The sequence below is a fragment of the Euprymna scolopes genome, chromosome 8, assembly GCF_053919585.1.
Source record: "Euprymna scolopes isolate OS-2025 chromosome 8, ASM5391958v1, whole genome shotgun sequence".
In the NCBI taxonomy this organism is placed as follows: Eukaryota; Metazoa; Mollusca; class Cephalopoda; order Sepiida; family Sepiolidae; genus Euprymna; species Euprymna scolopes.
Genome location: NC_136489.1, coordinates 127,554,765 through 127,843,122, shown reverse-complemented (window position 1 = coordinate 127,843,122; position 288,358 = coordinate 127,554,765). Strand labels below are relative to the sequence as shown.

The 288,358-nt window shown below is 34.7% G+C and overlaps 2 protein-coding genes and 3 pseudogenes across 3 annotated transcripts; 2 read left to right on the top strand and 3 right to left on the bottom strand.

Moving 5' to 3' along the window:
• Positions 1–10,274: 10,274 nt before the first annotated feature.
• Positions 10,275–47,746, bottom strand: LOC145283765 (AP-5 complex subunit sigma-1-like). Of its 2 annotated transcripts, XM_080132820.1 has the most exons (4): positions 47,479–47,746; positions 36,584–36,616; positions 21,857–22,490; positions 10,275–11,543 (listed from the first exon to the last, which is right to left on the bottom strand). In XM_080132820.1, exons 3-4 carry the CDS (start codon positions 22,283–22,285, stop codon positions 11,376–11,378), a joined length of 597 nt encoding a protein of 198 aa, XP_079988946.1. In that variant the 5' UTR covers positions 22,286–22,490; positions 36,584–36,616; positions 47,479–47,746; the 3' UTR covers positions 10,275–11,375. The 2 variants fall into 2 exon arrangements, with proteins under 2 accessions (XP_079988946.1, XP_079988947.1); XM_080132821.1 differs by lacking the exon at positions 36,584–36,616.
• LOC145284150 (5S ribosomal RNA) lies at positions 46,441–46,557 on the bottom strand (annotated as a pseudogene).
• Positions 47,747–49,948: 2,202 nt separating the features above from the next.
• On the bottom strand, positions 49,949–204,704 carry LOC145284065 (uncharacterized). Its single transcript, XM_080133139.1, has 2 exons — positions 204,589–204,704; positions 49,949–51,124 (listed from the first exon to the last, which is right to left on the bottom strand). The coding sequence occupies exon 2, from the start codon at positions 51,103–51,105 to the stop codon at positions 50,041–50,043; it is 1,065 nt and encodes a 354-aa protein (XP_079989265.1). The 5' UTR covers positions 51,106–51,124; positions 204,589–204,704; the 3' UTR covers positions 49,949–50,040.
• LOC145284331 (U2 spliceosomal RNA) lies at positions 131,873–132,050 on the top strand (annotated as a pseudogene).
• LOC145284280 (U2 spliceosomal RNA) lies at positions 132,119–132,266 on the top strand (annotated as a pseudogene).
• Positions 204,705–288,358: the final 83,654 nt, after the last annotated feature.

Genomic DNA, 288,358 nt, shown 5'->3' with positions numbered 1-288,358 from the left:
GCTGGAAGTAGACAGCTTAGAGAAAACATACTTTTTATTAAAATAAAATGGTGAAAGTGCAACGATACTCAAAAACAGAATTAATTTCCTTATATTGGTAATTTTTTTTAATATACAAAAGCTCCAACATTTCTTAGTTGTAATCAAAAATATTTTTTTTATAAGGACAATACAAAATAATAATAATGGCTAAATTATATATGCACTGAATAGCATTTCTGGCTAATATTTGAATATCTGTGTATTGCTGATAAAAATCAATGCATAATTAATTCATCAACATTTCTCGTCAATACTTATGTTTTCTTCTATCTGTTATATAGTTGGCCGTTATTTATTTATCTATCTATCAGTTTATCTAATTATCGGTGTATCTATCTGTGTATCTGTTTATCTATCTATCTATATAACTGGCAAAGTAAACAAGACTTGAAGTTATGTTTTCATAAGGTTATCAAAACATATCAAAACATTTCGAACTTAGTGACCGGTCAAGTTTGCACCAGAAGGATGTGCCAAGTTTGCACCGGTAGGATGTGCCATCTGTAACTTGTCCCGGCTTTCTGGAGCAAAGCACTGAGTTTGATTAAAGACGTCAAAAGAAGAAAATAATCTGAAAGAGGTCTACTCACAAGGAGGGGGAGAGGTCTCAGAGATGATACATAAAAGAACTAACCCCTAAGCCAAGATCGTCGATCACTCCTCTGCTATGACCACTACTTAGGAGAAATAAAGAAATATATATAAAAATATACAGCCTCCTGGTCTATCTGGAAATGTCTATGTTTACACAGAATCCCTCTTCCCAAGATGGCTGAAGATCTTCCAGAGAAACAATAGCAGAACAGGTATGTTGTACGTATATGTGTACATGTAATTATGTTGACACGCACGCATCAACACATCTAGAAACGGCACTGCTTGAGTCCAGAGGAAAGGAGAAGTCCGGGACAACTGGAAACAATGCTGAGATAAGCGGAGAGCACATACAGCACCTGGAAGTCTCAAATCGTCACCCATTTAGTACTGACCAGGTTCAACATTGCTTAACTTCGGTGATCCAATGAGATCATGGGCTGTAAAATAGACTGTTATGTGTGTGTATATATATATATATATATATATATATATATATATATATACACATACATAACAGTCTATTTTACAGCCCGTGATTAGTCTCTCTAGATGTGTTGATATATATATATATATATAGATAGATAGATAGATAAGAAAACCTAGGGTCCAAATAGTGTAGAACCAACAGACATTTTAGTGAGACGTATACATACATTAACACCACGATTCAAACAAGTATATACACATCACCAACCCAAATAGGTCACAAAGACAAGTATATACACATGTACGTTTTAATTCGTAAATTATATACCCTTTTTGGGGTTATACACACATCTCACCTTTTTTTGGAACTGTAAGCCCATAATATAACATATCTAAATGGACGAATGAATGTGAATGTTCTTTTTTTTATTTCACACACATACATTCCCATCAAAGCAGCTTAGTCTTATATGCTTATTTGCATAACCATTTTTAAACAGTAAATTAATGTTTAGCGTTATTCATTTGTAATTTTATTATTCTATTTTCATGTATATATTAAATAGTTTTGTTGATAGTAACAGTAATTAATTAAAGTGATTTAATAAAAATAAAATAGAATAAATTATTTGAACTGTTCTTAAAATTTTATGTTCATTTATTTTCAAGGGAAGTAATTTAAATTAAAACATAGCTAGCTAGAAAGAAAGATATATTTTAGAGTCATAAGAGTAATAAGAAAAGTTAAAAAAAAAAAAAAAATGGAGAGGAGAAAAGGCAACTTCTTTCTCTCTTTTTTGCCATTAGCGATGCCAATTATTTTTTTTTTTTCAAATCAAAATAGAATAGTAGTAATTGTTGTGACACAATGGATCCCAGATAGTTAATCATAAGATTGCATTAATCAAAGATGAGTTTCTTATATAAAAAAGCAATAAGATGGAGATAAAACAATTTTAAAATGATAGTACATGTACAGATTAGTTTTTGGTTGGTTGGTTTTGTTTTACGGCATATCAACCCTTTTCACGTTATTTAATGCCGAATCCAGTGATTTTGAAGACAAATTTTTAAATAAAATATATTTGTTTTTCAAGTCGATTTCTATTTAACTCATAGTTGGGACCCTAACAGGTACTACCACTCCGGGTCAGAGTGGACCTGGGAGCAATGGCAATTAAAGGGTGGCTCCACACTCCCCAAAGCCCGCAAGCTGGGGGCCTCACCATCAGATATAGTTTAAGGTCGTATCCAGGACCCCATGCACAGATTAGAACAATTCCTGAATATTGAAGCCCATGATATTTTTATGGACTCTGAGATCCAAGCAGATCATCCAATACTGATTTGGTAATAGAAAATGAGGAGAAAACTATGTTAAGTTGTTGATGTCACAATTCTAGCAAATCATAATGCAGAACTGAAGAAGGAGAAAACATTGTTATGTCTATGAATTTGCCAGAAGGATGAGTCAAAAAAAAAAACAAAAAAAAAACAATGAAATGTTACATTGACACCATCATAATACAAACCCTGAGAACAATTTCCCAAAAAAAAAAAAAAAAAATACAGGTCACCAAGACAATACGGCTATTCAGGTTTGCTGGTTGGAATAATGATAAAGAAATTAAGAGCATTAAAACGACTTGCTGCCACATAAATTTTAACATTATAAATTAAATAAATTAAAATTATAACAGCTAATACTTGTCTTATATAATAATGAGAGGAGCGGGGTGCTGAAAGATACCAAAATCTCTTGTTGGACAAGGTCATATGTTTAGATGAGAGAAAATTTGTAAATAGTCAGCAGTTAAGTAGTGAGTTGATGCTTAGCAGTGATGGCATATGGACGTTTCTCTCCCGATGGCTACAGTGAAGAGAAAAATCGTAATGGAATGTTTAAAGTTTATACTAAGCCTTTTCCAGTCTTGAGAGATGATGAATGTCTGCATGGCATGTCAATTGTGATGCAAGGCTGCACAATCTTCAACCCCAGCTCTTCTGAATCATCACCAATTAATTTCAGTTGCAAGGAAAAGTCCACGATGACTAGAAACAATGCCAAGGAGTGGACTTTCCTGTCGCAGCACCTGGCATTCTCAAATGCTCACTCTTTTTTATACAATTAACTACTCCAGTGCGAGGTGATCACAGAAATTACGCAATGAAACAGCCTCGGTTTTAATAAATCATTAACTGTCCGTTTGTCATGGACTTATTTGAATTATTTCTGTCTTGATAAAGAAAAAATTGTTTGTAAGGAGTTTAATTTCAGCTAATTGCCAGCCGGTAATTCATGTCAGTAGAGACTGACTAAAGATAAGGAGCAGTGGAGAAGGTACAAATTTTATTGAGTAAAATAATCACAGCATATTTTATTACATTTAATTCGGGCATGAAAGGGATTCTACAAGGATTATTAGGCATTCAAACTCTAGTATCTTCATTCAACATGAGGATATTTCACAAGCAAATCCTAAACTTATATTCAAAATAGCATAGTATTCATAGTCCGGATAAGATAGCATGATTACACATTGATTTATACAACGGATGGTGCATCTAGTAAAAGCAGTAAGCTGGATACTCCACCAGACCGAATGAATTCTTGTACTGGAATCCAGCAAAAAAAAAAAATAAATAAATAAAAAATTCAATGAAAATAAACTATAACATAGTTAAGAAGTATGTCGTAGTTCGCTTGAAGCATTGTTTATAGGAATAAAGGGTGTGTTTGAAGGTTTGTCAATGCAGGAATTATTCAGTCATTATAAATAGATAAATAAATAAATATAATTTAATAGTTGAAATAAATATTCACTTATTATATCTGGTATTATTATGGTAAATTCCTCAATTATTTTTGGATGCCTCATCCATTTTTTAAGAGATAACATAGTTAAGTGGTTTTTCAGAGAAAATAACATTATGTACTGTACTGTTTTACTAAGATCAGGTTTGAGAAGTTGAGAAGAACCTGAAGTAAAACATTTGGGCATCTATTATCTCATAAAAAATAAATCGTATTAGCCCTCTGAGAGCTAACTAAAGTAAAAAAAACAAACAAAAAAAAAACATAAAAAAAGCGAGAAACAATTGAGCCTCCATTTTGTGAGGGCAGCTGTGCATGTAATTGTGAGGCAAGGGTGACGCAATTCTCAACCACACCTTTCCTGAAACGGCACTGCTTGAGTCCAGTGGCAAGGAGAAGTCCGGGACGACTGGAAACAATGCTAAGATAAGCGGAGAGCACATACAGCACCTGGAAGTCTCAAATCGTCACCCATTTAGTACTGACCAGGTTCAACATTGCTTAACTTCGGTGATCCAATGAGAACCAGTGGGTCGACCTGATTATGCCATATGCCGAGAAACAATATAACACAAATAAGGTCATATTTCAAATAAATTATCCCCCCTCCCCCGAAAAACTATTGTTTTCTGAGCCAGAATTATTTTTATTTCTTTTAAAAACATGTCCATCCACTTGTTTTGTTCAGAATATTGCAATTAATTCACCTTGGCTTTCACAGCATATAAATATTTTTGTAGCGTTTATTGCTTAAAGACGTTTTGGCAAGAAGCAACATGTAGTGCCTGTTTTGATATTACATATCTTTTCTATCCTCAATCAGTTGAGGAAAAATCCTTCTAGACTGAAGCCATTTTTATTTTCTCCCCAATCCAGAATGTTCCTTTCTGGGGAGCTGGATTTAATTAAAAACAGACTAACTCTACCCTCATGGGGGAGGCAAATAAATTGAGACAATACCCATCGTCAATAATTATTTGTATTCGATTAGTTGAACACAAGTCATTTTTTTTTTTTTTTTTTTTTTTTTTACTATTCTTATGTTAATTGTTATTTTTACTGTGGAAATTACTTTCTGTTATACAATTTTTGGGGTTTGATTTTATTTCTTTTATGGCAACCATTTTTGGATTATTAAATGCCGAATACAGTCATTGATGAAAAAAAAAATTATGTAAAACTGGATACAGTTTCGTTTCATAATAAATTCTATTTTACCAATAGCTGTGTCCTTGCAGGTAGTACGATTCCAAGTTATCTATTAATTTTTAATTCTTTCAGAAACATGATTTAGAATTTTGCAATTGTTTGATTTGCCTGTTTTATGGAATATCATTCTAGTTTTCATGTTGATAAACAATGAAAGTTCTGGGTGGTTACATCTATTACATAGTATACACATCATCGGATTTTTATGTCCCAAAACATAGACAAAGCATCAAACAAAGTTATTACAGCAAGCTTGGCCAAAAGCTCTGTGATACTCAAACTTAAACCATCCAGTAGATTGTGAAGATACCATGTCCAAAACTTTTAACATTTTTTAATTGCATCGTGCGCATGAATACGCACCAGGTCACACAGTTTTATTTTTAATTTTTTACACGGTGGTCACCACTTATCAAGGCCCGGAAGCCACTCAGGAATAAGGGTTATTGCAAGTAAAGTACGTTAGTGTGGAGATTTAATGAAGTGTTTACTTAAGAGGGCGGTTCATTAGGAATTTGTTAACGTTGGACTGGAACACATCCAAGTTGTAGTCAGGTGGGAAGCAGGCAAAATGATTCCACAACTTCCAACTACTGCAAACCATCCATAGAGAACTCCATAATCTTTAGAGGAGCAATATTAGTACATTTGCATAACCTTTAATTAGGGGAGCAGTATTAGTAAATCTTCCATAGAGATCGTTTTCATATTTCTTTGAAACTAGTTTAAACCAAGGTATTGGCGTTTTAAGCTTATGCTCCTCATGTTTGACAGGTTCCTTACTCTTCCTATGTGACTTTTGGCTCTTCCTCAAGTTGAAAGGGATGCAATTTATGTCATGAGAAGAAATTATGAGAAAAGCGATGATGGCATATCATAATTAGAGATGGAATTCTAGAGATGGTGGTACAAACAGTGGAAGAATTGTTGCAAGAGGTAGGTTCAAATAAAATTTGTGAAATGAGTAAAATTGAATTTTTTAACTCGCATACATTTTCAATGCACACGTCATATATTCACACACATACAAATGCAATGAAATACAATGAGAAAGTTGTGTACAAAAAAGTGCTCAATACAAAAACATTGAAAGAGCAATATATAAAATAAATCTCAAAAATTGATAGTATGAAATTAAATGTATTTATATGACTTTAGTTGTGTCCATTGGCAACTTCCAGATATCCATGCATACAAACACATATATATATATAATTTATTATCAATAATGAATAATAAAATGCACTTATGCACTTAGCATGAACATTTTACTGTAGATTTATGCTTTTATCCAATCGTCCGAAGAAAAATATGATGCGTTCTGATTTTTGTAATAAAGTGAGACAGAAATTGACTGTATTTTTCAGAGGGCTCTATATTTTTTTAAAAGCAATTATTTATACCAATATATATATATAAAGTTAATTAATGGTATATATTTATATATTTGTATACACAGTGTTCATTCATAGGCATTATGAATTTTGGAACATATCTATCAGGCACAACCATGGACGATGTGGGCTATATTTAGTTTAATTTGGTTTGATGCCCTTCATACAGATTCAGTTACCTCTGCTTTTTGTGGAATTTTAACTACAGGAATTAGATATGAAATAATAAATATTTCTAAGTAGTTAAGAATTTTAGGGAGTATAATATGGCCACTACTTATCATTTAACAAGTTATATATTTCATATTCGTATTAAATTTCATCCATAGTCATTACACACCAACTAAACAAGATTCCCTGAATTTCAATTTCCTCTTAAAATACATAAAACTTAACCTTTAAATTTTAATCATTTTCTGGATCATGTAATGGATTGTAATCATGATTAGTAGGGCTATGACAACAGAATATTCTTATTGTTTTGACTCTCGAGTATATAGCCGACACAGTTAGACACAGTTAATCAACCGAGAACCACATCACTCTATATAAAAGCATATAAGATATCAATGGATACACACTCGAGAGTCCAAACAATAAAAAGAATATGCTGTTGTCCTAGCCCTAATAATTAGAATAAGGATTCTAGCCATAAAGTTTAGGATAATTATATATTGATTTTAATATTCATAAAAGGACATAGGTATGATACACGGAGAGAACTTGAATGCCTATTAATACTATCCTCGAGTGTCTAACGTCTCTCTGTACAGGGGTTAGGGTTAGGGTTTGCCAGAACAACCTGGCATGAGGATACTTTTCCTTAGCAGTAAACGCTGACCAAATATTCAAAATCACAGTATTTGTGGCCCAAATAAGATCTCTTTTGTAAAAGTCAATGTGGGTTATCTAACCCACTCTGACTTTTCTGAGGAATGGTGCAGCATCTCCAAGTGATGTTACCTCAAGTAACAGCACAAAGCTAGATACTTTACCAGCCTCGATAAATTCTTGTCCTGGAATCTAGGAAGACCAAGAGACTATGATTAAGATATACTATAACATATTTAAACGGTCAATTATGGAGAGAAAAATTACCTTCTTAACTTCTTTATTAACTCGGTATTTGGGAGGTAAAGGAGAACTTTAATGGAATATTTGAATATCCATGTATCTTGTATAGAGATCAAGTATTAACCCCAGAATATGTATTTTATTAAAGCACATAAATAATAATTGAATTTTAAAAAGAAGAGGGGAATTAATTAATGTCTTTTTGTAAATTAATATGCAAATTTATTAATCATTTTTTTTTTCATTGCATTTCCATACCAAACAAGGCACAATGCCACTTTGATGTAGGGGGCTACTATTTGGGACATAATTTGCAGGGATACTATGTAGGGAGTTGAGCACCAAGACATCTTTACATTGCACTTGAATTTCTGCATGTCGGTATAGTCAAGGAAGCAGGAACCCGGAAGGGAGTTCTAAAATCTAGCATTTCTAGAGGGTGGAAAAAACTATTAGAAGTAGAAGGCTTTCTGGCATCTGGGGATCTCTACTGTGTAGGGGTGGGATTTTACTGCTTGTCAGGTTTGTCGGGGGGGGGTATTTACATCGAAGGGGTACAACGGTTTGTAATTCGTCAGAGCACCTACCATTAAAATACTTGTAAAAGGCTGAGAACTTCAACTGAAGTAAAATAAAGGAAAAAAAATACAAAACTGTTCTCTTTGGGGAATTAATTTTATTCATCCTAGAACGAATATTTTTCTAGTAACTAACATATTCCCGGATGTGTTATTGGAAAATAACAGGGTTGAGTATTTATTCCAAGAGCATATTTTAGATATCTAAAATCTCAATATGTTTGAACTGTTGAAATATACGCTGTTAAAGTGAAAGATGGTCACCCACTTTTAGAAGACACTTATTTGAAATAAAATTTAAATGAGAAATTTTTAAAATTTTGAAGTGTCAGAAATAATGATAAAATTATTTATATTTACTTTTTGTTGCAAGTCCAATATTTCGCTAAAAATAGCTTCATCAGGGTAGGGAGTCCGGTCCATGATTTTTTTTTTCTTCCAATTAAAAATAAAAAAATCATAGACCAGACTTCCTACCCTGATGAAGACATTTTTAGCGACATATTGGACTTACAACAACAACAACAAAAAAAAAGTAAATAAAAATGATTTTATCATTATTTCCGATACTTCAAAGTTTTCAAATTTCTCATTTAAATTTTATACACTGTTAATATATAAAAAGCTGTGATTGATATAAACTATTGGTTATTGAGCTTAATTTTTACTACAGCCTTGAACTGCATTCTGGAAACTATAAAAGAATATATAGTTTTGGATTTTGTAAAGAATGTATAGGAGTACTTTTCAGCCAGGACAACTTTTGAATTAGTTACATTCAGCAATTATAACTTTTCCTAAAGATTTTATATATATATATATATATATATATATATATATATATATATATATATTTTTTTTTTTCATACTAAGCTCTACTCACATTTGAACATTGTTGAAGTAAATACTGAAAATATATACACAATAGATTAGATCATGTTATAATATATGTACATATATATGAAATTGTATTATATATATTATACATATAATTTTTTATGGTACAAATTTTATGACTAGAAAAAGATTGTATTTATGCTTAAACATGATAAATAAATACAACAAGATTGAGAGCTCACCGGTTTTGAACCTTGCTCAACAGAGCTAAATAGAGGTTCGAATTAAGAGAAAAAATATAACGCTATGGAAATTATAATAAGATTATAATCTCCATAGCATTATATATTTTTCTCTTTACTCCTAACTCTGATTTAGCAGAGCAGGGCTGAAAACTGGTTAGCTGGTCTTTTCATTCTTTTTCTATCTTTTTTTTTAAATCATCAGGTTTCATTTTTTTATTATTAATATATATATTAATACAACAATTCTCAAATCGGTAGAAAAATTGCTCAATTGCAACTGTATGAGTATAAAGTAATTTTATTAATAAATTATAGTGATTACTCCAAAAGGAAACATTGTATCATTTGTTAGGTTTCAAAAGAACATGGTAATATTGTATAATTTGTTGGTTGTTCACCATCTGCAAACTGTTTTAGCTCTCATTTTTTGAAGAGTTTCTTCCCGTCTTTAACACTTCACGTTGATGATGGGATGTGATCCACATTTTTGCCCGCCCGCCTCCCTCTATAATGTAAACATTTTGTGCCATCTAAGGTTCCTTATAAAATAATGATTTATAATAATAATACTAATGATAATATATATATATATATATATATATATATATATATATATATATATATATATATATATATATATATATATATACATGAATATATACATCAAGAAGTAAAAATCAAGTTTACAGAAGCCTTTGGCATGTAAAGTGAATATAAACATTAATATTTATATAGTAATTCCAAGCAAATAAAAAAAAGATCAATACAACCAAGATAGGAAATAGAGCTTGTCAAAGAAGAACACAGTTTAGGATTATAAATTATATTTTGCATGATTTTATTATTCAACAGGATACTCAAATAAGATATATTAAAATTTCCTTAATCTGCAGAATTTCAAAGAAATGCATTCTTCTTGTCAGAGGAAAGACATTAGCAAATTAATATTATAGCGAAGCTATGAATTTTCTAGTATTGGCATAGATTGAAAAAGCATTATATGAAAACTACTCATAAATACAAAAAAAAAAGTATTTAGTGCAAAGAGTTCATGAAATGGGGAAAAGAAATAAAAACTAAAATTTTATTATATCTTATTTGAGTATCTTGTTGAACAATATGTATTACATTTACATTCTTAAATTTGTGTCATCTCTCTCTCTCTCTCTCATATATATATAGACATATATATATTGAATGAATGATAAAAGTCTATATTCCAAACTTCATAATGTTGACAATCTTACAATTTATTCCTTTAATTCAGTTGACATTTACAATTCTTGACAGTATCTGTTTCGTAGCACAGAATCAATCATTTAATTATTATATCAATCAGTGAATCTATTTTGCCCTTAACTCATCAGAAGAAATAGCAACAATCAATCCACCCAAAGGAAATAAAATGCGTTTGGACATGATTAAAAATATCAAAATGGCGTAATGTAAGCAAACTATAATGTATTTGAGCGCTTCTCTTCTAATTTTCGGATTTTTTAATCATGTCCAAATGTATTATCTCCTTTTGGCAGATTGATTGTTATTTCTTCTGATGAGTTAACGCGAAAATAGATTCACTGATTGATGTAATAATTAAGGGATTGATTTTGTGCTACAAAACAGATACTGTCCAGAATTGTGTCTACTGAATTAAAGGAATTGTAAGATGGTCAATATCATGAAATTTGGAATATAAACTTTTGTCATTCATTCATTATATGCTCTGTAATTACACTGAGTTTCTTAAATAAGGATTGGTATATATAAAAAGGAAATATAAGTGAATAAAAAATGTTTCCACAGAAATATATATATATCTGTGTGTGTGTTTATATCTATTCAAAATGACTTTGTTAAAAGATCAGGTTGCTGCAGAGATCAATAAATTACAGTCAAATAAAAATATACATTAACAGATATCAATAAAGTATTAACAATCAAGAATTGCTTTAAAACTTGTTGGTCATCATAAAAAAAATGTGTTGATCCTTTCTGAAACTGATATTCATCGAATTTTTTTTTTAAGAAATTGTTTACATATTTAGGAGAATGGAAGAAATGGATAAATATTTAATCAGACTCTTGTGGTCGAGAAGAGTTGATATTTTTGGACAATGGCAGCAAATTGTTTGACATAAATAAAAGAGCAAATTAATTTTTATTCGCCCTGTTTCATCATAAGGTCAAGTTCTTTCTCTAGTTGACGAATGACTCGGTGATTCATGAAGATCAGTTGACCATCAGGGATCAAGTGATGGACAATCTGAATGATGCGATCAACTTTTTGAAGAATTTCTGATGGCTGGCTAAAAACGAGAAGGTATTCCTAGTTTTAATAAAAGAAGAAAAAAATAAACAGAATTAATTAAATTTCATAAATAAAACTGATAACAAATAAAAATAATCAAAACAGGTAACACAATCGAGATTTTCCTTATTTTACGGAGTTTCGAAAATTTACACTTTTCTTGTTAGTAAATAGTCCAGTTGAAAAAAAAAAAACATTTATGAAACAGTATAAAAATTGAAACCTTAGAAATTAAGGTTTTGGAATTTAATTACAGAAATGAAGTTAAAAGTAGAATTTATGATGAAAAAATTTAATAGTAAATACGGTCTGTAATTTTATGAACAGTATAGAAGTTGAAAACTTGGAAACTGCAATTGTGGAAGTAATGTATATATATATATATATATATATATATATATATATATACATAGTAGCAAAAGTACCCATCGTTGGCTGGGTTCAAAAACAGCCTACAGAAAATGGACTCTGGTTTATGAAAGGATGATAGGTTATGAAAAGGAAGGGTTGTAAAGAGATAGCTTCGAATTTGGGGGTATCAAAACCAAAGAAAAATATGATGAAAGTAAAAATAAAATAGATAAACCCCATAATTTATTATACCATACATGTTCACACTGAAACACTTATCACAATATTCTGTGGATCTATATTAAAAAACCTTGTTAAACTTTATGACATATTTCCATTCTATGGAGGTCATGCGCGAACGAACACCCATAATTTTATTATACCATATTTCTTCAAACTGAAACATAATTATCAAAGTATACTTACGCAGATAGATATGAAAAGTCTTTATTAAAGTTTGTGCCTATTTCCATTCTATGGAGGCCAGGTGCGAACACAGACCCCACAAATTTATTATACCATCCCTATTTAAGTTAAAACATACTTATCAAAGTATTATTATGTACATCTATATCAAAAACACTTGTAAACGTTTTTTTTTTAATTTTTACATTTTTTATTTCCATACTTTGTGGACCAGGCACGTATGCATACCCCACAATTTTAATGAATCATCATTATGCCAGATCAAACATACCCATTCCTGTGTCTCGATACATTTCCTATCATTATATGTGATCAGTTTTCTATAATAGTCAACCATATAGGAGCCTATTCGTGACCAGACACACAGACGTTCAGCTTTATATTATAGAAGATATATATATATATATATATATATATATATATATATATATATATATATATATATATATATGCACACACTTTAGAATAATGTAATGCAAGAGATCTACTGGTATGGAAATCCAGTGATTATTGGTCTTAAAAAATATTATTGCTGTAATATTTTATAAAGACAATCCCAGTTAAATAAAAATTGTTCCATATACCAGATAGAGCAAATAAATCATAATTCAGTAATATAATATTTGCTAATATTTTCTCCTCTGAGGAGATGGGTAGACATCGAAAACCTATAGGTTATGGAGATATACTTTGTCTTGCATGTAATATAAATTTCTAGATTTGAAATTTAACCATTTCACGTCATAAAATTTAAATTACTAAATTAGTATGCATATAATAAATAAAACAATAAATGTACGTATGTGCGTGTGTGTGTGTGTGTGTGTGTGTGTGAAAATATTTAAATGATAAACTCTTAAACTGCTGGTCACATAACACTGAAATTAACAGGAAATAGTAATCGTAATGATGGTTTATAATGAGTAAAATCTAGCAGGCCGCCCTACATTGCCCAGTCGTAAAATATGCATAAATATTATATTTTAATTAATACAGAAACTGAAACCAGTTCGACACGATCTTTACAAAGTGTTTTCCAACTTACTTATTCTTAAGATAAAGAAGCTCTCATGTTTCATGGTCTCGTCGAGGAGAGTAAGAGTAGAAAATAATGACAGAGTAAGTAATCCTGCTACCACCTGCAAATATGACTTGTTTGGAAGACGGCTCACCTTAGAAAAATTATAGAAATTTATGATAATGAAATAAAATCGACTGATAATATCCACAAAACCTACATCAGGTATTGGCAAGTAGTGTGACCGTATTGAATTTATATATGACGTCTGTATTTGTATTGTGATAATGTTTTATTAAAAGATGGGGAAAATCGGCTCTATTTTATTAATTAACACTGGGGAAGGGTGGCGTCCGGCTTTGTCTTGTTGTAAAATATATTCATGCAAATTTTGTATATATTATTACAGAGCCAATTCTTTATTCAATATTATATTGTACCTAATATATAGTACTGATTCTAAAAAAAAAAAAAAAAAAAAAAACTGACTTGGTACCATCAGCTAGAATCAAAACCAACACTCCAGCTGTGTTCCCCAACGTTTGAGCTATCTATAAAGATAGAAGAAAGATTTAAAATTAAACAACTTCAAGCTATGAATGAATTTGCGCATGTGCAAAAGTAACAGAAATATGTCAGCAAGCTGAAACGAACATTTTGCATTTTAACTTGCACGCATTTTTCTGTACATGTATAATTCATCCATCCAAACAAAGATTTTACCTGTTATAAACCATCCTTGGTGTATGATTACTATTTCCTGTTAATTTCAGTGTTATGTGACAAGTACTTTAAGAGTTTATTGGTTAAATATTTTCACAAACACACAAACACAGACATACATTTACTGTTTTATTTATATAGATCATAGAGATCAACAAATATTTTTTGACAAAGCTGATATTTTTCTGCATATTGCAAAAAATAGTTTTTTGGATGGAAAAAAAAAATGCAGCAAATACGAGTTTATTAACATTTTCCTGAAAATAGTGTCCATTCTATTTTAAATATAGAACTGACCAAAATGAGATACATTAATAAGTACTAATAAATACTCAAAAAGTATTGTGCTATATAGTTCAATGCAAATAATAAAATCACATTATAAGAGATAATCGTTAATTTACGCCTTCAGTCCGGCACTTCTCGGCAGACATTGTTCTTTTTTTTCCTTTTTTTTTCTTTTGAATATTTGATTTTTTTTTTTTTTTTCTTTTTTTTTTTTTTTTTTTACATAACGTTTCATTGATTTCTTTCTTTGGAGAAAAACCACTGAATGACGAGTTCCTTTCTGATACCATTACATTCTTATACCAATGATCATCCACATATTAATACGATAGCATGTTATTTATTTTGTGTGTCCGCTTATATCTTTTTTCTTTGGATTACTTGTTATGACCTGCCATTTCTTGTAATAAATAACTTTACCAAGAATTCTTCATACGTTTTGGTTTCGGTTATAGCTGAAGGAACTCAAAGTTATATAGATATACATTTTTTTTTCTTCATAAGTTTTGGTTTCGATTCAAGCTGATGCACCCAAGTCGTATGGATATATTTTTTTTTTATTTTTGAAATCACAACTTTATAATACATAAGAACCGATAGAAAATGGACTCTATAATAGTATATATGAAATTTGCATGAATTAAAATATCATATTTAAGCATATTTTATAACCAGGCTACGATAAACGTCCCTGTTGGCTTAGATAAATACTTTTGCAGTTTTCACAAAAGAGCTACAATAATATGAGGGTGGTCAAGATCAAAGTGTAGTATCTGTTCTTCAGATGCTGCACTTCCATTTCTTGTTCTCTTTCAGTGGAGGATCAGTCCTTCACGACTGAGACAATTTTTTATTTTTGTACCTTTTCTCCACGTTAAAAAAACGACCCTGGTGTCTAACTGTCCCGTGGGGAGGCATAGTAAATAGGTACAATAATATGAGGGTGTCTCCATTTACGTTGAACATCCACAGAATGCCAACATCAATATATTACATATGAAATAGACTGCTGTGGAATTTCCACAGGTCCTGCTAGTATATTATCATAATGATATTCGAAAGCGAGGTCACTCTCATATTCTTGTTCAGAATTGCCAGATTGGTCTTTTTAAAGCCAGATTTAGTGAATTTGGCCTCTTTTGAAGCAGTTTGGCCTTCAAAAATTATATTTAGCCTTTTTCAAAGCGTAACATATGGACTAAGGAAAGAACAAGCAGAATATTATATAGATGAGAAACTAAAATTATTTTACTGTAAATAAGTGATTCCAAAAACGATACATGTAAGGAATAAGTATCCAGGGTTTTAAGTACTTATAGAAGGAGGTGACGGTGGTCTAGAGGTTACCGACATGGACTGACGATCCAGGTGTCCCATGTTTTTTTTTTTTTTTTTTTTTTTTTTTTTTTACAAGGTAGTCACCACTTATCAAGGCCCGGAAGCCACTCGGGGATAAGGGTTATTGTGTGTACAGTAATCAAGTGGATAGTATCGTAGTAATCGTTAGTATTGGAGATCTGATAAAGTGTCTTACTTAAGGACCCGGTTCATCAGGAATTTGTTTATGTTGGACTTGAAGACATCCAGGTTGTAGTCAGGTGGGAAACAGGTAAACGGAAGAGAGTTCCACAAGCGTGCACTTCTAAGAAAGAAGCTTTGTTCATGGAATCTACGTTTTGGTTTTGGCACAGATAAAGAGTGTGGAAAAATTTTGACAGTGGTTTCAGTTAGACGGGTGTTTTTCATGAAAGATTGGTGAGGGCACCAGAAATTGGAGCTCAGACGAGCACTTGCCATGGAAGTAACGATAAAACAAAGACAGGCTCGCAATGTCTCCCCTGTGGGAGAGGTTGCAGGGAACAGAAAAGGGCATCCCCCACTAAGCCATGAAGCCTATTTTTGTTTGAATCCACAAAAATCATTTTGTTCCACAAAAATCATTAAACTTACTAAACTTCTGTAATCCCTGATGTCTTTCTAGAAAGAATTCTGACTTGAAAAATACCGGGGAAACCAATGCCAACAATAAAACCTTTGGATTCATAAGATATGATGATAAGGGTGTTTAGTTCTCTACCACCGCAAGAACTTCGACACCAGGGTCGGAAAGTGGAAGGGGAACTCAGGCGATTAGCAATAAACTAACCCTTTCTCAAAGTGAGAAAATAAAGCCTTGGAGGGTGGATCTCCTAGAACTGCACAGAACTAAACTAGCACCGCAAAATCAACAGGGACCGGATCATCACAGGAATGGTCTCTATTGATTTTCATAGGCACCACCAAAACGGGGGGGGGGGACAGGTAAGTACTTTTTGACGGACCGTCTTTTTAAAAATCTACCAAAAATCAGGTAATTATCCAATCAATACGAAATTTTCAGCGATTATTAAGAGAAGAATGAACTTTATAACAGTGTACTTATTTTTCATAAACAATATTTATATATATATATTTTTTTGCTTACAACCCCCCCCTTGCTTTGAGGGGGTTCCAAATATGCTTCAAATAATCATCTGAAACTGAACAAAACATATTGTGTTGTTGTAAGGAACGGGATTATAGATTTAAAAAACAAAAAAAAACAAACTTGTTTGCATACCTTATTTTGACGTCTGAATATCAGAACTTCGATTGTGTTTAATTATCCCGCTTTTGAGTTTTGAAGTGTGAAATTCGGTGAATATGTTAAGTAAAATAATTAATTTAAGTTAAGCAAAACAAAAAAAAATTTTTTTTAATATTTATACGAAAAAAGCCATTTTAAAATCTTTGATAAATAAATTAACAATTTCTTTTTAGCGGGCCAAAGAATGCATGACCATTATTAAACAGGGCATGCTTTGAAGAATCGATACAAAAAAAAAAAAATTGATAAATCTTGTGCCCTTTGTGTTAAAAATATTATTATTTTTTCGATCCAGTTTGGAAACGTTTGCCGCCTTTCGACTACGGTGGACCAAATGCGCTGAAATATTTTTTTTTATTCTGCTTTAAATTGCCCCCCCCTCCCTCCCCATTTTGGAGAGCCTGGCCCCCACACACATACACATTAAAAACCAAACTCATACAAATGGTCACCCATCTGGTACTGGCCAGCCTTAGCGTTAATAATACATTGAAATTTTCGTCACTGAAAAATAAGTTTTTTTTGGCCTTTTGGTCTTCCGTAGTTTGCTTTTTATTAAGTACAAATGTAAACAGTAATCAAATCGACTCAAAGTAACTGGTTGCCTATATGAATAAGTGGAATTATTTGAAATCCAGGTACTTATAATATTTTTGCATATTCTCATAGGAAATCACCCTAAATCTTAGTTAGACAAGAAATAAATGAATTAATTCTTTCAAAAACCCTTTTTTAAAACTATATACGTTTTTTGTGCAAAACAAAAAACGCCAATTGTTAACTTTTGGGGAAAATTTAACATTTAAAATTTAATTAAAAATAGTAGAAAAAGTTTTACATTATTCTGCTTTCTATATGATAAAATTCAGGGTTTTATCTTTCTGGGGGAAAAAAGTTACTCAGAAATAATGGATTTTAATAAATGTAATTTCGTTTTAAAAAACAACAACAACTTGATTTTTCGGCCATTTTTGGCGGTGCCTAGATTTTTAGGATCCAAGGATAAAAATCCCTAACTACTTAAAGAGTCAGTCTTGAGATTAATTGGTTAACTGCTGAAATCTTCTGGATACCGATGCTTTAAAAGTAGTCCCCCCCCAAATATAATATCATTAAAGATTACAAACAATGAGTTATAGCAAATTTAATCACGTGAACAAAAGTCATCCAGCAAAAGGGTGCCAATATAAATAAAGCAAGAAGGTTGATAACAAATTTCACCATTTTTCTCTCTCAAATCGATTTCACTAAAAATGGCATTATGTACCCTAGGTTATCTCTTCTCTATATAAATAAAATGAACTCATTTTTTCCCGCCTGATTTTGACATTAATAGGATTAAAAATCAAGATATTTCATGCAAATATAATATGCACAAACGGCAGAACAATATCTGAGATGTGTTATAGGCTTATTATTTCTCAAATTCCTCGATAATCTTAGATTTCTATACTTTTTCTGCTGAGAAGTCACGGCCAAAATCGGTTAAGATCAATGGAAGTGGTAAAATATTTTCTCTCTAAAAAATTCCTCCTCCCCCTGCCACCACTTAACACCGTTTGGGGATCGTTCACAAGGAACAGTTGAGAAGAGAACACCGGTTTGGCTTCGTAGTTCTTTCGTGTGAAGTTATTTAAAATCACTAAGCTAAGCTGCAGTGCTCTGTGGCGTAGTGGTTAGCGTGCTGGACAATTCACATTATATTTTCACGTTCGCGCCGACCTACCGTAGTCGTTTTTTTTTTTTTTTTTCCTAAACAACTGGAATGGACTTTTCTTGGTGGCCGAACTGTTAACGTTGCAAATGTTTTTTTTTGTTTTTTTTTTCACACTTTATTTTCCTACTTTTACTCATGACTCCGGGTTTGATCCTTCCTACTTACCTACCATAACATTTTTTAAAACTCCCCCCCCCCGTCCCGGAAACAAACACTCGGGCAACGCCGGGTACCCCCGCTAGTTATCTAATATTTTTGTGAAGGTTCAAACAGAAAAATAAATAAAAAAAAAGTGAATAAATAAACACTTAAATGTAAAATGATTTTCATTAAAAATTATCTTCATTTTTCTCTTATCGAACACGTTTATCTTTTTTTATCTTTGACAGTCGATTATACGATATTTGAAGCTATTTAAAACGCCATTACAAATTAATTCATAAATAAATAAATAAAAAAATAAAATGTCGTTCTAAAAACATAAATAGCTAAAAACAGGTACGAAGGGACAAGGAGGATGAAAGGACTAAAAAGGGAAAGCACTAAACAGACCTCTACTGAATGAGTGCAAAAAGTACTGAAGACTTGGGCAGGCTTATTGTAAGATGCGGGCAATAATGGCGAAAAAAAAAAAAAAAATCGGGAGACATCGTTTTGAAAGTCGGTTTCTCATAATTTTTTTGTAGGCTTCCAACTACTTTTTGATTGTATTTGAAAGATTAAAGCCTAAAGTTAATTTCGAAAAGGGGGAAAAAAAAAATTGTAGACGTGAAAAAAGTTATAATGAAAAATGTTTTCACGGCGACATTCAAGAAACTGACAAGTTCAGCTAAATTTTGAAGTTAAATAAATTCATTGTAAAAATCCCTTGAAAGATAAATATTACTTTTCTGCGTCTATTCCAAAGATAAAGTAAAGTCCTAAGATATTGAATTAAATATAAAAAAACACCTTATTTGCACAAAAACATAGCTCCAAAAGCGAGAGATTCTGGCTTCGCATTAGAAAAAACAAATGAAGTCATCTAAAAATGCGGTTAAAAAGCCCAAAATATCAGAAAGTCAAAAGGCTGTCTGACAATGACGCCAAGTAGTTGGAGATTTTTTTTTTCGCTAGCTGTGCATCCATACATTCCTATCGTGAACGTTTGTATAATTTTTACCATTTTCTAATCAAATTATTTTTGTTTACTTGCTTTTAAACTAAATATTTTGTTTTCAAAATTATATAAAAAATTATGTTAAGCTGAAAGTTACAAATTCATTCAAGCAAGGAAAATATAAGAATCTTAATATGAAAATTACGTGAAACATGTAATCTAAAAAAAAAAAAAAAAAAGTAGAAATATTTTTTGCAATTATAATTTTTTTGTGCAAAATTTTAAATAATGCTTAATTCAATGATAATATCGGTAGTTCAAGAAATTAATTTTTCTTTGAGTTATACTGAATTCATTTATACGGATTTTGGGAGCTTTTTCGTAATGTTCCTCAAAATTAGTTTTTCTTTTTCATTGTTACAATTAAACGATACTTTATTTTCACAAGAACGCAAAAATAAATTAATTCCCCCCTTTTTTTTGCTACTGAAACACAAATAAATAGACACCAGTAAAGGTGTTTTTTGTTTAAACAAAATAATACATTTCCACTAAGGTTCAAATAAAAATAATGGATTCATTATATTCCGTGATCATTATTTGATAAAAACTGAAAATTTCATTAAAATTGGTTAATTTACCGATTTTTGGTGAATTTCTAAGTAAATGGAAGGGTCAAAATGTTTATAGATCTTGAGTATCGGCGTTCATTTTGCACGTACTTAGCTTATTGTCACCCAGATTCCAGTAAAGACCAATGATTATTACCAGTGAGAAATCAATGGTAAGTGGCTGTTGCAATAATGCAAAGTCATTGGCAAAGGTTATAAAATGAGGTGGAGAATACTGGAAATCTGGGGAGACTTTTTGCCACGCAAAATCTCCAGGGAACAGCACATGTTATTATCAGTGAGTAATCTGTGTGAGAACTCCTAGTGAGTACACCCCCTTCCAAATAACAATAATAAACAAAGACTGCTCTACCGATATGGTTACAATATGGTTAGAGCTAATATAACAGAAAAAAAAGGTAAAGAAACTTTTTCAACACCAAGAAATCTTTCATTTTGGCAAACGGCTATGGGAGATAAATTCTATCTTATTTTTTTTTAGTATTCTAATTTTTTGTAGACGATTGCATGTAGTTTTACGACGTTGAAGTTAGAACTTCTGGTTAGCGTAAAAAAAATGTAGTTAACGGACTTAAAATGCTAGAATATCCAGGCAATAAGAGTTATTTTACGTTGAATTTATATACAAACTGATTCCCCACGCCATATTCTAAAATATTTTTTTTTCTTATTTCAGTCAACTTTAAAAAAAAAAAAAAAATTTTTTAGGGTTTTCACACGTAATCGCATTAAAAAAATTTTTTTTTTAGGGTTTTCACACGTAATCGCATTAAAAAAAATTTTTTTTTATGGTTTTCACACGTAATCGCATTAAAAAAAAATTTTTTTTTAGGGTTTTCACACGTAATCGCATTAAAAAAAAAAGAAGTTTTTTTAGGGTTTTCACACGTAATTGCAAAAAAATTATTTTAGGGTTTTCACACGTAATCGCTATAAAAAAAAAAAAAAAATTTTTTTTAGGGTTTTCACACGTAATCGCATAAAAAAAAAATGCAAATGTTACCTTACGCTACAATAGAACACCGACCACTCTAATTTGAGCTTTTTTTTTTTTTTTTTTTTTAGAGGTATTCGAGGTCACTGTCAACAAATCTGATAAAATAGTCCCAGATTCCAGGGGTTCATACTATGCAAACGGTAAATTTGCGACGGGTTTGATTATCAGATCCGTTGTCAACGACTTCGAATACCCCTAAAAAAAATAAAACAAAAAAAATAAAAACAAAACAAAAAAAGAAAAGCAAATTAAAGTGGTCGGTGTTCTCTAGTAGCGTAAAGGTTACCTTACTAAGGTAACAAAAAAAAAAAAAAAGAAGTGGAATCACATTACTTAGTAATGGTTACTTTGTTATGGAAGGGGGGAGGTTAGCTAAGGATATTGATCTACAAATTCACCAATTTGCGGAAAAAAAAAAAAAAAAGGAATCGAATGTCGACAATTCTTAACTTACCTGTAAGTAACGAATGACGTGCTTAAGGTTCCCTTCCGCTAAAAGTCGATTTTCGTTTTTATGACAAACCAGGCAGAAAGCCAGAGTTCCTGCTCCGTACCAGATGACAACCTTTTCGGTCGGGAAAGGGGCGTGTTCGGCCATTCGGATCAGACCGCACTCAAGATCGGGCAGGCCAAGCCCAGTGTCCACGCTAGAGGCTCGACTCAAGTCCTCATCGAGTGACAGACCCGAAACAGTTCTTCGAAATTGGTACTCGGCATGTACCTTCTCGGCCACATAATCAACCTGGGCCTTCCTCACCGTGTGCCAGTCGGTGCCCGGCTCTCGGGCCTCGTGTATCAGCTGCGGTTCTTGTCGAAATGTTGACCAATGCAAGACATTACTCGACCCGGGTAGCAGCGTATGTATGATAAACGCGTGCACCATGGTGGAATATGCAATAAAAGGGGGAAAATAAATAAATAAAAAGTCTCCTTATTTTCAGACGATGGCAAGCAACATCATGAAGAAATAACAAGTAAACAAAATGACGGTGTTGTCTTAAAATAGTTTCCGTGTAAAATATATTCCGGTTTGAAATAGCTTAATGTTTCTCTGTCTAATTCGACTTACTTCATGTAAATTCATTTTCCTGTAAAGCAAAATAAGTATGCTATAATACTGTATTTATAATTATTAGTTTTACATAGTCCCCCCCCCCAAAAACGGCAAAATATCTACGAGAACACAGACCGCCGATTATAGAATGGGAGGTAACTCTTACAGTTTGTCTAGAATGGGAGCTAACTCTTACATTTTAACTAGGAGGGGAGATAACTATTGCCTAACATTAGTAATTTCCAGTCACAAACGAAAAATATAGACCAAACACTATAATTGACCAAATGCTACCCCAGCTCCATGTTATTTACGGAAAAAATGGAAATAAATTTGCATATTTTTCGTACGATTACACCTTTAGAAAACTTTAGAGAGGGGTTCACTTTTCTATTTTATTAAAAAAAAAATTCTTATCATTTTATTCTGGTTAGGGATGGGGCATCCTACCAGATGCCAGACATTCACCCGCTATCTCATACATTCCAACCGAGAGATCATTTCAAGATTCTAACAGTCTTTAAGTGCAATTGTTTGAATCTCTCGTGCACTTGGTTCACTGGGTATTTTTGGCCATGTAGTTTTTGAAATTCTTTTTCCTGGGTTGGTTGCTCCTATAATTACTGAAATAATAGAGATCTTTATAAGATTCCATTTTTTTTCTCATGTCGAACGTTGGTATTTTGTTATCTTTTCCTTCTTGGATCTGTTAAGGCAGGATGAATTGCTAAAAAACTGCTTGGCAGACTTCAAAATAGATTTCGTAGCCTAGTGGGGGATACTCTTTTCTCTTCCCTGAAACCTCTTTCCCACAGAAGAGACATTGCGAGCCTGTCTCTGCTTTATCATTATTTTCATGATAAGTGCTCGTCTGAGCTCCAATCTAGGGGCCCCATCCCTGGCCTTTCACGAAAAACACTCATTTAGCTAAAATCAACATCAATAATTTATCTGTGCCTAAACCTAAACGTAGATTCCATAAACAAAGCTTCTTTCTTAGAACTGCATCCCTGTGGGACTTTTAGGTTTTCCTGCATTCCGACTGACTACAATCTGGTTGTCTTCAAGCCCAATGTGAACAAATTCTTGATGAGCCACCCCATTAAGTAATCCAACTGACCAAATTTCCACTACTAACGATTACTACGACATGTTCTCCTTTGACCACTGTACACTCATTAACCCTTATCCTCGAGTTGCCTCCCGGCCTTGACAAGTGGTGACTCCTTTGTAAAAAAAAACAAAACTTGCCGTATTCTTCCTCTTCTCCACTGACCGAGAACAGAATAGTTAAAGTGTAGCACCAGAACATATATTACATTTTGTTCTTCGCCAAAAGATCAATATTCAGACCGTATTAATTCGTAAAAAAAGAGTAACATTGAAAAGAACTTGACGCTATACTTCATATTAAACCACTCTAGATTAGGGCAGGTCGATTTTGGAACCCCGGTGAGGCAATGGTGATGATAGTGGGGGTTTAACATAGAAAAGATCTACACGAAATATTTTTCTCAAAATCGTTATCTTTGCTTGAGGAAATTACTTTAAAAGTTGAAAAATTGAAGTGATTAAAAGTTTATCGGTGAATTGTCAAGAACGTCCCGTCATCAAAACAATCCGTACTGTTAAGAAAATAGAATCATTATTTAGAATAATTTTTAAACTACATTTTTAAATAAAATGAGTGAGGATAATGAATTAATAAAATAAATATTATGTGTAAAGGCAAAATTATGTTCCTGAAATGAAAAAGCGAACTTTGGTTGTTATTATTTAATAACAACCAAAGTTCGCTTTTTCATTTCAGGAACTTTTTGAGGGTGGATCACGCTCGTTATTGATATTGAAAATTAACGTTTGTTTATTATTTAATTTGAAAACATTACGATTTGGGCTTAATTATTTCGAAAGGAAAAACGAAAAAGACTTGCTTAAAATATATATTATTATATTTCAAGTGTCTGCAGTGAATTTAAACATATTTGTTTTATCTTTTTTAATTTTTTTTTCTATTAGGTTGACACAAAAACAATGTCATTTTTTGACATTCAGATGAACGGCAAAAGCAGTATTTTTGCACCAACCTAATATTTCACATCAAATTCTATTTGAAATTTTTATTAAAATATGATAATACTCAAGTTTTATATTAAAACAACAAGAAAAATATAGTCCATACAATTTTATTCTACACATTCTTTACGAAACATAACCACGCAAATTTTCAAGTTTTTCTACTTAATAAAAGATACTTTGCAGAAAATTAGTGTTAAATTTTAATTTCTTTTATTTTTAGGGAGTAATTGTTTTTAAGCAGTGTTTTTCTTCTAAAATTATAGTTTTAAAATGAGATAACCCACAAAGATTAATACAAGTAAATAAGGAAACTCCTGTAAAGGTTTTTCGTTATCTGTGCATTGTGCTAAAATAACTTTGTTATTTAGAAAGCCATTCTTAATATGGGAAGGAGGTTGTATTGTAACTATTCTGTACTTGCACCTAAAAATTTGATAAACAAAAATTTCATAAAAATTAAATTTAACTTGAAAATACTATTAAAAATAGCATAGTAACAGATGCACAAGCACTGGTTTTGCAATCTCTAAACACTCGTTTAAAATGGCACAGTTACAGCAAGAATGAATCTCTTTATGGATAAATTCATGTTATCGAAGGTGGAGCTAAAATCTGCTAAAAATGTCTAAACTAAACTCTATTATGCCTCTGATTTGGTTTGGTCCTCTCTCTTCAATACATCTAATTCAACTCTACAAAGTTTATCATTATTTCTTATAACTACACTTATTATTTTACATATGAAACTGGAAGATAGCCTAAAACAGTTTCCTTCAGTTATAATCCATTTATTTATTTTACTTTTCAGATTAGAATGTCAGTAAAAGCACAACGTTCAGTTTTAACCCGTGGTTCACAAAATTTGCTGGTCCACCTTGTCATTTGGATGAAACAGCGCCTCCAACTTCATGACAAGTTATTCAGTTTAGTTATTTCCGCGAAAACAGTTATCCCCACTTAAAAAATAGTGAGATTTCCAAGTTAATTGCCAAGGAAATAATTAGTATTCGGCAAGCAGTCAATCTTTGGAGAAACTTTGTATCAATAATTATCAAGATTTGCCTCGAGTAGAATTCTAAAAAATTAGTGTCCCTCCAGATCATTATTATCTGACAGCAGAACAAACAAATAATTTAAGTGTGAAGACCAGAGGCTACTTTTTGAGTATGCTGTTGGCATTTCTTGTGGAGAAGTTAACTTAGAAAATTGGGCCCTTGAATCAAGGAAGGTGGCTAATATAAGCCACAAGATTAATGTGTTTATGGACTAGAGTTGTCTATCCTCAAACACTATGATGAATTAAACATTTTGGTCAAATTTATCATCCAAGTGTATGCAGTTAGTTGGTTTGAGATCAAAACCGACAATATTTTTTTAAACCAACAACAGTATATTTTAATATGATTCAGAGAACAAAACAGTTAACTGAAATCCAAATTACTGTTTTAAACAGTTCAAATTATAGTGTTTTTGCACTACTTCCGGAAAATATAATATCGATGATAAACTCAGATGAATTGGATGTGAGAGAAGAGGGCATTCAAACGATTTTGTCCATTAGGTAAATAAATATTTATCCATTAAATTTTATTAGTTTTCTTAATTTACCCAAACAATAGTTAGTTTTATTCATATTACATCGCAAAAATATAAAAAATAAATGTTTTCAAATAATTTTGTTTTTTTTTGTGTTGTTTTTTCAGAAATAGTGAACAACTCAAAAACAAACAAAAAAAAAAATGAAAAGATTACTGTTATCAATTTTGCAGCCACTCACTGGTCAAATTTGATTGATTTGTCTCCAAAAGTTGTATATGGGCAGGAAGCAAGACATAGACACATTATTACAAAGTCATCATGCCAGCAAATTAGACATTCATTTTCCTCGAAAGGAAAGTATACAGAAAAATTTAGTTCTATTATAACAGCTTATATTATTGCATTTTATAAAAAATTAAAATACATGGTTCTGTAACTTGTATCAAGTTGTTATATTGTGCAATACATCTCCACATATCTTTTTGAATTGTGAAATTTAAAAGACTTAGTTGCTAATTAACTTTTTTTACAATTTTGGTTTAATCAATGCAGTAAAAGTGGAGATATTTTGCTAGTTGTGATTCATAATTAAAATTATAATTCATGTATATACTTTTCTTTCAATGTATTTCATATAAATATATCAATTTTAATTTAATATTTTATAAAAATAGTGAAATTTCAAAATCAGTGTTGTGAAAAATGCTATGAAACTGAAGGATTTTTCAGCATTTTTCTACTCGATTTTTAAAATTAAATGCTCAATTTTCTGTTCAAGACAGGAATCTAATTTTCGGTATATGTTCTTATTACATCAAATCCCAACTATCATCACCAGTGCCATGTTGATTTTCTGAAAAAAGTTGCAAATCGACCTGCCCTACTCTAGATATAGCTAATGCATAAAGGGAGGCAATTCGTAACGTCACTAGAAATTGTTATCTCCCTTGCATTTAGGTATAAAAAAAAAATCGAAGAAGTTTCGAAGATGAAGGGTTTCACAATATGTCGTCATTTTTTAAGTTCTTTGAACCCAAAAGATTGATTTTCTTTCGTGCAGGAGCAGAACAAACCAGAAGATTTAACTTTTGCATTTTATTTAAAGCCAAACAATTACTTTGTATTCGACAATTTAAAGACTTCAAATTTAACTTTGGAATTTCGATGTATCACGATAGTAAACACAAGTCAGCTATTTTAAGAGTTCATTGTTATTTTTGTTAATATATGTTCTTTTTACAAATACGTTTTCAAATAGATATTTAATTTAAAGCCTTTAAATTGCCGTAATTTTGTGTTTGAATCAAAGTTGATAAGGAAAGGAGAAATATATACTTTTCGTATCATCTTCCGCTCTCCAAAATAGACGTCTGATAAAACACGTTATTTCGACCGTCCGCGAGGTCACAATCGCGGTGGGCGTATTGATAAGACCATTTGTTTTTTTCACCTTCTTTTGCTCGGGCGCGTTACGGGTTCGAGCCTGCTTACTACTCCTAATTTTTCTTTTTAGTTTGTGCTCGCAATTTTCCTTTTTTTTTTTTTTTGCTCAACCAACACCCTTACACATACCTCCACTTTTTTTTCTGCCTTTGCATCACGGGTTCGAGCCTGCCTGCCCAGGTGTGTCAGAAACTCCGTTAAAAATATTGAATAATTCGACCCCCTGTCTTTCCAAGCTTATAACTACTCGAAAAATGTAATTCAAACCCTATTTTTTTTTCAATTAAAGGAGCAAGGACATAGGTTTCATTAAAAAAAACAAACAAAAACAAAACAAACAAACAAACTAAAAAAAAGAAAAGAAAACAAAACAAAACAACAAAAAAATAATGTGATTTAAAAAATAAAGGGTTTAAACTTCGGACTTTACAGGTAAATTTCTAAAAAAACATTTCTTTTTTGTTTTAAATTTGTATATATTTTTTATTGATATTTTATCTGCAATTTGTGATATATAAAATTTTGGTGAGTAAATTAATTATTTACTTTTTAATAGACATTTCAAAATGGGGGGGGGCGTGAATTAATTCAACTCCCTGTTTTTACAAGTTATAACTACTCGAAAGATGTAATTCAAACCCTAATTTTTTTCATTAGAAAAACAAAAAAACAAAAAACAACAAAAAAAAAAAAAAACACGTGTTTAAAAAAAAAAAGAAAAAGATTTTAAACCTCGGACTTTACAGGTAAATTTCTAAAAAACACTTCTTTTTTTGTTTTAAATTAGACTATATTATTTATTGATTTTGTGATATATAAATTACATAATACATACATTTTGAAGCTCGACCCTTCGGACGACAAACATCGAAAATTGGCCAAAAACCTTCCACAAGACATGTCATCTCTAGCATTTTTTCAAGTTTGGCGATCGAGGCGGGGGTGGGGGGGTGGACAAAACATGACAAATATAAAAATTTTAGTTTTTTTTGTGGTGGTGGTGGGGGGGGGCGGGAATTACATTTGAAACATAAAATAACGATAAATTTAATTTTTATGAAACCATTCTGTACTTTCACCTAACAATTTTATAAACAGAACGAACCCCAAAATATGACAAATTCATTTTTTTGGGGGGTGGGGGTGGCAGAGGGAGGAGTACAGTAGAAATACAAAATGACGAAAATGTCATTTAATTGGGTTTTTTTAAAAAATTAATTTTGGTATATTTTTTTCTTTCTTTTTTTTGCGATCACACGGGCATTCACTGCTATTTTTATTGAAACAAAAGTTGTAATGATTTATTTTTAATTATCTTTTCTTGGGGGGGGGTCTTTCCAGTGCTCAATATCCGGAGAATAGTTTCTTCTCTTTGTATCCTTTCTGCCGAAATATCTGGTGGAGAGGGCATCACATACTTCTTTTTGGCCGATTACATTTATATGTTTTCATCCATCTTTTATTTTTGTTGCGGAAGTATCCACGTTGCCCATGATGAAAATGATTAGTATACCGGTGTGTTTCAAACAGAACGTCATGTCAACCCAGGCAACGCTGGGTACCCATGCTAGTATATATATATATATATATATATATATATATATATATATATATATATATATATATATATATATATATAGTATCTGTGTGTACAACTCTCCTACAGTTCACACCACTGGATCGATCATGGCAAAACCTGACATGATGATGGTCTTAGACCTAGGGATGGTTCACCCCACTTTTCAAGGTCAAGGCCAAAGGTTAAGGTCATATTTAGGTAGGTTCTTCAAAAACTCTCCCACCTAGAGATGGTGCACACCAAGTTAGGGTTCGTCACGCACCCTGGGGCCGCCACCATGGCGCCGGCCAACTTCTTAGTGAATTTGGATCAGATCACCCTACTTCACCCCGATCCCTCAACCAATTAAACAAATGTCAACCATTGTGATTCTTTATAATTGTTTCAATTTTTATGTGCAACAATATAAACGTCAACTTTGATATAATCTATTTCCTTTAAAGTTCATAGTTGGATTTCAGTCACTTCAAGAGGTAGTATAGATTTTTAAACACCTTAAAAAATAGTTGCTCTTACAACATCCACTTACTACAAGGATGTCCGCTAAGTGGGTACTAGAGCGTACATTAAAGTCCCGAGTAAAGCGCGGGTATTTTTGTTGTTGTTGTATATATATATATATATATATATATATATATATATATATATATATATATATTTTGTTTACAGAAAGTTTTTAGATGAGACAGGTCATTGGTACCGTCGGTTTCAAACCCGATGATTAGGACCGTTTTAGATACCCATATCAAGCTGTCGTCAACCAATACTCGTCACTATCAAAAACAATATATATAGATACGCTCTTATTTTCGGATTTTTCTTATAATTGAGCACTCTGCTGGATTTCTTTTTTGAAAAAACAAAACAAAACAAAACTAAGTATATATATATATATATATATATATATATATATATATATATATATATATATATATATATATATATATATATATATACTAATTTATGTAAATATATATGGCAATTAAGCTCCTGATCTGAAATGGAACACGTACATCAAGTCTGTTGCCAAGGTCGCTGGAAAGATGGTGGGATCCTTCTACCGCTCCAGAAGATATCTCACTACTGATGCAATTCTCTACCTATATAAAAGCCAAGTACGTCCAAGGATGGAATACTGTTGCCATATCTGGGCAGGAGCTGCTAAAAACAGCCTATCCTGCCTTGACAGAGTACAAAATAGACTTCGTGGCTTAGTGGGGGATGCCCTTTTCTCTACCCTGCAACCCCTCTCCCACAGAAGAGACGTTGCGAGCCTGTCCTTGTTATATCGTTATTTCCATGGCAGATGCTCGTCTGAACTCCAATCTCTGGTCCCCCCTCGCCAATCTTTCACGAAAAACACCCGTCTAGCTGAATCCACTGTGAAAAATTTCCCCCACTCTATATCTGTGCCTAAATACAAAACGCGGATTCCATGAACAAAGCTTCTTTCTTAGAACTGCACGCCTGTGGAACTCAGTTCCGTCTGCCTGCTTCCCTCCGGACTACAACTTGGATGTCTTCAAGTCCAATGTTAACAAATTCCTAATGAACCGCCCCCTTAATTAAACACTACATCAAATCTCCACACTAACGTAATGTACTTGCAATAACCCTTATCCCTGAGTGGCTTCCGGGCCTTGATAAGTGGTGATCACTGTGTAAAAAAAAAAAAAGCTACGTGAGAATTCGTTAGGTCAAAACATGGTCATATTCTTGGTTATGTCATCATGCACAAGCGTGATCTTCAGGATATTTGTACTGTAAGAGGTATGCGGGGTGCAGACTCTGACACTGATCACACACTTGTTCGTGCTAAACTAAAGTTGTGTATAAGGAAAAAGGTCAGAACCAATGGGGTAAAAGTGCTTAAACGCATTGATGTCTCCAAGTTACAAAAACAAAGAAGCGTGTGAAACTCTTAGAACCTCATTTATTAATATCACATTTGACAGAACTTGGGAACGATTTAAATCACAAGCAGATAGCAAAGGAGCTGAAATTCTTGGCTTTAAGAAATCCAAACCTAGGGATTGGTTTGATGAAAATAATTCCATATTCACCAATCTTTTGGAAGAGAAGAAATAGGCTCATGAGATATGTTTGCGTTTTAATGGATCAGCTAAAATAAAAAAATAAAAATAAAAAAGTGTATAAAGGAGCAAAAAGTACAGTGTGAGACTCATCGAATGGAGAACAAGTGGTGGGCCAAATTGTCAGCGGACATCCGGACAGATTATGATCGCAAAAATTCAAAAGATATATATTACAAAATCAGACTAGCTTTTGTGCCTGGCCTTAATTCCTGACTAGGACAACAAACCACGCCTCCCCATTTATTGTTTCTCTCGAAACTGAGCAAATGGCGCTGCTAGCATGCTACGCATATCCATTTATATCCAACAGATACTTTGCCTCCAAGACGACTGCTTGTGTCTGTTTTGTATGATAAACATTATCCAAAATTTCTATACTCCTAAACTCCACCAAAAACTCTGTATATCCTAATTTGTATTTATACTATATTCTGTAAGTTATAATCATCTCTCCTGTAAAATAACTAATTGCTCTTCTTCCTAAGCTGCTATAAAAGCACATACATTGCACGAACTTTTGGAGAGGGGTTTAGCTTTTGGTCATTAAGTTTAGTAGGCTGACCTTTTAAAAATCGATACACACTAAACATCTATAGATTTCTATTGCTAAGGCGTGCATTAGCGTATATTCTTATCCTACATCTTTGCTATAAAATAGATATTTATTAGCTATAGTTTTGTACTTGGATTTAAAGTGATCTACATTAATTAGCAATCTCTATATCTCTTAGATGGGTGAAAGTAATACAAAAAAAAAAAAAAATGGTCCTGGATATGACCTTAAACTATATCCGAATGGTGATGCCCCTGCTTGCGGGCTTTGGGGAGTGTGGAGCCACACTTTAATTGCCACTGCTCTCAGGTCAACTCTGACCCGGAGTGGTAGTACCTGTTAGGGTCCCAACTATGGGTTAAATAGAAACCGGCTTGAAAAAAAAAATTCTATTAGAAAGTTGTTAATCAAAATCACTGGATTCGGCGTTAAATAACCTGAATAGGGTTGATATGCCGTAAACCCCCCCCCCCAAAAAAAAAACCAACCAACCAACCAACCAGCAATACAAAAAGCTATACTAAAAACTGAGCCGATACTCTTTGTTATGCAAAATGCAATTCCAAATTTTAAACAACAGGCGTTAGAAGTCAGAAGAACTTTATTAAGAAATATACTTAATATCTACAATTTCGATATGTTCGTATCTACTGTAAATATGTCCATATTTCTATTTATACTTAATTATATATACTGAATACGCCATAGCTTATACTTTATTTCCAGATATACCTGCACTGAATTGTACTTCAAATCATAGATAAATGTCGCCATTTTAATTTATATTTAATAGATACATTTTATTATCCCTCCTATCACCTTAAATATCCAGAGTTCGGGCATCAAATTTTATTTTAATTCCTAATATCAATTTAATCATACTTTTACTTGTTATCCTATTCCTAAACTAACAGATAAACAATATTTTAACCAAATATTAACCCCTCCATCTCAAACAAACCAGTTGCAAGTTTAGTTGCTCTTACTGCATGAATTTTTAATTATCCCCTCTTCAAGTAACAATGGGGACTTGAGGTGTGTAACTTTCAGTAGATATATAACCTTTAGTAAGTAACCCATTAACATTAACTACCCATGCGGGACCGCAGAAATACCTGGTTTAGGGTAGCTATCCATTATTCGAACCGAGTGACTGGTGATATTTTCTTATCTAGCCATACAGACGAGTCGTATTAAGACAACACACACACACACACACACACACACACACACACACACACACACACACACACACACACACACACACACACACACACACACATATATCTAAATAAATAAACAAAATTCTCCGAAACAGCTACATGGTAAGCAACTGATGATCCCCGCTTTCTATTCATAAAATTTTAGTTAAGGTTTTCTCTTTTCATCCTTATGTAGTTAAATTCTGTTTTAAAATTGAAGACTTTTGCGAAATTGGCTTATGTAAATGCTAAGTCTATTTCTATTTAATAATTTTAGTTAAGGCCTTTCTTTTCCATCCTTATATAAATGAATTTTCTTTTGTCGTTATAATTATATATATATATATATATATATATATATATATATATATATATATATGAATGAAATGAAATGAAATAAGAATTACAATTAAGTTTACCAAGATAATTCAAGATGGCAAACTAACTTGTAACTAACTACTTGTGCTTTTATATATATATATATATATATATATATATATATATATATATATATATATATATATATATATATATATCGAATCTCGCTAGATTCAGCCACTCTGATAAGTCGTGGACGACGAAACACGTGTCAGTGGATAATTATATTTAAAAAATAATATATATATATATATATATATATATATATATATATATATATATATATATTAGTGTTGGAACGATTAATCAGAAATCGGAAAAAACGATTCGTTTTATTATATTTTTGATTTGATGTTGTTTAAAGCAAAATCTTCCATTTCTAATAGTCATAATAAAATAATAAATGTAAATATATTGATTTTAAACTACCAGTAATAGATCATTTATTGTCACAAGTGTAATTTTACGCTTGAGAAAATATTTGAAAATTTAACGTTCGTTTTTGCGGTAATCGGGGGAAAATGGCAACATTTATAGAGATTTATGAAGAATCGGAATCGAAATCTGTAATTGTATCGGAATTAGGAATTTAGTATGGATGGAATTGTCGCATCATTAACACACACACACACACACACACACACACACACACACACACACACACACACACACACACACACACACACACACACACACACACACACAGTACATGTATTTTTGATACAGCACTATTTTTAAATAGTTTTTTTCAGGTTAAATTAAAGTTTCTCGATATCTTTTTTTTTTATTAAATTGTTAGGTGGAAGCACAGAATAGTTACAAAACACCCTCCCCATGTTAAAAATGGTTTTCAAAATAATAACGTTATCATATCAGCGCGGTACCACAACTACATAAGTGCTATATATATATATATAAGCTTGGCAAGACTTCAATAGACAACACGAAAACTTAGACAGAGAGTAGTACAATCGACTGATCAATACGACAGACATTTTGTCGCATGGTTTTCGCTTACCCCGATACTAAGAGATACCGACGACATTTTCTGTCTAGCGAAGAGATGACATTGTTCTTACATCTCTTCGCTAGACAGCTGAACACGATCAAAATGGCTTCACTTCATTTCGTTTTGGTTTGATCGCATTTGATAAAAACAAAACAAAGAATAAATAAATAATAAAAGCAAAACAAAAACCCCCAAAAAACAAACAAAAACAAACAAAAAATATAAATCTAATATTTGTCAGTTGATTGTCTTGTGTACACTTTAGTACTGCGATTCTTTGGCAGCCCAAAATATACTCGAAGAATAAAAGTTTTTTTATTTCATGCAGACTGTTTGTGACAGAAAAAAAATTGTTTGATATGATTTGGGTAATGACAGTTCCGTATTAACGTATTGCAGTTATTTGAGTCTTCGAGCTTCATTAAACTCTTGCCCACGTCTTTCCTTCACGAATGCATTATAAGCATAAACATAAACAGTAGTTTAATTTATAATTATTGATTATAGTAGTTTATTAATTATAGTAGTTTAATTAAGTTACAAATTAATTTAGCATTATTAAACAATACCATCTACACTATAGCGCAATTCTCTGCCAGTATAAGAAACAAATACGTCTCTAGATAGTGTACCGTTCCCAAATCTGTATCGCATATAACAGAACGTTTAGGAGTTAAAATCAATTTTGTATTACGCAGTAACACGTGTAAATAGATAATTCCTCAACTCATCATACCAATAAAAGCAAATATTAACAATTTTAACTTTTAACACTTCTGGGGTTGAAATTATAAAGATTTGTTGGTGCCAATCCATAGTTAAACGTAATTAATGAAAAAAAAAAAAAAAAACAAACAAAAAAAAAAACAGGAAAATATTTATGATGTAGGTACCATACATGTCACGGAACGAAAATGTCATATTCCAAAAGTTACGAACATCGATCAAGTATTTTTTTATATATAGAAATTCATTTTTCCGATTTTTAGCGATTTTAATAGTAAACATTGGTGAATGAAGACAACGTTCTCGTTTCCTTATAATATGTTATTTTCTTAGTTCCAAAAAAAAAAAAAAAAAAAAAAAACCCAAACAAAACTTGATCAATTTCCGTGATTTTTTTGAGTATTATGTGACGGGTAGGTATATCAACGATTTTTCTATACTTTATTATTATTAAAAAAATATATATAGTTTAACTTGCTCCGATTTTTTTTAACCGGTTAAATCTAATGTAATCTAATAATCTAATATAATCCCTATATATATAATAAAAGAGGCGCAGTTTTTCCCCTCTGGACCAAATTACCGTAGGTTTGCAAGACATATGCCATATACAAATTTATTATGTCTAAACTATTATCAGCCATCTTCTCTAACTTTTGACCGAGTCATAGACACATTTATTCGTTATATTAAACCACTATATTGCATCCTAGGAAAGTCATCATGACGATTGCCGTCATCTACAGAGGAAGTAGTTTTAATTTTTCCTCTCTTTCTACTATTCTCTTCCTGTCATCAGTCTACACCCGGAAAACATATACACATTCTTACTATTTCCTCCAGTTACCCTTCTAAACTGGATTATAAATTCCTATACAAATCATTAACTTTACATTTCCCTTTCCCAAAATAATGATTTCTCCCTTACACATTTCCATCCCTTCTCATTAGTTGCTACCTCTCAACCCGCTTATTCGAGAATAAATACCTTATTTAATAAACGAACACATTAGCCGCTACAAAAAACATGGCCGATAAACAGCCGGTTTATTTTCTGTTTCATTTTCCTTCTCCCCACAATATTAATTAACTTCTTCTACTGTTATCATTTCAACTTATTGTTTTATGCAAATCAAAACAAGGACATAATCACGATATTCGAGGTTTGCGATACCAGCAGGCGAACAACACGTTTCGTAAACATATACACACGGACACATTAACATACACAAACAAAGTAAAGTAGACTTATAGGGAGGCATGCTGAGAGGCAAATACACTGATACCTAAATAGAGCGCGCGTGCGCAAGAGAGAAAAACACTTTTTGAAAAAAAACATACTTCTTATTTATTTTAGACTGAACATTTTGCTTTTAAACAATACGCACAGAACATTACAAAACATATGAAGGTACGAATACGCATGTAAATTTATAGGCCTTTCATTTACTTCAAAACAATACATTATTCTTTATTTTTAAATCTTAAATATCGTTACTGTGATAGACATAGAGTGGACCTACCTCAGAAACGGGCGAGAATCTCTCGGCAGTAGGCTGAAAGACAGAAAAAAGAGAAAAAAAGAGGCTCAAGATGGCGGCTGTTGTCTTTAAACCCTCCGGTCACGCATAGATCTCGAGCAATCTCGTGTGGTACATGCAAATTAGGTGTGCCCGAAACATTATAAAAAAACGAGTCGCTGGGAGGAGTGAGAGAATCGTTTAAGACATGCGAATAGAGTACGTCGACGTGTATTTCGTGTTGTAAACAACGAACTCTACTCGACTCAACTTGCGACTAGTGAACCTCTGCTTGGCGTTTTAGCCAAAAAGTTTTGTTGCTTTGCGTTAGACAAAGACTTCTGATATAGTTACTATGAATTTTATACACCAAACTTCTTATAATTTGTTAGGGGAAACAGTATGATTACAACAAATACCGCATTGCAATGGTCCGCAAATAAGTACTTTTTCGATTATTAATCAATATCATTGTTTCTGGAGCATTTTTATCATTATGACTATTTGGTAAAAAAATACCGGTGGGGGCGGGCGGAGTAATCTACGTGCACTGCATAAGCACAAAACTGTTTTATAGAAAATACAGTTGCGAAATTATTTTTTTAAACAAACATTTTGGTTTACCTACGATAAGCACAAATTATATTATAGAAAATACAGTCGCGAGATTATTAAAAAAAAAAAAAAATCGGTTTACCTACGATATTTGGGACGTATTTGCGTTTTACGCAGAAAATTATTTCATAGAAAATACAGTTGTGACATCAATAAAATAAAAATTATCGTTTACCTACGTCATCAGTGACCCACTTGCGTTTTAACGAAGAAGATTTAAATTGTCCGCTAATAAGTAGTTTTCCGAACAAAATAAGACATTATCATTTACCTACGTTATTTGTGACCTATTTGCGTTTAAATAAAAATACCGCATTCTGATTGGACACAAATAGGTAGTTTTTCGAACAGTAAGCAATACAACTTTTTTAAAATACTATTTCTTGTAAAAAAATACCGTTGGGTTAAATCAACGTGATTTAGCAAAAACTTATTTTATAGAAACTACAGCTGCGAAATTATTAAACAATTTTTTTCATTTACCTATGCATTTGCGATCTATTTGCGTTATAAAAAGACTAGTATTTATTAAAGGTTTTCGGGCAATGTAGTTACCCACTTTTCATTTTCTTAATTACATTTTTTTTCTTATAAAGGAATCACCACTTATCAAGGCCCAGAGTCCACTCGAGGATAAGGGCTAAAGAGTTTACACTAGTCAAAGGGACACTATCATAGTAATCGTTAGAAGTGTAAATTTGGTAAATTGGATTACGGCTCATCAAGAACTTGTTTACATTAGACTTGAAGATGACCATATTGTAGTCAGCTGGATAGCAGGCAAACAGAAGAGAGTTCCACAGGTGTGCGGTTCTAAGAAAAAAGCTCTGTGCATGGAATCCACGTTTAGGTCTAGGCAAAGATAAAGAGTGGGGGAAACTATTGATAGTGGGTTTGGCTAGACGATTGTTTATCGCGAATGTTTGGCGAGGGGAGACAATAGATTGGAGCTCAGACGAGCACTTGCCATGGAAGTAACAATAAAACAGAGACAGGCTCGCAACGTCTCTTCTGTGAGAAAGAGGTTGCTGGGAAAAGAAAGGGGCACCCCCCACTAGGCTACAAGGATAATGTCTTTCTAGCAGCTCCTGCCCAGATGTGGCAACAATACTTCATCCTTGGACGTATTTGGCTTTTATATAGGTAGAGAATTGCATCAGCAGGGAGATATCTACTGTATCGATAGAAGGATCCCACCATTTTTCCAGCGAACTTGGCAACGGATTTAATGTACGTGTTCCATTTCTAGATCAGGAGTAAACATCAAGCCCAGAAGCTTGTCAAAACATGGAGCCTCCCCAAGACGAGAGTCATTCATTTCAATTGATGCTAGATGCGAATCAGAGCGTTGATGATGTCAAGATAGAAGCTCGGTTTTAGATGCATTGAAAGTAACCAGCCACCTCTTTCCCCATTGTACCACATGCTCAAGGTCAGAGGAGAGAGAGAGAGGCAGAGAGAGAGAGAGAGAGAGAGAGAGAGAGAGAGAGAGAGAGAGAGAATAAGTGAGAACTTGGTCGTTTACGGTCTTTAATGTGCTGCCATAGATGGTAGTGCCGTCAGCATAAATGATCTAAGGATGTGATTTGGAAGATCATTGATGTAGATTAGGAAGAGAGTTGGACTCAGGATGGACCCCTGAGGAACTTCAGCACTAATACTATGAGTTTCTGATTTCTGCTCATCAATCACTACTCTTATGAACCTATCAGACAGAAATGATTTAATAATTGAAAAGACATTTCCAGCTATACCATAGCTGGAGATCTTGTGAAGTAGACCTTTATGCCATACCCTATCAAAGGACGTTGATATGTCAAGAGCAATTGCCCTAGAAAGGAAGCCTTTGTCGAGAGATTCGCTAATTTTATGCGATATAACCGTAAGTGCATCTGCTATAGATCTAGCAGAACGGAAACCATATTGCATGTCACTAAGAGGGTTATTTTTTTTTTTTTACTGTTTTACTTTTCTTGACCGACGCACACACTATAACTAAAAGGAGATCTTAAAGGTAAACACGGATATCTCTCTTGATGTAAACATAAGTTTTTTCTATATAAACAATTTGTCTATATCATAAAGGCTTCACAAACTTTATACAGGGAAAATTTAATAACGTTATTATTGAACATGTAATCATGTGATTATTAAATTTTAGGGTAGAAACACTGATTACTTACAAAACACACTCCTGTTCAGAATGGCTTTCAAAATAATAACATTATTATTTCAGCACGGTAACAAAAATACATAAGTACCCAACATTTACATTTTTTCCGACCGACACTGCACATACAAAAATTCAAGGTTGGTTCATAGTATTTGTGCATTTGGATCATGACAACGACTATCAAGTTTAAATTTGGAGCAGATATTTTGACAACCCGCACCCCACCAAATGTGGTGTCTAATCCGAAAACCGTTCTTAACAGGGGTAGGTTGGGGTGTCCATTCCGAAAGCCATTTTTACCATGAGGATGTTGGGAGTGTCTATTCGAAAAGCCGTTTTTAACATGAGGACGTTGGGATTGAGTATTGGGATTTAGGCAATACCAACAACAGCCATGCTTCAACTTTTTACGAGGGAGAGGGGTATGCTTCCAGCGGGCATTGCCGGTAAACTGGTCCTGCTAGTAATTAATATTTTATCGCCATATCCAATATTCTTAAAAGAGTATTTGCTGTTGAATCTTTCTTTAAAGGTATAATTTGGGATACTTATATAAAATTTAGTCTTCCTTAGATTTTCTGTAGTTGTAATGGTAATTTGAAGTAGGATTGGTGTTAATGCTGTTTCCTTCACGAAATACATTAAATCTTAATATTTTGTTATGACTTTTTAACGATTTCTTCTAAGAAGTTACTGCAACTCTAACTTAATTTGGTTGGTTGGTTGTTTTGTTTTACGGCATATCAACCCTTTTCAGGTTATTTAATGCCGAATCTGGTGATTTTGAAGAACGATTTTTTAATATAGTATATTTGTTTTTTAAGTCGTATTCTATTTAACCTATAGTTGGGACCCTAACAGGTGCTACCACTCCGGGTCAGAGTGGACCTGGGAGCAATGGCAATTAAAGGGTGGCTCCACACTCCCTAAGGCCTGCAAGCTGGGGCCTCACCATCGGATATAGTTTAAGGTCATATCCAGGACCTAACTTAATTTGAGGATGTTGTTAAATGTTTTGCGTAAAATGTTGTTGGTGGGAAATGAACGTTTGATTGTGTAGAAGTGTAAACCAAACAGTTCTCCTCTTTCTTATTCTTTTAGATTTACTTTTGTGTACGACTATATGATATATTTAATTTGAATTCTTTTATAGCCACTGTATTTTAGTGTTTTGAAAAGAAATTAATGTTCATTTCATACCAATCCGAATACCTGTAGATCAGAAACTATAATAAGTCATTTGCCACATAATGCAGAAACGTATAAATTACTGCACATGCCAAAATTTCAGCTAGATCCGACATCTGGAAGTGGATCAGTGGCTTTAACTATTGAACGCCCCTGATATATATATATATATATATATATATATATATATATATATATATATATATATATATATATATATATATTATAAGGTAAAATTAAAAGCCAAGAACAATGCGAGATTTTTTTTTTTATATAGAGTAAAATTAAATGCAAACAAAAGAAATAAAGTTCTTTTTTTTGTTGTTTGTTTTTTCTTTTTTACACAAATTTTAACTCTAAACAACAGTAATTTTTTTTTTCTGTTGTATTCAATGGTGATATATAAATATAAATGAGATTTATATCACCATTGAATACAACAGAAAAAAAAATTACTGTTGTTTAGAGTTAAAATTTGTGTAAAAAAGAAAAAACAAACAACAAAAAAAAGAACTTTATTTCTTTTGTTTGCATTTAATTTTACTCTATATAAAAAAAAATCTCGCATTGTTCTTGGCTTTTAATTTTACCTTATAATTTTCTTCAACAATGCTTCAAGCAAACTACAACCTATATATATATATATATATATATATATATATATATATATATATATATATATATATATATAACTACTTAATTTACTCACATAAAATTAATATACGAAAGTATAGATTTATGCGTAAACTTTAAGCATTTATTTCAAAAGTGCTCAATACGTAGGTAGAGCTAGTTAGTAATTTATAAAATATATATGGCGATTAAGCTACACTGAATATTCCGCGTTTCATCCACTCTAGGATTCTTCAGAAGAGTCCTAGAGTGGATGAAACGCGGAATATTCAGTGTAGCTTAATCGCCATATATATATTTTATAAATTACTATATATATATATATATATATATATATATATATATGGAGAGAGAGAGAGAGAGAGAGAGAGAGAGAGAGAGAGATAAACGTATTGAAATATTTGTATTTAGCCCTATGCTCGCATTGGCAAATCAGCACACTCTTTGTATTGATTACATTCTTGGACTGAGAGATGTTATTATATTAACTACCTCAGATAAGCAGAGCTTACAATATTTAGAGCCAGGGTTGTATGATTGCTATTTACATATAATATTCCAATTAATTGAAAAACGAATATTCTTAGATCTAAGTTTTTTTTATAAGAGTAGTTACTATGTAGATTTTTATTACTAAATGATGATGTGTGGTTAGAGATTCTCTGCTTTGTTAAAGTTGACATGGATCCGATACATGGGTGCAGTGTGGATGCTTAGACTGTTATTATGGTTAGTGTAGGTAGAATTATTAGGGATACTGTTGTTGATCTAGTTGCCAATATTATTATCATGGAAGTTGTCCTGCGAAGGAACAACACTATTTATATTGTTAGTGCTGTTAGTTATCAAGCTTATTAGTGGAGGGAGATGTTCAAATTCATTTGACGAAGTCATTCGGCCGAGGCACACTTCCTAACCCGTTTTGGTTCCGGCTTTTCATTATTGTTGTTGGTTGTATTTTTCCAGTCATTCCTTTGATTCCAATTTCTCCCATTCTTTTTCCAAAGTTTCTTAGTATTGTTACTAGTGTTCCTACTATTATAGGTATTATTTTTATTTCCTTCATCTTCCATATCCTTTTCAGCTTTCTGGCTAGCTTTGCTCCGTTTCTCCTTTTCTTTGATATTCCTCCTGTGGTCAGCTGGAACAGCAAAGTCTACGATTTGACAGGACTTTTCTTTCTTGTTAATTATTACGACATTCGGCCTTCTTGCTTGAATGCGTTTATCAGTTTGTATGTCCATGTCCCATAGGACTTTGTGATTCTCGTTTTCAAGTACTCTTGCCCGCTTATGTTTTTATCACTTGTCTGTGCGTTCGAGATGCAGTTGTTTGCATAATTCCCAGTGTACTACCCTTCCCACTTGGTTGTGTCTGTTCTTGTATTCCTTTTAGGCCAGTTCGCTGCAATCACTTACTATATGGTTTATCGTCTCGTCTCGTTGTCCACAGAGTCTGCATTTTCTTTTTTCTTGTGTTTTGTCGATCTTTGCTTTGATATGGTTGGTTCTTATCGAGTTGTTTTGTGCTGCAGTTATTAGGGATTCAGTTTCTTGACTTATGTGTCCTTTTCGCATCCGTGTCCAAATGTTTTCGTTATTTTCATCTTTTGTCATCCTTTGGATCTTCCATGTAGTTGTTTGTCTTCCCACTTTTCTTTTCTTGTCTTATCCTTTGTCTCTTTGTTTTGTTTTATTGGGTTTTTCAGTGTCTCTCGCTGCTATGATTATTCTTTCATTTTTTTGCATTATCTATTTTTCTAGTTTTTTTTTGGTGTCATTCACACAGTCTTCTATACAAACCAGCCCCCCCCCCCCCCAAACCGCCATCTTTCCTTTTCACCTAGAGGCGGTCAACATCGTCGTTTAGGTGTAGGTATTCCTTTCCAATTCTCTCTTTCATTTCTGTTGCTTTGATGTTGTCTGCTTCCAGTACTCCTAGGTATTTATAGGCGTCTTGTTCCCCTAGTGTCCTCATCTACGTTTGGTTGGGTAGTTTCATGCCTTCTGTCGTCTCTAGTTTTTCCTTTCTTATAACTAGTAGTGCGCACTTTTCCATACCAAACTCCATTTGGACATCCTGGCTGAAGATTCTGGTGGTATTTATTAATGTCTCTAGTTCATTTTCGGCCCTTGCGAAAAGTGTCAGATCGTCCATATACACCAGGTGGTTCATTTCTTCCTCCGTGTTAGAGAACTTGTATCGAACTTGGCACTTTCCCAGTATATTTTCCAGGAGCATCATGGCTATGATGAACTAATGGTGATAGTCAATCTCCTTGGAAGATGCCTCGTTGTATGTTAATTTCTGTTGTGTTGTCCATCAGCTGTCAATTCCAGTCTCCATGATCTCATTGCATTTTCAATCACGTTGATGATTCTGTTAGGTACTTCATACATTTTTAAAACTGGAAGAATCTTATAAAATTCTTTTAATATAAAGCTGTCTGATTGGTCAGTGATAACTCGTTTGCATTATTGCAACACGCTAAGCAAAAGTCATTTAAATTTATTTCAGAAAAAGAACTTTTTAAAAGTGTATCCAATACTTTTGCGTTTGTTAATTCATATTTTTCCTTAAATATAAACTTTCTAAACTTTGATTTTGTAATTACTGCTCCAAATATGATTTAGAATAGTAATAGAAATATACTGACCATTAGGTAAAAATCTTGAACCCTAATTAAAGTTATGAAGAAAAATGTAATGTATCCAATACTTTTGCGTGGCACTGGATATTTCTTTTTTTTATATATTACCAATCCTTATTTAAAAGCTCAATGTAATTACAGAGCATATAATGAATGAATGACAAAAGTTTATATTCCAAATTTTTTCATGATGTTGACTATCTTACAATTTATTCCTTTAATTTAGTTGACACTGACAATTTTTTACAGTATCTGTTTCGTAGCAGAGAATTAATCACTTAATTATCATCAGAAGAAATAGCAACAATCGATCCATCAAAAGTGATTGATTTTGTGCTACATATCCACATAAAATATTACAAGGCTTTTATGTATCGATTTTCAGTATTAACGACAACAATACTCAATCGTAAGTAGAGGTCGGTAGTAAGTTATGAAAATATATAAGGCAATTAAGCTACCCAGATGCTTCCGCGTTTCATCTCCGTAGGGAATAGTAAGGCTAAAATGCTATCTTTGAATGTGCTGATGTATGAAGTGTTGCTTTAATGACTGTAATCGAACAAGTTTGAACATTGATAAAACAGATTATTTACGCCTGTAATAAGTTAGTTATAAATAACGACTTGTCTAAAGAAGGTCCACGAAACTATTCTTTTCGCATTCCAAGGCCATTCTTCATTTTAACTTTTACTGTAAATGCAAAGAAGGTAGATTCCCTCTATCATTCTAGAAGATACTCTACAATACTACAAATTGGCCCATGCATGAAGTATTGTTGGCCTATCTGGGCTGGTGCCTCTACTGATAGCTTCTCCCTTCTTGGACAAGATCGAAAGAATAGTCTCTAATAGGTTTCGCACTGTTAACCAAGCTCCAATCTTTGTCTCCTTGCCGTAGTGTTGCATTTCTGTGCCTGTTTTGCAAATATTTTAATGGAATGTGCTCTGATGAACTCACCGCACTTGTGCCCCCCTCGGCGTACATACCTAGGAGAAAGACGCTTAGCAATAAAATCACACCCCTTCACTGTAGAGATCTCTACACGTCGGAAGTCCTTCTAATAGTTTCTTCCTTCAGACAGCGAGACTTTGGAATTCCCTTCTCATTACCTGCTTCATTGATTGTACTGACATGCAGAAGTTTAAATGTAAAGTAAACCGACATCTTGCTCATCTCCCCTAAACGTGGCTCCAAATAGTAGCCCCTTTCGTCCAAGTGGCGATATGCTTTGTTTGAGGTGAACGTGCGACAATACTAATAGGACACCAACACATCATTAAAGCTATACCATGATATTTCGTTCTTATAGCTTTAATGATTTATTGCATCTTTGTTCATCCACACACACACACACACACACACACACACACACACACACACACACACACACACACACACACACACATATATGACGTACTTTCAAAAAGGTTCCAGACTTTTTTGTACAGCCATTTTAAAATTGTCATAGACTCTTGAAAATTCAGTATGCTATTGCTATTCATCATATGACATGATTAACCAATTTTTAGGATTTTACGCTCAAACGAACAGCTACAACAGAAATCGGAATGCACCCTACTAAAGGTGGATAATTTAAAAAAATGCAATCTGGACGTGAGGACACCTTAGAAGAACGATATGCAATAAAACCCAGTTTTAAACCTGGAAAAATGTCACAGAAACGTATAGAATATTTCAAACTGCTTTTGGACCATTTTTGCGTGAGTCAAGCATCTGTTTCTGAGTGGCATAAGAGATTCAAGGAAGGCAGCGAGTTTTTGAGGGATAGTGAGAGGAGGTAGAGGAGTAAAGAAGCCAGGACATGAGAGTTAATTAGCCAAATAAAGAATTTCATGGATAAGGGCCGTCGTATGTCTATAGAGACAATAAGTGCACAGTTTTATGTCAGTGTTGGAACTGTACATACAATTATTCGAGAAGAACTGAAGATGCAGAAGATTTGCACAAAGTTTGCCCTAAGGATGCTCCAACCATTGTCACAGACCATTTGACGAAGATGGGCATCAAGACAGTTCCTCACCTTCCTTATAATCCAGACCTTGCCCTCTGTGACTTTTGATTATTCCCTAAGCTCAGGGAAACCTTGGGGGCTCCCATTATGATTAAATTGAGAAGATGAAATAGGCTGAAACGATGGTTATTGACTCGCTCACACAAGAGGACTTCCATGATGCCTTCCAAAAGTTCTTGGAACGGTAGAACGAGTGCATTGCAGCTGAATGAGATTACTTCCAAGGAGACTAGAGTTTAATGTGTCTACTATCAATAAACGTGCTCATACGAAAAAAGGCTGGAAACTTATTGAAGGCACCTCGTATATATATGAATTATTAGAAAATATGTTTTCTGTCGAAAAAAAGTCTTTTATTATTTTTTCATATGATAGTTGCAATAGACTAAAAAAAAGGCTTCCTTCAGTCTTGACAGACTATGGATACCCACGGTAAGGGTGCCTGCGCGTGAAACTTTTGTGGCAAGAGTTGCGCAATCTCCAACCACACCTCTCCTGAAATCGACATTGTTGAATACCAGTGGAGGTTCAGGACGACTGGAAACAATGCCGAGATAAGCGGAAAGCACATACAGCGCCTAGAATTCCCAAATGGTCACCCATCAAGTACTAGCCAGGCTCAACGTTGCTTAATTTCGGTGATCTGTCGGGAACCGGTGTGTCAACGTGATTATGCCGTATATAGCAATAGACTATATACCTTATGATATACGAAAGACAAGAGAAAAGTGATGTTTTCATATCCGTGATAGCATTAAAAATAAACGCGAAGTTTATGTTCGGTTGAGTTTGTTTGTGTACAAGTTTAGCGTCCACATCGTTTGACCAAACTGATAAGCAAATAATATCGGTAATAGTCCAACTTTGAACTAATTTAATTTTCGGATAATAGTAAAAAATCAAAGTCATTTGTGCCTAATTTGTTTAAAATGTAATTGTTCTTCATATTTTATACGAATATATATTTCAAAGTCATAGAAAAAGAGTAAAGTCACACACTTGGTGTTAACTTTGGTTCTCGAAGACTCACGTTTCGTCATCAGTTGAGGTTATCCTAACTCGGAATTCGAAATTGTCATAGAACCTTTAAATATATTGCATCAAATGAAATTTAACATTTTATTTTACTTTGATCTTGTACTTTAACTTTGGTCTTAAAAATATCAGTAAAGATCGAAAATTTGACTGAATTTGAACTTGTATGTTCAGCCTGATAAGAGATAGGTTTGGATTTATCAAGGTTTCCATGGCATAAGTTCGGTTGGTTGGTTGGTTGTTTTGTTTTACGGCATATCAACCCTTTTCAGGTTATTTAATGCCGAATCTGGTGATTTTGAAGAACGATTTTTTTAATATAGTATATTTGTTTTTTTAAATCGTATTCTATTTAACCCATAGTTGGGACCCTAACAGGTGCTACCACTCCGGGTCAGAGTGGACCTGGGAGCAATGGCAATTAAAGGGTGGCTCCACACTCCCTAAGGCCTGCAAGCTGGGGCTATCACCATCGGATATAGTTTAAGGTCATATCCAGGACCGCATAAGTTCGGGATTTCGAAATAAAATATGAAGAAAGGTAAAAAAAAACTTTGGCTCATACTTACGTTGTCAGGCGGAGGTATGCAGTTTCACGACCGACGTACGGTCTTTATTTATATGTCTTTATTCGCTTATCTTCGATCACTATTTTTCATTAACAACGTCATTTACACTACCACCAGCTGAATGTTTGACAACGTTCAATAACCACAGCGCTGAACAGTTGGTTAGTGTTTTGATTTTATGTCGTTTTCAACCAAGTCTCGACGCGTTTATCGATCGGAAGATTGCCGTCACAAGCGGCGGCTTATGATGAAGTTAACACACAATCGAAATTTCTAGTAGCAAAAATTATTTTAATAAAAAATGTAATTCCATCTGTGATAGATTTTTATCGGTTAATTTGCATAATTATTGGAAATGGTTGACATCATGTTTTTCTTAGAGAAGTGAGTTTACATAAGTAATCACGTAATCCTGAAACAGCCTTAAATGATGTATTAACAATTGATTTTTTTCGTGTTCACACACACACACACACACACACACACACACACACACACACACACACACACACACACACACACATATAAATATGTATATGTATATATTTACACACATATATATGTATATATACATGTATATAAGTATATATATGTATATATGTACATAAATATCTACATCTATCTATCTGACATATATATATGGATATATATATATATGTATATATAATACACACGTACACACATACACGTGCACACGCACAAATATATCTATGTGTATATATACATATATATTCACGAGAACGTTCACGACTTCTGCTCGTTCGAACTCTCTGGATGGACTAATGCCTGCGCTCGATTCATGCGTGTATTAGTTGTTAATTTCCTTAATTATTGTGGCAATTATTTTGTGGCCCGTATATTAAGGTTTAGTAGATGGAGTCAATTGTAGCTTCCTGGGTGGGTTCGAATCTTTCGACCGGCAGGAATTGTCATCTCACACAGTGATGACTGCGTAAGCATAAAACACTAGTATCTCTAGATATAAGATAATAATTATTATTTGATTGTATATATATATATATATATATATATATATATATATATATATATAATCCAAAAATTCCAGATATCCAAAAATTAAGAATAATTGAATTTCATCAAGGGTCGTTGATAATGCTCAATCAAAGAAAGCTAATTATATTTTTTTATTATTGTTTATGTAATACAGTCATGTCTTGCTACGATGTGCAGACCGTTTCAATCATATTTCATTTCATCAGGCAAGAAAAATTAAAATACAAAAATTAAAAAGGTCCCAGATCTTTTCAAATTTTGAGGAGAGAAAAACCCATAAGAACATCATGCCAGGCATGGCATTTTTTCTCTCCTCAAAATTTGAAAAGGTGTGGAACATTTTTAATTTTTGTATTTTTATTTTTCTTGCCTGATGAAATCAAATATGATTGAAACGGTCTGCATATCGTAGCAAGATATGACTGTATCTACATAAATCATAATATAATAATAATAATAATAATAATAATAATGATAATATATATATATATATATATATATATATATATATATATATATATATATATATACCTAGATTATGACGGTGTATAATCGCCAAATTGGCTTCAATTTTCACAGAAATATTCATATCAACAAAATATATATACGAGAATACTTATCTCAGGAGATGTCAAACTGATTTTTAAAAGTACAGTTCTGTACATTTTTATGTCCCCGGATGAAGATTAAAATTTAAAAAAAAAAATGTAATAGCTAACCTTATGTCGAGAGTCCGTATTCCGATTTTAATAAACATCCACTGAATGATTTTAAACTTCCACAAAACTCAGAGGTATCTGGGTTTTTACAAACCGATTCAACGCCCTCTTTACTCTATTTCATAAAACTAAATTAAACTAAATATAGTCCACATTTAGACACTTTATTCTTAACAGGTATATTCGAAAATTAATAATGATCAGTTTATTAGTTTATGAGTTAATCATACGCATATAAGCATATAAACATATCTGAATCTAAATAAAGTGAAATTTTCTCTATTTCATCCAACATTATAGTTCTGGACTAAAACTTCCCCAAAATTTCGGTTTTATTGAATAATAATAATAATAATAATAATAATAATAATAATAATAATAATAGTAATAATATTAATAATAATAATAATAATAATAATAATATATATATGATTACTTTTAATACCTACAGACACTAGTGTTTCATGCTTACGCAATCATCAGTATAGGCGTGACAATTTCGGCCGGTATGAGATTCAAACTCAACCATGAAACCACCTTTTGTTCCATTTGCTAAACTTATACCTCACGTCCTCAAACAACTGCCACGGTAATTAGAGCGATTAAACGCCGAATACGGACGAATACATTTTGACAATCTAGAGTTTTCGCACAAGCGAAAATCGTGAACATACCATATATATATAGGGGGATGCAAAAGCAGGTATACAGTGGTAAAAAAAAAGAAAAAACGTATAAAGTTTAAGGCATTTATTATACAGACAAACAAATGTTGCATAAACAAGTAATAATTAGCACGTATAATAAGAAACACATGTAATAGGAAGCCCTATTTCCTCAGATATTCAAATTGCTTGCCGTCAGCGTTAACACATCCCTCTAATCGACAACGAACACTCACGCACACTCTAGAACAAAGATCGTTATCAGCATCAATTTCCTGACAAGCTTCCAAAATGAACTGAATCATGTTTTCGACAGTGCGAGGCTTGCGTGCAAAAACCTTATCTTTTACTGTGCCCCCCAAAAAGAAATCCATAAGAGTAAAATCTGGCGAGCGTGGTGGCCAGTCGATGGCGCCACGGCGTCCAATCCATCGGTTAGGAAATTTTAAGTCAAGTAGTGCTCGCACAGTGAGTGAAAAATGAGGTGGGGCCCCGTCTTGTTGAAAATAAAAGTCATCATTTTGGTATTGTTCACGTACTTGGGGTATTATTGTATCCTGCAACATGTTTAAGTACACAGTTTGATCAATGCTTGTGTGAAGAAAAATGGGGCCAACAACATCTTTGCAAGAAAGCCCGGTCCATACTGTTACCCCGGGTTGATTGAGTTGTTTTTCAATAGTGATGCGAGGGTTTTCGGTTGCATAATAAACGCAATTGTGTCGATTAACGGCACCTGATAATTTAAAGTTTGTTTCGTCAGACCATACAATTTTATTTAGAATACCGTTACCTTCAAGTTCCTCGCTCAGGATGTTTTCAGAAAATTGTAAACGACGATCCGAGTCATCTTCCAATAAACCATGTATCAATCGAGGCGTGTACATCTTTAGACCGGCACGATTCATCAGGCGCCCCAATGATCTACGCTCAATACCAAGTTCAGATGAGGCTCTGTATTTCGATTTCTGTGGGCTCTGAGTGAATGCCTGAGCAACTTTCAATTCATTTTCTTGTGTGGTCACAGTAATTGGTCGACCACTTCCCGGTGCATTGTGGATACTCCCTGTCTGTTCAAATTTGTCACGCAGTCGATAAACCGTGAGCCTTGTTGGGGGAGGTGTTGCAAAGGTTTTGACCCACTGTTCTCTTACGCGTTCTCTATTTTCTGTCTTCCAGTATTGTTTTAATATCCATTTTCGCTGTTCGTCAGTCAAATTACCGGCCATGGTTAACTTGCCAATTTAACTGAAAAAATAAAAATAAATGATTCAAAGTACATGCACTTTAATCGAAAGGAAATTTAATTAATGAAAACAAAAGACTAAAAGTATATGCATTTTTACTTTAAGGTATGTAACTTTCAGTTCAATAAAATGTCAATAATTTCAATACTTTATACCTACTTTTGCATCCCCCTGTATATACACACACATGTATATATATATATATATATATATATATATATATACATGTGTGTGTATATATATGTATATATATATATATATATATATATATATATATATACACATCCGAGAGAGAGACTCAGCTGTCGTACAAAGCTAAGACTCTGTAACATCATATTTGTATAGATACTAGATACTCTCTCAGGCATTTGGGCTCATGGATTTTAAATGTCTGAGGGAGTGGCAGTCGTCTGACAAAACGTTGCAATCATCATATATATATATATACATATATATGCACACACACACATATATATATACATATATATACATATATGTATATATATACATATATGTATATATACATATATATTATTATCATATATATTATTATTTATGTAAATACAGTCATATCTTGCTACGAGATGCATATATATATATATATATATATATATATATATATATATATATATATATATATATATATATTAGAAAATTCTATTTGGGTTAAAAAAATTAATTATGGCTATGTATAGAGCAATTAACATGATTAAAAAAAAAGTAAAAAAAAAAGAAGACTAGCTAACCGGGGTTCGTTCCTCGTTCAACAGAGCTAAATCGTAGAAAACTGCGATTAAAAACATTGCCATGATTGCGGGGGAGAGAAAAAAAGTAATATAAAAAACAAATAAACAACAAAAATAAATAAACGATAAAAATAAGATAAAAATCAAATAAAGTACTAAGATATTTTTTTTGTTTTGCTTGCAAAGAAAAGGTCTCAAGGACTTAATAAAAATGGTTTCTAGAATTTCTAGAGGAAAGGGCGAGTGGGACCTGCTCAAGATCGTAAACATAAACTAGAATCAGACGACCAAACCTTTATGTGCTTCAGACTAAACATGCAGCATAATATTAGCTACATGTATTTTCTCTATCGCTCTTTCTCGACCACCGACTGTACTCTAATAAACAAAGTCTCTGACAGCATAGATATAGCTCTCTCTCTCGATCCTAGCGCAAAAGTCCACGTATTTGGTAACTGTGTACCACAGTAATTGGTTAGGGTTCTCTACTTACACAGACGCAGCTGGTAGCACAACATATAGATTCTCTATATCTCGTTCCCTATCACAGACGGTTACATTTCCGACACGTTTTCCAGACCAGCAAGATCAACATGCCCCAATTCTAGATCTATTTCTGACATAGTTCCCGATGATTGTACAACGAATGCCCAATGCCCACTCGAGAATGCTGATCATGCTGTGATAATGGTAGAAATCGCCCTAAATTCTCGACCCAAAACTGAAGACCCACTGCTCAAAACAGCGAGATTACAAAAAGGCTGACTGGGAAGCAATCAGGCCTCTCATCAGAGATGCTCCATGAGGAAAGATCTTTTCTCTTCCAGCTGAACAATGCGCAAATGAGACCACTGAATGGTTCAAAACTGCAATTGAAACACACGTTTCCACACGGAAATTCTATAGCAAGCCCCACTCTCCCCAATGGTTTACTTCTACTTGTACAGCTGCCATTGCTCAAAGGCAGCATGCATACCGCAGATTCAACCGACATAAGTCCACTTCAAATAGACAAACAGACTGAAGCATATAAAAGCTAGAAGTAATTGTAAGATAGAAATAGTGACAGCTAAGACAGAATACACTGAAACCACCAGAAAACGCATCGAAGCACAAAAATTAGGAACCCATGAATTTTGGAACATCTACCACAGTGTAGTAAATAATAGGCAGTCAATGATTCCCCCATCAAACAATCATGAGGTTGTTTGCACGGCTAATCTGCTTGCCAGTCGGTTTGCCTCTAACTCCACATTGGATTCGGCACACAGCCCCCCGCCATGACTTTCCTTTGCGGACAGACGCCACACTAGATGATTTGAAAATCACCCCTTCTCAGGTGCATGGTATCATATAAAACCTAGACAACTCAAAAGCATGTGGATCCGATCTCGTCCCGGCTGTGCTATTAAAAAATGTTCTGCTGAGGTTGCTCCAGTTTTCCCCAAAATTTACAACAAATGCCTCAACGAATCTTGCTTTCCTGACTGCTGGAAAACCGCTTCTGTGATACCAGTTTTCAACAATTCTGGCGAAAGAACTGACTCATCAAATTATCGCCCCATTAGCCTTCTCCTGCTTTTCGCCAGAATATTTGAGTCCTTAATTAATCAAGCTCTAGTCAATTACCTTACAGCTGCTAAACTCCTGACCGACAGTCAATATTGATTTAGGCAAGGCGTTCCACAGCAGATATCCTAACTGTAATCTCTGAACGTCTGTACCGTTCACTAGACAAAACAGGGGAGGGTAAACCGGTAGCCCTCGATATATTTAAGGCTTTTGACAGGATATGGCACGATGGTCTTTTGAGGAAAATTAGAGCATATGGTATTACTCGACGAATACATAATGTAATTAAATCTTTCTTAAATAAGAGAAAAATTCAGGTTGTTCTCGACGGTCGTACATCTAAACAATATGATATCAATGCGGGAGTACCTCAGGGGTCTATCCTTGGAACTTTATTATTCTTGATATTCATAAATGACCTCTCTGACAAAATTGTTTCTGAGATTGGTATATTTGTGGATGACACGACACCCTAGAGTATGCACGAGGGGAAAACAAATGAACACATGCCCAAGTAAATGGCAGAAACATTAGAGGATGACCTCCAATCTGTAGTGGAATGAGGACAAAAATGGATGGTCACATTCAATGCTACCAGGACTAAGCTTGTTTCCTTCAATAATTACAAGAAACCTTCTATACCACCAATAGCAATGGGCAAGAATAAATTACGCGAAAGTATTTCCTTTAAACCCAACGTTTACATGGAACATGAACTGGAATAGATACATTGAGAGCATTACCAAGGATGCTGCAAAGAAGGTGGGTTCTCTCTACCGTGTTAGTAGAAAACTACTTAGCCTGAAAGTATCTTGTACCTCTATAAGGCCACAATTCGCCCATGTATGGAGTACTGTTGTCACATTTGGGCTGGTGCATCTGCTAATTGTCTCTCACTTCTTGACAGGGTTCAAAAGAGAGTCGCCAACCTAATAGGCCTCTGTCCCATCGACGAAATGCTGCATCCCTCTGCCTGTTCTACAAGTAGTTTAATGGTGAATGCTCTGACGAACTAAAATCACTTGCACCCCCTCGACGTGAACACCCCCGACAAACCGGACAAGCAGCTAAATCCCACCCCTTTACAGTAGAGATCCTTAGGTTTAAGAAAGCCTTCTACTCCAATAGTCTCTTCCCCAGAACTGCTAGACTTTGGAACTCCCTTCCGGGATTCTGCTTTCCCAACTGTACTGACATGCAGAAGTTCAAGTGTAATGTGAACAGACATCTTGCCACTCATCTCCTTTCATAATACCCCTGCAACTTACGTCCTCGATAGTAGCTTCCTACTTCAAAGTGTCACTGTGCCTTGTTTGGGGTGAAAATTGAATAAATAAAAAAGTGTCAGCACTAAAATTCGTGAAATATATATATTACTACAAAACCATTTAAACAGAGAGGGTAATAACCCAACATAGTGGATGATGCCAGAAAGAATGAGGTAACCCATCAACTAAAAGACGAGGAGGAGGAAAGATCTTTATCTTTAATTACTCGTGGGCAAAAGTCTACACATCCTCTACTTCACGAACGGCTAGACCTCTGAGAATATAGTATAGTATAAAATTGACGCGATAGACAAGAATGTCTATCTCGTCAATACATAGGTTTTATGTGATGATCGCTTTTTAGCAGAATATAGTAATTGTTTGATTTGTCTCTGAGATAGTGAGTGAACTATTCGTTTATGTATGTTATGTTATAAGTAGGGCTGTGACAACATATTCTTTTCATTGTTTTGACTCTTGTATATATCCGACACATATATCCGTTAATATCATATGTTTTATATAGACATATGTGGCTCTCGATTGATTAATTGTATCGGATATATACCCGAGAGTCAAAAGAATGAAAAGAATAGTCTGTTGTCAGAGTCCTAGTTATAAGTAAGATCTTATTTTGTATTCAGAAAGATTTGCTAATGTCAAGTAATGTGATAGAAATCAGTAATCTTTTTCATTGTATTCAATTCGTCTGCATGGGTCTATGATTAATCCTTGTGTGATTATTGTGTTCTTTGTATCTTTTGTCTTAAGCGTTTGCCACAGCGCCAAACCATCGACCTAACATTCAAAGCCAACATAAATTGGAATAAATACCTAGAAGATACCGCAAAAGTAGCTTCCTCTACTTCTCTAGAAAACATTATATTTTTGTACAAAGGGTCCAAAAAGTCACTAAAGGACTTTGAAATTAAGTAGATTTATTATTTTTGATGATATTACATCTGTTATTTTAACACGATCTGACTAAGGCATTAAGAAATCTTGTAAAATAATGCACAATTTAAACAATTTTTATTCATGACAAATAATGTATTTCCAAAACATTATTCATGACAGATTGAAGAATTTCTGCATTACGATTTAACTCTTTTATTTCGTTCCTTCTGGGGTTTATAAACATAGACTCTTTATTTAAGATATTTCCACAAGATCGTTATTTCCATGGCAGGTGCTCGTCTGAACTCCAATCTCTGGTCCCCCCTCCTCGCCAATCTTTCACGAAAAACACCCGCCTAGCCGAATCCACTGTGAAAAATTTCCCCCACTCTTTATCTGTGCCTAAATCAAAACGTGGATTCCATGAACAAAGCTTCTTTCTTAGAACTGCGCGCCTGTGGAACTTTGTTCCGTCTGCCTGCTTTCCACCTGACTACAACTTGGATGTGTTCAAGTCCAACGTTAACAAATTCCTAATGAACCGCCCCCTTAAGTAAACACTTCATCAAATCTCCACACGTAATGTACTTGCAATAACCCTTATCCCTGAGTGGCTTCGGGGCCTTGATAAGTGGTGACCACTGTGTAAAAAAAAAAGAAAAAGCCGGGGCTAATCAAGTCTGGGAACTGTGGTGGCCATTTAAAAATGCCGTCGATAGGCTCTTTGAGTCAAAGCAATAGAGCCTTGATTTTGGTAAAACAATTTCACAACTTGTATACTTTGTTCAATGTTATATTTATACAGAATTAACTGCCAAAATATTATCTGTAAAATATCTGAAATAAAGATAAAAATAATCATTAATGGTAAAATGACAAAGATTTTTAACATTTCAGTGACTTTTTCGAGCCTGTACAAAGCCACAATTCGCTCATATATACAGTATTGTTGCACCAACTCCTAGTCTCTCTATCTTGGGCAGGGTACAAGAAAGAGTGTCTAACCAAATCGGTCCCACACTATCTACCAAGATTTACCTTCTGTCTTTTTCCAGCAATGTTTTACAAATGATGAAATGTGTTTCAACGAGCTTGCTGCACTTTTCCTCCTCAACTTAAATACTCACGATTAACGAGAAAATCAGCAAAATCGCATCCCTAAAAGTAGAGATCTCCAGATGCCGGAAACATTTCTACTTTAATAACTTCTCTCTTCGAACGGATATAATTGGCTCAATGTTCTTTTATTCCCCGACTGTGTCAACCTGCTGAAATGTAAATGTAATTTTAACAAACATCTCGCTGAAGAACTGTCAGCTTAGGATTCCTCTATGAATTTTTCTTATTATTAGAGATGAAAAAAAAATAAAATAAAAAGGCAAGTGACGGACACTTATGTATCACCATTTCTCTGATCTTATTTTACCTACCAAGAAAACATATGTTCACTCCCGCTGCATATTTTTCTTTCTAGCAAATGTCAGACTCTCTTTAAACTACTTATATAGATTAAAAAGCAAAAGCAGATAGAATAAAACTTTTCCAAGATAAAATATGATACGATATTGATTTTAGCCTATGTTCAAATAATAATAATAAAAAAAATATTATTGATATAAATTATATCAATGGCTAAAAATGTAACTCGTGTCGAACTGAGCTCTTTTGACACTAATTCAATTACAGCACTATGGCGATGCAACACTTTGCGTCAACGCTTTACAAAAAATTACAAAAAGCCTCTTTGCGTCTTTGGTCGCTTTAGACAGCTTTCACCGATGAATGCAGGCGATCGGAAAGCAACGATCAAAAAATCGTATACAGACAATGAATAGCAATGCACGTCGCACCACAGTACGAAAATGAATTGAACTTTGCTAATATATTGCTTAATAAGTCTCGGACCTGACACATAAATAGTGCAACTAATGAAAGAATAATATGATTTCTATAAAGTACTAATCTTCAACTGGCACGTGACAAAATCTGGGCGCAGTAGGATTATTAGTTTACGCATTACAGTTTTTCAGGTGAAGAATATCTTACTAAGGAGTCTACCCAGTAATTTATTCCTTTCATCAGGTTTATATAATATAATTAAGTTTCTAATATTTTCTTGTTCGCCTCAGATATTCCTTTTCATCTTCTCATTCATTTCTGTTGATTTGATGACGTTTGTTTTCAGGAATTCCAAGTATTTATAGATATTGTATTTATCAAGTGTCCTAATCTCTTTTCGTATTTTGATCTTTAATTAGGATTAAAATAGAAAAACTTAAGACAGCGCGTCTTTTCATTCAGAATTCTTTCCAAATGGCCTTTTTTGAAAATTCTGATTGTCTTTATAAGCTTTTCAAATATTTTGTTTATTTGCAAATAGCTTCAAGGCTTCGAGTGAACCATATGCATAAGGTGGTTTATTATTTCACCTTTTTGTTTTTATTATTTTATATATACTATGTTGTTCAGTGTATTCACGGATATGATGAAAATGTAGTGTTCATAGACAGTCTCGCCGGAATATGTCTCTCTCTATCCGTATCTTAGTTATATGTTCTTCAGCTGTCAATGTCAGTCTTGCTGTTTCTATTCATTTCATAACAAGTTTGATAAGTTTGTCGGTGAGAAGAAAGTTTTGTAATTTTGATTTCAAATGACGTATTTTCAAATTTTTTTTACTTTATATATCATTTTGAAGAGCGTTTAAATTACAATCGTTTTACAACAATTATCTCTTCTTTTCAGAAGAGTGAATAGAAGATTGGAAAACAAGTAAAATCGCACAATTTTCGCATTTCAATTCAAGCTAAACAGAAAAGTTGCTTAAACAGCTCGAAATATCAACGAAGCGTTTGGCTCAGGAACCACTACAAAACGCACATCAAAATGGTGGTTTAAGAAATTTTGTGGCGGCAACGAGAGTCTTGAAGATGATGAAAGTAGTGATCAGCCATCGAATGTTGACAAAGATCAATTGATAGCCTGGGTCGAAGCCAATCCATGTACAACTGTTGCTTCTAAATTAGACATGACGTATAGGACGATTTCCAACCATTTGAGAGAGATTTGAAAAACAAAAACACTTAATAAATGAGCCCCATATGAATTGAACGGCAACCAAAAGAAACGCCGTCATGAAGTTTAATCTTCTCTTCTTTTACATAACAAGAACGGCCCGTTTTTCGATCGGGTTGTAACTCGCGATGAAAAGTGGGTTCTTTACGACAATCGACGATACTCAACGCAGTGGTTAAAAGCCGACAAGCTCAACGACATTTACCGTAACCAGAATTGCACCAAAAGAAGGTCATGCTGACTGTTTGGTGGTCTGCGACCGGTTTCATCTATTACAGTTTTTTTTTAATGCAGGCGAAACCATTACGGCGGAGAAATACTGTAAACAAATGGATGAACTGCGGTTGAAATTTCGACAGCAACACCCAGCATTAGTCATCAGAAAATGCCAAATTTTTCTCCACCTATCACCTATCGACTACCACTTTTTCAAGCATCTCGACAACTTTCTGCGTGAGGCATGCTTCAAAAACCTTAGAAATATCTAAAAGGCCTCCAGCGACTTCATCGCCACCAGAACGCAAGACTTTTACGTTGCTGGCATAAATACATTTGTTTTGCGTTGGCAAAAATGTGTTGATTCTGATGATGCTTATTTTGACCAATAAAGTTTTGTTTGATCCGAGATATGTTCATCTGAATTTAAAAGTTAAAAATCGCAAGAACTTTCTAGTCAATTTGATAGCATATCTTTTAAAATTCAAATATCCATGCTTGGAGGATTCTGTCATAGGCTTACTTGTAGCCGATCCATAACATAACTATGTTTATTTTACGTTTTTATCTCCCCCATGATCATCTTGTCAATGTATAGCATGTCATTTCCCTCTTGTCGCTTTCCAGGATCCTTTCTGTTCTTTCGAGAATAGTTTTTTTATACACAAGTGTCGCTCGAGGATAAGGGCTAATGAGTGTACAGTAATCATTTAGGAAAATGTCGTAGTAATCGTTAATAGTGGAAATTTGGTAAATTGGATTACTTAAGGGGATGGCACATCAAGAACTTGTTTACGTTGGACTTGATCCGACCACATTGCAGTCAGTTGGAAAGCAGGTGAACGGAAGAGAGTTCCACAGGTGTGCATGTTCTAAGAAAGAAGCTTTGTTCATGGAATCTACGTTTATTTATTTATTTAAAAAAAATCTTTTTTACATAAGCATAACCACTTATCAAGGCCCAGAGACCACTCGAGAATAAGGGTTAAGAGTGTACAGTAGTCAATTGGCCAATATAGTAATCGTTAGTAATGAAAATTCGGTAAATTACGTAAGTGGAACGGCTAATCAAGAATTCGTTTATGTTGGACTTGAAGACAACCATATTGTAGTCAGCTGGAAAGCAGGAAAACGAGTAGAGGAAATTATTGATAGTGGTTTCAGCTAGCCAAGTGTTTTTCGTGAAAATCAGGCCAGGAGGACCATAGATTGGAGCTCAGACGAGCAGTGCCACGAAAATAACGATAAAACAGAGACAGGCTCGCAACGTCTCTTCTTTGAGAAAGAGGTTGCAAGGAAGAAAAAAGGACATTCCCCACTAGGCTGCGAAGTCTATTTTAAACTGTCAAGACAGGATAAGCTGCTTCTAGCTGCTCCTGACCAAATGTGGCAACAGTACTCCATCCTTGGACGTACTTGACTCTTATACAGCTAGAGACTTGCATCAGCAGTGAGATATCTACTGTAGGGGTAGAACGATCCCACTATTGTTCAGTAGCCTTAGCAATGGATTTGATGTACGAGTTCCATCTAAGTAAAGTCAGACCATAGTTTGTCAAAATATGGAGCCTCCCCAAAACCAGAGCCATTCATTTCAATTGACGTCAGAGCGTTGATGATGGAAAGATAGAAGCTTGGTTTTAGATGTATTAAAATCAACCAGTCACCTCTTTCCCCTATTGTACCACGTGATCAAGATCAGAAGAGAGAAAACCACTTGCTTGTTTCCGGTCTTTGAAGCGTTGCCATAGATAGAAGTGGCGTCAGCATAAATATCTACGAATAATTATAGGATGTGATTTGGGAGGTCATTGATGTAGATCAGGAAGAAAGTTGAGCCCAGGATGGACCCCTGAGGGACTTCAGCATTAATACTGTGAGCTTCTGATTTCTGCTCATCAACCACTACTCTTCTGAACCTATCAGAGAGAAATGATTTAATAATTGAAAAGACATTTCCAGCTATACCGTAGCGGAAAATTTTGTGGAGTAGACCTTTATGCCATACTCTATCAGAGGCCTTTGATATGTCAAGACTGATTACCCTAGAAAGGACGCTTCCGTCGAGAGATTCACTAATTCTATGAAATAAAACTGTTAGCACATATGCTGTAGATCTAGCAGAACGGAAACCATATTGCACGTTACTGAGGAGGTTATTTTTGGTGAGGTGGTTGACTACTTCTCTATTTGACGCAGATTCCAGCAACTTTCTCACGACGCACAGAGGGCTGATTGGTCTGCATTAAGAGGGAAATGGCCGACCACCTGAATTTTTAAATACGGAATATACTGATGCGGTTTCGCAGGGTGTTGGAAAGCAATTCTCCTTAAGACAACGCTTAAACAGCTTTATAAGTATGGAATTTAGTTCTGGTTGAAACTATTTCAGAACTATAATAAAAATGCAGCCAAGGCCAGTTGCTTTACTGGAATCAAGGTTTTTGATTAGCTTGGCAACATCACGCACAGGCATTTGTATGTCGCATAGCGTGTTTTCAAATACAGGAGGAAATACGGGGGTTGGCGGCCCTGATCACATAGGGTAGAATTAGTTGCAAAAGTTTTGGCAAAGAGTTTGGCTTTGTCTGATGCTGACGAGATTACCTCAGGTCCATTGATAATGGTTGGAATAGAGCACTCACTTCTATTCAGGACCCTGTTTGTTATTTGCCAAAATTCGTGGGAACCAAGCCGCTGCTCAGCAACTTTGGATTTGACGGATTGTGCATAAAACTCTCTCGTGTTCTTTATTACTTTTTTACAGTGGCTGCTGGCACATCTATTACGTTGGAAGTAATGGAAATAGTAATTTAGATCTGTTTTATCAGTTTGGCCGTTAGAATTTTCCACAAGGTTTGTTGGCAGGTTATTGGTCTGTAGTTGATTAGGATTGTACCGTTCTCGTTGTCTTTTCGTATTAATATAGTTATTTTGTCCTCAACTCTGGTATGTCTACTTCATGTATACATTTTCTCAGGTTTTTCCTTAATCTTTCATACAAAGCCGGGAATTTTTAAACGGGTATGCATGCACTCTATAGTCACCGTCTTCTTCTTCTTCTTCTTCTTCTTCTTCTTCTTCTTATTATTATTATTATTATTACATGCTAGGAGTTTTCAAACAGGTCACCATCAGTTTCATTAACAACAACCGGTTAATCGTTTCATCTTATTATCAACAGAGTCTGCATTTGCTGTGTTCTTATGTCTTGTCGATCTTAGCTGTAATGTAGTTGGTTGCAATAACGTTATTTTGTGCGGATATTATTTGTAATTGAGTTTCTCTGTTTCGATGTCATTTTCGTAGCCATGTCCAAATGTTTTCGCGAATCTCATCTTTTGCCCTTCTTTATAAATCATCCGTGCAGATGTTACTTTTCCGATTTTCGTTTTACCTTTTGTCTCTTTGTTCTCTGTTTTGTTCATTTTCACGATGTTTCTTGCTGCGATCATTATCCTTTCTGTAGTCTGCGTTATGTATATTTCTAATTCTTTTTGTGCCATTCACACAGTCTTGTATACTTAGCAATCATATTACTCCGTCTTTCCTTTTCATGTCATGCATGTCAGCATCATCCTTTGGGTGTGATGCATTATGCATAGTCATGATTGTCGTGGTCTTCTGGTAGAGGTGCTTCAATTCTTTTTGGCCCGGCCTATGAATGGTTCAGAGTATCTAACAAGTGATAATGCCGATGTGTTTATTAGACTTATTATTTAGATTTCAAATACAAATCATTATAAGGCATCATTCACTGCACAGGCAGAAATATGTGCTGTTTCCTGGAATTTGATTGGCAACTAATCTCCTCAGATATCCAGTATCTTATGCCGTTTTTTCAATTAGTTTCAAATCACTGCGTTCTCATAGCAGCCATACCAGGAAGAATTTGAACTGATGCAATGCTTTATCTGTATAAGACTCAACTTAGCTACAAGATAAACTTCTGCCAGTCAGAGCACTCTATCTCGCCTTGATAAAGTACAAAATCGACTTCGCAATCGAGTGGGAGATGATCCTTTCTCTTCTCTACACACTCTTTGTCACAGAAAAGACTTTACTGGTCTTTCCCTACTCTATCAATGTTTCCATAGTAAAGTTTCGACTGAGCTCTAAGCTGTAGTACCTTTCAACGAAAAGCTCGTTAAGAATTCACATTGCTACCAACAAATAACCCCCTATCTTCCCCTGTATACATATACTTAATCGAAAATTCTATAAAAATGTTTGTTAAAAAAAATTACCCACCTGTATAACATGTTACAGACTACAACAAGGACATTTTTTAAAACACTGTATCAACAAATATCGATCACGTCATGCGAATTAATCATGATTCTCAAACCTTTCAAAGTGCCGTTCCATCATTCAATTAGAAAATTTCGTTAGCCCTCATCCTCGAGTGGCTTTTTGCCCTGGTAAGTGGTGAGCCATTTGTATAAAAAATTTAAAACATAATAGACGTTTAGCATTGAGTTATTTTTGAAAACAGCCGTTGGTTTTCTCTGTAATTTGGGCAACAATGAGCCTCCTTAGGATTCTAGGATCTTCCAGTAGAGGTAAGGATGGTGTTCTCACTCCTCGTTTTTTTCCGTCCTTCTAGATCGTTCACGATCATTTTCTATTACACAACTGCACTTTTTAGCGAGACGGCGTAGAGATATCGATTCCTGTTATCTTTCTTAATTTTCTGATAGTTTAAGTTCCATTGGATTTATGTAATTTTTATATTTTAAGTGTTTTTGCAGCATTCTTCTATTTCATCTTACCCGTGATTGTATTCTTTGCATTATTCGAATTACTTTTTTCATCTTGGATATTATTCTCATTTGCTCGATGCAATCCCCCACCATCTTCGAGTGCATCTTGTTGAACTCGGAATCTTTATGTTGAACTAGGGAATTTGTACTGAATTTCGAATTGAAACTATATTTAATCCATATTGATAACTAGTTTTTGTTCCTTCAGTCATCAGTAGGGCTGTGACCAGAGAATATTCTTTTATTATTTTGACTCTCGAGTATATATCAATTAATATCTTATATGTTTTTAGGTAGAGTGATGTGGTTCTCGATTGATTAACTGTGTCTAACTGTGTCGGATATATACTCGAGAGTCAAAACAATGATAATAATATTCTCTTGTCATAGCCCAAGCCATCACAACGCAGAAGTCTTAAATTTTAAGTAATTCGTAATTATATTGTCAATATCCTACAGAATCGCAATGACCCGCGGCTTAACAGATATAAGTTCTCATTAATAATCAGTTCAAAGTAATAGTCTTCTGGCGATTGAAGTTTCGATCCTTAATACGATCGATACTAAGAATATATATAATTAAGCACTAGTCTAGACTTCTACTCAGTCATGCGTGACGGAACGAAAAATGCTAATCTCGTGGATTTAATAGTGTTCCGTTCGACATTCCGTACAGATTCCCAGGTTCGACACAAAGATTCGGGGTTTCGATAACACACACCTGAGAAAGTCGGAGGTTACACAGGACGAAACATTGTAAAAAAAACATCTTATATGAGAATTTACCAAATTTACACTTATAACGATTGCTGTGATATTGTCCCTGTGACTACTGTACACTCTTCAACCCTTATCCTCGAGTGGCCCCTGAGCCTTGATAAGTGGCGATTCCTTTGTAAAAGAAAAAGAAGAATAGTTCAAATAATGCAGATAATCAAAATTATCAGTCCTTACTTGTAGTTAAGCAATTTTATGCTGTTATGTGCGTTAGCTTCCGTAGTTAAGGATCTTTCTTAATAGGTGTTCCGTTTTCATCAGCGCCGTGCGTAATATGGTGTCGGTGCCCCCTTTGAATCCAATGTCTAATTAAGGACTTAGAGATTTTCTTATTACAGCCGGCGTATCAGCATTTGCGTTGCTCAACTTTAATATTTCATAGACACCGTCATCCAAGATAGTCAATCATCCATTTTGAAAACTGGCATTGATAATCCAGTCCTTGTTTGTAGTCTTGAGTTTTATCTTTTGGCTTAATCGCATCTAATTCAAAATTGGACAATATCCTTCGGGAGTCTTTGCAAGCAAAAGCTCTTCCGAATAGCGCCATGTCGACTTTTATTCTTCTTGCTTGATGAAATGCTTAACGCATGCTTTGTTTTTTAGGGTTCGTATAAAATATGATGTTCAACTCATATAAAATCGACCACAACTTCCGGTTCCTGAAAACGGAAAATTCGGTAGCATATATTAGCTTTCCGAATGATGAAAGAAAATTTGATTTTCAAAATGAAATTCCATAATTCTGTATTTTTGGGTTATGCCGAATTTAGACAATTATAACTTACCCAAATTGAAGCTGTTAATATAAGGTTATTGCATAAGTTTTCGCCGTTTTACAGCAAAAGTAAGTTCGTGTGGGACCCAAACTCCAAGTTTTTGTGTGAATCCCATCGACTAAAGGTGGCGTGAAATTATCGCATCTTTTCACCCAATTCTCTACATGTCTGATGGCCATCTTCCTTCAAAAGAACCCCGAGTTGATCTTCGTCTACCTTGATTTGTCTTCCGGAACTTGCAGCGTCATTAAGGTCAAAATTACCGTGTTTGAATATGGTAAACCAATCTCGAACAGTTCTCTCATCTATAGAGTTTTCTCCATATACGGTACAAATATCCTTAATCACTACACTCGCTTTTTGACCTCTAATTAATGGCGAAAAGAAACAGGTGTCGTAAATGTGATTTTTTTTATCTGCTTGACAATCCATTTTACAGTTCTGAAAAGCGAGAAAAAATATGAGCAAAAAACGATGGCCATTATCTTGTAGAACAGAATACGTGCTTTCTAATGATATATAATACTTTGCTAAATATCCAAACATGTTCAGAACAAAAATCTTTTTATGAAACGGCGAGAACTTATGCAAAAACCTGATATATTATGTTTCTGAATTATTTTTAGATGAGGATTGGTTAATCGTATTTATTGGATTCTTCGGACTACTGTTCTCAATCAGCACACAAGATAGAAACAGTAATCCGAAGAATCCAAATAATACTGTTAATATATTTGCTTATCTTTTTCTTATACTATTTTTCAACTTAAAATAAAAATTTGTGTTCTTTACTTCTTTTTATTTCCCTCCCCCATTTCGCCTTGTTTATCTTTCAACCTAATCAGATAACTAATTTTTAACTGATGCTTTGGATTTTTATAAAACTTTCTGAAAAGTTGAAACTAACTTATTTCTATATAATTTTGTTTCTATACTCCGCGATAACTCTTTGGTGTACCACAAAGGCTCTATTAGGGTTAATAAAAACGCTCCATTTTTGGGACTATTTTACCATATTTGTCCAAAATCTTCTGTGCATGTCTATTTAGCAGTTTTGCTTGGTGCTGAACTCATATTTAAATATGATAAGGCTTTGGAGACTTTTGGGGCTAAATAGGAAGCGGCAAATGATGGTCATTTCCTTTTTTGCATGGTACAGAACTGAAATTTACATATGTTAAGGCCTAAAATTGTACCATTTGTTCATTTTTACGAGATTTGACATCCCCTGGGAATTTTGAGGCTAAATGGGGGGGGGAGGCAATGCTGAAATTAGTAATTTTTTAATGCCTCGTTCACTGTACATTCACGGGGGACCATGCATGCTTCACTTGTTTCTTCATTTTTCTTTTGTATTTCATTAACGTTCTATCTTCTATTTCTTTGTTTTTCATTTTTATTATTTTCTATCATTTTCTTGCTTCTTTGATGTTTTTTCTTTCTTATTTTCTTTAAATTTTGATTTTCTGTCTCTTTTCTTTCACTTTCTTTTTTTCTCTTTTGTATTTTTAGTATTACGCACTTTTCCCTCTTGTTTCTATTTCTTTTTGTCTTTTTTGAACAGGTAAAATTATCGAGAAATAAAAGACGAATCAAATGAGGTATAGATTGTTTTAACAGTTACATCAAATTTAGCTGAAATTTGCGGTTTTTGAATAAATGACAAGTGCGGACTTTCTTTTTGGCGCCACTATATATATATATATATATATATATATATATATATATATATATATATTATAAATGTTTTTGAAATATTGTTAATTTCAATGTATATTAATTATTTTGTTGTTCTTACTTCCACTTCATTTTTCTTTCTTTTTCATTTTTCTTTTCCATTTAATTAATGTTCTAACTTCTTTTTCATTTTTCTTTTCCATTTCATTATTATTCTAACTTCTTTTTCATTGTTTTTTCCATTTCATTAATATTCTAACTTCTTTTTCATTGTTTTTTCCATTTAATTAATATTCTAACTTCTTTTTCATTTTTCTTTTCCATTTCATTAATATTCTAACTTCTTTTTCATTGTTTTTTCCATTTCATTAATATTCTAACTTCTTTTTCATTGTTTTTTCCATTTCATTAATATTCTAACTTCTTTTTCATTTTTCTTTTCCATTTCATTAATATTCTAACTTCTTTTTCATTGTTTTTTCCATTTCATTAATATTCTAACTTCTTTTTCATTGTTTTTTCCATTTCATTAATATTCTAACTTCTTTTTCATTTTTCTTTTCCATTTCATTATTATTCTAACTTTTTTCACTTTTCTTTTCCATTTCATTATTATTCTAACTTCTTTTTCATTTTTCTTTTCCATTTAATTAATGTTCTAACTTCTTTTTCATTGTTTTTTCCATTTCATTAATGTTCTAACTTCTTTTTCACTTTTCTTTTCGATTTCATTAATGTTCTAACTTCTTTTCTATTTTTCTTTTCCATTTCATTAATGTTCTGTTTTCTTTTTCACTTTTCTTTTTCTTTGTGTTCCATTTTATTATTTTCTATCATTTACTTGCTACTTGAATGTTTTTTCTTTCTTATTTTCTTTAAATTTTGATTTTCTGCCTCTTTCATCATCCGTTTACTTTCTTTTTTTTTCTTTTGTATTTTTTAGTATTACACAATTTACCCTCTTATTTCTATTTCTTTTTGTCTTTTTTTCAAAATTATTTTTGTTCTTTTTCATTTCTCACCGTTTTCCATTTTCTTTTTTTTTCTATTTCTATTTTCTTGTTTTTTTTTTTTAATCATTTTTCTTTTCCTTCTTTTCCCATTTAATGTCCCGCAATGTGAAACGGAAAAATTCTATTCGGAAGCGACCGCCTGATTCGATCAGCTACAATGTCGGCCAAATGTAAATGATTGGCAATTTACTATATTCGATCACAATCTGTGTAAGAAAAAACAACTGTCTACGTTCACGGGTCGTTTCGCGTTGGATTTCGGTCAACGGAAAACGAAGTCCACTCGTTCTTTATAGTTAAAAATGTCTCCTAGGTGTGTGTCGACCGAAAAAAACATTCAGAAACGGAGAAAATAAGACCGAAATAAAGGAAGATGGAAACACAAAAAGGAGAATAAGAATATCGAAAGAGAAGAAAGAGAAAGACAATAGCTGGTTGTTTCATTTTACGACATATCAACCCTTTTTGGATTATTTAAAGCCGAATCAAATAATTGTGGAAAATAGTTTTTATGCTTTGATTTTTATATCTTCAAATATTCATTCAGAATATTCTTCGTCATTTTGTTAGAGAAAAAAATTGTTTTTGTTTTAGACTTTATATTACACTAGCCTAGGTACCCGGCGTTGCCCGGGTGTTTGGAGGTGTGTGTTGAGCCCCCCCCCAAAAAAAAGAAGTTGCAGTAGGCACGCTCGAACCCGTGACACAAAGGCGGAAAAGAAAGTGGAGATATGTGTAAGGGCATTGGTTGAGCAAAAAAAAAAAAAAAAAAAAAAAAAAGAAGGAAAATTGCGAGCGCAAAAAAAAAAGGAGTAATAAGCAGGCTCGAATCCGTAACGCGCCAGAGGAAAAAGAGGCGAAAACACACAAACAAACAAAAACCGCATTACCGATGTGCCTACCGTGGTTGTGACGTCACGGGCGGTAGAAATGACGCCTTTTATGCGACATGGAGAGTTGAATGATTTGCTAAAAGTTAATAACTAACATGGAACTAAATTAAACTATAAAATAGGAAAATCGAAACTAAAAATAGAATAAATATATTCGCCCCTACACCCCCTGCACCCACCTTTATATTAAAATTAATTATAAAAAAATATTAAATACATTAAAAATATATAAATACACCAAGCCTCAAAAGAAAAAGAAAAGGAAAAGAAAACAACAACAATTGCTCCTAACGATAATCGGATGCACCGATAGAAAGCGCTTCAGAAAAAATATGACCGAACAACAACTTTTGGGCGCCATTCTATATAATATACCTGCCGAAATTAAAAAGACCGCTCGGCAAATGGAAAAGATTTCCAGAAAGATCGGAAAAAGGAATAACTCCATCGTGTTCAATCAGACCTGTCTTAATAAATGTTACGTTGTATGACCTAGAACAACAACTAAGATTAGATATATTTTGTTGTTTAAAAGGTGAATAGTTTAAGTTGATTTTAAGCTTATTTTTTGCTGCGGAGTTTCTTTTTGCTATCTCGATTTGAAGTTATTTTTTTTTAATTGACGTGGACACTAGGATCTTTCAATTAAAAGTCAAATATGAACAGGTAAAATTATAGAGAAATAAAAGACGAATCAAATCAGGTATAGGTTGTTTAAACAGTTACATCCAATTTAGCTTAAATTTGCGGTTTTTGACAAGCGCGGACTTTCTTTTTGGCGCCACTATATATATATATATATATATATATATAATATATATATATATATATATTATAAATGTTTATTTTTGAAATATTGTTCATTTCAATGTATACTGTTTTGGTTAAACGGGTTGAGACTGTTATGATCAAAACTGAATCACCGTTAATTTCGAGTGAAGCTCAATGTATCTATTTTATAGGTACAGAGTATATATATCACAAAACTGTTGAAATTCAAAGACTTACATTTTTTCTTTTTTTGTAGCTTTTGTTTATTTCATCTTGGGTTTCTTCATTACAGCCCTTTCGTTAATGGGATGGCAATTTTATGATTTTATGTGTTCATAAAAATTTCCTGTTCTCAACAACTCATCAGATGTTGTTTCCATTCGATGTTACTAACAAAATGTTGATTTTGTACATGATAAATCTGGTGTTTGTGGAAAAGAAATTCCATCCCCACGTTGTTACAAATCGTCCATCTTGGGTGTCATACTAACCTCTCTCTACACTATATATATATATATATATATATATATATATATATATATAGAGAGAGAGAGAGAGAGAGAGATAAATAGAGAAACTGTAAAAATATTAGATTAATAAAGTGTAAATATGTATTATTTGTAAACTAGCACAAAAACAATACGATATGTAATAAAACAAATTCAAAGAGTATTCGAGTTGTAAATAAAATTATGTATTAGGTTGGTGCAAAATATTGTCGTTTTTCTACTTTCAACTTCAAAAGATCATAACTCCTTTTGTTCCTATTTACAATGCCTCCCCACGGGGCAGAGTTAGACACCAAGGTCGTTTTTTAACGTGGAGAAAAGGAACAAAAATAAAAAATTGTCTCAGTCGTGAAGGTTTCTCCTCCACTGACAGAAAACAAGAAATTGAAGCGCAACATCTGAAGAACAGATGGTATTTATTTGCTCCCCCACCGAGCAAATTAGGCACAAGGCCGATTTTTAATGTGAGGAGTGAAGGGAGGGGGAAGGGGGAAAGGGGACCAGCTCCCGAGAGGTGGGAAATGGGAGCTGGTTAAAGGTCAGGCATGTGGGGTTTCCCCCACATCTGGTCTTTGCTAGTCATAGCTAGTCCTAGCTAGTCATAGCTTGCAGTATCTGCCGGAACAGATGGTATTTATTTGCTCCCCCACCGAGCAAATTAGGCACAAGGCCAATTTTTAATGTGAGGAGTGAAGGGAGGGGGAAGGAAAAAAGGGGACCAGCTCCCGAGAGGTGGGAAATGGGAGCTGGTTAAAGGTCAGGCATGTGGGGTTGCCCCCACATCTGGTCTTTGCTAGTCATAGCTAGTCATAGCTTGCAGTATCTGCCGGAACAGATGGTATTTATTTGCTCCCACACTGAGCAAATTAGGCACAAGGCCGATTTTTAATGTGAGGAGTGAAGGGGAAATGGGGGCCAGCTTCCCTGGGAGTAGGGGAGCTGGATAGTGACAATTGGTATGAAGGGTTGCCCCTACATTGACCAAGGTCTTATATGTGAGGTTGCCCACACATATGGTCTTTGCTTGCAGTATCTGCCGGAACAGATGGTATTTATTTGCTCCCCCACCGAGCAAATTAGGCACAAGGCCGATTTTTAATGTGAGGAGTGAAGGGAGGGGGAAGGGAAAGAGGGGACCAGCTCCCGAGAGGTGGGAAATGGGAGCTGGTTAATGGTCAGGCATGTGGGGTTGCCCCCACATCCGGTCTTTGCTAGTCATAGCTAGTCATAGCCAGTCATAGCTGCAGTATCTGCCGGAACAGATGGTGTTTATTTGCTCCCCCACTGAGCAAATTAGGCACAAGGCCGTTTTTAATGTGAGGTAAAAACCAGCTCCCCTAAAAGGGGTCACTCTGGTTACCAAAAAATAATAATTGTCCCAGTATAGAGGGTTTCCCCGCCATTGACTGGTACAAATTATCTTAAGTGCAGCATCTGCCGGAACAGATACTACACTTTGATCTTGTCGCGAAGGCCAAGTACAAAACTCCTTTTGTTATAAACTTTATTAATCGAAATAAGAACCATTAGAATCGACACATTTTTGCCAACGAGAAACAAGTTCAAGTTTCTTCATCCCACTAGCATAGAAATCCGTAGTTCTCGAAGCGATAGAGTCATTGAACGCCGATCCGGCATCATCTCGGCTTTGGGAGCATTTTTCGCACAGGAAGTTGTCGAAATACTTGAAAAAGTGATAATTGGTGAGCTAGAGGTCCCGTGAATATGGCGGATGAGGCACAGTCTCGTATCCCAATCGTTCAGCTTTTGCAGGGTCAGTTGAGCAACATGCGGGCGAGCATTTTAATGGAGGAGAATTTGTCCCTTCATATTGACTAATCTCGGGCACATATGGTGGAGCTTCTGGTGCATTTCGTCAATTTATCGGTAGTACTTCTTCGCTGTAATTGTTTCGCCAGGATTCAAGAAGTTGTGATCGATGAGACCAGCCGCAGACTACCAAACATTCATCATAAAGTCTTTTTAGCGCAATTTCGGCATCGGGAAATGTATGGAGCTTCCCCGACATCTAACCACTGTGCCTAATGTTGCCGGTTCTCATAGAGGATCCAATTTTTATCACATGTATAATCGGCTCTTGAAATAGGTCGTTTTTATTGCGCAGAAGGAGCGTAGAAGACACCTCTAAACGACGATGTTTTTGATTATCGTTCAATTCATGCGGCACCCACTTATCTAACTTTTTGACTTCCCTATTTGCTTTAAACAACGAACGACTGTTAACTGGTCGACCGCGAGTTCAACATCAACTTCTCGTGTGGTTTTGCGAGGATCGGCTTCAATTAAAGCTTTCAAATGTTTGTTATCAACCACAGTCGGCCGCGATCGTCTTCATCTTCGAGGTTCTCGTCAGCATCGCGAAATTTCTTGTACCACCACTGTGCCACACGTTCGTTAATGGTTCCTGAGGAAAACACATCATTGATAGCACGAGCTGTTTCGGCAGCTTTTCAGCCTAGTTTGAACTGAAAATCGTGCAGATTTGAATTTTGTCCATGCTATCGAAAAGCTTGCAAAATAAAAACAAAAACAAAAAAACGAATGAAGAGATTGAGAATAACACGATATGATAGATCGAAAAACACGCTTCAAAATGCTATATAATATATAACATGGCTATATATATAACATATATAACATATAATATATATAACATATATAACATATATAACATATAACATATATAATATATAACATGGCTATATATATAACATATATAACATATAATATATATAACATATATAACATATATAACATATAACATATATAATATATAACATGGCTATATATACCAATGAATTAATATAATAGTAACATATGTGAGGAAACAATATTGTTTTGCATCAACCTAATAACGTTACAAGGATTCCTAATTTGAGTACAGGTTGATATGTTGGCCCTATTTAGTCTCCAGAGACAATAAATACGTTCTGCTCGTAAAGCTGCCTACACAAGAGTCTAAACCGAAGAAAAGGTTGCACAATCTCGAACCGCACTTTTTCAGAACCGATATTGGTCAATCTAATTATAAGGTTAACTCTTAAACTAGATACAAGCTTGAACAAGCAGAGAAAACTGGTGTTAGGTTGGAATTTCTTCTTCTTCTTCTTCTTCTTCTTTTTCTTCTTCTTCAAGACTAGTAGCACAACCAATGAATTGAGTGTCTATTTTGCCCTTCTATTTAATCTATAAATAAATTCCATTGGAGTTAATACATCATATGAACAGGACGTATGTCGTTTGCTCTGCAAACTCGCAAACGACATGACAAATCTATCAAGGCGTATCTAACTTTCAATGGCGTTATTTGTCGTCTATGTAATCATCTATGCAGTCAGATGGACTTTCTACCACGGGCAATTTTAATTATAATAAAGAGCTGATATTTTTCTTTCCATTATAAAAATAATCTGATCACGCAACATTCTGATCTGAAATCAGATGGACTTTCCATCGAAGCTAACTTTAATTATGACAGGGAACGGATATTATTCACCGTTTTTTTCCATGAGAATTTAGATAATACTCGAGTGTAAGTTACAAATATACTTACACAAAACCGCAAAAGAATAAAAAAGACGAGCCAATTCTGGCAAGTCACACGCAGATGCTCAGATGATTGACTTCCAGCATCGAAAAAATTGAAATGAATATTTCTATATTAAGAGGAAATCTTCATCGACTGTAATTTGCACAGTGAAACCCCCCCAAAAAAAAACAAACAAATAAAAAAATAAAAACAAAAACCAAAAAAAAAAACCAAAAAAAAAAAAAACAAGAAAAGAATAAAAATAAAGTTACCGAAATGATCGGGTTATTTTTGAAGTAATTTTACTTGTGGGCTTTTAAAGACATTTCATCATGAAGAAGCCAATCTTGTTGGAATATATCAACAAAATTAAAATCGATATTTACTGCACGTCGACACTAAACACACGCGAGAAGCAAATAATCTGACGTTAAATTCAACTGAGAAGACAAATAAAATGATTTTGTTGGACTTTATGGCAGACAAATAGAGAATTAAGTCTTCGTCTTAAATCTACAAGAAAGATAGATAGAGCTTCATATTTAACTAATATATTCTCTCTTTTAATAGTTACGACTTGGCATGCTGATTGCAACGTCTTGTCAGACGAGTGCCACTCCCTTAGTCACTAAAAGTCCATGTGCCCGAAGATGACCTTTTAGTCCTGCCAGCGAATTCACACGCTCAAGCAGACATGACACTGAAGACGATCATTGGTATATATATATATATATATATATATATATATATATACATATATATATATATATATATATATATATATATATGCGCATACATACATATATACATATATATATACACACATATACATATACATATCTATAAACATACACACATATATACATATATACACAATACATGATACACATAAATACACATACTTACATAAATATACATACACACGTGCATACATACACATGTACATATACATACGCATATATACACACACGTACAAATACATACACACATATACATACATATACACATATATATACGTGCACATATATGCATATTTACATACATACACACAGACATACTTATACCTACATATACATACACATACATGTATATGCATTTATACACACACATATATATGCAGATATACACGTATATATATACATACATACACACATAAACATATATACACACATGCATATATATACATGATTTTTCGAAAATATTGGCGAAAAAAGAGATCCTCCCTGTAGAAAAGTGCCCACTTGAAAGTGAAGATATTAATGTTTTTAGCCAATTTTTCGATATTTGTCGTCTGAAAGGTCAAACTTCAAAACGATACTGATCTTGTAAAAATCCGTCGCCTCTGTCAAAAGTTTTAGGCAGACATGTAAACATACATACATACATACATTTATATAATGGTAGCTTAAAAATTTCGACCCAAACCGATTAAAAAACTTGCCCTATTTCTGAATACCCTTTATGTCAAATTTCAAAAGTTTAGACCAGAAATTGTCTGAGTAATTTGGTAGAGACGGCAGAGGTCAAATTAAAAAAAAATTGGACCCCAATTATGACCCCTTAAAATTTATTGTTTTGGGCTCAAATCAAGTTATTAAGTTTAATCCATGTCCAAGGTACCTATATCTAAAATTTCAAGTATTTATACCCAAAATTGGCGGAGCAGTTTGGTAGAGTTCTCAAAGGTCAAATCGTTGAACTTTGACCCCTTACCAGCACAATTTCTGACCCAAAACGGATCACAAAGAAATTTCCCAAATCTCAATACCCTGTATATCAAATTTCGAGTCTTTAGACTGAAAATAGACAGAGTTATTGCGTAGGGAAATGTATACAGACAGACAGATATACAGGGTGACAAAACAAAAACGGGTCCCAAATCTAATTAGGCCCCGTTTCTTAGTGTTTTGTCCGAATAAAATTAAACTATATATATATTAGTGATGGGACGATTTCAATATTTTTCATGGTCCTGGATATGACCTTAAACTATATCCAGTGGTGAGGCCCCAGCTTGCGGGCTTTGGGGAGTGTGGAGCCACCCTTTAATTGACATTGCTCCCAGGTCCACTCTGACCCAGATTGGTATTACTTGTTAGGGTCCCAACTTTGGGTTCAATAGAAACCGACTTGAAAACAACAAATATATTCTATCAAAAAAATTTTCTTCAAAATCTTTGGATTCGGCATTAAATAACCTGAAATAGGTTGATATGCCGTAAAACAAAAACAACCAAAACAACCAACCAATATTTTTCACGATTCCGATACCATTACCGATTCTGATTCTTTATAAATATCAACATATTTAACTATATAGTTGTATCTTTATTTCTCAGATTACCGTAAAACACACACAATGTTAAATGTGCAGACATTTTCCTAAACGCCAAACTACATTTGTGGGGGACGATCTATCGATTTTAGCTTCACTGGTAGTTTAAAATCAATAAATATTTATTATTCTACTATTATTACCAGCACTAGAAGATTTACCTTTAAACAAAATAAAATAAAATAAAAGACAAAATAATCGTTTTGGCATCGAAAAATCGGTAAAGTTTTTCCGATTCCCGATTCCGATTAATCGTCACAACACTAATATATATATATATATATATATATATATATTTATATATATATATATATATATATATATATATATATATATATATATATATATATATATATATATACACAGGGTAGCCGAAAAGTCCCAGGACACTCTATTTTTAATATTTTAATGCTGTTAAATATGATTGATTTTAATATTCTACTGTTGTTAAAACAATTTATTTCATTTATTTTTTCAGGTTATGACTGACATCAGTGTATTTACTGTGTGTTTCATTAAAAAATACTGTTTTATTAAAAATACATGTATAGTGTCCTGGGACTTTTCGGCCACCCTGTATATTAGTTTGCTTCTTTTTTGCAAAATATCAACCCATTATGGGCAATTGAATACCGAAACACGATACCTGTTATTAACTGTTGACCGAATACGATTAGTTGGACACGATTTAATGAGTAAAGGTGGGTACGATGTCAATTCATAACTTTCCCAAACATATTTCTTCTTAACCGAACATAACAGATCCAAAAAGAATGTGAACTCAGCGATTCTATTATTCACGATGATGTCTGTTAAATCAAACGTACACCCCTTTTAATATGCGACCAATTGAGTTATTTTCTTCGTGCAAGACTGCACACGTGTGAATAGGTGACTATGATTGTTGAGAGGCGAGAAAAGTCGTTAGATGAATACAGAAAGAAGCGAGTTCTACATGTTTCATTCAGATATTTTAAGTTGGGTTTTCCATATCGTAACGTTGCTGATATCTATTCATGATTGGTTATCGACGTGTGAAGGTCTAACCTTGAAGGAGACGAAACATTCACTGAATCTAATATAGTCAGATAACTGATGACGCTCCCTTACGCTCTATGGTGTTTTATTCGAACGTAATTTCCGAATTTCTCCTACTTACGAAAGAAATATTCATTTATTTAAACCCAATCTTCCATCTTTGCATTTAATATTCTCTTAATCAATAATTTAATATACACATAAAATCAACAGCCACGTATTGTGATGGATATCAACCAAATATTAGTATACAGAGTCTTCAAAATGTCATCATCAATTTTTTTTTTGTATTTTGATAGCATCGAAACTATATTTCTAACAATAACAACACGCTAACAAAGAAATAAAAAACAAAAACATTGTCTTACTGTATGATTGTGTAATTTTTATTACATTATCCTATACGGCGCCATATTGTTTTATCATTACCGTCACCTTGATACATATAGCACAAGTACGTATTAAAATATTTATATTTGAAGCAAAATGGCTCCCCCTGATTTAAATCGCGTAGGGTTTCTTAGGAAAACGAACATTTCAGAAGAAAACATATGAATCAATAAAGTCATTAATTGAAAAAGAAAGTTGGAGAATACGCTTTTAGATTTATATATATTTTCTAACGTTTCTTTCTAAATTAAACCCGCATATATAAAAAACTGAATATATATATATATATATATATATATATATATATATATATATATATATATATATATATATATATATATATAATTATTTACTATAATAATTATTAAATACCTACAGACACTAGTGTTTCATCGTTTCGGGAATCATCAGTGCAGGGTGTCACGATTAACACCAGTCGATAGATTCGAACCCGGCAACAGAAACCATCGCTGGCTTCATTAGCAAGGATTGTGTTCAATGGAAATAAAAAGTTGATGTTTTAATATTAATTGTATATTACGTGTTTTTGTGGTTGCTTGGTCTTACTGGATTCCAGGACAATAATCTATCTTGTCTGGTGGAGTATCAAGCTTTGTGCTACTACTTAAAGTAACATCACGTGGATGAATGTGTGCTATTCATCGTAAAAGCAAAGGTGGGTTAGTCATGGCGAGGAGATCTCATGTGGGCTGCGAATAATATGTTACACTTAATATTTAGTCAAAGTTTTATAATTTATAGTAAAAGGTATCCTCATGCCAGATTGCACTAGCAAATCCATCTACAGAGAGACCTTAAACATTCGAATCTGGGTAGAGCATCATATTTAACTAATTTATTCTCTCTTTTAATAGTTACGACTTGGCGTGATGATTGCAACGTCTTGTCAGACGAGTGCCACTCCCTTAGTCACTGAAAGTGCATGTGCCCGAAGATGACCTTTTAGTCCTGCCTGCGAATTCACACGCTCAAGCAGACATGACACTGAAGACGATCATTGGTATACATGCACGTATATACATAAGGATTGCAACGTCTTGCCAGACGAGTGCCACTGCCTCGGACACTTAAAGTCCATGAGCCCAAATGCCTGAGGGAGTATCTATACAAAGATGATGTTACAGAGTCTTAGATTTGTACGACAGCTAAATCTCTCTCTCGGTTCAAAATGTTGAGATCTAGCAACAAGCAAGGGCAAGATAGCCAGCAACAAATTAAACTGCAGACAAGCTTAATGTGGGTACTGATCTCCCGCTTTATGTTTCTTTTTAAAATAAGAGATTTGTTTCTCCTAGAAAGGCTGCCTTCACCACGGCTTACGGGAGCACTCTTCACCCAACACATATAAACATACATACAAATATACGCGGTGCTAGTTGGCCGTTAACCCCGAAAAAGGGTTCATTCGCCCTTTGGAAGGTCCTGTATTTAATCCTTCAGGGAGACTAGTCACCCTCCTCACCAAACAAGTCTGGTGGGGGAACCAGTTTAGTCGCCGGTGACCCGACCATGAGGCAGGTAGTACTGGGTTACATGGTACCAGTAGCATATGACATGACCTGACACAAAATATATACATACACGCATACATACATACATACATACATACATACATACATACATACATACATACATACACACATACATACATACATACATACATACATACATACATACATACATATTGTTTCGTTATTGTTTCGTATTACTTTGAAAGAAAAGAAAAACATAGTGGCGCACGTGCGCAGACGCAGACAGCCGCGGGAAGGACACGTGGTTTTATTCTGATTTTTTTTTTAATGTTAAAGCTTAAGTTTGTTCAAAGGACCCAGAAAGGTAATATTAAACGTGCGTGTTTTCGCATTTGTTTAAATGAAGAACTTTGAACAAAATTAAAACAATGGACAAGTACTTTAATGTAAAACTTTTTTCCTTTATTAGGGTCGCGCAGTCTTTTGTGCACATGGATTTATTTTTCTTCATTTATAGATTGGAATGATTATTTGTTTTGTTGTTGTGATTGATATGTGATTGTATTTTTTTATTGTTATTGTATAGTTTTTATGCGAGACGAAACGCGCGCAAAGTTGTATAATGTTTTTATTGTATCTTTTAAGCAAATAACCATGGAAAAAAAACATTAACCAAATTTTTAAAACAAAATAAAATAGTTGTTAGAAATGCAGTAACAGGTCAGTCAAGTAGAAATTCAATTTTAGAAGCATTCAGTGTAATTTGATCCTATATTTACTGACAGCGATTAATTTTTTTTTTCCTGAAATCATTAACGATTTTTATTTTGGTTGAGTCTGATTTTATGGAAACGCAGAAGATGGGTTTGTTGTGAAAACATTTTCTTTTGAAAGTCCATAGAAACAGCTCGTCGGAGCTATCGAGTATTTTTTTTGTCTGTCCAACATAAAGCTCTTGGAGCTTGCGTATGATTACCGTATTAGAGGAGATAAATCTTGGGATTTCTTCACGTGCTGCTGGAGCGTATGGACTGAAGAATCAGTCAGAGGTTTAAGGAAAATCTTGGTGCGCAGTACGTAAGAATCTGGTATGAATTAATCGATTATTATGAAATTGTGGTCTCATATAGGAAATTTGGGGCTGATTGTCCACAGGCTGGAGGTAGCTCGATCTTATGGTGTGGATGAAAGAGTACTGTAATTAAGTTACTCTAGTGCTATTTTTGCAAATAATCTCAGTTGTTCATCCTGAAGCATTCCGGCTTGAATGTTGGAAATGATCTCTCACCTATGGCAACGGGCGCTGTAGTTGAGGGTTTAGCTGTAGGGGCGCTGTCGGTACGAGCACAAATGTGTGATGCTTAGTTCGGAGTCTCGTCTATCGTCTGAGGTTAAGGGTTATAGCTAAGAGAGACGTGAAGTTTTTTTTTTCCGGGAAAGCTATGCCGGGAGTGTTGAGGTCTCCAGAGTTTTGGAGTCCAAGTCAGTTAGTATCTTGTATAATAATGGGGTGGTGGTTGACCACCTGAGGCATTGTAAGTAAAGGTTTCTATATTTGATCCCTTTGTAGGCTCTGGGCGTGAAAGATTCTATTGCGATTGGTTAGATACGTGGCTTCTTTCAGTCTTGACAGACTATGTATACCCACTGTAAGGATGTCTGCGCGGTAAATTTGTGTGGCAAAAGTTGCGCAGTTTCCAACCACATATCTTCTGAGTCAACCTTGTTGCATACCAGTGGCAAGTGGATGTACAGGACAACTGGAAACAGATGCCGAGGTAAGCGGAGAGCACATACAGCGCCTAGAATTCCCAAATGGTCACCAATCTGGTACTAGCCAGGCTTAACATTGCTTAACTTCGGTGATCTTGCGAGAACCGGTATATCCAGTTATTATGTCGTATTGGTTAAATAAGTGCACTGGGAAATGTATATGGGTGTGCATGGTAGGAAGGTCAGATCACTGATTAAACAATAGTTTAGTAATAGTTGAAGGTTTGTTTTGGACATTTTCTGACAGAGGTGAGATAAGAGTTGAATGGTGAGGGGTAGCTGTACGGAACAGCCGACATTGAATGTGTAGTGGTTAGATCCACATGCGTTGAGAATGTCATGGAGGGGCAAAAAAAGTGTTCTGGTCTGAAAATTATGATCCGTCGAGGACTGACCAAATTTGAAAGAAATATATATGACTTTTTTTTTTAAATTTTTTTTTATTACTGGTAGTGAGTGAAAAAATCCTGGGATTGGTTTTTGAGTGAGAAGAGAGCGAGTAGTGTTATGTAATGGGACGCTACGTTAGCGGACGAGCAGTTGTATCTACTAAGATGGATTTTAGAAACGGGCTCCATTTTTAGTTGGAGATATCACTGAGTTCAAAAGCTGTCGTGTAACAGACGCATCTGATGTGAAACAGGTTATGGGGTATGTTAGGAAGATTTAAGAATGCAGAGATCCACCGTGGACCTTCATTTTGTAGGAGTGAAAGACGGACTTGTAGAGAAAGAATCAGCGAACCAAGGTACCTCACACATTATACGAGGAGCATTTTGTTGATATAAAAATGTGTGCAGTTTCTTGAATAGATAAACATTACAGTTTTAAAAGATGTAGAATCCCAGCGTTATGTAACTGCATACGTTATAAAGACAGAACGGTTGATATACTATAACGTGAAATGAAGAACGTATAACGAAAATCATAACTATAATGTAATCATTTAAATTCGTTATATTACAAAGACAGTGTATGAAGCCACTTGATTTAAGGAGCAAACAAGAACGAAATATTATTATTGCAAAGATGGGATGCCTATTGACCTTAGTCTTGAAAAGACCAAGGCTGTATGCAAGAGGAGAGTTTCACAAACTTGCAGTTCTTGGAATAAATCTATTGGAATAAGAAGCTGTATTACAATGAAGTATTACAACAGTGAATTGTAGATCAAAGAGTCAAACGAACTGGAACAAAGGAACTCGGCAATAGACTAGACTATCTGAGGAACACATGCAATTACAGTATTTATAGAAAAGACCGAAATCAGCAACATCACGTCTGTGACAGAGAGATTCCAATGAAGAATAAAGGTTAGAGATAATCAAATTACAGATGCGTTACTGCAATTTATCAAGAACCTTTAAATGGGTCAGAGATTCACCAGCTCAAATATGACAACGATACTCCATACATGGTTTGATAGTAGATTTGTAGAGAAAGAGAATAGCCTCAGGTGTGAGAAAGTGTTTAGAACGATAAAGAGAACCGGTTTAACGAGAAGCAGAAAGAGAAATTAATTTTATATATGGATATAATATATGGAGAAAGATAAATTAAAGCCAATAAGATTTAGAGTCGATTTTTCATCACAATCAGAGCCATCCGTAAGAATTTCAAGAAAAAAAGGGACATGCCTACGACTGAAAGACAAGAGCTAGATCTTAATAGGATTAAACGAAACAAGCCATTTCTCACCCCAATACATAATTAAACGTAGATCAACGCCTAGATAAGATTGATATTTGAACTGATCTGAACAAGATGGGCGAGGTGCAACACCAGAATAGAGGATTATATAATGAGCATAAATGATAATTTCCTGAAAGGTCATTTATATAGAGAAGAAATACTGTTGGCTCTAGATGGGAAGCTTCGAGGAACACTGGAATTGATAGTTACTCGCAAGCTTCGATTAGAAGCGAAAGACCTAACAACCCGAAGAACTTTATTACCAATACCATAACTCGAAGTTTATGTACACGATCAGAATGCCACACGTTGTCAAATGCCTTCGAAATTTCAAGCCTAATAACCTTACTCTCTTCTGAATTATTCATAAACTGCCAAATCGTCTCAGTTATAACAGTTAATAGATCAGCTGTTCATCAGAAACCATGAAAGCCATACTGAACATCGCTAATGAAGCCCAGACTTTCCAGAAAATCAACCAGCTTGTCGTTGATTAATCTTTCAAAAACTTTGCTAATAAAAGAGTATAACCCGACACGCTGCCTTAGGGAGGTACGCCGGTATATAAGTTCGTGTTGGGCCTTTCTGATCACGGAATGCCCCCAAAAGATTTTCAACAGATATTCTGGTCACCCAGAACAACTCTCGCAGCACGGCAGTTTGGCCTGATCATCTACACGGAAACAGGGTTGATGAGGGTTTATGGTTATTCCGTTTCAATAATAGAAGTCCGCCAATCCAGGAAGACAGGGCGGCCCACGTCACGTTATGTTTGTTGTTGTTGTTCCGCGGACCACAGCTCTCTCTCCGGCGACGAGGTAGGCATTCCTCTCCCGATAGATGCTTACTGAAAAATAGCTCAAGTTGACCGTCCGGTGTAGTAGAAATACAAACTCTTTCGCAAAAGCAATAAGTAAAAACTCCAGTCGTTGATTTTCCATTTTTATAAAAAATTATATTAACGGAAAGTATATAACTACAAAGTTCTAATAAAATACCCCTGTAGTGTAGGTCCTTGAAATTAATCACTTCAGAGTCCACAGTTCAACAGGTGTCAAATCGTCCGCGTCCGAAAACGTTTTTACCTGGGTAACGGTTATCTATAATTCCAGATTTGATTAATGATAACGCCGCCACAATTACGTGAACCTGATTTGTTAAAAATTTATTTTGTTTAATTATTTGTGGACTATTATCCTCATATTCTAGTTGTTTCCACGACGTTTCGGCCAATTATCCCTCTGGCCTTCGTCAGAGAAATAATTGGCCGAAACGTCGTGAAACAGCAACTAGAAGATGAGGATAATAACCCACAAAAAATTTGAAAAAATATTTATACAAATTACGCATCTCAATAAAAATTCCAAATTAATTCAATAATATATCATTCGGTACGGACCTGACTTTTTTCTTCTTTTCTTTTCTTTCTATGTATCATGAACAGTCGGCAGAAATGCATGCGAGGTTGGAAGGGGGAAGCATATGTTGCAGTAATCTTGTTAGCAGTCGATTCTTATTTTCGCACACAAACTTTTCTCTATTTTGTTTATGCAAATATAATATGTGGCGAAAATGTTTTGCAGCTTGCGAGCGAGAGATATTAACAAGAGAATCTCGATTTAGACGCGGTCACTGGCCTCTACTGTACTCAACTGGCCTGGACTTTCAACTGGCTTGGACTCTTAACTATTATCTCTCATCTAATTTCTCTCTAAAAACCGCTTTTGCATAAGCTTATATAAATTTTGGTAAAGGTAGATGGTTGGGGAGTGAAGCTTCTCGAATCCCAACCGACCAATCAGAGGTAGCTCTCTTTTGATTGGCTTCGTGCATTTTGAAGTAAATTTCCATTGAATTTGTTCTCGCATCGGCTGTCCTTGGAGATTGACCTCTTGGTTAAATACTTCTTCCCGAGTTTAACTAAAAACAAACTTTAATACTATTCTCGCTAAATCAATGTTTTCCAATATCATGAAATATTATTATCAATCACAAATCCATCAACTGAAACCACTTTCTTTGTTGCCTCATCGCCCAACAAATGGAATCAGCAAGGTAATCGAGAGTTGCCCGGGACTGTTCACATGATACAAGCTCTTAGATCGATTGTAACCATTATTAATATAAAATTCGACCACTAAAGGTTGTTGGATCACAAGAAAAATACTTAGTTCGGTCAGACAAAGCAGCAGCATTTTTAAAGATAGGGACAACAGAGAACTCCTAATAAGAATAGAAGCATGACTGAGACAAATATAGATTTGTCTCAGTCATGCTTCTATTCTATTGAATAATTTTGAAAGAATAGAAAAAATTTTAGAAGCACAACGGTCGAGAACAACAACAGGAATCGAATTAGAACCAGAATCCTTAGACCGATCAAGATCAGCAAGAACCGTAGCAACCATTTTTGAAGTTTTAATTATAGAACTAAAAGATTGAGCAGTTTTTGAAGGAAAATCCAGAAGAACAGCATCACAATCACCACGAGAATTGTCAGCAAAAAAAAAGGGAAAAAGAAAAAAGCCATATCTTTAAAAGAGAAGCAATAGCAAACTATTCCAAAAATCACGAGAGCCAACTTTTGAGATGAGATTGAATTACTAATCTTTTGAGATTAGTAAGATTTAACTTCAGAGATTGATTTCTTTCAGACATTGCTAGTCCTTCAATAGGACTGTCTAGAAGCCCCACAACCTCAACGACGATATGGATTAAAGAAATAAAGAAATAATTACGACGGGCAATGGCAGAAACGCAAAGAGATAAAAATCCAGAAGGAGAATCAACTTTGGTTTGAAACTTACGATAAAGCATGAAGGTGTCTATTTGAACAAAAAGCCACTCAGTAATTCCCTCACAAAACGTTACATAAGAAGCCATGAAGTCCATCCCAATTGTCCTTTTTGTAGTTAAACATCTTTTTATAGACGGGGCGATCAACTGAAGACTTCACGAGAAAATCAATCTCAACATCAACAACAGATCAGAGAACCCAATAGAGGAGCGAGTCATGAGACAGAGAAAAATTAACATAGATTTTACTAGATTTGTGTGACTAGAATAGAGAAGCCAATCAAAATGATGGACATTAAAGTCACCGAAGAAAAAGATAGAGCTTGACGGATGAAATTGTAATGTGTTATTAATACTGTTAGATATAGCGTCACAACAGAGCAGTCACTGTCGGAAGAGTAACGGTATAAAAGAAGAAAGAGAAAGTGGAGTGCAGTAAAGACAATTTCAGACATATAAAAGGACATCGATGAGATTCAAGACCAGAGAATGAGGAGATCCTTGTGCAGAAAAAATAGCAAGATCATGCAAATGCGTGGAAGAGTCCGACTCTTCCACGCATTTGCATGATCGCTTAGACTCTAAACGGACAAGAGGCAAATAAGCTTCCACATGCAGATCATTGCTATCAACAGTAAAATCCAAATTGGTCTCACAAAGACCAAGAAAACTTTGACCTGAAACCTCTAATGTTAATATAGGAAATATTAAGGTGTTCGTTGTACAAGGAATGGTAAAATAAATACAAAAGATGAAACAAATAGAAAAGAGAAAAGTAGAATCACTTCAAAATAAATAAGGCTGAGAAAGCGAACCCATTACTAGTATTTAATCCTCTAGACTCCAAACAGCCTAGAGACCAATAGGGAAGGAAGAGTTTACTAAGTTTTCCAACAAAAAGTCTATCTTTAAACTGCTTATGTAACTAACCAGACACTGGTGTTTAATAGTGACACCACCACACTATCCAACAAAGGCCTCGATATAGCCTTATCCCTAAGAGGTAATATATCAGGTAGTTATTTTAGAAGAATCACTGTCAAGAACGACTAAAAACTATATAATAGTGGGGCAGGTTATCTCAACATTCAATAAGAATCTTTCACTTAATGATACAAGCACCAATTGAAAGATTGTTTCAGCAATCTGCTCCACTATAATACAGGGACAGAGGGCCACAGAAAATAATAAACCCACGAAACAAAGAGACAACGTGAACAGGTGGTAAGAAGATCTCCATGAGATTCAGCGAAATGAGATCGACGTCCTCGAAAATTCCATTAAAGATATGAAAATTGATGAAAACGAATGAGTATTTATATTGTAGCAATAAAGTAGAAAAATTCAACTTGTATCATTCAAGTAGTGCAGCAGGAATAACATCGACGTCGTCGAAAATGCCATTGTTGCATTTGTTGTTGTTATTAATATTATTATTATTATTATTATTATTATTATTATTATTATTATTGTTATTATTATTATTGTTGTTGTTGTTGTTATTATTATTATTATTGTTGTTGTTATTATTATTATTATTATTGTTATTATTATTATTATTATTGTTGTTGTTATTATTATTATTGTTGTTGTTATTATTATTGTTGTTATTATAATCATTATTATTATTGTTGTGGTTATTATTATTATTATTGTTATTATTATTGTTGTTGTTATTATTATTATTATTGTTGTTATTATTATTATTATTGTTATTATTATTATTGTTGTTGTTATTATTATTGTTGTTGTTGTTATTATTATTATTATTGTTATTATTATTATTGTTGTTATTATTATTGTTATTATTATCATTATTATTATTGTTGTTGTTATTATTATTGTGTTTATTATTATTATTGTTGTTATTATTATTATTATTATTGTTATTATTATTATTGTTGTTGTTATTATTATTATTATTGTTGTTATTATTATTATTGTTATTATTATTATTGTTGTTGTTATTATTATTATTATTATTGTTGTTATTATTATTATTATTGTTGTTATTATTATTATTGTTGTTGTTATTATTATTATTATTATTATTGTTGTTGTTGTTATTATTATTATTGTTGTTGTTATTATTATTATTATTGTTGTTGTTATTATTATTATTGTTGTTGTTATTATTATTATTATTATTATTATTATTGTTGTTGTTGTTGTTATTATTATTATTATTGTTGTTGTTGTTATTGTTATTATTATTATTATTTTTATTATTATTATTATTATTATTATTATTATCTGGTGGCAGACGCCTCAACCATCTACTGTTTATGGATAATTTGAAGATATTCGGTAGAAATGAGAAGGAAATAAAAAGACTAGTAGACCTCGAAGGGACATACTCGGGATGGAGTTTGGGATTAGTAAATGTGCGGTGCTGATGATGAAAAGAGGAGTACAGGTTCATTCGAATGGAATAGTGCTGCGAAATAGAGAAATCATGAAAGAAATAGAAGATACACGGTATAAGTATTTGGGAGTGTTGTAGGGTGTAGGCATCATGAACAGAGAAATGAAAGAAAAAGTCAGAAAGGAGTATCTTAGAAGAGTGAAACTAATTGCGAAGTCGAAATTGTATGGAGGAAACCTAATGAAAACGGAGAATGCATGTGCAGTCAGTGTTTTGAGATACAGTGCGGGAATTTTAGAATGGTCTGACAAAGCGTTGCATGCCATGGATATCAAAACAAGAAAAGTTTTAGTAATGTGTGGTATATTTCACATTCGAAGTAGCGTTGCGAGGCTGTATCAAAAGAGGAAAGACGGTGGGAGAGGATTGAAAAGTGTAAAAGATTGTGTTAGAATTGAGGAGTTGTTGTTGAAGGAGCATGTGGTTAGAAGTGAGGAGTGGATGCTTAAGGTTGTGGCCAATGAAGTGAAGGTATGTGAGACCAAGGCTGATTATGTGAAACGTATGGATAGAGAAAGAGCAGAGGAACTGGCTAGGAAGAAAATGCACGGAAAGTTCTTCCAGGATATAGCAGAAGTGACAGATGAAAGATCGTGGCAATGGCTTAGAGCTGGGTATTTGGCTAAGAGTACAGAAGCTTTTGTTTGTGCAGCACAAGAGCAGGCATTAGGAACACGACTGTTAAAAAAAGTGGTTCTAGGAGAGGAAGTTGCTGCAGAATGCCGGATTTGCGCACCTTTCAGCAGGGTGTAGTGGATTGGCACAGAGAGAGTTCCGCAAAAGACACAATTGCATGGGACTCAGGATATATTGGAGGTCTGTAAGACGGTTGGGGTAAAGTGTGCTGGAAAGTGGTTTGAGGAGGTGCCTGATGAAGTGAGAACAAGTCAGGATGGAAATGTAGAGGTATGGTGGGACAAAAGTGTCATAACGACCAAGCGATTGGAACATAATCGTCCGGATTTGGTCGTCATTAACAAGATCTCAAAAAACTGGCTCAAAAAAAAAGAGTGTAGACTTCTCAATACCCTAGGACAGGAATGTGAGAGAGAAGGAGAACGAGGAGTGGAGCAATTATGCTCCATTGGCCTTGGAGATAAGGTGTATACACGGGGTTAAAACACAAATAATCCCGGTTGTAATTGGTACGTATCAAGTCATCTGTAAGGATAATTGAAAAAAATTACGAATACCCGATGTTTTAGGCGGCCTTTAAACCTCTGCTATTGTAGGTACCACCAACATCTTTAGGAAAACCCTTGATCTTTGAAGCTCCTGGTTTGAAGCCGGGATTGAAGGAAATAATCTGGAAATGAATCATATCCCTTTCCAGAGAGACGTTGATAAACGAAATCAGAATTATTATTATTTGTACTCATTAGGAATGCCTAACGCAAGACATTATTACTCCCTGATAATCACTAGTGGAGTCTCCTCGGGTTTAGTCATCACAAAGTTCCAGTCCATTGCATCTCTTTCAATAGCATTTTATTATTATTAAATCACTAGTAGCCCTCACACAGGTCCTCATCAGAAATTGTTCACGTCTTTTGATAACCTTTGCAAATGAATATGCATTGTCGCAACAGCTGTTTGCCAATAACTTCTTGCTGGCAATAACCATTAGTCATCACTGGAAGTTGGGTGGCAATAAGCCTTCCCGAGGTTCGAGACCTTATCAAACAGATCCAGTGAAAGTCTGAGTAGTGATTCTTCTCTTAAGTCTTTCTATCCTCCTTGACCCTTCTCGACTAATTCATATGGCGCAATCCATTGCCAATGTTACAATTTTTTGAAGGGATTGGGTGGGTGTAGTTAACTTACAATTTTGCGGTTTCTGTTTACTTTTTGTTTTACTTTTGTTGTAAGTTATATATGGTCAGTTCCCGTTTGTCGCTCATGTCGATTAGTTTTCGCATTCAAAAGTTTTCCTTAATATTTCAACTGTTTCCAGCATTGCTGTCCATTGCGTAGTCTTCCATTTGCTTCCGATTTTCCTTAGTCTTTTCCCAAAATTTTTGGCATAGTTCCTACTATTCCAACATGTTCACATGTTCGAAGTGCAGTCGTATGCAGAGTTCCCACTGCACTTTCCTCCCCATACAGTCGTTCCTGCAGTGTGTGATTTATCGTTTCGTCTCTTTGTCCCCAGAGTCCACATTAACTCTTTTCTGTGATTTTTCTATTGGAGTGTTAATGTTAAACGGGTTGTTCTGTGCAACTATCAGTAGAGGTTCTGTTTCTCTATTTATGTGTCCTTTTCTTTGCCATGTCCAGGTGTCTATATGATTTTCTTCTCTTGTCATTCTGGCACATTATCCATGTACCTATTTCTTTTCTTACTTTTCTTCTTTTACCATTTTCTTTCTGGTTTCATAGTGTCTCTTGAATGTTTCACACTGTTTGCGTTTAATCTTTCCGTATTCATTTCCAAATCTTTTTGTACCTTCCGAGTCTTGACATTTATCAGTTCTCTTCCCCCTTCGTTTCTTTTCACATAGAGTCGCTCAGTATCATCTTTCAAGTGTAATGCATTGCCCATTGTCATCAGTTTCCTGGTCTTCTGATCATGATGCCTAAGTTCTTCCTTGGTCCAGCCTATGAACGGTCTAGGATACCTTATTAGAGATACGGCCCTGGTGTTTATTGTTATTAGATTTCTACTGTATACTTTTGTTTCTAATAGTTTCCTTGTTCTTCTAACGTACTCTTTCCAATCTTCTTTGTCATTTCTCTAGATTTGATAGTGTCTGCTTCCGGAACTACCAAATATTTTTCATCCCTAGTAGTACACACTTTTCCATTGCTAATTCTATTCCAATATCCTGGCTGAATGATTTGATTGTGTTTATGAGATTTTCTAGTTTCTTTTTGCTTTTTGTAAACAGCTACAGCTCATCCATATACATGAGGTATTCTTTGTTCTGTGTCTGTAAACTTATATCCGGCATTGCATTTCCAAAATATGTAGTTAACTGGCATCATAGTTATGATAAACAGTAGCGATGATAAAGAGTAATCGTGGAAGATATCTCTCTGCATTTTATGTAAGCCAAGTGTTGTCTTCCAGCTGTCAGTTCAAGTCTCCATAATATTAATAATCTTATCGGATATCTTGTACATTTTTAGGCATTCAATTATCCATGTTGTCGCAGGCGTTCTTGTAATCAGTTCATTCCATGTCTGTTTTTTTCTACTTTCTACATATTTCAATATCTTTTGTTCTGTCTCCCTCTCTATATATATCTCTCTGTCTATCTCTATTTCTCTCTCTCTCCCCTCTCTCTCTCCTCTCACTCTCTCTCTCTCTCTCTCTCTCTATATATATATATATATATATATATGTATACCATTTATTAGAATTAGAAAGGCACTATGAAAATAAAAAGCTGCCATGTCCGCCCCTCTTTGAAAACGATTACTATTTTGTATTACTTTGGGGGAAAAAACTATATTACTAAATAAACGTTCAAATTGATCGAATATGGGTGAAACAAAAAGAAAACAAAAACAAGATTTCTGATTAAAAAAAGAAATAATAAAAATAACACAGAAAATAAATCAGTTTAGGCTGATTTTCTCTCAGAAAACAGGCTTTGAGTATTTTAATCAATCTAACTGTGTGTTTTTAGGCTATCAATAAACTGTTGTCTTTGATAACACTCAGAGCTAAAATTGGATGCGTTGGACTCACCAGGTAAAATCAATATTAGGAAAGTCCATAGTGTGATGAATATATCGTCAACCATTCATTCAGGTTTCATTTTGAAATGTGATTTTATATATATACGGACACACGAGCCCAGGACAACCCAGATTCACGTACATCCAGCAAATTGCATATGACGTCAACTGTGATCTTGACTGAGGCAACTGATGAAAGACAGGGAAATCTGGAGAGAGAGAGAGAGAGAGAGAGAGAGAGAGAGAGAGAGAGAGAGAGAGAGAGAGAGAGAGAGAGAGTTACATTTGTCCGGGCAAGATAGATAGATAGATAGATTAATACAAGATATTCAGAAACAATAGTGTAGTAATAAAAGGTTAGTGTTCTCATCTACTGGATACCCTTCTTCCCTAATTAGCATTTAAAAGTATCGTAATATACGTACGCGCGAACACACATACACGTACACACACATATATATCTCCATATATAATATTTTGATTGCAGAAATTCCCCTCTGGGTGAAAGTACAGCAGGTTTGTAACAACAGATACCACATGCAAATTTATTATGTCTAGACTATTAGCCACTATCTTATGTAACGTTAAAACAACATTTTAGACACATTTAGTCGTTAAAATAAAATGCTACATTTCGTCCTAAGAGCACACCATCACAATCGCAGCATCTTTACAGGAAATAATTCCTATTTTCCTCCTAAATATTAAGTCCTCCTATCGCCCCAGCCAAGACCGGAACGAAATATACACATTCTACAGATATTGTGCTTGCACCCTTCGTAACTGGATCATAAATTCATAGATATAACATAATCTTTCCATTTCCCGATTCAAAAATAATAAATTATCCCTTATCAAATTGCGCCCATTCTCATTGGCTGAGATCTGACAATCTGATAATTCTGGAATCTACCTTTTAATATATAGACAAACACCCCAGGCTTTTCAAACATGGCGGCACTTTCTACAAGATGCAATAGTTTAAAAATATACCAAATACAAACATATCCGCTCATAAACAGAAAATGAAATACTGATAACCTTACACTTATCAATGCACACATTAACAACACGCAGCTATCCCCCCCAAAAAAAACATCTTTGAAAAATATATACGAGTACTATTGTTTATTTTTGGATTAACGAACCTTACACGATGTTATTTTTGCTTTCTTTTACTTTGTTTTATAAGGGGGCGTTTTAAAAATCATTTTTATACTTTTTTGTGGGCGATTTAAATTACACATTTTCCTACGTTTTGCTAGATTTCAATCATGTTACGTATCTTGTCCTCATATGTTTTCAACTATGAGAGATAGATTGAGCGAGAGAAAGAGAGAGTTGGAAAAACTATATACAGATAGATAGATAATAGGATAGAGAGAGATAGAGAGAGAGAGAAAGAGAAAGAAAGAAAGAGAGAGAGAGAGAGAGAGAGAGAGAGAGAGAGAGAGAGAGAGAGAGAGAGAGAGAGAGAGAGAGACCCGCTTTCAAACATACCGGCAGGTCTGTCAATTGAGGTATTGTTGCGGTGGTACCCACTCATTTACATATGTGGATAATATTGCACATAAATAACAAGACTCGGTTAGTCTGAGTGTGTGTTAACCAAAAGACACCGAAGGCCGAGCCGAGAGCAGATATGTTCTCCAGCCAAGACTCTCTTACCTGACATCCATTATGTAAATATACTGTGAATATACTTTTTCTAATACACTTCTTATTGATCTACCTTTGTTTATTGAGTCTTCATTTGTATTGCCTTATACGTTATTTGGTTCAACCTGCAAACGTAACAGTTGACGACGAAGATGAACGTCAAACATAACAGGTATGGAAGCACAAAATTGGTACAATACTTCCGCAATTTTTCCAAACTGCTTACTTATATATTTGGGCAAAATATTAAGATTTTTTTTGTTAATATATTTAAAAAACATAGTTAGTTTTTTTTTAATGTACTTTATATAATCCTATGTAATCTATTACGATCGTCGCCGATTAAAAAATATATGTTTCAGCAATATCATCTACTGGGTTCATACTTATTATGTTATTTGAATTGAATGTTTTTTTTTAATATATGTAAAATATTCACATGTTAAAAAATACGTAAAATTTTTATCAATTGATTTTTTAATCGCATATATTTTCAAATACCTATTTTTATTTAAGTTAATCTGTGTTATATTTTGCTAAACTGTCTAGATATTTTAAAAATATATTTATTTACAGAAACATAAAAAGAAAACAATGAATGTGTCAAAATGAAGTTTCAAAAAGGTGAATGTGCAACAGAAAATTGTTTAATAGTTTTAAAATATGAATATTCCACATATGTTGAAAAATATCAATTTCAAACAACATAATTAATACGAATCCAGTAGATAATATTGCCGAAACATTTATTTTTAAATTGGCGACGATCATAATAGATGTAATAGTTTGCGCAGGTTTAAATAAAGTATATTTAAATAAATTATATTTAAATAAAGTATATTTAAATAAATTATATTTAAATAAAGTATATTTAAATAAAGTATATTTAAATAAAGTATATTTAAATAAAGTATATTTAAATAAAGTATATTTAAATAAATTATATTTAAATAAATTATATTTAAATAAATTATATTTAAATAAATTATATTTAAATAAAGTATATTTAAATGAATTATATTTAAATAAATTATATTTAAATAAAGTATATTTAAATAAATTATATTTAAATAAATTATATTTAAATAAAGTATATTTAAATAAAGTATATTTAAATAAAGTATATTTAAATAAATTATATTTAAATAAAGTATATTTAAATAAATTATATTCGAATAAATTATATTTAAATAAAGTATATTTAAATAAATTATATTTAAATAAAGTATATTTAAATAAAGTATATTTAAATAAATTATATTTAAATAAAGTATATTTAAATAAAGTATATTTAAATAAAGTATATTTAAATAAATTATATTTAAATAAATGATATTTAAATAAAGTATATTTTAATTAAATTATATTTAAATAAAGTATATTTAAATAAATTATTTTTAAATAAATTATATTTAAATAAAGTATATTTAAATAAAGCATATTTAAATAAAGTATATTTAAATAAAGTGTATTTAAATAAAGTATATTTAAATAAAGTATATTTAAATACATTATATTTAAATAAAGTATATTTAAATAAAGTATATTTAAATAAAGTGTATTTAAATAAAGTATATTTAAATAAAGTACATTAAAAAAACGTACATATGTTTGTAAAATCTTAATATGTTGCTCAAATATATAAGTAAGCAGTTTGGAAGATTAGCGGGAGTATTGTATTCATATTGTGCTTCCATACCTCAATACCTGCTGGTGTGTTTGAAAGTTATGGTCTGGTTTTATGCACAATTACCAATTTTTTTTACACCAATTACCTACGCTACAGTTTTCACCTAAATTTCATTACATAGGGAAACAATTATTTGTTATATAATTGTGTTTTCACTAATTTTGAATTCTGTGGAGTATTTTATTCAATTGATTCTATTCAATGAGAGTATGTATGTTGAGGGAGCAGATGTGGCATGATTTAAACAGAGTGTATCCCATTAAAGTACTTGTAAATAAGGCACATTCATGCAACACTGTGACGATGGGGCAGAGGTTGGAGCTTAGTCGATTGTGGGGGACTTATTAGAGTGAACACTCTTTTTTGGACTCAGTCTGTTATATTGTTGTGGGACACGAGAAATTATCTGTTATTTATCTGTCTGTCGATCTATCTATATATATGTGTGTACATAGAAGATGAGATGTGAAGCTATGTTTTGATTAAAGTTGTCAAAACATATTTATAAATAATCATCTAAAGAGTAAACAAAAAAAAACTTACGTCATTAACCAATCATGTTGCTCAAACGCAGATAAACAATTATATGTGTTTATGTAACCTATTACATAATCTCTTTCTTAAGATTACTTTAATATCCTTGTATTAGCATAATTTAATTTATACAACTCAATTCTAATTAGTACTATGTTTCAAGCGGTATTAAATACCAAATCTAACATACGATCGCATCGTACACAAGTTCTTATATTTATCATCTCTGTTAATTGATTTTAATTAATGTACAAATTGCATTTACATGTCTGTGTCCTCATTTGTTTAGTATTTCTTTCCTTTTATACGTTTTCTTTTCCTTGTTTCAAGTCATACCATGATGTCGTGAGATAATTATGCGTACAAATCTTTTTTACGATATATATGGAGTTTCAGCTGCTCCAATATCATCCATTGTCAATCATATCCTATTGCTCATTACACATGGAAACTATCCGTACATATCGTTGTAAGAGCACACCGAAGATAAATAATAAAAACTAACAAAATAAAAACATTTATTGATTAAAGGAAAACAATTAGTATAAGTTGTGTATCATTTTTTTTCACTCTTTTTCACCCAAAACAAGGCATATTCCAACTTGGATGAAAGGAGCTACTATTTGAGATCATGTATAATAGGGGATTGTGGGAAGTTGAGCAGCGAGGTGTCTGTTCAAAGATTAATACAGTCAGGGAAGCAGGAAACAGGGGAAAACCGGAAAAATATAGGAATGTACCATTGTCGAGGAACTGTAGATGTAATAGGCCTATAGCAAACCTTAGATAATGTGCTACAGTCTGCACGCATTACATTTGCATCTAATGTCTTGATTTTTAATCCTATTAAGGTCAAAGTCGGAGAGGAAAAAATGAGTTCATTTTATTTATATAGAAGAATATAGAAGAAAAGAATTTTATATATATATATATATATATATATATATATATATATAATTATTTCCACAGTCAAACAATGTCGCAGCTCACAAGATCCATGACAGCCAACAAACCGGAAGTCCAAGACTCGAGTTTCGCCCGATTTGGGCTCATCCGTTAGACATACCCGAACTCGAAACACGACCATATTTCTTGTTTGAGATGAAGTAGGTCCGTTCGATAGTCGGATGACATCGCGGTTTGCTTGATCTAGATACTCGCGATGAAAGCTGGATCTACTTCCATGACCCAGAGACCAAGAGACAGAGTTTCCAGTGGCCAGACCCAAGAAGGCCAGACAGAGCAAATCCTCACAGGAACTTATGCTGATCTCTATTTTGACAGTACGAGCATGGTCTACATGTCAGTAGCATTTCCACCAGGACGATGCACCAGTCCACAACTCCATCCTTGTCACAAACTGGGCATCAAGACAGTTCCGCACCCTCCCTATAGTCCAGACCTTGCTTCCTATGATTTTTAATTTTTCAATAAGCTAAAGGAAAACCTTAATGGTTGTCATTATGATACGGAATGAGTCATGAAAAACCGATGTTTTTAGAACGCCCCATGCTCTCATTAAGTAAGAGATAGGGAGTAAGGAAGCTAATCTTTAAACATGCTTAAGATTCCGTTTAGTTCGTTATTATTTGTTTACCTTTTATGTTAAATTTTGTTTTAATTATTGATTTTGAATTGCTTTTCTTTTCAGTTCATTGCCCTCATGCAACCGTGGAGTCGTGAACACTGTGTGCTTGCTTATGACACTTAGGTAAAAAAAAAAAATGATGGATTAAAAACATCCGTTTCCCGTGACTCACGTTGTACAATTGAAGAAATGAAAGAGACCGTGACGAGAGACATTTACACGCTCACACATGAGGACTTCCATGCAGTCTTCCAGAAGTTGTTGGAACGGTACAATAAGTGCATTGCATCCGGGGGAGATTACTTCGAAGGGTACTAGAGTTTCATATGTATACTATCAATAAAAGTGCCCACATGAAAAAGTCTGGAAAATTATTACCACAAGGAATAGTACGAGGAAACGCACCAGTTTGGAATCGTACAAAGTTACTTATGCCGTTTTTTTTTTTTTTTTTTTTTTTTTTTTTTACCTTTTCTCCCTTGATTTATGCTTTCTGTTTTGTCCATATTAAAATAGAAATAAATTAAAAAAAAAAAAACAAACGAGAAAACGGGATTACTATTATTGTTTTCTTTTGCTTTTTTTTTTCGTTTATGTAGGACGCAATCTGCGAGAATAACCGGATTTTACTTCCGGTTTTAACGACTCTAAACGTGAAATCTAACTATGACCTCCTTTATTTATTAGTACTTGCAACTCAACGTTTATTTATACACAAAGATTACAACGCAACGATATCGTGAATTCACTTGCATTACACTTAAATTAAAATTAAAACATCGCAGCTTACTCAATGGAATTTGTTCAGTCATAAGTGATAATGAATAGTCCCTATAATGGTGGATGCGGTAATAATTGTGAAGCAGAAGTTACGCTGGTCACAATCACATATCTCTGAATCAGCACTGCTTGATTTGAATGGCAATAAGTCGATAAAGATTGAAAGCGACGCTTTGAAAAAGCAGAAAGACATAGAGCACCAGGTATTCCCAAATAGTCACCCATTTTGGAGTGACCATGCTCCATCCTGTTTAACTTAGCAACTAACTATAATCATAGAATAAACTATTATCTTCATCAGAAATTTTAATCAGTCCTGGCGGAGGAGCTTTTTTCTGATTACCTTCAACCTTATTGGTGACCCCTATTCAGAGGTTGCGAAACCTCTGAATAGAAGTCACCAAGGGAAGTTGATGACGTTTGTTTATGCAGGCAGGTGGCGCTGTTTTCTCACATACAGCGTCTAGCATTTCCAAATAATCACTGATCCAGTACTGGCGAGACTGAATGTCGTTTAACTTTGTTGATATGACGAGAATCGGCGTGTTAACGTGATTATGTCGAAACATAAACAATTAAAATAATAAAAAAATAAACTAAATAAATATAAAGCAGAGAGTGTAACAAAATAAATAAAGTAAATTAGTTTAGCCCAAACATGTAAAAATAAGATGACTTATTAATCTGATGCCCCCCCCCAAGTGGTGCGTCAAAACGATTCTCAAACCAAAGAGACGTATTAAACAACGGGCAGTCACGTCCATGCGTAAGAGAAGTTCGATTATTAGCAAATGGAAATAATAGCACAAGAGGAAGTAATAGTAGGTATAAATTCGATTAGTTAGTTAAGAATTCATAACTTAGACATAAAAGCTATTTCAAGCAATAAACCCTCGCAATTAGCCTTCTCATTTCCTGCCACGACAGAACATAGTCACCTACGCAAAGCCTACTTCCACGAATATATTTTGATACTATATATATATGTCTGTGTGTACATAAAATTAATAAAAGCAAGCAATTACACAAACATCCAGACTATTTTACTATATCAAAGCTCTTCAGTGCCGCTAGAGAAGCAGGTGTCTCAAGCAAGGATTGAAACTCGACCGTCCAGCTTACAGTAGGCGCTTCTTATTCTTACGCAATCGTCAGTTACCTGCAGAATTTAAGCGAAAATTGAATTGAAAGCTTAATGTAAACATTGTCAATTGCCAGAGAATTTTAATTATTTTTATCCAATGAGAAATGCCTTGATAACCAGTGGAAGTTGACGGTATATTTAATCTATCTATCTATCTATCTATCTATCTATCTATCTATCTATCTATCCATCTATCTAGCTCTTATCTCTCTCTCTCTCTTTCTATATATATATATATATATATATATATATATATATATATATATGTATGTATGTATGTATGTGTGTGTGTGTGTGTGTGTGTGTGTGTGTGTAATGCAATTCCATTTATCAAGGAGTGGAAATTATGTCCTTGATGAACTATTCTCTGGGAATTATTTCAACGTTTCAGCTTTATATTTTCTGCTATTAATTAACACCATTCCTTTAAAAGTTGTAAGTTTTAATGCACATGCGTGCGCCGCATACATGCTGCATTCGTGTCGATGTGCGCATATTATTTGAAAGAATTAAGTCATACAAGTAAGAGTAAATATATAAAACATAAAAATTAAAAAAGAACTATTTTAAGGCAACGCAGATTTTTGCGGATGATTACATTTGTTCGCACGTCGTACGTCTTCCTCTCTGATTTGAAAAATAATGATTTCTGGTTAGCTGAACATATTATTACTCATAATTAGAATCGAGTTCTCTTGGTAATACGAAACGTAATAAAATATTACACTATTACACGGAAATGTAATCCATGTATTTTCACTTTCGTGATGAGTAATATGGTTCAGCGATCAGATGGATAGCTACTTTACTTGAAGTTTAGTTTCGAATCCGCTCAGAACAACACGCCTACTCACGATGAGGAACCATGTTTTACTCCTCTCTCTTACTTTAAAGAAACCACATATATATTTTTTTTCTGAAAAATTTCACCTGTGTCGAATCTACTGAATGATTCACTACTTATAGATGGTTCTGCATTTTTATTATTTTACAATTGGTAAGTCACTGAAAGCCTTTGTCTAATGCCTATTAGAGAGAACTTGAATGCCTACTGGAGAGAACTTGAATGCCGACTGGAGAGAACTTGGAGGCCTACTGGAGAGAACTTGAATGCCGACTGGAGAGAACTTGGAGGCCTACTGGAGAGAACTTGAATGCCTACTGGAGAGAACTTGAATGCCTACTGAAGGGAACTTGAATGCCGACTGGAGAGAACTTGAAAGCCGACTGGAGAGAACTTGAATGCCTACTGGAGAGAACTTGAATGCTGGCTGGAGAGAACTTGGAGGCCTACTGGAGAGAACTTGAATGCCGACTGGAGAGAACTTGAATGCCTACTGGAGAGCACTTGAATGCCGATTGGAGAGAACTTGAATGCCTACTGGAGAGAACTTGAATGCCTACTGGAGAGAACTTGAATACCGACTGGAGAGAACTTGAATGCCTACTGAAGAGAACTTGAATGCCTACTGAAGAGAACTTGAATGCCGACTGGAGAGAACTTGAATGCCTACCGGAGAGAACTTAAATGCCTACTGGAGAGAACTTGAATGCCTGCTGGAGAGAACTTGAATGCCTACTGGAGAGCACTTATATGCCGATTGGAGAGAACTTGAATGCCTACTGGAGAGAACTTGAATGCCTACTGGAGAGAACTTGAATACCGACTGGAGAAAACTTGAATGCCGACTGGAGAGAACTTTGAAGCCGACTGGAGAGAACTTGGATGCCTACTGGAGAGATCTTGGATGCCTACTGGAAAGAACTTGAATGCCTACTGGAAAGAACTTGAACGCCGACTGGAGAGAACTTGGATGCCGACTGGAGAGAAATTGGAAGCCTACTGGAGAGAACTGTAATGCCGACTGGAGAGAACTTGAATGCCTACTGGAGAGAACTTGGATGCCGACTGGAGAGAACTTGGAAGCCTACTGGAGAGAACTTGAATGCCTACTGGAGAGAACTTGAATGCCTACTGGATAGAACTTGGAAGCCTACTGGAGAGAACTTTAATGCCTACTGGAAAGAACTTGAATGCCTACTGAAGAGAACTTGAATGCCGACTGGAGAGAACTTGAATGCCTACTGGAGAGAACTTGAATGCGGACTGGAGAGAACTTGAATGCCTACTGGAGAGAACTTGAATGCCGACTGGAGAGAACTTGAATGCCGACTGGAGAGAAATGTTATACCTACTGGAGGGAACTTGAATGCCTACTGGAGAGAACTTGAATGCCGACTGGAGAGCACTTGAATGCCTACTCGAGAGAACTTGAATGCCTACTGGAGAGAACTTGGATGCCTACTGGAGAGAACTTGAATGCCTACTGGAGAGAACTTGAATGCCTACTGGAGAGAACTTGAATGCCGACTGGAGAGAACTTGAATGCCTATTGGAGAGAACTTGAATGCCGACTGGAGAGAACTTGAATGCCTACTGGAGAGAACTTGTATGCCCACTGGAGAGAACTTGAATGCCGACTGGAGAGAACTTGAATGCCTACTGGAGAGAACTTGAATGCCTACTGGAGAGAACTTGAATGCCGACTGGAGAGAACTTGGATGCCTATTGGAGAGAACTTGAATGCCGACTGGAGAGAACTTGAATGCCTACTGGAGAGAACTTGTATGCCTACTGGAAAGAACTTGAATGCCGACTGGAGAGAACTTGGATGCCGACTGGAGAGAACTTGGAAGCCTACTGGAGAGAACTGTAATGCCAACTGGAGAGAACTTGAATTCCTACTGGAGAGAACTTGGATGCCGACTGGAGAGAATTTGGAAGCCTACTGGAGAGAACTTGAATGCCTACATGAGAGAACTTGAATGCCGACTGGAGAGAACTTGAATGATGACTGGAGAGAACTTGGAAGCCGACTGGAGAGAACTTGGATGCCTACTGAAGAGAACTTGAATGCCGACTGGAGAGAACTTGAATGCCTACTGGAGAGAACTTGAAGGCCTACTGGAGAGAACTTGAATGCCTACCGGAGAGAACTTGAATGCCGACTGGAGAGAACTGTTATGCCTACTGGAGAGAACTTGAATGCCTACTGGAGAGAACTTGAATGCCGACTGGAGAGCACTTGAATGCCTACTGGAGAGAACTTGGATGCCTACTGGAGAGAACTTGGATGCCTACTGGAGAGAACTTGAATGCCTACTGGAGAGAACTTGAATGCCGACTGGAGAGAACTTGGATGCCTATTGGAGAGAACTTGAATGCCGACTGGAGAGAACTTGAATGCCTACTGGAGAGAACTTGTATGCCCACTGGAGAGAACTTGAATGCCGACTGGAGAGAACTTGAATGCCTACTGGAGAGAACTTGAATGCCGACTGGAGAGAACTTGAATGCCTACTGGAGAGATCTTGAATGCCGACTGGAGAGAAATTGAATGCCTACTGGAAAGAACTTGGATGCCTAATGGAGAGAACTTGAATGCTGACTGGAGAGAACTTGACTGCCTACTGGAGAGAACTTGAATGCCAACCGGAGAGAACTTGAATGCCTACTTGAGAGAACTTGAATGCCGACTGGAGAGAACTTGAATGCCTACTGGAGAGAACTTGAATGCCTACTGGAGAGAACTTGAATGCCGACTGGAGAGAACTTGAATGCCTACTGGAGAGAACTTTAATGCCTACTGAAGAGAACTTTAATGCCGACTGAAGAGAACTTGAAAGCCGACTGGAGAGAACTTGAATGCCTACTGGAGAGAACTTGAATGCCGGCTGGAGAGAACTTGGAGGCCTACTGGAGAGAACTTGAATGCCGACTGGAGAGAACTTGAATGCCTACTGGAGAGAACTTGGATGCCAACTGGAGCGAACTCGGATGCCTTTGGAGAGAACTTGAATGCCTACTGGAGAGAACTTGGATGCCTACTGGAGAGAACTTGGATGCCGACTGGAGAGAACTTGAATGCCGACTGGAGAGAACTTGAATTCCTACTGGAGAGAACTTGGGTGCCTACTGAAGCGAACTTGAATGCCTACTGGAGAGAACTTGAATGCGGACTGGAGAGAACTTGAATGCGGACTGGAGAGAACTTGAATGCCTACTGGAGAGAACTTGAATGCCTACATGAGAGAACTTGAATGCCGACTGGAGAGAACTTGAATGATGACTGGAGAGAACTTGGAAGCCGACTGGAGAGAACTTGAATGACTACTGGAGAGAACTTTAATGCCTACTGAAGAGAACTTGAATGCGGACTGGAGAGAACTTGGATGCCGACTGGAGAGAACTTGGATGCCTACTGAAGAGAACTTGAATGCCGACTGGAGAGAACTTGAATGCCGACTGGAGAGAACTTGAATGCGGACTGGAGAGAACTTGAATGCCTACTGGAGAGAACTTGAATGCCTACTGGAGAGAACTTGAATGCCTACATGAGAGAACTTGGATGCCTACTGGAGAGAACTTGAATACCGACTGGAGAGAACTTGGAAGCCGACTGGAGAGAACTTGAATGCCTACTGAAGAGAACTTGAATGCCTACTGGAGAGAACTCGAATGCCTACATGAGAGAACTTTGATGCCTACTGGAGAGAACTTGAATAGGAACTGGAGAGAACTTGGAAGCCGACTGGAGAGTTGGATGCCTACTGAAGAGAACTTGAATGCCGACTGAAGAGAACTCGAATGCCTACTGGAGAGAACTTGGATGCCTACTGGAGCGAACTCGGATGCCTTTGGAGAGAACTTGAATGCCTACTGGAGAGCACTTGAATGCCGATTGGAGAGAACTTGGATGCCTACTGAAGAGAACTTGAATGCCTACTGAAGAGAACTTGAATGCCGACTGGAGAGAACTTGAATGCCTACTGAAGAGAACTTGAATGCCTACTGGAGAGAACTTGAATGCCTGCTGGAGAGAACTTGAATGCCTATTGAGAGCACTTGAATGCCGATTGGAGAGAACTTGAATGCCTACTGGAGAGATCTTGAATGCCTACTGGAGAGAACTTGAATACCGACTGGAGAAAACTTGAATGCCGACTGGAGAGAACTTTGAAGCCGACTGGAGAGAACCTGGATGCCTACTGGAGAGATCTTGGATGCCTACTGGAAAGAACTTGAATGCCTACTGGAAAGAACTTGAATGCCGACTGGAGAGAACTTGGATGCCGACTGGAGAGAACTTGGATGCCGACTGGAGAGAACTTGAATGCCTACTGGAGAGAACTTGAATGCCTACTGGATAGAACTTGGAAGCCTACTGGAGAGAACTTTAATGCCTACTGGAGAGAACTTGAATGCCTACTGAAGAGAACTTGAATGCCGACTGGAGAGAACTTGAATGCCTACTGGAGAGAACTTGGAAGCCTACTGGAGAGAACTTGAATGCCGACTGGAGAGAACTTGAAGGCCTACCGGAGAGAACTTGAATGCCGACTGGAGAGAACTGTTATGCCTACTGGAGAGAACTTGAATGCCTACTGGAGAGAACTTGAATGCCGACTGGAGAGCACTTGAATGCCTACTGGAGAGAACTTGGATGCCTACTGGAGAGAACTTGGATGCCTACTGGAGAGAACTTGAATGCCGACTGGAGAGAACTTGAATGCCTATTGGAGAGAACTTGAATGCCGACTGGAGAGAACTTGAATGCCTACTGGAGAGAACTTGTATGCCCACTGGAGAGAACTTGAATGCCGACTGGAGAGAACTTGAATGCCTACTGGAGAGAACTTGTATGCCCACTGGAGAGAACTTGAATGCCGACTGGAGAGAACTTGAATGCCTACTGGAGAGAACTTGAATGCCTACTGGAGAGAACTTGAATGCCGACTGGAGAGAAATTGAATGCCTACTGGAGAGAACTTGAATGCCGACTGGAGAGAAATTGAATGCCTACTGGAAAGAACTTGGATGCCTACTGGAGAGAACTTGAATGCCGACTGGAGAGAACTTGACTGCCTACTGGAGAGAACTTGAATGCCTACCGGAGAGAACTTGAATGCCTACTTGAGAGAACTTGAATGCCTACTGGAGAGAACTTGAATGCCTACTGGGGAGAACTTGAATGCCGACTGGAGAGAACTTGAATGCCTACTGGAGAGAACTTTAATGCCTACTGAAGAGAACTTGAATGCCGACTGGAGAGAACTTGAAAGCCGACTGGAGAGAACTTGAAAGCCGACTGGAGAGAACTTGAATGCCTACTGGAGAGAACTTGAATGCCGGCTGGAGAGAACTTGGAGGCCTACTGGAGAGAACTTGGAGGCCTACTGGAGAGAACTTGAATGCCGGCTGGAGAGAACTTGGAGGCCTACTGGAGAGAACTTCAATGCCGACTGGAGAGAACTTGAATGCCTACTGGAGAGAACTTGGATGCCAACTGGAGCGAACTCGGATGCCTTTGGAGAGAACTTGAATGCCTACTGGAGAGAACTTGGATGCCTACTGGAGAGAACTTGGATGCCGACTTGAGAGAACTTGAATGCCGACTGGAGAGAACTTGAATTCCTACTGGAGAGAACTTGGGTGCCTACTGAAGAGAACTTGAATGCCTACTGGAGAGAACTTGAATGACTACTGGAGAGAACTTGAATGCGGACTGGAGAGAACTTGAATGCCTACTGGAGAGAACTTGAATGCCTACATGAGAGAACTTGAATGCCGACTGGAGAGAACTTGAATGATGACTGGAGAGAACTTGGAAGCCGACTGGAGAGAACTTGGATGCCTACTGAAGAGAACTTGAATGCCTACTGGAGAGAACTTTAATGCCTACTGAAGAGAACTTGAATGCGGACTGGAGAGAACTTGGATGCCGACTGGAGAGAACTTGGATGCCTACTGAAGAGAACTTGAATGCCGACTGGAGAGAACTTGAATGCGGACTGGAGAGAACTTGAATGCCTACTGGAGAGAACTTGAATGCCTACTGGAGAGAACTTGAATGCCTACATGAGAGAACTTTGATTCCTACTGGAGAGAACTTGAATACCGACTGGAGAGAACTTGGAAGCCGACTGGAGAGAACTTGGATGCCTACTGAAGAGAACTTGAATGCCTACTGGAGAGAACTTGAATGCCTACATGAGAGAACTTTGATGCCTACTGGAGAGAACTTGATAAGGAACTGGAGAGAACTTGGAAGCCGACTGGAGAGTTGGATGCCTACTGAAGAGAACTTGAATTCCTACTGGAGAGAACTTGAATGCCTACTGGAGAGAACTTTAATGCGGACTGGAGAGAACTTGAATGCCTACTGGAGAGAACTTGAATGCCTACATGTGATAACTTGAATGCCGACTGGAGAGAACTTGAATGCCGACTGGAGAGAACTTGAATGCCTACATGAGAGAACTTGAATGCCGACTGGAGAGAACTTGAATGCCTACTGGAGAGAACTTGAATGCCTACATGAGAGAACTTGAATGCGTACTGGAGAGCACTTGAATGCCGACTGGAGAGAACTTGAATGCCTACTGGAGACAACTTGAATGCATACTGGAGAGAACTTGAATGCCTACTGGAGAGAACTTGAATGCCTACATGTGAGAACTTGAATGCCGACTGGAGAGAACTTGAATGCCTTCCATGAGAGAACTTGAATGCCGACTGGAGAGAACTTGAATGCCTACTGGAGAGAACTTGAATGCCTACATGAGAGAACTTGAATGCCGACTGGAGAGAACTTGAATGCCGACTTGAGAGAACTTGAATGCCGACTGGAGAGAACTTGAATTCCTACTGGAGAGAACTTGGGTGCCTACTGAAGAGAACTTGAATGCCTACTGGAGAGAACTTGAATGACTACTGGAGAGAACTTGAATGCGGACTGGAGAGAACTTGAATGCCTACTGGAGAGAACTTGAATGCCTACATGAGAGAACTTGAATGCCGACTGGAGAGAACTTGAATGATGACTGGAGAGAACTTGGAAGCCGACTGGAGAGAACTTGGATGCCTACTGAAGAGAACTTGAATGCCTACTGGAGAGAACTTGAATGCCTACATGAGAGAACTTTGATGCCTACTGGAGAGAACTTGATAAGGAACTGGAGAGAACTTGGAAGCCGACTGGAGAGTTGGATGCCTACTGAAGAGAACTTGAATTCCTACTGGAGAGAACTTGAATGCCTACTGGAGAGAACTTTAATGCGGACTGGAGAGAACTTGAATGCCTACTGGAGAGAACTTGAATGCCTACATGTGATAACTTGAATGCCGACTGGAGAGAACTTGAATGCCGACTGGAGAGAACTTGAATGCCTACATGAGAGAACTTGAATGCCGACTGGAGAGAACTTGAATGCCTACTGGAGAGAACTTGAATGCCTACATGAGAGAACTTGAATGCGTACTGGAGAGCACTTGAATGCCGACTGGAGAGAACTTGAATGCCTACTGGAGACAACTTGAATGCATACTGGAGAGAACTTGAATGCCTACTGGAGAGAACTTGAATGCCTACATGTGAGAACTTGAATGCCGACTGGAGAGAACTTGAATGCCGACTGGAGAGAACTTGAATGCCTTCCATGAGAGAATTTGAATGCCGACTGGAGAGAACTTGAATGCCTACTGGAGAGAACTTGAATGCCTACATGAGAGAACTTGAATGCCGACTGGAGAGAACTTGAATGCCGACTGGAGAGAACTTGAATGCCTACTGGAGACAACTGGAATGCATACTGGAGAGAACTTGAATGCCTACTGGAGAGAACTTGAATGCCTACTGGAGAGAACTGTAATGCATGCTGGGCACTATGCTCGAATGTCAACAGAACAACCTGGCACGAGGATACTTTTCCCTAGAAGTAAACCCTGACCAAATATTCAAAATCACATTTTGTATTCCCTACCCAAATAAATCTCGTCTCACTGTGACTAACTTACATTAGCTTTTACGAGGAATGATGCACATTTTCCAAGTGATGTTACCTCCAGTAATAACGCGAAGCTGGATACTCCACCAGACTAGATAAATTCCTGTCCTGGAATCCAGTAAGACCAAGAGACCCAAATGAAAGATAAACTACAAGATATGAAAATGGTTAATTGGGAGGAAGAAATTTATGTTCTCAATTTCTTTATTAACTCAGTGTTTGAGAGATAAAGAACTTTAATGGAACATTCGAACATCTATGTATCTCATATAGATATCAAGTGTTAGGCTCATGTAGTTGGTCCCTTTGATTTCTGAGAACTTCGACTCGTGTAAGATAAAACAAAAAATCGATAATACGTACGTTTGGTCTATTAAGGATACGTACAGGCCTTTTTATTTAGATTATCAAACGTGAGAATGTTGTACTCAGTAACCTTTTAAAATTGCTAACCAGATTCGGTCTCCTGCATTCTTCCAAAACATAGTTGTTCGAAAAATATTCATGAGAATTATCTGACTTTTTAAATTTTAATAAAAAATATTTTTCGAAATTATTGTTTCGATAATTCTACTTACAGATGTAAATGTTTTTTGCACATGTGCTAGCCATATAACTTTTCTGATTTTTATATAATGATCAGAAAACACAAATCGGTCGTTTCGAGTGACAAAACTGAAAATAAAAGTTCTATACATTTTACACTCAAATGTGTGTTGACCTTGTTTCTTACAATACCTAGTACATAGAAATGACTGAAATAAAGCGAAAAGGAGAAAAAAAAAACAGTTAATGAAGTATTACTCGGTGATTAGCGGTATAAGAACTTCAGACTGAAAATAGGAGCCTACCGGCTTTCTTTTATTTATCGATCATGATTTAATACCAAGATTTAATAGAAAAGCCGATGAAATCGATTGGAATATAATTTATTTTTAACAACACGGACCAATATTTGCCTTAAAAAACAACGATATAGATTAAAAATATCCTTTTGTTAAGATGAACTATTATTTTTAATTATAAAACAAATAATTGTCGTAAGCTTATTTTTTATTGGTAGGTGACAGTATTTTATGGCATGGCCTGATGACACCTGAGTGCGTAAAATACATTTAACACTTTCACGTACCATGTCAGTAACGTAGCCCTTCTTTTTTTTATACAGGAATCACCACTTATCAAGTCTCAAAGGCCACTCGAGGATAAGGGTTAATGGGTATACATTAGTCAATGTGATTATAGCGTAGTAAATATAAGTAGTGGAAATTTTGTAAATTGGATAACTTAGGGGGTCGGTTCATCAAGAACTTGTTTACGTTGGACTTGAAGACAATCAGATTGTAGCTGGAAAGCAAGCCAAGAGAGTTCCATAGGCGCGCAGTTCTCAGAAATAAACTTTGTTCATGGAATCTACATTCAGATTTAAGCACAGATAAAGAGTGTAGGAAAGTATTGATTGTGGTTTTTGCTAGACGAGTGTTTTTCGTGAAAGTTTGGCGGAGGGGATGACTATAGATTGAAGCTCAGACGAGCACTTGTCATGGATATAACGATAAAGCAGAGAGAGGCCCGCAATTTCTCTTCTGTGGGAAAGACGTTGCAGGGAAGAGAAAAGGGCACCCCCACTAAGCTACGAAGTCTATTTTGAACTCTGTCAAGGCAGGATAAGCTGCTTCTAGCAGCTCTAGCCCAGATGTGTGCAACAGTAATCCATCATTGGCCATACATGGCTTTTATTTGCAAGTATAACTAACAACGTAACTATCCTGATTTATACGAGTCTATTTTTACTTGTGGAAATCGCTTGAGACAAGATGTGTAGTCACTTAATGTAATAAGATAACAGAAACGAAAGATGAATATTACCAAAAGAAGAGATGCGGTTATCGGAAAGTTATCAGAATAGGAATCTGTATTACAATAAGGTATAAAAACGGCGAATTGATAAAGCCCACTTTACCAACGAATCAAACGAACTAGGATAAAATAAGTAGGGCACAGACCAGATAATTCTGAAGAACAAATAGCACAGCAGTATTTATAGAAAAGACTGAGACTAGCAATATCACGTCTGTGAAAGAGAGATTGAGGAGAAGGAGAAAGAGTAGGACCAATTTAATTATAGATGTTTAATGCACTTTATCAAATGGAACAGAGATTCATCAGCTCAAATATGACAACAATACTCCATACATGGTATGATATTAGATTTGTGAACCTACTTTACGAGAAGATGAAACGGCATACAATATTGCATGTATCAATTTTGACGCATTTTTGACCCCTTAAATCAATTTGAATCGGCTAAAGATCCATAACAGAACGGCCCGTAAAAAATGCAATCATTTGAAGCCCCTAGCGCCACTATCGGTTTTAATTTTCGGAGGAGATGGAGTTTGAAAATATGCAGACAGACTGACTGACAGACATATAGCCGTTTATATATTAAATTTCTGAATATGCTGTACAACCCCCCCCCTTAACTTAAGAGGTATTTGTTCACTTTGTAGAATGTCATTTTACAGCTGGTGTATTATTGCCTTCATTAGAAGCTCATCGCCCATTCTAGAATGTTTGGAATAAATATGGCCAATCCGTAGGATTCTATACATTTTAAGGCTTCTTCTTGTGTTTGTTTAAATTAGGTGAAGTTCTTCGAATTCCAAATTGTCTATAACGAAATCATGTCTATTGTTATTTTCTTGAAAAATAAGACACAGGTCAGATGTGGGTTTGATGAAAGTGTCTGTATGGAACAAACTGAATTTGAACCTGCCATACCAAGATTTTCAGTCCGTGTTGTTAACCACTTAGCCACTCATAACATCCGTATTATTTCTGTTATTGTCACCCTACGTTATTTCTAATGTTATTCTCATACAATATTTTTATACAAATGCTGGGATTTTGCATTGTATAAACATTACTTTAACATTTATCCCTCTCTCATACGCAGTAATGAACGTCTATCAGATATAGAATTAAATTTTCCTTTCCAGCGATGATTTTCTTATGTACAATATAGCTTACTCAATTTTAACAATGTTTTTTTTTTTATTGGTCGTAAAGAACATTTAGTAGAATTTATTTCTTTTATTTCGGTTGCTTAGTTTTTTTTTGTTTTGCAGTATTGCGCAAGTTTTTCTGGAAATCGCCCCAGACAAGGCATGAAACCACTCGGTGTAAGCACATAAAATACAACTTTAAGGCCAACAAACAAACAGCGATAAATGTTATTATTTATTTATTTTTTTTTATTACATTTTCACCCCAAACAAGGCACATTGCCACTTTGGTGTAGGGGGCTACTATCAGGAGAAACATCTACTGGGGTACTATGTAGGGATTTGGGCAGCGAGATGTTGGTTCACGTTGCACTTGAACTTATGCATGTCAGTACAGTTGGGGAAGCAGTGACCTGGAATGAAATTCCAAAGTCTAGCAGTTCTGGGGAAGAAACTACTGGAGTAGAAAGATTATTATGGATAAATCTTGATCTAGAAAACAAAGATTCTTTCCACTTTGTCAGTAACATCACCAATGGATGTAAATATTAATAAAGGCTAATATAAGATAATTATATATATTATTTAATTGCAATTCATTATTGAGATGAGTATTAGTTATTAATTTATTTCTTGCGGACTATTAGCCCCATCTTCCTTAAATGTTGCTTCACGACGTTTCGGCCTACTATTGCTCTGGCCATCGTCAGGTAGTAACTGCGACGGGATAGGAACTCCGAATCTCCTATCTGCATTCTCAGCAATTACAGCCGTTTATATATTAAATATATCGTAATATATAGTTGTTTTCGTCTCACCACGTTTTTGGCCAAGTAAGCCTCTGGCCGGCTTTGGGTAGGATTGAAACCTCTATCTTCAGGTATAAATCAATAAATGAATAAATAATACCTATCTCAATAATGAATTTTAATTAAATAATATATATACCATTCGGTACGGACCCGACCATGGAAGATCAGATAATAAATAAACGTGGATTTCTAAGACCAAAAAAATTCCAACCTTGACTGGGGCCCGTGGCGCAGTGTATAGAGAGGTTGAATCTCTACGGTTCCAGGTGAGAATTGTCTGAAGATAGCGGTTTCAATACACCTTTCTTAAAAACATTCATACATTTTCTTCTACATTACCAACATAAATAAATAACCCCGAAATTATGTTTTTTTTTTAAATTGCGTTACAAATAAACAATCAACGCGACAATAAAACGTATTGTTTTACTGTGTACGTTTTCAGCGTTCCAATTGTTTTTTTTTTCGTTTAAATTAAAAGATATATAAAAATTTGAATTTAAGTATTATGGTATTTTTTCAAAAATAAACAATTATAAACAGAACAATTCATAGAAATCTATCTATATTCTTTTTTCTTTTTTCATTTTAATATACTTTCATGGAAATGTTTCTGTTATGTCACAAAAAAAACTATTTTCTTCACATCACAAACGTCACGCTTATACATTAATTCCATAGCTAATATAACATACTGACACAACGGGTCACGGGTTGTCTAGTATTGTATAAAATTCATTCTTGCAATCTGCGTATGGAGATGTGTTTGGTGGCGGTAGGTTGGCTGGTTAAAGTAATGGAGGTGTCAATTTGAAATAGGTGAATGGATGCGTTGTGCAAATCATGTCGAATATCGATTCATCTTCTGCTGACAAGTAAGGACATATACATAGATAGAATTCACTTGTGTCAATTGACAAATTCGAATAAAGAAAATAACTGCCTGAAAAAATAACATGAAATGAATATTTGATCACGGGAAGCAAATATAATTCATAAAACAAGGCGAACGTAAAGTGTTAATCAATTCTTGGACATTTGTATTGCGGCATATGTTTATGGAGAGTCGAATTATCACCGCCATTTGTAATGAAACACGTCTATTTAATGGATGTAAAGTTTTAAAAATTACACAGAACGTCTGTTGCATCCCTTCCCATCAAAGTAAAGAAAGGAAACAAAATAAAAATAAACAAATTGTCAAGTTATTGCTATGGTTGTGTGTCACTTAACGCATACATAGGATTCTAGAAAATCATAATCTGGGTCGTTCCCGGGATACATTTATTTGGCAAATGGCATATTGTCTGTATGTGTACGTGTCAGTGTAAGTTCGTTCCCCATGGACTCCGAAACGGCTGGATTGATTTTAAGGAAATTGAACACAAATATACATCTCGGGTTTTGGCGTGTTCTTAGGTAGGTTTTGTGTAGGAATGCCTCTGATAAATATCGAAATACGTTAATCGAAAATTCTGATTAAAGAATAGACAGACTGCTTTTGAAAAACGTTAACACATTATAAAGCCTAAAATCACAAGCGTATTTGAGAAGTTTTATTACCCCACAAGCAGAAAGACCCGACGTATAAAATCTGTATTTTATTTGCTAGGACAGAGACGCGTTCGAAATTAATGTTTCTGTTTAGAGCACAATTGAACCATGATATTTTACTTTTGAATTTTAAACTTTAATTCAAGACATTATATAATTTTTTTTTATAAAGTCAACAGTACGTTCTCTACAGTGCAATGTATTGCGGAGCACTAAGTCACTGTTGGTAGGTATGTTAAGTGCACACGAATTATTTGATACTGGAGATATTCATAATCGTACCCTATTTCCAAAACGGGGAGATATAACATACGAGAAATATTTACCATTGATATATATCTGATATAAATATAAAAATAAATAATATAAAGAAACTTAAAATAATATAATGGAAGCTAGGAGTCAAGTTTTAACTTGCTGTTATTTCAGATCATTTGAAATTGTATTAGCAAGTTTTAGTCTCCCCTTCATCAAGGCCAGATGTTTTTTTTTGGGGGGGGGAATATAAGATATTTTGTAATTCATATGCAAAACTAGGAAAACCAATGACTATGATTGAAGCATTTTATGACTTTTAAATGGGGTATATATTTTACAACAAATTGACAAAAAAAATAAAAAATAAAATAGGAAAAAATTGATTTTTTTCTTTAATGTGCGACAAATTTAATGTGCGACATAAAGGTCAAAGTGTACACTTACTATTACATAAATTAAGCTAAAGACTGTTTAAAAATCACATTAGATTTTAAAATCTAATCATTTAAGGTTAAAAAAGTGCAAAAAATGCTCTAAATGATAAATGATCCCCTTAATGTGCTACCTTAAGGGCAAATGTAACAAATTGCACTACACAATTTAGGTCCCTAACTTTTCCAACGAGCTTTCATTTGTTAAATTCTGACAAATAGTCGCTGAGGTTTTGAAATTATAAAATTGTCAAAAAAGGTAGTATATCTATGGATGGATATAAATATACATGTCAGGGTTTTGACCAGACTTTCATATCGCATTCTTCCGGCATTTCAAATTAACAGACAGACAACACGAGGACTCTTTACTTACTGATTTTTTTTCTTCAACTAAACATCCTGTCGAGAATAAAAAAATAATGAAGTATAGCTCTGAAATAATTATTTATAAACATTTGTTTACTTTTCATAACAATGCGTTGTAATTTGGCTTTCAAACGTATCCCATAGTATTATATATATATATATATATATATATATATATATATATATATATATATATATATATATAAAATTAATAAAATAAACTTTAGCAATAGTAAAAACATCCTGAAATGTTTATAAAGTTATTTATTTTAATAATTTTACAAACATTTCACAATGCTATTAATGTTAACCAATGAAAAAAAAAAAGAATAAAATAAATAAACAAATAAATAAAATAAAATAATTAACCAATGATGGAAGGAGAATAGAAAAAGAAAATAAAAAAAAAACGTATATAATTTGTCACCGACGATGAATCCTACATCGGAAAGTACTTGAACTTACGATAAATATGGTGATTACATCAGCCAGTTCCTGTCAGAAATGAAGACACTAAGAAGTTGGAAAGGATTGATTATATATATATATGTATATATATATATATATATATATATATATATATATATATATATGTATATATATATATATATATATATATATATATATATATATATATATATATATATATATATATATAGGGTGTTCCAAAAGTCTTGTTCACATTTCGAGTCCTCATATCTTCATAACTCTGAATAGTAGAAAGATGAAAGTGGTACCATTTTAAAGCTAAATGCATTAAGTTTTTTGTAAGGCTTTTGATATTGTTCATTTCTTTTTAGATCCAATATCTTAATAGTTCTTAAGATATTCAATGTCAAAATGTGCCCAAGACTTTTGGAACACCCTGTATATATATCTATATAGTGTTGGGACGATGCCAATATTTTCCCGATTCCGACACAATTACCGATTTCGTACTAAATTCCCGATTCCGATAGAATTACCGATTCCGATTCTTTATAAATCTCTAAATATTTAACAATAAAGTTGCTATTTTGTCCCGATTACTGTAAAAACACATGTTAAATGTGCATGTATTTTCTCAAACGTAAAACCACACTTGTGAGGGGGTGATCTAGAGATTTTAGTCTTACTAGAAGTTTAAATCTATAAATATTTATTATTTTATTATTACTACAAGCAGTGGAAAATGTTTTATAAAAACAAAATCAAATAAAATAGATAATTAAAGGAATCGGTTTTGGCATAAGAAAATAGACTCAAATTTTCCCGATTCCGATACCGACTCCGATACTCCAAAAAAAACTCTGATTTTTCCGATTCCCGGTTCCGATTAATCGTCATAACACTAATATATATATATAATAAATTTGTCTACATTTGTATATACAGTGTCCTGACATGCCAGTTTAAGATTTGCTGTATTTGGATGAATTTTGCTTCATATCTTTTGCTTGGTGGTCTTCCCTGTGGCATTGCCAGGCCAGGCCACTAATATATATATATATATATATATATATATATATATATATATATATATATATATATAAAACATGTAAAAAACACTTTGAAAAAGAGTTAAAAACATATTTAATCTGAAAAGGAAACACTTAATAAGTGGATAGTCCTTAATCCGCGGAGTTTCGAAGAAATACTTTCCTTCTCATCAGAGGGTAGGAATTAGCAAAATGCGGGATCGGATTTTGCATACAAAAGTATTTGATGAAACAGCAAGTAAGTCAAAGATCTTACTTGATAACAAAAAGTGAAGCAGAGGGAATATGGTGAAGAAAAAGGAGATTTCACGTGAATGGATAGTTTGGTGAAAGGTAAATTTTCCAATGACAGTAAATCCAAAAATGCAAATCCAAGAAAGTTAATTAAATTTCCATTCGCACAAGTAAAATCCAAGGATATCACGTAATTGGAAGATCGTCTAAAATAATCCGAAAGGCCGAAATCCGTGGAATAATTCACAAATATGTACAAGGAAAAGGGGGAAAATTCCAATAATATTATTAAAAGAAAAATAAGATATGCGTTTGACACGGCTGCCGAGACAAAAAGTAATTAAGAAAAATCAGTGAAGAAAAAGAGAAAAAATCAGTGAAGAAGAAATAGAAAAGCAAATGTCAAAATGACCCAGACAAAATAACGTTAAAAGGTGCGAAAAATATAGGGCAAAAAAGAGGTCAGCTGAAATGTACAGGTTATTACTTAAGAAAATGTCAGCAAGAGTTATTAAAAGGCACTAAAGGGAAAAAATAAATTAAAAAAATAATAAATTAATGAATTAAAAATTAAAAATAAAATATAAAATAAAAAATAAAAAAAGATTAAGAGGAGAGGATGGCCGGTATCTGCAAATTCCGGATAAAGCAAGTGAGTATGTAAGTAAATGCATATAATAAAATATAAGTAAATATACATAAGGATATGAATGTGTGGGTAGATTGATATATTAGACAGATAGGAATATTTAAAGACTAAAATAGAAATTGCAGATAAAAAACCGGCCAAGCAAAGAAGAAATAAAGAATTATTAAGTTATAAAGTATTAAGAAAATATATAGAAACAAACGATGATGTTAAAGAAAAATTATATATCTATCTGAAAGGTTAGAGTATGAACTATGTAATTTCAAAATTACCATAATTAAATTTTGACTTATGTTTACAGAAAGATATCAGTTCGTTTTTAGAATTTACTATATTGTTACTTTGAGGGGAAGTAATTATAGTTATAGCTTTGGTTGTGCAGAGGCGACATGACTTAGAGCCTGGAATATAATACTTAACTTTTTATGATAGTCCTTTTGATTGAGAATGGGTATTAGTCGAATTAAGTTTTTTAATTAAAGTGGTTAGAGAAGTTCCTTGGTTATTATTAGAATTATGGTTGTTAAAAGAAGAAATGTGGTTTGATATTCTTTTCTAAATTAATGTTGAAGTAGCGCCGATATATGTATGTACTTTATTAAAAGCTCGAGTTTTTTACATAGGCATCACCACATTATCAAGGCCAAGAGGCCACTCAAGGATAAGGGTTAAAGAGTGTACAGTAGAAATTGGACAATATTTTTTCTGATATTAATATTAATTTGCTGATTTGTATTAGTTAAATAGTTTGAATTTTGTTCATTGTGTTCAAGAACGGGTGGGGCAATGATTGTACGAGGACTATTTTGGATGGGTAATGAGTGTTGTTAGTGTTAGGATGGCTGTTACGAGAATTATTCTCATTATTATTATTATTATTATTATTATTATTATTATTATTATTGCTAGTTGTATGATTGTAGATGGAGGGGCTGCTCGAATAGTATATTGGATTAGTAACTATATTAGATGGAGGATGGGAAGAAGGATAACTTGAAGACGAAATATAAGTGTCTGTTATGGGAGGATTGCGTGGGAGCTCAGTAATTGTGCATTAATATGGATGCAATCATTATTGAGTGGGCAAAGATGTTTGTTATAACAATTACAGTTAGTTTTGAGTTTAATTGGGAAAGGGATTTTTTGGGCTGATTTATTTTTTTTTGTTATTAGATGTTAAGATTCTTTGTGCTAAATTAGGCATTGTTGAATAAGAAATCCTTATTGAGTTTTTATTGAAAATAGAACTATATCTGTGTGGGTATTTGAAAGAGTTTTGTACAATGTTGAAGAATTCCTTAGGTATATTAGTTTTGACATTTACACTAAATGGAGGATTAAACCAAATATTTTTCTTTCTTCTGATGTGACTGGGTGGGTTAGAGGTATTACGATTAATATTTTGGTTTTGATTATGTATGTAGACTGGTTCATTGTTATTGATAGCGGCAGATCTTGTTATTTGAACTGGTTTCTTACGAGTCATATTGTGTGTGATTACAGATTTAAGGCGGCCTGCAGAAGGAGCATAATGGTTGTACTTAATCTTTTTCTTGTGTCCTGAGTTCCTTAAGGCATTATTGAAGAAAGTAGCATTTTGATTAAAAGTTTTTTATCAGCAGAAAGAGCAGAAATTCTTCTCGAAACGGATGGTACTATAGATTTTATAATTGAGTACGGGTGGTTAGAAGATTTATGGACGTATAAAAGCGTAAGGTTGGGTTTATGATAGGGGCTATGAGTTTCGGTGTTAAGATTAAGTGTAACATTTAGAAAATTTGAAGTTTTTTTTTGTTTGGTTCGAGAATTATAGAGAGGCCAAAGTTATTAAATAAGTTATGCAATTTTTTAATTGTTTTGTTGTACTCTCTTGGCTTGGCTGTTGTAGTAAAAAGTACATCATCTCTATAAAGGCCCCCTTGGATATGTTTAAAGTGGTATTTAAGTTCTTTCAGTAAGAAGAGTCCCACTAAATCGGTAACTTCTGCAGAGTCAGAAGGGCCCATTAAGATGTCAAAATTATCAGGGGTGTCCTTTATAGTCCAAAGCTTATTGTTAAATTGTATAAGAGAATTAATTCAGTTTCTAAATTAGTTAAGTCAGAATTTCTTTTAGCAAAGATTAGAGACTTATTTAAAAGGATCGAAGAAATTAATTGATAATAATTTTGGTTGTCAAAGGTTATGAAGTTAAGGAGGTGTTTATTTTTAAGGGAGACAAACCAATTAATTACGGAATCTGAATTTAGCCAAAGAGGGAAATTTACTTTTTCTTTAATAGAAGGGATGATTCTATCTAAGATATTTTTGCTTACAGTATCTAAGTCAGAGTTAGATGGACAGATCAATCTGATGGAGGGGTTGTCATAGAAATTAGGTTTATGATCCTTGAGGGTGAATCTAGGCGTACCTGGAGAAATTATTTCAGTAAAGTTATGAATATTGATAGCAGTCAGTAAATGTTTAGCTTCAGAATTAATGGAATCTAAAGTCTTAGGAGGGACTATTTTATAAGATTTATTAAGTTTTTTATAAAAATGTCTTTTATATGTAGGATAGCCAAGTTTATAATAATTTTTTTGTCTTATCAGCAGGGACGAATATATGTTTATTCCTTTTAACTTTTTTGGCAAAATTATTTATTTTTCGAGTAACCAGATTATAATGAAGTTTTTCTTTCTTAAATTTAATTTTTTGATTAAATTTAACATGGAATTCTCAAACTCCTCAAGGTAAGGGTTGTATTTGGGGTGGGCAGTGGTTTTTAATCCGCAAAATTTGGCAGCAATTCTTTCGATTTTCTTTTGTTCTCTACGAGAGTTGATAGGGAGTTCATTTGTTAAGATTTCTCGGTTAGGTTTGTCTTCAGAGGAAATATGCACTTTAAGTTTATTGTTAATGCTTAAGTCATGGTGATAAGCCTTCCACCTTATATTTTTTAGGAAAATGTTCAAAGCGAGAACAAATTTGTCGATATATTCTTGTTGGGTAGAAATAGGGATATTTTTGGCAGACAGAGGAATGTGTTCCTTTTCAAACATATCTGGAGAGAATAAAAAGCTCAACCAAGCGGGAGCTTATAATAAAATAAAAATTACAATTCAATTTACCAAAATGATCAAAGATGATAAAACTAAAGTATATTATAAATATTGAAGAATTAATATTTATAAAATTTTATTTTATATATATATATATATATATATATATATATATATATATATATATATATATATATATGTGTGTGTGTGTGTGTGTGTATGTGTATGTGTGTGTGTGCGTGTGTGTGTGTTTGGAGGGGTGCATCCAGGTATGAAGAAATAAAAATATCCCGCCCTTCTTATATAAAAAAGAAGATATTAGCTTTTAGTAAATACTGTCATTGATTTTCAAACACCCTTCAAAATTGGCCCAGGTAAATGATTTGCTCGACTAGCTCAATTATCTATCAACAAAGTCAACATCACGTTCTGAATATTCATTTCATGGCATCGACCGGAACTAAGAAATATTCACGTCTATTTCCTCCTTTTTGGTCCTTTCCTGTTGGTCAAGTGTCCTCCTTATGTCCTCACTTAATCACTTGTTTCTTTTTACCATGCTTATTGTCCTTTTGCTTTATAATCAGCACATTATTCTTCTTTCTTTTTTCTTCTTTTCCTTCTTCTTTCTCTTCTTTTTCTTCTTCTTTCTCTCTTTTTCTTATTTTTCTTTTTCTTCTTCTTCTTCTTCTTTTTCTTCTTCTTTTTGTTCTTCTTTCTCTTCTGTTTCTTCTTCTTCTTTTTCTTTTTCTTTTTCTTCTTCTTCTTCTTCTTCTTCTTCTTCTTCTTCTTCTTCTTCTCATTCACCATCATCATGCGCAAAAAATCTTCGTTTTCTTATTTTATTATTAGTTTTGCTGTTAATAGTAGTAGTAGTAGTAGTATTTATCGCTTTTATTATTAAATAAGTAGTACTTGTAAATTTACTATTATTAATTGATTTTATTTTGTCTCTAGATTGCCTTTAATTTTCATCATTAAATAAATTATTGCTATGTAAAAGATTATTAAATCCGTATTTACTTTCTTCCTCACCGTAACATAACCCAACACATTGTAGCCTCAGTCGCAAAGTACCCCTATAATGTAAAAGAACTTCAACTCGTCATTTTTGTTGTACAACGATATCTATTTCCTTATTCTCCCGCTTCGTGTGACTTATTGTTGTGACGTCTCTCACATAATCGTTTTCTCGAACGTTCTCCCGAACGTCATCCACGTCTCTAATGTGATCGTCTCCTGGAACGTGCCCTCTCCTTTTTATAGTCTTCATTTTCTTACCGTGATGTCATTTCGCTCACGGCTCGGTATTTGCATAAAGCCGTCCGCGCTATGTTACACCATGAGTACAGAGTTTACAGTAATGTCAATTTTTGATGTGAGAAAAATTCAGCTCACCGTAAAGGAACGATCTAGATTAGATAAAAAATAATAATAAAAAAAGAAATCCGTTTTCGAATGATTCCTTCTTCCCTGAACAAAGATAGAAAAATGAAGTGCAATATCAGAACATATATAATACTTTGCTCCTAAACCATTTGACAACTTCGACTATTTGGTAAGTGTGTAAAAATTAAGCTACTTGCATATTTACAACGCATGCGCGTCTATAACATATTATTCAGTTAATCCCGAGTCTGGAATACAGACTATATCACAAATTGAAACAAAAATCAATTTGAGTTTTATAAAGTACTAACCTTCAAATAGAACGAATCAAAATGTGAGTCGAACCGGATTATGATTTTACAAATTGCACTTATTTAAGGGAAGCTACTATTGCATTTTTTTTTTTAAATAATGGAAGAGTCTGCAGTTCGTATGTTGATAAGCAATGCTTTCTGATGACAAAAATACTGTTACAGCTAAGCAATGGCTTGATAAATGGTCTTCGAACCCTGCTCCATCGGAAACAATGGATAAGAGCTGACTTTAAAATCGGCCATATAGACATAAATGATGCTTGACGCCTATGTTGCTCACATTCGTCAATTGTTCCGACAAACACGAACTAGTCCGAAAAACACTCGTTTTTATTAGTTAGATCAGGGATTTATTGAGCAAAGTATTATTTGTTTTAATCTATTTTACTTATTACATGTTAAAATTACATTGTTTCAAATTGGTTTTAATCGATACATCAGTTTTGAAGTAGATGAAAACAATTATTGCGTATTTATTTACTATCGTTTATGGTACGGGGAAAAGTGCATATTCTCTCTTTAATATAAATAATGGCGACTTTGAAATTCAGCTTAGCTTAGTCGCGTAACAATCTTCGTTTAATAAAAAGGGGAAATTGTGTCCTGTTAAAAAAAGTGTTCGCCATTCGGACTTTAGTATACATTTCTGCAAGGACACCATATTCAATGCAACAACGCTCTTACTACTAGATCTTTATCATATAGTGAACTTCTTTCTAATAACATCGTTTAACAATACAAAAGTCATTATTCAATCGTATTCTTCCCTTTTTATCTGTTTTCTGTCCGTTGCTCCATCTTTATAAAGTAAATGGACATATCAGATGAATGTAGATGGGGGATAGAATAAACCCATTTCCTGTGAACTGTTACATTGATGTCATTTCATAGAGATAAATATTAAGTTTTTTTTACAAGGGAATCACCACTTATCAAGACCCAGAGGCCACTCGAGGATAAGGGTTAAAGTGTGTACGGTGGTGAAAAGGAAAATATGGTAATCGTTAGAAGTGTAAATTTGATAAATTGGATTATTTAAAGGGGACAGCTCATCGAGAACTTGTTTACGTTGGACTTGAAGACGGCCATATTGTAGTCAGCTGGAAATCAGGTAAACGGAAAAGAGTTTCACAGGTGTGCAGTTCTAAGAAAGAAGCTTTGTTCATGGAATCTACGTTTAGGTTTATGCACAGGTAAAGAGTGGTGGAAATTATTGATAGTGTCTTCAGCCAGACGAGTGTTTCTCGTGAATGTTTGGCGAGGGGGGACCAGAGATTGGAATTCAGACGAGCACATGCCATGAAAATAACGATAAAACAGAGACAGGCTCGCAACGTCTCTTCTGTGAGAAAGAGGTTGCAGGGAAGAGAAAAGGGCATCTCCCCCACTAGGCTACGAAGTCTATTCTGAACTCTGTCAAGGCAGGATAAGGCCTTCCTAGCAGCTCCTGCCCAGATGTGACAGCAATACTCCATCCTTGGACGTACCTGGCTCTTAAGTTAATAGCGAAGTTATAATTTATTGCCTCATACAGATTGACCACGTGCAATTGTCTCAGAATACAGCTAGAAAGAGGTGAATGCACCTTTCTCATTGTAATAATATTTAGAGTGCGTAAAAATGGGATTAATATCGTAGATTTCGATCTAAGACGAAACATAGGATGAAGTGGAATTTTCAGAATAGAATTCAAGTTAGGCAACGTGTTTTTGCGGTGATGTTAGAGAGGGAGAAGCTGCCAATCTTACATGGCGAATGAGCAACAGAAATATCCCTTTTTTTTACGGAACCAGCAGAGAGATAGATAATGAGAGACAGACAGAACGTGAGAGACAAAGAGAGAAACAAAAATAAAAAAGAAAGAGAGAGGTAGAGAGGTAGAGATGTAAATAAGTAGAGATTAGTCTCCGTTCAGTCTCGAAAGACAAAGGATACCCTCTGTAGGGGCAGCTGCGCGTGTAATTGTGAGGCAAGGGTTGCGAAATCCCAACCACACCTCTCCTGAATCGGCACTGTTTGAGTCTAGTGGCAAGGAGAAGTCCAGGACGACTGGAAACAATGCCGAAGTAAGCGTGGAGCACATACAACACCTAGAAGTCCCCATATATATATATATATATATATATATATATATATATATATATATATATATATATATATATATATATATATATCTCAGAACACGTGACCACAATTTTGCAGAGTTATGGTGCGCCTGGCAAGAACACCCACTGCAATGAAAAAAAAAAAAGCAGAGACAAAAATAAATTACTAAAAGATTTCTGGAAAGTAATTCTTAAACCAAATTCCACCTCGATACTTCAAAGAAATCAATGTGCTTTCTTACGCCACCTGTGATATTGACTTCAAATAAGATACAAACTGCGTTGATCGGATGCAGGAAGACTGCACATTTCCTGCATCACTCCAGCTAGAATTATTTGAATTAAAACAGACGTTTGAAGTCTTAAACGTCGCCTAAGATCAAATTAAAATCTACCGGCTGTACTCATTTAACGCAAAGGTGCACTCGTTGCCGCCTCACTTTCGTTCGTTCAAATTATTTAAACAACTAGCAGAGTACACGTCCCTTTTCTAGTCTTATTTATGGTCGGATGTTTAAAGTCAAACACAAATAGCATTTAAGCTGACAAATAAAAAATCGCTTTAGACTAACCAATTTTCATTTAATTGCACTGTGCAGTCGCAATATAATTACTAGGACTGTGACAACAGCATATTCTTTTCTTTGTTTTGACTCTCGAGTGTGCATCCGTTGATATCTTATATGCTTTTATATAGAGTGATGTGGTTCTTGGTTGATTAAGTGTGTCTAACTGTGTCGGATATATACTCGAGAGTCAAAAGAATGAAAAGAATATGCTGTTGTCATAGCCCTAATAATTACATACTTGGATAAATTTTATTTAAAAAATTCATAATGCTCAAACAGGTGTTGATATGAAACATTAAAAAATCATCACCTAAAAATAAAAAAAAAACATTTTAAATTTTAAGCGTGATGATGGTTAAGTAGTTAAAGACTGGCTGTACCAAGTTCGAATCCAGTTCGTTTCACAGAAACACTTGAACCAAGCCAACACATAACATTGTGTCTAACCTACTTTTTAAATTGAAGAATATAATAGGAGTTTTCTGTCTTGAGCTTAAAATCTAAAATAGCTTCACTGCATGCCGCGAAATGCCAGTTCGATATCACTAGTTAATACTAAAATTACTCTACCAAACAGAACAGGTCTGCACCACTTTTATATCCCCTTACAAAGATTAAAATAAAAAAAAATATATATGCAACTTATTCCGATGTATAAAATCCTTATTCAAATTTTGATCAATTTCTATAAAATGATTTTGATACTCAAAAAATTTTTTAAATTAATAGTTTAGTAGTAATCCACGTTTTAGAAGCACGGAGAAAACGGAATTCGAAATATGAGGTTAGAAAGACAACCACGTGCGTATCTGTATTTTTTCAAATAAACAAAAATTTATTTATTTAAAGTTTCAAATTTTCGGCTTATAAAGCCTTCATCAGGAATTTTCTTTTTAAACAATACAATATATATTTTTTTCTTTTCGAATTCCGTTTTCTCCGTGCTTCTAAAAAGTGGATCACTACTAAACTACCCATTCACGCTGAGACGGCGCTTCCCACTGGACTTACAATACACACTTTCTACTTCGACTAACAAACTCTGCCAAACGACATCATGGCACGTAAGAAAAAAAAAAAAGAAAAAAATATATTGTATTGTTTAAAAAGAAAATTCCTTTATAAGCCGAAAATTTGAAACTTTAAATAAATAAATTTTTGTTTATTTACAAAAATACAGATACGCACGTGGTTGTCTTTCTAACCTCATATTTTAAAATTAAGCTTAAGCGTTGTTAGAAATGAAATTGAAATTTATTCAATCTTGCCTAATCGGTGTTTATTAACAATAATTAATTAGCTAAAAGAATATAAGCACGTTTGTCCAAGCAAAACTTAGGGAAGGGAGTTGTGAGGTGAGCTTTTAATTTCATTTCAATTCTTTTATTGAAATATAGTACAGTGTAACCCGGATATAAGAGACTGCGTCCCTGGTTGCTACAGCTATCTTATATCAGGGTTACATTATATCCGGGGGTTCTTATATCCGGGTTATATTGTACAATTACGCAGGCTCTAATTTAGGACTGGAGAAAAATCTCTCTTATATCCGTTTTTTATCTTAGGGTCTCTTATATCAGGGTTACACTGTATATAGTCTTTTGCATAACTTTTGCCGACACTTTTGAATAAATGCTGCATCGTCACGACCATCACCACCACTTTTATTATACGTTGCATTTTATCACATCAGTCATTATAAATGCTATTTCTCTAGGATTTAAATGAAAATACGAGGGGCATGCAATAAGTAATGCCCCTGACACACTTTCCATAGTAGTAGAGCAACGAAACTTGCCACAGTTATTAGTCTTTCTCTATATAGTAACCACCCAGAGTTATGCATTTCTCCCATCGTTTGATGCAGCTCTGGAGACCGTTTTTGTAGAACACCTCAGGTTGGTCCTCCAACCACGACGTGACTTCAGAAATCAAGGCTGTATCATCTGGGAAACGCTTTCCTTTCAAAAACAACTTAATGGCTGGGAAAAGGTGAAAGTCAGAGGGTGCAAGGTCAGGAGAGTAGGGAGGATGGGATAGGATTTCATAACCCCACGCCCCTGCTTCTGATCTGGCGATATGCGAGTTGTGGACCGGAGCATTGTCCTGCAGGAGTAGGGTACATTTGCTGATCTTGCCCCGTCCCTTAATTTCCTCAAAAGTGAAGCATAATAGTGATAGTAATTGTGGTACCCTTTGCCAGGAAATCTGTCATTACTATTCCTGTTGCATTGTGGGTGGTATTTTTAGAAGTACCAAATATGCGTATATATTTGTATTGTTGTTCATGTTAGTATTAGAAAGTCTTAGTTTTTATATGGAGATAGTCTTAGGAGTGTTCATATGTTGGGTGTCTTAAGATGTTCCTGTTTGTGGTACATGTTAATACAAGAGAGCTGACAGCTTGTAATACACAATGAGAGGAGATTTGATATATAGATAGAAAGACCGAGAAATTGACATTTATACTTTTGACAGTTCTGTATGAACAGGAGTGTTTCTATAAATATCGATACATATATTTCTTACCTATTTTTGAGATGATGATTTTCACAAAGTTCTTATAATATAAATGGGCAATACCTTTTCTGTTGAATCACAACACGAAGTCGCAGATACACAAAGATGATGACGTCCTTTATTTCATCTTCGACCGGTCGGACATGATTTTATCTCAGGGATTAAAAGTTGTTACATGGTTATTTCTAAAATCCTCTCACTTCTATAGGGTGCCTTGATTTTAACGGAGAATCGGTCTGAACCTCTCTGCTTCTTTCCGACTCTTCTCCCAAACTGCATCTAAAACTCTCTCTATATTGAGAACTCGTCACGTCCTCGCATGATTAAACATGTGCTCATAAAGCACGTTGGTTGACATGCGTCACGTTGCCAAACTTGACATGACCCTGGGTTCAGTAACCTATTTTTCAAATAGTATGTTTACAATTTCAATTGACGATTAAATTCCTTATTTTAATTTCCATTTTTATAACAGGAGAAATTTCATCATTACATTCCTTTCCCAATAAACAGATATGTAAGCTAAACAATTGCAATTCCACATTTCTTATTTCAATAACATTCTGTATTTATTTTAAATTATGATTGGAATTTTCAATTCCAAATCTAGCTTCGCAAGTTCGAATCCTTGACTATCCTATTTCATATTTACATTTAACTAATTCCCTATTTTTTACTTACATGAAAAGGGAACAGCGCTTATCATGTAACACTCCGTCCTGGTCCCAGAAGACTGTGAGCATGACCTTGCCAGCGGAGGGCTGCATCCTTGCCTTCTTTGGAGGTGGTGAGTCCAAGTGCTTCCACTACATTGACTGGGCTTTGATCTCTGGATCATAGTGATGGACCCAGGTTTCATCCTGTGCAATCAGTCTTTTGAAAAACTTTGACTCATCTTCTTGGCACATCTCCAAATTCATCCTCGAGCACTCGACGCCTTCTCGCTTCTGGAATGGTGTGAGCAACCTGGGAAATCATCTGGCAGACACCTTATGCATATGCAAATGGTCATGAATGATAGTTTCCACAGACCCTGTACTAATCTTGACATCTTGGGCTATTTGGTGAATAGTAATGCGGCGATCTTCCAAAATGGCAGCCTCAACTTGACGGACAGATGCCTTATCAATGGCAGAAGGGGAGCATATCTGGGAGCTGTTTCCACAGACTTCCGGCCATGTTTTAATTCACGATGCCAGCGTTTTACAAGGTCATATGATGGGGCATTATCACCATAAGTTTCTTTCATTTCATCAAAAGTCTCCTGTGGTGTGCGTCCTTTTAAATACAAAAACCAAATCACTGCTCGACATTCAACAGGCTCCATTTCACACCTGACTCAGTTCAAACACCTGTCAAACAGAAACCACAATTAGTTCAGAGCTGTAATTTGCCACATACCCCGTAGAGATATAAATCAGTGCGCATAAATTTCAGCTAGATCAGACAACTGGAAGTGGGTCAGGGGCATTACTTATTACACGCCCCTCGTAGACTTTCTTGAGATTCCAGTACTCTTTGTACTCTCTGAGGCGAGGCATGAGTGGTGTTAACACAACGACGTTTTTCTTTTGAAGAGAGATATGCATTATTTTTTATATATTTACTCAGGTAACCACAACTTCCTTATGTTCGTTTTAATATGCGCTGTATGTATATCTACTTGATTTGTAGCCTCGGTGTCATCTTAATCGACATTTCGTGTGCTTGTAATGAATAATACATAACTTACCTGGGTGTAGCTGCCGGAGATGAGGATGTTCTTCCAACAGCCAAGAAGAACAATAGCCTTGTGGTTATTTATACTAATAGAGTAAGGTCATTGTTATAAAAACCTTCCTCCTTTGTGAAGAGTACTTCATTCTTTTTTTTTATGTTACTGTGGTTACAAGACCTGAGTAGAAGGTCGCGAAGAAGATTGCATTTTTTTCGCAACCTCACTTCAGGTTAGCTACTCTCAGTTATATGATTTTTTTCCAACATGATTTCTCAATTTTTAAATTGTAGATTGAACTTTTTCTTTGTCTATAGTTTTCTGTTTATTTTATATATTTAAATTACATTTGTTTTATTTAAAGTTCAGTTTTTCTAATTTTAAGGTCAGCTGTTCAAATTTAAAGTTCAGTCTTATAAAAAGTTGATACTCATTTTTTTTTTTCAAATAGAGTGGAAAGTGCAGTTGTCGAGGAAAATACTTTAGATATAAGCTAACCGAGTATTTCATCTAAAAGCTACGAGATGGGGTAGGCGAATTTATATTTTTTAAAAGGGAAAAAATAGTTTAAATTAACGTAAATTAATATCAGTTGGACCATACTTTGTCGTGGCTGAGCCGACCTTGCGTCTCATTTCTACAAATTTCATCCTGAACTCGTTCCTATTTATTTTCAAGTAATGGTTGAAATATGAAATAATCCCTCTTTTATAAACATATTTGTCTACAATCTATCGCAAATCTAATTTCTTGGAATCTTCTCTGATGTCATCCAGTTTGGTTTTAACACTTAACGAGTTTTCTTAATACGACAATTATTTTCATCAGTGTTGCAGTTTATGCGGTGGTTCCATTTTCTTGAAATCTTTTTTCAGTTTAAAAATAATTTTTTTTTTTTAGAAATGGCCCTACTATTCTTACAATTATCCATATTACGGTCGTTTTCATGTCCCACAGATACTCCATCCTTCTGTCAAGTTTCACGCATTTAATTCGTTTTTAGGCATGCTTTAATTTCACGTTGTGATCAGCTGAGATGGTGAAAATTTGTCAGGTTATATCTTTCTTACATTTCGGAAGATTTTTTAAATAATGTAGTTGATAAATTGCATTATTTTTATTGGTATCCCCATCTTCTTTATTATATTCATAACGTTTCAGCCGATGTACTCTCCTCTCATTTTTTTCAACTTGGGAATTTAGTGGTCGAACTGAATAATCTTATATAGACTGACATCATTCTGCTTACCATGACCGGGTAGATTTGCTAAATTTCGTACTTTTGTTTTATTTTTTTAAAAATGTTCTTCCTTTGAGGATTGTAACATTAGGTATGGGACAGCCAAACCAGCTGCCAACATAGCCCTGCTTTATATTGAAACCAACCGAGAGCTCCTTTTAGTATCCTCGTTGTTCCCTTAAGTGCAATTGTCTGGATCTCTTTTGCATTTGGTACACCAGGAATATTAGTTCAGTTTTTCTTCGTAATAATAACCAACGAGATCTTTGACCTTGCACTGTCACAAAATTACCACATTGACAGATGGAATGGCTTGAATAACTGTTTGAACTAAACTGTTAAATAACCCAGTGAACATCTCCCACACAGAACGGATCTCGTAAGGAAGAACTAGGTGGTCCTGAACGGGGCAACAATAAAGGTTGGAAAGAACGTCAGCAATCCCCACAGATGGGGACTGGCAACTGCCCTTATAGAAAACCCCGATTGGTTGATCCTCAGTGGCTGTAGTGATGGGTCAAATTGTACTGATCAATATTTGATGGACTGTAGCTTTGATGCCTAATGATGCATCCAGTATTGGCATGATAGGATATGGTGATGATTAGGGCTATGACAACAGCATATGTTTTTCATAGTTTTGACTCTCGAGTCCGACACAGTTAGACATAATTAATCAACTGAGAACCACATTACTCTACATAAAAACATATAAGATATCAATAAATATATACCTGAGAATTAAAACAAGGAAACGAATATGCTGTTGTCATAGCCCTAGTGATTATACGTATCGATGAAGCAAGCCACCGCTGACGGTTAACGAGGCTCTTATATAGAACAACTACGAACAAACTCAATACACATATGAGGAATACATAAAAATGGTTCTAATAATCAGTTTTATGGTAACCTAAACTGATATTAATTTGATTAGAAAGAGGTAAAATTTAATACCTAGTTGGTCACATCCACATTTTTAAATTGTAGATTAAAATGTTTCTTTGTCTATAGTTTTCTGTTTACTTTATATATTTAAATTACATTAATTCCATTTAAAGTTTAGCTTTTTAGTTGCATGCAAGCGACTCTATAAGTCACTCCGTCGGTCGGTCGGTCGGTTTGTCCGTAAAACTTTTGTGCTTGGCTTTTTGATTAAGATCAAAGGTCTGTTCTTAATAGATGCTGTTCTTAGCTTTTTAAGCTTTTCTCAAAGATCAAAGTGTAGTATCTGTTCCGGCAAATGCTGCACATAAGATAATTTGTACCAGTCAATGGAGGGGAAACCCTCTATACTGGGACAATTATTATTTTTGGTAACCAGAGTGCCCCCTTTTTGCCTACTTTTAGGGGAGCTGGTTTTTACCTCACATTAAAAACGGCCTTGTGCCTAATTTGCTCAGTGGGGGAGCAAATAAATACCATCTGTTCCGGCAAATGCTGCACTTAAGATAATTTGTACCAGTCAATGAAGGGGAAACCCTCTATACTGGGACAATTATTTTTGGTAACCAGAGTGACCCCTTTTAGGGGAGCTGGTTTTTACCTCACATTAAAAACGGCCTTGTGCCTAATTTGCTCAGTGGGGGAGCAAATAAATACCATCTGTTCCGACAGATACTGCAAGCTATGACTAGCTATGACTAGCTATGACTAGCAAAGACCAGATGTGGGGGCAACCCCACATGCCTGACCTTTAACCAGCTCCCATTTCCCACCTCTCGGGAGCTGGTCCCCTTTTCCCCTTCCCCCTCCCTTCACTCCTCACATTAAAAATCGGCCTTGTGCCTAATTTGCTCGGTGGGGGAGCAAATAAATACCATCTGTTCCGGCAGATACTGCAAGCAAAGACCATATGTGGGGGCAGCCCCACATATAAGACGTTGGTCAATGTAGGGGCAATCCTTCATACCAATTCTCACTATCCAGCTCCCCTACTCCTCGGGGAGTTGGTCCCCATTTCCCCTTCACTCCTCACATTAAAAATCGGCCGTGTGCCTAATTTGCTCGATGGGGGAGCAAATAAATACCAACCCCACATATAAGACATTGGTCAATGTAGGGGCAACCCTTCATACCAATTGTCACTATCCAGCTCCCCTACTCCCCGGGGAGTTGGTCCCCATTTTCCCTTCAACCTCACATTAAAAATCAGCCTTGTGCCTAATTTGCTTGGTCGGGGAGCAAATAAATACCAACCCCACATATAAGACATTGGTCAATGTAGGGGCAACCCTTCATACCAATTGTAACTATCCAGCTCCCCTACTCCCCGGGGAGTTGGTCCCCATTTTCCCTTCAACCTCACATTAAAAATCGGCCTTGTGCCTAATTTGCTTGGTCGGGGAGCAAATAAATACCAACCCCACATATAAGACATTGGTCAATGTAGGGGCAACCCTTCATACCAATTGTAACTATCCAGCTCCCCTACTCCCCGGGGAGTTGGTCCCCATTTTCCCTTCAACCTCACATAAAAAATCGGCCTTGTGCCTAATTTGCTTGGTCGGGGAGCAAATAAATACCAACCCCACATATAAGACCTTGGTCAATGTAGGGGAAACGCTTCATACAAATTGTCACTATCCAACTCCCCTACTCCCCGGGGAGTTGGTCCCCATTTCCCCTTCACTCCTCACATAAAAAATCGGCCTTGTGACTAATTTGCTCGGTGGGGGCGCAAATAAATACAGCTCCTCTTGGCCTTTTGGCCAAGATCAAAGTGTAGTATCTGTTCCGGCAGATACTGCGAGCAAAGACCATATGTGGGGGCAGTTCCACATATAAGACTTTGGTCAATGTAGGGTCAACCCTTCATACCAATTCTCAATAGTCAGCTCCCCTACTCCCCGGGGAGTTGGTACCCATTTCCTCTTCACTCCTCACATTAAAAATCGGCCTTGTGCCTAATTTGCTCGGTGGGGGAGCAAATAAATACTCTTTTCTTGGCCTTTTGGCCAAGATCAAAGTGTAATATCTGTTATTACTACATGCTCTACTTATGTTTGTAACTTTATGATAGAAAGTGGGGGATCACTGTTCTGTATTAACTTAATGTAAAATGATTACCCACTTTAAAACCAATCAGTCTCAAAGCCATTCAAGTCATTCTGCAGATCATTCAAGTTGTTTTCGAAGGATTCCATTTATCTTTTAAGCATTCAAGTCATTCTTAAGGTCATTCTATTCATCCTTAAGTTCATTAAAGTCATTCTAATTCATATACTTTTTGTTTATTTAAGTAATTTCAGCCCATTTTTCGGTCATTTTAGTTTGTCTTTAAGAATTTCATGTCAATCCTACATTCACGCATTCATTCATTACACGAGAGCACGCGACTAACGGCTATCGGTCTTGTTACATTTAAAATTCAGTTTTTCTAATTTAAAGGTAAGCTGTTCAAATTCAAAGTTCTAATTTAAAGGTAAGCTGTTCAAATTCAAAGTTCTAATTTAAAGGTAAGCTGTTCAAATTAAAAGTTATAGAGGAAAATAATTTAGATATAAGCTAACCGAGTATTTCATCTAAAAGCTACGAGATGGGGTAGGCGAATTTAACGGAAATTAATATCAATTGGACTACACTTCGCTGTGGCTGAGCCGACCTTGCGTCTCATTCACAAATTTCATCCCGAACTCGTACCTATTTATTTTCAAGTAATGGTTGAAATATGAAATAATCCCCCTTTTATAAACACTTTTGGCTACAATCTATCGCAAATCTAATTTCTTTGAATCTTCTTTGATACTTCTGTTAGTAATCGAATTATTATTTTATGCGATCGTTACATTTAGCCTTTTTTATTGCAGAAAAACTATTCAATCAATATTATGTTCTAATTTTGACACACAATTATTCTGAACGCACTGATATTTATAGGATTTTAAAGAAGTTGTTCATCATTTACTAAATTGATTATATATTTTTTTTTGTACAAGGTAAATTTGTTTTTACTTTTCGTAATCTTTTTTTCCTCTTCCGTTGAGCATTGATTGAAAATGTAATTATGATAGCAAGGAACTGCTATTAGATGTTTGGCGACGACCACTCACTCGTTTCCCCGAATTAAATGCTTACAAAATCATAGAATAAATATAAAATAAAACATAAAATGGTATGCTGGTTGGCTTGAATCATTGCCGATAAATGTCTATAGGTAGTTTATATATAATACTGTTTGCAATGCGATATGAGCCAGACTAATCGAGATGAAGATGAATTAATAAGGGAGACAATATACGTAGGATTATCCTTGATAATCAATTGTTTATTTAATTTGTAATTTTTCATATATTTTTCACGATTTGTTATGTACAGTCTTAAATGCTGGGAAATATACTTTGATAAGTTCCCTTTTCAACGAATAAACTATATAAATAATTAATATACACGCACGGTTATCTGAAAACTTTTTAGGCTTGGTTTGAAAATTTTATAAAATATGCGCATGTGTTTGTCTACTCATTCCAAGAGTCATTTAGTTGGTACTTGCGCAGATTTTGAACTGGACGTATCTAAACGTCCATTTGGCTTTGCCAGGAATATGATATCAACCGCCGGATTATACCGAGCGTCGCCAATGATCAAGTCTTGACAACGGTACGAAACAGAAATAGTAAAATAAATGGAAAATCGTAGAAAAAAAAGAAAACAAAACAAAACAGGGATCTACCGTAATTTTGTTTTATTATTCAATCAATGAGAAGAAGTATCTTATATCCGGGTTACACTGTAGTACCCCTCTCATTGTATGGTAAATATATTTTTTTTATACGAAGAGAGTGGTACTGCAGTGTAATTCGGATATAAGAGACTTCTTCTCTGGTTTCTAGAGTTCTCTTATATTCGGGTTAAACTTATATCCGGTGTTCTTATATCCGGGCTACACTGTACATTAACACGGGCTCTAATTTGGGACGAGAAAAAAATCTCTCTTTTATCCGTTTTTCGTTGGCTGATCGGCGTCTTACGTCAGAATACAGGCAAACTCCAACGGTTTTCGTCATATTCAAGGCAAAGTCGAGCGGACGCTTCGAAACGTCCGGCTCAAAATCTGCCCAAATATACCAGATAGTCAAAAAGTAATGCATTCGTGTGTCTACTTATTTTAAGCTTAATTTATTCAGATAGTGTGATTAGAAAGTCTTGTTTTGATATGTAAGAATGCGTTTGTCTATTTTAAGATCCATTTAAATAGATAGTATACAGAGTGAACTACGAAAATGACGGTGATTACTTTCTCGCTGTATGGCAGTGTCACTCAAGTGACTAGACTGAGTTACATGTTCTTTGACTTCATGGCTTGTTCTTCTGTTGTTTTATTTTGTTTAAATATTCTTAAAGTTAATAAGCAGAATAGATAATGTGTGTTTTTGTATCGTTGCTTCGCCGTTATTACTTTTTGTAGGCAGTGCAAGATTTTCTACCTCGCTGTATACAAAGAAACACTTCTTTCAGTCTCTCAACTTTTCACGCATTTTCCGTTCAAGCACAAACCTAAAATGACAAACCAATTATAAATCTTTGTGATCTCGACCATTATGTTAAGGAATAGAGAGAGGGAGAGAGAGAGAGAGAGAAAGAGAGAGAGAGAGAGCGAGAGAGAGAGGGGAAGAGGTGAATTATAGTGTAGACACGTTGGCCAGAAGTAAAAGATCAGCTGATTTGATTGCGTGTGAGTCATGTGATCAGGTTAGCTGAATCGTGGAGATTTGATTTGGACTCAGAAGACAACGGACGACTTCCCGTTGTCTCCTCCTCTCCACGGGGGAGGGGGACGAACGCTGACGTGTGCAGAAGAAGAACCCACATAGGCCGATTTCACTCCCACCTTCTGCAGGACATCTGGAGAAAGTGAAATAAAAACTATAGAACTAATTCTTTGTCTTGGAGTGATTGAATCTTCATCCAAAAACAGGTATCAAGTCTCCCTCCAGGATGAGAAATTTCCAGATGGTCCAACATCGAAGAAGCAGAGGTAGGTTCTGAAAATACATGTCACTCACACGCGATTCCCTTTATGATAATCAAACACACAACCCTTTATATTAGAGACAATATAACCATTATTCATCACAGTAGATCGTTTTGTTCTATTTGAAAAGCATTAAACCACGACCTTACGTAAAATAAATAGCAAGGAAAATATACTAGAGAAATCTAGCTTCTGCAGAAATAAGCATTTTCTTAGGGCCTATCAGATTGTTGTTACTAACTGTCTAGTCGTATTTTTGGCATTATTTTTATGTTTCATGTCACCTCAGTTTTCACAAAGACAACAGGTCAGATGGACGTAAGAAAACTCAATTGAGGCATGTAGCCTCAAAACCCCTTTGTCTCATTGAGACGTATTAATGCCTTAATGTGGGGAAGACTGTTATTATCATTTGCAAACACCAATGCCCTTTCGATGGACGAAATATCGTATTCTTTTCACACTGTTGTGCTCTACGATTGATTGACTTTCTTCATTACTTGTATAATTCAAGGTCTACATTTTGATCTGTCCTTTGTCCATCATTCAGACGGTTATTTACAGTGAACTCCATGATGACTACCGGACTCGCAGCGTTCATCCTTGAAAGGCATCACTTAACTCATCGACTTGTTGCAACTATTCTTCGAAAAACGTCGAGTCTTGAATCCTGCAAACGCGAAGATAAACCATGAACTACTACCCTTATGGGTGTTATCAGCTCTGTTTCGGCAGAAAGCTAAAAATGGCACATCTTTTGCAATTTTGATCTTTTTATTTGATTAAAACTTACGTTGGAGTTTAAAGGTGAGCCTGTTGTGATTTTTGTTTGATTTCTTTTATTCTGTGAAGGGAAAAACCAAGGTGCGATAATATCTCACAGTCCTTAATCTTATTAAAAAAATGGTGCTATTTTAGCTTATTATCGAGGTGACATGCATCTACTTTTGTATGATTATCTGCAGTTTGTTATACGATATTGCAATCATTTTGTTGTGCCATAGACACTTCATATTGTAATCAACACGGTACAAGAGTAAGAAAAACATTTCTCCTAGTTGGTTTTAAAAGACTGTTCCGTGACTGAAACCTGTACGTTCAAAACAGTCGCCATGCGATACTTCAGTCAATTATTCAGCGAGAAGTTACTGAACTAACTGGATTAATCATTAAAAAACCCTAAAAGGATGTATATGCCGTAAAACAATATACCCAAACCAAGCCTCACTCAAATAAATATCATAACACTTAAAAAAAAAAAACAGCAGTATAAGTTAGTGAATTGGAAATGAATATTTCTTCCAACCATACAGTAGTTTATCGCCCTTTTCTAAAAAAATGGGAAAAGATTTCGAAGTTTGAAAAATGTATGCTGCATGAATTGTCGGAAGGCAAGCTGAAATCGCAAGTTGTGATCCCCAGAAAATAATCTTTCAGACCGATTGATTAACATCATCTTGTGCGCCTCATCGCTGTGTGCCTGTAAATGGAAGAGTACTTGTATACGAAATTGGCATTCGAGGTACTCAGCTAGAAAAACTTATAAGTGTAAATCCAAATACAAACACATATTTTATTTATAGAGATTATTTATAGATGGATTCGTCAACTTCTTATTTTGATTATTTGTAAAGATTTTCATAATTTTGGTTTTGTTTTCTTCTTTATCGATGTATTTCTCATATATATATATATATATATATATATATATATATATATATATATATATATGTATATATATGTATATATATATATATGTATATATGAACTCTTTTTCTGGGTCAACGGCCAACTAGCACCGTGTATATTTGTGTATATGTGTATTGGGGTAGAGAGGGCTCCCGTAAGCCGTGGTGAAGGCAACCTTTCTAGGAGAAGCAAATCTCTAATTTAAAATGGTCTTCCGCTTTATGGTTTTTAAATCAGAGATTTGCTTCTCCTAGAAAGGTTGCCTTCACCACGGCTTACGGGAGCCTTCTCCACCTCAATACACATATACACACACACAAATATACACGGTGCTAGCTGGCCGTTGACCCAGAAAAAGAGTTCATTCGCCCTTTGGAAGGTCTTGTTTTTTATCCTTCAGGGAGACTAGCCGCCCTCCTCACCAAACAAGTCTGGTGGGGGAACCAGTTTAGTCGCCGATGACCCGACCATGAGGGAGGTAGTACTGGGTTACATGGTACCAGTAGCACATGACATGACCTGACACATACATACATACATACATACATACATACATACATACATATATACATAGCAGAAGAGATATCTCTTTAAATAATGTTCAAGAGACCCATAAAAAAGTTTGACCGGTCGCTTATTGAGGGCAGGTTGTGTACTGGGTATAGAGACAGGACAGGGAAAGAAAGGTGAACAAGAAGGGACATAGAGATAAGAATAAAAATAAAAATAAAAAGGAAAGGACAAAACGCAAATGGAATAATGCGTTTTTTCAAAAATTTATACTAGTTTCATCTTAATTTCCTTTGTCCGTTTAAATCGAATTAATTCATTCAACTCAAATTATATATATTATTCCATAAGGTGCTATTCTTGTAAATTTTATACGCGTTGATAGTGTCACATAAAAGGGAGAATTGAAATAAAGGTTTAGAACATACTAATGTTTATGAATTGTAAAACCAAGGCTAAGAGTATTAATAGAACGTTTTATTTTTATTTTATAATCCTAACGGTAATACTTCACTGTTAAATAAAAAAAAATAATAATGCCTTACTGAAAAGTGTCTAAAGATCGGTAATATCAATAACATTATACTATTTAATAATATTAAACTGGGAAAAGGCTTTCTACACATGTATTCATATACCCACATACATACATATATACATATGTATACATATACATGTATATATATATATGCACGTATACAGACATATATACCCGCACACATACATATACGCACAAGCACACACACAAATATACAATATATCCATACATACACACCCAGATATACCTACATACATATATACAGATGTATAGATTTAGGCATAAAGGAAGTATACCAATAGTCATGCTATTAATAATAATAATAATAATAATAATAATAATAATAATAATAATCAGTGTAGGTAACATAACTACAATTATCATAAAAAAGAAAACCGAATTAGCCCCTACACTGCTACTTAACATTAAGAAGATGAGAAGAGTAGGGTTGTGTAACTAAGGCTATAGAATTGAATTACTTTAGTACCAACAGGGATGACGCATCATTAAGTATTGTTCTTTCTTATTTATCTGTGCGGATCTGGAAATTACCTTGCAATGAGGAATGTTTACTCCAATCTATGGTTAGTAGATAGGGACGAATTATACGCTCTTTAATTGGGAAGCTACATATTTTTGGAAATACTATTCTAACAAGATCCCAGAGTGCAAATTACGTGTAAGAAATTAAAGTGTAGTATGTTGCTACATGACTTCTGATTGATTATTTTGACTTTGACTTTCCATGTCTCACTGACTTTAGCAAATAGGGTACATACCTCTATAAATATTTGCTAATATTTTCTCTCCTCTGATGTTTGAAAATGTCAAACAATAAATTCTTAATTCGAATATATGTGTCTATATGTTGTTTGTTCAGAATTTAAATATAACCACTAAACTTATATATTGCTCTATACTTAAATATTGAGCTTCTCCTTTTTTGCTAGGATCGCCCTGAATATATTACTTCAAGTAATATCTATCAGGATCTTTCATCTGATTTCTAATCAGTGTCTTATCTCGATTATATATATAGATGTTATTTGTTTTTGTTTTTGCGATACGTTTTGAATGAATTTAATTAATTACGAAAGTGCATTTGTACCTAAATGCGAGTTGGGAATAATTTTCTCTTTAATCGACTTAGTACCCCCACATGGGGTGCGGCATACATATTGTTTTTTTAAATATAATTATCCACTGAATCGTGTTTCGTCGTGTATATATATATATATATATATATATATATATATATATATATATATATATATATATATATATATATAATAGGACAACAAGAGAATGAAATGAAGACACAAAACTATATATAGGTAGATATAGAATGGATCATTTATTGAATAATGGAATACAGGCAAAATTTGGGGGAAAGAAGGGACTCTTTATGCCAGGGCATTTCGAAGCCTATATATATATATATATATATATATATATATATATATATATATATATATATATATGTATGTTTACTCTTCAGAATAAAGTTATCCAACAAATCAACTGGTATGGAAACCTGTGATTATAGGTTTTACAAAATATTATTGGCAGTAATATTCCATAAGAACAATCCCATCTAAATAAAAATTGCTCAATATACAACATATCAGTATTGTGCCGTGGATTACTCAAAATACAGATTAGATCCCATTACTTCACGGCTACCAAAGACCTTCACTTCCTATTTACCATGCAATTTGGATGTGAAATTCTATATCCTTTTCATTAACTTCCCTTACTCTATGATATTTAAATGCTTAAAAAACTTTTAATTGTGATTTTCCATGTATTACTAGTTTAGCAAATAAGGTGTAAAGCATTATAATTATTTGATGATATTTTCTCATCTGAAAAGATAGTAGCCATCGAAATCCTAAAGGATGAGGAGATATACTATTTCAAATGTATTCTTTGTCTTACATATTATAATAACAATCTTTTGATTTGAAATTTAACAATTTCACGTCATAATTTTTTAAAATTTATTGAATTACTAAAATTTGACACACACACACACACACACACACACACACACACACACACACACACACACACACACACACACACACACATATATATATATATATATATATATATATATATATATATATATATATACAGTGTATCATAAAAGTGAATACACCCCTCACATTTCCTCAAATATTTAAGTCTATCTCTTCATGGGAAAACACTGAAAAAATAATTTTTTAACCTAATGAAAAGTAGTCTGTCTGCAGCATATATAACAGAGTTAATTTATTTTTCCCTTAAAATAATTCCAAATATAGTCATTAAAATATAAATCCCAAGCAACAAAAGTGAGTACACCCCTTACCAAAAGTTGTCAATATTAACATGCATCATGTCAACTCTCAATATTTTGTGTAGCCATCATCATTATCCCAAAAAAAAAAAAAAGGCTCTTCAGGGCATGGAGTTTACCAGATCTTCACATGATACACTGGAATGCTCTTCCACATTTCGATTACGACGTCGCGAAGCTGGCGGATATTTGATACTTTGCGCACCTCCACCTTCTGCTTGCGGATGCCCTAAAGATGTTCCATTGTGTTCAAGTTTGGAGACATGCTTGGCCAGTCCATCACCTTTACTCCCAGCCTCTTCAGTAAAGCAGTTGTTGTCTTGGATGTTTTGGGTCATTGTCATGCTGGAACACTGCTCTGCGACCCAGTGTCTGGAGGGAGTGGATCATGAAATGTAACCCTCCAATACCTGCAGCACTTGTGCGTCCCCGGACCATGACATTCCCACTAGCATGCTACACTGTAGGCATTATACACTTATCTTTGTACTTCTCACCTGGACGCCGCCACCACACATGCTTAAGGCCATCAGAACCAAACAAATTAAATTTCGTCTCATCCAACCATAGGACATGGTTCCAATTATCTATGGGCTTTGTTGACATGTCTTCAGCAAACATTTTGCGGGCTTTCGTGTGTATTGCCTTCAGAAAAGGCAATACACAAGTCATGCACACCAACAGTAGTTGAAAGATCAATAAATATTTATAAATTAATCATTACTTCCAGCAGTTGAATATTTAATATATATTAAATAATAATGGCAAGCAATCTATGAAAGATTAATGCAAGCAACAGTAAACGTAGTCACTAGGTTTGTCTTCTCTGCGCCCAGACTTTTAACTCGTAACTATCTTCCACCGTTGCGAGAGCCTGGGCGAAGAAACTCGTGCGTTGCCCAAGCGGCACGAGTGGAACTTGACCAGAGCCGGTAGAATCCAAGGAAAGACAAAGACAATACGTTGGTACCGACTCTGGCTGCAGGAGATGGCCATTGGCTCATAAGATGCTCATTCGACCTTTGATAGGTCTTGTTTTTGGTCCTGCTGGGTGTCCCCACACCCTCCTCACCCAAGTTACCCCGGGCGGGAGAGCCGGTTTAGTCGCGGCAGCTATATTAAATAAAATTCAATAAAAAGATAATTAAATAACTCATTTTTGGCATCGGAAGATAGGCACATTTATTTATGTTTATTAACTACTGTTAAATTTCGGAAAATTGCAGGTATCTAAAATTTTCACGGAAGACTTTCCTCCTTCTTTTCCACCATTTACATAAAACTAAATTAAACTAGATAGAGCCCACGTTGCCGAGCATTACGTCCAGGAGATGTGTTTCAAATCCACAATTATTGGTTGATTAGTTTAGGAGTAAACCCTATACATAGAAATATAAAAATAAACATATACACATGCCTTACTTTATATAGCGTTTCATCCAACTCTAACTCTATTCTTTAGAAGTTTTTGATCTCCAACATCTATTCCTTCAATAACTAAAAGAAATTACAACCGCAAATGCGAACAGTATCAGAAAGCAGAGGCGTTTTTACACCCGTCCTTCAGACACGCTCCCGGAAATCAAAGAGAGTTTGACATACTCGCCAGATTTTGGGCATTTATTAAGCCTTTACTTCGAATGCAAATCGATATTTGATTCTGTTAACAAATCGATTGAAAAAGTGGGAGACATTGCAAGGAAAAGGCATTGATTTTTTTTCTCATTTCGCACTGGGACAGAGCAGAGATTATCAATCGATACTTTTGCGACGCTCACCCAAATACTAAAAGATCGAACTTAATCCGATATAACGGTTCATGGTTTTCTAGAAGAACATGGCACCGACAAATCTTTGAAAATGAACATCCTTTGAATAGATTTTTCCGTAAAAATAATAGAAAATCCTCACTCACTTTCTCTCACTTTTTAACACCCCCCTCTTCCCCTCTATTTCTGGATAGCAATATATATATATATATATATATATATATATATATATATATATATATATATATATATATATATATACTATTTCATATGAATACATATTTATTATAAATGAGCATATTGCACACACACACACACACACACACACACACACACACATACACACATATATGTAAACGGGAAATCAAATATTAAAATTAAAAAAATTGCGGCGAATTTTTATTCGACAGGGAAGTTAAAATTTCTGTATTCCTTATCAAAAAATTAGGTCTTCGTAAGCTTTTTTAATTCATTAGATTTAATTCCAAATTTTCATTTATAATATTATATATCGTATATTTAGCTTCTTTATCTAATTGATACTAATATTTATATAAGCTTTAATTTTATAACATTATAGAAGCTAAAATCAGAAAGTAATTCAAATTTTAGTGAATTTTCATTATATATATATATATATATATATATATATTGAGATTTTTGTCTAGTAAGGATTGTCATATAAATATTAATATATATTTTTACTTGCTTTCAGTTTACAAAATTATTCAATTTGTAAACTTGAAGAATTTGTTTTTATCTTTAAATTTATATATATATATATATATATATATATATATATAGTAATTTTGAATATTCAGTGTAGCTTAATTTTGAATATTCAGTGTAGCTTAATCGCCATATATATTTTATAAATTACTAACTAGCTCTACCTACGTATTGAGCACTTTTGAAGTAAATACTTAAAGTTTACGCATAAATCTATACTTTCGTATATTTATTTTATGTGAGTAAATGAAGTAGTTATATATATATATATATATATATTGATAGATATACATATACGTATATATATACATATACATATACATATATATATATATATATATACAAATACATATATATATATGTATATATATGTATATGTATATATATATAAATTTAAAAATAAAAATATATAATTAAAATATATATATATATTTTTTTTTAATTATATATATTTTTATTTATATATATATATATATATATATATATACATCTATGAGGCTTGCTGTAAGTATAGTTTTTTTTAATTGGTTATAGAGGTGAGTGCATGAGGGTTAGGTCGAATTATTTTTTGTTTAATTTTAATTTCAATTTTCTCTTTGCATAGTTTATTTGTTTAGATTCTAGTTAATTATATACTAACAGTATTTAATAATTATCGTTTTTTCTACATACTTTCTTAATACTTTATAACTTAATCATTTATTTTAATTCTTTATTTCTTCTTTGTTTGGCCGGTTTTTTTATCTGCAATTTCCGTTTAGTGTTTAAATATTCCTATCTATCAAATATATATATGTACCTACACATTCATATCCTGTATGAATATTTACTTATATTTTACTATATATGCCTTTACTTACATACTTACTTGCTTTATCCGGAATTTGCTGATACCGGCCATCCTCTCCCCTGCATCTTCTGCTCTCATAGACTCTCCCCAGTATTTAAAGTTGAATACTTTTAAATTACCATGCAGAAACATAAGAGTTTCTCCATTCTCAGGACACGGTGAAGGTGGTGGGCTTAAATATTTTGAAATAAGTTTACTAAGCAATGGTAAGGTCTCCTATGTCTTCTTCCACCACTGAAATGGATCATCACCTCTTGCGAGTAATGATAAAGCAACATAATGGTAACGTTCTTTTGTGCATTTAAGCATAAGGGCGTTACTCCTTTAGAGTTTAGATTGTGATTCTTGTATTTCTTTTGTAGTCGCAGTCTCCAGGTTGAACTTAACTTTTATCTGCTCAAATTTTCACAACTAACGATTACTACGATATTGTCCCGCTGACTACCGTACACTCATTAACCCTTATCATCGAGCGGCCTTCCGGCCTTGATAACTGGTAACTCCTTAAAAAAAATATCCTTAATAGTGTTTTCTATGCCATTCTTTTAAAATTTCAATTTGAATCTTGGATCTAAGAAAGTAGGCATACACAAGTTTTATCATTTGGATTAAATGACAATCTTGTTTCCATCGATTCATTGAATTGTTCAAAAGTGATAAGGATTCCACTAAAGTTAGAAATATCAGAATTAGACTTCGTGAAGATATTGTACCACATCTCAAGAAAACATCGCTATTTATAGCACTCCAACAAGATTCTGGTGTTTTTGTAGAATACACCCACCACTATTATCAAATATGTTTTTTCCTAAAAATAGCCCCAACAATGTCCAGTGCGCGCACACACCGTTGCTCTACTTCGTGATTCTTGTTTAAACATTCGTTATATGCTGCATAAAATATAGAATAAATGCGAATGTGAAACGCATCGCGAAACGGTGAACTGTGTATAAGTTTACGTGAAAGCTGATTATAAGAAGTAAAAACGATCTTTTGGTGTAAATACTTAATGATATCAATGAATTCTATTCTCTTGAATAAGCTATAAAACTATTTTCTTTATTACAATCTGTATGCCGTCCGTTTTGGAGATAGCTTATATTGTAGAAACACTCCTACAAAGAATACAATAAAAATAAGGTCAACCGTCGAAATATCTATATTATTTATCTCCAAAAGATTTTAATTCAAAATAAGAGTTCCATTTTTTTTTAATCTCATGTAAAGTAACATTTACAGTAGAACCCCGAGACACGGTAGTACTAGTATACATTTTTTTCAGGTTACTATGTGGAATATGATGTTTTTCCGGTCCCTGGTTATGGTATTTGCCCCGCTTTATGGTGTTATTTACAATGTTATTTGATTATATACATGTGTATTTTATACTGTAGTGTATTTTGTAACTAATTTTTAATGCCGTATCATGGGGTTTTACTGTATTGCGAAAATATTAACAAAAAATAAATAAATAAAATACAACTCCAATAGCAGATGACGTTAAAAATGTTTACCTGGAAGTCGTCGTTATTTATGTTGTAAATCTTAGCAAAATTAGAGTCAGGTGTATAAAAGTAGTGTTAAGAATATTACATTTGCGTGAGAGGATACATTTGCATAAGTTAGAATATTGGAAAATCCCATTATATAAGTTGACAGACTAGAGTTATGATAAAGCTACAGAATATTACGTCATGATTAGAAGTACGTGACAGAGACGTGAGATAAATTCTGTTTTTTTTTGTGTTTGCATCGCCGATATAAGCTGACATCTTTATTCAAGGTTTATCACTCCCTAATAAGCTGGAGTCAGGAAGCTGCAATCTAAATGTACATTTCTGAAAATTGATGCAAAAAAAAAAAACAAAAAAAAAACTTAAACCCCAGAAACAAATGTTTTTTGTTGTTTTAAAATTTATCCTATTACTACAGATGTAAAATTTACTACAGATGTAAAATTTATCCTATTTACTACAAATGTAAAGTAAAAAGAAGCTGAAAGACGAAATATCCTCAGAGCTATTTGTGACGTGTAGATCGAATAGGTCTGTAGAGAGAGTGCAAACCGGAGATGTTATGTTACGGTCTATGAGAGAAGAACACACAATAATCTTGTAATAATCGGACGATTGTTCTTATTTTGAGTATTATTTGTGCAACGTTTCGGTCAGATTGGCCTTCGACCGTCTTCAGGCATGTTGGTTGTTGTTCGGAAAGCAAAAGAGAAAAGTTACTGGCTTCGTAGATATGTTCTTATTCTTTGAGTTAGTCTCTATTTTATGGCGTTGTTATCATATTTGTGAAAATAGTTGACGAAGGGGAGGCAACTCCAATAAAGATCGACAGGGAATTATCTCCCGTCCATCGCAGAAATTTTAAGGGTCTACAATGTTTGTTTTTTTCTACAATAAGAGGCTCCAAAATGCTATTAATCATTAAGACATAATCCCTTGTAGATCTTTATTACTTTCCACAATGTTTTCGTTTTTATGAACCACCATCTAACTCTTCCGGGGACCCTGGTTCTGGGGGACATCCATGCTATCACACAGTTTCCATAAGGTGGAACAAACTGACCCTGAATTCTAGACTATTACACAAAATTTTACATTAAACAAGACCACAAGCGCTCGCTCAGATCTCGCGATCAATGAGAACAATAAGAGCAAAAAAGACACAGAAACTGAAACATTTTTTATTATCTCTGAAGATATAAATTTCAACTGAAACTTTAGACAAAAGCCATTAACGGTTACTGTCGCTTAAATAATATTACTGTCACTTGAATAGGCTTAACAATTGTAATTGCAATTATTAAAATGAAAGACGTCTGTTTGAGTATTTTATGCATCTTAGCAAAGTCAGAATATTTATTCGTTATGATTGATGGCTTTTGTGGTCACCTGCAATTTGTCTATCCGCCAATTATTCTTTAGTTTTGCCTGTATTCCACAAATTTTCTATCAAATAAAATCTATCAGATTTTAATAGTTTTTCTCCCAACTTGTTCAAATGACTATTGTCGTCTTTGTCATAAGCAAAGTAGAAATAGGCGTATTAACGTAAGGATGCGTAGCATACCGTTCGGCACCTCGAAGAATATCATACACTAACCTATCTCTTGGTACTTATCACTTGTACTTGTGTGAACATTTTCTTATACAAATGAGTAACTACTTTTTAAGGTCCAAACTATTCGATGATAAGGATCGATTAGATGAATAAATTTTCAGTTAAATATATATTTTGTATTCATTTTCATCCCAAACAAGGCGTATTGATACATAGGCTACTATTTAGGATCAGATCTAATGATGGGACCATGGGGATTTGAGCAGTGAGATGTTTGTTCACAGTACATCTAAACTTAGTACATCAGCTTAGTACGGCCAGGGAAGCAGGAAACATGGAGACAATTACAAAGTCCAGCAGCTTGAGAAAAGAAGCTATTAGAGTATACTTTTCGGCATATAGAAATTTTAACAGTGAATGGATTGGATTTCGCTGGTTAGTCGGGAGTATGGACGTCGATGGGGGGCATAAGTACTATCAGCTCATCAGAGGAGATTCCATTAAAAACTTGTAAAACAGGCAAAAAGATGCAACATTGCGGCGTTGGGACAGAGGTTGGAGCTTGATAAATAATCGGGACCTATTATATTTAAGACTCCCTTTTCGACTTTGTCTAATAGTGTGGAACTAATGGTTGGTGCAGCAGCCCAGATGTGTTACTGATCATTTGAAAAATAAACTGAACATTTTCTATTACAGTTGAGTCACTACTTTTTAAGATCCAAACCACTTGAGGATAATGATTACTTAGATAAATATATATGAGTTAGTTTAATGATGACAAATATTATAAGATGATTGAAACTGATGAATCAAATAAACAAAATTCAATTGCGTATAAGGACGGATTATGACAAGCATTTACTATTGGATTTGAAAATAACAATGTCGTAGCAATCTCGTGTTAACATGTTCCACAGATTGAAAGCTCTTGGAAATAAGCACTGTTCATGAAAATTCCGCCTAGCGCTATGCACATAAGAGAGGGAGGAAGGAAAGTTATTTTCAGTTGTTAGAGGCGAAATATTTTTGTGAATCTTACGCAAGGAGGAAGCAGAAATTAGAGCTGAATTGAGATGTTTCTATAGAAATAACGATGAGGTACACACAGACTAGCAGCGCCTCTTCTGTGAGAAAGGGTCTGTAAAAAAACTGAAGAGATAACCACTCACTAGATTTCAAATTGATTTTGTACTCTGTTAAGACAATAAGGAATTTCTTAATAATCATAAAACTTTGTGCACCGTCCGGTGATCCTTTCTTGCTAGCTTGCTTGAATCTTGTGTAATAATAAAGACGTATTCTTGTCTGTTGGTTCACAATTTAATTAATATGCACAAATGTTGATTTTTTACATGGTAGTCACCACTTGTCAAGGCCCGGAAGCCACTCGGGGATAAGGGTTATTGCGTGTACAGTAATCAATGGAATAATATTGCGGTAATCCTTAGTAAAAGAAATTCGATAAAATGTCTTACTTAAGGGGGCGGTTCATCAGGAATTTGTTTATGTTGGACTTGAAGACATCCAAGTTGTAGTCAGGTGAGAAACAGGTAAACGGAAGAGAGTTCCACAAATTTTTCTGTCTCTGTCTGTCCTTGTGGCCATGTCACTAGTAAGGGTGCTGGAGGTAAACGTTTGTCTGGGCTGACGTTATCCGCCTGATAGTCAGGGACCCGAACCTTGGATTAACCACTAAGGAGGCTGTCCTATCAGCAGGCGCAAAGTACTGGGACTGCTGTATTGCCATTTGGTGAGTGGATCTGGACCATGCAGTAGTCTCTGGTGGGGCCTCTCGATGCCATACTAGTGGGTAATTGTTACGGCTTTACCTTTTCGTGTGCTACAAAAAAAAAATTCCTGTCTTTTTCTCTCTTACTTTCTCTCTCTGTACTGCTCTAACCAAGTATGCCGGCCTATTCCACAAATCCCCAAACCTCAACATGAAATATATCCAGAATAAAAACTCGATTAAACCTAGAACCCCATCTTTCAACGTAGACCCCTACTACCAGGTCTCCTTCTCCAACATCAGGGGTCTACGTTCCAACCTTCCAGAGGTTGAATCCCAATTACAGGAGACGAAACCGGACATATTATTTCTAAGTGAAACTGGAATAGGACCGACCACTACCCTAGACGAGTTCATAATTAACGGATGCTCAAATTTAACAGCTAAATCTGACCCCCAAGATCGCCATGGGCATGGAATATGTGCCTACATTAAGGATGGCTTTCCGTGTGGCAGGGATATCTCTAGAGAAGATCCTAATTTACCCTATATGTGCTTCAGGGTTGCACTTGCTAACACCACTGCATTTATATTTGCCCTCTATAGGCCCCACAACAGCGTAGTTACTATCTTTAAGAGCATATCTGAGAAAATTGACCACATACTGTCTTCACATCCCTCGGCTAACATCCACATATGTGGTGATTTCAACGTCCATAACGTGGAATGGCTGACCCATTCAAATAAGACAGATCATGAGGGAAGGTTTTGTCATGATTTTGCCATTGCTTATGACCTCACTCAGATTGTTCGCGAACCCACCCGTGGGCCCGATACACCCGGTCAATATGCAAGCCTCTTAGACCTTTTTCTCTCAACTTCCCCTGAGCTATGTTCATGTTCCGTTCATTCTCCTCTAGGATCCTCCGACCACTCCGTCGTATCAGTTAAGATAAAAACGAAATGTAAGAAGCCCCCAGACGTACCCCTCCACCGTACTGTATACCGATACTCTATGGCTGACTGGGATAGCTTCCGTGCATTCATATCTGATTTACCTCTGCACTCAATGTTTAAAAAGGATGTGTCCTCTATAGTATCAGATCTGACCGAATGGTTAATTGTAGGCATAGACCAATTCATACAATCTAAAATATTTCAACAAAAACCTAACAGCCAGCCATGGTTCTCCCCAGAATGTGCTGCTGCTATCGCGCACAGAAATCACTTTTTCCATAGCTACCAACGTAATAGATTCACTGAAACTAAAGCTGCTTTCAGGTCTGCCAGCAACCACTGTAAAAGAGTAATAAAAAATGCAAGAGAGCTATATGCACAGTCTGTTAAATCCAAGGTAGCTGATCAGCGGCTTGGATCCCACCAGTTTTGGCAAATAACAAATAAGATCCTGAACAGAAATGTGCGTTCTATACCAACCATTATCAATGGACCAGAGGTCATCTCGTCAGCGTCAGACAAGGCCAAACTATTTGCAAAGAACTTTGCAGCTAACTCTACCCTATGCGACGAAGGCCATCACCTCCCCATATTTCCTCCTATAACACAGAACAAGCTAGGTAACATACAAATATCCGTGCATGAGGTCGCCAAGATAATAAAGAACCTAGATTCCAGTAAAGCAACTGGCCCTGATGGCATCCCAATTATAGTGTTAAAAAAGCTTCAACCAGAACTTGCTCCCATACTTACGAAACTATTTAAGCGCTGCCTTAAGGAGAAGTGCTTTCCGACTCCCTGGAATACCTCTTCAGTTTGCCCTATATTTAAGAATTCAGGTGATAAGTCATCTCCCTCTCAACACAGACCTATAAGTCTCCTGTGTATTATGAGTAAGTTGCTGGAATCCATATTAAATAATGAAATAGTCAACCACCTCAGCAGGAATAACCTTCTTAGTGACACACAATATGGTTTCCGCTCTGCAAGATCTACCGCAGATGTGCTGACGGTTATATCCCACAGGATAAGTGAATCTCTTGACAAAGGCTTCCTTTCTAGGGCAATTGCTCTTGACATATCAAAGGCCTTTGACAAGGTATGGCATAAGGGTCTACTTCACAAGATTTCCAGCTACGGTATAACGGGAAATGTTTTCTCAATCATTAAATCATTTCTCTCCGATAGGCTCATAAGAGTAGTGGTCGATGGAAAAAAATCGGAGGCCTGCAATATAAATGCTGGAGTCCCCCAGGGGTCAATCCTGGGCCCAACTCTCTTCCTGATCTACATCAATGACCTCCCTAAACACATACTTAAATCATTCGTTGACATCTATGCTGATGACACAACCATCTACGGCAACACATCAAAGGCTGTAAATGACAAAGTTCTCTCTGATTCTCTCTCCTCTGATCTCGAGCGCGTGGTTCAGTGGGGGAAGATGTGGCTGGTTACCTTTAATGCATCCAAAACCAAACTCCTATCCTTACATCATCAACGCTCTGATCCCCAGCTGGCATCAATTGTGATGGATGGCTCTCGTCTGGGTGAGGCTCCGTGTTTTGACAAGCTTCTGGGTTTGACCTTTACTCCTGATCTGAAATGGAACACGTACATCAAGTCTGTTGCCAAGGTCGCTGGAAAGATGGTGGGATCCTTCTACCGCTCCAGAAGATATCTCACTACTGATGCAATTCTCTATCTATATAAAAGCCAAGTACGTCCAAGGATGGAATACTGTTGCCATATCTGGGCAGGAGCTGCTAAAAACAGCCTATCCTGCCTTGACAGAGTACAAAATAGACTTCGCGGCTTAGTGGGGGATGCCCTTTTCTCTACCCTGCAACCTCTCTCCCACAGAAGAGACGTTGCGAGCCTGTCCTTGTTTTATCGTTATTTCCATGGCAGATGCTCGTCTGAACTCCAATCTCTGGTCCCCCCTCGCCAATCTTTCACGAAAAACACCCGTCTAGCTGAATCCAATGTGAAAAATTTCCCCCACTCTATATCTGTGCCTAAATCAAAACGTGGATTCCATGAACAAAGCTTCTTTCTTAGAACTGCACGCCTGTGGAACTCTGTTCCGTCTGCCTGCTTCCCTCCGGACTACAACTTGGATGTCTTCAAGTCCAATGTTAACAAATTCCTAATGAACCGCCCCCTTAAGTAAACACTTCAGCAAATCTCCTCACTAACTTAATGTACTTGCAATAACCCTTATCCCTGAGTGGCTTCCGGGCCTTGATAAGTGGTGATCACTGTGTAAAAAAAAAAAAAAGGCGTACACCGTTTCACAAATTTTCATACTCAAAACAGACTTACATATACTTTTATTCCAGCATGATTTCTCTCTCTCTCTCTCTCTCTCTCTCTCTCTCTCTCTATATATATATATATATATATATATATATATATATATATATATTTATTTTAAATTACTTTTTAATTTCATTGATATTTAATTTAAATCAAATTATTGATAACTGACAACATTTGCGTTTAAAACCGGAAGTATGCTATTTTATTTAAGCTATAGGACTATTTCCCCTTTAAGCCGTAGAAGTTACTTCGCGTTTTATTTTCATAAAAAAAGTTGGATATTTATTTATTCATTTGCGGCAGTTATCCTCATCTTCATAGTTTTTGTTGTTGTTTCACGACATTTCGGCCAATTATTCCTCTAACCATCGTCAGGTGGTTAACTGCGACGTGGTTGGAATGCTGTCTCTTAACTGTATCCTCAGTAATTACTGCCTTCCATAGTTGTTGTCGTCTTACCACGTTTTGGCCTACTAACCCTCTCGCCTGCTTTGGATAGGATTGAAGCCACTATCTTCATACAATAATCTCAGTGAACCGTAGACATTCAACGCCTCTATCAATTGCGTCACAGGCCCCGAAAACGTGCCGAGACGACAGCAACTATGGAAGGCAGTAGTTACTGAGGATACAGTTAAGAGACTGACCATTTCTATCCCATCGCGGTTAACCACCTGACGAAGGCCAGAGGAATAATAATTGGCCAAAACGTCGTGAAACAAAAATTATGAAGATGAAGATAACTATCCACAAATAAATAAATAAATAAATAAATTACTTATCTCAAAGGATTCCAATAATAAAATAAAGATAGATGTGTCTTATGCTTCCCTGAATCCAATATGTGGTCACTTTTCGTAACAAGTTAGGATATTCGGTGTATCTTAAATAGTATGTGACTAATCCCGCCTCCCGACAATATGTTTCGACCGGCTAAGGTCGGGTATATGCAGCTAGTATGGTCTAAATCTATGCAGATCTAAATTTAGACTTTACAACTTGTTTAAAATAAAACATTTGTAAATATATGGCAGTTATGCAGCTTTATTTACTTGCTCAACGGGGGGGGTATTCGACGTGTGCACAGTTCTTTTCTGCTACGGATTAACGAGAAGACCTTTCAACGTAGTCACCGTTCTTTTTGAAACGATCTGCGTACAGGCATAACGTGATATTTGAGTCCGAGTCTGAGACGCAAACAAAGTAGGTACGCATGCGCTCTCGTTCTTTTCAGAATTCAAGTGAATTCATCTGAAACGATTATTGGTTTCTTTATAAATAACCACAAAAATTTATTTGTTTTACTTCTAGTTTCCGCGTTGATGAATACTTTGCAGCGAGTTTTGCAACGACCATCTACATTCAAATAAATATTCGGCACAAGTGCACCTTAACTAACCGAAAGAATTTCTTTGTTTTCATGGAACCTGTGCTCTACTCGGACAGACTCACTTTTTTTGGTTTTTCGTTGGGACTTAGGGAGAGTGCATAGCAGAGCCAGACAACAACTTTCAATCATTCATTACAAAAAAATTACGAAAATTTAACATTTTGAAATAAAAAAAATTCACACGCATTTCAATAATGCATGATCATGTTTTATTAAAAATATAAAAAAACGTCTATTTTGTAAAAAAAAACACTCAGTATTTTGTTATAAGTTTCTTATATTTATTTTAATTCCAGAAATGTATTACAAAAACTTTGTGATTATATAAAAAATTAAAAAAATGTCTATTTTGTAAAAGAAAACTCTATTTTGTGTTAATATATGTTTCTTATATTTATTTTAATTCCAGAAATGTATTACAAAAACTTTGTGATTATAAAAAAAAAAAAAAAAATGTCTATTTTGTTAAAGAAAACTCTATTTTGTGTAAGTATAAGTTTCTTATATTTATTAACCCCCCCCCAAAAAAAAAATACACGCATTAATAAAAAATACACGCATTAATAAAAAAAACACAGGAATTAATAAAAAATACACGCATTAATAAAAAAAACACAGGCATTAATAAAAAATACACGCATTAATAAAAAAAATACACGCATTAATAAAAAAAAACACAGGCATTAATAAAAAAACACAGGCATTAATAAAAAAGACAGGCATTAATAAAAAACACAGGCATTAATAAAAAAAACACAGGCATTAATAAAAAAACACAGGCATTAATAAAAAAACACAGGCATTAATAAAAAAAACACAGGCATTAATAAAAAAAGACACACATATTTATTTTCGATTCAGTCCTGAAATTCCATTTGTTTGCCCCCATCCACTCACTGATCCCATGTCCTAACTGAAAAGCAAAAAGGTGATTTCGTCCTAGTAGTGTACAAGTATCGTTTTCATTTTGGAAGATTTCTAGTTAGGGAAAAAGAGGAAACAATGAAAATTTTACAAACCAACGTTTTCTGGTAATTCAAAACAAGTTCAATTAAATAAGGAAGTAACACAACAGCAAACATTACTTATCGAAAATTTATTTGATTTAAATAAAAAAATACTATATAAGCAAAGATATTTCTAAGTAAACTGAGTCCATTTACGTCCAATTTTCAGATAAATTATTTCAAAAAAAAATTAGTACTTCTGTACTTTAGTGCTTGGAAGAAAACAAAAAACAAAGCTAAAAAAAAACAAAAACAAAACAAAGAAAAAAAAAAGAAAAAAAATCTGTCGTAATAATTTCGTAAATGTTACTGTTTTATTTATATTTTTATGGAAACTGTGTTTTTTTTCTGCTTTTTTTGTGGGGGTAATTAAAGTTTTGTTTCTTTGAATTAGTGAACAAATATATTTTTTGTTTTGTTTGTTTTGGAAAAGTCATTTTGGTATTGTATTCATTAAATTAATGAAAACGTATTTACACATTTTTTTTTTTGCTTTAAGGGTATATAAATATTTTTTTTTTAATGAAACACGTGTACTTTTGTGTTTTAGTATTTGCCAGGGATTCTTAAAGAAATAGTCTTGGCAAATATCTCCCAAGAAGTTTTTTTTCAGTCGGTGAGAGTGTGCTCCGACCCGATCTGAAACCGTTGGTTACGCTTCGTTGTTTCCAGATGCACTTTCGACGACATGTTTTCGACTTACTCTCAGTTGCCAACAGCTGGTTTTCATGACAAAACGAGAGGACCGTTTCTGGAGATTTGCAAATAAATTCAAGCCTGGAATGATTCATTTTCCTTCGTTTTCTTTTCTTTGCTTAAAGAAGCGCAATGATACTCTGCCCTTTTTGTTTCTTTTCCTGTCATGTTTCCTGCCTTTTTTCTTCTTCCAATTTTTACCGTCAGCTAGTTCGCATCTCTTTTTGCTTGCTCGTTAGAATCCAATCGTTTCCGTCGTTCGCCGGGCGTTCGCCGGGCGTTCGCCGGGCGTTCGCCGGGCGTTCGCCGGGCGTTGCTGAGCATTGCCGAGCGCTGCCGAGCGATACTCACAGAAAAACGGGCACTTAAGTGCAGGAGTACAAAACAATTATTAAAATTTAGATTGTGCCTCCTTACCCCTACTAGAACTCTTTGGAAAAATACTTCCAGTTACTTAAAGTGTACTAGTATAAAATTGCCCGGGAAACAACACGTTGTAGCCTTAGTCGCAAAGCAGACAAAGAATAGAAAAGAAAGACTCGATTTTTTTTTGTTGTACAACGACATTTATTCCCTCTATTCTCTTGTTATTACTGTGATGTCTCTCACGTGATTTTCTTCTCGAATGTTCTCTCAAATTTCATCCACGCCTCCAATGTGATCGCTCTCTCTAACATTCTCTTTCCTCTTTTTATAGTCTTTTCTTTACCGGTTACGGTAAATAAATTAGAATTAAAGCCATACATAACCTCAGAAAATTATGGTTGGATGGCAAACGTAGATTAAATCTTTGGTAATAAAATCAGTATCATGGTTAAGATATGCATTACAAACTTATATTTTTAGTAGGTTAGGCTATATTAAATTGGTTTTGTTTAATTTATAAATAAGTCATAAATGCATATTAGGAATTTATCAAAGTTAGAACCCTGCGTAGGTATTAAAATATCGAACGGCTTCAGTTACCCCCTTTCAACGTTATTGATGCACATTAGGAGTTTGGTAACTTAAAATTCAATTAAACCTTAAAAATTTCGAACGTACAGAGTCACCCCCTTTCTACATCTAAAATATCCGATAATCTTACATCTTAATAGGAAGGAACAAAAGAAAATAAAAAAAGTAAAAATAAATTCAGATCCTTAATTTTAAATGAAGAATAAGAATTAACTAAGTATAGAGTAATGTTAAACTTCCTTTCCTTATTGAATAATTTTTAAACAAAAACCGTTTTTTAATCACATAAATAGGTTAGCCGATATTTTATTAAATAAACAAAGCAAATTCCAGATACAAAACAAACATAGCATCGCAACAATATAACTTAGTTGATTAGTCCGGGTTGGAAAAAATAATTTAAATTAAATAAAGAAATAAAGAAAGTTAATTTAAGAAATCATTGAATAGCACTAGTAAAACATATTAAGTGGACATACGTAAGTAGTGGTAACGTTGTATGATAATTTGTTTGAAAAAATTTTTTAAATGGAGATACGAAAGTAAGTAAATATATAAATCTTTAAAACACTTTGCAAGGATGAGATATAGGTAAAATATTTTCGCTTGTTTTCCTTTCCTTATAAGGGAAATGGTTTCCATAATGTTTTATTGTTAAACTGTTTTTAGACAATAAGTCTGAAGAAAGGCTGTTCTTGTAAAAAATTTCAAACGACATGATGTGTGAATTTGTCCGAACAGTCTTGAAACAATTGTAACTAACGATGAAATACACTATTTGTTGCTATCAATTCATTCATTGACGTCTTGGTTTTTGTTAAAACAATATATGTATATATATATATATATATATATATATATATATATATATATATGTGTGTGTGTGTGTGTGTGTATATATATGCATATATATGTGTGTATATATATGTGTATATATATGTGTGTATATATATGTATATATATGTATATATATGTATGCATATATACGTATATATACATATATATGTATATATGCATACATCTTTATATATATATATATATATATATATATATATATATATATATATATATATATGGGTCAAGGTTCTATAACCAAAGGCTGAAGGTGAGGTAAGCCAGAAAGAATCCTTCAGCTTAGGCCCTATCAGCTGCGGCATGTATGACCCACTGGCGTGTGGAGTATTCTCTGGTGTCCAGCAACATAAGTCCAAATCATGAATTGTATGGCATTGAGGTGGAGAGGGCTCCCATAAGCCGTGGTAAAGGCAACCCCTCTACGAGAAGCAAATCTCTAACTTAAAATACCATAAAGCGGAAGAGGAGTACCCGCATTAACTGATCCGCAGTTTGACTTGTTGTTAGGTATCTTGCCTTTGCTTCAGCTGGATCTCAGCATTTTGGACCGAGAGGGAGACTTAGCTGTCGTACAAAACGAAAACTCTGTAATAAAATCTTTGTACAGATACTCCCTCAGACAACGACACTTGCTTACCCGTCACCCCCAAACTCCTGTGGCTATGAAAAAGTGAAAAGTTGTGACGCATATAGGCCTGAAAGGCTGGAAGCATGTAGTAACTGATATGCACACAGGCGACAAAAGGCCTATCTTAACATCGCTTTTCGCAATAATATTTAGGCAATTGTGAGCTCAGTGCGACTTTTTGTGGCTGAACACTCTTTTTTAGGAGAGCACTGCTAACCCAAAAATTTGGGAGGGGACAAGAAAATGCGTCCTAAACAAAGCTGCCTTTGACCTGCTGGTCAGCAACCTGTGGATGATGTCTGTCCATATTAACAGGAAAAGAAGATATTATGCTAAACGACACTCACTCCAGCTCTGTTGCTGGAATGTGAGAACACTTATTGATAATAGTAAAAGACTAGAACGGAAGACTGCAATGAAGTCAAAGTGCCTAAAGCTCCAATCGCACAAAATTCCTTGAAATATGCTTTTAACCAGGTTTATTTCTCAGAGTGTGAGTTGAAGGCAGTAAGATATACACACACTCTTGGATAGAAGGTTCCCAGACATCGAGATTGGTTTGCTGATGTCCAATCTAATTAACCTTCAAATCAAATTAACCTTGATAGAAAGCGGAAAGCTCATTCGAAACTTCTTAACTCTTTACCTCTGTCCACTTCTCTTTTGTACGGAGTGAGATTCAAAACAAATGGGGGTCTGAACTCCCCAGGGACATACAGACTGCATACGATCATAAAGATGTTAAGACATTTTACGCTTTGCTTCATCAGGCCTATAGTCTGAAATCCTCTTGAACTACACTAGTCCTGGCGAAGGACGGGAGAACGTTGTTGAAAAACTCAGATGAAATTATGAATCGATGGCATGAACACTTTTGTGATCTCTTTCACAACACATCCAATGTTTATATTGCTGCAATATAAAGTATCCCTTAGTGTTCCTTTTGTCCGAAAATTGATGCTGAACCAACTCCCGTGGAAACAGTTGGCTGCATAAAACAGATCAACTCGAACAAAGCCCCTGGGTTGAATGCCATTTCTGTTGAGCTGCTGAAACATGGTGGTGTTAATTTACATTGCGCGGTTCACTCTTTGATACTGTCAGTATGGCAGGGTGACCCGGTTGCCCCAAACTGGATAGATACCATACTGATTATGTTATACAAGGTCTGATTGTAGAAATTATCAAGGTATCTCGCTACTAACTGAAGTTGGATAGGTATTTGCACGGCGCTTGCCGAACCAATTGGAGAGGTATATCTGTCCTGATATCCTTCCGGAGTATCAGTCTGATTTTAGAGGTGGATGAGGGACCGTGGATATGGTGTTTTCTGCTAGACAGCTTTGGGAAAAGTGTATTGAGTAGCGTATGCCTCTTTGCCAGGTGTTTGTGGACTTGATTAAGGCGTTTGACAGTCAACAGTGAAGCTCTCTGAAGAGCGGTGGAAAAAATTTACGGAAAAGTTCAAGCAACTTCATCATAGTATGAAAGGTCGCGTCAACTTCAATGGTCGGCTTTCAGAAGAATTCCCCATTGATAATGGATTGAATTAGGGTGATACAGCTGCACCAACATTGTTTTCGTTCTATCTGACTGCTGTGCTCTGGTATGATTTCCACGATTGTGATATGAGTGTTTATATTAGATTCCGAACGACTGGAAAGTGTTCAACCTCAGAAGATTTCAAACCAAAACATTTGTTAGTGATGGGTTTGTTAGAGAGCTGTTTAATGCTGATGATACTGACCTGGTGACACACTCCCCCGTAGATATGTAATTGATGATGGATCTATTCACGAATGCTTGCACCTGCTTCAGACTGATAATTAGCTTTAAGAAGACTAAGGTCATGTACGCTCCCGCTCCTGGTGATCTGTATGTGGAACTTGATATCTTCGTATATGGAAAGCGCATTTAAATCGTGAAAAATGTCCGACTGCACGTTGCTAAAGGACCCTGCAGAAGTTAAACCAATTGGTCTACGAAACACTACTTCATCCGCCATACTCTCTAGATCCGTCACCACTTTGTCGAGCATCTAGACAACTTTCTGCATTCTTCAAAACCTACACCATATTAAAAACGCCTTTAGCGACTTCATCACCTCCAAAACGCAAATATTTTTTTACGTTACTGGAATAAATATATTTATTTTGCATTGGAAAAAATATATTGATTCTGATGGTTTTTATTTCAATCAATAATGTTTTGTCCGAGCCGGGATATCTACATCTGAATTTTAAAGTAACAAACCGCAATATCTTTCTTGTCAACCTAATATTACAATATTACATTTGTTAAGTAAGAATATGAGAACAAAAAGGATGTGGCGAAGGTTGATAATATTATAATGAAGCGGAAAGTGTTTAATACACTTAATAGAACAAGTATATGTAAGAATAAATCATTACTATCACAGCAATATTACATTTTGTAAATTATATGAGTTAACTTCAATTGCTGAATATTTTAGATAGAGCAGGTGTGTTTAAATTCCACATTGCATGTTACCAAAAAGTCAATATATTTTGTTATCTGTTATATATATTCTTTCTTAGAACTGCATGCCTGTGGAACTCCGTTCCGTCTGTCTGCTTCCCACCGGACTACAACTTGGATGTCTTCAAGTCCAACGTTAACAAATTCCTAATGAACCGCCCCCTTAAGTAAACACTTCATCAAATCTCCACACTAACGTAATGTACTTGCAATAACCCTTATCCCTGAGTGGCTTCCGGGCCTTGATAAGTGGTGATCACTGTGTAAAAAAAATACTAGACAAGCAAATCAGTGCTTCACGGAAGCAATAAAATAATACGTTAGTACTCTTGAAAAGCGGTATGCGTTTGATCAAATAGTGCTCAATACCCTTGAAAGAGCAAGTGTATGTAATTATACAGTAAATTATTTAAACCGTGGTATACAATATTATACTTAGTAAGTTGTATATGTTAATTGAAATAATGTTCACTAACCTAAACAGGGCATGTGTTTGTTATGATATAATACACTACTTAGTAAGGGTTACTGAGTCAGAAAATGCTTAATATCCTAGGTAAAGAAGGCGGATGTAAGAATGTTATATTACACTTGTGCAATGTTATATGTCGAATCAGAAGAGTTAAATATCTTTCATAGAGATTTTTTTATTTTTTTAAATTTTTTTTATTTTTCTTCCTTTGAAGATTGTAATGCTGGGTATGGGGCAGCCAAACCAGCTGCCAACATTGCCCCGCTTTTTATTGAAACCAACCGAGAGCTCTTTTTAGTATCCTCGCTGTTCCCTTCAGTGCAATTGTCTGAATCTCTGTTGCATTTGGTTCACCAGGAATATTAGTTAGATAGGACTTCAGGTTCTTCTTCATAAGCCCTGTGGCACCTGTAATAACTGGTATGATTGATATCTCCCTAAGATTCCAGTTTCTTTTCATATCATACATGAGACCTTGGTATTTGGTCTGTTTCTCTCTTTCAGCTCTGTTAAGACCGCCATCATTAGGAACACTCACTTCAATCAAGGTTACAACTCTCTCTGACTTATTCCATACTTGATTAGTGGTGTATGCTTAATCGGTAAGTGCTAAATAACCGAGTTAGAGCAGGTGTTTGCAATAATGCACTAGTACATCTTGTATATAGTATGATGCAGAAGACAATACACTCAGCGTGACTAGGAAATACGCTAAAATAAATATAAGCTTTATTATGTTATTAAAGAGAGAGGACTATAAGAAACTTAGTGTTACCAGAGAATACATTAAAATAAACATAGATTTCATTATAATTTTAAGCAAATGAGGAGATAACGTTGATGTTACCCGGGAGCAATAACTTAAAAAAAAACTTTGAGCTATGATGAATGGTTTACAGTTATATTTTCACTACATTAAAACGTAACATGCGGCCGCAGCCGAGATTGAACTAACTACACGAGTTTGTAGTGTAATTCAAATCTTGTCCGTATCTTAACAATGCTTAACTTCGGCGATTCGGCAAGAACCTGTGTGTCAACGTGAGTGTGCCGTATATATTATATACGGTGCAATCACGTTCACTACATTAAAACAATAGAAAAAAATAGTCTGAGAGAATTAGAAAAAGGGTGTGAGATATTTATCTTATATTTTATGTGGATACATGAAATAATATATACAGTTATAGCTAATTGTTTTCCGATATATATATATATATATATCTTTTCGCGTTTGATTGTAAGTAGAAAAATAATTAGATTTCGTTTTCATTTTATTGGCAGGTGCGCACTGTTGCAGAGTGAAGTGCGTACAAGCAGACCAAAGCGAGGGTTCCTTGGCAAGTACAAAAAAGAACTCAAGATCTTATCAATTCTTTGGTGTTTGTTTTTTGTTACTGCCAAGTCCGCGTTACTATCGCAACGCTGGGGGAATAAAAACAACAATTTAAGTCCATTAAAGAATAGGAGCAACTGAGAACAAACTACGTATCTGCTGTCCACATAATCAGAGAACGTTTCATCTATGGCGCTCTAATTGCACCAACCTAACCGTTTCTTATCTATGCCCTTCCTTGATACGGACCTTTTTGCGTTTCGTTTTTCTCTCTATTTCCTTACGTATATAATCGTGTTGTTACGACTTGTTTTTGATTTTACTTGTTCATTCTATTTATTTGTAGTCGAGATTACACAGGTGCTATTTACAAGAGCCCTTTTAATTGTTTAAACTTAAGCTTTTGGTAAACGTCTAGTTTTGCTTTTCTGAGGATAAACTGTCTTCAAATAAAATTTTATTATTAGATTTGGCCGAGATCTCTCGAAAATTAGGATTATTCTTTATTTATATGTAACGTACCGCTGACCTTATGTTATGTAGCAAAGGCAATGTTTGAAAAGAAAAAAAAACTGAATGAGATTTTCTAAGGTCACTCCAGACGGAATCCGTTAAGATACATTATTCCGGGCGAAATTTCAAGCAGGAAGGACGTACCTAGCACACTAGGATAAAGTAGCGCGCCCAATGCGATTGAGTGCAGTGAAACGTACTATGAGTCTATCTATATCTCTGTCTTTCTCCCCCCCCCCAACGCGTACGTAAGTAGCCAATTGTTATGTCTTTTAATTTAAATAGGCATTTTTTTTTATAAATCAACAATGGCTTCCGAATGGTTTTGTATTTACAGAGAGGCAAGAACCTGGCTTCGATGACGACATGGGTGTATGACGTTTTATACACCCATCGATAAGTGAAAATATAACATTACTTCTCTCCCAAAATCCACCACAAGTGATAATTAATGATTAGTTACAGTTCGCTTTAAATACAGTTTACTATACAGACTTTTACGATTATATCAAGTGGGGGCAAAATTTTCTTCGCTTTGTAGAAGAGGCGTTTGAAACCATTGCAATTTATTGTGAACATTAGTCTCTTGCTTAAACATTACTTCATTTGTAGTCGAGATGACACAAGGGCTATTTTACAAGATCACTTGTAATTGTTCTCTTACCATTCAAAAGATTCATAGTAATTATTCTCTTACCATTCAAAAGATTCATAGTAATTGTTCTCTTACCATTCAAAAGATTCATAGTAATAATTCTCTTACCATTCAAAAGATTCATAGTAATTATTTTCTTACCATTCAAAAGATTCATAGTAATTATTCTCTTACCATTCAAAAGATTCATAGTAATAATTCTCTTACCATTCAAAAGATTCATAGTGATAATTCTCTTACCATTCAAAAGATTCATAGTAATAATTCTCTTACCATTCAAAAGATTCATAGTAATTGTTCTCTTACCATTCAAAAGATTCATAGCAATAATTCTCTTACCATTCAAAAGATTCATAGTAATTGTTCTCTTACCATTCAAAAGATTCATAGTAATAATTCTCTTACCATTCAAAAGATTCATAGTAATTATTCTCTTACCATTCAAAAGATTCATAGTAATTGTTCTCTTACCATTCAAAAGATTCATAGTAATAATTCTCTTACCATTCAAAAGATTCATAGTAATTATTTTCTTACCATTCAAAAGATTCATAGTAATTATTCTCTTACCATTCAAAAGATTCATAGTGATAATTCTCTTACCATTCAAAAGATTCATAGTAATTGTTCTCTTACCATTCAAAAGATTCATAGTGATAATTCTCTTACCATTCAAAAGATTCATAGTAATTGTTCTCTTACCATTCAAAAGATTCATAGTCTTACCTCTGTTTCGGTTGTTTGTTGGTACATTACCAACAAATAACTGAAAGAGAGGTAAAACTATGAATCTTTTTTGATTAGCATCAACGATGGTAAGAGAACAATGAAAACGGTTACCAAACTTCGTCAAAATATCGGTCATGATCTAATTTCGAAATCATTTAATTTTGGTCTATCTCAGGTAAAAGGTCAAGATTAAGGAAAAGGTGAAAGTCACACTTTTGAAGATAACCTCGGTCCCACTCATTGTAGAGACTCGATATTTCTAAATGTGACGCACTGATTAGGATCTCGCTAATATCAGTAACCATCATGCAGACTTTCACTGTTGTCAGCTAAATACTTTTTAAGTGACGAATCGTTCCATAGGATAACTTCCAGAATACTTCATACAACATGGAGAGGTAAAGCTTATTCTTCTATTGTCAGGTGAAAGTAATCTGTTGTAAGACTGGCTTGTGATATTTAATGTCACTTTCTTTGTATCCGATTGTTCACTGCTTTTCTGAAGTTCTCAAAACTTTCTCATTTTACACGAAAAGTTACATGAAGTTCCAATTTACTTGCGCCTTCCCTGATCGCCGATAGAATTTGACAAAGGCCGGTTTTTAATGTTTAAAAAAAAAAAAACAGCTCCCTAAAAAGTTTCACTCTTGCCTAGTATAAACAGTAAACATTACTTTTGTATGGAAGGATTTCCTTTTCACGGAACAAGTACAGAAAGGATAAAATGCAGCATCAGAAGAGATACACCACTTTGCTCTTAGAGAAAACGCCAAGGAATGCTTGGACCATAAACACAGAATACAGTTTGAACTCAGTTTTTCGGAAAACGTCTAATTTTGCTTTTCAGAGGATAAACTGTCTTCAAATTATAGAAAATATAAAAATCATGCTTAATAGAGTTAGCCGCGATGTCTCCAAAATTAGTATTATTCTTGATTTATATGTAACGTACCGGTGACCTAATGTTATATAACAAATGCCATGTTTGAATAGAAAAAAAAAACTGAGTGACATTTTCAAAGGTTAGAGGTCACTCCAGACGGAAGTCGTGAAAATACATTATTCCGGATGAAATTTCAAACGGGAAGGACGTATCTAACACCCTACTCCCAAAGGATTAAAGTAGCACGCCCAATGCGAGATCGAGTTCAGCGAAACTTACTATGAGTCTATCTATATCTCTGTTGGATTTATTTGCTTCCCTACTGAGCAAATTAGGCACAAGGCCGTTTTTTAATGTGGAGATAGGGAGAGGGAAAGGGGGACCCAGCTCCCGAGAGGTGGGAAATGGGAGCTGGATAGTAACTGGTCTGTAGAGCGATCCCTACATTAACCAAGTTCAGATATGTGGGGTTACCCAGTCATAGCTAGTCTTTGCTTGCAGCATCTGCCGGAACAGATGGTATTTATTTGCTCCCCCACTGAGCAAATTAGGCACAAGGCCGTTTTTAATGTGAGGTAAAAACCAGCTCCCCTAAAAGTAGGCAAAAAGGGGGCACTCTGGTTACCAAAAATAATAATTGTCCCAGTATAGAGGGTTTCCCCTCCATTGACTGGTACAAATTATCTTAAGTGCAGCATCTGCCGGAACAGATGGTATTTATTTGCTCCCCCACCGAGCAAATTAGGCACAAGGCCAATTTTTAATGTGAGGAGTGAAGGGAGGGGGAAGGGAAAAAGGGGACCAGCTCCCGAGAGGTGGGAAATGGGAGCTGGTTAAAGGTCAGGCATGTGGGGTTGCCCCCACATCTGGTCTTTGCTAGTCATAGCTAGTCATAGCTAGTCATAGCTTGCAGTATCTGCCGGAACAGATACTACACTTTGATCTTGTCGCCCGGTTCCCGGAGGGATTTGGGGCTGTGTCTATCTATATCTCTGTTTTAATCTTTCTTCAACGCGTACTTAAGTAGCCAATTGTCATGATGTCTTTTGATAGGCCGTTTTTTTTTGTAAATAAACATTGACTTCCGAGTGGTTTTGTACTTACAGAGAGGCAAGAACCTCCCTTCGATAACGACATGGGTCTGTAACGTTTTATATTCCATCGATAAGTGGAAATATAATATTAATTTTCTCCCCCAAATCCATCAAAAATAATAATTAGTGAGTGCTTACATGATTACAGGACAATCTAATTTAAACCCAGGTTACTGAAAAGTCGCCATCTCCGACTGACGAAATATACAGACTTTTACAATTATATAAGGTCGGTGCAAAATTTTTTTTTCTTTTTTAAAAAGGGCATTTGAAACCATTGCAATTTATTGTGAGCATTATTTTCTTGCTTAAACATATCACGATTCATAGCTTTCTGCTATGTTCTCACGTATGTTGACCCGAAAACGACATTCTTTAGTCAATAGAAGGGGAGTCATCTTCCATTATAATAATAATCGTAGTCACATAGCACTACTGATCTAAGGTCTAAGAGAATTTGGTCTGAAAATACTGCTCCATCCTGTATATCCTCCTCAGATTATTCCTTATTTCAACGATTACAATATCATTTAGATGGCTTTATGCTAACATCACGAGAGGGAATTGAACATGATTTATATTGATATTTCGCATCAAAACCTATAGAATTTTTCAAGTGAGGCATCTATAAGCTGATTGACAGATGGAATTAAGTTACAGAAGAACTCCGGGATACGGCATTACAAATCGTAACATAATGCAGTACAGTATATAATACACATGTATATAATCAAATAACATTGTAAATAACACCGTAAGGCGGGACAAATAACGTAACCAGGGATCGTTCACATCGTAACCTGAATAAACCGTATCGTAGGGCCACCGTATCCCGGTTTTACTGTATAGAGAGCAAATGTCGTTATCGTTATGAATAAAGATAAAAAAAACACATTTTTTTTTTCATTTTCAAGATAAAATTATAAATCAGGGAAAACTTTTGCACAAACCAAATATAAATCTCCTAAACTACTTTGATCATCAAATCTATCCAAATTTCCATCCGAATGAAAAACTTCTGACACGAAGAAAACTATAGTTTGGCCTTTCTAGTACAAAAAAATGATAATTTTCCAAATTTAAAAATTATATTTATCAGTAGGAGTAAGCACACCATTGAAAGCATTATTTCGTAAGGTTAAAATAAAAGAACTGAGAAACCAAACAATACTGCATTGCCTTTTATTAAATAAAAAAAAAGAAATGAAAATAATTTTTATTTAATTACTCTGAAACTTTCAGTGGAATCCACCCTATTTATAGACGGCTTTGTAATATGTTGAAATTGAAATAATGCTTTCAAGAATGTACCTGCTTCTATTCAAATTCAAAGTTACGAGCGAGCCACGCTCTCCGGTCTTTCACAACTCACTCACTCTTATATCTCAAAGAGGGGGGGGGGTTCCGTTCCTTTCTTTGAAGAGAAAATCGTTCCCCTTTCTTAGTGTTTCGAATGATTACGTGTTTCTTTGGCTGGGAGGAACGTTCTCTGATTCCTTCCAACTCACAGATTGATCGTTACACGAACAACGCACCTTTCAAAAATAGAATTTATTTCATTTAGTTTCCAAAGCTTGGGGATGTGTCCGTCATCACTATTTACTGGCTCTAACTAATCTATGCAAATTAGTTTGCCTGTCAACCAAATTTACCGAATCACACAATGATAAATAATCCTATTTATACGACGAGAGAATTTTTTTTTCTTGATTTTGCGTTTCATTAATTAAATTGCAAGCTACTTTTATTTTTCAGGAACCCAAATTCTTATACCAATCCTTTTTCGATTTTGCGTTCCATTAATTAATATTGTCGCCATTTCACTTTTCTTTCTATTTTTGTAAAATGCCAGAACGTCTCTTCTGTCATATCTACTCTTCTAGTGTATTCTCATATTTATTAGATTTCCTTTTTTCTTTCTTTTTTATTATTCGATGCGCGATCAGCCTAATAGATACTGTTTCGATCTCTGCAATCGGCTATAATGAGTGCCAGTCTACTTTGGCTATCTCATAAATAGGGCTATGACAACAGAATATTCTTTTCATTGTTTTGACTCTCGAGTATATATCAGTTTATATCTTATATGTTTTTAGATAGAGTGATGCGGTTCTCGATTGATTAACTGTCGGATATATACTCGGGAGTCAAAATATTAGCGACTTCTTCTACAGTCCCCGTATCTCTCTTATATCAGGGTTATACTTACATCTGGGGATCCTATATCTGGGTTACACTGTTCATTAACACATGCTCCAATTTGGGACCAGAGAAAATCTCTATTATATCCGTTTTCTTATATTCGGGTCTCTTATATTCGCGTTATACTGTACTAATTCAATTCAGAAATGTTGAAACTCGCAATTTGCTCTCAGCTTTAAACAAATTAGCAATTTGTGTATAACTAAAAATTTATGACAGATATAGAGACACACCGGTTCCTATTAGGTAACCGAAGTTCAGTTACGTTGAGTCTGGTCAGTACTAAAAAAGTGATGATCATTTGGTAATATCAAGTAGTATATGTGCTGTGAAGGCTGGAGAGGGGCGAGGCCCGCCATGCTAATCTTCCCCAGGATACACTGCATAAAATAATGCAATGTTTCCTACAATTCCGGAGAGTTAAGGGATCTCTCGGGAATAGGTATAGTGTTTCGGATTAAAAATCCTTATTTCAAACGCAAGTTTCCAGATCAATAAACGTTAATCTGAAACTTGAGCATGACAGATTCAGGGGATAATATTTCAAACATAAGCATGAATTAGTGGGCGATAATAAGATATTCTAAAGAGAAACCTGGAGCGTCTAAAATAGGATGCGCTTATTCAGTCTACGCGTTTAGTTATAGAAATGTTATCTATTTTATAAAGCACAGTTGATTGTGTATTTGTATGCGTCTATGTCAAGCTTAAATTACACAACAAACCCCTACAATTATTGCATTTTTTAAGTAGCAAACCCAAGAAAAATAATACCTAAAATTTAGAAACAAAAATCATTCTTTGGAGATCAAGTGAACATTTGTATTTGTAAAAGAGTTAGAAAGCACGGAAAGCCTGAGATATGAAAAGAGTTACTGATAAGGAAGCAAATTACAACGCAATTTTACGAAAATAAACGAATATTTCAGTTGTTTGAAATTCATGATTTAAGTATATTTCGGAGTCAAACTCCATCCTCAGTATTTTGTTTCTTTTGTTCTTCTTTTTCTTTGACTTCGAAATATATTTAAATTATAAATTTCAAACAAACAAAATATTTGTCTATTTTCGTAACATTGCGTTGGAATTTGGCTTTCAAGCGCATTTCATGCGTATTTTATTTCATTTAAATTAAATGGACGCTTCGATAACGGAACTTACACTACTGATTTTTATATTATGTATTAATACAGTCCTGGAAATTAGTTAGCATTTAAAAACTTTCACGAAAAACACCCGTCTAGCTGAATCCACTGTGAAAAATTTCCCCCACTCTATATCTGTGCCTAAATCAAAACGCGGATTTCATGAGCAAAGCTTCTTTCTTAGAACTGCACGCCTGTGGAACTCTGTTCCGTCTGCCTGCTTCCCTCCGGACTACAACTTGGATGTCTTCAAGTCTAATGTTAACAAATTCCTAATGAACCGCCCCCCCTAATTAAACACTTCATAAAATCTCCTCACTAACGTGATGTACTTGCAATAACCCTTATCCCTGAGTGGCTTCCGGGCCTTGATAAGTGGTGATCACTGTGTAAAAAAAAAAAAAATTCTCCGGATTTAATTTATCGTTTCCTAACTTTTGTTACAAGGTGCCGTCAATAAGTTTCCAGACTCTTTTTGTATGAGCATTTTATTTATGGTACACATATGAGACTCTAGTCCCCTTTGAAGTAATCTCCTCCGGTTGCAATGCACTTGTTGTACCGTTCTAACAACTTCTGGAACACCCCCATAGAAGTCCTATTGTGTGAGCGTGTAAATGTCTCTCGTCACTGTCTCTTTCATGTCCTCAATTATCTCATAATTGGAGCCTCTAAGGTTTTTCTTGAGCTTAGGGAATAACCAAAAGTCACAGGGAACAAGGTCTGAACTATAGGGAGGATGAGGAACTGTCTTGATTTATATCTTAGTCAAATAGTCTGTGACAAGGATGAGCACCCTTGGGATAAACTTCATGCAAATCTTCCGCATGTTCAGTTCCTCGTGAATAATCGTGTGTAGTTTCCACACTGGCATCAAATTGTGCACTTATTGTCTCTATAGACACGCGACACTCATCCATGAAATTCTTTATTTGGCCAATCCACTCTGGCGGTCTTACTCCCTTAATCCTCTCACACCTCTCATCATCCCTCACAGATTCCTTGCTTTCCTTGAATCTCTTATGCCATTAAAAACTGATGCTCAATTCATGCAAGATGGTATAAAAGCAGTCTGAAGCATTCCATTCTTTTCTGTGACATTTTTTGCAGGATTAAAACAGAATTTTATTGCAGATCGTTCTTCTAAAGTGTCCTCACATCCAGATTGATGTACAGCACAACCACGTTGACACACCGGTTCTCGCCAGATCACCGAAATTAAGCAAAGTCTAGCCTGGCCAGTACCAGACGCGTGACAATTTGGGAGGGCTAGGCGTTGTATGTACTTTCTGGGAAGGTTGGGCGTGGGGCCAGCACCCTCACTTCGAAAAAAGAACACCTCGTGACAAAAGCATTTACAAAGTTGTGGATGGCCTATTCCCCTCCAGGAGCTCAAGACTATGGATGGGAATATTCAGATTACATTTTTGAAATTTACCAGCTGTGACAATCAAACTGTAGTAGGCTGTATTCCGATTCCTGCTGGAGCTTTTCATTTGAACCTGAAATTATAAAAATTAGTCAGTCATCCTATAGGATTCCTGTAGGAATTTTGTACATTGGATTACTGGATTACTTCGGGGGACGGTTCATCAAGAACTTGTTTACGTTGGACTTGAAGACAATCAGATTGTAGTCAGCTAGAAAGCAAGCAATCGGAAGAGAGTTCCACAGGCGTGCAGTTCTAAAAAAGAAGGTTTGTTCATGGAATCTGCTTTTAGGTTTAGGCACAAATAAAAAGCGTGGGAAATTATTGATAGTGGTTTTGGCTTAACGAGTGCTTTGCGTGAATGTCTGGTGAGTGGGGACCATAGATTGAAGAAAGAAGCTTTGTTCATGGAATCTACGTTTCGGCTTAGGCGCAGATAAAGAGTGTGGGAAATTATTGATAGTGGTTTTGGTTAGGCGATTGTTTTTCGTGAAAGTCTGGCGAGGGGGAAACCATAGATTGAAGCTCAGATGAGCACCTGCCATGAAAATAACGATAAAGCAGACAAAGACTCGCAATGTTTCTTCTCTCGGAAAGAGGTTGCAGGGAAGTGAAAAGAGCACCCCCCCACTGAGCTACGAAGTCTATTTTGAACTCTGTCAAGGTAATATAAGCTGCGTCTAGCAGCTCCTGTCCAGATGTGGCAACAGTACTTCATCGTTGGCCGTACCTGGCTTTTATATAGATAGTGAATTGCATCAGGAGGGAGATATCTAATGGAGCGGTGGAAGGATTCCACCATTTTTCTAGAGACCTTGACAATGAGTTTGATATACGTGTTCCATTTCAGATCGGGAGTAAAGGTCAAGCCCAGAAGCTTGGCAAAACATGAAATCTCCCCAAGACAAGAGCCGTTCATTTCAATTGATGCCAGATGGGCATCAGAGCGTTGATGATGTAAAGATAGAAGCTTAGTTTTTGGATGCATTAAACGTAACCAGCCACCTCTCTCCCCATTCAGAGGAGAGCGAATCAGAGAGAACATGGTCGTTTACAGTATTTGATGTGCTACCATAAATTGTGGTGTCGTCAGCATAAATGTCTACGAATGATGTAAGGATGTGATTTGGAAGATCATTGATGTAGATCAAGAAGAGAGTTGGCCCAGGATAGACCCCTGTTCAACCCCCCTCCAAGTTTTACTTTTTCATTCATATAAAAAAGGAATTTATCTTCCCAGGCTGTGTCAAAAATAACACTATATATAACATCTTTTTAGTTTTTTTAACATTTACTATTAATTTTTTTTATATGGCCTGGCTAACGCAGGGTAGCCCTTCTACTTACATACTAAAACCAAACCAACCAAACAACCGACGAACTGAACCTCTCTGAATGATGCGTGGCATATCATAAGAAGCAAACAATGGTTGCTTAAATAACTTAAAGGAGAACTTCCGGTGATAAAATTACTTGGGGGGGACATATAGGTAAGGAAGCATTTCCTTTTTTCTTTCTTTTTTATATAAAGAAGTTGTTACATCACAAACGCTCGTCAAACTTACATCTTTACTCTACCAGGCATACATGCCCATTATTGATAGACCCTCTTATCCGGAAACGAGCGTCTTTACCCAAGCGCAATAGAAACATATAAACTGTTTAAAAGTGAAGAGGTCATGGTCATCATGGCGTGTACGTGGTGTTGTACATGCGCATGGAAGCACACAAAGAACACGCACGAACAGAAATAACAAAAGAAAGAGACTAAAGAGACATAGAGGGAAAACAAAGTTAGAGAAAAAGAATTACACGTGTTTTACATCTGTCTCATAAAAAACATTCCCTTAAATGTTCTCGTACAAATGCTTTATTTGCGCATTCCACCGAAAACCATCGTATCCTGCAATGCCAATATTTTCCTGTCAGTCCTTCTGTATTTATCTATATATATATCTCTCTCTCTCCACACACACACACACACACACACACACACACACACACACACACACACACACACACACACACACACACACACACACACACATCAAATAAGGTATAGGTTGTTTAAACAGTTACAATCAATTAAGCATAATTTGCAGTTTTTGAAAAAATGACAAGTGCGAACTTTCTTTTGATGGCACTCTATGTGTATGTTTGTATATGTATTCATATGTAAATGAAAATAATGTTCAATATATATTTTATTCGTATTATTTGGATCTTTCGGACTACTGTTCTCATATTAAGTGCTATTTTCACAACGTTTTTGTTTGCTGTTATCCCCGACCTTCTTCACGTGTATATTGTCCGAAATTTTGAATTTAATAAGGTAGGGGAAGATCCGAAGGTGAATTAAAGGGGTAAGTTATGAGGTTGGTATTGGTCGATATTTGTAAGAATATAATAATAATTTTCAGAAGATAGTGGATAATATGTAGTAATACTCCTAGGATTGCCCTGCTATTAGGTGTAAGGGGGGTGAAATATAAAGATAGAAGAGTAAAGTTGATAGCAGTGGATAAAGAGACAAAAATAATTAGCGCGAAAAAATATACTACTACTACTACCACTACTACTACTACTACTAATAATAATAATAAATAAATAAATTGTTAAAGAACAGCCGCTTGTTCTTGTGAGTAAATATGAGATGAGATAGCCTAGGATTCGAACTTGCAAAGCTAGATTTGGAACTGAGAATTCCGATCATAAGTTAAAAGAAATAATACAGGAATGCTATTGAAAATAGAATGTAGAATTTCCATTGTTTAGTTCACATAAAATAGTTAGATATCTGTTTATTGAAAAAGGAATGTAATGATGTAATTTTGTTTCTGTTAAAGAAATGAAATTAAAATAAGGAATTTAAAAACGGACAATGGAAAATATTAAACATATTTGTAAAGTGGGTTAGGAAAATTAGGTTAGAGGAAGCATGTCAGGCCACGAGTATGATATGCACGTGTTGGGCCTGTAATGACGTCATTAGTTCTCAATATAGAGAGCTTTAGGCGGTCAGTCAGCAGTCAATCAGGGGAGGAAGAGGGAAAAGAAGTCAGAGACAGAGCTTACATAGAACCTTGGAAGCAAAAATGAGAAGAAAGAATCATGTAAAGACTTGAATTCCTTAATGCAAAGCCATTGACTGGTCGAAATTTGAATAAACAACATCACCATATTTTTGTATCTGTTATGTTATTCAACAGAAAAGGTATTGTCAATTTATATTATAAGAACATTGTGAAAAACATCATCTCAAAAATAGGTAAAGAAATATATGTGTCAATGTTATAGAAACACTCTCATTCACAGAACTGTCAAACAGTCTAAATGGCAAACTATATCTCCTCTATCAATCTATCTATCGATATATCAAATCTCCTCTCATTGAATTACATGTTCTCGGCTCTCTTCTGTTAACATGTATCCTGTCTCTTTATATATAAGAACTGTCTCTCTCTCTCCTTATATATACCCTGTCTATCTCACACAATATGATCTCTCACAATATGAACACTCTAAGACTCTCTTGCTAATATGAACACTCAAGAACACTTATTACATAACATATATGGATATTTGGTGATCGTGACTAGTCCACTCATGTGGGTTTGAAAAAAGTACTTCGGTTGCCAGGGGAAATCACAATGTTTTAGGGTCCATTATATAAATACCACGATAATAAATACTAGTCGATATGAAAAAAATAATTAAGAAAAAATAAGAAAAAGAAATACGCACACAAACCTATACACAATGAACAAAAAGGCAGATATACAACAAAAGAGAACAGTAATGAATGGTAAAATTCAATCATAAAAAGATTTGTTTAAAATTTATTTGATAAATATACACGCACACACACAAATGTTGAGCAAAAGATAGTTGTTTTGACGTGTGCTTTCAAAAGCAAACCATAAAGAGTATTCCTTGTTTTAAATATATTTTGAAAATATGCAGTTTGCAAACACACACACAAAAAAAGTTGTGTTTACATTTTTTTTCAATGTCGCTGTACTTTAATGATGACCAGAACAAAAATACGTACATCGTCAAAAAAAGATGCAAAAAGCATTTTCTATTAATGTGTTTGTTTTTGAAAAAAAGGACAAATTGTTTTGTTGTTAACGGACTTTGTGTTACAGAAAAATTTTTTTTTTCTTTTCTTGAGAAAAGTTACAACTGTTTTGTGAAATCATAATTTAAATGTTTAATATAACGTTTTTTTAAAAATGTTTTACATATTGTAAAATGTCTTGAATGTATGTAAATGTTATTGTATTTTTGCGAAAGGAATTCAAAGTCATTATTAGGTATATACATTAGAATTGAAATGATCTAGGAAAAAATAAGATTAATTATACTGATAAAATGGTTGGCCTAGAATAAATTAGAATTTCAGAGGGAACAAAAATAACAATAAACGGGTATTTTTGAGAAGTTTTTACAGATGTGATAAGCCAAAAGAGAGATTTTCTTTTTTAATAATTTGCTTTTTGTATTTAAAAAAAAATTTCTCAAAAAGAGTAGCTTGCCGGGAAAGCATTAAAGATGCCCCGTTCGAAAAATAAAATGGACCCTGTGGAAAATTGAGTGCTTGAAAAGAAAGCTGGTCACATGTGACGATTCCAAGGAGGAGGTAAGACTTGGTTCAATTAATTAGAGACATGCGTGGAGAGGATAGGAGACCTATGAGAGGCAGAACCATAGGCAAATCACATATAGCTTAATGAGGTGAGAGAAAAATAAAATATACCGTAGGTACGTAAGAAGATATACCTTATATTTATTTAGAGATGCATGAATGCGGGATATCTCTGCTGGATCTTAGAATCTCTGATGAGAGAAAAGAAAAATCACGAAAATCGGGCCATTAGCTAGAATTTATGTGCAAATAGGAATCATGGCGCAAAGGTTGGGGGTTAATCAGTTAAGGGTGATATTCTCTTAATCTTCATCGAAATTCCAAGAGTCCGAGCAAGGAAATCCAAGTGAATCAGTGTGATAAAAAAGGTATATCTTAAAAGTTTGGAAGCCAACCACAAAGATTATTTATGAGCTTTGAGATGTCCCGGAAAAGATAAGATAGTTACAAAATGAAAACAAAGCCATACTTAATAGAAGAACCGGCCAAGGGATACGATCAGGGCACTTTTGGGACGAAAGGAGTCGTTAATTTCGAAAGAGGTAAAGTGAGACCTCTAGTTTACGGCATAAGGGTGGCTGGATAAAGCAGCTGATGTGAATTAAAGGATGATAAAAAATAAATAAATAAAATAAATAAATAAACTAAAATTTAGTTAATTGGAGCAGAGTTGGAGAAATAGGGTACATGTATACAAAAATGAGGCACAAAGGTATAATGTATATATAGATTTAGCCAGCAATGCAGAGAGTTCGGTGAACGAGATAATATCCCGATAGATACAAATCTCTAGGCCAGAAAAATGTTTGCAGATGTCAATATTATTGTCCAGAATTTCTTGGATGCAGGGGCCGGTGACATAAGTTATTTATGAACAAGCAAGATATAAACAACACATTACATTTAGGCGGATAAGTTTTTCCTGTATGGTGGTATGTTATTAATGGTAGTGAAAATGATTTGCAAATTCAAATTGATTAGTTCGTCTTATCAGGAGATATAAAGGATGATAGCTAAATAAGGATGATGAAGATTGGGCAGTCGGTTAGTTCCAAGGATGGAGTTAGTGTTTCCGCGTTTGTCATATATTTTCCTTATTATATGATGTCGTAGGTGCTCCTTGGTGTAATGTTGTTAGATTAATTTCTTTATTCATCCTTGGCGTGTGAGGAATGCGAAATGATTGACGTATCAGTTTCAAACCGGGGTGAATAATCAGGGAATTGGGTCGAATCGGCTAGCTGTAAATGAGTCCAAAGGCTTTCAGTGAGAATGAAGGCCAGAGTCTGGTGAATGGTAAAGACGAAATAGCTGGGTAGAAGCGGGACTGAGGGTATATGCTAGGGGTGCGTGGGGAACTGGGGTGATGGACCTTAATGGATAGTACTGATTTTAGATAGAAGATGAGGGTATGGAGAATTGTGTGGGGGAGGGAGAATTTGATGGAGATGAGAGTCAATTGTCATTGTCGTTAAAATTTTAGTTAATTTAAAAATGAATATTTCTGGTTTGAATAGGCTAGGAGCATTTTTTCTAATTACATAATTTTATATGTGTTTAAGTATATAGCATAGTGTGGTTTAAATTAGTTCCATTTTTGGAGTGGTTTGGTAGGTGGAAGGAACGGGGGAGGGAATCTTAGGATTCTTAGTTTTGGTTTGAGGGTTGAGGCCCGGGGAAAGGGAGGGAGGGTTTTAAGTTACTTTGTTTTATTAAGATTTGACTTTAAATTGAGGCGGTCACAATTTAGGTATAATTAGTTTGAATTGATTATTGGGTGCTATTTAATATGTGATGTTAAATGTTAGACGTGACTTGAGATTAAAATTTGGTTAGAGATAACTCTTTGCAAGATTATGAATAAAATATTTGTAGCGTAAGTTCAATCTTGCAAAAGGGATAATGAGTTAATGATGGTCTGATGTTGTAAGGTTATATTAATATTCTATATTTAGAGATTGTATTAATAATTTATATTTAAAAATTAAAGTCTATGTGATTAGAGCAGTGGAGAAAAATTGGGGGATGGGGTATTAGCTAGGGGCAAGGGTTCGCAGTTGGGCGTGTTAAGTGACTGCATGGTTAGCCTTAGAGGTAATAGATATTAGTCCTTGTCTGGTGGTATTTTTTCGGCGTTTTTTTTTGTATTTCCGTATTTGAATTTTCCTTTGTACTTGCAACTGCAAATTATTTCTGGTTTAGAGTTTAGGATGTTTAATTTATTCGGTGCGGTTATAATCTCAGTCGTCTCTGCGTTGCAAAGCAGGCAGTATTTTGAACTTAGGCTGTATTATTCAGATTTTCTTAAAGGTTCCATTTTAATGAGAAGTTTATGTCATTTTCTTTCAAGCTTCTTACTAAGTTTGATAGGGTTGTTTTAGTCTTTGGGGCCTCTCTGGAGAACGATTGCAAGTGGTTTGAGAATTTGGTTTTTATCGGTAAGAAGATAATCCTATACGTGTACGTGTGTATTTTTGGGTTTGATTGTAGTGTATTATATTTTTTTCGTTTATGGGGGGATTAATTGAGTTTAGATATTCTGGAGGTTGCTCGATATGCGACTCGGTTACGTCTACTCCTATCGGTTGCACGATTAGTTGTTCGGTGAGTATGCTATTATTTATTGAGTTATGCGTATTATCGTTGGTATTACTGGCTCTATGGGCTTGAGCGGCCAAGTTATTGGCTGTCGTGATAGATGGAAGTTCTGTTACTATGCATGAGTATATAACATCTGACTGTACACATTCTCCAGTGGGCAGTTATCTGGGTCGTTGCAGTTACAGTTTGGGTAAGCCGGGCTTGGAGTGCTGCTTACTATATTATTCGTGTTTATAATAGTTTGTGCTATATTAGGTATGGTTGAAAAGGATATTTTGATAGAGTTTTTATTTAGAATCGTAATGTAGTTGTGAAGTGTTTGAATGAATTTTCTACTATTTTAAAGAATTCTTTAGGTATATCAGTTTTGACACTATTATTGTATGGAGGTAGTTGAATCAAATATTGTTTTTTTTTGGGGGGGGGGTGTTTGTTCTTTTTCTATTTGCTTATTATTTGGATTATTTTGCATATGATCATTATGACTCGACCTTGTATTTCTCTTTGCTTAGATTTACATTTAGTCATGTTGTGGGTAACTATGCCTAAGGTGTTGGATGTTTCTTACTATTATTCGTATCATACTTAATTGTGTCTTTATATCCCCAGTTAGCTAGAGTTTTCATTGAATATGTGATTAAAAAATGTGAACATAGTGTAGTGACAAATTTGGTTTATGGTAAGGGCAGTACGATCCTTCCTTTAGGTTTAAAGTTACGTCTAAGAAGTTTGAGTATTTTTTCTTTATCGAAGTAATCCGATGTGTTTTTTTGGTCCAAGGTTGGTTATCAAATTGTATTAGGATATATCTTGCTAGTACTATTAGTCTAATTTCTAATTCAGAGAGGTTTGAGTTGTTTTTAGTTAGGCTGAGTGCCTTGTTTAATAAGATGGGGATTGATTGGTAATTGTTATCTCTGTCAAATGTTATGAAGTTTAACCTTGATCTGTCTTTTGAGTTTAGGATTCAATTTATAACATTGTCCGATGATGGCAAGAGTGAGAAGCTTACTTTCTTTTTTATATTTAGTATTACTGCTTTTACTTATTTTTCAGGTCTGATGTTGAAGGGCAAATTAGTCTGATAGATGGGTTGCTTATTGCTTATGGTCCTTTAAATAGAATCTTGGAGTTGCTGGAGTGAATATTTCTGTGCGGTTATTTTAGTTCATGTTAGTAAGAAAGCTTTTACCTTGGCCATTGATTGTTTGTACTGAGTTTTGCGGAGCTTCATTATATAATTTTTTTAGTTCTTTGTATATTAAGCCTTCATATGCTTGGTAGTTCAATTTGTAATAGGTTTTAGTTTTACCCGCGGATAAAAAGAGTTCTATTTTATTTTTAACCTTACGTCCGAAGCCGTTTATTTTATTGACCACTGGGTGAGGGTGCTTGTTGAGTTTCTTAAATTTTATTTTTTTGATTAGGTTGACCAGGCTGTTTTCAAATTCTCCTATATAAGCTCCATTGAAATTTGTTAAGCTTTATATTATCCCGAGAAGTCTCATCTCATAGAATTGAATTTACTCTCTGGAAGATTCCATCGAAGTCCTCTTGTATGAGCGTTTCAATGACACTCGTCACAGCCTATGTCATCTCTTCAATTGTCTCATAACGACAGCCTCTGAAGTTTTTCTTGAGCTTAATGGAATAATCAAAAGTCACAAGGAGCAAGATTTGAACAATAGGAAGGGCGAGGAAGTGTCTTGATGTCCATCTTTGTCAAATAGTCTGTGACAAGGATGGAGTTGTGGATTTCACTCTTGGGACAAACTTCGTGTAAATATTTAACATCTTCAGTTCCTCACAAATAATTGTGTGTACAGTTCCCACACTTACATCAAATTCTGCACTTATCAGATGAAACTCTGTACAATACATATCTAAGAACACTGCCAGACATATAAATTACCTTTGTGTGAAATTTGCAATAGACAGACTTAGTTGTTTCGGAACGTATGGGGAAGGAACTCTCTCTCTCTCTCTCTCTCATACACACACGCGAGCACGCGCGCGCACACACACACACACACACACACACACACACACACACACACACACAAACGCGCGCACACAGTGACTTTAGACACAAAATGAATTCCTAAAGAAAACCTTCAATTCATACTAAAAATAGAATACTTCTAAACATATAAGCACCATGTTATTTCATCAATGACTAATGCTGAAGATAAATCCAGATCAAAAAGTATTGGGGATATAAACGAATACGACAGAGATCAGTCAGTTACGTTCGAAACCAAAAAAAAAAAAAACAAAAAAAACACATAGTAAATGAGGAAGTATCAATACAAAATTATGCAGTCATGACTACAAATGAATACACAGTTATCTTTATTTGAGAGCGTATTGTTTTAACTTCTTTAAAAGTTGTCATAATATTATTGATCAAAGCAGTAGATGTCCAAAGACGCATAATAAATAAGTACTTAAATTTATAAAACAGACACAACAAAATAAAAGCGGATATATTACAAATATATTTTCCAATAGGAGAAAACAAAATCATTTCAGTGTCATTTACTCCACGCTATATCCGGGGCATAATCTCGTCGGGGATAATAGAGTTTCTAGAAAATTCTGGAAACCGTAGACACGTTTTAGGCTTTTTAACCTGGAATATTTTAGCGATGAAATATAAAAGCGATCAGGAATTATTGCTTGAGTGGCAAATTCTACTATATATATATATATATATATATATATATATATATATATATATATATATATATATATATAATTTAAAGGAGATTAGAATAATAGTCTAAAGAGCTGAGTGTATAATGTAACAGTGAAATTACTAGTTTAATTAAAATGCAGGAAATAGAAAGTGCTCGTTGTAATTTAGATATATAATAAGCTCGATAGTTAAATGTCCTAGAGCTAATTCAATATTAAGTAATGTGATTTATAATTTAAAATTTAAAAATTTAAAAAATTTTTTAAAATTTAAAAAACAAATTTTAATTAAATTAAAAATCAGTTTCATAAGAAGGAACAACAACAAAATCAATTATCTGTACGATCGTTTCGGAAAACAGTGCTTTTTATTGTGGTATACATCAGGTTATGTAGAACAATTATATATAGTTTTTTGGTAAGCAAGGTCTCCTCATCAGCAAATTTAGGAGGGTTTTTATTGAATTTAAAAGACACCATAAATAAACCTAGCATTAAAAGTAAGGCAGATGAATCTGAAAAATTGAAATAAAAGGTTTGGATTTAAAATGTATAAGAAAATTAATATGGGTTAGAGATAGAAATAAGTAGAGAAAAATATATATTTTTGAATTTACATAATAAATTTGATTTAAAAATATATAGAGATATTTACCTTTTAATTTTTCTTTCTTTGAAATCAGGAACTGTGTTTAAAGTAGTCATTTAGATGTTTGCTATAGCTTTTTATTTTATTGAATGATGAATTTAAAAAGGGGGACGCTCGTGCAATAAATTGTTTCCATTAGCGTATTTTTGATTTAAAGACGCTACAGTTTATATATATATATATAGAATATTTCTATTACAAGTTTTAAGGGGAGATAATTGTCATGTGTTCTTGACTTTATTTATTATTTATTTTACGGGTCTAAGGGAGGTAATTAGTCTAACTTAATTTATTAAAAAAAAATAATAATATATTTTTTTATTTTATTTTATTATGACTACTTTAAACACAGTTCCTGATTTCAAAAAAAGAAAAATTAAAAGGTAAATATCTCTATATATTTTTAAATCAAATTTATTATGTAAATTCAAAAATATATATTTTTCTCTACTTATTTCTATCTCTAACCCATATTAATTTTCTTATACATTTTAAATCCAAACCTTTTATTTCAATTTTTCAGATTCATCTGCCTTACTTTTAATGCTAGGTTTATTTATGGTGTCTTTTAAATTCAATAAAAACCCTCCTAAATTTGCTGATGAGGAGACCTTGCTTACCAAAAAACTATATATAATTGTTCTACATAACTTGATGTATACCACAATAAAAAGCACTTTTTTTCCGAAACGATCGTACAGATAATTGATTTTGTTGTTGTTCCTTCTTATGAAACTGATTTTTAATTTAATTAAAATTTGTTTTTTAAATTTAAAAATTTTTTTTAAATTTTTAAATTTTAAATTATAAATCACATTACTTAATATATATATATATATATGTATATATATTATATATATATATTATATATATATTATATATATATTATATATATATATTATATATATATTATATATATATTATATATATATTATATATATATTATATATATATTATATATATATTATATATATAATATATATATATATACACATATATATGTATATATATATGTATATATATATATGTATATATATATATATATATATTACTCATGTTCACCCCTTACAAAGCATATCGTCACTTAGACGTAAGGGGCTACTATTCGGGGCCACGTCTAGAAGAGGTTAACATTTGTTTTTGTTACATTTAAACATAAAATAATACTTGGCCTTTTGGCCAAGATCAAAGTGTAGTACCTGTTCTTCAGATGCGGCACTTCCATTTCTCGTTCTCTTTCAGTGGAGGAGAAATCCTTCACGACTGAGACAATTTTCATTTTTGTACCTTTTCTCCACGTTAAAAAACTACCCTGGTGTCTAACTCTGTCCCGTGGGGAGGCATTGTAAATAGGTACATTTAAACTGCTGCACATTAGTACAGCCAGGGAAGCAGGCAACAGGAAGGGAATTCCAAAGTCCAGCTTTCGAGGGGAGAAACTATTAGAATAGAAACCTTTCTGGCATTTAGGGACATTTACAGTGAAGGGGTGAGATCATTGCTAAGCGGGTTTGTCGGAGATATGTACGTCGAGGGGGTACAAGTGAAACGAGTTCATCAGAACACATTCCATTAAAATATTTGTAAAACAGGCAGAGAGATGCAACATTGCGGTGATGGGACATTGCTGGAGCTTAGTTGTTATTTATACCCTATCTAAGAGGGAGAGACTAGTGGTAGATGCACCAGCCCAGATGTGGCAACAATACCCCATGTATGGGAGAATAGTGGCCTTGTAGAGGTACAGGATAGTCTCAGGTGTGAGTAGTCTTCTAGTTCAGAGTGAACTCGACCCTGACTGATAGGTTTCTACTCTAAGTCTGAGTCTCTCCTCCACTCTGTATAAGTCCTTCCGAATATATTGTAAATTCTTTCTTTGTATATGACGTCAACAGCGTGGCCAACGATGTGATTCTCTCACGTTTTAAAATACACGTGCGTCTGACACGTTTGGCAAAAAAGAAACTCCTAAATGAATTATTCGATATCTAATGTATTTGTTTATCATTATCTATAACTTATATTGTCCATTCTTTTAACTGACATAACTAATATATCCAGTTATTTCTAAGAACAATAAACAATCGCTACATTCGTAGGATTTCCATATTTATTATCTCTTAAACTCTTGCTTACTAGGTTCGATTCTATCCTTTTCCAAATATCATTTTCAAACGTATCTAGGTTGTTCTTTTAATTACTGGAGTCTGTCGCCTTCCATGTAACACAGCAACAGCAGCAGCAACAACAACAACAACAGCAACAACAACAACAAAAACAACAACAATGACAAAAACCCTAGACAATAATATAAATATTTTATAGCAGACTGATATAATTTTCCTAATGTTGTAAATCTTCCCCCTTTCTTTTTTTCTAAGAATGTAAATCTTTTTGATTACTAAGGAATCACCACATATCAAGGTCCCCAACCACTAAAAAATAAGATTAACAAATTGACAGTTGAATGTTGATGAATACCATGAAAGAATTGGAAATCTCTGTATACCACACACACACAGAACAGCCGACTTAAAAACAAAACAATTCTTTCTCCTTTGTAAGTAACATCATTCATTGAACAAAATAGAAGCGGCCGAGAGTTACAAGGTTGGTCAAAGTAAATCCAATGTTCACTTTTCCCTCTCTATTCTATGCCAAAACCTTCTAGCGGAAAGGTCCATTCTTTACCATGAGTAAAAGTCATTCTTATTTGCATGAAACCGATAGATGCAGTTGCTCGTACGCAAGATTGAGCACGCATGCGCAGATGCGAATTCGTGACGTGTACAAAATTTGTAAATGATTCATGAAATAATAGAGAAATGATCGAACGAAATAATTGCAAAAAAGAAAGACGATTTTGCGTGGAAAAGGGAAGGGGAGACACAAAGAGAGAGAGAGAGAGAGAGAGAGAGAGAGAGAGAGAGAGAGAGAAAAGGAAGACAAGTATCTAGCTAGCTACATAGATAGATAGATAAATAGATAGATGAAGAGAGAAAGAGAGAGAGAGGGACGAAAGAGAGAGAGAGAGAGAGAGAGAGAGAGAGAGAGAGAGAGAGAGAGAGAACGATTAGCAATTGAAATCTGTTGATGATGATTGTTGGAGAAGAGGCGACGGAAATGAAAACGAGGCCCATTGAATGGAAATAATTTATTTCCTATTCAGACTCGTATTTCTTATTTTTATGCCATTTCTGCGAATGTAATCCGAACCTTTTCTCAACGCATTCCATTACATCTATATAATAAAGAAAAGATTAATTATGTTTGATGTATGTATTCACGCTCACTCTATAATTTTGAAAACAATCAACATATTTTTATGAGAGTTGGAACAGGGAATCAATGTAAGCTATATATACTGAACAACGTGATTAGAACAATTGAGTGAAACGTTCCTAAAAGCTATTGTACTAAGATATTAGCGTAAGCATGTCCAATTCTAGTCAGTGCATAGATGTAGGCCTCGGACGACAAACCTGCAATGGGAAGCTATTTAACCAAGAGAAAAGATCATCTAATAAATTAGCTGATGTTTTGGAACTGGCAACATATTCTTGGATAGCACAGTTCATGCAATTGAAATCCTACAGAATTAATGTTTACTCTAAATAATAGACACATTACTGAGTATGATTTTATTTCCAAATGTAAAGTAGACATCATTCTCAAGTGAACCCCAAATGACAACATAATCTATATTATGAATCTTCTGAATACAAATCTGTAATTATGCACAATGATGCATGGTTGGTGTTAAGGTTGCAATGCGTACAGACAATGAATCTGTGAAGGTGTTAAATATCTGGTTTGGAGTTTGCCCGCCCAAAATTTGTTTTCTCCAGTTTAAAATAACCTATTTAAGACAATGTTGCACACCGTGACTGTGATACACTTGAGATCCTACAGAAATTATAACAACTCGAGATAATAGACATTCTGGTCGATCGATTTTTGTGTCCAATGATAAAACAATCAATCATTTTTTAGTGGGCTCGATATGTGGCCATCCCAAAATTACAGTGTAGCTGTATAAATTCCAGCAAAAAGGTCAGCGGAGTTTAGTTTTGACGCCTGTTAAAAAAATACACACACAGATTCTTTTGGAGCCTTGAGAAAAGAGGATATTTGTGTTGGCTTCACGGAGATACCAACTCTGACAATAAGCCTGTACATAGGTATAAACATCAATAATCATTGTAATTTCTCAAAATAAGCCATTTTTATGTGTTTTACACGGTGGAACGATAAATTTGTCGTCCTAAGGAAACACTACTGCTTTATTTTAAAACTTTTATTGAAAAAATCAATTCAGGTAATTTGATTATGTAGTAGGGCTGGCATCTTATCAATGTAGCCGCCTTCAGCATCAATGATCGCCTCGATACGGGTCCGGAACTGGAAGCATGCCTTTTCTACAAGCGCCGGCGGGAGTTCGGCGAATACTCGGCAGATGGTCACAATCAGACTGTCTTTGGTGTTGTAGGAGATCATGTTGATGATGTTCTGGACGTTCCGGACGTGTGACCAAATGAAGCGCAGCGGGTTAAAGTCGGAGAAGAAGGGTGCCAGTGAGAGAATGTTACAAAGTCATAGCACCCCTTCTGAAACCAAGCCTGGGTCTCTTGAACTTGTGGACCTGCCAGCTGATTGTACCAGAGGAAGACCACACTCTTAATCACATCCTGGTACACTTTCGTGTTGACTTTCAAATTGATTTCGAAGATGTTAGGTGGCATAATGTGGCCCTCACTTGGAACCACACCAAAGACAATGGCCGGAAACTTCGTTGAGCTGTGCCCTCAAGCGTTGAAACGTCCGGATTTGCATTTTGATGGTGCGGTCGTCATAACTTGGATCGGTAGAGAGTATGAGTTGTACAGTGGCGCATCTCCGATCACGCTCGTTGGGTATATTGGGTACAATATAATAATCAATAGCGTATTGACTCTGTTATAATAAATATGGAATCGCCATACATTAAAATATATTTAAGCGTATTTTACGACCAGGCAACGCTGGGCGACCTTCTAGTTAATTATATATTTAATACTATATATAAAAATAAGTTTGCATATTATAATTCAGGCGATTACAAAATCTATGTCAATATACATACTATAATCATGTCCCAAAAATCAACAGTGAACACTTGTATTTAATTAATCATCTATATATTAATGCGATAGCGTGTGTGCTATTAATTTTGTGCGTCACGTTCATATTTGAGTGACTGTTGTTTAATTGTTATGGACTTCTATTTCTTGTAATAAATAATTTTCCCAAGAATTTTTCATAAGTGTTGGTTTCGGTTTCGATTATAGCTGATGGCACTTAAATCATCTATTTTATTTTATAAATAATTTACCAAGACTTTTTCATAAATGTTAGTTTCGGTTTCAATTATAGCTGATGATAATCCAGTAATCTATTTTTTTTATAAATGATTTTGTCAAGAATTCTTCATAAGTTTTGGTTTCAATTTCGATTATAGCTGAAGATGTTACATGAAAAGGGCTGTCCCCTTTTCATGTAAGTAAAAAAAAAGAGAATTAGTTAAATAAAAATGATATCAGATAAAACAGGAATCGAACCCTGTAGATAAATTTTAAAGAACAATAGGTTTTAAATGGAATGTTCAGTTAAATTGTTTATTCTTTTAAAATATTTGTCTGTAAAATCTATTCACATTCTTAGAAAGAATGCATAATAAAATTATCGGTTAGAGAATTAACAAGTAGGTTAAATTCCTTTGTAAAACAACAAAGAGAATGGGAAATTTCCTGGTCGTCAGAAATGGTTTCAAAACGTGCAAATCGCGCATGTTTGAAACACGTGAGTCGTGGCCACATTGACCAGACATACGTGTGACGTCATAACAGAAATGATTTCTCAATATAGGAAAGGGTTCGAAGTTAGTTAGGGGAGAAGAGAATTAGATTGAGATCAGAGACTGAGAGAAGCAGAGAGGATCAGGCCGATTCTCAGTTAGAGTCAGGGCACACGCGTGGAAGCGGGAGGCTTAGAAGGAACCATGTAACAACTTTGAATCCCTGAAGTACGGAATCATTTCCGACCGGTCGAAGAATAAACTATCATCATGTTTGTTATAACTGCCGTCTTTCTGTGTTCATCATTCCAACGAGAAAAGGTAATATGTTTAATCATTCCAGTATGTATCAATGTATACCACTTCATCCTCTCCTCAAAGTATATGTCTTGTGAATATCAACTCTCTCCGTATAAATGTCTTCAACATGTACCTACTGTCACTCTGTCTCCTCTCTAAATAAACATTTAAAATATGTGCGTTGTCAACTACAAGGAACATTTAATAATATATGTACAGGCTGTCAGGTAAATAATATGTACCCCCTCAAAAACGGATATCATAACAAAGGAACTCAAGTTGTATATATATATATATATATATATATATATATATATATATATATATATATATATATATATATATATATATATACAAGTTGTATATATACATTTATTTTTTTCATAAGATTTCGTTTCGGTTTTGATTCAAGCTAATGCACCCAAATAATATGGATATATTTTTTCATTTTTGAAATCACAACTGTATAATATATAAAGATCGTTAGAACAAACTGTACAAGAATTTATACGAAGTCTACAAGAATTAAAATATCATATTTACGACCGGGCTACACCGGACGTCCCTTCTAGCTTAGATAGATACTTCTGCAGTTTTAACAAAAGAGCTACATAATATCAGAGTGTCTCCGTTTAAGCCGAATATCTACAGAATGCCAACATCAATATATTACATATGAATAAGTCCCCTGTGGAATTTCCACAAGTCCCGCTAGTATATAAAGAACGGTTTAGAATATATATTATTTTTCCGTTTTACATAAGGCTCAACTTTCATGTTCTACTACTAGATCTAGACCAGGATGTTATCATTTTCACTTAACCTTGATATAATAGTTATACTGCTGAGCGTTTGGCAAAGAAGAAAACATGTATCACATTTTAAATCTTAAGCAAGACTGAGGATTGAACCGTTAACTATTACCATAAACAAAATGCTAAAAGTCAATGCGAACTTTTAATATTAAATGAATCCAGAAACAGTCGTTTTGCGGTTAGCCTTCCTCCTCCCCCAAACAAATCTGAACTAAATACAACATCAATAGGAGAAAAAGTTAGAATACGTTTTTTCCCGAGCAATAGACGTTCACCTTTCAAAGCCCCGCTGCCTGCGACTTTTTATCTTTGCAAAACATTCTGAACCAAAGACTTCTGACAGTTGTTTTTGAATGGCTTTTATATACCTACACTTGTCAAACGGCACTATTTCACCTAAGTATCATGTTCACATTAGTTTACATAGTTTTTTTTTTTATATATACCGCCATTCCTCGTATTCAGTTCACCATCAAAACCTGCAACCTTCAAACGCGTTGTCCCGTTATAAATAAACCCTGATCTTTGCTTCGTCGATTCCCAATACGGCTGTTTTGCTCTGATCGACATTTTCAACTTTGTTCTGAATTTCTGTCAAATTGATAGAACGCCAAAGGCGGAGGAAGACTATTCATCTCAATTCGTCCATAAATACCGAAATACTTTTCTTTTTTTTACTGTAATGTTAATAATCTCTCTCTTTCTCTCTCTCTCTCTCTCTTTCTCTCTCTCTCTCTCTCTCTCTCTATATATATATATATATATATATATATAAATTATTTCATGTGTCGACGTAAAATCTTTATGTAGAGATATAATATATTGTGTTGATTTTCAGTATTTACTTCAATAGTGTTCAATACATGAGTAGAGTAATGCAGATAATTATGCAAACAGAAGACAATTAAGCTACACAGAATCTTTAACGTTTCATCGTTTCATCCCCGTAAGGGATCGTCAGATTAAAAGGTATTTTAAATCAGTTTATTTGTGGGCGTGTATTAAAATAACCACTGTATATTTTTCTTCCGTTCTTTCTTTCTTTCTTCTATATATTAAATACTTACATTTTCTAAGTCCCAGTATTTTAATTGTTTTAATATTAATTCTTATTCTTTGTCAAATGCTTTGAAAAAATTTGAATTCTCTCTTGAAAGCATATTTATATTTTCAAATTGTTTTAGTAGTAACATATCTCTCTCTCTCTCTTCATATATATATATATATATATATATATATATATATATATATATATATATATATATATATATATATATAGTAAGTTAAAAAATATATATGGCGATTAAGCTACACTGAATATTCCGCGTTTCATCCACTCTAAGACTTTTCAGGCTTATGCGCGAATTTTGTGGTTGTGAGTCGTTTTTATATACGCACCTTCTATTGAGATTTTAGTTAGCCAATCGGCTTTCTAGTATCCGCCGCGCCCTTCCTATCAGCCAATGAACATGCACTTATCGGACAAAGGCCTATTTGACCTCTGGTTGACCTGTTCCTTTGTGTGTGCTCTATTTAGCCTGGATATCTAGTTTCTTGATCTGTTTTAAATCTAGGTTAGGTTTTTTTATGTTAGTTTATATATAAATATATATGTACATACATATATGCACATATATATACAAATATATACATACATATATGTCTGATCGTTTATGTATATTCATGTTTATTTAATTTATTTATTTGTTTATCTTCTAAAAACATATACATACATACATACATACATACACACGCACCCCCCTATATATATATATATATATATATATATATATATATATATATATATATATATATATATATATATGCCGAACATTTCTAGCGTTGACAAAAATTCAGTTTAATTTTTTTCCAGCATATTTTAAATGATAAATAAAGAAAATTAACATTTTTATTTTTACTATTTTATTTAAATAAATATTAGATTAATAATACTAAATTTTAAAATTGATAATAATTTATAAGTCATGGATAGGTGACAAACGCAGACATTCACAGGAACACGCGAATTCGTAATATAATTAACTCATATATAGATATGGATATATGTATTGCTGTGAGGTAACTATTTTCGGTGCTGTCTATAACTGGGCATAAAAATATTTTACAAGAAAAATCGGAAAAAAAACTTTATAATGCACGTACTTGTCACTGCATGAAGATATCATATTCCAAAAATCACGTAAATCGATCAAATCGTTTTTTTATTTAAGAAAATCAAATATTATGACACATTCTAGCGAAGAATTGCTTCACACCATCTTGTTTGCGACTGATACGTTACTAACGACACCTGTTTGCGATTGTCGGAAATATAGGATCAACAAGGGCAGACAATCGACTTGGAAACAAAAATGGCAAAACCCTTTTATTTTCTTAAATGTCGAAAACAAAGAATGCCTTACAAAATCCCTAAAAATCGTAAAATTTGATTTTCTTAAAAAAAAAAATACTTGATTGATTTATCTTGTATATTTTCATCTGAGTTTTTCATGTTCGCTTATTAAAGTCTGTTTACAAACGAACCCCCCATGTTTTTTCGACATTCTCTTTATTAAAAGAAGTCAATCTATTTATTTATTTATTAAATAAGTTAATTTATTATATTGTATTATAAAAAAGTGCTTATTTTAGAAAAAAATAAAGGGTTTTGCTATTTTTGTCGATTGTCTGCCCTTCTTGATCCTATATTCCCAACAATCGCAAACAGGTGTCGTTAGTAACGTATCAGTCGCAAGCAAGATGGCGTGAAGCAATTCTTCGCTAGAATGTGTCATAATATTTGATTTTCATAAATAAAAAAACTAGATCGATTTACGTGATTTTTGGAATATGACACCTTCGTGCAGTTACAAGTACGTACATTATAAAGTTTTTTTTTTTCAGATTTTTCTTGTAAAATATTTTTTTAGGCCCAATTATAGACAAGCACCCTATTTTCTTATTAAACATACAAGTTACAACTTGCGAGTTACTTCTCTTACATTATTCGAGGTTTCGTATTACACAGCTTTTAAAATGTAAATTGAATGTACAGCAATTTCCCTAACTGGGATGCTTATTCTTTTGGAATAAACCCTAGCAAAATACATTATTTTCTTGTAAAGAAGAAAGACGAAGACGAATACATTATTTTCTTGGAAGAAGAAAGACGAAGATGAATTGGAAAGCCGTAATCAGATATAACTTATTATATAGCTCCGGATCTATTGTATCAATATACGTACTTATACCGTTTCGAAATGTATGGCCCTGTCATCCTGAGTTGGAATTTATGTTGAACTACTTATATAGAATGAATCGTTCGCAATAAATAATGTGATGGAAAGTAAAATGACCCAAAAGTAGCTGATATGTCGAAAAACAAATCAAATCTTCCAAGCAAGAACAACTGTGAAAGGATTAGAGGCGAGTGTGTAAAATAATGTTTAAAACGGTGTATTTTTTTTATTACATAAGATTAAAATAAGCATTCTAGAGTATTAACGAATACGAATAGTAATTAACGGACTAGAATAACGATTACGTTGCAGGACATGGCGTCATGTATGTGGCAAAAAGTTGCATTGATTCTGCCTTATCGGTGTACGACCTCAACGTGAACAGACGCCTTTTTCAAGCGCCATCAACCCTACGAGAACAGACGAGAGAATCGAAGCTCATCTAGACGTGTCATACTGAAAACTTCCGAAAAAGCTTAAAGAATATAATGAAGTCATTTGTTGTTGTTTTTCTTTTAAGTTTCCATATGTATTATAAAAGAATGACAAAGACGCTGTAAAAAGTAAATTCTTACAAAAAACAAACAAAAAACAAAAACAAGCAACGACAAAACAACAAACGTATTATTTGGGTTCATCGGACCACTGTTCTCATCTTAAGTGTGATCTTCACGACGTTTCGGTCGATGTAACCTCCTGCCTTCTTCAGGTGTATCTTGTCGAACTCGGGAATGTTTCTGTCGAACTCGGGAATTCGGGCGGAATTTCGAGCGGAACCCTTTATTTACTTCACGGGGGTAACGTGCTCTTGTTCCATCAGCCATGGCTGGATAGAGGTCCTAAGTAATTTGAACTTACATTTCAGTCCCTCACACTAAGGATTGAACCTTCAACCTTCAGGAGGATATCACTTTTTACAAATGATTTTTCAAAGTACTCTAATCACTGCGCGACGGATCCTTGCGGACGTCAAAACGTCAAAACAACCAACTTACGATGAGTGAACAAAACAAACGCAACCCTATGCTACGTATTTTCTGCAGCTTATATTTACATTAAAACTCCTTTAAACACTGCTCTTCTTTTCTTTTCGGTTTAGTTTTGCTATTGGATCAACACTGATTAAGTAAAAAGCCACTCGAGGATAAGGATTAATGAGACGGTATGATTGCCAGTGCAAAGATGAGTAACATTGATCAATGGTTACTTACCATTGTGGCGTTTACAATAAAAATTTGTTGAATTTCGATTGGAAGACATAATATGCAGGGAAGCAACCCACCGGCAATGTGTTCCCAAGGTGATATAAGCCTTTTCAAAGAAACTCTGTTCGTGAGAATTTCGCCTGATGATAGGAAGAAGGGAAATGCTCTTTTTCATTCTGGTAGCAATACAAATCTGACTGTGAATATCTGTGAATGTGTTGCAATGATAAACCAATGATTGGAGCTCAGTCGAGCACATTTCAGTGGAATTAACGTTAGAGTAGAGAAAAAGGGCGTACGAACGTCTCTTTTTTGAGAGAGAAATGTAAAAAGGAGAAAAGATCACCTCTCAAACTAGACTTCGTAGTCGGATTTATAATCTATCAATATAGGAATGAGTGTTTTGTGCAACGCACATACAAATGTGACAGCAGTATTCTCACCACTTCCGATTTGTTGACAATATTGGCCTGTTGTCATTCTTGAGAAACAATGCTATAACACAGCGGTATATTCCCTCTTGCCGCAGTAAAAAAAAAAAAAAATAAATAAATAAAATGACACATTTCCACACTGCCATTTTCTAAAAGGCGAACTCGATTTCCCGTTTGACAGCCTTCTCGTGTCGGTTATCAACATCACTATCATCATCGGCACCCCTTTTTTATTTAACGACGTTTTACTGACTGACGTGTAGCCGGAGAAGACGCACGTTTTTTTTTCTTCTTCTGATTCTTCTTTAGCATCTGGCGAGCCAACATTATCTTCATAGATCAAGCTGATAGTTTTCACCGAATTGATTCGACTCTGTTCACGCCTTTTTTCTTTTTACTGGATTTATTTTATTTATACTGACAACCGGTATTTTTGTTTCCTTGTCAGATCAGCTGTCGATTCAACTCTCCTATTAAGGAGGCGTGAAACGCTCTTATCACGTGATCACACATACACAGGCACATACAGATCCACGCATGCGTATGTTTATGCATAAAGTCCGATTTTTTTTTCAATTGTTCTGTTAGTCAAGACTCAAAGAAAGGAAGTTCAAATCGATATAATTTTGATACTTCCTCTCATCCAAAATTAATGAATTTCTTCGCGGAAGTCTCCATTCTTTTGATAAGTTTCCGGGACTAACTTTCACCCTAGAACTGCAAAGGAAGACATACATAAAATCTGTTGCTAAGTTTATTGGGAAAATGCTCCGATTATTCTAGCGCTACAGCAACTACTGACTCCTTATTTAATCATCTACCTGTATAAGAGCAACATTCGCCAAAAGATGAAGTACTGCTATCAATCGAAGTCGCGTAGCGAGGAGGATGATATCGACGTATAAACTGAGTCATGTTGTATAGCCATGTATTAACTCGACGTCTAGGCATATGCTATAAAGCGGGGTATCACAGGAGGATATATTACAGTTCATATTTACATAAAAGTATCATATTTTATGAGAAGAAGAATATACATGCTTCATAGCTTTTCTTTATCCAGGAGTTCTTTTGAATTCACTGCTCGGCTCTGTGATGAGACATGCAACGACCAACAACAACACTTCACATTTTTAAAATATAAATTTATTTCAACTGTCTCAGTGATCTTCACAATAAGTCTGCATTACGTGTCTACATGCCCGTTCCTTCCAACTCGGCTTCCCGGCTTTGAAGCACGTCTGCTCACTTTCTTGACCCAAACTCACTCTTCAATCTAATCTTCTTGACCTCCTTACCTGTCATCATCAATAGCACGTGTCTCCTAACGCGTGACCTTTGTCACGTACGCAACTGTTGAAGGTCATTTTGTTTATTTTTAACTTAGCTAATTTCTGTAAACATCTTCAGTTAAAACCCATTTTTACATTCCAGACCAATTCTATTCTCTAAACAATAAATAACTTCTAATATAAACTATTTTAAAAATATCACCGGACAAATAGATAAATAGATAGATAGACAGATAGATGTATCGATAATAACTATTTTAATTTTTAATCGTGTTATTATCAAATATTATCACATTGAGACACTTTTCTTGTTTTAACAAAGTACAGAATCTCTTATCATATCTACAATCTCTTTTAAACAGAAGACATGCTGCTAGCATCTACTTTATTATTATAGTTATAGTGACTGCTCGACTGAGCTCTAACTACTATCCCCTCTCCCTGTAAATCATTCACAGAAATAAACACGTATTACTACAACCACAGCAAACGGGTATACTTTTCTTTCTCTGTACCGAAAGCCAAAAGGAACTTTCACTAACACAATTTCTTTTAAGAACATCTCGTTTGTGGAACAAGATATCACGAGCCTGCTTCCCAACCGACTACATTATTGTTGTCTTCAAGTTTAATGTAAACAAATACTTATCGAGCTGTCCTCTTGGTAAATAAAGACTTCTCAAGTCATCTTTAGCACATTCCGTCTACTGTTTTCAATATTTCCGTGACAGGCCAACATCCAACCAGCAATCATTTTAACTGTTATCATCGATCGAATCTTTATAAGCGGTATTCCACCAGTAAAAAGAAAAGAAAAAAAAGAAGGAAAACTTGTTCTCTGAATTTTTTTAATGTTAAAATTCTGGGGAACCTTTTCAGGTTATTTAATGCAGAATCCAGTGATTTGGAAGCACAATTTTTTAATAGAGTATATTTGCTTTTTTTTTTTTTTTTTTTTAAGTCGGTTTCTATTTAACCCATAGTTGGGACCCTAACAGGTACTGCAACTCCGGGTCAGAGTGGATCTGGGAGCAATGGCAATTAAAGTGGCTCCACACACCCCCAAAGCCGCCTACAAGCTGGGACCTCACCATCGGATATAGTTTAAGGTCATATCTAGGACCCCTGAGATTGTCGTTACCATCGGCGGCGGTTACATGGAAAAATAATTAAGTAAATAACTATAACTGTTAATTTATTTATTTGCGGACTGTTATCCCCATCTTCATAGTTGTTGTTTCACGACGTCTCAACCAACTATTCCTCTAGCCTTCGTCAGGTGGCAACCGAGACGGGATAGGAATGCCGAGTCTCTACATGTATCATCATTACCTAATTACTGCCTTCCATAGTTGTCGTATGAACACGTTTTGGGCAACTAATCCTCTGGCCGGCGTTGGGTAGAATTAGAAACCGTCATCTTCAGACAATGCTTACCTGGAACCGTAAATATTCAATGTCTTTAGTCACTATGCCACGGATCCCGAAGAACGATCAAGGTTGCATTTTTTGGTCTTAGAAATCCAAATGTTTCCTTCTTATACTCGGCCGCCATCGTCGATTCCATGGAATCCTTTGAGATGAGTAATTCGTATATTTAAATATTTATTTATTTACGGACTGTTATCCTCATCTTTATTAGTTGTTGTTTCACGACCTTTCGGCCAACTATTCCTCTAGCCTTCGTCAGATAGTTAAACGCGACAGGATAGAAATGGTGAGTCTCTTAACTGTATCCTCAGTAATTACTACCTTCCATGATTGTTGTCGTCTCACCACGTCGCGGTTAACCATCTTACGAAGGCCAGAGGAATAGTTGGCCGAAACATCATGAAACAATAACCATGAAGATGGGGATAACAGTTCTCAAATAAATATGCAAATTACACATCTCAAAGGATTCCAATAATGATAAAAAGAACTCTGGTTGTTGCTAAATAAACTGTCAGATACATGCATGTAAAACTTTTGTTTTAATTGTCCAGTTTTGTTCCCTTTTTTTCAAGTGTCGGATTTTGTTGCAACACCCAGTATTCTATATATATAAAAGCGAAAATGTATGTATGTATGTATGTTTGTGTGTCTGCTGAAAACGTTTGACCGACGGAACAAAAATTCACAAACTTGGTATCATATTAAAGCCCCACCCTCCGGACGACAAATATCGAAAAATTAGCCCCAAAAGACCATCAGGAGTGCGTCAACTGATCGATTTTCTGCAGGGGGGGGAGTAAAAAGTGACATTTTAATGTTAAACATTACATATTTTTAAATCGATTTATAACTGCTCCCAAAATTACGGGCGCCAACTCTTCTACATAAAGTATACACGGGGCCGTTTATTTTGGATCAACTTGTATTTAAAACCCGCTGAGTCATGTCACGTGATCTTGACGTCAGCAAGCTCTAATGACAGCCTGAATTAAAAAAAAATATGTTGTTATCGGTAAAAAAAAATTAACCATCACACAAGCTAAACTATGAACTTCTACGCTATGACAACATTACCAAAGTTATTAGCACATTAAAAATAGTTAGATACGATAGTTAAACGAAAAATAAGAAGCCAAAAATGTGAAGTAAAAAAATACGCTTACAAAAAATATTAACGATCGAAGTTTTTACAAAAAAAACCCAAATCAGACGCCATTTTCTTTTTTAGTAACATTCTTTAGAGTAAGGAAGACGAAGTGAGAGAGAGAGATACACAAACGACAACAGAGAGAGAGAGAGAGAGAGAGAGAGAGAGACAGACAGACAGACAGACAGACAGACAGACAGATAGAGAGAGATGTCTAGACAAGAAACGAAATACGTAATTTAATAAACGCTAATGTGAAGTAAAAAAAAAAAAAAAAAAATAAAATACTGCTCCGTCATCTCGTAACGCTCCCGCGATGACCTCATTTAGTGGCTATCTGTCAATCAAACCTCTTTCACTCACTTTATAAGCCTTATTTTAATACTGTAATTAATTCCTCTTACTCTTGGCCTACACCGTTTAGTGGTTGGAGTTTGTTTCACCTCCGCGTCAAGGCTCCCGGGTTCAATCCAGCCTCACGACCAAAACTATTTTTTTTTCTTTTACATCTTTAGATACGCAACGTTTCTTTATTTTTTTTTACTTCGCTTATTCTTTAGTTTACTCCCCCCTATACACACAGCATTTTTTTTCGCTGTTTTTTTTTTTTTTTTGGTTTTGGTTTTTCCGAATTTTTAAACATCGTTTCAGGGTTATTACTTATCCCCCCATACACACACCTACAAACACCCGGGCAACGCCGGGTATCCCCACCCCCGCTAGTACAGTATAAAATTGAAATAAACAAACTGCGAAGCTATCAGAAGTAAACTAAAATATTCTGACAGAAAACATTCCATCAGTGTTGCATAATTCTATCCTTTACTTACTTTCTGATATTTCCTTTACACATGCGCGTGTGTATTGCATCAGTATTTTATTGGCATTTACAATCAACAAAGCAGTGTCAGTCTAAAAGTGCTGACTACTTAAACTGTACGTCCGTCTGCTTTCAAAATCTGTCCTTATCATCACGTGGCGAACCACTGTGTTTGAGGATGCCATATTGCAATTACTCTTATGTTTTTTTTCTATGTGTTTGTCCCCTATATACTCAATGTCATTTTTTTCTACGAGAAATAAGCTAACCGCACTTATAATGCAAATAATATTGAGAACTCTTACTTAAGTATTTATAAGCGCTGAGGCGATTAATTAGAATCGGAATCGGGAATCGGAAAAACCGGAACTTTTAGAGGTATCGAAATCAAAATCGAAATCAGAAACAAATTGTATCTATTTTCCGATGCCAAATACGATTCTGTTAATTGCATTTTTTTAATGTGATTTTGCTTGAAACTGGCCGTAATCATAAAATAATCAATATTTATTGATTTTAATCTACCAGTAAAACTACAATTTATAGATCATCTCCTAAAAGCGTGGTTTTATGTTTGAGAAAATATCTGCAGAAGTAAACTAAAAATGAAAAATACTAACCACACACACACACACACACACACACACACACACACACACACACATATATATGTAGTTGTTATATATACATATATATATATATATATATATATATTTAAAGATTTATAGAGAATTGGAATCGAAATCGGTAATTGTATCGGAATCGAAAATTTAGTACGAAATCGATAATTGTACTGGAATCGGGAAAAATATTGGAATTATCCCATCACTAGTATTTATGTGTTTGGTGTACTAGTCATGTTACGTTCGTTCCACTTTTGCTAAGGTGGTTATATTTTCAGTCAAGTTTGTTGGTTTATCACCTTTTGTTTGTATGCAGTCTAACGTCCACATCGCGTGACCAATTGTCATCAAACTAGGTTAAAACATTCGCCATGATCTAACTTAGATATCCCAAAAGTAAGTCAATGCTAAGTCAAAGATCAGAGTTGATGGCAAAAAAAAAAAAAAAAAAACAACAACAAAAAACAAAAAAACAAACGAAAGTCACGCGGTTCTGATAATCGTAGGAACTTTCTACCCGGTTCGTATTGTAAGAAATAAAATCTTAAATCCTATATGACAGTGATCCTGGCCACTGTTTTTGAAAATTCAGTTATGGTTAACGTTATACGGAACTTCAACTTCTAAATTTTATGTATGGATAATCATAACTCCGAAATTTTTTTAGCCTTATTAGATAAATATTTTTGAGTTATCAATGCTTTCATGACAATGATTCGCGAATACTAAGAAAGATAAGGAAGATGAGGTAGATGAAGAGGGAGAAAAGGAGAAATGCTCGTGGGACGGTGAGGAGGAGAAAAGAACAATTATAATTAAGAAGGAGGAAGATGAGGAGAAGAAAGGACGAAGAAGATGATAAGAATGGTACAAAATATAAACATTATGTACAATACCTCATATAAAAATTTTCAGAAATGTTTATGTCGATTTAATTATATATATATACGACATTCAGAATAGCTCCTCGCAGGAGCTGGTTTAAAAATCACCCGGGAGAGTTAAACAGCCCTATTTCTGCTGTTAACTCTTTATATTGCAAGTGAGACTTATCCAATTTTTATATTGTTCACGTTTCGGATTTTCATTTCCAGCCATTACCAAAGAACGGAAAGGAAACCTTTTCTTTATAGCTATGTTAGGATTCTTCTTACGGTAGACGCAAATCCTATCTTCTGTTCTTTTTATTTCGTTTCGTTGATCAAGGCAGTCAGCGAAATAGTGAATTCTTCGGGGTCATATAAGGTTTCACTGAAACGAAGACTTTATTCTGTTCTGCTTTGTCGGTCATTAATTCTTCCATCTTTGCTGAAAGAATTCCGCGCTTTTCATCCTTTCTCTCCTTTCAGATGTATTTTTGTTTGTTTTTCAGCTTTATTTATTTCTTGTTCGTTTTTTTTGTTTTATTTTTCTGTATTATTTTTCTGTACAATATTTTATTTGTTTTTTCTTTCCTTTTTATTCATGTTTTCTGTTTTTTTTCTTCCTTCCGTTTTTTCTTTCATTTTTTTGTTTTTTTTTGTTTCATTTTTCTGTATTATTTTTCTGTACAATATTTTATTTGTTTTTTCTTTCCTTTTTATTCATGTTTTCTGTTTTTTTTTCTTCCTTCCGTTTTTTCTTTCATTTTTTTTGGTTTACTAGTGATACAAAAGTTTTACTTGTGCCCCTTCGTCTCTACTCCACATCCTATCCGTGGATTCTATTTTTCTTCTTCCTCTTTTACGGTCTTTCTCTTTTCTCTCGCGTTCATTATTTTCCTTCTGATTTTAATTTATCTTTTTTCCTTTTCTTTTCTTATTTCATTTTCTCCCATTATACAGTTCTTATTTTTCATTTCGCCCTTTCTTCTGTATTTCTTCTTGTAATATTTCGATTTTATAAATTTCCTTATTTATCCTTTTAAAATGTTATTTTTTTCTTTCCTTTTGTTTTAAATATGGATTTCTATTTCAAGTTTTAGTATTTCTGTTTCTCGTTCAGTTTTTAAGTCTTTATTTTTCATTTCCTTTCATTAGACCTTGCTTGCTTCGTTCGCCTTTTTTTTCTTCTTTTTCTTTTTTTTATTTTTCGCCTCCATTTTCTTATTACTTTTCTCATCTTCCTGACCCCTTTCTTTACTTGTGTTCCTTGTCCTCGCCTTCACATCCTCCCGTATCCTCTGTTTTTTCTTCTTCTTCTTTGTATTACTAGCAGTTCAGCCCAGCTTTGTTCGGGCCCTATGTACGGTTAATAACTTCATGTATATATATATATATATATATATATATATATATATATATATATATATATATTAAAAAGTTTGACTCATGTCCAGGTAACCTACATCAAAAACTTCAAGTGTTTAGACCCCAAATAGGCGGAGGAATTTGTTAGAGTCTGCAAAGGTCAACTCTGTAAACTTCTTGACTTCTTAGCAGCCAAATTTTCACCCAAAAACTCATTAAAAAGCTTGCTGCGTGTCTGAATAACTCTTTATGTAAATTGTCAAATGTTTAGATCCAAAATTTGCTGAATAGTTTGATAAAGACCGCAAAGGTAAAAATGTTTTAAACTTTGACCCCTTGGTAGCCAAATCTTCGGCCAAAAACAGATTAAAAAGTTTGCCCTATGTCTGAATACACTTTATGTAAACTTTCAAATGTTTAGACCAAAAATTAGCTGAGAGGTCAAATTTTCTTTAACTTTGACCCCAAATTTAACCTCTTAACATTTATTGTTTTGGGCTCGAAAGAAGTTAAAAAGTTTGAGCCATGTTCAAGTAACCTACATCTAAAATTTCAAGTGTTTAGACTCATAATTGGCGGGGATGTTTGGTACAGTTTTCTAAGGTCAAATCGTTGAGCTTTGACTCCTTGACAGCCAAATTTATGGCCGAAAACCGATTAAAAATTTTTTCCTAAATCTCAATACCCCTTACGTCAAATCTCGAGTCTGTAGATTGAAAATTGATTGAGTAATTAGGTAGGGAAATGTACACACACAGACAGACAAGCACACAAACACTTTCACTTTTTTATATATATAGAGTACTAGCATTTCAACCCGGCGTTCTCCGGATGAGTGGTAGAAGGAAAGCAGGCTCGAACCCGTGAAGGAGGAAAAGAACGGGGAAAAACGTGATGTCTTTGCTGTTACGACCATCGCAAAACCCGAAGTGACGTAGGTTTAAATTAAGGCTAGACAATCGAAAAGAAGGGATGACTTTCGAAAATATCGGCGAAAAAAGCGACCACTCCCTGTAGAAAAGTGCCCAGTTGAGGGTGAAAAAATAAATGTTTTTAGCCAATTTTTTGGTATTTATCATCTGAAGGGTTGAGCTCAAAAACGATACTAATCTTTTGAAAATCCGTCGCCTCTGTCGAAAGTTTTAGGCAGACATGCAAACATACATATATACATTTATATATTGGTAGCTCAAAGTTTGGACCCAAACCGATTAAAAAGCTTGCCCTATCTCTGAATACCCTTTATGTAAAATTTCAAATGTTTAGACCAGAAATTGTCTGAGTAATTTGGTAGAGACCGCAGAGATCAATATTTTTTTAAACTTTGACCCCTATTATGACCCTTTAACATTTATTGTTTTGGGCTCGAATCAAGTTATTAAGTTAGATCCATTTCCCAGGAACGTATATCTAAAATTTCAAGTGTTTATACCCAAAATTGTCGAAGGAGTTTGGTAGAGTTTTCAAAAGTATAATCCCTGAACTCTGACCCCTTAACAGCCAAAGTTTTGGTCGAAAATGGATTACAAAGATTTTCCCAAACCTCAGTACCCTGTATATAAAATTTCGAATCTGTAGACTGAAAATTGACAGGTATTGCACAGACAGACACTTTCACTTTATAGATAAATAGATAATAATAATAATAATAATAATAATAATAATAATAATAATAATAATAATATCCGCTTTCTCAATTTCTTCTTCCTCTCCCTATCACCTCCGCCGTCGTTCATCCTTTTTCTAAAACACCATTTCCTCATTTTCATTATTTTCGCTTTTATCTTTTCTTCTTCTCTACTTATTAAACGGCGTAAATAATTTCCACAATTCTAAAGCGCATCTGTTTTCTCCTTTCCTCTCAACATATAGCTACCTCTGCCTTTTTGGCCCGGTCAATAAAGACTAATTTTCCTCGCCTAACCAAACCAATTTTCAGACAAATACACATAAATTTGTTTAGCTATTTCGATGAACGTACGGGCAACTGAATGGTAGAGTTAATGTACCTATTCCACCTGATTGAATAATAAGCGGAAATTGTTGGAGACATGATGAGGTACTTTATTAAAGACTAGAACCTCACACAATGACAGAGATGTAAAAGGGAATCCAATGTCCATTCTTCACGGATCGAAAGAAAATGTCTGTTACTATAATATAAAAAAAACACACACACACACACACGAAGCATGCGTAAAAGGGAAACGTTAAAATAAATAATAAGAAATAAAGTAGGTAACAATGGATTTCGTCTAAGAGAAACGTTTTACTTTGTAATGAGAGACGTTTTTACTTAAACCAGTCAGACTCCTGTGGCAGAATCTGTTCAAATTTTGAAAGAGCGAGAACGGTCTGTTTTAGAAGAATAACAGAATAAAGTTATAGTGTACTAGCTGTACAAACTCAGCGTTGCCCGGGAATCATTTTACTTTTATTTTTGTATCGTTTATTTTTCTTTTTAAATCGCATAAATATTTTCAACTTTTTAAAACTCACAGATTTATAAATAATAGGACTCTACGTTATTCAAACGACATTTATTAAAGCAAGTTTAATAGGCAAGAGAATCACTTTAATCCGTCTTGTAAAGTGAACGATTACTTTGACTAGTCTACAATGCAGACTATATAGTATACTCACGAACGTTGATCGAGAAACTCAAATAGTAATTTCTGAAATAACGTACTGGATAAATTCCCAAAAGCAGCCTTTCATGCTTTTTAATTCAAGACTAGCAGGACGTCCGGCATTGCCCGGTCGTAAAATACGCTTAAATATGATATTTTGATTCATGAAGAATTCGTATTTATTATTATACTAGCAGGGAGACCCGATGTTGCCCGGGATTGAATGATGATCAACGAATATATCTTACTCCTATATTTTTATTGTCATCGAAATCAGTGAAATCGCCCTGGAGGAAGCTTAACATGCCTCCATGCAGTAACTTAGTCCAAACTATATGTTATTCTACATTGCATTCAAGATAACCTACAGTTTCTTTTATAAAATTATTTTATATAAACTTCTTAACGAAAAAAAAAACATTAAGAAATTTACGTGCAAGGTTTGAACCTACAGACCACGCCATGCAAAAAAACAAAAAAACAAAAACAAACAAAAAATACCCCCCCCAAAAAAAAACACGTACATTTTCAAGTCTTACAAAATTATTCGCATGTAATGAAAAAAAAAGAAGAAATTTATGTACTGAGTTAGAACTTACAGATCACGTCATGCAAAAAACAACAACAAAAAAAACAACAGAAAAAACACGCTATTAACTTACCCACAGTAGAATTTTCACGGCCCGTTGTTCTATCATTGATGCTAAACGACGACATGAAAAAATGGCTTTACCGATGATAGATAAATTAAAATAACTGTTTCGATTATTGATTATCGGTAATTATCGGGGGGTATTCTGAAACAAAACTTAACTAAGATCACTTCCAGACTTATACACTAATGTTCTGTAAATTTTAAAGAAAATACGTTCAGCCGTTTCGGAGTCTATAAGGAACAAACACACACAGACAAAGTTGCATTTATATAATTGTAGGGATTATATTGTACTCTATATATAGAAATGATTTAAAAGTAAAAAAAAAAAAAAATGACTCGTGCGCAACCACCGAGAATCGAAACCTAAGCGTTTAGTTTACGATTTACTTTTCCCTTTGATGTTAATGACTGCACTGAAGACGTGTTTCAGCATGAACTAATAGCTATTACGTTAGGCATGCATATTCGTAATGCTGTCGTTTTACCTTCACCTGGCAAATTCCATTTTTTAATTTTTACACTTTTGCACCGATTTTCCCCGGCTAAAACCCATATATAAAGTTTTGCATGGGTTCGAATACCCTGTATATAAAGTTTCATGTGTGCAAAAAAACACTGACGAAGGAGTTTAGTAGGAATAATTTTTTAAATAAAGATATATACGCATATAAAAATAGTTATAGAAAGAGGTTTGTGTTTACTATAAACTTTTACGTAAATATTACGCAAGTATAAATCATGTAGAATATCTGCATGAATATCATTACACTTAATAGTTAAGTAAAGATGATTATCCTATGAGAAAACTGAAAAAAAACTATAGGGAACAAATTAAAATGAATGTTGAAAAGAATATGAAAATTAGCTAGATCTTTTGCAGAATAATGCAATTCCACGAACCATATATAACAAAATTGTATTTTCTTTTTAAATAAATAGGAAAAAGGAGTTATAATATGAATATCAATACACACACAAAAACAGCAACAAATTTATAGGAGTATAGATAATTTATAAAAACAAATAAAAAGTTAAGTTTATCTGTTTAGCAGTAATATTTATAGCCGAATTACGATGTTATGTAGTTTCTACTCAATGCTATGTTGTATATTGTTCAATTAATTTACACAAGGCAATGAATATGTATTTGACGCTATCCTTTGACGAGGTCATTTACTTACCTAAATGGAACTTCAACTCTTTAACTAGGTACTGCTGTTGACCTATTCTCATAATGAACAAGTAGACTTAAAACCCCACTTTTCTGAAGTCACTGCAAAAGCTTAGGTAACATCTGGAGTTAATTTCAATTTTCAAATTTTTCTTACGTCATGTGATTAATATAACCAATCAGCTGTCGTCTCTTCATATAAGGTTTGATTTAACCTGTTGCCAGCTCGAATAAACAGCTTTACCTGGATAACTATCTGAACTCTTCAATCTTCAATTCAGTAGGGCTTTATTCAGACGACACCCGGTACTCGTACTGGGCTGGTCACTGAAGTGTGGTGTCTGCACAGATGCTGCACTCAAATTAATTGTCCTTAGTCAATGGAGGGGGGACACCCTTCTATTTCAATTTTAGTTTGGCAGAATCCTCTTTTGAGGGGAGCTGGTTATCTCCCAAATTAAACCGACCTTGTGTCACATTTTGTTTCGTGGGAAACAAATAAATAACCAGTAGTGCTTTACTCTGAAATGATTTGAGCCCAAAACAATAAATGATAAAGGGTCATAATAGGGGTAAAAGTTTAAAAAAAAAATGATCTCTGCGGTCTCTACTAAATTACTCAGACAATTTCTGGTCTAAACATTTAAAATTTTACATAAAGGGTATTCAGAGATAGGGCAAGCTTTTTAAGCGGTTTGGGTCGAAAATTTGAACTACAAATATATAAATGTATGTATTATGCTTGCATGTCTGCCTAAAACTTTCGACAAAGGCGACGGATTTTCAAAAGATCAGTATCGTTTTGAAGCTCGACAAATACCGAAAAAATTGGCTAAAAACATTAATTTCTTCATCCTCAACTGGCCAATTTTTTACACGGAAGAGTTGCTTTTTTTCGCCGATATTTTCGAAAGTCATCTCTTTTCGATTATCTAGCCTTAATATAAACCTACGCCACATCCGGTTTGGCGGTGGTCATAACAGCAAAGACGTCACGTTTTTTCACGTTCTTTTTCTACTTCGCGGTACAGGTTCGAGCCTGCATTCCTACTACCACTTTTTTTCTCAACACACACCTCCAAACACCCGGGCAACGCCGGGCACCCATGCTAGTATTGAAATAAGAATGTATTAATTTTGTAGTTGTGTCTTGTGTACGTTTGACTTTTTTTCTGAACACACAAACAAAAACCTACCTTTTATAGTTGACTAGCCTGGGTGCCCGGCGTTGCTAGATGTGTGTGTGTGTGTGTGTGTAAGAGTGTTATTTGAGCAAAAAACAAAAAAAATAGGAGTAGTAGGTAGGCTCGAGCCGTAACGCGCAGGAGGCAAAGGAAGTGGATAAAAGCAAATAATCTTATCGATGCGCTCACCGCGATTGTGACGTCACGGGCGCTCGAGATAACATTAATGCGAGGTTTGTATGACTTGCAAAAATGTTTACGAAAAAGGTGATCCCTCCTTGTAAAAAACGGCCCAGTTAGGAGTGAAAAAATGAATGTTTTTGACCAAATTTTGGATTTTTGTAGTCCGAGAGTCCGAGCTTAAAAACGATACCGATTTTGTCACGTTCTGACGCGTCTGTCAGAAGTTTTTGCGAGACATACAAACAGACACACATACACACATTTTGCATTTTATGTATTAGACTAGCCTTGTGCCCAGTATTGTCCGGGTGTTTGGAAGTGTGTGTTGAACAACAGCAAAAAAAAAAAAAAAAAAAAAAAGCGGTAGTATGCAGGCAGGCTCGGACCCGTACCGCGAAGGAGGAAAAATACGTGACGTCTTCGCCGTTGCGTCCATCGCCAAACTGGAAGTGGCGGAGGTTTAAATTAAGGCTAGTCAATCGATAAGAGGGGGATTACTTTCGAAAATATCGGCGAAAAAAAGCAACCCTCTCTGTAGAAAGTGTCCAGTTGACGGTGAAGGAATTAATATCTTTGGCCAATTTTTCGATATTTGTCGTCCGAAGGGCCGAGCTTCAAAACGATACCGATCTCGTGAGAATCCGTCACCTCTGTTGATAGTTTTAGTCAGACATACATGCATACATGCATGCATACATATATACATTTAAACAGACAGGTGAGATTTATATAATAGATAAACATGAATTGGAAGTGAAATTAAGAAGAAAAAAACGTACAAAACAATCTTCTTTACGACTACATTTTGAAAGCAAAACATTTGTCCATATTATTACGTTTCTATTGATTTCCCCCAATGGTATAATTTATTTTTAATCTTAGAAATGGCGTCTGCATGCTGGTGACATTCGATTATGGACGGATTGACGACGTCGCATGTAATCATAAAATACGATTTTTTTCTGATGCAAGTGCAGTTCAACATTTGCCTTCCATAGAGGTTTAGTTTTATTATCCAAGTTCATAAGAAACAGATATAAAAGAAAAAGCATCTGTCTGAAGAAATACACAATAGTTTTGCCGATTCACATACATTCGTTAATAAATAATAATAAAATAATAATATTAATCCAACACGTATATTTTATTCTGTCTATTTAATAGAAATTATTTGAAATACTCTGTATTTAATACTTCACAAGAAATCCGAAATAAGTTGTATATGGTCAGATATATAATAACACAAACGCAATTTTAACTATTAAACTTGTTTATTCGCCATATTGGATTCGCTAAGAGAATTAATTTATTAATGAACTTACTACTAAATACTTATTGTCCATCAAAAAGTTATTGTTATTTAGGTTATAAATTGTGACCGTTTCTTTATATTATTGATATAAATTTGAAATATTTAGCTATTATTTATTTATATATTATGAAATCAAAGAATGTTCGGCACTTTTTTTATTTTCTTATGTTGGTCCATTGATGTTATTGTTCATGTATTTGGGCGGCTTGGATCTGCAGTTGTAGAGCGAATGTGGACACATTCTGAGGGTTCATTGCTATATTTTCATGGTAATGGTGGTCGAATCATCTTAACTTACCTCTTGAGCTGATAGTTTCAATGTGACCCTTCTCTCAATTTATTGCGTACTATTATTCTCATCTTTCGTAGTTGTTGTTTTACTACGTTTCGGCCAACTATTCTTCTGGCCTCCGTCAGGTGGTAACCGCGATGGGATAGGAACTTCGAATCTCCTAACTGCATTCTCAGCAATCACCGCCATCTCAAGTTGTTGTCATCTCACCACGTTCTTGGCCATGTAAGCTTTTACAGTAACCTCTCTAGTATTCTTCACTGAATAAATTAATAAATTATACTCATCTCAATAATGAATTCTAATAAAATGATACATTGACTCTTCTCTGTTATCTATATATTTCCTGCAAGTATCATCTGATGCACTTTAACAGCTTCCCGTCGTGAATTTCAACGATTTAGATTGTATATCACTGTCGCTGGTTGCAATATGTCATTTTCCTGAAGTATAGACAATTAGCTGCATATAATTAGTCTGAGAAAATCTTGAGCATTTTAATTGAATTACCATTGTTGCTGCTTAATTTTAACATTCATTGTCCAATTATATTGTCTTCGGTGTATTTGTATTCAACAAGTTTGATAATATTGTTCTTATTATCTTATGCTTATTCGCTGCAGGATTCCTATCGATGATGGCAAATAACTAGTAATTGGAGTTTCTATTAAGCATAACAACCATTTATTAGTGTATCCTTGATTACTTTGCATTTTTTTCTTCATCAATTTGTGAATCGAGTTTACTAGTTACTTTCCCAGAAGTTCAATGACTGTTCCATTTGAAACGATGCATATTTTTTGCAAGCCTGAAAAACTATCGATACCTTGGAACTTATCTGGGTATTTATATCTCAAATATTCTATGATTTGCAATCATTTCTTTCATCATCGATTGTTACGCGACAGTTGGTTTCTATCGACCTTATTTTTTTTTTACACGGTGGTCACCACTTATCAAGGCCCGTATGCATGTTCTTAGATCAAATATTGTTTGGCTAAATCGTGATGAGACGACAATAACTATGGATGCCACTAATTGCTAAGAACGCAGTTAGGAGATTCAGAGTTCCTATCCCGTCGCGGTTACCATCCGACGAAAGCCGGAGGAATAGTTGGCCGAAACGTCATGAAACAACAACTAATAAAGATGAGGATAATAGTCCGCAATAAATAAATGAATGTTTTACTAACTTTCGTTTTGTTTTCATTTGTCATTATTGAACACTCTTTTTGACTATTTGGTCCCGTGTTCAATAAAATGTATTTTTTTTTATGTTTGCTCAAATTATTAATAATAAATTGAGACGACTTAAAATAAACCCTGAACACTGTATGTTTGTTTGCATTTCTACAGTCCAACATTGGAAATAAAGTATTTGATGAAGGTATTTCCAAAGGATAAAAGTGCTTCACGTATATGCGTGTTTGAACTCAATATAGTGACACGTTGTGATTGGTTTTCTCGCTGGTGTTATTATAATGCATGTTATGCCTTGCTAACCTATGAAATTATTTGCATTTCGTCAGATTGGTAATAAAAGAACACAGCATAAAATAGATTAGTTACTCGCCATATTACATTCGTTAACCTTTTTAATATGACAGTTCAATGGCTAATAGCACTTGGTTAGTACTTGAGTAGATCACTAATTATTATTACAATATATATATATATATATATATATATATTTATATATATAATATTAAGCTGAATGTTTGTGTGTGTATGTGTGTGTGTGTGTCTGGTCACGAATAGGCTTCTATATGATTAACTATTTAAAAAAAAACTGATTGCATATAATGATAGAAGATGTATCGAGACACAGGCATGGGTATGTTTGATCTGGCAGAACGGTGGTTAATTAAAATTCTGGGGTCTGCATTCGCGCCTTGCCCCCAAAGTATGGAATAACAAATTTTTAAATTAAAAAAAAAACGTTTATAAGTGTTTTTGATATAGATGTACATGAGAATACTTTGATAAGTATGTTTTAACTTAAATAGGGATGGTGTAATAAAATTGTGGGGTCTGCGTTCGCGCCTGGCCTCCATAGAATGGAAATAGGCACACACTTTAATAAATATTTTTCGTAACTATCTGCGTAAGTATACTTTGATAATTATATTTCAGTTTAAAGAAATATGGTACAATAAAATTATTGGGTGTTCGTTCGCACCTCACCTCCATAGAATGAAAATATGTCACAAAGTTTAACTAGTTTTTTTTTAATATAGATCCACAGAATATTGTGATATGTGTTTCAGTGTGAACAGGTATGGTATAATAAATTATGGGGTTTATCTATTTTATTTTTACTTTCATCATATTTTGCTTTGGTTTTGATACTCCCAAATTCGAAACTATCTCTTTACAACCCTTCCTTTTCATAACCTATCATACTTTCAGAAATCAGAGTCCATTTTCTGTAGGCTGCTTTTGAACCCAGTCTACGACGGGTACTTTTGCTAGTATATATATATATATAGAAAGAGAAAAAATTAAAACTGCAAGTTGAACTTTACAATCAAAATTTATTGTTCGACTAAATACTCCAACAAAACAATTTACAAAGTCCTTATTCAGCGGAGTTTCAAAGAATGCTATTCTTTTCATCAGAGGAAAGAAAGAAATCAGTAGATATAATAAGCTCTACTCTATTGTGTATTGAGATTTTTTATTCGGTTGGGATTAAATTATCTATATATAAATACTGGTATTTATATTAAATTGAAGTTTACCATTGCGTATATTAGGTAAACACTACATCCTTTTGATTTCACTATATATATATTACAAGAAAACACCCAGATCAATTAAGAACATTTACAGATCTATCAAAAAATTTAACACACGCCATAACTTTAAATTGAATAACAAACTTGCGAAATTGATAAAAAACAGCAAATGGAAAACTTTGGGACGTCCAGACCTTATTCTAAACCTTACTTCTAAACCACTCTCGGACATTGAAACTGAAGCTCTCAGTTTCGGTCTTAAATTCGCTACCGGCAAGCATTCGAAAATCACTACTAACACAACCCTAAAAAATTATAGACAAGAGGACTCTGATTTTACTAAAGGCTTCATACAAGGGATAATAGCTTTAACAACTACCCAACCTCAAGAATTAGCACTACCAAAAAGATACATTGATGCCTTAAAACTTTTAACAAAAAATAAAGACATTATTATTTCACAAGCCGATAAAGGAGGGGGTATAGTTATAATAGATAAAGACCTATATCTAAAGAAAATGCACACACTATTGGCAGACGGAGATATATACACTCCGATAGATTTAAAATCAATAGAAAAAGATTTCGATACTTTTAATAAATCCGTAAAGAAACTTATCGGAAATGATAAAAAATGGATAAATAACATAGAATACCACCCCACTATTCCTATATTATACGGCCTCCCAAAAATACATAAAGAGAACGTCCCTATGAGACCTATAATATCAAACATTGGAAGCGTCACCCATAAATTAGCACGAGCTATTGCCCAAATTTTAACTCCACTAATGGGCACCATCAGCACTTCACATATCAAAAACTCTGGTGACCTCCTAAATAGAATAAAAAATATGGACATGCAAAATAAAACCATGCATAGTTTAGACATAATTTCCCTGTACACCAATATTCCAATCAAAAAATGCCTTAATCTACTCCACAAGCACTTAATCAAAATTAAAGCCGACCTACCTTTTTCCTCAGATACACTAATACAAATTATAAAACTCATCACTGATAGAACCTACTTTCAATTTAATAATTCTTACTATAGACAGAAATTTGGACTCCCTATGGGTAACCCCCTTAGTGGTGTACTAGCCTGCTTATTCTTAGAATTCTTAGAAACCAACTCTTTTAAACACAGACTTCCTAAAAACTCCACATATTTTAGATATATAGATGACATTCTTATTTTTCTCCCTAAAAACACACAAATAGAACAAATTAGAAATAAATTAAATTCAGTGGAACCATCTATAAATTTTACACATGAATCCGAACAAGACCACTCCCTAGCTTTTCTAGACATATTCCTCATCAGATCAGAAACTGATCTGAGTTTCAAAGTACATAGAAAGACCACACACAAAAACGACTATATTCATTACTACTCACACCACAATGATAAAATAAAGACGTGCATGATTATAGGTTTTTTCTTACGTGCCTTTAGAATATGCAGTCCCCAATATCTTAATGATGAATTTCAATATATTACGAATGTTTTAAGAAAACTACAATATCCATCCTATTTCATTTCTTACGCAAAGAAAAAAGCTACGAAAATACACTATAACATAAACACACAGAAAAATAAAACAGATACCTCACTATTAAACAGACATCTTTTCATTCCCACCCACACCAAAAACACAAAAATCTACGACACTCTTAATAGACTTGGTTTTCACCTGATACAAACAACCTCCTCAACCATAAAACAGACATTAAAAACTACCAAGCACTCTCCCAAAACCCTCACATCCGATGCCGGTATATATTCCATCCCATGTAACAACTGTCAACAAGCGTACATAGGTGAAACACAACGAAAATTGAAATTAAGACTTAACGAGCACAGAAGAGATATGAGGAATGGTAACGCCCTAAATGCACTCTTTTGCCATTGTGCAGAACACGATCACTCATTTAATTTAGATCAAGCGAAAATTATTAAATACGTGATAGATAGAGCTAAAAGAAGACTTTTAGAATCAGCACTAATTTTGAATACTAATACTATTACGCAAAGAAAAGGCTTCTACCATTTAACCCCTAGCATAGGGAAAATAATAATCAAAGAGCAAGGTATCAGGGTGGATCCTGGCTAGCCGTTTTTCTTTGAATGTTTCAGGAAAATGAGTAGTTTCGCAGAAGAGAAAAAAAAAAAAAATGTACCTATTTATTTTAAATGCATTTTAAAATTGTATATATAGACATCAAACAACCTTCCCATACGCACACATATTCGTCCTTTCCCGACATGGGTTGGATTTTAAAAAACTGTCTTTTTTCGCACGATCTATGACTTTTTCTTTTATCACATTTTTATTTCAATTATCCTGAAGATGTCATCTGAGACAAGGACGAAACGTTGATTTTTTAATAATTTCATTCGGTTTTTTCTATTTTTTCTTTAAACATATATATATATATATATATATATATATATATATATATATATGAATAAAAAGGAAAAACCTAAAAGAGTAAAAACAAAATTAAATCAACGTTTCGTCCCCATTTCAAGGGACATCTTCAGGATTTCTAGGCGAAGATGTACAGGAAGACGATCATATCACATGCGAAAGAGGAGAAGTTTAGTTCTCTTTCTGTTCTGGAGAGCTAGCTCTCCAGAACAGAAAGAGAACTAAACTTCTCCTCTTTCGCATGTGATATGATCGTCTTCCTGTACATCTTCGCCTAGAAATCCTGAAGATGTCCCTTGAAATGGGGACGAAACGTTGATTTAATTTTGTTTTTACTCTTTTAGGTTTTTCCTTTTTATTCACATAACGTCTAAAGCATCATTTATATCTTGCTTTATTTTATTCATATATATATATATATATATATATATATATATATATATATTAAGTAATGTGATTGATAATTTAAAATTTGAAAAATCAATTTTCAACTAAATTAAAAATCGGTTTCATAAGAAGGAACAACAACAAAATCAATTATCTGTACGACCGTTTCGGAAAACAATGCTTTTTATTGTGGTAAACATCCAGTTACGAACAATAATTACATATAGTTTTTTAATAAGCAAGGTCTCCTCGTCAGCAAATTTTGAAGGGTTTTTATTAAATTTGAAAGACACCATATCGCAGCGAATGGAGGAATATGTGTTTTCTAGGGACCAGAGAATTGGAACATAACCGCCTTCTTCATCGGGACGCCCTTCGTGCAAATTTGTTAGGCAAATCACCAGAAAAATCCATCAAAAAATGAATATGTATACCACTGTGGTTTCAAAGCAGGGTTATCTGTTCATTCGGGAAGGCATCTTTGACCGACGAGCATATGCATTCACCAGCTGCGTATGAGTGTACCGGATGTCTGCAAGATTGTAATTATGAATGTGGTGCCACAGAACTTAGGAGCTGCTGAAAGTTGCATACTGAACCCTAAATCATCGTCTTCGATGAGAAAATCCACTATATATATATATATATATATATATATATATATATATATATATATATATATATATATATATAAAGCTGAATGTCTGTATGTGTGTGTGTGTGTGTGTATGTGTCTGGTCACGAATAGGTTCCTATTTGGTTGACTATTTAAAGAAAAACTGATTACATATAATGATAGAAGATGTATCGAGACACATGAATGGGTATGTTTGATCTGGCAGAACGGTGGTTAATTAAAATTGTGGGATCTGCGTTCGCGCCTGGTCCACAAAGTACGGAAATAAAAAATTTGAAAATAAAAAAAAACGTTTACAAGTGTTTTTGATATAGATGTACATGAGAATACTTTGATAAGTATGTTTTAACTTAAATAGGGATGGTATAATAAAATTGTGGGGTCTGCGTTCGCGCCTGGTCACCATAGAATGAAAATAGGCACAAACTTTAATAAAGACTTTTCATATCTATATGCGTAAGTATACTTTGATAATTATGTTTCAATTTGAAGAAATATGGTATAATAAAATTATGGGGTGTTCGTTTCCACTTGACCTCCATAGAATGGAAATATGTCACAAAGTTTAACAAAATTTTTTAATATAGATCCACAGAATATTGTGATAAGTGTTTCAGTGTGAACAGGTATGGTATAATAAATTATGGGGTTTATCTATTTTATTTTTACTTTCATCATATTTTGCTTTGGTTTTGATACTCCCAAATTCGAAGCTATCTCTTTACAACCCTTCCTTTTCATAACCTAGCATACTTTCATAAATTAGAGTCCATTTTCTGTAGGCCGTTTTTGAACCCAGTCAACGACGGATACTGTTGCTAATATATATATATATATATATATATATATATATATATATATATATATATATGAATGAGGCAAACAGTGCACAAGATCTTTCCGATTCCCTCTCTTCTAATCTTCAGAACAAGGTGCAATGGGGAAAAAGGTGGCTGGGTAATTTTAATGCAGCGAAAACCAAGCTTCTCTCCTTTCATCATAATCTCTCTGATTTCGACTACGCCCCAATTGAAATGAATAACCCTTGTTTTGGAGAAATTCCATGTCTTTATAAGCTTACAGGACCGACCTTCATTCCTGATTTGAAATGGAACACGTACATCAAATCTGTTGCTAATATCGCCCCAGTAGGTACCTCACTACCGATGCAATCCTCTTTCTGTATAAGAGCCAGCTATGTCCTAAAACACAGTACTGTTGCCACATTTGGGCAGGAACTACTCGGCTCTCCCTATCCAGCCTTCAGAGAGTTCAAAACCGGTTCCAAAACCTTGTAGCCAATGCCCTTTTTCTTTTCTGCAACCTCTTTTCCACAGAAGAGACGTCGCCAGCCTCTCTCTACTCTATCGTTATTTTAATAGCAAGTGCTCGACTGAACTCTAGTTTATACCTCCCCTCGCCAAACTTTCGCAAAAACACTCGACTAACTGCAACAACTACATATGATTTCCACCACTCTCTCGCTCTTTCTCCGCCTCAATCAAAACGCAGATTCCGTAAACAAAGTTTCTTTTAGAGAAACTCCTACCTTTAACACCGTTCCGCTGGCTTGTTTCTTGGTTGAATGCAACATGGTAGCCTTCAAATTCGATGTAAACAAGTTTTTTGTTGAAGTGCCCTCATAAATTTTCAAGTAGCTTAGTGGGGGATGCCCTTTTCTCTTTTCTGCAACCTCTATCCCACAGAAGAGACGTTGCGAGCCTGCCTCTGGTTTATCGTTTTTTTTCGTGGCAACTGCTCGTCTGAGCTTAAATCTATGGCCCCCCGTCGCCAAACTTTCACGAAAACCACTCGTCTAGCCCAAACCACTATCAATAATTTCCCCCACTCGTTATCTGTGCCTAAACCTAAACGTAGATTCATGAACAAAGCTTCTTTCTTAGAACTGAACACCTATGGAACTCTATTTCGTTTGCCTGCTTTCCAGCTGACTACAACGTAAATAAGTACTTGATTAACCGCCCCCCCCTAAGTAACCTAATTTACAAAATTTCCACTACTTATGACTACTACTATAATCCCATTGACTAATGTATGCCCATTAACCCTTATCCTTGAGTGGCATTCGGGCCTTCATAAATGGTGAGTCCTTTGTAAAAAAAATTCTACCCAATTTAAAACATTGATAATTACTACACTACCACATTACATTCATCCGACATTATCCTCGAGTGACCTTCGGGCCTTGATAAGTGGGGACTCCCAAGCAATATATATATATATATATATATATATATATATATATATATCCTCCTATAAATTTGTTTTTTTGTGTGTATTGATATTCATATTAAAACCCCTTGTTTTATTTATTTAAAAACAAAATACAACTTTGTTATATATGGGTCGTTGAATTGTATTTATCTGCAAAGCATCTAGTTACCTTTGCATATTCTTTTCAGCATTCATTTTAAACATTAATTAATTATTATTATTAGTATTTTCGGTTTTCTTATGGAATGATCATTAGTTAATTATTACGTGTAATTATATTCATGCAAATATTCTACATGATTTATACTTGCGTCCTATTTCCATAAAAAGGTTATAGTAAACACCAACTTCTTTCTATATATATTTATGCGTATATATATTTGTTTAAAAATAACCTACCAAACTCTTCTGTCAGTTTTTGGTCTGCAGATATGCAACTTAATATATAGGGTATTCAACCCTATGCGAGACTTTATATTAGCGTTTTAGTCGGGGAAAATCGGCGCAAAAGTGTGCAAGTTACAAAAAAAAAAAATGGAATTTGCCAGGTGAAATTCGAACGTCGGCATTACGAATATGCATGCGTAACGTAACAGCTATTTGTTCATGTTTTAAGTTTTAACCTTGCAGAAAACATGTTTTTATAACTCAGGCATTAACGTAAAAGGAAAAAATAAATTGTAAGGTATTTTTGTAGGAATTTTCACAAATCATTTTCTTCGTACTAGTTACAAAGGAGTAAAAGTGAGGTAAAAGTGAAAATATACATAAGCAGATACTGCAGCAACATTGTTCAATAGCGAGAATAAACTACTTTGTATTTAATTATGTAATTATTTCTATTCTATTATTTATCAGTTATTTTATTTATATATGTTTATATGCGTATCATTGTCTCTCTCATTTTTCGTGAGTTTCCGAAAGGTCTTCCAAAGTTTCACTATAGATAGTACCAATTTCACACACCATTGTGATCAGGCACAAGCTGTTTGTTGCAGAAATTACTATCAATTCTCAAGTCTAGATGATTCCATTCATTTAGGGCCTTGTTAGTTAATATCTCGTGATTGAGTTATGTAAATTAAAAGTGGGATACACTAGTTAATGAATATATACATATTAGGGAACGAATCTAACCAAGGGAAGAGAAAACAAACAAAAATTATATTAACCTTTCGCCTTCATATATCGAAGTTTTTGCCAGAAGTAAGATTAAAGCAGAATTTCGCATTTTTGCTACCTTTCATCTGTTCTTTTCTTGAGTCACTCTTAACAAATCCACCGACATGTAAAGACTAAACGTTGATACAACATTTAGGTCAAGGTAAAGAAGGTGAGGATTAGATAAAGTACCTAATAATAGACACAATTGCGTTACATAATATCGCAAGTGTCCTCCTCAGATATGATTACAGCATTTTGTGTGACATTGAATAATCTAAAATGTAGATTATAAATAAATAAAATATGTGTGTTTGCGTGTTCGTAGATAAAAATTCAGCATAGCGCGGATGCGTGTATGTAAAGGCATGCGAAGTGACGTCACAGGTGGGGAAAACACTATAAAATAGAGAAAGAGAACGATCATGAGCGAGATCTCGTGAGAGACGAGGAGAACGTTCTAGATCACGTGGATGACGTGGCGGCTGTACCAATGAGGAAATAAATGTTTCTACAAAGAACAAGCGAGTTGGAGTTATTTTCTAACTTTGCTCTGAACTCCTTTACGACTGAAACTGCACACAACGTGTGTTGGTCCACGGACAACGTAACAAAAATACCTCACTCTCATTACGAGGGTATGTGACACAAATTCAGAAGGTGGGCAGAATCGAACCAGCGCCCCTAAAGAAGAATCGCTCTGGCCTTGCAAAAAATACTTGAGTAGCCCCGTCGGAATTCTCTGGTTTAGGCGAATTAGGCAACAAGCAATACACTTGCTCTACCCGAGAGCTGGGAGTCAATGCCTTGGAGGGTGAACTTTTCAGGTCTACCCAGAACGTACACTTCAGCCCAACAGCTAAAACGTCAATGAAATGGCCTAGTTTCTGTCAGACTGATTGATTGGTCGGAACTTCGACTGACATGTTCCTTCAATCGCAGCAAAATGCCAAATGAATGGCGGGAACCGAAGCAATTTTAATTACGGGTATTGTATGTTTGCATGTATACCTATAATCATATCATTTGAGAAGTTATTAATTCATTAGGAAAATGCGTGCAAATTTATGAAGGCGTTAACGGTAATGCAGTCGGTGTAAAGCATATACCCTATTCATTTTTCTGCATGGAGTGTCAACTATATAAATATGGTTAGTACTGTAAAGACTGGAGAGACGCTAACAAGAAATCCAACGAGAGACTCAGAGATACAACGAGATCGAGAGTCGACGACTACTCAGCAGACACCTTCTCCAGGGATTATCTCCCCCTGACCATACCAATGGACTCTATATAAATATTGTATATACTTTCTTGCTCTCAATATATCTGTTCTATTCTACTTTTATGTTGTAATTATTTATTTCCATGTGTTCAGTCGAGCTTCTATGGTAACAACACGTATGAGTACGTAGCGTTCTCGCTATTGAAACAGTTAAGTAGGATTTTTTCCCCATTTCAACGTTGTAAAACGTGTTTAAATATTTAGAGAAATGTGTTGGAAGTAATTTACTCTTTTTAAACGTAAAAAAGAAGAAAAAAAAGGAATTTCTAATGGAAAAAGGATGAAATGAAAGGGATATTTTATTTGGATTGGTTTGTTCATATTGTTATAAACTTGAGTTTTTCATTCCTGCTGTTTTATTTTACACCGTAGAATGGTCTGAATTCTTGTAAAGAAACTTTTATCAGCATTTCGGATGCGCGTATGTTAATGCATGTAAAATTACGTCACCGGGAAAGAAGAAAGACTATAAAAAGAGAAAGAGAACAATCACGTGAGAGACGTGGATAACGTTCGCGATCACGTGTGAGGCGTGAATGACACTCGATAAGACGATCGCGTAATGGACGCCACAATGGTAACGAGAGAATGAGGACATGAATGTCGTTGTACAAAACAACAAACGAGTTGAAGTTATTTCCTATTATATTTTCCTATTATTTTCCTAATATTCCTATTCTATTTTCCTTTTATTTTCATCGTCTTGCTCTCCCTTGCGACGGAAGCTGGACACAACATGTGTTGGTTCCTGGACAACGTTTCAGGCGTTTTAGGACAATAATTGTTGGAATTAGATTGGAAAACGATGAAGCTGGATTTAGCACGGATGTAATCCCGCGGTTATGTGTTTCACAGTCGGAAACCTGTTGTAAAGAAGCTCTCTCCATGAAATTTTACATAAGGAATTTTGAAGGATAAAAGAAAATATTTTCCATTATAGTAGCAATACGAGTCCTTAGTGTTAATGCCTCACAAAAAGGATTAAAAAAATTGAAGCTTGGTCGAGTGCCTTCTATGGAAACCGTGGAGCAGACAGAGATTAGCAACGTCCCCATTGAGAGAAAGTGGCTGTAGTTAAGGAAAAAGATCATCCTCATATTTCGCCCACCTTCTCAGCTTCCTACAAATACACGCTTGCATCACCTATCTAGAGAGGTAAGGAAAACTACATCGCAAATCAATCTTCACTCTCTCGGGGCAATGAGCTAAATGCCCAAACCATCGAACTAGTAACCACGAAATTAACAGATCTGAAATACAAGAATCATTATCAGGCCGGATAACTGGGTGAGATGTCGTCTTTTCTGAAAGAGGTAATGATATTAACAAAAGCCTCATCATTACCGCACAAAGAAGAGACTGTTAAAATGGCAACTTACACACATACCGATGAGGAGAGATTACCACTTCATAGCAGTATGAAATAAAAGAAAAGATTTTATCCATCCATGTGCATACCCCACAGAGCTTCAACATATACTTGAGAACGAGACTCGTTTTTTTATGGTGCGTAATCACTAGGGCTATGGCAAGACAACATTCTTTTCATTGTTTTTCCTCTCGAGTATATACCCGACAAAGTTAGCAGTTAATCAATCATGAACCATATCACCCTATATAAAAGCGTATAAGATATCAACGGATACACACCCGAGAGTCAACACAATGAAGAGCATATGCTGTTGTCCTAACCTTAGTAATCACGTCTTGTTTAGCAGGTTATAATGCAGTACTTGATAAAGACACCTGCAAAATCTTCCATCCCCTGTTGGTTACCATTTTCAGCGAAGTCGCTGTGTTCAGTCTGTTAGAGTGTTCATGGGATTGTCGTTGCAGGAACTACAATTACTTGTAAAGAACAGAACAATTTGTTTTGTTCAAAGTTGCTCCTCTAGATCAGCCCTTTTTTTGTCTATGTCCATGCATATTGGCAAGTTCTTCACCACGCACGAACGATTATTCACTGTAAAGCGGCTGCATTTTATGCATCAAATAATGCTGTGACCCATAGAGATTAGTCGAAGATGCCAGGAATAATCCATATCGGAATTGTACTACTCGTATCCAACACTTTTAATTCATTCTTATCACATAATACATAAAACATAAAGTTTTATACTGCATCCAGTGAAGACAAATTCATGCAGTTTCTGGTCCCCCGACAAAAGGAGAATGGACATGTAAATTCACCCTTGTCTGTTCGTCCGTTTGTCTGTCCGCACTTTTCTCAATAACTAGGTCTTGTATTTTTTTTTTAATTTTGCACAAACCTTAAACATGATATGAGTAAAAAGTAACAGAACAGATTTTCCGGGAAAACTCCCCCCCCCCAAGGTGCCTTTCGGGTTAAAATGGCTTAAATTTGTGCTTATTAAAAAAAAAAAATTGATGCCTTGGATTTTTATAAAACTTTCTGAAAAGTTGTAACTCACTGATTTCTATATAATTTTGTTTGTCTATACTTTGCGATAACTCTTGGGTGTGCCCCAGAGGCTCTTTTAGAGCTAATAAAAACACTCCATTTTTGGGACTATTTTACCATATTTGTCCAAAATTTTCCGTGTATGTTTATTTAGCAGTTTTGCATGGTGCTGAACTCAAATTTAAATATGTTAAGGCCTTGTTGACTTTTTGGGCTAAATGGGGGGGGGTAGGGGCAAATCATGGACTTAGTTATTTCTTTTTTTGCATGGTGCAGAACTCAAATTTACATATGTTAAGGCCTAAAACTGCACCGTTTGTTCATTTTCACCAGGATTTAACATCCCCTGGGGACTTTTGGGGTTAAATGGGGGCGGGGGCGAATGCTGAACTTAGTCATTTTTTTATGCTTCGTTCACTGTGCACTGACCGGGGACCATGCATGTTTCACTTGTTTCTGAGAAAACTCCAGCTGACCCTTACGAGTGTCTTTCGGGTTAAAATAGCTAAAATTGACACTTTTGTGCTTATTAAAAAAAAAATGAGGCCTTGAATTTTTATAAAACTTTCTGAAAAGTTGTAACTAACTGATTTCTATATAATTTTGTTTGTCTATACTTCGCGATAACTCTTGGGTGTGCTCCAGGGGCTCTTTTAGGGCCAATAAAAACACTCCATTTTTGGGACTATTTTACCATATTTGTCTAAAATGTTCTGTGTATGTCTGTTTAGCAGTTTTGCATGGTGCTGAACTCAAATTAAAATATGTTAAGACCTTGGGGACTTTTGGGGCTAAATGGGCGGGGGCAAATCATGAACTTAGTTATTTCTTTTTTGCATGGTGCAGAACTCAAATTTACATATGTTAAAGCCTAAAACTACACCGTTTGTTCATTTCACAACGATTGGACGTCCAGTTTGGGAGCTAAATGGAGGGTGGGGGCAGATGCTGAACTTTGCCATTTTTTATGCTTCGTTCACTGTGCACTCATGGGGGATAATGCATGCTTCACTTGTTCGAACCTTGCATCTAGGTTTGCCAAATTTCTGCCCCCTCGATATGAATCACATGCAGGGATGTGACAACAGATTCTGAAAGATAATGAATATCTATTTAAATGAGAGTATGGTATATTCAGCTCCAGTTCAAAATGTTAATATTTCTATGTTTCTGATCGGCGGCAATCTCTGACGATGGAAGTTCATGAAAAAATGACTAGATATGAAGTACTAATTATATTTTTTGTTAAGTTTCAGCACTAGAGATTGTCACAGATCTGAAACACTAAAAGGTCATGAAACGAAGAATGAGATTAATTTGGGCCAGTATGCACACATGCAAAACAAAATGAACCGTGACTGTTCTTACCCAGAAATAATAACCGGTGGAACGATAAATTTGTCGCCGTAAAGAAAACAACACTACAACATCATTTTAAAACTTTTATTTAAAAAATAAATTCAGGTAACTTAATGATATTTATTCAATCAAACCGCTTTCAGACTCAATCACCGACTTGATACAGGTCCGGAACTGGGAGCATGCCTTTTCCACAAACGTCGGCTGGAGCTCGGCAAGGACTCGGCGAGAACTTGGCGGATGGCGGCGCCCAGGCTGGCTTTGGTGTTGTGGAAGGTAATGTTGGTGATATTCTCGATGTATGACCAAACGAAATAGTCCAGCAGGTTCAGGTCAGGGGGAAAAGAGAGGCCAGTGAAAGAAGGGTACAAAGTCGGTGCAATCCTTCTGAAACTAAACATGGGTCTCTTTGGACTTGTGGACTGGCGCTGAGTCCTGCTGCGGCACCTAGTGCCTGCCAGACTTCACCAGGATATCACCACCCATCTTCAGCACATCCAGGTACACTTTGGTGTTGACTTTCAAGCCGACTTCGAAGATGTGAGGGGGGCATGATCAGGCTCTCACTTGAAACCATACCAAAGATTATAACTGTGGTTGTAAACTTTGAGCTCTGCCCTCAAACGTTGAACCGTCCGGATTTGCATTTTGAAAGAAGTACTGGCAATGATCCTGTTGTCACAACTTGGGTCGGTAGAAAGCATGGCTAACTAGTAGATGGTCTGCACAAAAATAAAAAACAACAAAAAACAAACAAAAAAAACAACAGAAAACCAGTTTTCATCAAACGGAAATGAAATCATGTCGTCTTTTCTAGAACGACAATTTTATTGTTCTACCTTGTAGTTTATATTAAACCCACAACTTACCTAGTTTAAATATGACCGCTAGTGTATAAATCAATATTGGTATATGTCTTACCTAGACATAATATTGGCTAAGTAATAGCCGGAAATAGTCTGACTTAAATATTACATCCAGGGTAAAAAACAACCTTTTTGTTTATTAACTAGTCTATATTATACCTGGAACACGTCTAGCCTAAATACAGGGTGTCCTAATAAAATGTATACACCCTTTAAATGACCATAAAACCAACATTTATTATAAGAAAGAAAAGTTTCTTACATCAAAATACTGTGAACAAATATAGAAACCAGCTAATTATCGAAAGTGTTCAAATTATTGGCCATTGTGGTCCATGAACAGCTGACAACCTTCACTGATTGGATTGAAAACGTCCTTAATCAGTTCTATTGGTATGTTGACACATCTTCTTTCAATGGTTGCTTTCAACTCATTCATTGTAGCTCGTTTTGTGGTGTGAACCCTGTGTTAAACATGTTCACAACACCCATCCACCTCCAAAAAGAGAAAAATCCATTGGGGGGGGGATCAAATCCAGTGAGCGTGGACAGTACTCGATACTTCCTCTTCGTCCTAACTTTCACAGGTGGCTATCAAGATATGCTCTTGCGTCATGATAATGGTGGGGAAGTGCCCCACCCTGCTGGAAGTGCCTTTCTTTATATTTAAACATCTCTTTGGAACGTCGTATAGCATATTCATGTGGCCTAGTTGAGATAATTTAAAAAGTGTATGCATTTTATTGGGACACCCTGTATTATTACCAGGATTTAATTAAGCCTGAGTTGTTTCCCACCCGAAATAATCTTGTTTAAATAATGTTAGGGATCAACAAAACTTAACTATTATACGAAAGGACTAAAACAACCATGATTATTTCTTACATAGAAATAATAGTCCAAGTAATACCCAGAATAGCCCAGCCCAAATGGAACTCTCTGCCGCTTGCCTGTTTCCCACCTGACTACAACTTGGACGTCTTCAGGTCCAACATAAACAAACTCCTGACAAACCGCCCCCTTAAGTAAGACACTCTATCAAAACCCCCAATACTAATGATTACTACAATACTATCTCATTGATTACTGTACACGCAATAACCCTTATCCATGAGTGGCCTTCGGGCCTTGATAAGTGGTGCCCCCCCATGTAAAAAAAAAATATCGATGCAATATAGTAAAGCGTCGATTATTGCTCACTGGAGAATATGACTCCTGATAGGGCCTGTGCAAACAATATGTAAATAGAATAAAGAGTTCCGTCTGAAGGCCGCATATTGATATTGAGGGCAGGTAATAAAAAATAACTGACGGTAGTAAGTACACGTACATCTAGTGATATATATATATATATATATATATATATATATGTTATGGATCGATTAAAAAGCAACAAAAGGCGCAAGGTTATTGTTTCTTTTCCTCTGTCTCCTGCGATATGGGAGGTTTAACGAATAAAAGAACTACATATTCGCCTCTGCGCATAACACGAGAAAAATACTTTTATATAATAATTACATGCATTGATTCCTTACAATCTATTATTATAATAAATATGAATTAATAAACGTCGGTGTTTACTTGAGTAGATTTTTTCCTATATACTTCGATCATACAAAACGCATGCTAAAATATACATTAGATTTGGTATGGAGTTGTGCTATAAAATTCCGTTGGAATTGTAACAACGGCCTAAATAATTAACACAAAAAAACTTACAAAATAACATTACCGGTGCTACCAGATCAGGCTGTCTGAGGATATTGGTTTCATGAGACGAAATGCAATTAAAATTAATGCTTTTTGTTTTTCTACTTCCTTTTGCAAAACTTAATTATTTTCTGCAAAGCCAAAAACAAAAACAAAACAAACAAAAAACAAAAACAAAACAAACAAACAAAAAACAAAAAAAAACATCTTTTCCACCTTTTCCTTCCTCCCATTTCTCCTTTCTCTTTCTATCTCTTTCTATCTCTTTCTATCTCTTCCACTTCCTGACTGGTCTCCTAACTTAAAATATACCAAACATTAATACTGTAACCCTTTTCCCTCTCTCATTGTAAAACTTATGTTCTGCAAAGCAGGGAACAAAAATAATAAAATCTACTATAAAACAACTAAAGCAAACACTACAACTTAGCGATTGAAGGCACAGAAATCTTGAAGGGTAAAAATGTTGTACAAAATAATTGGCTGCAACATAAATAATATTTCCAAATTAACTGGATTCGGCATTAAATACTTTATACTTGATATGCTTGATATGTCGTAAAATAACCAAACCGAAAATCAAACCAAACAAAATAAGATTAATTTATTAACATGGAACCTAGAGGTGATTAAGTTGAAGAAGTTGCTTCAATTATACTATTACTTTCACTTTATTATAAGAAAGAAAAGTTTCATACATCAAAATACTGTTAACAAATATAGGAACCAGCTATTTATTGGAAGTGTTCAAATTGTTGGCCATTGTGGTCCATGAACAGTTGACAAAGCCCACTGATTGAATCGAAAACGTTCCTGATCATTTCAATTATTATGTTGGCACATCTTCTTTCAACTCATTCATTTTAGCTCGTTTTGTGGTGTGAACCCTGTGTTTACATGCCCCCCACATACTCTCCCCCAAAAGAAAAATCCATTACGGGGGGGGGACAAATCCGATGAGTTTTTCAAAAGGAAGTAGAAAAACAAATAACATCAATATTAGTTGCATTTCGTCTCAGGAAGCCCATATCTTCAAACAGCCTGATCTGGTAGCACCAGTAATCATATTTTGTAAGTTATTTACTATGATTTTGGGAGTTTTAAAATAATATATTTATTTTAAAGTACCACAGATTTATAATTTCTTTGTTTAAAATAAATAACAAAACTTCTATCATACTAAGCAGTTTAGAGGGACACCAAGGTCACAGTTTTATTTTACTGCTTGTCGGGTTAGTCGGGGTTATTCACGTCGGGTGAGGGCACAAGTGCTACGAGTTTGACAGAGCACAATCCGTTAAAACATTTGTAAAACAGATTATGTATGAGCAGAAATAATAGTCTAGGTGATACTCGGAATACTCTACCCCAAATAATTTCGATGGAGTATGGTGAAGTTTTGTTATTGCGCGCCAGATGACATGACTCACAATCTGGGCTGTTACAAGACAATATTAATGGAATAAAGAGTTCCGTCTGACAGCTGCAATTCGATGTCAAGAGAAGCAGTTAGTAAAGAGTAACTGGATCTAACAAACAATGAATATAAAAACTTATTGTTTGCAGAAAGCGAAAAGGGTGGAGTCTGTACGTCTTATGACATGTATATATCATGCATCGATTTAAGGCTAGAAAACACAAAGACAGATCGCGAGTGAAGGTGCAGGTGTGTTGTGGTGAGCGTGGCACTCTAAGACGGAATATTTACAAAAAGAAAAGAGAAAGCAGGTAAAATAAATCGATGAAAAGGGGGGAAAAAGAACAAGCGAATGAAGAAGTGAAGTGAGATTGATTGAATATTGACAGATAAGGGGATATTGATAAATTCACTTGGAGGCATATGAGGATAAACTAATCCTGAGTTGAGGTAGTTGCCTTTCTAGCCGTACTGATGATCTGTGATACAGCGAAACAGTACTGTATGTGGATGACTATAATGCTCCCTATCTTGAGTTTAGCATATTGGGAAGTGATACACGATATACCATTGGCGTATTAAGTGATGCTCTTTGTGTAAACAAATTGAGCTTAGGATTCGGACGATGTCAAAACCACGTTAATTCACTATCTGCACAGCAGCAGCCGATTAGCGTAATGGTTAGAAGCCTTGACTCTCGTACGGGGAGTCGGGTTCTGATCCTGGCTTGAGGTAGTTGCCTGTCAAGCCGCACTGATGAGCCGTGGTACAGCGAAAAAATACTGTATGTGGATGACTATATATATATATATATATATATATATATATATATATATATATATAGTCATCCACATACATGTATTTTTGTAAATATTCTATCTTATATATATATACTTCTTATATCTTATATATATATATATAATATATATATATATATATATATATACTTATTTTCAATTTGTCTTTACAAAAGCAGTAATTTGTTACTACACAGTCATGAGCATGTTTCTGTATTCTGGTATTTAGTAACTAGATACCTCTTCAGGGAACAGCGCTTATTTTCAAAAGCGGAATTCTTAATGAAAAACGAAAATCAACTTTCAGCAAAAGAAGTTTTTTTTTGTAACCGTGTCATGGGCAAAGTTTATATTATATATATATATATATATATATATATATATATATATATATATATATATATAAACTTGAAATTTCGTATATAGGGTATTCCGACATGTGGAAAACCATTTAATCGGAAAAAGGGCTGCTAATGAATCAAAATTTAAATCTTGGAACGTTTTTTTTTTTAATCTGTTTGTCAACTGCTTCACGAATGCGCATGCATGACTCGTTCAAATGATAGATTACTTATGTTAAGAATAAGTAGCTTTTAAAGATCGTATCAAGCTAGATTAATGGTCATAATGTTTGGCTCACTGTCTTTAGGTTTTGGTTTCGATCTCAGCTCGAGTATTATTTTTTTTTTACTTACAAGAAAGTAACTGTTTAGAAAAAAACATGCTCGCACGCACGTTACGTTTAATACCTAGGGTATTTCTGTTTATAATAAATACGAATTCTGCATCAATCAGAATGTAATATTTATGCATTTTTACGACCTTGTAACGCCAGGCGACCTACTAATATATATATATATATATATATATATATATATATATATATGTATACATATATATTATATATGTATGTATATATATATATACAATTATTTAATCCATCGCCCTGCGACTTTACGTCTCGAAGGACATGTATTTTGAAAACATGGAGACAGACAGACACACACACAAACATACAGAATAGTGAGTTTTATATATAATTTAACGTGGTTGTTAATCTTCTTCAATTGTATTGTTATATTTTAACTCTCGGACCCGCCGTTGCATGCAGAGACAGTCGCCATGGAAAAGAAAGAAGAAATTAGACTAGCTGCTTTTATTATTCGAAATAAAAGGCATTTATTCGTGATACTTTCCAAGATTACACATTGCATCTTGTTTTAAAAGTACTTTAGTTCGCCATATAGTTGACAAAACTTTGCCATGATTTAAAAGTCTATGAGGCCGCTACGTGGCATAGGTCTATTTAACGCTGACACGCCTTGCTAGTCTTTTCATCACGTTGTGTCTTTTTTCCCCGCTTTTTCTTTCTTTTCTTTTCCTTTGCCGTGATGTCATATTGCGGAAAGGCTTGTCCATTTGCATACGTGTCATGCGGCTGCCGCTGCTAACACGCATCAACTGCTCTGTTACAATAAGATTAGATTGTTCTTAATGTATAGTGGTAATTTCAAAAGTAAACAAAAATATGACGAGTGCCATCAGCTAAAGTCAAAACCAAAATATATAGTTTCAGCCTTAGTCGTTACTGCTAAAGTTATCATCAGATGGATAAGAAATTATAAAAAAATGAACCGACTATTATGTATAAACGTGTATTTGCGCATGTGTACAAGAGCACTTTTTGTCAAATTACGCCTGTCGACTCAAACAAAAAAAAAATTTTTTTTAACCTCATATCAGCTGTTTTTACCGGCTATAACCCATAAAACAAGGGTCCACAAAAATATAATCTTTTGCTGCATCTCGGGTCGCTCTGATACGTTGCATCTCGAGGAGATGCACTTTGAATAAATGGAGACAGATACATACGTACACATGTAGACATAGTGATTTTCATAAATTCGATTAATATATACTAGAAGCTTACCAATTCCAGGACGGCTAAATTTAACTCCAAGCTCAGATCAGTTTTGCTGCAGTTTTATACGATCATTTTAAAATAGAAATCGATCCAAACAAGTCATAAAGCCACCTGATAAAATAGGCTAAATTATTACTTACCAACGATAAGTTTTAGATCGAATAGATTCTGATACCGGAAGCAGTAATTCTCCACTCATTGTCAGAAACATCGCTACTGAAATGTGAAGATTAAAAACAAAATAAACGACTCGAAATTTACGCGACAGTAAACCCAAAATCCACTTTCTAATGTTTATGTCAAGAATATTTTGCTCTAAATTTAATTAAAATCTATTATCTGATTTTTATTCAAAAATGTGTGAAATATAGGCTTAAGCATAAGTGGTCTTAAGAAGAAATTAAAATTCAGGAATCTTACTCCATAATTGTCTTTTTTTTTTAGATAGGCGTCACCAGTTATCAAGGCCCAGGGGCCACTCGAGGATAAGGGTTAAAGAATGTACAGTACTCAATTGGACAATATAGTAATTGTCAGTAATGGAAATTCAGTAAATTTGTTAACTTAAGGGGAACAGCTTATCAAGAACTTGTTTACATTGGACTTGAAGACAACCATATTGTAGTCAGCTGGAAAGCAGGCAAACAGAAGACAGTTCCACAGGCGTGCAATTCTAAGAAAGAAGCTTTGTTCATGGAATCTACGTTTAGGTTTAGGCACAGATAAAGAGTGGAGGAAATTATTGATAGTGTTTTCAGCTAGACGAGTGTTTCTTGCGAAAATTTGGCGAGGGAGGACTATAGATTGAAACTCAGTCGAGCACTTGCCATAAAAATAACGATAAAGCAAAGACAAACTCGCAACATCTCTTCTGTGAGATAGAGGTTGCAGGGAAGAAAAAAAAGACATCTTTAAGGCTACAAAGTCTATTTTGAACTCTATCAAGGCAGGACAAGTCCTTTCTAGCAGCTCCTGACCAGATATGGCAACAGTACTCCATCCTAGGACGAACTTGGCTCTTAAATAGATAGAGAATTGCATCAGCAGTGAGAAATCTACTGGAGCGGTAGAAAGATACCACCATTTTTCCAGCGGGTTTGGCAACATATTTGATGTACGTGTTCCATTTCAGATCAGGAGTAAAGGTCAAACACAGAAGCTTGTCAAAACATGAGGCCTCCCCAAGACAAGAGCCATTCATTTCAATTGATGTTAGATGGGGATCAGAGCATTGATGATGTAAAGAGAGAAGCTTGGTTTTAGATGCATTTAAAGTAATCAGCCACTCCTTTCCCCATTGTACCACGTGCTCAAGATCAGAGGAAATAGAATCGGAGAAAACTTGGTCGTTTACGGTCTTAGATGTGTTACCATAGATGGTAGTGTCGTCAGCATAAATGTCTACGAATGATGTAAGGATGTGATTTGGAAGATCATTAATGTAAATCAGGCAGAGAGTTGGGCCCAAGATGGAACTCTGAGGGACTCCAGCATTAATATTGTCAGCTTCTGATTTCTACCCATCAACTACTAGTCTCATGAATCGATTAGAGAGAAATGATTTGATAATTGAGAAGACATCTCCAGCTACACCATAGCTGGAGATCTTGTGAAGTAAACCTTTATGCCATTTCCTATCAAACGCTTTTGATATGTTAAGAGCAATTGCGCTAGAAAGGTTGCCTCCGTCGAGAGATTCGCTAATCCTATTGGATATAACTGTAAGCACATCTGCTGTAGATCTAGCAGAACGAAAACCATATTGTGTGTCACTAAGAAGGTTATTTTTGCTGAGATGGTTGATTACTTCTCTATTTAACACAGATTCCAGCAACTTACTCATGACGCACAGGAGACTTATTGGCCAGTACTGAGAAGGAGATGGCCGATCACCTGAATTCTTAAATACAGGACAAACTGATGAGATTTTCCAGAGTGATGGGAAGCAATTCTCCTTAAAACAACGTTTAAACAGTTTTGTAAGTATGGGCGCTAGTTCTGGTTGAAGTTTTTTGAGTACTATAACATCACGTACAGATATACGTATATCACATAGTGTGTTTTCTGATACAGGAGGAAATATTGAGGGTTAGTGGCCTTGGTCGCAAAGGATAGAATTAGCTGCAAAGTTCTTGGCAAAGAGTTTGGCTTTGTCTGATGCTGACGAGATTACCTCAGGTCCATTTATGACAGTTGGGATAGAGCATAAGTTTTTGTTCAGGATTCTGTTTGCTATTTGCCAAAACTGATGGAAACCATGCCGCTTCTCAGCTACTTTGGACTTGATGGACTGAGCATACAACTCTCTTGCGTTCTTTATTACTTTTTTACAATGGTTGCTGGCAGTTCTGAAAGCAGCTTTAGTCTCAGTACATCTATTTCGTTTGAAGCAATGGAAAAAGTGTTTTCTCTGCGCAATGGCAGCAGCACATTCTGGAGAGAACCACGACTGGCTGTCAGGTTTTCGCTGGAACTTTTTCGAGAGTATTAAACGGTCAATACCTACAATCGACCATTCTGTCAGATCTGACACTATAGAGGACACATCCTTTTTAAACATGGAACGTAAAGCTAGATCTGATATAAATGTACGGAAGCTATCCCAGTCTGCCATAGAGTATCGACATACTGTACGATGGAGAGGTACGTCTGAAGACTTTTTACATTTCATTTTTATTTTAATTAATACAACAGAGTGGTCGGAAGATCCAAGTGGAGACAGAACGGAAACTGAACATAGTTCAGGGCAAGTTCTGAGAAAAAGGTCTAGGAGACTTGTATACTGGCCGTCAGAGTCGAGCACACTGGTGGGTTCGTGAATAATCTGAGTGAGGTCATAGGCAATGGAGAAATCGTGACAGAACTTCCGCTCATAATCGGTCTTGTTTGAGTGGGTTAACCATTCCACATTGTCAACATTGAAGTCTCCACATACGTGAAAGTTAGCTGAAGGATAAGCAGATAGGACGTGGTCGATTTTCTCAGATACGAATATTCCTTTAAAGATAGTAACTCCGCTGTTGTGGGGGCAATAAAGAGTTAATATAAACGTAGTAGTATGAGCAAGTGCAACCCGAAAGCAAGATCTTCTCTGGAGATATCCCTACCACATGAAAAGCGATCTTTAATATAGGCACATATTCCATGCCCATGGCGATCGTGAGGGTCTGATTTGGAAGTTAAGTTAGAGTATCCTTTAATTATGAACTTATCTAGGGAATAGTCTGTCCAATGCCAGTTTCGCTTAGGAATAATACGTCTGGTTTAGTCTCCTGTAATTGTGTTTCAACCTCTGGAAGGTTAGAACGTAGACCCCTGATGTTGGAGAAGGAGACATGGTAGTGGGACTCTACGTTAGAAGTTGAAGATCCGGGTTTAATCGTGTATTTTTTCTTGAAGATTTTCATGATGGAGTTTTGGGATTAGTGGACTAGTTCGACAGATTTGCTTAGAGCAGGACAGAGAGGGAAAGTAAGAGAGAAAAGGAAACGAAGAACTTTTTTGTAGCACATGATAAGGTAAAGACGTAACAATTACCCACTAATATGGCATCGAGAGGCCCCACCAGAAACTACTGCATGGTCTAGAATCCATTCACCAAATGGCAATACAGCATCCCCAGTGCTTTGCACCTGCCTATAGGACAGCCTCCTTAGTGGTTAATCCAAGGTTCGGGTCCCTGACTATCAGGCGGATAACACGTTTATACATTTATATCAGATCTAGCTCTACGTTCCATGTTTAAAAAGGATGTGTCTTCTATAGTATCAGATCTGACAGAATGGTTGATTGTAGGTATTGACCGTTTAATACCTTCGAAAAAGTTCCAGCGAAAACCTAACAGCCAGTCGTGGTTCTCTCCAGAATGTGCTGCTGCCATTGCGCAGATAAAACGTTTACCTCCAGCACCCTTACCAGTGACATGGCTACAAGGATAAACATAGAAATAGAAAATTTCCGACATCTCTGGCGGCTGTTCGCGCAAAATACTGCCAGCCTAGAATACAGCTTTTTCGTCTCCCTTTGTCAGAAAAATCAGTCATTAAAAATGAGGACTGAGGGACAAATAAAAGAAGCGTGAGTAACGAGAGCTGCCGATAATGCATACACAATGCATTCGTTACCCTCCATTAAAAAAAATAAAAGAAATGAATAAAAAATAAAATATTAGCTATTGTACTTAAAAAGTCTAACTGACTCCCCTCTCAGTAACTGAAAATAAATGGAATTATCGTAACTATTTCTGCTGTAAACAAAAATTAACTTGCTAATGACTATGAATTACAATTAATTCAAACCTGACAAATCTAACTTTTCAAATGTATTTTCCATGTTATGCTCTGTAAAATCTTTTAAAATAATTCAAAGAAACTGAACAAATCAAACGTATGTGAATATTGATCTAATGTCTACATCCAACTTTCGCTCCATTTGCATAAAACTAAACTGAACTAAATATAGATCACACTTATAGTTCCTTCTCGTTGTGCCTTTGTTCTAAACTTCACAACTAATGTAAGGCTTGATTCTATAATAGAATATATAAACATGGAAATATAATTAACTCTATAAAGTAAAACGTATATAAATAAGTGAAGCATACATTGTCTCCCGTGAGTGCACAATGAACGAGGCATAAAAATGACTAAGTTCAGCATTTGTCCCCCCCCCATTTTAGCCTCCAAAAGTCCCTAGGGGACCCCAAATCCTGGGTAAAATGAACAAACGGTGCAGTTTTAGGCATGTACATATGTAACTTTAAGTTCTGCACCATGCAAAAAAAAAAAAAAAAAAAAAAAAGATCAAGTCCATCATTTGCCTCCTCCCCATTAAGCCCCAAAAGTTCCCAAGGCCTTAACATATTTTGATTTGAGTTCAGCACCATGCAAAACTGCTAAATAGACACACAGAGAAAATTTTGGACAAATATGGCAAAAGAATCCCCAAAATGGAGTGCTTTTAATAGCCCTAAAAGAGACTCTGGGGAACACCCAAGAATTATCGCGAAGTATAGACAATCAAAATTATATAGAAATCAGTTAGTTAGTTTATAAAAGTTTTATAAAAATCCAAGGCATCAATTTTTTTTTCGATAAGTACAAAAGCACAAAAGTGTCAATTTTAGCCATTTTAACCCGAGCTTTTCCTGAAAATCTGTTCTGTAACTTTTTTACTCATATAATGTTAAATATTTGTGCAAATTTTCAAAAAAATTATAAGGCGTAGTTATTGAGTAAAGTGCAGACAGACGAACGGGCGAACGCACAAAGGTGAATTTACAGGTCCACTCTCCTTTTGTCGGGCGACCAATATATAAGTTAAACAAACTATATATATTGTGAAGCAGTCTTATTTTCACGTGTAATTAAATAGTATGAAACTATTCAGTAAACACAAGTTGTCACACGCAGATTTTTAAACGGTCAATTAGGGGAAGGAAAATTATGTTCTCAGCTTCTTTACAAGCGCAGATTGGTGAGATGTAAAAAAAACCCCCAGAAATATGAAACTAAATAGATGCACGTCTCTCATATTATTGTCAATAAATTACCATTAAAATAATGAATATTTGCTTTTGATTAGCGCATTATCAGATATGTTTGATCTTTTTAATAGCAATTCATTCTTATGAAGAAAAATGAATTGTTTTCAATATATTAGTCAGAATTAATGGTTTAGAACACTAATAATATAAAACAAAATCATCAAGATAAAATCCGTAGAGAAACATAAACGGTAATATACTTAATATTTTATAATTAGGTTAATTACTTCCCAAAACAGACGCGTATTTAATATTGTCCCCGTAAAGAAAATAAACGAGAATCAAGAAGTAAAGAAATGTGTCTCTGCCTCTTTCTTTCACAAGAGAAAAATACGATTTTATAGTTCGCATTGAAAGAATGTAACACGTTGCAAGTCTTGTGCTTTCCATTTAATACACCCAGCATTTGCCTTTTAGATTATTAACGTTAAATACAGAGTGACCCCCACAAAAAAACAAACAAAGCTAAATGGAGGCCATCTAGAACATATGCTGTAGAACGAAGAAAAAAAAAGGCCAAAGACCCTAGTGTTTTGATGTGATGTTTTGAATATAATAAACTAGTTGTGACCAAAGTTTCATTTCATTCGGACAAAACACTAAGAAACGGGGCCTAATTAGAGTTGGCGCCTGTTTTTTTTGGGGGGGGTCACCCTGTATACTTTCTCATACCCCCGTCGATTTTGTCCGCTACAATAATTAAGTTGTTCGGAAATCAACACAGATGATCTGTTTATAATGGTGAAGGCTTTGTGCAGAACCTACCACATTTTTATACAACTGCTTATCTTAGTCGGTGCAATGGCAGCTACAAGGCAGAGCAGATAGTACACCTCAGGTTTTACGTCAGAGTTTTCCTTTTCCTAGATGCAGGTTTTACCGAAGTCTGAGTGTGCATCTCTTCCAGTGGATTAAACGCGCATTCAGATACCAACCTAGAAATTTCCACGTCCCGACACGATACATACAGGACTTAACATTGCCAACTGGTCACCCATGTGGTATTGACTAAGCTTATCGTTACTTAATATCAATCATCTGGTTATGCTCTGTGTTTATTATGCACACAGTGCGGTTGGCGTACAATAGTTTCATGTCAGACGAGGCACATCTGAATATTAAACGTTCTAGAAGACAAACTTTGACTTCGATGAATTGTCAAAAGAACAGCAGATTTTTAGAAGAGAAATATTCGAAACAAGATTACAAATAAAATGAAGTCACGTAAGAGATAATGCAAGAAGACTCATAGGAGAGTTTGATTCAATGTAATTCAACAAACAAGCTGTACTAAATCATTCGAGATGGAAAGGTCTTCTCAATAAAAATAATGAAAAGCATGAAAAGTATTCTACCTAGTATTATGATAAATAATTAATTTTTCATAAAATAAATAAATTAATACTAGAATAGAGAATTGACAGAATTTTATTCTTTTTTATATGTTCGTTATCCCACAATTCTGTTTAGATCAATAAGGGAAAAAGTCCCACGGCTAAAACTAACTAATTAATTTTTAGAAATAAATAGATTAATACAAGAGATAGAGAACTGACAAGTTTTTTAAAAATTCTTTTAATACGTACATTCTCTCGCAATGCTTCTTAGAGTAATAAGAGAAAAAGTCTTTAAGCTAAAACTCTTCTTAGCCAGAATAAGTAGTTTCAGAAAAAACTGGCAAACGCCACTCAATATAATATATCTTTTCGTTATTATTTTCAGTTCATGGAGTAAATAAAACGTTTTTATTTGCTCCATTTTTAACGATCCACCAAACAGTTTTTCATAAGTGCGTAAATGGGTATATAATATATCAAATACGTTGACACACCAGTTTCATCAGATCGCCGAATATTAGCAACGATGAGTCTCGTCAGTACAAAATGGGTGACCATTTGGAAATAGTAGGCATTGTTTCCAGTCGTCCTGAAATTTCTACTTTCTACTGGTATTTAACAGTGCCAACTCATGAGAGGTGAGGTTGGAGATTGTGTAACCACAAAAAAATTTCACACGCAAGTCACAGCATTATCAATGATGTTTCGTGATATTCATCATAATCGATGGGCGGACATCAATATATAAAATTATTAAAATAAAAAAGGAAAAAAAAAGCGATGGCAAGTCTGTGTGTCGGTAACTAAAACTACATCACTCTTCTTAAAGATACTGTTTCGTATTCTCACATTTTTTTTTTATTTTCTGAGTATTGAGAATAACTTTATATTAGCAAATGTATGCGCGCTAAACACATTCCTCTAAATGATCTTTGGATATTTTGATAATAGAAATAAAACTCCTTATATTGTGTAGGTGTGCATTTTCAAATTCTATTTTTGAGTTTCAATCCAGTTACTGAGGTCTTTTAATTCCCCGTAACTAATAAATATCAAGCATGCAAACACAGCAACTATTTATCGCCAAATAAAATAAAATAGCTTGCCACCAGAAATCCGTATTCCTTCTTAGCGTGTCTTATCATTATAGTCCTAATGCTGTATAATGCCACACACGAGCGTATGTTGTGTACATGTCACTAAATGTCTATTGTGGTTCTTTACTATCTGAACCCTAAGTTATGTTGCAGTCTATGTATGTTCCAATTCTATGACCGTGTAAATGTTCATATGCAGGTGTGTTACAAAAGTCGTACAACAAAAGCATTAGTAACAGTGTTATTTCCATTAACGTCTCGCTTCGGTAGGAAATATTGTTAATGACACTCTATCGTTAAATGATGTAAGTGTAAAGTGTTGATGCAGTTCGATTTGTCGTATCAATAATGTTAAAATGTCTTGATCGGATTTCAACAAAATATGTTCAGCTGTAGGATTCGACGGTTTAATAGTCTGTCTGAAATATCACTTTGGATTTGTTGGCTTATTGATAAGTTATATAGAGGTCAAAACGTGGGTTGACTAAACTCCGTAGCATAATACGTAGCCGTGACCAAATCTCGTTCCCCCATATATCTTCATACGTTATATTTTGGAAGTAGTTTTCTAAGTTGAAAGCAAATGAATTCGATTTTTTTCCAATTAAATGTAATTCAGAATAATGAACTGGCCAAGGATATTTTTTTTGCTTTGTTTGCGGAGAGCTGTTAGAACTTTATTAAAACATCATTAGTAGAATGTTTATTTTAATATACCCGAAATTCCAAGTGTTCTTTATGCCAAATGTATGAAACTCTTGTCAGTAGCGTGGAAACTTAAACGTGTTAGTACTACTACAACTACTACTACTACTACTATAAAAGTGGAAAAATTGGAAGTTAACTAGCCCTCCCCCCCCAATCTACTGCAAATATTGATTGGCGGCAACCAAAATAGGTGTGAAAGGTCAAGGAGGATGAAATGACCGGGGAGAGAAATCATTAACTAGACCTCCTCAGGATGAAAGCGAAGAGAGCTAGGATCTTGGAGAGGCTTGTTGCCACCTAAATTCCAGTGAAGACCAATGGTAGTTGCCGGCGAGAAATCAACAGTAAACGGTTATTGCGACAACGCAAATTAATTTGCAAAGGTTATCAAAAGGGGTGGAGAGTACTAGAATTCTGGGGAAACTTATTATCACCCAGACCCCAGAGAACACAACGGTTGTTTTTACTGATTAATCTCTGATGATGACCTGTGCGAGAACTCCTAGCAAATAATAATAATAATAATAATAATAATAATAATAATAACAACAATAATAACAATAACAACAATAATAATAATAATAACAACAACAACAACAACAACAACAATAATAATAATAATAATAATAATAATAATAATAACAACAACAACAACAACAACAATAATAATAATGTATTATTCGTCAAAGGTTTAAAATATTGTCTGCCATATACGACGCAACGGATGTTAAAAGGATTATTAATGTGGTAGGTGTAGAGGTTCAAACCAAACCACCTACCAGCATAAATAAATACTAAATGTATCACAAGTACAATAGACAAATATTTATTGACAAACACATGGCAACACTGCAATATCGAACAACGCAATAAAACATTACTCACTTCAACAGTGGGTTTACCGGCTGAGTGGGGGAATCGTGGTCTAGAGTTCTACTCTGTTTTGTCCGACATTATTTCACAAGGGGAGAATTTACGTGTAGGCTCAACACGTGTTCAAACTCTGTCTCTGCTCACGGGGATTAACACGTGTTCTCTTATCGATGCTCAAACTCGTTCTTTTTGCGTCTTTTCAAGGGAGATCACTCCTTATTCTACACTGTAACCCGGTGTTATTCCTTTTATTTCCCTACATTAATGCTAAATATTGTTCAATTCAGACAAATACTTTTGAAGGTTCTAAGCGTTTATTATTATTGATTGCATAATGGGTAGTTATAATACAAAGAATAATATAATTATTGAACATGTTCATCAGACCAAGGGTATTTTATACGAATTCTAAGGCAAATTTTTGGTAGATTTGGAGCTCATATTTTTTTGATTGTTTTGAGTATTAGCGGCGAGATTAGTTTCCCTACTATGATACAGCCAGTGTACAATAATATTTTATGTCAAATGTTGTGCAATGTCATTGCATATGTTAAATAGCCGGTCGAAGTGCATACTGTATGTGTACATGACGTGTATATAACGCCTGTATAAACAAATCTATTTACTGCTGGCATGTCGTCTATTTGTATTCACAGATTTCATGTGATCGTCTCTCGTTATGTGTTTATTTATAACAGTTTATTTTTTCGTATGTGTGCGTGTTCACATATAACAAAAATAAAAGGACAGATACAATGCTATGGGATGTACATCGGATATTAAGGAAACATACCTTCAGTCTCATTGATCTTATGCTGTCGCAACCTTGGAAAAAACTGCAATATAAAGATTCTTACAACAGAAGTCTTGCTTGTATTTACAGCCTTTATTTTCCGATGTTTCCTCATTGAAAAATGCACGCTGTTGTTCAGTTCTATATCTGAATCATCGACACCGCCTACTTTGGGCCTCTACGATTTGTTGACCGTCTCTCTCGATCTATGATTGCAAACTCTCGATCTAGACTGACTTAACTAACTTCATATGTGTAAATCTAAAATTCATTACGTCATCAACTTCACGTGATCAAGAAAAGAATCGAATGATCTACCTTGGTCACGTAGCTTTGTTTATGTTCTAAAATTCTTAGTGAAAACATAACTGTCATAATTACATTTCATCCATCAAGTTACATTCCTGGAAACTATTTAATGTAAATATTTTTATTCTTCGGCGCTTCCACACTGTTCGGACAAAATGTCGGAAATCATAATACTGAATTTCACATGAAAACAATGGTATCTACGTATTCCTAAGATGATTATATCCCAAAATTACGAAAATCGATAAGATAAAGAGTTATTTATTAAGGGGAAAATACAATTTGATGAAAATGATCGTGAAACACAGGAGAATTCAAAAGGGAGGTAATTTTCCGTTTTGATTTAAAAAATGGCGGAAAATTTTCACCTGCTAACACGATTAAAATTGTTTTGTTTAATAATTCAGTAATATTCAGATAAATTTTACTGCATAATTTGGAAGCTACCATTGTAACTTATTAGAAGTGATAAAAAATCAGTTGAAACCATTGTTTTTATCTGAAAACTATATTTATCGACTACAAAATCTCGTCTAACCGGTATTTTCTGGGAAGCTAATAATATAACCCATAGTTTTAGAGCCTATTAATGATGAACAAAAACATCCCGGCTAACTCTAATGTCTAGTATCATTCTTAAAATTTTGATTAAAATCAACTACATAGTTTGATTTAAAAAACGTCTAAAATTAAAGGGTTAACCGAAAGGAGTCTTAAGAAGACACTGAAATAAAAAGAGTCTTTCCTGCCGATTGACTACAGATCCAATTTTATGTGAACATTTGAATTTTTACAAGGGAAGTGACTCAATATTATGCCCATAAACTCCTTTAAAATATCTTAAAAGAACGGAAGTCTAGGAATATTTATTAATTGCTATTTAATATCTATCGTTAAAATTTCACAAAAGTCGTAGATATGTGAATTCTCGGAAAATGATTCGATGCTCGTTTTACCTCCTTTTCATGAAACTATATTTAACTAAATATATCCCTCATTAGAGCACTTTACACTTATCACATGTGTTTCAAAACTATATAATGATCAGATAATTAGTTTAGAAATGAATTTTTTACATAAAAATATGTAAACATAAACGCATATCTTATATGTTTTTTTTTTATTATGCACTTTGAATAAATGGAGCCAGACAGGCACACACACACACACACACACACACACACACACACACACACACACACACACACACACACACACACACACACACACACGCGCGCGCGCGCGCGCGCGCACACACGCACGCCCACATAGTGAGTTTCATAAATTAGATTTATATATACTAAAAGATTATCCATTGCAGTTTTATATGATTATTTTTTTAAAATAGAAATCGATTCAGACAAGTCATAAAGCCACTTGATATAACGAGCTAAAAATAGTACTTCAAGGTAAAAAAAAAAACTTGCCAACAATAAGTGCTAGACGGAATAGATTCTGATACAAGAAACAGTAATTCTTCACTCTTTATCAGAAACATTGCTCCAGGAATGTGAAGACTATAGGAGAAATTAAACCAACATAGAATTAACGACTACCGAAACATTCACTTTCCACAGTTTATGCCCAGATTTTTTACTCTAAATTTGTATAAACATCTATTATCTGATTTTTATTCGAAAAATGTGTGCAATGTAGGCTTAAGCTTAAGTGGTCTTAAGAAGGAGTTTAAATTCAAGGAATCTTACTTCATTAATGTCTAATTTTTATTCGAAAAATGTGTGCAATGTAGGCTTAAGCTTAAGTGGTCTTAAGAAGGAGTTTAAATTCAAGGAATCTTACTTCATTAATGTCTAACTCCATTAACCTTATTTTAATACTTCAAAGAAACTTTACAAACCAAAGGTATCTGAATATTGATATCATGTCTACATTTCATCTGCATAAAACTAACTTAAACTAAATATAGACAATATTTAGACCTTTTACGCTTTGTGCCTTTGTTCTAAACTTCATAATTAATTTAAGGTTTGATTTTATAATAGAATATATAAGCTAGTGATCGGACGACTCCAATATTTTTCCCGATTCCGATACAATTACGGATTCTGTACTAAATTCCAGATTCCGATACAATTACCGATTCTGATTCTTTATAAATCTCTAATTATTTAACTATAAGATTATTATTTCCCCCGATCTGCGTAAAAACACTTGTGCAGATTTTTTTCTAAACGTTAAATTACACGTGTGGAAAATGATTTATCGATTTTAGTTTACTGGTATTTTAAAATCAATAAATATTTATTATTTTATCATTATTACAAGTAATGGAAGATTTTACTGTAAACAAAATTGAATAAAAGAAAGACAATTAAAAGAATCGTTTTGGCATCGGAAAATAGGCATCAGTTTTTCCGATTCTGATACCGATTTCGATACCGATTCCGATACCCTGAAATCCTCCGATTTTTTCGATTCCCGATTAATTATCTCAACACTAATATAAAAATATAAATATAATGAACTTTATAAAGTAAAAAATATATAAATATATAATTTAGATAAAGTGTATAGAGTGTGAAGCAGCCTTACTTTCACGTTGTATTAAATAGTATGAAACTATTCAGTAAACACAAGTCGTCATACACACATTATTTTGGGGTGGGGGAACTCTCTCAGGAATACATAGACAAAGAAGGTTCCTTAGACTGACTCAAGAGGGGATCCCTCCACCACGGTCAGCAAAGGGTTATAATGGCTGCTCAAAGCCAAGGATTGATGACCAATGCATCCAAGAAGATGGCAGGTGTCAGTAATGACAACAAATGCAGGTTCTGCCATACAGAATTGGAAAGTGTGAGTCATCTGATATCAAGTTGCAAAGTTCTTTTGGGGGGCGGCTACTATACAGCGAAAAAATTAAACATCCAGTATAGCAGCAAGTCCTGGGAACATCAACCTGAAAGAACAGTTGGAAATAACTTATATACCATATATTATGACCATGTAATCCCTACAGCTACCTACCTTTAAAATGCTGCTGTAAAACCTGACATGGTTATATGGAATAAGTCAGAAGAGTGGAACCCTAGGTTGAAGTGAGTGCACCTAATGATGGCGGTCTGGAAAGAGTTGAAAGGGAGAAACAGACCAAGGTTTCATGTATGATATGACCCCCCCAATAAAAAAAACTGGAATTTTAGGGAGATATCAATCATACCAGTTATTATAGGTGCTACAGGACTTATGAAGAAAAACCTGAAGTCCTACCAAACTAATATTCCTGGTGAACCAAGTGCAAAAAGGATCCAGACCATTGCACTTAAGGGAACAGCGGGGATACTAAAAAGAGCTCTCGGTTGGTTTCAATAAAAAGCAGGGCAATGTTGGTAGCTGGTTTGGCTGCCCCAGACCCAGCATCACAATCGTCAAAAGAAGGAAATTAAAAAATTTAAATAGTCAATTGGGGATCAGTTAATTAGTTTAGCAAAGAATCTTGTAAATAGAAATATTTAAGTACAAACACATATCTTATATATTTACAAAATTATGAACGTTGAATTTATTATAGTAGGCATATGTGAAAATATGGTAATTCTTAGCTTTAATAATGCAATTCTGTGTGTTTAATTCTCCCTGTTTTATTCTTCGAGTTCTTTGGAAAGATCAGAAGAAGATAGGAATCATCTCTTGAGGCGCATTTTCTTAGATGACTGCTTTTCGCATAATGTGTAGCTCTTGCTCGTGGCCGATCTCAAAATTCAAATAGAAAGAAAACACTTCTTATGTTTCTGGAATCGATATTATTCTGTGTTCAATATTTTTCAATTTATTCTATCTTTTGGCAAACAGAAACGCAATCAATTTTTTCATGAAAATAAGATTTATTGACAAATGAGGAAATCATTACAAAAATATGTTGTTTTTTTTTTTTCGTTTAATTTCTTTTTCTACAACCTTCTTTTCTTTTCCCTGATTCAAAGATCCGGTTCCTTGGTTCCAAGTTCGAAGCAATAAAACATCTTAAAGTGTACATTTCTGGTTTCGGAAAAAAATATGAGTCTGTTTGAGTAAAGATTAATTCATTGATTTTTTGATTTATGATATAACCTTACTGGTTGAAGTACCCATCACAACCAACATTAGGACTACAAGAAGATAGCTAAGAGGAAATACCGATCTATATTCATGAAAATGTGAGTAAATTTATGAAAATTATAAATTACTAGAAGTTCACCCTGGCTTTGCTCGGGCCCTATTTACTGTTCATAACTTTATGTGCATATATATATATATATATATATATATATATATATATATATATATATATATATATATATATATATATATATATATATATATATAATAAAGTTTGATTCATGCCAGGAAAACCTAGATCTAAAATTTCAAGTATTTAGACCTAAAATTGACGGAGGAGTTTCGTAGCGTCTGCAAAGGTCAAATCTTTCAACTTTGACCTCTTGCAGTCAAAAACTGATTAAAAAGCTTGCTGCATGTGTGAATATCCTTTTTGTAAAATTTCAAATATTTAGACCAAAAATTGGCTGCGTTATTTTGTAGAGACCACGATGTTTTAAAACTTTGCGCCAATTTTAACCCCTAAAATTTATTGTTTTAAGCTCAAATCGAATTATAAAGTTTGATTCATGTCAACGGATCCTACATCTAAAATTTTAAGGGTTAAGACCCAAAATTAGTAGAGGAGTTTGGTAGAGTTTTTAAGGGTCAAAGCGTTGAACTTTGACCCCCTGACAGCAAAATTTCTGTCCGGAAACCAATTAAAAAGATTTTCCGAAATCTCAATAGCCTTATGTTAAATCTCGAGTCTGTAGTCTGAAAACTGACAGAGTTATTTGTACACAGACAGATAGACACACAGACAATTTCACTTTATATATATATATACATATATATATATAATTTAACGATATTTTTATATAAAACTTTGTCATTTAAAATAGTTATCTTTCGACCTACTTTACACTTCTTCGCATTTTTCACAACGTTTCAATCAATGTACTGCAGAATTTGCCTCAACTATTACCAAATAGCCCCACTGCCTTTTAGATGCATTGGAAAAGCCAAAGTCTAAGGAAGTAAAACCCAACAAAAATCCTTTTTGGAGTCCCGATTGACGAATGGTGAAGTTCTGTAACACTTTTCCGCCAACTCCTGCAGCAGCGCTGGCCCCGGCTTGCTATTCCGTCGGACTCTGTCTGCAGTGCCAATAGGGGGACCCTAATAACTATGTAAACTCAGATTTCCTTATTACCCGTTGAAGTCAGCACCTGGAGAGCTCACTCTAGCTTCGCTGTATCAGCATAGAAGCAGTAATGGAATTAGCAGTTATCAGTTATAGTAAAGAAAAGAAAGACAGGGAAGAAAAGAGAACCTGCACCCTCATCATCCCTACTGTTGATTACATGTGCAGCAAGTGCCAACAGAGTTTCAAATACAGAATTGGACTATATACCCACAGCAGATTCTGTAGTGCACCGGAGTAAGTGTTGAACGCCATCGTCATACGATCTCACGAGACAAGATTTCCATAATCATCATCATGATCATTATCACTGCCGACTTTTTGGTCATTATCACCGCCGACGTTTTCGTCCCATTTGCGTATTAAATAAAGAGTCTAGCTCGATATTTGAAATAAAATAATAGTGGTTGACGTAATATATTAAAAAAAAAAGATCTCTCTGGCAGTTTTTCAATATTACATTATAATAAATAATAATAGTTGATTTAAATTATGACAAATGTAATATGACAACCCTTCATTTCAATATTAAGAAATAGTCCACATATGGAAGCTTGTAATATAATTGAAATGCTTATCTGTGACGTCGAGTCTTATTGTTATGCGCTACATAGCTATTGGTCTTTGTTAAGAAGACTCTCATGTAACGTTGTAATATGTAACATATGAAAAATAGTGGCTATTTGACTTTACTTAGACCTTTCCCACAGTTGATCACCTATGATTTTCTTCAGAAAAATAAACAATGAAGACTAACAAGTGAAGCATTCATAGTCCTCCGTGAGTGCACAGTGAACGAGGCATAAAAATGACTAAGTTCAGCATTTGCCCCACCTCCATTTAGCACCAAAAGTCAAATCCTGGTGAAAATGAACAAACGGTACAGTATTAGGCCTTAACATATGTAAATTTGAGTTCTGCACCATGCAAAAAAAAAAAAAAAAAAAAATGGCTAAGTCAATTATTTGCCTCCCCACCCCATTTAGTCCCAAAAGTCGCGAAGGTCTTAACATATTTAAATTTTTCAGCACCAGAAAAAACTGCTAAATAGACATACACAGAAAATTTTGGACAAATTTGGTAAAATAGTCCCAAAAATGGAGTGTTTTAATTAGACCTAAAAGAGCCCCTGTGGCACACCCAAGAGTAATCGCGAAGTATAGCCAAACAAAATTATATAGAAATCAATTAGTTACAACTTTTCAGAAAGTTTTATAAAAATCTAAGGCATCAATTTTTTTTTAATAAGCACAAAAGTGTCAATTTTAGCCATTTTAACCCGAAAGGCACCCCTAAGGGGGCAATCGGAGTTTTCTCGGAAAATCCGTTCTGTTACTTTTTACTCATGTTATGTTTAATGTTTGTTCAAAATTTCCAAAAAATCGCAAAGCGTAGTTATTGAGAAAAGTGCGGACAGACGAGCGGACGAACGGACGAGGGTCTTTTTGTCGGGGGACCAAAAACAAAAGCATGCTTAGTTTTATTATTGTTTCTCACGTTCATTCTCGATACAAAGAGAATATACATCTCTATATATAGCGGACATCTTACCGGAAGTCTTACTGAAGACGCAAAGCACATGACTTTCTCGGTTCTCGGCATCAACTCTCCATCATTTTATCTTTATTTTACTATCCAAATATGTTCTATTGCACACATCCCGTTCTCCTTGTTTTTCGTTTAGGCTAGAAACAAAGTGGAGTATCTATTTTGATGATATATTTAGTCTATTCTGTCAATTAAAGAAAGTGTTAGGTCAACCTAAAAAAAAAAAAGAAATAAAAATATAGAGTTACTTTCATTGAAATGACAAGCGAGTAGTCGCCCCTGGATGGACTAGTCGCTTGTAACACTTTGAGGAGGAAAAAGACCCAGACCACTCAACGAGATATTTATCATCGTTGCACATCCAGTGGCTCCATTATTATAATCTCATTCGTATTGAATAAATTTGTTAAACGTTCCCCTATGTTCTCGTATCATTTTTAGCGGGTTATTTCAGACAGCCGACATTCTAAAACTCGTAAGAGAAAGGCCCCTCTTGACTGAGGGAATTTTAATTTTTTATCCCAATCAAACTTACTCCTTTTTAGAAGCTGGATTCGTCCACGTTAAAAACCGGCATTGTGTCTAACCTTTCCCTCATGGGAGGGGGATCACAAAATTAGAACTGACACAAATATTTATTTTTTAATTGCAAACCGACTTTTCTAAACGAAAAACTGGCAAAACAACACAGTATCAAGTTTCAAATGCAACAAAAATGTGCACTCCATTTTCTAAACTATAATTATTAAACCCACCTCCGTCCAAAAAAAAAAAAAATAAAAATAAAATAAAAACGCTATCACCATCGTTGTAACCAGTACTAGTTATGACATTAGTATCATTCTTCTCCTTCTTCTTCTTCTCCTTCTTCTCCTTCTTCTTCTTCTTCTTCTTCTTCGTCTTCTTCTCATCGTCATCACAATCATCATCACCATTTTAATTCATACAGATTTCGTATATTTTATTATAGAGTTAATGGTCTATCGATTTTTATATATTATAACGTTGTGATTTAAAAAAAAAAATATATATCCATATGACTTCGGTGCATCAGCTTGAATCGCAATCGAAACCAAAACTTATGAAGAATATATATATATATATATATATATATATATATATATATATATATATATATATAGTGTTATAATGGAATAATTCCAGGAGGAAATCCGGGTATGAGAGCTCAATGTGGTAAACAGAGCAATAACATAAAAATATAACACGGAAATTACATAATTGTCGATGCAATAATTTATTTTATTTCAACCTTATGGTATTTTCAAGCATCTAAACTAGACAATTACATTTTTGATACTGAAATAAAGAAAGAAAAAGAATCGGGCCCCGAACGTCAAAAACCAGAGCGGGTGGTAGTAGCAATCCACTTAATACATTTTATAGAGAGGGTGGGAATTAAGTTAGTATGGGAGGGATTTAAAAAAAAAAACAACAACAAGAACATTATGACACTGTCTGTTGTTACGTCGGGCTACCGGACAGCCGTTTAAGTGTCATAATGTTCTTGTTTTTTTTTTAAAAATCCCTCCCATACTAACTTAATTCCCACCCTCTCTATAAAATGTATTAAGTGGATTGCTATTACCACCCCCTCTGGTTTTTGACGGTCGGGGCCCGATTCTTTTTCTTTCTTTGTTTCAGTATCAAAAATGTAATTGTCTAGTTTAGATGCTTGAAAATACCATAAGGTTGAAATAAATTATTGCATAGACAATTATGTAATTTCCGTGTTATATATATATATATATATATATATATATATATATATATATATATATATATATATATATATATATATATATATATAAGTTGAGCTCCTTCAGCTAAAATCGAAACCGAAACCTATAAAGAAGAAATTTATGATTCTTATAACTAGCAGTGCACATTTTTTTCATTCAAAATCCATTTGGAAATCTTGAGAGAAGATTCCTTTTTGTTTTGTTTATTAGTGCCTCTGATTTGTTTTCTTGCAAAAGGTTTCAGGTCGTCCACCTACATAAGTTTGTCTGCATTAATAAACTTGTATCCGGCCTGTCATTTTGTTAAGAAACATCATGGACTATGATGAACAGTACTGGTGATAGAGAGAGTCTCCTTCGAAGGTACCCCTTTTTATTATCTCAGTTGTTTTTCAGCCGTTAGTTCAAGTTTCTAGGTTCTCATTGCTTTTTCAATCAAATTGATAATTTTCTCTGGTATTTTGTACATTTGAAAGCACTTTATTATCCAATTTTGAAAAGTCCTGTCATATGCTTTTCTGTATTTGATCCATACTATGGTTATGTATTTTTTTCTACTGTTTACTGCCTTTAACGACCTTTTCGTCTATGTATAAAAGATAATACCCTCCTTTTTCTGTTTTTAGCACTCTTTCTATTCCATGAGAAGTAGTCCACGATTATTGAGGAGGTGTCAAATTTATTCCCTCAATTGTGCTGCTGCTATTATTATTATTATTATTACTACTACTACTACTACTACTACTACTGCTACTACTACTATTATTATTATTATTATTATTTACTCAGGAGGAGTATTCACACAAGCTATCATCAAAGATTGCTCTTTGAGAACAACTTGTGGTGTTCTCTGGAGGCTGAGTGACAACAAGTTTCCCCAGATTTTCAATACTCTTCACCTCTACCGATAACTTTTGCAAAAGAATCTGCATTTTCGCAACTGCAGCTTGCCATTTTTTTCTCGTTGGCAGCGACTATTGGTCTTCACTGGAATTTGAAGGGCAATAAGCCTCCCCAAAGTCCCAGTCCTTTTTACACTCAACCAGCGGAGGCCGGACTAGTGCTTTCTCTCCCCCAAGCTTTCCATCCTCCTTGCCCCTCCTCGCTTATTTGGTGTGGTGCCAATTTATGGTGACACACACACACACAATGAAAAAAAAGAGAAAAAAGAAGGGCGCGATATCTTACAATTATACTGTTTTAGATTTCATGATTCTATGTCACGTTCCTTTGCATTTTACACCTGTAGCCGTTTCTGTGTGTCCAGTTTGTAGTTCATGCGTGTTAGTTTCCACATTTCAGGGGTTTCCTTAATATTTCTGAAGTTTTCATCATTGTTTAACCATTGTATCTTCTCAGCCATCATTCTGATTCCAATATCTCCCATTCTTTTTAAAAGGTTTTTCAGTATTGTTCCTAGCGTTTCTACTATTAGTAGTGTTATCTTGACTTTATTCATTTTCCAGATCCCTTTGAGTTCTCTGGCCAGTTCCGTGTATTTGCTCCACTTCTCCGTCTCCTTGATCTTCACTCTTTGGTCTGCTGGAACGGCAACATTTATAGTCTGGCAGGAATTTTTACTTCTTGTCAATTATTATGATAGCCGGTCTTCTGTCTTGGATAGGTTTATCCGTTTGTGTATCCATACCTCACTGGATGTTGTGACTTTCATTTTCCAGTAGTGCTGTCAGTTTGTGATTGTACTATTTGTCTGGGTGTTCAAGATGCAACCGTCTACATGATTTCCAGTGTACAGCCTTCCTCACTCGATCGTGTCTATTTTTATATTATTTTTGGATTAGTTTTCTGCATTCACTTATTATGTGTTTTATTGTTCTGTTTCTTTGTCAGCAGAGTTTGCATTTGCTATTTTCTTATGTCTTGTCAATCCTTGCTTTGATGTGGTTGGTTCTAATTGCGTTATCTTGTGCGGCTGTTATTAGAGATTCAGATTCCGTGTTTACATTTTTTAGTAGCCATTTCCAAGTGTTTTCATTAGTCTCATCTTTTGTTATCCATATGGACCGTCAAAGTAGCTGTTTCTTTTCGCGTTTTCTCTCCTCATCTTATTCTGCATCACTTTTGTATTTTGTTTATCTCCTCCGTGTCTCATGCTGCAGTAATTATTTTTTCGGTGTTTTACATTATTGTTGTAGACCCGTGCTAGGGGTTACAAATGAAAGAAACCACAAGTAGTGTAAGGCGTATGAATATAGTAGGTATTTATCATAAAGAATACAGGAGCCACTAAAGTGGTATGAGAGGAACGTGTTTGTGGCATGCGGTTAAACATGGTATGGATGTCAACATTTAGTCTCTGAAACCAGAGGTATTCATAAGACTAGTTAATTCAACTTAGTTCCAAAATAGAAGGGATTATGTATGCTTCTTATTCTTTTTTGTGTTATTAACAGTCTTCTATACAAATAAGCCCTCTTCCTCTGTTTTTCCGTTTCACATAGAGTCGGTCAGTATCATCCTTTGGGTGTAGTACATTGTGCATTGTCATCAGTTTCCTGGTCTTCTGATCGAGATTCTTTTTTTGGGTCCAACCTATAAACGGTCTAGAGTACTTTACTACTGACACTGCCTGTATGTTTATACCTTTAATTAAGTTTCTACTGTATAGTTCAGTTTCGAGGATTTGTTTTTGTTCTTTTGAGGTATTCTTTTCCAATTTTCTCTTTTATTTCTGTTGCTTTGATGGTGTCTGCTTCCAGAACCTCCAAGTATGTACAGCTATCATGTTCACCTAGTGCCAATTCTCTGTTTGATTTGGTAGTACCATACATTCTATTGCTTTCAGTTTTCTCGTCCTGATGGTCAGCAGTGCGCACGTTTCCATATCGAATTTTATTGGGATATCCTGGCTAAAGATTCTGGTCGTGTTTATTAGCGTTTCTAGTTCTGGTTTTGCAAACAGTTTTAGGTCATCCATGTATATTATGTAATTCATTCTTTTTTCTGTAATAGCAGTTCAGCCCGGCTTTGCTCAGGCCTTATATACTGTTCATAACTTTATGTGCATATGTATATATTAAAAGGTGTGAATACAAATGGTAATGCCATTCTATATAATAGACTTCTTTAACTACCATAGACCGCAGAGATCGACTTTTTAAAAACTTTGACCCCAATGTTAACCCCTTAATATTTACTGTTTTGGGATCAAATACGATTAAAATGTTTGACCCACGTCTAAGTAACCTAGATCTAAAATTTACGTGCTAAGACCAAAAATTAGCGGAAGAGTTTCGTAGAGTCTGCAAAGGTCAACTCTGTAAACTTTGACCTCTTGCCAGCCGAATTTTCGTCCAAAATCTGATTAAAAATCTTGCTGCATGCCCGAATACACTTTGTGTAAAATTTCAAATGTTTAGACCGCAAATGTAAAAGCTTTTTAGCTTTGACCCCTTGTAAGCCAATTTTTCAGCTAAAAACTATTAAAAATCTTGCCATATATCTGAATACACTTTATGTAAAATTAGAAATGTTTAGAGGAAAAATTGGCTGAGGAATTTGGAAGAGACCGGAGAGGTCAATTTTTAAAAACTTTGACCCTAATTATGACCGCTAAACATTTATTGTTTTGGGCTCAAATAAAATTATAAAGTTAGATTCATGTCCAATTAGCCTCTATCTAAAATTTAAAGTGGTTAAACCCAAAATTGGCGGAGGAATTTTGTAGAGTTCTTAAAGCTCAATTCGTTGAACTTTGACTCCTTAACAGCCACATTTCTGTCCAACAACTGATTAAAAATATTTTCCAAAATCTTAATACCACTTATGTCAAATCTCGAGTCTGTAGACCGAAAATTAACAGAGTTATTAGGCAGGGAAATGTACACAGACAGACACACACACACATACATTTTCACTTTTATAGATATACTAGCAGTTCCGCCCGGCTTTGCTCGGGCCCTATGCACTGTTCATAACTTTATATGCATATGTGTATATGAAAAAGTGTGAATACGAACGGTAATGCGTGTCTATATAATAGGCTTTCTTAACTACCATAGAGAAAAGTTGGTAGAGATCGCAGATGTCAGTTTTTTTTTTAAATTTGACCCCAATTTTGACCCCTTTAACATTTATTGTGTTGGGCTCAAATTAAATTAAAATGTTTGACCCATGTCCAAGTAACCTACATCTAAAATTTCAAGTGTTTAGACCCCAAATTACCGGGGGAGTTTGGTAGAGTCTGCAAAAGTTAACTCTGTAAACATTGACCTATTGCCAGCCAAATTTTCGCCCAAAAACTGATTAAAAAGCTTGCTTTATGTAAAAGTTTAAATGTTTAGACACTAAATTGGCTTAATAGTTGTCTAGAGACCGCAAACGTAAAATCTTTTGAACTTTGACTCAATGGAAATCAACTTTTCAGCAAAAACGATTAAAAGGTTTCCCTATGTCTGAATACACTTTATGTAAAATTTCAAATGTTTAAACCAAAAATTCGCTGAGTAATTTATAAGAGACCGCAGAGGTCATTTTTTTTAAAAACTTTGACCCTAATTATAACTCCTTAACCTTTATTGTTTTGGGCTCAAATCAAATCATAAAGTAAGATCCATGTCCAGGTGACCTACATCTAAAATTTCAAGTGTTTAGACTACAAAATTGGCGGAGGAGTTTTGTAGAGTTCTTAAAGGTCAAATCGTTGAACTTTTACCCCTTGACAACCAAATTTCTGGCCAAAAACCGATTAAAATTTTTTTCCAAAATCTCAATACCCCTTGTGTCAAATCTCGAGTCTGTAGACCGAAAATTGAAAGAGTTGATAGGTTGGGAAGTGTACACAGACAGACAGACAGACAGACAGACATTTATATAGATATATAGATAGATTAGTGAACTTGTATCCGGCTTGGCATTTTCTCAGTATATTGTTCAGGGGGCATCGTGGCTATCACCTTTAAAAATCCCTATTTGTATTTTAATTTCAGTTATTTATTCTCAACCGGCTGTCAATTCAAGTCCCCAAGTTCTCATTGCATTTTCTTACAAATTGATTATTATTATTATTATTATTATTATTATTATTATTATTATCATTATTGGCTCAAAGGAGCTTTCATTACAGGTCATCAAAGATCTCCCCTCGAAAACAGTCTGTGTTCCCTGGAAGCTGAGTGACACCAAGTCTCCCCAGACTTCCAGTACTCTCCACTGCTTTCGATAGTATTTGCAAATAAATTTGCATTATCGCAACAGCTGCTTAACATTGATTTCTCGTTGGTAACGACTAATGGTCTTCACGTGAATTTAAGTGGCAATAAGCTTCCCCAAGGCCCCAGTTCTCTTCGCACTAATTCAGCGGAGGTTTGGTCAGTTCTTCGGCCTTTCCTTCCTTCGTGACTCTACTTGGTTATTTAGTCTCACTCTTTGGGGGGCAGTGATATGGTAATTGAGGGATAGGGTAGAATTATAGAACTTATAGATATGTGCTTCAATGTTCTTGGTTCCGTGTAGCGTTTCATGTTTTGCCTCTGCAGCAGTTTGTCTGACCCGCACTTATTGCTCTTGTGTCTTAGTCTTCACATTCAAGGGGGTTTCTTAATATTTCATCCGTTTTCATTATTGTTGTTCGTTGTATTTTTCCAGCCATTCCTTTGATTCCAATTTCTCCCCTTCTTTTTTCGAAGTTTTTCGGGATTGTTCCTAGTGCTCCTACCATTATAGGTATTATTTGATTTTATTCATCTCCCATATCCCTTTTAGCTCTCTGGCTTGTTCTGTGTATTTGCTCCGTTTCTCCCTGTGGTCGGCTGGAACAGCAAAGTCTACGATTTGACAGGACTTTTCTTTCTTGTTAATTATTACGATATCCGGTCTTGTTGCTTGGATAGTTTATCTGTTTGTATGTCCATGTCCCATAGGATTTTGTGATTGTCTTAAGTACACTTGCCGGCGTATGTTTGTACCACTTATCTGTGCGCTCGAAATGCAGTTGTTTGCATGATTCCCAGTGTACTAACCTTTCCACTCGGTCGTATCTGTTCTTGTATTCCTTTTGGGCCAGTTTGCTGCATTCATTTACTATATGGTTTATCGTCTCTTGGTCCACAGAATCTGCATTTGCTGTTTTCTTGTGTTTTGTCGATTTCTTCTTCTTCTTCTTCATATTATTATTTCTGTTGTCACATTTTGTTTGTCTGTTGCTATTGCCGATGTTATGCTGATAGGTGGACCATAGCAAAATGACCATAGGTTATTTGCATCTTCTTTTTTCAGTCTTCTGTCACTTTTCGGAAAATTGTGGCTGTTTTCAACCAAGCAGCCTTCTGAAACACTCCAATCGCAATGGATCCCAATTTTCTTAATCCACCTATTAAATCCTTTTATCAGCCTCCCCATGGTATATGAACGTGTCCCTGCGGCGAAACCGGCAGAATCGAGCTGAGACTTTGAGAGAATCAAGCACAATCGAAGTGTCCTTCCCCCCCCCCTCTTCCGCATCCTTCCACCACCGTACCGAGAGAGAGAGAGAAATGAATCTTTTATTATTATTATTTTTTAACTTAGTGGAGTCTGTCAAAATCAATATTGAACTACGGACAATTGTATATAAGTATATATATTGTATATCTTATCTTGAATTAACTAGTAGAATAGATAATTGAGTTTGTCTTTCTTTTGTGTGCATGTGTTTGATTCCCTTCCAGCACGGCAGATCGACGAAGCAGCAGCATATCAACCCGATCATGGAATTAAGACCAACCAATTCGATTGACGGGTTCTGCTACACTGAGATACCTTGCGAGGGATCTCCTGCGAAGGACGAGCAGGTGTCACATTGTGAGCCGTTTAATCAGGATAGGATCACACTAATTCATTGATTACCTTATTAACTTCTTTACTCAACTTTATTCTAGTAATTGCACGATAGTGACCTGGTTTTCGCTCTGTTACAAGATATACCTGCCAAGTTTGGACCATCACTTTCTGTTTCATTCACGCTGTTATTCTCAGCACTTAGATTTTACATTTCATTTATAAGAAGTTTACTGAATTTTAGGTTACACAACAACCTGTGTTTTTTCATTTGTCGAAATGCTATCTCTAGTGGTTTGAAATCAGAGTTTTCGTTCTCCTAGATAGTTGGTCTTGTCAGACTGTCAAGCACAATCTATCCACTACTACTTTTTTTAAGGCGACAGTTAACCCCCTCATCAGTAACACAGGTCTACCGGGATTAGTAACTAAGCCATACGAGAAGTCGTGAAGTAGAACTATATTGGCAGAGTTATAGATTTGAGGATGCTTTGGGAGTACTTTATAGGAGAATGAGAGCCCGTCCCCACTTCCCACCTCGGCAATCTGGCAACCATTGGACATTATTATTATTATTATTATTATTATTATTATTATTATTATTATTATTATTTGCCTAACTTCTGAAGAAACAACATTTCTCTGTCGAACTGGATACTTTCCAAAGAATGCCGACATTTCTGCTCGTTTGTCTTAAATTGTCTCAAATTGGACAGGTGATTTCTCTCTGCTTGAACATCTGCAAAACGGCATTTTAATGTTCTTATATAAGTAATAGCCCATTTGCCGACGTTTACGTACATACATAACCGGTCGATTTAGCCAAAGAAGAATCTTTATCATCTAGACGGGTTTATTTCTGGAAGGAAAGGTAGTCAGGCGAATTAAACATTCAGCGCCGATAGATCTCAATTTCAGCCATTGTTGTCATTCAATAATTTAAATCCACAATAATTCCAAAATTGTTCGATTTATCTACTAACTGTGGCCTCATTGACTTTACTTATATCGATGTATCTATTACATATACTTGTATCACTCCTATCACATTTAAATATTTTACATAACATTCAAACACACACACACACACACTATATATATATATATATATATATATATATATATATATATATATATATATATATACTAGCAGAAGTACCCGTCGTTGACTGAGTTCAAAAACAGCCTACAGAAAATGGACTGTGATTGATGAAAGTATGATAGGTTATGAAAAGGAGGGTGCTGTAAAGAGATAGATACTAAGCAAAATATATGATGAAAGTAAAGATAATTTTCGCGAAAATATATTTTTTTATATCAACTTTGTTTCAATTCGTAGCCAAGAGTGACCAACAAAATGATGTCTCCTTAAAAAGAGAAAATATTATATATATGATAATATAAATATACAAGAAATAAATGTTATCATAGTCAATAAAAGTTACTTTTATGGTAGAAAATTTCATTGGTTTGTATTTTTAAGTAGTTTGTAAATTTTTTTTTTAATTCACGAACCGGTTCAAAAAATCAAAATGGCAGCGACTTTGAAGTGGAGAGCCCCGTTTTCAATTTGAAGAAGGAACACCTGAACATTCTGTGTTAACAATTTAAGAGAGTTCCGTCAACGTAAGGAATATTTATAAACATATTTTAATGTTTTCTGTTATTTTGTTCTTGAGGAATATTCGATTATGGCATGTGTAGTTTATATAAAAATTCATTTAAGTAGTTATCGCCTCAAATTTCGTTTGAATTTCGGTTTGCTGAAATTATCTCAAGTAAAGAGCATTAAAAACTATTTAAAAACAAAAAAAAACATGAACTGAATTTTATTGACTATGGTAACATTTATTTCTTGTATATTTATTTTTTCGGGTAGTCGTTTGTTGGCTTTTCTGCTAAACACTCTTACTAAATAATATCGACGAAATATCGAAAAACAAAGCAACAAGAACAGTTTTGAAAAATACTGAAGATTTACTTACTTTAGTAAAATAATCCGAAAGAGCAAAATGGGATATTAAAAAAGTAAACACGTAATTACTTTAGGGTTTTAAAGCAAAGAATCGATATAAATATGAATAAGAAGAAAATGGCACACTTTTCAAGCAGAACAGCTTCGTTTCAGTTTTACAGTATTGAACGGTGTAGTATTGCGCCGTCAGATTCAGGATTGTACTATTGTAATGTAAAGAACACGCAGAAAGGGTTGTAATCAACTGAATTCCTTCTAGTACACTGACAAAAAAAGCTTAAACGGATATATAAATAAAAATAAAGAGGTTATGTAAATGTTTTTAAAAAGAAACGTAATCATGTGAGCAGGATTTTTTCTTCTTTTGACACGATAACAAGTAACGTTCTTATTTTTTATTATTTATCTATTTCTGAATGAGTTCTACTTGCAGTAGAGAAGGAAAAAAACAGAGTTATACAAAATTTGTGTCGAGAATTGTCTAAATCCGACTTTTTTTTTGGCTTTCACTTTAATAAGAACGTGAATTTATGAGGGGAATTTATTCGACACAATATGATTCAACTCCAAAAAATAAATAAAAGCTAACGCGAATTAAGATTAAAGTTAAGGTGTTATTGTGGACCCTCACCCCTTTTAAAAAAACTTGTTAAACTTTGTGACATATTTACATTCTATGGAGGTCAGGCGCGAACGAGCACCCAATAATTTTATTATACCATGTTTCTTCAAACTGAAACATACTTATCAAAGTATACTTACGCAAATAGATATGAAAAGCCTTTGTTAAAGTTTGTGCCATATTTCCATGGAGTACAGGCGCAAACGCAGACCCTACAATTGTATTATATCATCCCTATTTAAATTGAAACATACTTATCAAAGTATTCTTATGTACATCTATATAGAAAACCCTTGTAAACGCTTTTTTTCATTTTTATTTCCATACTTTGTGGGCTAGGCGCGAACGCAGACCCCACGATTTTTATGAACTACCGTTCTTCCAGATCAAACATACCCATTCCTGATCCTTGATACATCTTTTATCATTATATGTAATCAGTTCTTTAAAATAGTCAACCATATAGGAGCCTATTCGTGACCACACACACACACACACACACACACACACACACACACACACACACACACACGTTCAGCTTTATATTATATATATACATACATATATAAAGGTATATATATATATATATATACATAATACTTTTTTCCATTGCTTCTATTACGTACGAATATTAGTTCCATAATTTTCATTTCACACACACACACACACAGACACACACACACAAACATATATATAGCGTATGGCAAGATGGTGAAAAGAAATCAGTATAATACTTGAACGCGAATGGGAGGGCTTAAAATCTAAGTAATTACAACTTTAAGAGACGTTCAATCGCTTCATTGAGGATTATTGAAATTTTACCATTTAAAAGAATCGGTAAATTCCGTACCAATAACCAAGAAGACTCTTTAATTTGTTTTTATTTCATGAGTCGCTGTAATCATGTGACTGTTCATTGATGACACAGCCAAGACATTGTCGTATACAAGAAGCAACTGCTTAATCTTAAATGGCGGGGAGAAGACATTACATATGTCCATGCACGCAAGTGTCAGTTATGCATGTTTGTATTTTAGATTAAGTATTCTGTGTTGAGATGACAAATGGTTATTATAAACTTCTATTGTTATAAACTGTTTTTATATTCAATTTTCTCCCCAAACAAGTCACAGTTCCACTTTGAAGCAGGGTGACACTATCGTGGACATAAATGGCAGAGCTATATGTAGGGAGATGAGTGGCAAGATGTCTGTTCACATTACACTTGAACTTCTGAATGTAAGTACAGTTGGGAAAGCAGAATCCCGGAAGCTACTTCCAAAGTCTAGCAATTCTGGGGAAGGAACTATTGGAGTAGAAGGCTTCCTTACACCTAGGGATCTCTACTGTGAAAGGGTGAATTTAGCTGCTTGTCGGGTTTGTCGGGGGTGGGGGTATTCACGTCGAGGGGGTACAAATTCTTGTAGTTCGTCAGAGCATTCACCATTAAAGTACTTGTTGAACAGGCAGAGGGATGCAACATTTCGACGATGGGACAGAGGCTGAAGCCTAGATGACAATTCAGGACCTATCAGGTTGGCGACCCTCTTCTGAACCCTGTCACAAAGTGAGAGACAAGTTACAGATGCACCAGTCCAAATGTGTCAACAGTATCCATACATGAGCGAATGGTGGCCTTATAGAGGTACAGGATACTTTCAGGCGTAAGTAGCTTTCTAGCACGGTAGAGAGAGCCCACCTTCTTCTCAAAGGATTTGGCCTTCGTGACAAGATCAGAATGTAGTATCTGTTCCGGCAGATGCTGCAAACAAAGACCATTGCCCTCGTGGAAATGAGTTTTTGGTCCATGTAGGGGCACCCTATATACCTAAGAGACTCTCACTATCCGGCTCCCATTTCCCACCTCTCGGGAGCTGGTTCTCTTTTCCCTTCCCCCTCTCCACATAAAAAAACGGCCTCATCCCTAATTTGCTGTCTTGGGGAAGCAAATAAACACAACCCACCTTCTTCGCAGCAGCCTTGGCAATGCTCTCAATGTATCTATTCCAGTTCATATTCCCTACCTACAATAAAGGCTCCCTCCCGTTTCTTCTTTTTCATGTATACATCTGATCACGGCAATCACGCAATGAATGGACCATCTTGCATTTGAAAATGCTCATTCCAAGTCTGATCTTTTTCCCATCCACAGCACTAAACTTTCATTGAACAATTCAACTTCTGAGTTGGCTGAGTCGAGTATAGTACAATATCATGTGTAAAAGTATCGACCGACGATTATTGACAATCATAATGGGGAAAAGAGGAACTTAAAATTATTCCGCAGACATGTTGGATTTATTATTTTCATACATTGAACCATTTAATTAGCCTTGAAACTGACATTTTCCTGATTCAATCAATCTGACCCCAGCTCAATGTTCACATTTTCTAGTATATATACGTATAAATAGCGTGAGTAATACTAAAGAGTAAACTGTATATATTCACATGAAAGCAGCATTAAGTTGAAGCGCTAAATAGAAATGGTATTTAAATAGGTGTATGTACACTAATACTAATACTACTGTACGGCTACATTTTTACTTTTGTTGCATCTGAATAGACTCATTCTTTTTTTTTTTAAAGACGACATTACTTTTCAAACGGATACATCATCATCACGAACGTGTTAGTTTTTGTATGAGAAAGGAAAACCTCTTCATGAAATAAAAGAATAGAAAAGAAAAGACGTGCCGATTTTTTTTGGGCTTCTTTCCCTCAACTGTTAAAGAAAGTTTATTCATCAATCAAAAAACTTAACGTTGATTTTTATTGAATTGCAACAGAACGGTCGGAAATTGAAAAGGAGACTGTTCGCCTTAAGCGCTGTGATGTGATACCTACTCAATTTCTTACTTTTTTTTCTAGCATGAAGGATTGATGTTAGTTTAGGCTGAATTGGGGACGTAACATAGCGCGGATGCACGTATATAAATGCATGATGAGGAAAAAGGATTACAAACAGGGAAAAAGAACGATCACTAGGGAGACGAGATAAAGTTCGAGATCTATTTATCTAGTTTATTTATAACTTGAAAATTAGACATAAGAGCAAGAATAAAGTAATGGAATGAAAATAAGAGTATGCATGAATCCTTATCCCTCATCAGGGGATGGTAGAATACCAACTCGTAATATATAAATGTATAAATATAAATAAATATATAAATATATATAAATATGTAAATATATAAATATTAAAATACGAGTTCGAGCTTTGCCATTGCTTACCTATTTGTCTATCTTGAGGATTTCAAGCTGTGCGTAAAACTATTTCATATGAAGAATGACCGTTTTCAGAATTGTCAACCAGACTTTACAAAATTGACTTCGTAGCCTCGTAGGAGATGTCATTTTCTCTTCCCTGCAACCCCTATCTCACAGAAGAGATGTTGCGAGTTTGTCTTTGCTTTATCGTTATTTTCATGAAAAGTGTTCGACTGAGCTTCAATCAATGGTCACCCCTCGCCAAACTCTAACAAGAAACACTCGTCTAGCTGAAAACACTATCAATAACCCCCCCATGTGCCTAAACCTAAACGTAGATTCCATGAACAAAGCTTCTTTCTTAGAATTGCACGCCTATGGAATGGTCTTCCGTTTTCCTGCTTTTCAGCTGACTACAATATGGTTGTCTTCAAGTCCAACATAAACAAGTTCTTGATGAGCCGTTCCACTTAAGTTAACTAATTTACCGAATTTCCATTACTAACGATTACTATATTGTCCACTTGACTACTGTACATTCTTAACCCTTATCCTCGAGTGGTCTCTTGGTCTTGATAAGTGATTATGCCTATGTAAAAAAAATCGGAGGCAACATGTGTTGTATTATTCCTGTTAAATGCCTGTCTTACCATGTTCTCGTGATGTCACCGCAACCTTATACAAAAATTATAGTGTTTTTATCTCTTCACACACACACACACACACACACACACACACACACACACACACACACACATATATATATAATGAATGAATGACAAAAGACCATATTCAAAAGTTCATGATGTTGACCATCTTACATTATTCCTTTAATAAAGTCGACATTTACAATTCTTGACAGTATCTGTTTTTTAGCACAAAATCAATTCCTTAATTATTATATAATTCAGTGAATCTATTTTGCCCTCAGTTCATCAGAAGAAATAGCAACAACCACATCTAAAGGAAATAAAGTGCATTTTGACATGATTCAAAATCCGAAAATTAAAAGAGAAGCTGTAAATACCTTATAATATGTTTACATTACGCCATTATATATATATATATATATATATATATATATATATATATATATATTAAAATAATACTTATTCCATTTAAAAATTAATAAAACCAAATTCTTAATATACCCAGTCATTAATAGAGAAGCGACTTCATAAATGTTATCTAATTTGCATATTCCTTTTAAAAACGAACTTTTTATTAATTATTTATTTTTATGGTTTCTTATTGATGATTGGCTTCTATTGAGCTATTACGCTAAGGTCTATTCATGCATATTTTGTATATTGTGCATAATTACATATATATAAGGAAGTAAAAGTTAAGCTTACAAGCTTTTGTGAAATTAAAGCGAATATAAATACTAATATTCATATAGTAATCACTACCAAATAAAAATCTCAATACAATCAAAATAGGAAATAGAGCTTGTCATGGAACACATGATGAGAAGAACGCACTTATTTAGAACTTCACGGATTGAGGAAATCTTTATATTTCTGATTTGAGTATCCCGTCGAAAAAATATATTCATGTAAAGTACAATTTAAATTGTGTTCTTATCTGCCTGTCTGTCGGTCTGTCGGTCTGTCTGTCTGTCTGTCTGTCTGTCTCTCTCTCTCTCTCTCTCTCTCTCTATATATATATATATATATATATATAACAAATGACAAAAGTCTATATTCCAAATTTCATGATGTTGACCATCTTACAATTTATTCCTTTAATTACGTTAACATTCACAATTTTTGACAGCAACTGTTTCGTAGCGCAAAATCAGTCATTTAATTATTATATCAATCAATAAGTCTATTCTGTGCTTAACTGGTCAGAAGAAATTGCAGTTATCAATCCATCAAAATAAAATAAAATGTATTTGGGCATGATTACAAAATCCTAAAATTGGAAGAGAAATTGCAATTACCTTTAGTTTTATCTTTCATTACACCTTTTTTTCACACACACACACACACACACACACATATATTGAAGGAGCATGTTTTCAGACAAGTATTGTTGAATAGCATGGAGTGTTTTTGCTCAATGAGATTTTTCTTGCACAGATTCGACCGAGAAATAAGAACGACGATTCGAAAAATTGAAAAATTACAAAAAAGTTTATTCAGCAAAAACACTTCGTGCTATTTAACAATAGTTGTCTGAATATATATATATATATATATATATATATATATATATATATGTATGTGTGTGTGTATGTGTATGTTAATATATATACATATATATGTGTGTGTGTATGTTTATATATATATATATATATATATGTATATATATGTGTGTGTGTTGTATTCTCTACCCTGTTTTATTCCAGTTTTAGTACATACATCAACAGCGTGATAGTAAAACACCCTCCTCCTACTTTGATCTTATTAACTTTTTCTTCCGTTTAATTTTTAGATTCATTTTTTTTTGTTCTTTTTCGCTCTATATTGGCCATGGAAGGTTATTTAGCCAATATCCCGCTTCAAACTTAGTTTTCTACTTTTTAACTCCTTTCAATTTAAACCCTATAGTTATTAAAGAAAATACTGCATATGTCTATCTGCAAAAAACAAAAAAAACAAAAAACAAAAAACAAAAACAAAAACAAAAACAAAAAAAAAAACGATTATTTGTATGGATTGAGGTTTAGTCCAGCATTTCATTATAGGATTTTCCTACATTGACTTTTCACTTCTTCTCTAACCTCAGATAATTTTTAAAAGATTCTAAAGGATATTTTACAGAACTCCTGTTAGACTTACTAATCGTCCCACCTTTTGCGAACTTTTGTATTCACAACCATACGTATTAGACTTTGCGGACTATTCTCTTTTATTTTATTTATAAACTTATATTTTTTCAATTTTTTTTCTCAAATGTTTTCAAAGCAAAAATGGATACGTATCTATACTTACCTGTAACTTCGTTCTTCTAAGGAGAAGAACCTTTCTTTGAAACTACATGGAATGAAAAACCTTTTACATTTATTTCGTATTCCTTGTTTTTAATAAAATATTGAAAATGTGACCTTTTCTACTTCTTCTCTATTGAATATTATATATTACGATAGATAATTTGCCCGGTGGACTAATTCGCAAACAAAATTTTTTAAATTATAAAAGAATAATTATGATAATGCCGTTCATCAAATTCTGTCCGTGTTTGTTAACAATATCACGTCAGCTGATATTTGGGCTTGACGATGAATGCCCTGGAAAACTTATTCTAGTTAATGTATACTTTTGAAATATGCCAACAAGGAAATGATTTGCGGGGATTTTAAATGGTACCTCTTCCTCTATCCTTAATTGAATTCATTAATAAGAAAAAAAAAATTATCTATAAAACAAAAAAGCATTTTTTAGGATCGGATTTTTCGATTTTCGATAATTATCGGATGAATTTTTGTATAAAACCATCTAAGAACATTGCAAGACATAAAATTATCTCAGATGTTTCGGAACCTATGAATAAGGAACTCTCTCACACACAAAGTGACTTATATATATATATATATATATATATATATATATATATATATATATATATTGTTTTAACAAAAACCAAGACTTCAAAGAATGGGTTGATAGCAACAAATAATGTACTTTATCGTTAGTTACAATTGTTTCAAGACTATTCGGACAAATCCAAATATTATGAAATACACTATTTGTTGCTATAAACCCATTCTTTGAAGTCTTGGTTTTTGTTAAAATAGTATATGACTGCTCAATTATGAAATATGATAATTTTGTAGTTTACAGTTTATTTCATCTCTTTTTGGCTAAAAAATTATTGGTATATGAACGACTATTGATTTATATAAACCCAGTAAAACTCAGAATACTACAAATAATACTATATGCCCATGCTAGAACGGGAAATATATGCTAGGATGGGAAATATAAAGTAAAATGCAATAAAGTAGCATTTATGCAACGTTCACGACTTCCGCTCGTTCGAAAACTGTAGATTGTCTAATGTATGCGCCCGAATTGCGCGCTTATTAGTTGTTAAATATTTTAATTCCTGTGGTAATTGTTTGTTGGCCCGGAGGGAAATGGAGTCAAAGGTGGCTTCGTGGCTGGGATCGAATCTTTCAGACCGACAGGAATTATCACCTTCTACAATGATGTTTGCATAAGCATGAAACATTAGTGTCTGTAGGTATAAAAGAATAATTATTATTTAATTATTTTTAATCGGTAAAAATAGCCACTGCGGGGTCAAAGTTGAAAAAAGTAACCTTAGCAGAAGTAAGTCTACTAAAACTGTTACTTCTCGACATATGCAAATATACATTTATCTATTCAAGTTGCTTAATTTTGAAAAGTTCTAATCTACCTGTTGATAGCTCAAACGGTAACAACTACGGCTTCAGTTCTAAATGATTTTGTTTCGATTCTAGCTGATGGGCACCAAATCATATTTAAACTTTTGAGATAATTATTGTATATTGGGCACAATATAATATTCAATAGAATTTTGACTCTATAGCATTAAATACGAAGTCTGTATGAATTAAAATATCACATTAAAGCGTATGTTATTGGACCGGTCCGAAAGGGGGACACCACTCTATATCTATATACAATATAATGATCAATAGTGCGGAAAAGTCTCTACCAAACTCCTCTCTGAATACATAGTCTACCAAGTTGAAATGTGATGTATAGGATATTTGAACCTGTGTGACCCAACCACCTGTGATGGTTAAAAATTGGCTCAGTAATAGGTGAATTAGAACTGAATTAGAGCTTTATGTTATGTGAGCAATCCCGGGCAATAACCAGGTGGTCTTGCTGATTCAAACTGTGATTGGTGACGCAAAATGCAACAAGAAAAAATAACTTCGGGATCATTAATAATAATATTGTTTTGTGACGGCAATCGTTACATGGTGTCAAATAGTAATGTTTTGTCTTGGTTTAGGACTTCGCTGTGTGGAAAACTTGTATGGAAAAATAAATTTATGAATAAAAACTTACGGAATTAATATGCATAAGTTGATTGGCCAATTAGCCAATCAAGGCGAATACGAATTTGACGTAATGAAGGTGGATTGGCTGGATGAGAAGCACAGACTCCTCAAACCCAACACCTTTATCTTTCAATAAAATGATGCGCAAAGCGATTTTCGTCAGTCAAGAGCAGAAATTCCCAGATAAGGTTGAGAGTAAGGCTCTCCACTACACCCCCCCTTCACTGACTATCAGGTAAAGAGGGAGAGAATTGGTTACCGTAAAAATATTCCGTCGAGTTACTATCGAAGTAGACTGCTTGTTAAAAAATAAAGACATTGCATTTTTTCCTTTCTTTCTCATGTTCATAACTGTAAAAATAACCTTTTCTTTGTTTTCAGAATTTATTTAATAATTAATCCCTACAAACGAAAACCCAAGATTAGAGTAAATTATTTGTCACGTATTGAATTCGTGACTAATTCGCAATGAATGATACCAAATTGAAGTAATTTCTTTCAGAAGACAGCAAGCAGGAGAAAGGGACAACCAACCTAGCGTCCAGGAAATACGGCCCGCGACACACGGGTATTCCTGGATACTTCAGCTGTTCATTTTGTTTGTTTGAGTTGTTCTATATATTTTTTTTAATTGTTCTTTTCCCGCGAACCACTGTTGAGGCAGGAAATACAGGCGTATCACATCAACCCTATCATCGTAGAATCGACAAATATCACACTATTGAACTGTCTTGGATATTCCAAATCGGAACAACCTATGATTATACTTATGTACCGGTGAACACTACGGTCTTCAACGCGTTATACCAGTAGCGCATAAATTTGGTGTTAAGGGGTGAAAATTGAAAACAAAACAGTTGACCTTGGAAGGGTCAGTCGAATACACATTATTTCATATGTACCCTTTATGCCCGCACAACATTAAACATTCATAGCTCCAAGTCGATTAATTTTTAACTTTTCGTATCCATCAGACGCTAGCTCTAGGGTTATAATCAGGATTCGGTTCTGGGGTTCGGGTAGGAGTGAGTCACTCTCTCGACAACAGCACGTTTCTGCCCTCTTCTTTTCCAATCGACCGCACCTGGTCTCTCGGCACCAATGTCACACCGCACAATCCGAACGTCAGCAATACGAAATTCTTTCAAGAGAAGATGTTCACGACTCTTTTCTCTCTCCCCAGGGAATTTTTCCCATCTATTATATCCTCCTATCTAGAAAAAAGGAAGACACAAGAAAAAAATAGCTTCTCCCATCATGCTCTGCCTTCCCAAGATGCCCTTCGCGTATACAAATGCGTTGGCCATCCTTTCCTTCTTCCTTCCCAAAGAGCGATGCAGATACGCCCGGTACGTTTCTTTTTTTTCTTTTTCTAACCATATACCCCACACGCCCCCTGATCTTTGAGATCAATAAGACACTTCATAATCCTTCATCCAAGCAGGCCTCCTCCTCTCACGTTGAGGCCTCTGGGGGACAACTTCTTGGGGGTTGACGTTTTCAGGTTCACTACAGACATTCTCGTCCAGTTGTAAAGAACCACAATGTGGGGCTAAGTCGAATTGGGGTGCATCGTTAGCTTCTTGGCGGATATCGACTTCCTCCTCTTCACTGCCATCACTGCGCACCAGCAGGGTTACACGACGCAGGTCTAGGATATGCCGGGGAACGCCATTCACCATCACGTTGTTCTTTACTATTGTAAACCTTTATACAACTTTAGACCCGGATATATTTCTGACCTAATTAGAATTTTTTAAAAATATTTATTAATTAATTTTTTTGTCTTTTCAAATACCGCTGTGGTCAGAAGCTAAGAAAAACAGAAGTCTTACCGTGGGTGTGCAGTGAGTGAGTTCAGGCCGAGAAAAGGAAAAACAATGATGGCGGCCAGCATTTTATTACGTGCGTTCTCGCAAAATCTCGTGTGCGCGTGAAGCTGGAAACTACAAAACGAGCTTCATTTTTCGATGCTAGAGAGATTCCAGATCTGGCAGGAGAGTAGGTACTACGGGAGTGGAGATTCTACTTTCTCGGATTTATTCCCTTTTGTGTGTTTGAGGTGATCCCTCCCCCCTCGGGAGGTGCACTGCAGTTTAAGGACCGTGCCCCCTTTTTTTTAAAGATAGTATTTTCAAGCTATTTCGGCGATGGCCAACGCTGGCTTAAGCAACATGATTAAGCATTTTAATTGCGACGGTGATATGATGGCGTGGCTTAAAAAAGTGGACCTTGTGGCAAGGATTCAAAAATTGGACGATGTGGCCGCACTAATACCACTGTTTCTAGAAGGGAATGCGCTGGCCCTCTATTTGGAGCTCAGCAAGCGAGATCAAGGTGACGCGGACGCCATCAAGGGTCGACTGATCGAAACTTTTGCAGAGGGGCCTTTCAAGGCCTTTAATAAGTTGAAGGAGAAGAGGTGGACTGGTGAATCTGTTGATGTCTACGCGAATGAGATAAGGAGATTGGTTGAGTTGTCGGGCATCAGGAGACACGCCACGAGTCACGTAGTCAAAATGATATTCATTAACGGGTTCCTGGAAGAGATATCGAAACGTTTGCAGCAGGTCCCGGGAGTGGAGATGCTGGATGTGAGTGAGCTGCTCAAAACTGAAAAGTATGTTATAAATACAATCGGAGAGGCCATTTAGCGGTGAAATGCACGAGTTCTGAAAACTGGAAAAGGGGAAGCCGAAGCGCCAGCGGCCGCTCCGATTCAGGAATAGTGGCGCACTCGCAGCAGATGTCCCAGCAGAAGATCGTGGTGGAAGGACGGGGAGTTATGGCCCTGATCGACACTGGTTGTACCACTACCATGGTGCACACGACCCTGGTCGGAAGATGGAAAGGGAAGGGTGAAATAGTGGCATTCGATGGGTCGCGAGTGAAGTGTCGAGGGAGGAAGACCGTCACTATTGATATTGCTAAACACCGGATGAGGGTCCATGCAATTGTCACCGATCATCTGGTGCCTAGCGTCCAAGCCATCATTAGAATGGACGTGATATGCCGACTTGGAGGTGTTACCATCACATGCAACAACGTGAGGTTCGGACTAGCTTAGTGCGCAGTGACAGAGAAAGCTCCCGGAGGGACCAACAAGGCCGGGGAGGAAAGAAAAATGTCGATCAAAGATCAGGACTTCCGAGCCGAATTGGACGGAGAGCAGTGGATTGTGGATTGGGCATGGAAATATCAAGCGCCATCGCTGACAAACAGAGTGGCGTGCTACACTAATTCGTTCAGAGGAGGGGCGAGAAAGGAGTTTGAACAAGAAGTGGACTGATGGATTGGGGAGGGTATACTGCTGCCTTGGACGGATGACGTTGAGTCGGGCATTTTGCCGTTGATGGCCGTTCTGCAACCAACTAAAGGGGAAGTAAGACCAATCCTGGATTTCCGAGAGCTGAACCAACATGTTGAGTGCAATACTGGAGGTGACATCGTAGATGTGTGCAGTGAGACCATTACAGAATGGAGGCAGATGAATGGTGCGTCTACGTTTGTGAATCTATAATCTGCCTATTTGCAACTCTGCATCGCCAAGAAGCTCTGGAAATACTAGTTAGTCAGGTACAAAGGCAAAACCTACTGCCTTACGCGAGTGGGGTTCGGGTTGAATTCAGCACCCAAGATCATGTCAACCATCCTCATGAAGATTCTGGAAACAATGGGAAAAAGAAATGGGGCAGTGAGTTCATACATAGACAACATTCTTGTGAATGAGTCTGGTAACTGCCAAGGAGGTGGTGGCTCATTTAAAGAGGTTTGGGTTGGTCGCCAAAGCGGCGGAAAAATTAGACGGAGGGGCTGCTTTGGGGCTAAGGCTGAAACGAGGTGCGTCGAGCAGCCTAGAGTTTCGAAGGGGGGAACGAGATCCCGCAACTGAAGCAAGAGCTCAACAGACGGGAACTTTTTTCCATATGCGGGAAGTTGATCGGACATTACCCCGTTGCTGGCTGGCTTAGACCAGCATGCAGCTACATAAAGAGGCATGCTGAAGGAAGAGGATGGGATGATGAAGTGGGAGGAAGAACGGTCGCCATGATGGAAGAGCTTCTGAAAGAAGCAGAACGGTAAGGCCCAGTCCGGGAAACCTGGAACGTACCGCGAACATTGGAAGGAGTCGTGTGGTGTGATGCAAACAGCATTGCAACAGGGGTCGTCTTGGAAGTTAGAGGAGTGGTTGCAGAAGATGCGGCCTGGTTAAGGAAGAAGAATGATGTCGGACATATTAATGTAGCGGAATTAGATGCGATAATCAAAGGGGTCAATCTGGCCTTGAAATCAGGACTGCGTGATATCTGCATCAAAACAGATTCTGCCACTGTGTTTGCTTGGCTAAAGTCCCTCATTTCAAGCGAAAAAAGGATAAGAACGAAAGGGGCAGCAGAGATGTTAGTGAAACGCAGGCTTGGGATGCTAGCTGAGCTGATGTAGGAGTTTTGTTTAAAGCTTTGCGTAGACATGGTAGACATGCTCTCACGAGAGTGAAGAAGAGCTGGCTTGTGCCAAAGAAAGATGTTGCTGCATCGGATCTAGATGATGTTGGCGTGTGAGACTTGCACAATCTGCACCATATGGGGGTAAAGAGGACGTAGTACTTGGTGAAGAAAGTTGACTCGAGTGTCACCAAGGAGCAAGTGAGGCAAGTGGTCAGGATATGCGACAGATGTCAGTCGATTTATCGTGCTCCAAGCACGCATGAAGTTGGTCAATTGGGGGTGAGTGGGACCTGGGAGAGACTGGCATGCGATGTCACCCATTGCAGGGTGGACTTTACCTGACCATGATTGACTGCGGGGCCGGGCGATTTGCCCTATGGAAGAAGCTACGTGGAGGAACAGGCAATGAAATAGCGGTAATCCTCGAATAGGGGTTTTTGGAGCGAGGTCCCGTGGAAGAGCTGTTAACCGACAACGGGATCGTAGAGAGAAACCGCCGCACCATAAAGGCAGTTGCGGAAAGAGGAGGGACCTCACCTGAGTAAGCTGTCTTCTGGTATAATATGTCACCTAGATTGGGACAAGTGCCAGAGACGGTTCCACAACTGTCAACGTTCGCATATTCCTGGAGACATGCAAGGGTTGAGCCGGCAAGCAGAGAGGCAGAGGCCACAGACTCTATTAAACTGGGGGATGAGGTATGGGTGAAGCTACTGGGGGCGCACTGCACCACACAATGAAGTAGAGGTCCCGTGACTGGGAGGAACACCAGAAAGAACATTGTGGTGGACGGAATACCAAGGCATATTCTCGACATTGGAAGTAGAAGGCGAAGCAATGGAGGGGAATGTGCAGCAACAGGAGGAGCAAGAGACACCTTAGAGGCCAAGTAGAGAGGCGACCGTCACAGTGGATGAGAGACTACGCAATATGATCTTGAGATCGGGGGGGGGGGGACGTGTGGTCAGAAGCTAAGAAAAACAGAAGTTTTACCGTGGATGTGCAGCGAGTGAGTTCAGGCTGAGAAAATGAAAAACAAAGATGGCGACCAGCATTTTATTACGTGCGTTCTCGCAAAATCTCGTGTGCGCGTGAAGCTGGAAACAACAAAACGAGGTTCATTTTTCGATGCTAGAGAGATTCCAGATCTGGCAGGAGAGTAGGTGCAACGAGAGTGGAGATTTCAATCTTTCTCGGATTTATTCTCTTTTGTGTGTTTGATGTGACCCCCCCCCTCGGGAGGCGCACTGCAGTTTAAGGACCGTGCCACCCTTTTTTTAAAGATAGTATTTTCAACTGCCTAACACCTGCGGTTAAATTTCTCTGTTCTATTTACTCGCGAAAGTTTCGTATCTAAGTTTTTTCCGTGTGTTACAGATCGATTTTACTTAAAATTCTATTTCTTGAGAAGTGGATTGTTATTAAAAGTTTATTACAAAAAATATTATTTTTTTTAATAAAAGAAAAGAAAATCTACATTCCACAATTGTTGCTTTAAGAGTTTGAAATTTAAAGTTGTTTTTTTGTAATTTAATTTTGTTTACATTTCGAAGATCCAATCTAAGAGGATTATGTTCAAAGGGAGATAACTTTGAATTACTAATTTTATTGCTATACTTAAATCTAAAGTTTGGAGTTAATACTAATTCCAAATTTCGGCTTAATTATTTATTAGTCGTCCCAAGTTGTTTATTTAGTTTATTTGTTTTAAAGTTTTATTAGATTTTAAAGTACTGTACAATACCTTCAATTCTCGGTTAAAATGTATGTGTCTGACCTTTATTCTATGTCATCTGGATGTTTTTCGAATCTATTACTTTTTCGGCGTTACAAATGTTATTTATAGATTTTTTTCCTGTTAAGTTGATTGTTATTAAATGTTTATTCTAAATAAATGTTTTTATAAAGATAAAATTAAATCTACATTCTATACTTGTTAACTTAAGGATTTGAAATTCAAAATTGGTTTGTAATTCCCGTTTGTTTTTTTTTTTTTTTGCAAGAACTAATCTAAAAAAAACTGTTGAAATGGGGATAACTGCGGATTTCTAATTTTATTGTTTTCCAAAAATCTCAAGTCATAGGTCATACGTTTTTCTACTACCATATTTTGGCTCTATTATTTATTAATCATCTTTCTTTAATTTTGTGGGGCATATAAAAAATCACTAGTTTGACCTTCACGATGCCTATTTAATCTTTTTTCAATTTATCTTCAACATAATATATAACTAAAAGTTAATTTTAAAAATCTTTTCCCAACTATTTCTGGCATTTAGTTACTCCTAGGGGTTTTTGCTGTTGAATTTACAAGGGTTTGATCTTATTTTCCGTAACTATTATTAAGATTAAAGCTATTTCTATTTCTTCCTATTCGGTTATAACCATTTGATTTCCGGTATGTTAAGTTGGAGACCTACTAACTTATTTTAATATTTCAACATTTTGAATTTTAATGTGAAATTTATATGTTCTTCTTATATTTTACTATTAGTAAAAAGAGTGTGGATTCCTTTATAAATTTATTTCAGCCAGGTTTTAGGTGCGAGAGAAGGAATTTATGTCTATGAAGACAACTTTGTATAGCATCCAATTTTTTGTTTAAAATTTCTTCTTTAGTATTCACTATGTAATAAGCTTCAAATAAGCACATATTACATCTTTTTTATTTGCTGGGTTGGGATTTCCTACCGTTATCCTCTACTGACAATTTCATTTCAAATTCTTTATTATTTTTAAGTAGTTCCCTAATCCAATCCCCTTATGCAGTTGTGCTCTTCCTTTTATTTTAAATAATTATTTTTATTATTCTCTCCTTTACATTTCGTAGCCCAGGTATATTCTCCTACTATTATCAACCTTAACTTCACAGTTTTGAGATTAAGTAATTACTCCCCAGTGGACATTCGTTGGATATTCCGCAGTTCGATTTTCTCCCTAAATTTATTTCGTCTGATTCAGTTCTATTATTATTATTATTATTATTATTATTATTATTATTATTATTATTATTATTCAACATTTTGTTGATTTTACCATTGTTGAAGCCTATTAAAATGGTTGCAAGATTAGCAGCGGTTGAGAAAGAGAGTTTGACTGTGTTCTTATTAATTATTTTACATAATATATTTTCCGGTGGAAAGTTTTTATCAATAATTTTGTAAAATTTCTTAGGGTTATTATTATAAATGTGGTCACTGAAAGGCGGCTTAAACCAAAGTTGTTTTTTTGCGTCTATTCCTCCTAATTCCATTCTTCTAATCACCCTTATGTGCTTCCCTATTGTTTCTGACTTTGTTTGTTTTATTCTTATTATTTTTATATCTGTTTTCTTCATCGCCTTTCTTTTCCTTGTTATAGTGGTTTTGAAAATGTATATATATATATATATATATATATATATATATATATATATATATATATATATATATAAGAACAATTAGTTAATAAAACACGTGGAAAAAGAGTTAAAAACATATTTAATTTTAAAAAGGAAGCACAAAATAAGTGGATAGTCCTTAATCCGCGGAGTTTCGAAGAAATACTTTCCTTTTCATCAGAGGGTAGGATTTAGCAAAATGCGGATCAGATTTTCCTTGCAAAAGTATTTGATTAAACTACAAGTAAGTCACAGATCTTACTTGATAGCAAAAAGTGAAGCAGAGGGAATATGGTGAAGGAAACGGTGATTTAACGTGAATGGATAGTCTGGTGAAGGTAAAATATCCAACAACAGTTAAATCCAAAAATCCCAAATCCAAAAAGTTGATTAAATTTCCATTTCCACAAGTAAAACAAGGGAATCGCGTAATTGGAAGATGGTCCAAAGTAATCAAAAAGTCAGAAATCCGTGGAATAATTCACAAATGGATTCAAGTAAAATATGTTTGTAACTCATTACAATTGCATCTAACAACATTGAAGCATGCCAGGAGCCAAATAAGTATCAGAATTTCTGCAAGGACGAATCATGGGTCAACATGAAGGTGGTTTTAGTCAATGCAAGATAACAGAAAAATTTTCAATACCCTTTTCTACTGTTAATAGAGTGATTATACAATGTACAGGACACAGAGTGCACAAAACGTCATCCATGTCGCCTCGGGCCCTCTGAAATAACCTTTCGTCTTGTTAAAAGAAATGTTGAAGAGGGTCCTCAGTGCAAAGCCTCTGACATTGCAACACAAGCTGGTCAGTCCCAGAACAATTGTCAGGTATCTTCACAAGCTACAAAAGCAGAACCTTTTATTCCTCCTGCCAATATCAAGCACAGAAAAGATTGGGCTCGTGTGATGGTGGAGAGACCTATGACCTTTAGTACCAATGCCATTTTCTCTGTTGAGTCACAATTTGCATTATTTCTCGACAGTGGAAGAGTGTGTGTGTGGAGGTTCCCTCGGCAAGAATTGGACTTAAAAACACTGCAGCCAATGCTGAAACATGGGGGTTGTCAGCGTGATGGTCACCCAGACCTGATGGAGTGCGAAAGAAAACATGATTTCTGTTAAATATGTTTCAATATTACATGAAGGACTCCTACCAATATCCCCAAGTAGTAGAATGAACCAAGTTAACTTCCTATTTATGAAAGACCGAGTTCCTTGTTACGCTGCTAGGATGATACAACATTGGTTGAACTAAAATTGGATTAATAAACTTTCATGACTAAGTCAGTCCCCAGATATGAACCCAATTAAAAACCTCTGGGACATATTAGACCGGGACCTTTGCAAAAAGGAAAGGGTAACATCTTCTAAGCCTGAACTTTTAGTTTTTTTTTGCGTCAGACATGACAAGAAATTTCTTAAGATGATATTTGTCAACTGATCAATGCATGCCAAGAAAGATCTTAGCATCAAAAACAGCAAAGAGAATGTCAAACAAATATTAGTTATAAATGTCAACCAAGTATATAGCTAGAAATTATATATTTATTGAAAAATAAACTGTTTCAATGAGTGTTTATTATTTCTGTTATGTCGTCTATATATATATATATATATATATATATATATATATATATATATATATATGTATATAGGGTGCCTAAAAAGTCACTATTCATGGCAGATTGCAGAATCTTTGAATTACGATTAAAGTCCTTTATTTAATTTCTAATGTTTTCCTTAAATTCTTGCAGGGTTTGGCGTTTGTTAACATACCTTTTTTTTAAAGATATTCCCAAAAGAAAAATTCGGGGCTAGTCAAGTCTGTTTTGGAAAGAGCACAAATATGCGAAGCTGAAAATGGGCAACATTTAAAATACATTATTTTTCATAAAGAATGATTGTTTGTAATTTGATATTATTTTAAAAACAATTCCATGTATCTTAGCCAGATTGTGTTAAAATTAAAGAAAGTTATCATCAAAAATAAAGAATCTAATTAAGTTATATGCTATATGAGTTGAAAACGAATTGAATGTTGGCGTTATTTGATGTAATGTAAACGATATATATATATATATATATATATATATATATATATATATATATATATATATGTGTGTGTGTGTGTGTGTGTGTGTGTGTGAATATTTGCAAACGATATAAGGTTTGAAATTGTCAGAATAGTCGCGAAACAATTGAAACGAACAATGAAAAATGCACTACTTGTTGCTATGAAGCCAATCTTTATTTTCTTTTGTTAAAAAAAGGGAAAGCCTTAACTAAAATTGTTGAATAGAAATAGACTAATCATATATATATATATATATATATATATATATATATATATATATATATATATACAGATATATATATATATATATCTGTATATATATATGATTAGTCTATTTCTATTTAACAATTTTAGTTAAGGTTTTCCCTTTTTTATTATTTTCATCCTTATATAGTTGAATTCTCTTTTTTAATTATAAACTTTTTAGAAATCGGATTATGTAGGTGTTAAGTCTGCGATAGGTTAAATTTAGTTTTGATTCCGGGAATTTAAACTGCATTCTTTATATTATTTTACATTTTTTTTTACTTAAAGTTTCTTTAAAGTTTTTATATATATCTTCTAAGTAACAGAGTGTGTAATGTGGACAAATAGTACCAAAAGAAAGAAAAGGAAACGTTGAAAATTAGAACTAATGTTATAACTATTGTTTTGCACTTATGTTGTGACTATTGTTTGTACACGTACCGAGACCTTCTATTCGTCTAGGCTTGTATGATAATAAATAACGTTAGGTAACATATTCCGAAAACATAATGAATACATTTTGAGAAAAACAGAAGACTAACGGACTAAGAGCGTTCTATTTTCATCGGAGACCAATAATAAAGTCATTACATTTTAGTTACGGCAAATAAACCGCGAACGCATCAGTGAACTCTTATCCTTGTTTTCCCTACTTTAAAGACGACATCAGACGTCACTTTTCTGCCTCTAAGTATTTGTGAGTTAGTCATCGTAGATCAAAAATGATACGAGCGCATTAAAAAAAAAAAGTCTTCTTCCTTTTAAAAACTATTTAGCCTGTCGTAATGTATTTGGACTTGCACTAATTGCCCACTTGAGAATTGAATTTCTTATTATTGAACGCCAAAAAAAAAAAAACAAAAAAAAAAACAAAACAAAAACAAATTAGAAACAGACGTCCTTGATAGATGCTTTCGTGGAAAGTGGGTAGTTGGAAGAGAAGCGTCGAGATAAAGCGCTTATAATGTGCATATCTATCTAAACGAACACACGAGAAAACTTTTTTTATTTATCACTCATACATTACTTGAAAACGTTTTACTGTTATTTACATCAATAATATATGATATTTTGTGTATTTCGGTACATATATCATCTCATTATTAACGGCCCTGCTGTATTAACGGCGTCGGCGACCACGACTATCCAAATTGTAGAGCCGTCTCTAATAATCTCGGGAACATAAGTAAAAACGGTAGTTCCCCGTTGCTTCTCATCTTGATTCGGGGGCGCATCTTCCCCAGTGAGTTAAACCGTCGCCACCGAGAAATAAGGCCGGTTCTGATCTATGACTTCACGCTTAAATAGTGGCTAGTAGGCAATAATCAGGACAACCGGAAGTCTCGCAATAGGTCATATGTTTTTTTGGTTTAACTTACTAATTCGACACTATTTTTTTTTTAGAACCTAATAAAAGCGTTGAAATATGTTAAAACACACAAAACTGATCCAGGTAGATAGAAGAGTAACTTATCTTGCCTTTGACAACGTTTATTTGCTTGTTGGCTTCTCTGGTACATCTCCAGATTTTCACAAATGTCTATCGAAAAAAGTTGATAATTTCATGTAATTTTTATTTGTTTTTAAAATTGGATTCTCGATCGTAATAACTTCAACGACATTTGTTTTTCATTGAAATATGTTAAAATTTGAGTATTTGCACATATTTAAACGTTACATGTGTTTTTTCCAAGACGTAACTGTGATTTTTCTCAAAATTTGAGAAAAAAGCAATATTTCTGCACTAGTAACTTTTATTGCTTGTTTGTATTGAAATTTTTTATTTGAATTTGATTATTTTGCATTGTATCCTTTACACGCATACATACATGCATATATTGACACATACACGCATATATATATATATATATATATATATATATATATATATGTATATATATATGTATATATATATATATTGTAGTCCCCGATATACAGTACTGTTTCGTTGTATCACAACTCATCAGTGCCGCTAGACTAGCACCTTTCCCAAACCGAGGATTGAACCTAGAACCAGCGCGTTGACAGTCGGCAGTTCGACTCATCGACCCACGGGACCGATGCCTGCAAATAATCTCGACAAATATATATTTTAAACAAACATTCGTCAACCACTTTATAGTGCTCAAACCGATTATTTACAATCAGCGAGCCTTGCATTTTTCAGCCAATTAAATAGCTTTTTCGACAGCGCTCTACCCAAATAGTGGAGGGGGGGCGTAAAATAAATTTTGTAGTCATTGGCATACAGTACTGTTTTATTGTATCACAACTCATCAGTGCCGCTAGACTAGCACCTCTCCCAAGCCGAGAATTGAACCTAAAGCCATCGTGTTGACAGTCGGCAGTTCTATTCATCGATCCACGGGAGCGATGCCCGCTAATAACCTCGACAAATGCCTATTTAAAACAACCTCTATACAGTACATACATCGCCTAGCCTTCCCAAATAATCACCCATCTGGTATTGGCCAGGCTTATCATTGCTTAACTTCCATGATCCGGCGAGAGCCTGTGTGTCAACGGGATTGTGCCATACATATATAGTACAGACGAAAGATCCAAAACTATTTGAATGCTTAATGTGTATAACTAATTTTTAAACGGTTCATAACAATCTAATACTTACAGTTATTTATCTATAATATATTTGTGCTATTTTTGTCATATACATGCAATAAATCTGTTGATATTAACCAGAATTAATTAAAGTAGTTTTATATTAGCGTTTTGTAAAAAGATAAATTACAAAACGTTTTATTGCGGAAAAACTTATTCCCACAGTGAAGATGGATTACCCAAGTGGTCGCGTAGTTGCAAAGGGATGGCCCTTACAACCTCCCCCACTCACTGGAGTCAAGTAACAATGTAAAGTAAGGTTTTATTTTACTTGTGAGTCATCACCTATGAAGGCTCAAAATTCACTCGAGGATAGGGGTTAATGAATGTAACGTGGTAGTGTAGATGGTGTGAATTGGGTAGAATTTGATTATTTATGAGGACAGTTCAACAAGAACTTGTTTACATTGGATTTGAAGGCTACCATGTTGTATTCGACCGGGCAGCAGACCAGCGGAATAGTGTTCCAAAGGCGGGCAGTTTTGAAAAAGAAGCTTTTGTTCATGGAATTTGCATTCAGATTGGGGTAAATTATATATAATTGGTTGTAGCTAGCCGAGTGTTTTTTTTTTTGGAACGTTTCGCAAGGGAGAGGGCTATATTGATTAGATTGGAGTTCAGTCAAGCACTGACCATTATAATAGCGATAGAGCTTACAACATCTATAATTATAATAGAGACAGGCTCACAACATCTCTTCTGTATGAAAAGAGGTTGCAGGGGTATCCCCTACTTGGCTACGAAGTCTATTTTGACCTATGTCAAGGCAAGATAAGCTATTTCTAGCAGCCCCTTCCCAGTTGTGGCAACAGTACTTTGTCGTAGGGCGTACTTGACTCTTATACAGGTAGAAAATTGCATCGGCAGTGAGATACCTACTGGAGCGGTGGGGTGATTCAACTATTTTTCCAGCGATTTTGTCAACGGATTTGATGTATGTGCTCTATTTCAGATCAGGAATGAAGGCTAGCCCCAGAAGCTTTTCAAGACATGGATCTTCCCCAAGACAAGAGCCATTCGTTTCATTTTAAGCGTGGCGAAGATCAGAGCGATTATTATGTAAGGAGAGAAGCAAGGTTTTCGATGCATTAAAAATTAACGAACCAGCTTTTCCCGATTGCACTTATCTTCAAGATCAATAGAGAAGAAACAAAAAAAGATCTTGGTCATTTTTGGCCTTTGAAGTGTTGCCATAGATCGTTATTTCATTTGCATAAATGTCTACGAATGATCTAAGAATGTGATTTGGAAGATCATTGATGAAAATCAGGAACAGGGTTGGACCCAGGATAGAAACCTGAGGGACGCCAGCCAGCGTTAATACTATACGTTTCTGATTTCACCCATTTCGGGAACAGAGATCAATTGGTAACATAGTTTGTTGTACCAACGACTCGGCAGAGCAAGATGTACAGAACAGAGAGCAACTAATAACAAAGGTTGTGCAGTCTGGTGCTGAAGGTCTCTTAGTAACTATGTGTTAGAAGCAGACATAATCACGTTGACACACCGGTTCTCATCTGATCACCGAAGTTAAGCAACATTGAGCCTGACTAATACCAGATGGGTGACCAGTTGGTAATTCTAGGCGCTGTATGTGTTTTCCGCTTATCTCGGCATTGTTTCTAGTCGTCCTGAACCTCAACAATGTCGACTCAGGAGAGGTGTGGTTGGAAATGCGCAACTCTTGCCACAAATATTTCTTGCGCAAGCACCTTAGAATGGTTATTCACAGTCTGTCAAGATTGAAGGAGGCCACTTTTTTTTCTGAAGCAGTAGAGGTGACCAAGAGCTACGAATAATAGAGGTATGTGATTGACTCGTTCGATGCAGCCTTGTACTCAGATTGGATTATCCCCCCCTCCCGTCGAACCTGACGCCATCAAACAAAGTAACCTTCCTCTCAATTCTTCCTTTTTTACTTATTTCTCTCACATTTAAATAAAACTAACATCGCACTAGAAAAATATAATGATTAGATGTAGGCAAAAAAAAAGGGCATAATAGATAAAGGGATAGGGTGTTTGTTTGCTTTCTTTCTCCTTATCTATCTATCTATCTATCTATCTATCTATTTATATAGATAAGTAACTGAGTCTACGCTTCCTTCTTTCATTATTTTTAAATTCAGTAATTGTTTTGATCATGTATCTAAACGCTTCGCAATAACATTCTCAAATTACAAGGTGCGTATTTATTTATACGAATATATTTTAACGTTTTCCGATTTATATGAGTAAATACAAACATTTTTTTTTCTAATACTAGCAGGGGAGCCCGGCGTTACCCAGTCGTAACATACGCTTAAATACGATATTTTAATTTACGCATATTTCGTATTCATTATTATAGGTAAATTCTCTATCGATTATTACATATTATATTGTACCCAAAAATTAAACACAAATGATTTGAGTGTGATCATCTAGACTCGAAATCAAAGTCAAAATTGATAATGGGGATCGTTAAAAAATGATGGCTATTATTATAGCTGCTGCTACGATGGGTATACGAAATTACAATGATCAAACAAAGCTCAATTTGTTTACACAAAAAAGCATTGCTGTATACGTTAGAAACATTTTGTTTTTGCCACAAATATGCTCGACTCAAGATAAGGGGCATTAATAGTTATGCACAGAAGACTGTTTCGCTGTATCACAGCTCTTCAGTGCGGCTAGACTAGTAACTACCTCAAGCGAGGATTGTAACTCGACCGCTTACGCGACAACCAGCGCTTCTAATATATATATATATATATATATATATATATATATATATATATATATATATATATATATATATATATAAAGCTGAATATGTGTGTGTGTGTATCTGGTCACGAATAGGCTCCTATATGGTTGACTTTTTTAAAAAAACTGATTACATATAATGATAGATGTATCGAGACACAGGAATGGGTATGTCTTATCTGGCAGAACGGTGGTTCATAAAAATTGTGGGGTCTGCGTTCGCGCCTGGTCCACAAAGTATGGAAATAAGAAATTTAAAAATTACAAAAAAAAAAAAAACGTTTACAAGTGTTTTTGATAATATATGTACATAAGAATACTTTGATAAGTATGTTTTAACTTAAATAGGGATGATATAATAAAATTGTGGGGTCTTCGTTCGCGCCTGGCCTCCATAGAATGGAAATAGGCACAAACTTTAATAAATACTTTTCATATCTATCTGCGTAAGTATACTGTGATAATTATGTATCAGTTTGAAGAAATATGGTATAATAAAATTATGGGGTGTTCGTTCGCGCCTGACCTCCATAGAATGGAAATATGTCACAAAGTTTAACAAGGTTTTTTAATATAGATTTCCAGAATATTGTGATAAGTGTTTCCGTGTGAACAGGTATGGCATAATAAATTATGGGCTTTATCTATTTTATTTTTACTTTCATTATATTTTGCTTTGGTTTTGATACCCCCGAATTCGAAGCTATCTCTCTTTACAACCGTTCCTTTTCATACTTTCATAAATCTATCATACTTTCATAAATCGGAATCCATTTTCTCTAGGCTGTTGTTGAACCCAGTCAACGACAGGTATTTTGCTAGTATATATATATATATATATATATATATATATATATATATATATATATATATATATATATATAGAAAGGACTTGTCCTGCCTTGATAGAGTTCAAAATAGACTTCGTAGCCTCGTAGGAGATGTCCTTTTCTCCTCCTTACAACCTCTATCTCACAGAAGAGATGTTGCGAGTTTGTCTCTGATGTATCGTTATTTTCATGGAAAGTGTTCAACTGAACTTCAATCTATGGTCCCCCCTCGCCAAACTTTCACAAGAAACACTCGTCTAGCTGTAAACACTATCAATAATTTCCCCCACTCTTTATCTGTGCCTAAACCTAAACATAGATTCCATGAACAAAGCTTCTTTCTGAGAACTGCACGCCTGTGGAATTGTCTTCCGTTTTCCTGCTTTCCGGCTGACTACAATATGGTTGTGTTCAAGTCTAAGGTAAATAAGTTCTTGATGAGCCGTTCCATATAAGTTATTAAATTTACCAAATTTTCATTACTAATGATTACTATATTGACCAACTTCTACTGTACACTCTTTAACCCTTATCCTTGAGTGGCCTCTGGGCCTTGATAATGTGGTGATGCCTTTGTAAAAAAAAAAATATATATATATATATACTAGCTGTATCCTGACACGTGTTGCTGTGGCTCAATTTGGTGTAATGGAAAAATTTAATAAAAAGAGAAAATATATGTTTCTTATATTGTTAGTACAGCAATCCACTCCAAAAAGTGAAAAAAAAAAAGGTGAAAATGAAAATAAAATGGTACTCTTTCAGAATTTGATCCGGATCCTCGGGAGTTTCCGTCAATCATGGCTTTGGTTCGACCGACAATTAATGGATTAAGCCGAACGTTGCTAACATGGTAGAAACGTTTCTGTATTCCACTTAACAATTTCTTTAATAAAGAAAAATCATTCATATTTTCTTATATAAAAACAACTGTAAAAAAATGTGTACTTTAAATTTTGTTAAAAAAGTTTTCTTGAAAAAACTCCAAAAAACTTTAACCTCACAATTCACGGTAAAAACAAAACAAAACAAAAGCAAAACATTAATCAGACCTTATTGCCAAATAGGCTCCGGCTACAATGTTGAACGCGCCGTTCCACGTTGTATTTATTTTTAAGTTAAATTCAACTTTAACTGTATCTTTTTTTTTTATAATTTCACGATATTTTTTAAATAATAAATTGTTAGTTGAAAGCACAGAATAGTTACAAAACCCCCTCCATGGTAAGAATGTCTGAAAAAATAAAATAAAAACAGTTATTATTTTAGCACGTTACCACAATGCATATGTACCATAAATTTCTTCGAATAAAAAAAATGTACTTTCACCTAACAATTTATTGTCTTAATAATAAAAAGTTCATATTTTCTTAATTTCGAAAAAATTGTTAAAAAACAAATATATAACAAATAAATGTTATCAAAGGCGAGAGAAGTTACCTTTCTACCTAACTGGATAGTTTTTTGTGTTTTTATTTAATGTAATATGTTTATTTAACTCGAAAAACATACAGCTTTTTAATATATATATATGCATATTCACAAAGCGTAATGAACAATACAAAGCCGGGTTGATCTGCTACTATACTATATTATATATATATATATATATATACATATATATATATAATATGCATATATATACACATAATATATATATATATAGAGAGATGTTTTTATTTGTTTTTTTTGTTAACGATACTCTTTGAACGAATTCAATTATTTATACGAAAGTGCCTTTTTACCTAAATGCTAGTTGGGAAGAATTTTTCCTTTGACTTATTTGGTACCCCCTAAATGGGGAGCGGCATATATATACTATTTTTAAAATATAATTATCCACTGACACGCGTTTCAGCCACTCTGATGAGTCGTCGACGACGAAACACGTGTCAGTGGATAATTCTATTTTTAAAATAATATATATATATATATATATATATATTTATATATACATAAATATATTACCATATTTTTGGTGGACAGGATTCAAGACAGGGCGTGCGGACTGTCCACAGTTTTTTTTTAAATTATATAGATATTTTAACATTTTCGTTTCTAGTATTACAAGTATCGAACTTTGCGAAGTGATAGCAAGCTGACAAAGCTGACTACTATACTAATAAACTCTGTAATATTGTATTTATTTGTTTTCTCTCGTGCACACAAGGTGGTATCACAAAGGGATTACGTTGTAAATAGAAAATGTCATCCATGAAAATGGAAATGGAAGACTTCGAGAAGATCTATTATGATGTCGTAAATGATAAATCTATAGAGTATTTAGAAGATATTAGTTTTACATAGATGACGTTAAAAAATATAACGACACCGATTTAAGCACTAAGGCAGAAGACATAGTTGATCTGAACTCTTGGTATAGGAAAGAAAGAAAGCGTAACCATTTGAAATATTTTAGAAAAATAAAAGTCTTTAATCCCAAAGTGAAATGACGGTACGAAAAACAAACAAAAAAAGAAATCATACATCCTACTCATCTGTTCTCTCTCGCGTCGACAAAGCAAACATCTTTCTAGATTTTGTTTTTATACAGGAATCACCACTTATCAAGGCCCGGAGACCACTGAAGGATAAGGGTTAATGGGTATATGTTAGTCAATGTGATTATAGCGTAGTAAACATAAGTAGTGGGAATTTTGTAAATTGGATTACTTAGGGGAAGGTTCACCAGAAACTTGTTTACGTTGGACTTGAAGACAATCAGATTGTAATCAGCTGGAAAGCAGGCGATTGAGACAAAACGTATTGTCAAAAACAAAAACAAAAAAAATAAAAAATAAAAAAAAACAACCACATCACATTCATCACAAAACTGTTCAATGTGAGTCACTATAGTCTTGGGGAAAATCTTTTATCAGCACATTCCTCAACGGTATTAGTGTATGTATGAAAACACTATTAAGAAGAGCAATGATAGAAACTATTTAAATAAAATTATATCGATTCAATCAAAATGATGAAAACAAATTAAGAAAGTTTCTGAAAACTATAGGATCACGCATTAAAAGTTAAATTTGATCTGTGTATATATTATATCACTTATATTAATCTTTCAAATCTAATGTGTAATCTTTTAAAGGATCTTATTAGGAAGATAGTTTACAGTGGAAATGCTACAAGACGCATAATAGACAAATAATAATACTAATTTATCCGATAATATTCTGTGGCCAGAAAAGATATGCATAAAACCAATTTTTACAATTAATAGGATTAGCACTTATTCTACTCGTCTGGGTGCCCGGAGTTTCCCGAGGGTTAGGCGGTGTGTGTTGAGGAACCCCCCCCCCAAAAAAAAAATCAAGAAGGGTAGTAGGCAGAACGGTTAGAACCCGTACCGCGAACGCGAAGGAGAAAAAAAAACGTGATCACCCCCAAAAACGTGACATCTTTGCTATTGCGCTCATTGCATAACCGGAAGTGAGGAATGTTTTAATTTAAAGCTAGTCAATCGAAAAGAGGGAACGACTTTCGAAAATGTCGGCAAAAAAGCTACCCCTCCCTGTAGAAAAGTGCTGAGTTGCAGGTTAAAGAATTAATGTCTTTAGCCAACTTTTCGATATTTGTCGTCCGAAGGGTCGAGCTTCAAAACGATGCCAATCTCGTGAAAATCCGTCGCCTCTGTCTAAAGTTTTTGCGAGACATACATTTAAACAGACAGGTGAGATTTATATCATAGAAGATATCCAAATTTAGTTGTATGTCCCCGGGTAGCATGCCGGTAAATACATTAAATAAGGTAAAAGAGATACGAAGCCGTGACTGCTAGTGTGCACCTTTTAGGAGAGCTGAATTTATCCTACATTAAAACCTACCTTGTGTCAAAATGTTGCGTTATGAGAAGGCAAGTACGGGGTGCCTTCAATATGTTCTCCGGAATTTTTGTACAAACATTTAAAATGTTTAATCGATAATTCATAAGATTATTTTTTAATCGATTAATAAATATAATAAGGGGTCTCTCAATATTATCATGCTCCCATAGACATTTCTACCTCTATAACATTCTATAACGGATCCGTTACAGAACAACTATAAATAAAACTTAAAATTTCAACAACGTACAAATGTCCAATTAATAGATTGATCGAGACAACTGACCCGAGAAGATTGATCGAACCAACGCAGTTCTTTTTAATGTTACACGCAGCCAGACTAACTCAAGTTGGACACTTTCCTAGCTCATAAATATTCTTAGAAATTTTATAACGAGTTAACTTTTGAGAAAATATTTTTCCAATTACTTTAACGTCTGAAATTGTTTTTTCTTTCCTTTTTCGTTAACGAGGTCTTAATCAACCAAGATATTCACACAATATCGATTTAGCCTATTTTGCGAATACATCGTCAGAAATGGTGTCTTCCTGTTCAAGAAACGACACCAAAACGTTTAACATTCTTGACGTCAACACGTCGTCGCCATATTACTTCAGCTAATGCCGCCATTTTTAAACGACACCGCCGCAAATATATTCGTCTCATGTGCAGACTTCAGCCGGTTATGGTTTTTGTTTACATTTTACTTGTTCGGATTGTCTGTTTTACGGCATATAAACTTTTGACTGTAAAAAATAATTGTGAACTATTATTCATTTATTTATTGCGGACTATTATCCTAATCTTTTAGTTGTTGTTTCACGACTTTTCGACCAACTATTACTGTGGCTTTCGTAAGGTGGTTACCGTAGAGATTCAACCTCTCTAGCCACTGCGCTATGGGCCCCGAAGGTTGCAGTTAGAAAAAGGAGTTCATATCCCGTCCACCCGAGGAATAGTTGGCCGAAACGTCATGAAATAACAACTAAAAATGATGAGGATAATAGTCCGCAATAAATAAATGAATAAATAAGCTTTATCTCAATAAGCATTCCAACTAATTAAATAATATATACCGACAATAGAAGATCAGATAATAAATAAACGTGGATTTATAAGACCAAAAAATGCAACCTTGATTGCCCTTCGGGGCCCGTGGTGCAGTGGATAGAGACGTTGAATCTCTACGGTTCCAGATGAGCATTGTGTGAAGATAGCGGTTTCAATCAAAAGCGGGCCACAGGATTAGTTGGCCAAAACGTGGTGAGAAGAAAACAACTACGGAAGGCAGCAATTGCTAAGGATGCAGTTAGAAGTTCCTATCCCGTCGCGGTACCATCTGACGAAGGCCAGAGGAATAGTTGGCCGAAACGTCGTGAAATGAGGATAATAGTTCGCAATAAATAAATGAATAAGTAATAGTCATCTCAATACACATTCCAATTAATTAAATAATGTGCACTATTAATTGAATTCTATACAACGTTGACTTATAATTGTCTATTAAATTAAATTATCTATATTTTTCTTGTTTGGTGATGGACTATCTATCTCGTTCTAAAATAGCCTCATCTAATTGATAAAGACAATTCTCTTTGGCTATTACATTAGTGCTTCTTTTAACGAAAACCTTTTTCCAGTTATCCTTTGAATGTGGTCTTAATGCAGTTAAGAAACCAAAAGAACGTTCGTTTTAAATTAACCTTTACTTTAATTATATTAAGGGAGTTGTTCTGTTCAGATATTAAAAAGATCCATTATAAGAATAAGTTGATCTTTTTATTGAGCCGCAAACACTCTTAGTTTTGCTGAGATATTTGGTAGATACTATTGTAATAAATAAACGATAGTTTATCATTGACATGTGTGCTTTTTACGTTCTATTTAAGCTTAACTATTTTACGTTCGGTAAAAAGCAAACATACAAACAAAAAAACACAAACAAACGGCAGAATAACGTTAACAAACCGGTTCCCGCCAGATCACCGAAGTTAAGCAATGCTAAGCCTAGCCAATACTAGATGGATGGCCATTTGGGAAAGCTACGCGCTGTATATACCACGCCGAGTCGTAGAAATTTCCAGGTTGGTATCTGGGGCGCGTTTAACTCACGAGGAAGCTACACCCTTGAATCAAGACGGAAAGTAACGGGAAACTACCGTTTTTACTTGTCTTCCCGCGATTACTATGGCTCTACAATTTGGAGTGTTGTGGTCGCCGATGCTGTTAAAACAGTAAGACCGCTGCATGCAAAAAATAAACAAAACAAAAAAAAAACAACGAAATCACATTTACCACAAAACAATTCACTGCCCAGGACTATAGTTTTGGGGAAAATCTTTTATGAGCACATTCCCCAACCATATTAGTGTATGTATGAACACACTATTAAGAAGAACGATGACATGATGAACTGATATCAATTCAATCAAAATG

Coding starts and splice junctions, on each gene's coding strand:
- LOC145284065 (XM_080133139.1), bottom strand. CDS start 51,105: ATGGCCGGTAATTTGACTGACGAACAGCGAAAATGGATATTAAAACAA.
- LOC145283765 (XM_080132820.1), bottom strand. CDS start 22,285: ATGGTGCACGCGTTTATCATACATACGCTGCTACCCGGGTCGAGTAAT. Junction 11,544..21,856: donor ACGTCATTCGTTACTTACAG/GTAAGTTAAGAA, acceptor TATTAAAACTAG/GAATACCTTCTCGTTTTTAG.